This window comes from Suncus etruscus, chromosome 1, assembly GCF_024139225.1.
Source record: "Suncus etruscus isolate mSunEtr1 chromosome 1, mSunEtr1.pri.cur, whole genome shotgun sequence".
Lineage (NCBI taxonomy): Eukaryota > Metazoa > Chordata > Mammalia > Eulipotyphla > Soricidae > Suncus > Suncus etruscus.
In genome coordinates this window covers 52,305,125-52,593,482 of record NC_064848.1, presented here as the reverse complement: position 1 = coordinate 52,593,482, position 288,358 = coordinate 52,305,125, and the positions used below count along the sequence as shown (strand labels likewise).

Sequence of the window (288,358 nt, the reverse complement as noted above, 5' to 3'; positions counted from 1 at the left end):
TAAGCTAATTTTTATCCTAACCAGATAATATAAAAAATGATTTAAAGCCTTAGTTCACAAGTACCATATTTTGAGAAAGTTTGGAGATGCATTAGGTATTTTTCTATATTTCTTGTTGTAGTTGGTAAATGCATATAATAATGTTCATGCTTATTATTTGAATATACTCTTACCAAATTTCAACACTGTCACCAAAGAAATTATTTTAAAAATATTTGTGGAAAAATTTCAACTATAATGTCTTTAATATTTATACTCTTTACTACTTTAGGACTAATTTTTACAGGGATTTTATATTTCAATTTAAATGAAACTAACTCTCGGGACAATTATATAAATTGCTTAATTTCTGTAATTGGAGAAGTTATTGTTTTTCAAATTTACTCTAAATATTAATAATAATAACAAACCACTCTGAAATAAAGATAAAATTTAACCCTTAATAGATTTTATGGATATAATTCCACTGCGAGTCACAGGAAACAAAAATAAACAATAAGATTATAACATATTGAGTTTATGCATGGCAAAAGGAACAGGCTAAAACTAAAAAACTCCCAACTAAATGTATGAAAATATTTGTATTCAAATCAAGTAAAGAATTTATATCTAAATTATATAATGTACTACCAAATATCAACAACAACAAAAAATTTGAAAATTTTATTAAAATATGGGGCAAGGATTTGGACACTTCTCTGAATAGAGAGATGATGGGACCTGTAAAAATATATAATGAGTAAAGCATTTGCATTCCATGCAAAGAAAATGGTTTTGATACCTGGTAACCCATACAGTCACTTGAACTTGACAGGAGAGATCACTGAACATGCCAGTTTTGACCTAAAAGGTAAACAAAACAAAACAATATGAATATTTCTCAGAAAAGCAAGAATAAAAATGCATTTTACATAACAATTACAATATTTGGTCTGCCCCATGTCACAAAAAATTTCATATAAAAAGACATATCAAACAATTATTTGCAGCACTTAACACAATAGGTATTATATGAGTTTAACCCAGTTGTCCAACAAATGATGAGTAGATAGTTGAGTAGATAATAAAGGTGCATTATGTAAATGTAAAGATATATATGCATAAACTACATGTATACTATAAATATGTACATATTAACGAAATACTACATGGCTGTAAAAAAAGGTAAAATCATGACATTTACCGCAATTTGTATGGAAGAGGAGGCTATCATATTATATAGAGTAAGTCAGAAGGACAAATAATAAATATCCCCTATCTGTACTACATAGAGAATATAACAAAGGAATGTAAGGTATTATTAAAGGAAACACTAAGCTTACCCTAAATTATAAAAGTAATGAGGACAGGAAAAGAAATAAATTGAGGTATGAAGTAAGAATAGATGAACAGGAATTAATAGGAACAAATTTAGTGGCACCTAGTTCAGTGATAGTGTAGAGGTGTGGTATATTTATATATTTGAACCACAGAACAAACAACATTATCAACAGGAAACTCAAAATAAAAAAGTAAACAAAGTAAAAGGACTCTTCTCTTAAGTAAATTGGCATGAGACATAGAATTAAAAAGTTGTTGATAAAAAAGTTAAAAGCGGAGAAGCTTCTGCACCTCCAAGGAAATAGTGCCTAGAATACAAGAGCTAACCTCTGAGTGGGAGAAACTACTCACCCAATACCCATCAGATAAGGGGCTAATATTCAAAATATACAAGGCACTGACAGAACTTTACAAGAAAAAATATCTAACCCCACCAAAAAATGGGGAGAAGAAATGAACACTTTGACAAAAAAGAAATACAAAGAAATACAAATGGCTAAAAGGCACATGAAAAAATGCTCCACATCACTAATCATCAGGGAAATGCAAATCAAAACAACTATGAAGTACCATCTCACACCACAGAGATTGGTACACATGAGAAAGAATGAGAACAAGCAGTGCTGAAAGGGATGTGGAGAGAAAGGAATTCTTATTCACTGTTGTTGGGAATGCCATCTGGTCCAACCCTTGTGGAAAGCGATATGGAGATTTCTCTAAAAGCTGGAAGTTGAGCTCCCATACGATCCAGCTATACCACTCCTAGGGATATATCCTAGGAACACAAAAATACAATACAAAAATCCCTTACTCACACCTATATTCATTGCAGCGTTATTTACAATAGCCAGACTCTGGAAACAGTCTCAATGCCCTCAATAGATGAATTGTTAAGGAAATTATGGTACATACACATAATGGAATATTATGCAGCCATCAGAAGAGATGAAGTCATGAAATTTTCCTATACATGGATGTATAAGGAATCTATTATACTGAGGGAAATAAGTCAGAGGGAGAGAGATAATCACAGAATGGTCTCCTTCATCTGTGAGTTTTTAGAAAAATGAAAAACATTTGTGTAATGATTCTCAGAGACAAAATAGAGGAGGACTGGAGGGTCCAGCTCCTGACATGAAGCTCACCACAGGGATCATTTAGTGAAGTCACAGAAATAATTATACTGAGAACTATCATAACAAAATGTGACTGAATGAGGGAAGTAGAAAGCCTGGGATATTGGTTATGGAAATGTTACACTAGTGAAGTATTATATATGTATATCTAAAAAAAATAAAAAAAAAGATAAGGCCTCCCAATTCTTATCACAGGCTGTGTTCTTTACAGTGACTATATAGAAAGAGGAAGTATAGTAAGTGAACCCCATATACACCTCAACACAGGCCCTTTGCCTGGTCTGTATTGTGAATTGGGGGACAAAAAAGTTGTTGATAGTTAAGTTTCAGTCACATAGTGTTCCAGTACCCATCTCCTCATCAGTGTCCTCTTACCAGTTTCTCCAGTTACCCAACTGTGCTCCTATCATCCAACCTCCATCAACCCTGCCCCAATGCAGACACTTTTATTTCTTCTTCTTCTTCTTCTTCTTCTTCTTCTTCTTCTTCTTCTTCTTCTTCTTCTTCTTCTTCTTCTTCTTCTTCTTCTTCTTCTTCTTCTTCTTCTTCTTCTTCTTCTTCTTCTTCTTCTCCTCCTCCTCCTCCTCCTCCTCCTCCTCCTGATTCTCTTCTTTTTCTTCTTCTTTTTCTTCTCTTCTTCTCCTCCTCCTCTTGCTCCTCCTTCCTTTTCTCCTTCTCCTGCTCTTTCTCCTTTCTTCTTTCTTTTTCTTCTAATATAATAATTATTTTTTATTATCAACATTATTATTTTCTTTTCCTCTTTCTGTCCCTCTTCCTCCTTCTCTTTTTCCTCCTCCATTTCCCCCTTCTCCTTCTATCTCTCCCACAATTCCCTTTTCACTTTTAGTCATCATGATTTGTAATACCGATACTTAAGGAGTATCCTGCAAATCATTTTACTTCTTTTTAGGGAAGCAGCCTGTCAAGTGGGTGGAAAACTGGGAACTTTGGGACTCCAAAGGCGACACTGAAGACAGAATAGATGTAGGAATTTTTTTTATGGTTGCCAATTTTAATAACTATGGGAATTTGCACAAAGGCTTTGACTTGGGGGATTGTGAATCAACCTTTTTTCTATACCAACACCACCCTCCCACCTTATATAAAACCTTTTCTTTTTTTTAATATCTTTTCCCAAAAATATTTTTTTGGGGGGAGGGGCACACCTGGCAGTGCTCAAGGGTTACTCCTGGCTATTTGCTCAGAAATAGCTCCTGGCAGGCACGGGGGACCATATGAGACACCGGGATTCGAACCAACCACCTTAGGTCCTGGATCGGATGCTTGCAAGGCAAACACTGCTGTGCTATCTCTCCAGGCCCTTTCCCCAAAATCTTAAGAGTTTATTTTGAGACCTTAACTGGCTTTAATCACATGCACCCTTGATTAGAACTTAGAAATAACTTATCTCAAATTTTTATCTGGGTACAAAAAGAGAATTCTAGCACACATTCCTGGGGACTTGGTAGAAGTATGTTGAGCAGCTTATTGTCTGTGTTAGTTTCCATGTCAACAAGTGGTCACGTTCTTTAGTCTCAATAAATTTTAAGAAATTGGTTGCAAAGGCATGCAAGAGAATACAAAGGGTATGGCCACTTTCCTTATATGTTTTAACCATGTGTTCAATTCCCAGCACCCTATGTGTTTCCCTGAGCACTACTAGGAGTGATCCCTGATTATGTCACCCCAAAATAAACAAATAAAACTGGTTGCATACAAAATACATTATTTTACTAAAAAGTGTAATTATCAGAAACCATTATGAAAAATTATTTAGGGGCCGGAGCAGTGGCACAAAGGTAGGGTGTTTGCCTTGCAGGCAGCTGACGTAGGGACAGATCATGGTTCGATCCCCCAGTGTCCCATATGATCCCCTGAGCCAGGAGCAATTTTTGAGCACATAGCCAAAAGTAACCACTGAGTGCCACAGGTGTGGTCCAAAAAGCAAAAAAAAAAATGTAAAGAAAAGAAAAATCATTTAATTATAGTTAACATTTTCAGTTACATAAAACATGTCTAAGGAACTGAAAGGTCAGGAAAGACTATAATGAATGTTGAAAAGCACTTAAGCCTGAAGGATCACAAGTCAAAGCAATTTATTAAAATTTGGATCCAGCTAAAGTGGTAGTAGAAAGCAATCACTGTCCTTAAACTTGTTAATTGAAAAAAACAATACAGTGGGTCCTGATATTTGCAAGTTTTTATAAGACCATCAAAATAAATGCAAAGAAATAAAAAGATGAACTAAGGCTATAATACAAATAACCACTAATAAAACAAAACAGCAAAGTCAGAAGACTTTATAAAAAGACCACTAAAATATAAGGATATATAATAAGGATAGGAAGAAGGAAAAGAAAGAATAATGAAACATCCAAATGCTACCAGCTCTTCCTAAATCAAAATCAATATATAAAATCCTAATTATGCATATATATTAGATTAGCAAAAAACAGAATGTTTATAGATCAGTAATATAAACATGGTAATATTTTTAATTTATTTTATTTTACTTTTTAAAACAATTTCTTTATTTAAGTACCTTGGTTAAAGAAACATTCATAGTTGGGTTTCATTCATGAAGTACCACCCTTCACCAGTGCAACTTTCCCAATACCAATGTCTCCTATTTATCGCCTCCTACCCCAAGCATGTCTCTAGGACATTCTGCATTTCTCTCTCACTATTATTGTCATGTTAGTTGTCAGTGTAGTTAGTGCTTTAATTACCCTTACCTCTCTTCGTGGTAAGCTTCAATTCATGGGCTGGTCCTTCCAGCCCTCATCTCTATTGCATCAGTATATTATTACCATATTTTCTTTTATTATTTTTATATTCCTCTGATGAGTGAGACTAGTCTATCCATTTCTCTGATTCATCTCACTCAGCAGAATAATCTTTATGTCCATCCATGTATAGGAAAATTTCATAACTTAATTTTTATTAATGGCTTAATTTCACTATGTAGATGTACATATAAGTTATTTCTAAGTTCTTTAGCCACTCATCTGTTTTTAGGCACCTGGGTTGCTTCCAGATTCTGGCTATTGTAAATAGCAAGGAGTGCAGCAGGCATTTTTGTATTGTGTTTTTGTGTTCCTAAGATATATCCCTACGAGTGACATTGCTGGATCAAATGGGAACTCAATTTGCATTTTGTAAAAAAATTCATATTTATTCTGGAAAACAATATAAATATTCCTCAAAAAAACTAGATATATGGGAAAACATTGCTTTTCTGAGAAACATGATTCTAGATTCTATATATAAGTGAAACAATGTTATTATTATTACTTTTTAAAATTTTATTTTACATTTTACTTTTTAAAGTTTATGTTGTCATAAATGGCAGTGTTCACTTGATATTTAAAGCCAATAAATATGCCATTTTATAAATCTTCTTCATTTTTTTATCCTTTCATCCAAGAGTGGATACATAGTATGCTTCCATGCCTTTGCTGTTGTGGATAACAAAACTAGCACCTCAAGGTCTAAGTAGCACCTATTCTTACTGGGAAAATACTGGGAATATACTGGGAGAATACTGGGAGTGGTCCCAGTATCCTTCTGTGATTCCACTTGTCCCCTTCCATGAATCATGGTAAAATATTTGTAAAAACAGAGGCAAAATTATTGTTTGCAGAATTAGAAATTTGTTGTCTTAGACAAGCCAAAAATAATTATTAAATTAAAAATAATATTCTTCATATCCAGACAAGGATGTAAAAGACATTGGCACATTTTAAACTTTTAATACTGATGCTTGATTATAAAAAAGCTGTTGAAAAAGAAAAAGTCCTTTCTTTGACCTGCTTTTATATCCCAAAATATTTTGCTATATATTCTTCACCTATATTGCTGTATGTGTATTTTCAAGGTCTTTGGATTTCAAAAAGATGGCTTTTAAGATGCAATGTAAGTTTCTATAGGTACATTGATATTATTGAACCAAAAAAATGGTAAGAGTCTACTCTAAGTTAATAAATGCTAACATGACATTGCACAGAGCAGTTAGTATTTAAAAGCACCATGTTGCAGCTCAGAGGATATAAATAGGAAAACCAAATAGCTTTATAATGGCTCTAGTGTTGGAATCAGAATTAGAGTACAAATTCCCAATTTGCTAATTCAGGGAATTTTCTACTCTGATACATTTTGCTTATAAAATAAAATAATATCCTCCCTTTAATGACAGTATTTTTAGTTTTTTGATATTATTATAAAATGTGTGTGGTGGTGTGGGGGCATGTTTCCCCACATTAACAAGCAATTTTTGTGACAATAACTAGACAACCTATAATTCAATTTAATTTTCACACTATTAGAGACCATATTAGATCTTATAAGTCTTTACTCTTATGAGATTAATCCTCTCCAATTTAAGAAGCCAATCCCAAACCCAGCTTGTTACCTCTACTTGATCTGTAAAGATTCTAATAACGACCTTCTTAGGCTTAATTAATTTTCTAGAGCAATTCACAGAAACAGAGACACATTTTATTTACCAATCACAACTGTGTAAAAGAATGCAGGGCCAGAGAGATATTATAGTAGGGTACATGCTTGTATTTCCTGCAGCCAACCTGGGTTGTATTCTAACATTGCATATGGTCTCCTGAGCCCCTGAGTACCTAGGAATGATTCTGACTTGAGCACAGAACCAGTAATAATTCCTGAGTCCAGCCTTGTGTATCACTTCTCTCTGTGAAGTAAACTAAAAGTAGAGGCTAAAATTTAGGGGAAAACATATTAAAGAGATGCAGTCCTCTCTCAAACTGAGGCAGATAGCCATTAGAAGGACTCCACCCATTTTCAGCATATTTTTAATTAATTAATTAATTAATTTTTTTTTGCTTAATCTTTACCCCATTCTTTGCCTTTCTTTCCCTCAAACAAAACCACATAACTCGATTTATCTAGGTTAGCCTCTCAAATAGAGGGAGATACAAGGAAGGGCAGCAGGACCAAACAGATGTATGATCACTGATAGTAAGCTAGACAAAGAGGGGACCACCTACTCTAGCAGCGGGGGGATGATTGTGAGGGATATGGGTTGCAGAAAGGGAACGGGGAAGAGGGGAGGACAAATTTTGTGGTGGGTATTCCCCTGATTCAATGTTAATATGTACCTAAAATACTAATGTGAAAGATATGTAAGCCACCATGGTCAAAATAAAAATTAAAGAAAGGGGGGCCGGCGAGGTGGCACTAGAGGTAAGGTGTCTGCCTTGCAAGCGCTAGCCAAGGAAAGATCGCAACCTGGTCCCCCCAAGCCAGGGGCAATTTCTGAGCGCTTAGCCAGGAGTAACCCCTGAACATCAAATGGGTGTGGCCTGAAAAACCAAAAAATAAAAAAAAGAGAGAGATGCAAAAAGCAAGGTACAGTGAAAGATTACGGAATATTTGTTTTCTCTCTAAGTATACCTATCTCCCAATATCTCCAGGGTTCACCAACCCAGAAGTTCTTTGAATCCAGTTATTTTTTTTTATGAAGGATTTTCTGCACAAATGTGAGTAACTAGTTGGTCACTGACAAGAATACTAACTTTGAGTTCCTCTAGCTTCTACAGATATTAAGGAATGGTGCCAAGATTCCAATTCCCTAGAGAAATGCTTGACTCTTGGGGAAACCACACCCATCTCTGTGGAGTCGCCTAAAGCCTTCCTCAAACATATAATAAATGTCAGTTTAACTATTGTTATTTTTTTTTAATTTCTTTGCTGCACTCAGTAGTTTTCAGAGTTTAATTCTGATTCTGTGTTTAGGGATCACTCCTGAATCCATACAGGGTCCCAGGGATTGAAGCTGTGTCAACCATGTGCAATGCTAGTGTCCTACTGGTCCAGTCCAAGTTTTACTATTCTTACCATCTAAGAAATGTAAGGATTTTAAGAGCTAGTCTATATATAAATGGAAAGAAGATAAATTATACATTTTCTATAAATCACAGAAACTAACAAATTCCAAGTTTAAAGTAACATTGTACATGATTTTTATTAGGAAACAGAGACTCTTATGGTCCCTGATCAGTTATAAATGGCCTACTCTCACTTTAGGGGTAAAGAAGTCAGTTATCAGATGCCTGCTCTTGAAACTTCTGATGAAAAGCTGTTGGCATGGGGGTATAACAAAGCTGAGTCTGAAGTGTTAGCAACCACAGCTGCCCTTTGATGGATAACTCCTGCTGGATTGTCACTGCCAGATTGCTGGAGAAACTGTTTGCTGGACTCGCTGCTCCTACAGCCTTTTGCTTCATCTGTTACCATCTGGGCCTGACATGTATAGATTTACTTTGAAATATTTACATATTTTAAATAAATACATATTTATTTCCACCTGCACTTCCCTTCCTTGTTGTGATTCTCTCTCTCTTTTTTTGTCTCTCTCTGTCTCTCTCTCTCTTTCTCACACACACACACACGCACACACGCACACACACACACACAACATGTTATCTGCAGTTTCACATTAAGTTGTGGTGCTTACTGGTATTATCTATCAGGTTGTGGTTCTTGTACATTTGACCATAATGTTAATCATAAAACATAGTGCTTTGGTTGTGGTGCTTGCACTCATTGCTCATAGGGATTCACAGTCTTTGGCTGCCATTCTTAGGCACATTTTTAACTGTACTATTTTGTGAGAGTTTTGCTGTAATGCTCATGCAAATGCTTGCTGGTGATTGTTTTTCCTAACTGATATTCACACGTCTTTTAGTTCTGTTATACCATGTATTATAAATCATAGATCATGGAGCTAACATGTCCAAATAATAAAGGTGCAAGGACTAGACCTGGCCATGAGTGGCATTGAGAAATGAACTCAAAACCTTATAGCTACAAGTTGGAATTCAAAAACATTGGGCTATCCACACATTAAAAACGTAAGAAGCAGTATTTTTCTTTAATATTTTTATAATTGTAAACAACAAACATTTGTGGTGTTACCATAAACTTTAATCTTATCTAAAATTATTTGCTAATGAAATATCTGTGAATGTTTTCATTAATAAAAAATTGTCCCTTACCTTACACCCTGAACATTGACATAATGACCTGGCACAGACCTCAGAAGAAAGGGCATCTTCCATTCAACCCTGAACCAGGGAAGCCATCCACGAAACATCCAGGCTTGTCTATAACATCAACTGGAAGCAATCCTCTACCACAGAAGACCCTACACTGCTCAGACATTGACCTGCTCTAAAGAGACTTCCCTTAACACTGAGAAGACTTAACAACAACAACGACCTACTTACAGGACAGGGCTCCCTGCATTGCCCTTTGATTGTGAGGTGAAATGAGAGGACGCTCCACATCCTGACTTCAATGTAGGATATGCAGATTCCAGGATCTTTAATACAGAAACATGATACCAACAACAGAGACTGTGTGAAAAATAAAAGTGTGTTGGCACCACAGACAATGTCTTGGATTGGACGATCTAGCTTGCCTGGAGCCAAGAGTTGGTCTTGTGCCAGGAAACTTCAGGGGTAGGGTCTCTTTGTATTTAGGCCAAGGTTATTTCTTTCCATGTTCCTCATATTTTGGTGGGCCTATGCAAACAACAATTGCCACTCTAACACCATTTTTACTGTGCTCCTTTGACTCTAATCCTTAGAAAGAACCCACTTAAAAATTTGAGGTTAACTTAAGCTAATATGCATGTATATGGAAATATAAAAAAATACTATGCCTGTAATGTTTAAGGAGTTATGTAAGTTTTATAGCTTTGGATTGCCTTGTGTGCTGTTAAGAAATATTATAATGTGTTACAATCTGGGGACTTGAGGGACAAAGTAATTGTACATGGATTCTGTCTTATTTATCTTAATGTTCTTTGGCTGAAATTTCAAAGTTAAGATATCAGCAAGAGGACTTCTGAGAATTATGTTATGGGTGATTGTCCTTCCACTGTAACTTTACAGTGTCCTCTTTCTTTGCATCCTTGTTCTCATAATTAAAAATAAAAAAATTAAAAAAAATTGTCCCTTGTGATGAAGAGACATAGATGTTTCATGAAGTGTATAGAAAAAAAATAGGGGGCGGAGCAGTGTTGCTAGAGGTAAGGTGTCTCTCTTGCAAGTGCTAGCCTAGAATGGACTGCTCTTCAATCCCCCAGGGTCCCATATGGTCCCCCCAAGCCAGGAGCGATTTCTGAGTACATAGCCAGGAGTAACTTCTGAGCATCAAATGGGTGTGGCCAAAAACAAAAAAAGAAAAAAAGAAAAGAAAAAAAAATATTTATTTTGGATAAATAGCAATTGTACACAGGACAAATTATTTCAAAATATGATATAGGCTTCAAATGTTACTTAAAATATAATTCCAAAGCTTGTGAAAATAATAACTATTTCAATTTTATAATTACCTTTGTCACATTAAAATTTATATTTGAGTTTAGTGCCCTGGAAATTTTGCTTTCTCATTAAACTTTAAGGATATAACATCTCTAATAAATTTCCTGTACTAGGTTCTAAACTCTACACACATTTAAGTGACAAGATTTATACTGTGCCAAATTAACAATATGAGAAATAATCAGGTATTAAAAATATTCACACAGTGAAAGTGAAAGGAAGTGTGAAGTGAATAATAAACCAAATAACTCTTGTCACTTCTGACTTTGCAGTACTTAGCCTCAAGGGGAGTACCAATTAATACCTGAAAATAAAAAAGTAAAACTCCACTCAGGGGATATTATATGGCAAAGAAAGATTATGTTTAGAGTCCAGAGTACCAGTATTCTGATGAACCTAACGATGATGACTGCCATTATCCTTATATTGTACATCATGCAATTAGTGGAAGTACCAGTTAGTTCCCAGAAATGGCAAATCAGGTTTATCTTCACTTTTAAATAACTGAATAAATTGTAAAAGCACATGAAGAAATGATAAGTTGCTGCTTAGAATTTCATAAACAGGGGCCGGCGAGGTGGCGCTAGAGGTAAGGTGTCTGCCTTGCAAGCGCTAGGAAAGGAAGGACCGCGGTTCGATCCCCCTTGTGTCCCATATGGTCCCCACAAGCCAGGGGCAATTTCTGATCACGTAGCCAGGAGCAACCCCTGAGCATCATATGGGTGTGGCCCGAAAAAACAAAAAAAAATAGAATTTCATAAACAGACATAAAACAACTTTATTACAGTCATATAAAAGAGAAAGTTTTAAAGGACTGTTTTAGCAAATTTTTAAAAATATAGCCTCTGATAACATATTCTTTGAATCTATCATTTCTTAATGTTTTTCCTGTAAATTTAGTCTTATTTTATAAAATGGCAGTTAATTTCTAGTATGTGTTTGGCTGCAGCTAACAAGTTCTAATAAAGAATTCTTTGGTAGAATAATTATATTTTGAAATGGAAAGACATTTAAAAACAGTGAGACATTATCACAGTCTATTTTAACCATTTTAAATTACAATTTTGTGAGGGCATACAAATAAAGACAGGTTAAATGGTCCAAAACAATCACATTTTCAGTGGCTTTATATAATGAAATGTGTTTCTCATTCACATCACAGTCAAAGCAGAGCAGGGAAAGTGATATGGAAAAGTCTATATCATTTAATTATTAGAAAGAAAGGAAGGTCTTTAAAATTTAGACGCTTTTTATTTTGTTTTGTCTTTGGTCTACACCTGCAGGACTCTGTCTGTTCCATGCTCAGCACTGTGGTATAGGGGATAATTTCTGGCCTAGGGAACATCACAATGCCTGGAGTGCTATATTCCTAGAATTTCAGCATACAAAAACTTGCACTCCAGTCTTTTGAGCTATCTCCCTGGCCCCATATTTTTTTCTGGGAGAATTTTAGGTCCTATACCTGAAATAGAATATTTCACTTACAATAACATCCAGTGGTCCAATCCATTATAAGTATTAATTATTTGAGACCCTGAATAATTCTCTACAGATAAGTACAAGAATATATATAACTACATTTGGTGACATATTTTAAAATTGTAAATAATATAATTTCTAATTCTCTGTTCACTACATTCTAAGTAATACCTAGTATTATGTCAGATCAATGCTAGATACTCAGAATGTACCTGTTTTCCTGTATTAAGAAAGTTACATGAGGGTAGTATGCTTATTCAGTTATTGCTTCATGAATTTCTTCATTCAAGTCAGGACAGCAAAAATGACACCTACCTTGCTCATGGTTAATCTGGCATCATCAGGAATTATCCCTGTGCTAAGAGCCAGGAGTAAGCCCTGAGCATTAGAACATTGCTTATTATTATTTATACCAGAAGTTTCTGGACTATTTGTTAAATATGATCTTTTAAGTAACTTGTGATTTACATAATGATGGGGAAGTTTTTGAGGTAAGATTTATGCATATTAAAACACTATAAATTCTGTATAACACTTTAATCCTGTCTACATATTCTGGAAGTACTTTAATTATATTACATTATATATTTAGTATTAGGGTCAGATATATAGGTTTATATTGCTAGGGTTAGAATTAGGTATTTATTTTAGGGTTAGAAATTATATTTAACAAAGAATATTTTAAAAATAGCTAGGACAATGACTAAAATACTCCATAATTTAAGAAAAATAAAACAAAGCTACATGTGAGGAGGAAGGTGCAATCATATCTAAAATTTTTATTAATTTGAGTCTGAAGATGATCATCATCATAAACTTTTAAAAGTATGATCTGTGTTATATAACTTCATTAATACTACCTTGGTATTTTTTAAAGTAGGTGATAATAAAAATTCATCTAATTTACAAAAAAAGATTCAATTAGAAAAGCTCTCAATAAAGTATGTAATGGTAAGAGATTCTTGTGAAAATATCTCATTATAAAGTAAGGGCTGAAGCGATAGCATAGTGGGGAGGGCATTTGCCTTGCACATAGCTGACCTGGGTTCAATTCCCAGCATCCCATATGGTACCCCATGCACTGCTTGAGTGATTCCTGAGCAGAAATCCAGCAGTAACCCCTGAGCATCACTTGGTACAGCCCCAAACCAAAAAATAAAATAAATGCCAAGATAATTATACAAGAAAACTCATTTCATTAAATATAATTCATTTAAGAGATAAGATACATAACCCAAGTGATTATTTTAATTTGATAAATTCAAATTTTTAATTTAAAAACCATGATTACCAAGTTACTTGTGATTGAGTTTCAGTCTTACAATGTATATAGCACCCTTCATACATTAACCATTAACAATTACCACCACCAATGTTCCCAGTTTCCCCTCTCAGTTTTCCCCAACCTGTGTCTGAGAAAGGCATTTTTCTATTTTCTCCCCCCCCATCTCTCTCTCTCTTTCTCTGTCTATCTGTCTGTCTGCCTTAATTTTTCTTTTTATACACTATGGCTTTCACTATTATTAATGAAGGGATATGATTCCTATCACTATATCTCCATCAAACACCAAGTTTTTGACCTGAGTAATATTTCAATTTTCATTTTCACAGTAGTCCCTTCTTTGCCCTAACTGCATTGCTCCACTATTTGTGGTAAGCCATTACCATGAACTGGTCTCCTGGTGCTCCCTCCACTCTATTGTCTCAGGATATTATAACCACACTATTTTTTATTTTTCTTATATCCCATAAGTGAGTGAGATTTTTCTGTCTATCCCACTCCCTCTGACTCATATCATTCAGCCTAATAATTTTCATATCCATCCATCAAACTTTATGACTTCATTATTCCTAACAAATGCATAGTATTATTTCATCGTGTAGATGTACCATAGTTTCTATAGACATTCATCTGTTCTCAGGCATTTGGGTTCTTTCCATTTTCTCATTGTTGTGAATAGTGCTGCTATGAACATAGAAGTGCAGATGGCATTTTTGTTTTGTGTTTTTATGCTCCAAGGCATATCCTTAGGAGTTGTTGAATCATATGGGAGCACAATATCCAGTTTTCTGAGAAATATTCATATTGTTTTACAAAACAGCTGAACAAATAGGCATTCCCATCAACCATTAAAAAGAGTCCCTTTCTCCCAGCACGTGAGCCAGTACTGGTTGTTCTTTCTCTTTGTGATATGTGTGAATCTGTGGTGTGATGTGGCACCCATTATTGTTTTTATTTGCATCTCCTTGATGATTAGTGATGTGGAGCATTTTTTCATGTACCTTTCTGGCTTTAGTATTACTTCTTTGAGGAAATATCTGTTCACTTTTTCTCCCCATATTGGTTAGAAGGTTTTTCTTTATCTTACTGTTTTCTAACAATTCTTTGCATATCTTAGATATTAACCACTTACCAGATGGGTATTGGGTGAATAGTTTGTCTCATTCCGTGGATAATCTTTGTATCCTACTCACTATTTTCTTTGAGGTGCCTAAGTTTCTCACTTTAAGGTAGTCCATTTGTTTATCTTTGCTTCCATTTGCTTGGACAGTGGGGTTTTTTTTTTTTGTTTTTGTTTTTGTTTTTGTTTTTTTAAGATTCCTTTAGCTTCTATGTTATGGAGTATTCTGCCTACATTTCCCTCAATGTACTTTATGCTTTCAGGTCTGATTATCAACGTCTTTAATTCATTTTGATTTGAACTTTGTGCATGGCATTTAGTAGAGGTCTCTGAGTTTACAGTTTTTGCATGTAGCTGATCAGCAAACTTGTTGAAGAGTCTTTCTTTGCTTCACTTTATATCTCTTGCCACTTTATCAAATATAAATTGATTGTATAACTTTGGGCCCATTTCAGAGTATTTAAGTCATTTCCATAATTTATCTGAGGGTCTGTCCTTATAACAATATCATGTTGTTTTAATGTCTACTGCTTTAGAGTTTACAGTTTGAAATTGAGAAAAATGATAATTCCCATACTATTTTTTCCCAAGGATTGTTTTAGCTATTCATTATTTTATTGTTCCATAGGTATTTAGTGGTGCTTAAGTTGAACCTGTGTCAGCTGCATACAAGACAAGTGCCTTAGCTGTTAAGCTAACTCTCTAATTTTGACGGCTACAATTTCTAATTGAGATTGCTTTATATTTATAATTTTTATTAATATTTTGGAAGTTCAGATTAATGGTGGTTAACTAATTTACATATTTGTTTATCTGCAAAATTCTACATGATACACTATACTACATAATATTCTGGTAGACAGAGTATTCTCTGTTTTTATTTGGGGGGGTATATTAAATGGTGATTAGGGATTTTTCCTGGCTCTATACTCAAGTATTATTTCTGAACATGCACAAGAGATCATTCTTTGGCTGCCAAAGCTCGAAAACCAGGCTCACTGGATGCAAGACAAGTACAATAACCATTGTATGATTTCTACAACCCCAGGAAAGAGTATATTGATTGAAAATTCCTTTCTTGGGCCCGAAGAGATAGCAAAGCGGCGTTTGCCTTGCAAGCAGCCAATCCAGGACCAAAGGTGTTTGGTTCGAGTCCCGGTGTCCCATATGGTCCCCCGTGCCTGCCAGGAGCTATTTCTGAGTAGACAGCCAGGAGTAACCCTTGAGCACCGCCGGGTGTGGCCCCCCCCCCAAAAAAAAGAAAATTCCTTTCTTTCAGATCTTTTTTGTGCCATTTCTTTGCATCTTAATGGTTTCTGTGGAAAAGTTCATGGGTAATTATATGGAATTGTTTTACCTGTAATTTGTTTTCCCTAAAATTTACATTATTTTATTATTAAATTTAGTTTATAACATTTTAATTACAGTAATTCTGGGGGTATTTCTCTTTTTTATGGGACTCTAAGCCTTTTATATTTGAATAAGTTCCTTTTTCAAATTAAGGAAGACTTTGATTATTATTTCTTCAACTAAGATTATTTTTCCTTTCTAGATATTCTCCTTCTTCCAGATTATAGGGTTGCAAATATCTGATAATTTTAAAGATGAATTTTTATTTAGATTTATTTTATTTGGAGTATAACAATTTAGACTACAAGTTAGTATAAAATCTTAAAAAGGAGTTTTTGTACTTTTATTTTTTCTTCCCTTAATTTAGTTTCTTCTCTTATTCTTCTTCATTTGCTTTTTATTCTCTCTTCAAATATGGATAATTTCTGGCTCCTAAATTAAGATTTGTATACCAATATTTTTTTGTTACTTACCTTATGCTGGCTGGGTTTTCTTCTCTTCATACTCCATGCAACTTTTTTTTTTTTTTGATTTTTTTGATTATACCTAGCAGCACTCAGGGATCACTCCTGGCTTTACGCTCAGAAATCCCTCCTGGCAGGCTCAGGGGACTATATGGGATACTGGGATTCAAACCACTGCCCTTCTGCATGCAAGGCAAATGCCTTACCTCCATGTTTTCTCTCCGGCCCCTCATGCAACTTTGAAAACAAAATTTCCTTATGTGTCACTGGGACATGTTCTTGATATGAAAGTTAGCTTTATTGATTCTCTTGGCTCTTGATTTTACTTTAGTTCTGGCTATAAGTACCCCATAATCTGTTGTTTGCCAAGCAATTGATTATTTCAAAAGACTATTTTAATAATTTAACCAAAATATTTTTTTGTTTTTCTTTCTTAGGAAAATATCTCAAAGAATATAGTCTGCCACCTGTCTACCAAAAGTACTTTAAAGGATAAACAGTTTATAGTGTATTAAAATTTATTTTTTTATCTAAGAGCTTTAATGTAGAGTAAACTCTTTCTATAAAAAGTATCAAGTGGTAGGGAAAAACAATTCTTATTGAAATAAATGTATATAAATATTTTGGGTGATCAATGGATCTGTGTAGTTAGAAAGCAAAAAAATTCAACTGAAATCCACAAAGTCATTATTAACATAAAATCAAAGAGCTTCTCTGGCTTTTTCATGTTGTTGTTGTTGTTATTATTGTTGCTGAACTATAGGAAAAATACAAGAGCAGGCTAGTAGCTTGAAAAATTATCAATTAAATTTTCTCATTAGCTATATTTGGCTCCTTAATTGGCCTTTTTGACTGTGTAATTTCAAGTGATAATTATTTGTGGCACTAGCCCGTTCCTATATCAACATTATCTCTTAATTAATTCAAGAAATTGACTTAACATTTTTTCTATCTTCAGACACAGAAGTAATTTGCAAGTTACCATCCCTTAGACAGCACAGTCAGCAGCACTTAGAAAAATGACAGTAAGAAAGTTCAATCTCACAGATTTACACCACAATAGCATTGATGCTAATCTTGGAGAAGCTCTGTCAAGGAAGAATTGTATGAATTTGTTGTTCAATAGAAAGAAATACGATTATAGACTAGAGTATTCTGAAAACATTAAAGACATTCATTTGTCTTAAAGGGAAGTTTCAAATCATAAGCACAGAACATTGTAATTGTGCAAAGAAATATTAATTTTATAAGTAATATATTAATTTGCTTTATTATGATGATGTTATAACAATGTATTAATTACTTTAGTCCTATTATTTTATATGTATGAGTATGTATTTATATACACAAAGCTATGTGCAAATATGTATCTGTTTTTATGTATATGGTTGTAGCAGAGAAACAATGATTGCTTTGCAACTCCATTGAATTAGGTAATAGTTTTTCATACCCAAGCAGGTATTACTAATTCTTAAAATGAAGTAAACTCCTGTAGAAAAAAATAAGTGAAATGAAGATAAGAAATGGCTATATCAAACTGTGAAATTTTACTTTACAAATAGGTGCCTATCCTAAATAAAAAACCCTCTTAGATACAAAGAAGTGTTTTTCCTATGCAGCCTCGTTCTTGTTTGCTAATTTATGATTAGCTTTTTTTTAATTATAATTTCTTTATATAAGTGCCATGATTACAGAAATGTTTATAGTTGGATATCAGTCAAAGAATGTACACTGCACTTCACCAGTGCAACTTTCCTGCCACCAATGCCCCCTATTTCTCTCAAACCTCCCTTTCCCTGATGGTCTTTGGGACAGGCATTTTACTTCTATATCACTCTTTGTTTTCTGACATTGTGGTTTTCACAATTTTTAATGAGGGAGTTTCATGCATATCTCTTTATCTTCTTTCGGCACCAATTCTTGTCTAGAGTGATCAGTTCCAACTATCTTTGTAATAGTAGTTGTCAGCAGTTAGTGCTCTAACTGCACTCACCTGTTTTTGTGGCAAGCTTCATTTTATGGGCTGGTTCTCCTGGCCCTTATCTCTATTGTATCTGTATATTACTACAATTTTGTCTTTTATGTTTTATATACCACAGATAGATTATTTTATGTCTATCTCTCTTCTCCTATTTCATTTCACTCAGCAAAATAATCTCCATGTCCATTCATGTGTAGGAAAATTTCATGATTTAATTTCTCCTGCCAGCTTCATAGCATTCCACTATGTAAATGAACCACATTTTTTTAGCCACTCATCTGTTCTCAGGCACTTGGGCTGCTTCTAGATTCTGGCTATTATAAGTAGTGCTGCAATGAACAGAGGAGTGCAGAGGGCATTTTGTATTGTGTTTTTGTGTACATAGGGTATATCCATAGGAGTGGTATTGCTGGCTCATATGGGAACTCAATTTCCAGTATTTTGAGGAATATTTATATTGTTTTCCAAAAAGGCTAGTCTAGATAGTATTCCAACCAGCCAGTGATTGAGTTCCTTTATGCCCACATCCATGCCAGCATTACTGGTTGTTCTGGTTCTTTATGATGTATGCCAGTTTCTGTAAAAAATTACTTATTCTATTTATATTTTGGTAGTATCTTTTGAAACAAATTAACACCATAGAGAAAAAATATTTATGTCAGTAGCAAAGTGGCAATAGGGAAGGACAAGCCTGAGAATTCCTCAGAATGTTCTGGAGACTCACCAGTCTTGAATTGCTTAAGCTGGAAAGGTGAAAACAAAGTTATTTTCAATCTCTCCAGAAAAACATAATAGCTTAGAAGTGAATATGATCTCAAGCTTATAAACCTAAGTTTATGTATAGAAATCTTGTATCATATATAGAAGTATACATATAAACTTGTACTATATGCAATCATATATATTTATAAACTTGTATTATAAATCTCAAACGAAATTCTAAATGATTTCTAAAGTTGATCTCCAGACACATTTACAAAATTAGGAATAAAACAAAAATTTAATACGAGGCCATAAATGAGATTTATCGACATTACTGAAAAGAAAAACACAAATTTATTATTGTTAAATGAGAAAAAATGCTTTTATTGCCAGTGAAGTACAAAGGGGAATCACAGAGAAGGAAGAGATGATGACAATCTATAGGAAGAGCTACCTCACTTTTGCCTGGCTCACCATGATGTTGCCAGTGAAGTGAGTGTCTTCAGGATCAGAACAATTAAAAACCTGCACAAACTTCTACACAACATGAACAGTATGGTTCTGTTAGCTTCCCTATTGAGGCAAATGTTAAATTTCACCTAAAATCAGTCAGGGCTAATTCCTACAAACCGATATTCAGGCAGCCAAGATTCTCAGGATGAAACAAGGTTTTACTCCGTAGAAAAGATAGAAGTTTGTAAGTTCGATTAATTGTCCATCTCAAAGAAAGAAAATAAAAGATAACTAGAGAGATAATAATACCAACATGTGTTCTGGGCTTAAGCCTGCCTCCGTGTTCAAGATTTACTCTGGCAGTGTTGCGGGATTTCATTAATGTTGGTAGTATACATATCTGCCTTATCTCTGAACTATTTCTACTAACTAAGTTATACATTTGAAAGAAATTTGAAAGCACAGTACTGGCAATGTTGGTGTTGGGCAGGTTTTCACGGTAGCAAGCCTATTCATTAGAGAGCATGGACTTATCCAGAGAGAGAAGAGAGCCCTGATAATAAAACAAAGAAATGTCCCTAACTCCAAAAGGAGAAACTCTAAGACTGGATAAAACACCCAGAAAGGGGAATGCAGATTACTCTCTGTGGAGTACTCTGAGTTGGGTGCTTTGATTATATGGGAAATTTCTGAGCTGAATTGGCTTGGAGCTCAGGTAAGACTGCTTGATAGGATTGTCAAGAAAAAAGACAAAACCTGGTAGTTCTCTTCACTCTGCTTCTTTGATTGGCTTTTCCCTTTGATATTTTCCTGAGGAAATCTGGCCTTAGACTTGACCTGGAGGATAACTCTCTAATTTCTTAGTTTTATAGATTCCTGAAATTTATTACCAATGGCCTACCTACCTGACTACTTCAATTAGAAACTGAAATTCACTAATGTAAATATATTTTGCATGGATATACAAATATACATGGATCTATGTTTCCAGAAATACATTCTTATATACGTTAATTTTATAGTCTATTTTACTTCAATGGAAAAATATGGGTCAGACTCACGCAACTTGTAAATAAAAATAACTAAATGGAGAACTGCTTTCTAATTTTTTTAAATTAATTTGGGGGTACATGCTCAGCTGAGCTCAAAAGTCTCTTCTGGCTCTTTACTGACTCAGGGGACCATGTAGATTATTAGGGATTGATCCCTGTTGTCTGCTTGCAAGACAAATGCCTTACCTACTTTTGTCACTCCAGCTGATAACTGTTTTTGGTATTCAAATTCAGAATTAAATTAATTTATACTTTAGCAATAATAGTTTAATGCTTTTAATAATAGTATTACAATTAGAGTAATAACCACATTTTTGTAAATAAAATATGTGAATGTTTTTATAAATATAAGAATAAAAAATTAGAAGTTTTCACTGCAAGTCAATGTGGCAGTGTGATAAAATATTTAAATGTCTATATTTTTAGATACGAATATTTATACTTTGCATATATATATAAATTGTAGAACTAAAAATGTGACTCAAGTCATTCTTTTTTATTCTTATGTAAAATGGTGAAAATTAGGAAAAATCAGTTAATACACTTAATATTTTTAGAAAATGACATAATCATCATATGCATAACTATTTTTAGTAGTTTTTCATAGTAATTTGACTCTCCTGACACTGCTTTTCTATATTTTTCTATTTTTGTTTGCTTAACTTTCTTAGAATATGAACCCACTAATGTAACTTTTCTTACCTATAAAACTCCAATTCAAAAACATTCCAATTCAAATATTTTCTAGTAAATGTTGCTTATCAAGATTAAGTTGTCTTTTTTCTCTAAAAGGGTTAATATATACATTCTGTAAAAATTCTCTAATAGGGAGAGAAAAAATATTCTCAATGAATCTAGTGAAAATTAAGGAAATGTTTCCCCAGATACTTTTCTGTTTTGATCACCCTGACCATTTGGGCTCATCAATAGTATCATAGTACAATGACAATACTCATAAAAAAGGAACCATGGTAATTTAGAGAGCAAAGTCATCACTTTCTGAGTCATAAGTAGAGATTCCAAATTTCTGATTATGTGCAGTTTCTCTTGATAGAGAAAGTAAGAAACTACTTTAACACTGAGATGCTCTATAAACATTGGTAGAATATATGAAACTGCTATTGATCAGGAAACTTAAAACAATTTTTAGTATCTTGAGAAAGAGTTAAGGTAGACATTAGACTTTTAGGCAACAATATTTTAAGCGGAAAGAAAATTGAAGTGTGAGGAGAAAAAAACCTGGGATTTGCTTTGTGTCTTTGTAATGATGTACCAGGGGACGAGAACTTCTCTCAGTTCTAATTTAACTTGCCATTGGCTTTAGGGAAGTAATTGATCACAACAAGTTGTCTCACCAAATACAGGTAACTATCTGAGATTGAAAAAGCCATTAATAGAGAGGACCAGAATTATAAATATTGTAGTAGTGAGCTCTCACACTGACATGGGGAAAATAAATTTCTGAAAAACATTTCCACCAAATCTTTCTAAATCTTTCATTATGTGAGAGAGCATTCAAAACAAAGTCAGATAAGAAAGTAACTTTGTCTTTTGAAGAATGTTTTTAATGCTTGCATGTAAAAGACAGAAATCCAGCTCATAATCAGGGTCCCTGAATATCAAAAAGAATCACTCCCCAGAGGTAGGGACATTTTCATAAAGGTGTAGATTAAATGTAAAAAAATGACAATAAAGATTAAGGCTTACACAAATAAGAACTTTACTGTTTGTATTTTCCATGTGCTTTTTCTTTCATTGAAGTGGAAGATGCTTGTAATTTTGTATTCAATGAAATAAACTTACCTTTACCAAAATTATTGATAATGCTATTATTCAAGGATTCCCTCAGCTGGATTATAATTCACCCACCTACTCTAGGTTCTTTATCTCCCGTTCAGGTTTTGTTTACTTTAAGAAATTTATTATTGTAAATTTTTATGTTCATTTGAAATGTGCATTTTTATTTATTTCTTTTGGGTTTTAGTTTGTGGAACACACTCAGTGATGCTCAGGTATTACTGCTGTCTCTGCACTCAGAAATTACTTTTAGAAGACTCAAAGGACCATATGGATGATCAAATTTAGGTTAAGATGTGGTGTTTCACCTTCTTTTTCCCCTTCGTCTTTCAAACCGAGGATGAGAGCCTCTAGAAGGACTCTGCCCATTTTCGGCATATTTGATTTTACCCCATTTTATTACTTTTCTCTTCTTTAAACAAAACCACTTAACTTGAACTGTCTAGTCCCACCTCCCAATTAGAGGGGGATATAATGGAGGTACCATGACCAAACAGTTGTAAGATCACTAAGTAGTAAGCTGGGCACACAGGGGACCAAATTTCGGTGATGGGAATTCTTCTGATTCAATGTTAATATTTACCTTAAATATTACTGTGAACGATATGTAAGCCACTATGATTAAAATATAAATTATAATTAAAAATGTGCATTTTTTAAAAAAAACTCCTTTTTTTTTTTTTTTTTTTTTTGGTTTTTGGGCCACACCCTGTGACGCTCAGGGGTTACTCCTGGCTATGCACTCAGAAGTTGCTCCTGGCTTCTTGGGGGACCATATGGGACGCCGGGGGATCGAACCGCGGTCCGTCCTAGGCTAGCGCAGGCAAGGCAGGCACCTTACCTCCAGCGCCACCGCCCGGCCCCAATACTGTATTTTTTTTTTTGTGGTTTTTGGGTCACACCCGGCAGTGCTCAGGGGTTATTCCTGGCTCTAGGCTCAGAAATTGCTCCTGGCAGGCACGGGGGACCATATGGGGTGCCGGGATTCGAACCGATGACCTCCTGCATGAAAGGCAAACGCCTTACCTCCATGCTATCTCTCCGGCCCCCCCAAAAAAAACTCCTGACCAGCTATACAGGGAAGCCTTTCTCAATTATATGTTTGACACTTTTTCAAAATGTAATCCCCCAAATTAGATCCTAATTCTGAATTCCTGTAAGTATAAGGGCTAAACCCTTCTTCAAGTTGGAAAACTACCTATCAAAGAAAAAGGAGAAATCTAACTTTCCTTTGGGTAAAATAAATTAGCAAACATTGATGGTATAAATTCTCCATATTCTATCCATTGTGTCAGCAGAGATGACATCTGAGTTCTGTTCCTACTCTATTTATGTCCTGAATAAATCTTATCTGTTGACTTAATGGCCTAGTAAAATTTCCTCTGACATTATCATGACTTTTGTTTCCACTCATTTTTTATAAAGTGATAAACTTACTTTTTGATTTACCTACTTTTAGGGGTTAAAAATAGTTGTAACAACGTTATTTTTTTATTTCTGTTTCATTAGTCTTCTTGCTCTTTATAAAAGTTCTCTAAATAGTGATAGAGTTACCAATTGCAAAGGCTAAATAAAATCTGATTCACACATCTTGCATTAAAAAAAGTGTCAAATAGTCAAATTCTTTAACAGACTATCATACCTCTTTCCTTGTTTTTCTTTATTAAAGATTGGCATAATTTCAGGTCTTTCAGACCCTTAATTTTCCTCTCTGACTTGGATGTGAAGAAAAAGTAGTATAAAATTAGTGGACCAACACACTGAAAGATTAGTCCAAGCACTCTGTGCACATAATTAGAACTAATTGAATTAATCCCACTCCAAGAAAAGAAGAAAAATCAATATTATAATTAAAACTGTGTTTCTGTATAATTGGATTTTCAAATGAAACCTGAAAATGGAAGAGAAGAAGAGAGTGTATTTTACATGTAAAAGTAATTAATATTTGCATTAAAGTTATTTCTTTAAAAATAATCATGGAGAAATAAGTGACAATAACCTGAATTTTATTAGCCAGAATGAATTACAATTTTTCATTTTAATCCTTAAGAAAACTTACAAATAAAGGCTTCTTATCTGTTGTGCAAAACTTCCAACTGGTTTTATGTATTTCTTATCTCAAGTATTTGTCAAATAATATAACAACTTTCAGGTACCAGTTTATTGACTGCATTTATCTAATCATATACAATATCTTTTCCTAGATTAAAATAAATCAACTGAATAGATTTAGGCAGTTTACATTTGATCAACAAGTGTTCCATCCTAGAGCTCATGGCATTTATTCCATTATATTTTGTCATAATTTTATATACAAATAGAATTATTTTATACAATATGAGGCAATTTGTTAAAACAATATGACTGGAGCCACACAGAAAAAATTACTTAGTGCTACTTTTTTCTTAGGACTTAGTGATATAGAAAAGATGGTTAAAGAAACACTTATAGTCACTTTCCTAAGTAAGAGGGTAGATTATGTCCTCAGCAGGAAGGATGGAGAATACACAAATAAATCACCACAGTTTAGATTTAAAAATTATTTTATTTAGCTGAATATAGCAAAATTATAAAAAATAGAAAACAAGGCATTGTTGGCAGTATGTCAAAGGATGGGCCAAACAAATAAATATTCAAACGTTGTAAAGAGGAACATATGTTCTTAACAGAGAGATGACCTAGTTTTATTCTTCTATATCCAACTTAGTACCTATGACACCTGTATGTGTATTCTCTTCTCATTTCCAAATTGTAAACGTTGAACTAGATTACAATGTATCTTATTATTCATTTTTTGTTTGTTTTGTTTTGGGGCCACACCCATTGACGCTCAGGGGTTACTCCTGGCTTTGCGCTCAGAAATCGCTCCTGGCTTGGGGGACCATATGGGATGCCGGGGGATCGAACCACGGCCCGTCCTAGGCGAGCGCTTGCAAGGCAGACACCTTATAGCTTGTGCCACCGCCTCGGCCACATGTTTCATGTTATTTTTAAATTAAATAAAATTAAAAAGACTGGTATTACATTTGTGATGATGTGAAATTGAGGTACACAATACTAAATCTGACGTTAGAATGAAGGCAGTATTGGAAAATGTGAACATCTGGTGGATGGTTTGGTCCTAGAATGTTTCACATGTTAAGCCATTAAAACATTTTTTAATAAACCACTATATTTAAAATAAAATTTAAAAATAAGGGGCTGAGGGATAGCACAGCATTTGCCTTGCACAGGCAGACCCAGGACAGAACCAGGTTAGATCCCTAGCATCCCATATGATCCCCAGAGTCTGCCAGGAGCGATTTCTGAACACAGAGACTGGGGTAACTACTGAGTGCCACCAGATGTGGCCCCAAAACAAAACAAAGATTTAAAAACAAATTTAAAAAGAAACACATACATATATATAAATGTAGGGACATAAACAAGTATAGGGTGATATATAACTGTTATTTTATTCAATTTTTTCTGCTTGGAATTGTAATATACACTTGGCAGTTTTGACCTTTTTTTTTCATCTCTTTTCTAATTATAGGCCTCTTCTGAGCTTGTTTTGTTCTTGTGGCCGCCCTGTTATGACAGTGTGCCTGTAGTCTTGTGAGGTGACAACTGCAAATGACTATTTTCACTTCAATTCTAATTTTTATCATTTGAATGCTTAAAATTTATTTACTTTATCACGTCATGATTAACAACAAGATTCTGAACCATCTATGAAATTTCCTTTTCTGTATCAGTTTATATTTCAGGGAGAAATTTTAAACTTCTTCAAACTAAATTTGTGATTCTTTTCTCTGCCAAAGTCTTGAGTTTGAAATTTTCAAATCACATTATTGTTTAGCCTTTCTACATTTCAGAATAAATTTTCACTTAATTTATGTATAGACTATCTTTTAAAATGCCTCACATATTCAGGTACTTTTCCTTCTTAATTGCTTTATTTATAACTGGTGCTTCTTTTACCTTCTTTTCTTCTCAGAGACTACCTTGTATGTGTTCTTAACATATTACTGCAAGATCAACTTTGAATGCCAAACAAGAGAAATTTTCTTGATTTTTCTGAGCCTGCTACAATTCTGTTTAAAAACAGACATGCCTGAAAAGACATCTTTGCTTACACATCACTTCATGACAACAGATGAATTGTTTTGCTATCGTTTTCTTTTTGAATTTTATGTAGGATCACTTTTTAACTTGGAAACCATTCTCTTTTTGAATAATACTTTTTCAATGTGTCTCCCCTTGAGATTTATTGCACTAATACATCATCAGTGTGACAAGGGTCCTGATGATGTATAGCTTAATTCATCATCAAAGCAATTTCTCATTCTGGTTCCATATCACATAGGAATGTGAGTGTTTGTATTTAAAAATATACATATATATATATATATATATGTATAAGCTAACAACAAATAAAAGAAGTTTTCATTTTGTCATACTCATATACAACCTAAATTTATAGAACAATAAAATTACCATTGAGTCTCAATCATAATGAGATATTCTGAATCATTTTTATGACATAACCTTTATCTGGATAGTGATCAAATTTTGTTATAAATAGGGAATAAACACACAGGGAAAATTAAGTAAAGATTTGTATTTAATGAAGATTATATTTTGTATCCATTTATGTTAGCTCTCCAGTTCCCCATTCCTGGGAGAAAAAAAACTACCTGCTCATTTAGAAGTATTGTAAAATTATAAAGAGATATGCTCACAGTCACCACAACACATGTATATTTTTAATATAATTTTTATTTTAATCATAGTGGCTTACATATTATTGACAATAATATTTTAGGTACATATTAACATAAAATCAGGGGAATTTCCATCACCAAATTGTCCTCCCTCCACCTCTATTCCCGTCCTACCTCCCATATCCTCTTCCCTCACCCCTGGGGCTGCTAAAATAAGTGGTCCCCTCTGTGCCTAGCTTACTACTTAGTGGTATAACACCTGTTTGGTCATGGTACCTCCCTTATTTCCCCCTCTAATTGGGCTAAATAGTTAAAGTTTTGTGGTTTTGTTTGCAGAAGAGTAAAGTAATAAACTGGGGGAAAAATCAAATTCTCCGAAAATGGGCAGAGTCCTTCTAGAGGCTCTCATCATCGGTTTCAGAGACGAAGGTGAAACACCACAACAGTACAAAAAGAAGTGTCAAATATAATATCCAGTGAGAACTCCAAAAAAAAAAAAAAAGATAAGCACCACATAAAAGCCATGGTATTGAGATAAAAAATGTGGCAGAGCACATGAAGGAAGAAAAGAAAAGAAAAAAAAAATAAATATAAATGGAAACAACAACTTAAATAGCCAAAGCAAAACAAAGAAATTGACAAAAACTAGATAAATAAATAAAATTGTTTTGTGCTTTTTGCCTTTTTTTTTCTTTTTTTCTTCCCTCCTGCACATGCACAGTAAATATTGGGGTCATTCAAAAAGGAATTCCCTTGGCCTAAGAGATACAGGGGTTCTCCACCCTTGAAGTCTTGTCATGGGATTAACTATAGACTCCTTTCAGGTTCATTTACTCTCCCCTTGGTGCTTTTGTGGTGTATGGGAGACTTCTGCTCTGTCCTGGGTGATAAAGTCAGACCTCTGTATCTAGAGATCTCGTTATCTGCACAGGTCAAGGAGTGGAACTTATGATGGAGTCTTTCTATGTGGTTCTAGAAGTTCTGTTCCCTCAGTGTTGTTCTGTCTTCTGTGGTTGGTGGTCTTGGTCTTTGCACTGATCCTAGGATGGAGCCTGGGATAGCGTGATTCGTTATGTTTCCAGAAGACCCATTCCGTATATTTATTTTATAGGCAGTCAATAATGTTTTTCAATCATATTTCCCTAATGACTAGCATACATATAAAATTATTTAAAAAACAAATATAAAATTTTCTTAATCTTTTTGGGAATGTATGTATCCTAATATTGTTCAATTATTATCTCTTGCTCTAGAGAAATAGTAAATGGGGTAAAGCATAGCCTTGTATGTGAACAATCTTGGTTAAATCTTCATTACATATATAGATCCCAGACACATGCCTGGAGTGATTTCTGAGTATAGAACTAAGTATGAAGCCAGAGCACAGCCTCAAACTTAAAAACAATCCCTATTGTTATCTCTATAACTAAAGGATTTTTTTGTATTTTGTTTCTCTATTTCATGAACAGAGATTATAAACAAATGTTAAAAGAATATTCAAAGGGAAAATAGAGTTATTTTAGTTTTTATTATATTATATGGAATCATCATACCTTAAATAATAACAGAATTCTAATTTCATTTATGATTGTTACTTAAGAGATTTTTTTATTAAAAAATTTTAAATGCTTTTTCATGAATATTTTAATTGAGTCAATGTTACCAAAGATGATAAAATTTTCTACTTCTCTTAGGGGTAAACTAAAATTATAGGAAAGAATAACAAAAGTAAAAACTTGACCGGGCCGGGTAGGTGGCGCTGGAGGTAAGGTGTCTGCCTTGCAAGCGCTAAAGCGCTAGCCAAGGAAGGACCGCGGTTCGATCCCCCGGCGTCCCATATGGTCCCCCCAAGCCAGGGGTGATTTCTGAGTGCTTAGCCAGGAGTAGCCCCTGAGCGTCAAACGGGTGTGGCCCAAAAACCAAAAAAAAAAAAAAAAGAAAAACAAAAGTAAAAACTTGACATGTAGTTAAGTGTATCACATCCTCAAACTAAGTAAAAATTTCCAACATTAATCTTCTAAATGATTGCATCATTCATTTTTTTTACCTTAAATTATGAATTTGTTAGAAAATTTTAGCTTAGTTGTGTCATGAATGTTGATTATATGGGCAAAATGTAATATTTTGTATTTTCTTAAAGAATTATAAGGAGTTCTATGATAGATTCAAATAGAAAATCTTAATCTTTAATTCATTTAATAAAGTAGTTACAATAGAACGTACTATATATATAGAAAGTGTGGAGACTAAATCTCTCCTTGGAGATTTTGTTATTGTTGTTGTTATAAACAACTTAGCTCTTTTCCATAACTTCTTTATTTGGCTTTAGTCTTACTACCTCTAAAACTTATTATATTTAATATAGATTCATCTATTTTCTACTTTAATATTGGCTAATTCCTACGTATATAATTTGACAATATGTCAAAATATACATTTCCTATTTCTCTTTCCCTTAACTTCATTTCATATGTTAATGTGTTTTTCTTTCAATAAACATTGGGAAGCACATGGTATCAGTACAGACTATCTATATGCTTCAAAGATGAGTGTACAGTAATATGTATGATAGAGATAATTTTAAATTATGTAGTTTTTAACAAAACTGTAATTTTTATGACATGTGAAGGCAAGCATGAGCAGTTGAGGATCATAAAATGAACATACATAATGATATTTGCATATTACATAAAAGGGGGATAAAAGCCATCAGCAGTGTGCTATTTAGGAGGATAATAGGGAGAAAGTTGGCAGTAGACTGACGAAGGTTATAATGTGGGGTATCCACTGATCAGTTTTCATCTAAAAGACTGAGATCTTCATCAATACAAAATTATTTTTAAGGCTCTGTCTTGGTCCAAAATGGAAAGCTGTTTTCATTTCTGCAATTAAAAGACATTCTAAATACTTTTTAAGATGTCACTAAACACCACTTATTAACCCGTTGTAACAAGTGAGTTTTGAATTATTAATGAGAGATCATTGCCAACAAGGTATAGTGAAAATACCTTTATATAATTACAAATAAATTGATGTTGCCAGAATCAGATGAAATGACAAATGTCTTGTAATGCTGGTAAGAAGGATAAAAAATAATAGATATAGGACAAAATAGCATATAGTTTAGCTACATTCTGCTTGAAAGAGAATAATTTGTTAAAGGAGAAAAATATGAACATGGAAAGAGAATATTCAGAGAAAGAAGATAACAATGGCAATTCACAATAAAATAGAAAAGTAGAGAATTTTATATCAAAAAATACTTGAGAGGGAAAATTAACTAAATAAATATTAAAAATGTCCATATTTTCATACATTTGTCTCATTTTATGTGCCTTATTTTTTTATTCTCTTTCCTACAGTTTGGTTTGTTTACTTTCATATTTTACTCATTTTTATTTAAGCAACTTAATTCGCAGCACTGTTAATCATACATACTTTCATGCATACATTTTTCCAACACCATAGCCACACTAAGAGAGTACAAATTTTCTCCACTAGTGACCATAGGCTCTCTACCATTTTACTCCTATCTACATCTACTCCCCTGCTAAATTTATTTCTATAGATCACATCTCCAGTTCCATTGCCTTTGGCCACAGACAGTTTAATACCTGAAGTTTTTACATTGAAATATTTTATAGTTACTTATAAGTTTTATCTTTTGCCTTAACATTTGTATTTATGATGTTGGTCTCATAATGTGTTAGAAAATTATACTGACTCTATTTCAAGCATTATCTAGAATCTTCTTATTTATCACTAAGTCTTCTAATCACCTTCGATATGTATATGAATTTCCCTTGCCCTGCATTTTTGCAACACAGTAATTTGAGTTAGTTTGTTATTATATGAGTAGAAGAAATCATTTGCTGTTAAAAAAAAAACCCTCAAAAACACTAGATTTTGTTTAGAGTAAAAGCTAATGTCTTGGGTAGTGTTTGACTTGTACACGGCTGACCCAAGTTTGATCTCAGGCATCCCAGATGGTTCCCTGAGCCTTCCAGGAGTGATTCTGAGCACAGAGACAGGAGTATCTCCTGAGTGCCACTGGGTGTGGCCCAAAAATAACAACAACAACAACAACAACAAAAAGGCTAATATCTTTAAATTCTGTCTATAAGTACTACAAAATTTGTCATCTTCCACTATTTCCAAGTCTTCATTTTCTTCAGCCATATGGATTTCAATAGTACGCAGAACATTGCTTCTATAATTCAATTATTGTTTATATAATTTTCCTCTGATGTTGTTTCCCTATATTGAAGACTTTTCCAATAGTGAACTTTGTCACCCATAAGCTCATTCAAAGTTACTTCCTTGAAAGTTCTCTGACCATCCATTTAAATCTTTGCTCAGTATCTTACATAGGCTTTGGGGTTTACCTTCTTTTAAATTTTCTCTATAACACTGTTACATTATAATTAATCCTCTAGATTCAAGGACTTTTCAAAGATTCTTTGTAAAAGTAGATATACTTTTACTTTTATTCAACTGATTTTAACCACAAATTCCTTAAGGCTAGAGTTGCTTTTTTAAGTTTTTATATGGGCCACTTCAAGCCATATTTGGGGTCAGAAGAGTCAACCTCAAAGCAGTTAGGGAAGGTACATGCAGTGCCAGAGATCCAACTCAGGGCCTTATACATGTTACAGGATAGAGCTATCTCCCTCATCACAGTGAGCTTGGCTTTTACGTATCTGCCAAACAATATTTACTTTCTGAGATTTGACAATTTTTAGAAAACTAAAGCAAGAGTCACAATGGAATTTTTTAATGTAGCTACAAAATTAGCAGAACTTTTTCTATTATTTATATGCTACCACTATTTGAAATAGCTTTTAACACACTGGCCAAAATTACGCTGTTTTTGGAAATCTATACACACTGAGTAGAACCTTTTCAATTAAACTTTCCTGTGATTTGGATTTTCATAAGTATTCTTTTTGTAGGTGGCACAGCTGGCATTATTCAGGGTTTGCTCCTGGTTCTGCACTTGGGGGTTCTGTGTTTTGGACTCTAGCACATATGGATCATATGCAAGGCATATGCATCTTCTCTCTGGACTATCCATGAGTATTATTTACTAACATTTCTTATACATTTTCTTATTTATGTGAATATAGGATGCTATTATATCCAGTAGCATAATTTTATTTAGGTGGTTTGTCATTACTCTTTCTTGTATTTTAAGCATCATTTTTTTTTACAAAACAATCTCCCAAGCCCACAATGCTGTCTTGTGGACTTGAGTTAAAACAGCACAAGACAACACAGTTTGCTTTTTTGAGTCTTCCCACTTTCCATCACCTACTAGCATCTCATAAGTCTATCAAACCCCTAAAAATTTTCTTCTAGAATGACCTAAGGCATAGAGTTATGTCTTGGCTTCATTACTGAAGCACATTTTACATTGTATATATTGAGAAGGACTTAGGTAGGTTTTAGTAACCACATGAAAATTCTGAGGGGTCCAGGCTGGAAGTTATTCATTGCAGCACAGAGACCTATGTCTGTACATAGGTCAGGACTTTTTAAAGTGATTGATTGAGTCTATTTTCAAGTCTTCACAAGATGGAAGCTGTTTATCCTCCAGATGATTGGGGAAGAAGTGGTGAAACTCATGAGGTCTAGGTGGAATACACCATTTATGGACCAATAATGTTTTTAACCATAAGCTTCACTTGGTACTATGTCTATGTATATAATGGAAGTGGGTCTACCGAGCCTTTTTTAGTCTCTGAATCTATAGAAATCTGTCTGCTCATCATATATAGATACTTTCCTCATCTAATGTACTTGTTAAATTATACTTGAGAGATGAGGATCTCTTTGGTTTGACACTAGTAGTGAATGGTAAATTATCAGCCCTGGGAAGGCCTTTAAATTGAGTATGATTCTCTACTGGGAGGGCCCCCACCCCTCTTGAGGCATATGTATTGGGAAATCTCTCCATTTAGGGGATATGAGCAAGGAAGGAGCTGAGAATATAGTAATCTCAATTGGATCCTCTTCTCTAGCAGTACAATTCAAAAGTTACATGATGGAATTGTGGTGAAATCTGAATCCCCTTTTTATGTACCCTGTAAACATTGTTCTTAACCCCTATCCAAATTTTTGTCTCTAAGGTGCCCTCACGGGGGGAACCATAGGTTAATTTTAAAGACAATTTTTTAAGTAGGACTGAGCTGCTTCTGGGAAATATGATCTCTAGTTCTGTATGATAAATGAAGAATCAAATCAATAATGGGCATGGCACATTCAGTTCTGTGAGAGAAATGTTGGTAAATGCACCAACAATTTATTTTTGGTGGGAAGTGTGATTTTAATTAGGTTAGGAGAAAGTAGCATGTCAAGTTCTGTGTGTTTGGGAAAAAACATTGTGTGCTCTGTTTGGGAAATACAGTATGTATGCTCTGTGTGTTTAGCTATACATTACCTTGTTTCTTTATATCCCACTTATGACAAAGATAATTTTTTTGTCCTTCTGGCTAACTTCATTCACATGATATTCTCTAGATCCATTGTGACCCAGAAATTTCACTTCATGTCATCTACCTAAAGGCTCTTACTATTAAAAGATATGTACATCTCTATGTTATCTCTCTTCTACTGGAACTTTAGATTTCAGAAAATAAATTAAGGCCTGAATATATCTATCTATCTATCTATCTATCTATCTATCTATCTATCTATCTATCTATCTATCTATCTATCTATCTATCTATCTATCTATCTATCATCTATCTATCATCTATCTATCTATCTATCATCTATCTATCTATCTATCTATCTATCTATCTATCTATCTATCATCTATCTATCTATCTATCTATACGTGTGTGTGTGTACATTTAATTTTCTATTGAATTTACTATTATTTTAATGCATGGCTATATTGTGCTTTAATTTAGTAACCAAGTGTACATTGTAGTTTGAGAATCAATGTTTGTTTTACTTCGAATATTTTCTAACAGGATCAAGCCAAAACCCAGTAGATAAGGTGCAAGCCACTTGCAAGTGGCTGACCTAGATTCAATCCCAAGCAAAGCTTTTGTTTACACCAAACTTGCCAGGATCTCTGAGCTGAGCCAGGAGCAAGCCCTGAGCACTACTAGATGGGATTCCCCACCTAATTCTTTAAAACACATTGAAGAATCCCATATAATTATTAACTACAACTTGAAATATTTTCAACTAAGATAGTGTTATTAAAGGATATTAGTTGCATAGAAAAGCTATATAAGGAGGCTAGAGTGTGGTGCAAGCAATAAGGCCTCTTCGTTGCGTGGGCTAGCCTAGGACAGATCATGGTTTGACCTCCGGAGTCCCATGTGGTTTCCCAAGACAGGAGCGATTTCTGAGCGCATAGCCAGAAGTAACCCCTAAGAGTCAGCCGATGTGGCCGAACAACAACAACAAAAAAAAAAAAAAAAAAAAAGAGAAAAAAAATAAAAGAAGAAAAAGAAAAGCTACATAAGCATGGGAAGATAACTAAATAGCAAAATGTATTTTCCCTATGGGCATGAGGACCTGAGTTTTATCCCTACTTAAATATGCTAAGTGAAATCTCTTGTTTCTGCTATTTGATATCTTTGGGCAGCAACAGATTGTATCATCCATAGTATATAGAAAGGTTTATGGAAGCACCAAAGCTAAATTGTACAACACTAAGAGATTACCACAATGACAGATTTTTGTGTATTGTGATCTCTAGTGTGCACCAGAATTAAAATTTCCACTTGTACCACTATCTGACTATTGCAACAATTACAAAGGAAAGTAGACGAATAAATTAAATACTTTGTGTTAACTAATAATTTACAGGGAGAAATAGTTTTAAACTTCTATTATGATACGTTCAATCTCCAAATTTACAAATCTCTTTGTAAGTAAGATTGATGAAAACATATTGGGGAAATCGGGGCCGGCGAGGTGGCGCTAGAGGTAAGGTGTCTGCCTTACAAGCGCTAGCCAAGGAAAGGACCACGGTTCGATCCCCCCGTGTCCCATATGGTCCCCCCAAGCCAGGGGCAATTTCTGAGCGCATAGCCAGGAGTAACCCCTGAGCATTTAACGGGTGTGGCCCGAAAAACCAAAAAAAAAAAAAAAAAACGAAAACATATTGGGGAAATGGGAGAACAATTTCAACTGTAACAATTTCATTGTCTGTGTATTTTTAACGAGCTGATTGTGACTTACCTTCTCAAAACAAGCACACAAAATTATTTTTATTCACATAAAATATGCATTGCAAAGATGAATTAAACTATTTGAATTCATTATAATGGTGAATACTTGGACAAATAGTGATATATGAATGTAAGGTGCAGTTGTAACTTTTACAGAGATCTAAAATAGTATAAAAAGAAATGGGGACTGGGAAGAAATGAAATAATTATGTCAGCTTTATTTCTAAACAAAGATATGGAAATATGTAAGTGTAATCACACTTAGCTTTTCTTCTTCATAATTCTGAACACATTTGTTTTTGTTTGTCCATAAAGCAAAAATAGTTATTAGTATCACTGGCTTGGAATCTTGATCTCATGCTCATAAAATGTTTTTGTTCTCTGCACCAACAGAAGAAGCCCTTTGACATATTGAGCATTTGAGTTATCACAATTTTATGTGATCTCCTCATAATGCTACACACCTCTTATCTGATTCTGATAGCTCAGGGACAACTTAACACATTGCATTTATCTTTATTGTGATTTAATTTTGAACAGTCAAGATCCAGAGTGGAAGGGGAAGCTGCTAGAATTTTAAACTCAGATTGCCCTGCATACAAATGCTTCTTTTGTTAAATACCTGGAAATTCACTCAGCATGACATTTTGACATCTTTAATGCATTAAACTCTTGTTTCAATGCTCTTAACATCAGCTTTTGTTGAATTATTTGCCCCATCTCTTCTTTTAAGTGATGAGAGCTTTTAAAACAAAGAAACTTTTATTATATCAGTTTTGTAAACCAAAAGTAGCAAATAACTGTGGGGATTTATATTGTTTGATATCTCAGAATCCTCTATGCTTATTTTAGGCACCTATCTTACTTGCAAAGTTTTCTTAACTGAAGTAAAATGAGTAAAATACTCTATGCACATATTTGTTAGAATCATTTCGAATGGAAGAACTTCATAAGCAAACCTCAAAAAGTATTTTTTTATAAGAGAACCTCATATATTGGATGAGATATTACACACTAATGATATGTAATAGGGAGTACAAAAGTTGAAAGAGGTAAGGTTTCAGAGAATAGTGTCAACATGGTGATTAAACATATTAGACTTTTTAACCTTCTGAAGCACTGATTTCATATAGTAGTAGTCTTGATAATTTATCAGAAGAGAGTCTTTGATACATTGAAGACTATGAAATAAACATAAAACATTTATTAGCCATATAGAATTCCAATAATAAAAACAAACCTTTGAAATTTTAAAACCAAAAGAGAATACATTTTTATTTACTAATATTTCCTTTTTAAAATGATACATTAAAAGATGATAAGTATATGCACAAAAATGTGTTAACCTTAATATATTTTAAATGCTTATTCTCAAAAGAATTTACATAAGTATAAGGCCATTGGGTTGTATTTAGGTCTTTATAGTATAAAATAAAAATAAAGTATCAGTCACATTTAATTAGAAAATACTCATTATGCTCAAACTATGAAGATAAGGATTAATAGCCCCTATTTCATTATCCCATAGATACATATGGATTTAGTTTTAGAAAGTCGATGATATTTGGCCACTTATAAGCTATAAACTGGTTATTTTATATAGTTCACTATAATATACTGCTCATACTCTAAGCTATATTTGTATATAGATAATAAATATAACTAAGTTTGGATATTATGCCAATTCCTTTCTTGACTGCTTTCAGCTTTTACAATGACATTGAATGCATTTTCTTTCTGTTGAATTATTACATGCCTGGAAAAAAATTATCTTAAGTCTTTCTTTCCAATACTTTTATAAAATATCGGACTTTTAAAAACAAGTGCATCTTTTGAAATAGATTTATTCTGGTTATTATATTGGAAAACTTTTGTTGGGCTAGAACTCTTTCTCATGAAAAATTATACTGATTAGATGGCATACTGATTAGATGGGAACAAATGTTTTATGAACTATATCGCCATTCTTCAGAGCTTGAATTTAGCACTCCAGAGAAGATGGAAAGGCAGAATTTTTTATGTCTATCTAGTAATGGAGAGATATGCAAGTTAAAGTTTTATAGAAAAAAGTCTAACAACAAATTTTTAGGTGTAGATTTGTTAGTACCTCCAACCATGACATAAAGCAAATTGCTTCAATGTTCTGATCTTCATTTTTCCATTTATAAACTATGGAAGTGTCATTTTATAACCATATATTTTAGCTCTAATGTTTTAAGGATACATGAGTCTTTGAGTGGTGTATGAATTTCCCATCACTAATAACTGTGGATAAAATTATTTTGGAAAATTTATCCACTCTCTTTGCTACTTTCATTTGTTTTTCTGCCAAGAAAAAAGAGATCAATACTAAATCCTTCAACATGTACTGATATCAAACTCTGAAATAGCCCTAAATTAAAATGAAAGTATGTTTTTTTAATTTATTTTATCTTCCATGTTCATATTTTGATGTTAATATACATAGAGTACCCTCATACTAAATAATGTAACCATTTAAATTTAAAACTCAGTTGACTGATTTTCAACTCATTTAAAAATTTTTGAACAGATGACACAAAAGTTAAAAACTATATTTTGACATAAATATTTATATTTAGGTTTTTTAGAGAAAAACTATTGTTCATTTATTCATCTACTGTCAACATCTCTATCGTGTATAATTTTAAAGGGTTCTGTACTTTGCTTAACTTAGTTTTTTATGTTCTATCCAGATAATTGTGGTTTTATTTCCCCCCAAAGTTCAGCTTATGATAATGAATGTTGGTTATTTGAGGTGAGAGTACATTTTGGGTGTGTTTATATTTTATTTATTTATTTGTTTTGGTTTTGGGGTCACACCTGACAGTATTAAGGGGTACCTCTGGCTCTACACTCAGAAATTGCTGCTGATAGGCTCGGGGGACCATATGGGATGCCCGGATTTGAACCACTGTCCTGCATGCAAGGCAAATGCCTTACCTCCATTCTACCTCTCTGGCCCATATATATTTTTTTTAATTCTGAAAATTGAACCCAAGCTTTCACAGATGTAAGACAGATGCTCTACTTCTAAGTTACATCTTTGCTGAAGCTAAAATTTGGAAAACAAATATATTAACGTATGCTTACCTTATCTGATACAAAAATTTTCTTGTAAATTTGTATTTTAATTCTTGAATGGGTTTAACATTTTCTTGCATACAAACTATAAATTTTATGTCTTGTTTTTAAGACTAAATTCATTCAAGGAAAGGAAGCTACATATTTCATAATGGCAAGATTAATAAAATGTGCATTCCTAAAATGATTGTTTTATATTTTTAAATGTATATTTGTATATATATTGCTCATAAGTAATATAATGTCCATACATATATTTATGAAAAAATTCAACTTTAAGTCCAATTCTAAAGTTAACTATTTGGGTTCTTTTACACTTAAGATTATATTCTAGATTTAGTAATATGTATGATAACATTAGAAACAATAGCAGATGATAGCAAATTGTGTCAAATATATAAAAGCATAAGAAAGAAAGGCCCTGTGGGAACTATTACCTGTATATAATGCCTTCATATCTAAATGTGTGTGCTCATTTTCAAATATGAAGCTGAGATCCAAAGCCATTAGTACTAGTACAATTGCAATCATAAATTGACATCAACTACAAAATATCAATTATGTTTTGAGTTCAGTACCTTGACATTTCCTTATTGCATTCTGTAAAGAGCAAGATATATTAGGGTCATATTTGGCATTAGCTTAGCATAGCAAAGCTATCTGGCAAGGTTCTTAGTTACATATTAAGGATCATATGACATATACAAACAGGGCTGAAATGAACCAAATACTATACAGTAGAGTTACCTGTTTTTTTAAGAAAAACTATGAAAAAGGAGCTTCAAGTAAATATAGTGTGGTCATGTTAGAAAAAAATAAGAAAATACTTTAGTTGTAAGTGAGCATTTACCCAAGTATTCTTAGTGAGAAAATTTTAAAAAAATCTTCATGTAGCTACCAAGATTGGTGATAGTTAAGTCTTGTGAGGATCAGTTATATCCAGAAGCTCAAAAAATATCTTTTATATATTCTGACTCACAGGTAAATATAGAATATTCTAAAAACATACTATATTCAGATAATTATACTCAGGTTCATAATCTTCTTCAAGAACCCCTAAAGAAAATTGGTTCTGTCAAAAATAAATATGGAGTGCTGGAGGGATAGTACAGCTTTTAGGGCATTCGCTTTGCATGCAGCTGACCCAGGTTCAAACACCTGCTACCAATATGGTCCCCTTAGCACTACCAGGAATAATTCCTGTGAACAAAGCCATGAGTGACCTGGACATCATTGGGTGTGGAAAAATATTGTGTCTTATTCTTTTACTTTGGCTGTTTTTTTATGTTATCATTCTTATTTTCTAGTAAAATATAAATCACTGAAATGTAGAACGAGGGTAGAATTCTTAAAAGAAATCAAAAAGGGACAATGGAACTGCTTCGATCAAATGAAAGTGTACATAGAATGTTTTATTTAACCTTAAATTACTATATACTATTGTGGCAATGCATTGATTCATGACATTTAAAACTATTTTGTGGGGTTAAATTGTTTCTCTAGTTGTGAAATATTTTGAGTAATTTTAAATTTAATTATTACAATAACAAAATAAATTTTCCTACTTTATTACTTATTAAAATGAAAACATGATGGATACCTTATTCTAAAAGGAAAAGATTATCATACTCATAATGTGTATATGGATATCTAAATGAAACAAGTTCAATGTCCTTTAAAATTTCCAACTCCATTAGAAACATACACTCTGAAAGAAAAGGAATAATTTGTAAATATGTAACTTTATACTATATGTGTTGTTACATTGGAAGTATCCACCCATCAAAATTTTAGTAGAGCAGAATTCCAGCAAAACAGTCTAATTTATGTGAAAGACATTTTTATTTTTAGCCCTTACACACACACACTCACACACACACACACACACACACACACACACACACACACACACACACACACACACACACACACACATATATATATATATATATATATACTTAGTACACCCTAGTAGTTTATACAGGTATACACTGATAATTGTACACAAAGTAAGTATAGTACTATATTCGATTTTATTATTTAAATAAAATGTAATTGAATCACCATTAGATAGAGTTGTAAAACTGTCCATCACTCATTCCTTCACCAGTACACATTTCCTGCCACCTTTATCCCCAGTTTGCTGTCCACTCTCCCCATAGTCTCCCTCATGCATCTTCTAAGTCAAACACCCTTTGTTCTCCTTCATCTCTCTCATGCTCTTTCTTTTCCCATTTTCTATCCTAAACACCATGGTTTACAATACAGTTACTTTACCTCCTTTAAGCACCTAATTCTTGTCCAGAGTGATCATTTCCAAATATTATTGTCAGTGTTGTCCCTTTTCTGCCCTAACTGCATACCTCCACTTTATGTGGCAAATTTCCTACCATAAACCAGTTATCTTACCCTTCATCGCTATTGTTTTTGAGTGTTATGACTATACTTTTTTTTTCCACAAATGATTGTGATCATCCTATGCTATCCCCATTACTCTGACTAATTTCACTTGGCATAATACTTTATAAATCTATGTATAAGAAAAATTCACAACTTCATTTTTGCTAATAGCTGCATATTATTCCATTGTGTAGATATACCACTGAGTCTATACCCACTAATCTGTTCTTAGGAACTTGAGTTGTTTTCAGATCCTGGGTATTATCAAGAGAGCTGCAATGAACATAGGAGTGCTGAGGGTTTTTCTGCATTGTTTTCATTTGGTCCTTGGGGTATATTCCCAGGAGTGGTATTACTAGTTCATTTGGGAGTGCAGTTTCTACATTTTGAAATGTCCCTATCATTTTCTCAAAAGGCTTGACCAATCCACAGGCCCAACAGCATGAGATTGCCTTTCTAGATTGCCTTTCTCCCCATATCCACACCAGTATAGGTTGTTTTTATTCTTTTTGTTTTGCTTTCTTTGTGTGGTTTTTGGGTCACACCCAGCAGTGCTTAGGGGAAACTCCTGGCTCCATGCTCAGAAATTGCTCCTAGCAGGCACGGGGAACCATATGGGAAGTCAGATTCAATCTGATGACCTTCTGCATGAAAGGCAAATGCCTTACCTCCATGCTATCTCTCTGGCCCCTGTTTTATTCTTTTTAATGTGTGTCAGTCTTTCTGTGTGAGGTGATTATGCAATGTAGTTTTGATTTGAATCATCATGATGATTAATGATGTGGAGCATTTTTTCATGAACCCTTTGACTTCTGTTTCTTCTTTGAGGAACTGTTTGTTCATCTCTTCACATTTTTGATAGCAAAATATGAAGATGTTTTAGACTGATTATCATATTTTAAATTATAAATATTAGAGAATTTTAACAATTGTACTGGAGTTGCATCAGAAATACTCTTTCTTTAGACATATAACTATGTGATGTAAACATGTGAATAAAAATAAATAAAAAATATGTTATACAGATTCACTCAGAAAAAATACAATTCAACTTTAGTAAATTTATGTTACATAATAAGAAAGTCTTGAGTATAAAATCTAGTAAGATAGGCCTGTTTCACCATATTAGTTTTCAAAGTTTATAACATGTTAGTTTCTTTATGTTTTAAAAGTGGCACATTTATGTATTATATCCACCCCTAATTTTTGTTGTTGTTGTTGTTGTTGTTGTGAGGGGGACACCTGGCTGCAGTCAGGAGATTCTCCTGGTGCTATGCTCAGAAATACCTCCTAGCAAGTTCAGGGATCCATATGGTATGGTGGGGATCAAACTTGGGTTGGCCATGTGCAAGCCAAATGACTATTCCCTAGGCTACTCCTTGAGCCCCTCCTCCACAATTTTGTATTTCCGTACTGCTTCCTTAATAAAGAGAAATGTTATCATCCTATTGCTAATATAGCAAATTTTAATTAGAAAATGTTTAGAATAAATTCTGTTATCACTTCAAGATAATTTATGTAAATCTTTGACTTGTCTTTGCAAAAAAACACAACTGTGTTATAAAGATGTTTCACAGTTCTAAACTAGGCATTTACTAGCATTGTTATCCTTGATGAAATAGATTATTTTGTTAGAGTTACATCTTCCTATCATGATTCTCTGCTCCTTTATGTTGAATACATTAACGAGTATTTTTCTTTATTTAAGAAAGTGGGCATAGAAAGACTAGGTTGAAATATTTACAGTTCAGCCTTTTAAGTTTGAAATATATATTTGCTTTATATTCTTAACTTACTTTTACTTGTATAAAATTCTAGGACAAAATTAATTTTCCCTCAGAACTGGGAATTTATTCATCCATTGTGCTAAAAAACTACTATTTTGAGATTGATTAATATTCTAATATATGTAATCTTTCATCTGGTTATTTCTGAATTGTTATTAACATTTATTTCTTCCTTAAAATACTATAATTACTGATCAATTAATTTAATGTGATTAGAAATTCTATGAGTCTATGATTCCAAATCCTTTATCTTAAGAAAGCTATTGCTTTATATCTATTTATTCTATTTTATTCATTTATTTCCCTCTTATATTGCCTATTTAATCTTCTTTTAAAACTATTGAAAAGAGAAGTCAACAACTAGTTATACCAGCCCCCACTGCTGTGGCTCATGGAACTTAAAGGTCAGGTTTTGTAACCAGAATTCTGTAATTTTCTATGCTTATACCTGATTTTTGTATCTAATCCTTTTTTTCCTAAAAATGAAGTTAATACCAACCCTAAGCTCATGTGATAACTTGTACTACCTCAGCGGATGTTATGCCCTTATAAGGAACTTGTACTACCTCAGTGGATGTTATGCCCTTATAAGGAACTTGTACTACCTTAGAATGTCTCAGAGGATGTTATGCCTTTATAAAGAAATCATCCCTATCCCTTCTCCCTCTCTCCTCTTCTTATGGTATATAAGGATAAACAAAGAAAGCCACATGGTCCTTTTGCCTCTGTTCGATTCTGAGTGGGCACTGGACCCTGGCCGGCCAGAATAAAGAACTCACTTGAGCTTTTGCCCGAGTGACTGTCTCTTCATTTCTCTGCATTGGAGCAGCATCTGGACGACCCAGCCTTATACTATCATAAACCTATTGACTATTCTAAATTTAGTCTCTATGCCTCTTTTCTTATTTTCTTTTATTTTTTCTTTCTTTCATTCATTCATTCTTTCTTTCTCTCTTTCTTTCTCCCTCTTTCTATCTTTTTCTTTCTTCTCTATTTTATCTTTCTTTCTGTTTTTCATTTATTGTATATTTTTTTCTTTCTTTTTTAAAATTTGGGTCTCTTCAGCAGTTCTCTGGAATTTCAAGAATCTCATTCAGGAGTCTCAACACCTGGGCTCTCAGTTTATTGTAAAGTTTAGGATGCAAAGTTGCTCATTCTCTGTAAAGCCACTCTGCTTTTCTAGAGGTGGGGGAGGAAAGTCCAAGGCTGCACACTGATGCAGTATCCATTAGCTCTCATTTTTTAAACGCTTTTAAATTATAGAACTTATATACTAGAGCATAATTAGTTTATAATATCTTCTAAAAATAATTTGTGTAATATAACAAAAGGATTCCAATAAACTATGAATAATTTAAAATTAAGTTCATTTATCATAATTATAATTAAAACAGATTTTCATTTTTATTCATGAAGAATAAAATCTTGCTGTCATGTTCTTCAACATTTCTTCAGGGTATAAGTTATTGACTGATTTAATAATCAAAGCAGAAAAATATGGGAGGAAAGTCAAAGTGTTAGTGCTAGATTCAGGAAGAGCAGACATTTATTTAAACATTAGAAGAATGTAGAAGCCAAGAAATTTCTATTATCCATCCACATGATTTAAATTAAGAGTAATTGTTCAAATAAAATATAAAGTTATATATGAAATAATGAGCAAATTATAACTTGCTAAGGAAAAGTTGACATATTGCACTGTAAGTTTCAGAGGCAATCAAAGCTAAAGGTTAATAAATTTAGATATAGGAAGTTACAAATAAAACATAGAATAAGTAACAAATATTGAAGAGAAAAAACACAAAAATATTTAGAATGTGATTTAACACAGTTATAAGTAGAGTCTTAAGAAAAAATAATCTCGGGGCCGGGAAGGTGGCGCTAGAGGTAAGGTGTCTGCCTTGCAAGCGCTACCATAGGACGGACAGCGGTTCGATCCCCCGGCGTCCCATATGGTCCCCCCAAGCCAGGGACAATTTCTGAGCGCATAGCCAGGAGTAACCCCTGAGCGTCAAACGGATATGGCCCAAAAACCAAAAATAAATAAATAAATAATATCAGTAAATAGTTAAAATTATAATTCAGGAAATTTCATTAAAATAAGATAACTGAATCTACTCATTGAAATAATACTTTCTTATCAAGAAAATCAATTCAAAATCAACACTAGTAAGCTATTTCTGCTTTAAAATTATTGAAACAAAAGAATACTTACTTTGGAAAACCTAAAATATATTACTTCAGTATTTTCTAAATTATAGTAACAAAGTATCCATAAATATAATTAAACAATGACTGGGTAGCTGAGGTGACAGCACAAGAAGGAACTAAGTAAAGCAGGTGTTCCATATTTGTTGTTGTATCAGTTTTCAGGGATACATTTTGTGTAATAAAAGGAGCTAAAATGTAATATTGACATGATACGTAAAGATTAATAATATGTCACAATAGTAAAACATAGATATCTGATCAAGGGAATCTAGATAGGAAAGGAAGAAGTCAAGCTCTCGCTGTTTGCAGATGACATGATACTCTACCTAGAAAACCCTAAAGTCTCTACAAAAAAGCTTCTAGAAACAATAAACATATAGCAAGGTGGCAGACTACAAAATTAACACAAAATCAATGGCCTTTCTATACACCAATAGTAATAAGGATGAAATGGACATTAAGAAAACAACCCCGGGGCTGGAGAGATAGCATGGAGGTAAGGCGTTTGCCTTTCATGCAAGAGGTCATCGGTTCGAATCCCAGCGTCCCATATGGTCCCCCGTGCCTGCCAGGAGCAATTTCTGAGCATGGAGCCAGGAGTAACCCCTGAGCACTGCCGGGTGTGACCCAAAAACCACAAAAAAAAAAAAAAAAAAAAAAGAAAACAACCCCATTCACAACAGTGCCACACAAACTCAAATATCTTGGAATCAACTTGACTAAATATGTGAAGGACCTATACAAAGAAAAATATAAAACTCTGCTCCAAGAAATAAGAAAGGACAGCAGAAATGGAAGCACATACCCTGCTCATGGATTGGCAGGATTAACATCATTAAAATGGCAATACTCCCCAAGGCATTGTACAGATTTAATGCGATCCCTCTAAAGACGCCCATGACATTCTTCCAAGAAGTGGATCAGGCACTTTTGAAATTCATTTGGAACAATAAACACCCTCGAATAGCTAAAGCAATCATTGGGAGAAAGAATATGGGAGGAATTACTTTCCCCAACTTTAAACTTTACTACAAAGCAATAGTTATCAAAACAGCATGGTATTGGAATAAAGACAGGCCCTCAGATCAGTGGAATAGGCTTGACTACTCAGAGAATGTTCCCCAGACATACAATCACCTAATTTTTGATAAAGGAGCAAGAAATCCTAAATGGAGCAAAGAAAGCCTCTTCAACAAGTGGTGTTGGCACAACTGGCTAGCCACTTGCAAAACATTTAACTTAGACCTCCAGCTAAAATCATGTAGGAAGGTAAAATCCAAATGGATTAAAGACCTCGATATCATACCCAAAACCATAAGATATATAGAACAACACGTAGGTAAAACACTCCAGGACATTGAGACTAAAGGCATCTTCAAAGAGGAAACTGCCCTCTCCAAGCAAGTGAAAGCAGAGATTAACAGATGGGAATATATTAAACTGAGAAGCTTCTGCACCTCAAGAGAAATAGCGCCCAGGATACAAGAGCCCCCCACTGAGTGGGAGAAAGTATTCACCCAATACCCATCAGACAAGGGACTAATCTCCAAAATATACAAGGCACTGACAGAAATTTACAAGATAAAAACATCTACTCCTATCAAAAATTGGGAAGAAGAAATGGACAGACACTTTGACAAAGAAGAAATACAAATGGCCAAAAGACACATGAAACAATGCTCCACATCACTAATCATCAGGGAGATGCAAATCAAAACAACGATGAGGTACAACCTCACACCCCAGAGATTGGCACACAACACAAAGAATGAGAACAAGCAGTGTTGGCAGGGATGTGGAGAGAAAGGAACTCTTATCCACTGCTGGTGGGAATGCCGTTAGTTTAACCTTTATGGAAAGCAATATGGAGATTCCTCCAAAAACTGGAAACTGAGCTCCCATACGACCCAGCTTTGCCACTCCTAGGAATATACCCTAGGAACATAAAAATATAATACAAAAATCCCTTCCTTACACCTATATTCATTTCAGCACTACTTACCATAGCAAGACTCTGGAAACAGCCAAGATACCCTTCAATAGATGAATGGCTAAAGAAACTGTGGTACATATACACAATGGAATATTATGCAGCTGTTAAGAGAGATGAAGTCATGATATTTTCCTATACATGGATGTACATGGAATCTATTATGCTGAGTGAAATAAGTCAGAGAGAGAGAGAGAGAGAGAGAGAGAGATATGCAGAATGGTCTCACCCATCTATGGTTTTTAAGAAAATTGAAAGACATTCTTGCAATAATAACTTTCAGACACAAAAGAGAAAAGAGCTGGAAGTTACAGCTCACCTCATGAAGCTCACCACAAACAGGGATGAGTTTAAGTTAGAGAAATAACTACGTTTTGAACTATCCTAATAATGAGAATGTACGAGGGAAATAGAAAGTCTGTCTAGAGTACAGGTGGGAGTTGGGTGGTGAGGAGAAAGATTTGGGACATTGGTGATGGGAATGTTGCACTGGTGATGGGTGGTGTTCTTTACATGTCTAAAACCCAGACACAATCATGTATGTAATAAAGTTGTTTAAATAAATTAAAAAAAACGAACAGCATTGGTGGTGAAAATGCCCCTCATTCATTGTCACTATGTACCATAAATGATGCAGTGAAAGATTTGTAATTCACTTTGGTCACAATAAAAATCAAAAAAAAAAGAATTTACAAGAAAAAAAAAACATAGATATCTGATATATCAGAATATTAAAATAAAGACAAGCAGAGAAAGTTGTACCTGGAGAAATGTATTAAAAAGGAATACATAACATAAAAAGCATGATACCTGGGGCTGAAGTGATAGCATAGTGGTAAGGCCTTTGCCTTGGATGTGTCCAACAAAGGACAGACCCATGTTCAAATCATAGCATCCCATATGGTTCCCCAAGCCTGCCATGAATGACTTCAAGCACAGAGTCAGGAGTAATCCCTGAGCGCTGCTGGGTGTGACTTAAAACAAACAATAAAAAAAGCATGATAACTAAAAAATATGACAAAATTTAACTAGTGGTTATTATTCATTTAAATATGTAGGGTCTGCTTGAAAAGCAAAAGCTAGTATTGTACATAGTAAAATATAAGCAAACAAACTAATTCAGAAAGTTAGAAGGTGAAAAACAACATATATAGTTAGTTAGTTAGTTAGTTAGTTAGTTAGTTAGTTAGTTAGTTAGTTAGGGGAAGAAATGGTTGAAAATAAATAGTTTAAATATAAGGTTGAATTCAGCCATGGAGGTATTAAATGAAAAATAAAAGGTTTCTTATAATCCTAAGCAATTGTGACATGATAGTTAAGAATATTTATCGGGGCTGGAGAGATAGCATGGAGGTAAGGCGTTTGCCTTTCATGCAAGAGGTCATCGGTTCGAATCCCAGCGTCCCATATGGTCCCCCGTGCCTGCTAGGAGCAATTTCTGAGCATGGAGCCAGGAGTAACCCCTGAGCACTGCTGCGTGTGACCCAAAAACCACAAAAAAAAAAAAAAAAAAAAGAATATTTATCAAAAAAAATCAAAAATATAAAGGAGAAGACATAAGAGATGGGAGGCACTTTGGCAGAAACACAAAGTTAAAAGATTTTAGAATGCATTTATGTCAAAGACAGATCAAATAAACAAAATATAAAGTCATAAACAAAATAAAAAATAATAGACCTAGCTTTTAAATCAATATTGTACTGTAAAATGGGAATAATTAACGATTATTTTTAAGAATAATAATATCGGAAAGATTCTTTAAATAAGATCAATAAGATAGAACTAAGTCAAGAAAACAATAGAAAATATACAAATGACAAAATACTAATAGAAAGGTTATAACAAAAATATGAAAATTCTTCAAAATTGTAAGCAATAATTTTAATTTATTTGCCAAATAATAGTTTTGGCAATACTAACAGTTTATCAGAACTAACCCCCAGAATGAATAGAAAGTTTATATTAGATGGAAATAGCTTAGAAAATTGACTAAAAATATCCTTCCAAAATGCTATATAATAAATGTATTAAGTGAGAGGACTAAAAATATGGCTCAAAGGTCAAGACTTGCCTTGAAGATATGGATCCTGGGTTTGAGCCCCATAACTAAATGTGTGTGTGTGTGTGTGTGTAATAAAATAAATGAATTTGTTACAATTGATTCCACAGGGGACTGCTACAAATCCAAACATAAATGCAATAATCACAATATTACTCAAATATTCTAGAGCATCCTTAATGAAGGAATCTATTTAAATTCTTCATACAGAGTAAGTGCAACATTTATGAAAAATATTATAATCACAATGTCTTATATTTTCTATATTTCTTCTTTTGTTTTGTTTTGTTTATCCCCTCATTGTTTTCTTAATAAAACATGAGATTAATCTTTCAACATGAATGTGGAGAGTTTTTCAGCCAACAAACTGTTTATTTGCAAGCTCTCTCAACTGATGTATGATATAACCATTATTTATAATCAGAACTCCTCTACAGTTGATTAAACCTATTACCATCATTAACACATAATTTAACTCTTTACAAAATCAATGTTACTGTTATTTCATATGCAAAACTATATTCTGATTTCTCCTCAGTTAATAAAATAAATTAGCATTTAAGTTAGCCACTTTCTAACTGAAGCATCTATCTATCTTGTCTCATTCAGTCAGTTAAGAGCAACACCCTCACCTCAGTAATCAGAAAGTATAATGTGAATTTTTCTGTTTGGGGAATAACTTAATACACAGGTCTTAGGGTCAGAAAGAAAATAAATGCTGCAGGTTATTTTTTTGTTATTATGTTCTTTTACTATACTGACCATAATTTTAATGCTGGTGTGTCAAATGAATAAGGGTTATGGCTCTCTGAAAGTCCCTTGAAATTTATAGCAATGGCTTGCATTGGCTACACATGCATATTGACCCATTCTTTGTCTTATTTCCTGTTTTAATTGAGTGTCAAAGGTTACACGTTGCTATTAGAGTAAGACATGAGTGGCAGCAGAGGTCAGGGACTCACTGGCATTCTATTAGAGCCATAAAAACAAAACAGAATTATAATTTCACCTGTTCTAACCTCAATTTTTTCCAGGATGGGACAGACATTGACCTTATTGTTTGTCAGCCATTGACTCTATAAACTTCAGCTACCCTAATTCTGCTTACTAAACAATAAGAGTGCTTTCACAACAAGGACGAAAAATAAAACAATGGCAACTGTCCAGAGATGACTCAAAGGAGACACTGCCAGGTGCCAGAAAAGATAAAATGGCTTCTTTTTTAATCCTAGGTCACATCCCTCGTTTGTATAGTTTACAACAATAACGACTTCTACCAACAACCTTCAATTTTATCTTCTTTTGTGGAATACCTTATAACTTCCTTTATGTGAACAAGTACAAGCAATAAATCTAATAAATTGTTCATGCTACCTAAAAACTATTTTTGGCACTTGAAGGGTTTATGAATTTGTAAAAGTTTTCCTACCTCTATCTAGCCTTTAAAGTTTGTAGCTGTGGTGGAGTCTAAGAGCATTCTTTAATGAATAAAATTTAAGCTGTAATCAGAAAATAACTTAGTTCCAATTTAAGGATTTGAGAATAAACATTAGTATTTTGATTATCATAATAATAATAATGTCTTCTAACGTATTTCTAGGTTTTAAATACCAAGAAAGAAAGTAAAAAAGAAACAAAAAACCAAAAATTTTCCCCACTTGATTTCCTTTGACCTGGATTGCGATGGTCAGTGGTTACACACATGTTTCTTATGTTGTTATCAACACTTAACAGTGTTACTCAGCAGATTATCACATATAATTTCTATGTCTACAAACTTTGTGAGGTGCTTCATTGAATCCACATATTTTGTTGAGTTGCTCACATCTAATTGGTGTATGCTGGGAGATGGAGGAGTCCATTATGATGAAGAGAATTGTACAAACTGCATTTGGCTTATATCACGGACAGTAGGGACTGAACTCATAGTCTCACATTTAAAAGACATGTTTTTCTACTGAAGTCCTCGAAGCATAAATTTATGGAAGAAATAGATGCCTCTTTTGTTAGACTGATAGATACCAAGCCAATATCTGTGAGGTCCCATAAAAATCCTGTCATTTATTCCATAAATATTGGTAGGACACACATTTTATGTAAAAAATAATAGTTGAACAATTTTAATGGCATTTTAAATCTTTGAATTTTCATGAACAGTAATAAAATTTAGTGATTTGAATTTTATTTACTGGAAAAATTTACCAGATCATTTGCAGATAAAAAAATATTTTCTTGGGACCAGAGCGATAGCACAGTGGTAGGGCATTTGCCTTGCACACGGCTGGCTCAGAACGGACCTTGGTTCCGTCCCAGGTGTCTCATATGATCCCTCCTGCCAGGAGCAACTTCTGAGTATATAGTCAGGAGTAACCCCTGAGCGCACTGGGTGTGGCCCAAAAACAAACAAAAAAAATTATCAATTCACAAATTTAGTTTTGCATACATGATTTCTAATTAATACTATAATGTCAAATAATGCATATTTATTCTACCATAATCTAATGTAATAGAAACAAATACTAATAAAGTACATTAAAATATATTTAATTTATTTTCCTTAATACTTCAATCTTTCCTTTTTCTTTGTTTTTTTCATTATTCCTTCTTTCCTTATTTCTTTCATTCTTTCTCTTTTTCTCCTTTCATTCTTTCCATTCTTCCTCTTTCATTCTTTCCTTTCTTTCCTTGCTTCCTTTCTTCCTTATTTCTTCTTTCTTTTTTCTTTTTCTTTCTTCTTTCTTTTCTTCTTCTTTCTCTCTTCTTTCTGTATTTCTTTCTTTTTTCTTTTTTTTTTTTTTTTTTTTTTTTGTTTTTGGGCCACACCCGGTGACGCTCAGGGGTTACTCCTGGCTATGCGCTCAGAAGTCGCTCCTGGCTTGGGGGACCATATGGGGCGCCGGGGGATCGAACCGCGGTCCGTCTCCTAGGCTAGCGCAGGTAAGGCAGGCACCTTACCTCGAGCGCCACCGCCCGGCCCCTCTTTCTTTTTTCTTTCTTTTTATTTCCATATTAATTTTTTTCTTTTTCTTTCTTCTTTCTTTCTTCTTTTGTTCTTTCTTTCTTCTTTCTTTCTTTCTTTCTTTCTTTCTCTTTCTTTCTTTTTTTCTTTTTCTCTCTTCCTTCCTTCCTTCCTTCCTTCCTTCTTTCCTTCCTTCCTTCCTTCCTTCCTTCCTTCCTTCCTTCCTTCCTTCCTTCCTTCCTTCCTTCCTTCCTTCCTTCCTTCTTTCTTTCTTTCTTTCTTTCTTTCTTTCTTTCTTTCTTTCTTTCTTTCTTTCTTTCTTTCTTTCTTCCTTCCTTCCTTCCTTCCTCCCTCCCTCCCTTCCTCCCTTCCTTCCTCCCTCCCTCCCTCCCTTCCTCCCTCCCTCCCTCCCTCCTTCCTTTTTCTTTCTTTCTTTCTTTCTTCTTTCTTTCTTCTTTTCTTTCTTTTCTTTCTTTCTTTCTTTTCTTTCTTTCTTTCTTTCTTTCTTTCTTTCTTTCTTTCTTTCTTTCTTTCTTTCTTTTCTTTCTTTCTTTCTTTCTTTCTTTCTTTCTTTCTTTCTTTCTTTCTTTCTTTCTTTCTTTCTTTCTTTCTTTCTTTCTTTCTTTCTTTCTTTCTCTTTCTTTCTTCTCTTTCTTTCTTTCTTTCTTTCTTTCTTTCTTTCTTTCTTTCTTTCTTTCTTTCTTCTCTTTCTTTCTTTCTTTCTCTCTTCTTTCTTTCTTTCTTTCTTTCTTTCTTTCTTTCTTTCTTTCTTTCTTTCTTTCTTTCTTTCTCTTTCTTTCTTTCCTTTCTTCTTTCTTTCTTTCTTTCTTCTTTCTTTCTTTCTTTCTTTCTTTCTTTCTTTCTTTCTTTCTTTCTTTCTTTCTTTCTTTCTTTCTTTCTTTCTTTCCTTTCTTTCTTTCTTTCTTTCCACTTGTGCTTAGAACTTATTTTTGGCAGTGCTTAGAAAAACACAATGCAGAGAACTTCGCAAATGCAGGACAACTACTATAACAGTATGCTATATTCTTACTCTATGGCTGATTTTCAATTAATCAGCTACATCTTGAATACAAAATTTCTTTTCCTTCATGTAAAGATTTATACTTACATTGCTCCTGGTGACCTTAAATTTGAAAATGTATCAAGAAGTAGAGTTGTTTCTACATGGGAAATTATTTTTGTCATATTTCAGGAGTTTTTCACCATCTTTGTGATTTTACAAAATTTTCAGTTAATTTATAAGGTTTTACTAAGTTGGGAATAATTATCAGCAAAGACTTTACTATTCATAGACATGTGGTGATGTGATTCTTTCATGAACTTTAGCAGTCTCATTGTCAAATTTTACACAGTTTATTGACTGATATAACACATTGACTTTAGGGGAGGAGGAGTGATATACAACAGGTAGGATACTTGCCTTGCATGTGGCCAACCTGGGCTATATTCAGGCCATCTATTATATGGTCCTTAGGCCCTGCCAGGAACGAGTCACTTCTGAATAACTCTGATTGTGTTGCCTTCCCCTTCTTCAATAAAATAATTTATTTGATGTCCTGTGGCCATTCCACCAGATCTTGATAAACAGAATTTATATAATTTCATAATTATATTAAAATTGTCTAATTTTAAGGGAATATTATGTGTATGAATTAACTCACTGAAATCAAATGAGTAGAAGAAAGGATTTGATAGTGTTGAAAATAGATTCAATTTTACAGTACTTAGAAATGTTCTAAATTATAAAAAATCTGTGTCACATGAAAGAAATAGATGGTGTCTCTCACTAATAACTACTGTCTAAAGTCATATATAAAAGAACATAACAAAATTCACACCCAATAAACTCGTATTAATTAACTAACCTCTTCTCACATTTCATTTCTCATAAATACCTTAGTGTTTGAACCTGACTATTAAGAAAAGCATTAATTATTTAAAATAGACAGTGCTTCATTAATAGGGTGCTATCTATAAGAAAGGTGAAAAGCATTACACGGTCTAGGTTTTAGGAATATTTGGAGCAATAATGAGTCTGAAAAGAGGACAATCCTGTTTCATTCCCACTGATGTCGTAGCCATGGAAACTCCCTTTTAATAGTGTTCACATCACACTGGAAAAACAGGTATGCTACCTTTTGAAAGTGAGTGCATTAAAAGAATCCAGCCCTTTGCTAAGAAGGTCAGCTCTTGAAAGCCTTCAAGAGCTTTGGTAGCTAAGAAAGCTGGAGGGCTGTAAATCCTTCATTTCGTTGCTAAGAAGCTTGGCTCCTGAGAATCACATCAGTGCTCCATAACACAGAGAATGGAATGTGAATCCTTTGTTCCCTGCCTATGATGTTACACTCCTGAGTACTTGTTTCCTTAGCTAAGAGAACATGCAGGAGAGGTCTATTAAGTGAACCTAGAGAGTAATTATAATAGACACAGAGAAATACAAGCTAAAAGATGTACAATGTATAAAGGAAGACTTATTTATAAGAATGCCAGAAGGTGATTGTCATTACACAGAAAATATATGCACTGAAATGCATATAACATTCATATATAACATTTCAAATATAACATTTCAAAATATTTTAGTAAATATTTTTTCTTACTGTAATAAATATATTTCAATAAAATGCATTCTCCATTAGAGTATTCAAGACACTCATTCCAAGGAAAAAAATATAAAATGTCATTGTGCCCTTAAATTAAACTGGGTTTTATAACTACTATACTTTACGATTAGTCAAATCTTTTTAAACATTGGATAAAAATGATTATGGTTAAAACAAATATAAGTATTTTGAATATATGTATAAAGAAATGCACCAGATTTTCCCATTTGCCTAATATAACCTGCTAATAATTATTACTAATAATTATTGCAATTTAACATATTTTATTTTGTGAATAAGTTTGTGTAGCAATGAAAATTGTTATACTTATTATTACCCATATTACCTCATAGAAATATTTATAGACCAATTTGTAATCTAACACTCTGAATACTGGGTAATAAACATAATTCATTTATTAATAATAATTTTATGTTAATATTAATTGTAACATGTATTAGGTGTTTCAGATACTGTCTTAAATTGATTTTATCATAAATGCTCACTGTAATCTTATAAATAAGTTACTGCTATGTATTACATTTTACACAGGAGGAAAAGAGAGTCTGAGGAATTTGCTCAAATTATAAAACATGGTTGAAAAATAAAGATTATAAATCATGACATAAGTGCCATATCTAAAATATAATCTTATGTCATATCAAGAATATTATTTAGGGGACTGAGAGATAGTACAGCAGGCAAGGTGCTTGCTTTGGATGTGGCCAACTCTGTATTGACTCCGACATCTGATAATGTCTTCAGAAATCTCAAAAAGTACCCCAAACACTGTCATAAGTAGTCCATTCACACAGAACCAGTAGTTGTAGTGAGCACTAATGTGTCCCCAAGACAAGAGCAAACAAAAAAGAATATTATAGAAAATAAAATATGAGTGTCTTTAATCTATGAGATGGTAATTAGATATGGAAATAATAATCATTGTGGGCAAGAGCAATAGCACAGGGGTTAGGGCCACTTTGCATGTGGCTGATCTGGATTTATTCCCTGACATCCCAGATGGTTCCTTGAATGATTTCTGAGTGCAGAGCCAAAAGTAAATTTTGAGTATTCTGGGTATTGCCCAGAACCCAAGAAATAAACAATAAAAAATTATTTAAAAAAATTAAAGCAATAATAATCATTTAAAAAATAGTCCTATATATAACTAGTTGATCTTCATGTTCCTTCTTTCAGTGCATATAGCATATCACAAAACAATGAAAGCACTTATTCATAATTGAGAGTTATTTATTTATTTATTTTTGGTTTTTGGGCCACACCCGGCTTTTGCTCAGGCGTTACTCCTGGTTGTCTGCTCAGAAATAGCTCCTGGCAGGCACGGGGGACCATATGGGACACTGGGATTTGAACCAACCACCTTTGGTCCTGGATCGGCTGCTTGCAAGGCAAACGCTGCTGTGCTATCTCTCCGGGCCCGAGAGTTATTTTCAAATGTCCTATATTTAGTAAATAATAGGACACAAAACCCAAATTAGCTTCCTCCTTTTTTAGATCAAATAAAATAGTTCAATTTAGAAAAGTTATTCTAGAGAAATGTAAGAGAGATATGTGTTAAAGAGAGAACATAGGCTGCTCCACAGGGGGAAATAATTGAGAATACATCTGGAGGTAGAGATGTGTGAGCCCTCTAAAGGGTAGACAATGAGCCCTAGCCAGCTTCTAACACTCATTCCAATCTACTAGTTTCCACTGTGCTATATAAAAATAAATTACCAGTGCAGTGGGACATGTAATTTATTAAATCCATTCAGATTAAAATCATAATAAATTAACAATAGTATATATATATATTAATTGCCAATTCAATTTTTTCTTAAAAGTTTTTCTTATTTTTTTATTTTATTTATTAAGTTATTTTTGGTTTTGGGGTCACACCCAGCAGTGCTCAGGGATTACTCCTAGTTCTGTGCTCAGTAATTGCTCCTGGCAGGCACATGGGATCATATGGGATGCTGGGATTCGAACCACCATCCATCCTGGATTGGCTGTGTGCAAAGCAAAGCTCTACTGCTGTGCTATCTTTCTGGCCCCTAAAAAGTTTCTTTTTTAACAGATACCACTGCCGCTATGACTTGGGAACTCCTAGCGATATTAACTTTCTTGCTCCCAGTTCAGTTTGTCATTTTTCTTTAATTTGTGCTTCAAATCTATTAATTTTCTTTTAACTCACAATTATAAATATATTCATAGCCTCATGCCTGATAGCCTCAAAAGTCTCTTATAATCACTCATTCTGAATCTTCTTGTTTCAATCACATCTCTATTGAAAGTTTCAAATACTTTTTATTGACATTATTATTTATAACTGATTGGACAAAATTGTTGAGTATCAAACCCATGTAACTTATACTCTATGTGACCCACATTCATAATTTAAACCCTATTTACCTACAATATATGTAATTTCATTCAAGTAAATATGTGTCAACTAATCTGTGTAATATTATAATATTCTTTTTTAATAGAATATTAATGATATTCATGTAAAGGAGGTATTATGTGTAATAAAAATCTCATCCAGCATATATATACAATATATATGTTTCTTCATTCAAGTAAATATGTGTCAACTAATCTGTGTAATATTATAATATTCTTTTTAATAGAATATTAATGATATTCATGTAAAGGAGGTATTATGTGTAATAAAAATCTCATCCAGCATATATATACAATATATATGTTTCTTCTCATATTCATTCTTCTTGATCCTTTTCTTGTTTTATTTTGTGTTTGTTAGTATCTTCTATTCTTTGATACTACACCTTGCTTCTCATGAAGAGAAATAATGATTATGATGAATTGATTATACTTATTTAGTTTATTTTTATATAGGATTTCTAGGGAGACATATGTTTGGAGCTTCGTGGTTTTTGAATATTTGTTATCTATTTTCTTTTTTTTTTTTTTTTTGGTTTTTGGGCCACATCCGGTGACGCTCAGGGGTTACTCCTGGCTATGCGCTCAGAAGTCGCTCCTGGCTTGGGGGACCATATGAGACACCGGGGGATCGAACCGCGGTCCATCCAAGGCTAGTGCAGGCAAGGCAGGCACCTTACCTTTAGCGCCACCGCCCGGCCCCTGTTATCTATTTTCTTTTTAAATAAAAATTTAATTTAATCATCATCAAATACAATTATAAAGTTGTTTATGATTGATTTTCATTCATACACTGTCCAACACCCATTCCTTCAGCAGTACACATTTCCTGACCCCAATGTCCCTAGTTAGCTTCCTCCTTCTCTTCTCCACTGCTTGCTTCGATGGCAGACCTTTTTCTTCTCTTTCTTTCCTTCTCTCTCTCTCTCTCTCTCTCTCTCTCTCTCTCTCTCTCTCTCACTTGATCTCTCTGCCTTTTTGCCTTTTAAAAGAACACTGGACTTTGGAATATTGCCACATTTCTTGATAGTTATATGTTGCTGAGATTTTTTCTTGTTTTCTCTGAATAGCATTTTCTTTGACTAAGTAATGGATTTTATTGATAAAACCGCATAAAAATATTAATTGATAGTGATGGTAAAGAATTTTAAGACTATACATTACAATGTATGATGATGGTATTATTGTTAGATATTTTATTATTTAAGTGAAACTACTTTAATGGAACTAAGTTTATGATATAAGTTGTGTATTAACCTGGGGCCAGAGCAGTGATGCAGAGGTAGAGCGGTGACGCAGAGGTAGGGCGTTTGTCTTGCAAGCAGCTGACCTAGGACGGACCTCCATTCGATCCCCCAGCATCCCAGATGGTCTCCCAAGCCAGAAGCGATTTCTGAGTGCATAGCCAGGAGTAATGTTACCCCTGAGCTTCATTGGATGTGGTCCAAAAACCAAAAATAAAAAAAATAATAAATAAAACAGAAAGCAAGTGTATAAACATATCTTTAAAAAGTACCATATATACTCGAATATAAACTGAGTTTTTCAGCACAATATTTGTGCCGGTCTCGGTTTATATTTGGGTCATACAGGTTATTTGATTTGGTGAGAGCCCACTGAATCAAATGCACATAGTCTCCAGTCGTCTTCTGCCATCTGCTGGAGGTGAGGGTGCTTTAGCTCAAACTACAGGTCAAGGCTGACCTGAAGAGGTAGACTGAACTGAACTGTATGCCACTGAACTATTTAACCCACAGTATTCTGCATTAGTCTGCACTTTGTATGAGACCGACAGCAGTAATCTGCGAACTCAGTGATGATGACAATGTCTATGCTGATACCCTCACATCAGATATAGTTGAAGTTTTGTTTGGACATACAGAGGAGGAGGAGAAGGAGGAGGAGGAGGAAGAATCCAGTTCTGAAGGATTTCAATCTTTGTAATTTAGCTGAATTACCTGTTAAGGTATAGTTTTCTTTTTTTTTTTTTTTTTGAACCCATGTACAATACAATTAATTTGTCCCTCAAATCCCCAGTTGTATTACATACTATTTCTTAGCAGCACACAATATAATCCAAAGAGATTAGACTTATGTAACTCCTTAAACATTGAGGGCAAAGTACATTTATCTAGTTCCATGCACATGCTTACTAGTTTAAGTTAACCTCAAAAGTTTTAGTGGGTTGTTTTTCTTAAGGATTGGAGTCAAGGGAACATAGTAAAAAATGGTATTAAAGTGGCATTTGTTTGCATAGGCCCACCAAAACATAAGGGACATGGAAAGAAAAATTATGGTCTAAATACAAGGAGACCCTACCCCTGAAGTTTCCTGGCACAGGACTGACTCTAGGCTCCAGGCAAACTAGTTTGTCCAATTCAAGTCATCGTCTGTAGTGGCAATACACCTTCATTCCTCACATAGTCTCTGTTGTTGGTATCATGCTTCTGTATTAAAGGTCCTGGAGTCTGCATATCCCATATTGCAGTCAGGAAGGTGCAGAGCATCCTCTCATTTCACCTCACACTTAAGGGGCACTAGAGAGAACCATGTCCTGTAGAGCAGGTCATTGTTGTTGTCACGTCTTCTCAGTGTAAACGGAAGTCTCTTTTTAGGAGGTCGATGTCAGACCCTTGGTAGTGTCTTTCCTGGTAGAGGACTGCTTCCAGCTGTTGCTATAAAAGACCTTGGATGTTTCGTAGATAGCTTGCCTGGTTCCGGTGTGAATGGAGGATGCCCATTCTTCTGAGGCCTGTGCCAGGTCATTATATCAATGTTCAGGGTGTAAGGTACATTGTACTGAGATTTATTAGATAAGAACTTATCTGTATGTATAGTGTTTTACCATTTTAATGTGTCTATGCAAACAAGGATCAATGCCATGAAGCGTTATCGGCCCATCTAGAGGCAATAGGAACAAGACCAGCAATTTCCATGACATAGTTCAATCATAGGCATTAAACTGAGGGACAGTTCCACCAACAATCCTTATTAAACAGCTTACAAAAAAAAGACAAGATAAAAAGTGGATAGAAATATCATGGTAGAAGAATATAGAGAGAGTTACAGCCATTAAAGAAAATATACATAAAATATTCAAAAGATATATGTGTTCAATTTATATCCTTCTAAATAGTTATGGGATTCTTAGATCCACTGTATATCTTTGGTCTGAGATTAGAACTGTGTATTATTGAAGTTAAGAAGGGTAAATCTGGGGTACTGATAGTTGGGAGGAGTAAATGTTCGTGCGGGGGCGCTAGCCCCCGCGCGGTTTGCATCATATAGACTAGTATGAAATTGCCAGTGACAGCCTGAGTATAACTGACCAACTATCTACCACCCCACATTTCAAACACCACCCCCCAAGCCAATCTCAGGAGCTCAAGCCCCACCCTAGGCCAATCTCTGCAGCTGGCCTGGGAGTGGGGAAAACCCAGGGTGCCCCATCAGGTCCTCCCAGAAACTCACCTGGAGATCTGGAGGAAAGGGGGAGAGGGGGGTCGGGTGACCCAGGTCCGGGCCCCCTTACCCTAGGCCGGGCCAAGTGGCCCCTGGCACATACGGAGGTCTGCCAGGAGCCAGCCCGTGCCGGCTGAAAATCCTGCCCCAGGAAGGGAGGAAGGTATAGTTTTCTTAACTTTATTTAAAGTTTTAATATTATTGTTGCTAGTTTTCAGGGTTTGGGCTTTTTTTTCTTTTTGTGCACCCGGTGAATCTTAGGGGTTACTCCTGGGTATGTGCTCAGAAATCACTCCTGGTTTGGGGGAGCATATAAGATTCTGGGGGATCAAACCATTATCTGTCCTAGGTTAGTCACCAGAAATTCAAACGCCTACAATTTGTGTCACCAGTCCTGCCCCTACAGTTTTTCTTCAGCAATAAATATTGAAAAACATTTAAACTACTGATTCCTTAATTAATGTAATTGTTTTGGGTATATATTTTTATTTTTGAAATTTACCAGTGGTTGTTGTATTTCCCACCTCAGCTTATAGTCGAGTCACTAAGTTTTTTCAGTTTTTTTGGGTAAAATTAGGGGGGGTCAGCTTATACTTGGGTTAGCTTATACTCATGTATATTTGATATAATGCTCCTAGCAATACATAGGGTTTGATTTCTAGACTATAGAGTCCTCAGAATATAATTTTTTTTTAATTTTTAAACCTTGATATGCCTTTTAACTAAATTAGCTTGGCCTATTTATAAAGTGAGAATATATGGTTTTACTCATCCCCCTTTTAAATTACTACTAAGTCTGATATTTCTCAGATAAATTCTAGAAATTAATTTAAAATGAACAGTAAAATACAATATATACAATACATTTTGAACTATAATGGAGATCAACATGGAAAAGCTTATGATAATATAGGTAGATAATGAATGTCAAATAGTAAATTTATTCTCACTATTTTGTTGCAAAATTGTGGGCCTACATATGGCTCACAATAAATTCATCACATTCTGAGACACCAATATGAATAACACATTTAAAATATTACTTTGATAGAAATCAAACAAAAAGTAGTTCAAAGGGTTGAACCACATCAAGCAGTGCTCAAGGATTACTCTGGAGTTTTTAATCAGGGATAACTCCCGTTAGTGCTCGGGTTATCATGTGTACTGTCAGGAATTGAGTTAAATACACGGCATGTCAGGCAAGTGTCATGAGCTGATTTATCCCTTCAGACCTCAGATTTAACATATTAAGGAAGGAGTAAAATCCACAATATTGTGGATACAAAAAAATAGTATACACTTAGAACTCAGAAATTACCTCTAATAAAAACTTAAAAAACTTGATGGATAACATTTTGAAGACAAAACTTTATTTTATATGATTTATGTGATTAATTACTTTGTTCAATTTTTGGCCATCATCATCAACATAGAATCCTTTTCTTTTTTTACTTTGACAAGATCTAAAGATGAGTAATTGTGATTGTTCTCACTTTCCTCCCATCTCATTTTGGCCTGTCCCTTTTGAAAAGTCAAATATTTTCATTAACAGCAATATCAATTATTACTAATGGAATTTTCTTCAGTTTTCATTTTATTCATTTAATAAATCATGATTTCTTACTCTCAAGGGTAAAAAAGGTTTTACTTACTGTGTTTTAGTTAATAAATATAATGATAAATTCCAGTAAGATTAGTTGAAATCTTTCCAATAATTTTCATTATAAATAAAATCTTATTTTAAGGTGGGTATAACTGTATAAAATTTATCTGTGTTCAAATAAGTATATGTTTAGCTATTACTTAACTTACCTAAAACATGGTGAAAATGTGTTGGCATATTCAGAAGGAAAATAGAAGATCATTGCTACAATATAATAATTTACCATGCTAGAAAAGATAGTAAAAAATAAGTCTAAGGAGGAAAATTACAAATGTTTCATAAGGCATGCAGAACTATACTGGGTGATTTCAGATAAAAGTAATATCCTATTCAAAGAAAACTATAAAAGGTTTTCAAATACAGATAAAAGGAAAAGGACAATCAAGTCAAAATGAAACTTTTAGACCAGAGAATGCCATAGAAATGATATGTCTCTGTGGAATAAAGATATTTGTCCACAGCATGAAAATGTGAAAAAGAATGGTATAGGAAAAGAGCTTTGTAGTTATTGCACACTCCCAATATTAAAAATTATATATTAAATAATTTTGATATATATTAAATAAATTTTGATAACAAATAAAAGTTTTTAGTGTTTTTATTCTCTTCTATGATGTTAGGTTTCATTTGTTTTTATTTTATTTCCTTAAGTTTCTTATTTTTAGACTATTTAAAATATTTTCTAGTTATTCAATATTATTTTCATTCTCTAAATATTTTATTGAGATTGTTTATTTAATTCAAGTCTCTGGTGATAACATTTTCTTCTGACCTATACATTTTCAGTTGATAAATAATTTTAAAGGATGGTGTTATAACATTTTGAGGGTTCCCTTCATGTAAGCTTTTGCTTTCTTCTTTTTCATTTTAGTACCCTTTATCTTTCACTTTTTTCCCTTCAATTACAGTGTGACTTGGTCTTTATCTAATTAGATTTATTTGTTCAGAATACTTTGGGCTTTCTGAATCAGGTATTTCTGTATTCATATTGTAGTTCTTGGCTATTTTACTCAAGTTAGAATTATCTTTCTTTTTCTCTTCTTCTAGAATCCCTCTGAGAAATATGCTACTCTTGTTATTGTCCTCCAAAATTTGCTAACCATTTATTCAAACTATTATTTTAATTTTATGATTACCTCCATGTTAATATCAAGCTTATGGATTCAGTCTTTGAAGTCTACCATTGTGCTTTGAGTACAATTTTTTTTTAGTTCAACTTCTTTCCTGTGTTCTTTAACTTAACAATTTTTTACTGAATTTTCTCATTTTTCTCTGAGCAGAGCAGGAATTGGGGATCTCACTGATAATTTCTACACTTTGGGAGCACTGATGGATGTTTTATTGGATGTTTTATAACTCAAGGGATACTCTGCTAGGAACTGGAAAGACCTTTGTCTTTTTCTTAATAAATTTTGAAGAAAGTATACCTCAGAACCAAGTAAACTAAGCTGTTAGTGTGAAAATAAGAGAAACTTGCCTCAGGAGTTTTTCCGTAAACCTTTTACTAGAAAGAGAAGCCTAATCCATGAGCCAGGATGCAAATGGTGACCAGGATGCAAATGGTGATCAAGATGGCTCCTGCTGATGATTCTGTTTTGCTGTTTTGGTTTTGGTTTTGGGCCACCAGTTAGCGTTCAGGTTATTTCTGGCTCTGCACCTAGAAATAGCTCCTGGCAGGATGGGAGACCATATGGGAGCCAGGGATTGAACCCGAATCTGCCCTGGGTCAGCCATGTGCAAGGCAAACACTCTACCCCTGAGTTAGCACTCCAGCCTCTGCTGGTGATTCTGTTACTAGACCAATTGGGACTAAAAATGGGTATCACTTGCATGTTGCAAAAGGCCACCAAAACAGTACATTTTAGTTATTGCCTTTATTTATATACTATAATTTCTTATCTCTAATTAAAAATTTAAGTGTAGAACTGTAGAATGTAGATGTTCATTTTCTGTTATCTATATGATTTAGTAAATATAAAACCTAAACAATTTTTAGTAAAATTATACACACCTGTAAAAATCTCTTTTTATTTTGTCCTTTCATATTTCTGAGTTAATTAGCACAAGTACCCTTAATTTTGTTAACCCTGATTCTCAAGTGATTTATGTTAAAGATTAGGCCTTTAGGACAAGGCTGGGCAGCTAGGTCTCTGGGGGTATGGGGGTAAGGTGGTAAAACTTCCTTAATGCATAAAAACTGGGCTAGGTTGGAGACTGGCTCAGCAGACCTCATATACCAGGATTTCACCATACCTCTTCCAACTGGTATATGGGGGTTACTGAGTGGGGGAGCTAGCTGACCAGGCCTCCTGTACTGAACACTAGTGCAGTGGAATGGGACCCCAAGTCATATCAGGCCTTCAGGACAAGGCCGGGCAGCTGGGTCTCTGGGGGTGTGGGAGAAGGGAAACCAGACCTTTCCATGGCCATAAACGGGGCAAAATGTGGACTGTTGCATGGTACCAGAGTCAGCTTCAGAAAGACGCCCAGCTCAAGGACACTACCTAATCCCTTAATGCTGCAAATCATGTCTTAAACTCAAGACCAAGGTGTATGATTAAAAAAGTGCCTTGGATTTTCCCCCCACAAGAATATTTCAAAAGATTTAATTGGGAGGCCTAATTTGCCTTTGTATGTTTAATATCATTATCATAATGCACCTTAGGGTGTTTATTCCCAAATATAGAGATGGCCTTCTCCATCACTTCTTTTCTTCAATTACTTTTTTCAATTCAGTTATCCTCACCGGTTTTGGTTCTGCTTGGTATGAAAACCAAGAAGAAAAAGTCTTGCCTGGGATAAAAGCTCAGGTTAAAAACCAGAACACAGAAACTCTGTAGCCTGTCATTCTTACCCACAATAGCACCAGCAATACTATATGACACCATATGCTTTTGTATAAGTACAGTAAAAGGGGGGAACCTTATACACAGAAACAAGATCTTACCTTCTAGGGATAAGAACTCATACTTTTTATAACACAGGGGGCAACTCCACCCTGAACATGTGTCATGTGGACACAACTCAGAGTCCATGAGATTGGACAGTTTTCATCCAACTCTGAACCCTAGATCCCAGACTTAGAACTGATATAGTTCCCTGCAACAACACCAGAAACCAAACTCTGCTGGGAAATTTCTAACACTGTTCTGGCACCAACTTGTGCCAATTCTGATATGACATCCCAACAACGAGGAAATGACAACTTAATCTAAGAGCATGTTGTCCTATCACATCACCTAATGGTAAGATGAAATCAGAAGACATGTCGCCCTTTGATTTGTGCAAAAACCAAGAGCACTAACTACAGAAGACTGACTTTGACATCCATGACTTAGGCAACCATGACATAAGTCAGAATTTATCCTGGGACTAATAAGAGAAACCCTAGCCTAGGCTGTAACATAGGACTTGTACAAAAAACAAGATCTCTAATTACAGAGGCTCGACTTTGACAACGGAGACTGAGCAGAACTTTTGGAAGCATAATGAAGACTCTATCCTAGGCTTCAGCCTAGGATCTGAGCAAAAACCACGACCACTTATTACAGAAGATTGATTACAACAATGATGGAACAGAATTTCTAGAACTGTAAAACCTCTATCCTAAACCTTGTCCTATGACCTGTGCAAATACCAAGATTTCTAGCTACAGAGGCCTGATTTTATCATCCACAATGGAGTGGAAAGTTTCCTGGCACCACAGAAAAGACCTAGGGATATGGTAATGAGCATATATGGAGCCAGTAATTGTTCCCATGACAGTATGCTTCAAGGAAGGAGAAACTCTGAATCCCTTAGGCCAAGGGAATTCCTTTTCTTACTTCCCCATACTTACGGTGCCTATGCAAATAAAAGGGGGGATGTGGGAGCACAAAACTTTGCCACACCAGCACTCCTTTTTTCCTTCCTTTTCGTTTTTACTTTTTCTCTTTTTTTTCCTTTTTATTTCTTTTCTTTCTTTTTCATTCGTGGTTATCATTTGGTGGTTTTTTTGCTGCTGGGTGCTTTTTATCTTTTTTTTTTGGTAGTTGCTAATTTTTGTAAAAACTTGGGTTTTCTTTTGTTGTTGTTATGTTTTTCTTCTTTTCTTCTTCTTCTTCTTCTTCTTCTTCTTCTTCTTCTTCTTCTTCTTCTTCTTCTTCTCTTCTTCATCATCTTTGTCTGGGTGCTTTTTATCTTTTTTTTTGGTAGTTGCTAATTTTTGTAAAAACTTGGGTTTTCTTTTGTTGTTGTTATGTTTTTCTTCTTTTCTTCTTCTTCTCCTTCTTCTTCTTCTTCTTCTTCTTCTTCTTCTTCTCTTCTTCATCATCTTTGTCTGGGTGCTTTTTATCTTTTTTTTTTGGTAGTTGCTAATTTTTGTAAAAACTTGGGTTTTCTTTTGTTGTTATGTTTTTCTTCTTTTCTTCTTCTTCTTCTTCTTCTTCTTCTTCTTCTTCTTCTTCTTCTCTTCTTCTTCATCATCTTTGTCTTCTTCCCAAAAAACCACACAATTTAAATCATCTTGTTCTGCCTCATAAATTGAGGGGCAAAATAAAAATGAACGGTACCCTGACCAAACAGCCATATGAACATTGAGTGGAATTAAAAAACGATCAGACTTAAAAATCAAACCTAAAGTCAACAACAGAATTGATACCCCATCTACAGCAAACTATACACAGAGAGGCACAGTTTCACTAGCACTTCAGGGGACAAAGAGGGAGATATGGGACACATGCTGGGAAAAAGGGTGGAGGGAGGACAACCTAGTAGTGGGAATGGCCCTGATTCATTGTCATTATGTACCTTAAATACTACTGTGAAAGATTTGTTATTCACTCTTTGGTCACAATAAAAATTATTATTAAAAAAAGTGGCAGGCAAAGCAGCAGATATCTCAAAGCTTGGTGGCGCAGTAAGATCCAAGAGGCTGTTTACCTCTCTCACCCAAAATGCATTTTCTTCTGTGACTCTGTTTAGTTTCTAGTGAACTACCTTTGTTGCCAACCTGTCCGTTCCAGGGTCCATGCAAACACAAACACAGATATTAATGCAAACTGTTGGCTGCAGGAAGTAGACCCTGGTAAAACAACCAGCCAGAAGTGCCCTTCACTCAGTGTTTTGAGTAAAACCAGCTTGATAGCCCCATCATTCCTCTGGGAAAATTTTTACACCATAGCTATCTCTCCCCAAGTGTATGTTATTGCTCCATGGTGGTATATTTTTTCTTTGTGAGGACATTCTTTCCCCAGTCCTTCTGAGAACTTTCATTCTGTTCCTTGTAAGAATTTCAGTTGTAATGAATAATCCAATTATTGGCGTATATTCATTAATGATGAAAGAAGGATTATAGGGAGATGACAGGAACATGAACAAAAATTATCCCTTTTTTGCTATTTTGGCTTGCTCTCTGGTAAAAACATTCCAGCATTCTGGGGTTTCCAATTAATCTACAAATCAAACCAAATAACTTAAATCTTAAAATTACAGTAATATAAAATCAGGAATCTAAGGTGCATATACAGAATGTATAATGTAGTTTCCAGAAGGAGCTCTGAGTTCCACTTGTGAAACTCAGTTGCACGCTGCTTCTATTGTGCTGCCACAAATCAAATTTTATAATGTCTTTGTCATAATATTGAAAATTCTCTTTGGATTTCATTCAGTTAGTAAAAACTGATAATGCTGGTTATTTATGAAAGTGATTTTATTTAATTTGATCTGCTAAATGTGGAGTATATTATAGTTTTTGATAATAATTTTGTTAAGTGGAGGTAGTAAAAACACTTCTCCCTCAGCCTTTTGGGGGCATCAACCAGTCCTTTGAGAAACTTTAGATATTTGACATTTTTAGTTTTCGTATATATAGAGTTAAACCTCTGTTTCTAAAACTTTTAGACTGAATTTTACTGATCATTTCTCTGTTTCTTCAGCTTACAGACAACAGGAAATGTAACTTTAGGGTATCAAATCATGAGTGTCAATTCTCACAAGTGTCAAAATATATAAATATATATATATACACCATATCTTATTTGAACTATTCAATATGAAATCTTGATTAAAACAACACATTTTATTTTATTTTTATTTTTTAGCACATGTAAAACTCTGGGGTTTCCTCTTGATAGATATAAAAAGTAGTTAGCAAGAGTTGGTAGTAAAAATGATTTCTCTTGATATTAATAAAGGAACAAAAATATATCACAGTACAGTATGTTCTTGGGGGAAATAATACAGTAAAATTAATTAAAAATGCTCCGATGAACACATCTTTGATTTCTGTAAAACAAAACATATTGACATACTATTTGATTTTGTGTTTAAATAATCCCTCATAAATATTTCAAAATAAAAATAAAAACTCAAATATATAGTGATGTAGAATTATTTGTGAAAGGTTTCATAGTGAACTGTTCTCAGTGTTAAAAAACAGGCTAGAGTTTCAGTTAAGATGATAGGTATATATTAATTGCTATTATAGTTAATCAAATTGAAAGGATAGATTTTACTATATGGGACTTAACAAAAAATAAGCTGTTTAAATTTATCTTTTCCCTAGAATTCATTAATTCTATAGAATAAAATTTCTCAATAACAAATTGAGTAATGTTGATCTTGATATAAACCAAGCAGGTTAGATAATATCTTCAAGAATTAATTTATAATCAATATTTAGAAAATCTACAAATATTTATCAAACTATCAGTTAGAGGTATTTGATAATAAAATGTTATTTTATTTTTCCAGTTCAAATGAATGGCATTTAAAATTTAAGTCATGGAAAGAAAAAAAGCAAAAGATGAGAAAAAGAAGATAAAAGAACCTGTTGTCATATGGCTAGTCATGAATTCTCACAGTATATGTCACAAAGGCAGTGACATAAATTTAATGTAAAATTATGCTTCTGTATATAAATATTTGAGGATAGAAAATAGCAATTTACTTATCTCTTCTTCTTCTATTATTTTAGAATTTATCAATAAGGACAATGTAAAATATTTTATATGCAAGAGGTTGTTCTTAATACCTCTAATATAGCATTAGCTTAATACATTTTAATGTGTTTAAAAATCTTAAGTAGAATTAGTAAGTGTATGTATATATGTCAAATGAAATTTACTATTTTTAAGCTTATACCAGTGGTTATGATTCTACCTGAATAATAAAAAAATTCAGATTTACTGATCACTATATATGCCCCCAAACACACACATATATAATATACAATTCCGTGCATAATAATTTTTAGAAAAGGTACACTAATTGCTATTAAAGAACAAATCAATAACCGCTGAGTAACAAGAGTTGGAGATTACATAGGGCATGAAGGGTCATGAAGAAACTTTCAAGAGTGATAAATTCATCTGCCCTCTTAAATGTGGTATTCATATGTCAAATAGTAAATTATGTAATTCAGATGTATGATTTATTATGTAGCAACTACATCTCAAAATTATCATTTAAGAGGGAAATATATAAGATTCCAAAATCAAATTGTGAAAAATATATATCCTAGTAATTCTGTTATGATGTCATATTGTATTTATTACCTAATGTTTATGTATGAAGAGTTGGACAATTATCCTTATTAAAGTTAGCCTACCTTTGTTTCTACATGAATTTAGCATAAATGAATTTAGCAAAATCCTTTATATTCTTATCAGATTCAAAACCTTCTACAAATTGTTTCAATAGCTACTTGTTGCACTAAGCCTTCACTTTTCTCCTAAGCTAGGAATGGTGTCATGCTCTGAATCTTTGTTTATCTCTGGCATGCATCTTTCTTACAATTTTATGTTCTTTTCCTTATTCATAGTTTAAAAAAATCACGTTTCCCTCCATTGTCAGAACATTTTGAATAATTTAGATAATTTGAAAGATATCAGCTCCTCTTATAAAAGTGAAGTATAATTTTTGATTGCTTGATACTGAGAACTCTGATAGATTCAGAGGCTTTTGATGTTTCTGACTTCAAAGTGTATGGCCCTATATTTGGTCTACTTCAAAATGTCACATGATAGGAAATTAAAAATATATATAAAGAAAAAATTTCCAAAATTAACATTTGTTATATAAGATATTTATTTTGATAAGGTACTTTTAATTTACCTCTTCTAGATTTCTTCTCCACCTCCTCCTCCTCCCCCTCCTCAGTCTCCTTCCCCTCCTCCTCTTCCTTCTTCTTCTTGGTTTATTCCTGGCTCTGTGCTCAGAAATCACTCTTGTCAGGCTCAGAGGACCATATGGGTGCTGGGGATCAAACCCAGTTCTGTTCAGGATTGGCTGCGTGCAAGGCAAATGTTCTACTGTTGTGCTATCACTCTGGCCCTCTTCTAGTTTTCTTGATGTTAAATCCTTTAACTAAATTCTCTCACAAACCTACATAATAAGTACTAATTCTATAGCTGAGTAGAATGAAATACCTACAAGCTTATTAAGCAATATGGTCATTGTTACCTAACTGATCATGAGGAAGCCAGCATTGGTAGTTGCTGTTAACTAATTTCAAAGTGCAAACTCTCAATCAACCCAGGACATCACCTCAATAGCATATAAAAGACAGGAAACGTCCAAATAGTCTAAGGCAAAATAAATTTCAGCAGGATTTTGTGAAGAAGTACTGTTTTAATTGATTGACCAAGAAACGTATGTTGATATTTGTAACAGTATCTAACACTTTGGTCATTGATTATTTTCATGGAAATTCCTCCATCATTATGAAATTTATTTTTAGAAATAAAAGTCAGCGGTTATCTTCTTTAAAGTCACCTCATGTCTCAGCAATCACATAATATGACTATTAGACTATGTATGATTGCTAGCAAATGTCATGTTTTATATAAATTCAAACATGTCTTAAAAATAAGTTAAATGTTTTATATAGAAAATGTGTCAAATTATATACCATAGTGTTATCAGTTTACTAGTGCTTAGTGTTATCAGTTTTACTATTTTATAGGCACCACATTTTACAAGGTTATTAATATAACGTTTTATGCATACAATTTTCTGACACTACACTTACCAGAAGAGTGTTAAATGTCCCTCTACTAATATTCCATGGTTCTGTCCTAGCCATTCAACCTCCCCTTCGTAAACTCAGTTCTGCAAACCTATTTTTTCAGGTTCTGTTATCTTTGGTCATTTGCCAATTTACCTTTCTAAATTTTATAATTCCCCACTGTGGGGTATCCCTTCCCCTAGAGCCCTCACTTGGGCTTCGGATTGATGTTAATGCCACTTGGAGAATCAGACCCATTCACACCTGGGGTGGGCAGGCAATTTTTTGTTTTGTTCTTTTGTTTTGTTTTTGGGCCACACCCGTTGACGCTCAACGTTACTCCTGCCTATGTGCTCAGAAATAAAGCCTGGCTTGCAGGAGATCATACAAGACTCCAGGAATCTAACCGCAGTCTGTCCTAGGCTAGTGCTTGCAAGGCAGACACCTTATCTTTAGCATCACCACTTCAGCCCCTGGGCAGGCAATTTTGAAGAAAGAAAAGATAAGAGTCTGCCTGGGGAAGAGGGAGGAGGTAGCAAAAAGCAGAGAGCCAGAGAGAGGAGCAAGAAAAGCTGTTGGGCAAAGAAAAGAGCAAAAAGGCATATGGCAAAGAAAAGGCCATGAAATAAAGCTCACTGACTCCAATGAAGCTTTAAATGACTGCCTGCGAATTATTTTGCTGCTACTACCCCTTCTTCAGGTACGCCGGCCCAACACATGGACTTTATAGTTTATATTTTATATTTAATCAACACCCCACATATTGTTGGGACCTGAGTTCAGAACTAAGAGGAATACCATTTTTGAAAAAGGCCACTTGGCAGACCTATTTTAAGTTCTGAACAGAGAGATGCCATTTTGTAAAGAACCACATGCTGAGAGCTACATGCTAGGTTCCCCAAGTCAATTTCCATTTGCACCGCCCCAAGCTACCTGGTCATATCAGGTAACCTATCTGGAAGGGGCAAAAGGCAGCAATGGGAAGCTACTCCTAGACGACAGCCAATCATTTTAAGGATCATCAGAAAGCTGGAACCTCCCTATATCCCTATCCTATATAATCCCATTCATGACCTTGGATGGGGGTTCATCCCAATTGCGAGAGAACCCTGGCCGGGTCATTCAAGAGCTGTTGGCAGGAGGAATGAAGTTTAAACTTTACTCCAATTTGTGTGGTCTCATCCTGCGATCTCTGGACCCTAACAATATGAGAATAAGTGTGCATTTTTTTTCCTGTCGCAGCCAGTAGTAGCAAATTGCATGATTTCAACTTTTCCATAGCTGAGTTCCACTGTGCAGATATATAGATAAATTTAAAAAATGGTTTACAATAGTGTTAACATATATGCTTTTAGTTACACTAGCCTTCTGAGGGATAAAGGAGGGAGATAAGGGATATATGCTTGGGAACAGGGATGAAGGGAAGACAACACTGGTGGTGGAAAGGCCCTCATTGATTGTCACTGTGTACCTTAAATATCACCGTGTACGATTTGTAATTCACTTTTGCCACAATAAAAAATATATATAGATAAATAAACATAGTGTGTATATATGGACATATGTGTGCATATTATATCCCTTTAGTTGAGATGCTTACACAAACCTGACTATGGTGCCATAAGAAATTGCTGGGTCACAGAAAATTTATCTATTGGTTCTAAACAGAAGATATGACATGAATTTGCTCAGCATATATGGCAATACCAGGGATTGAACTTTGCAAGACAGGTATTATAAATATCTGAGCTATTTTTCTGGGCTCAAAAAAAAAGCCAATTTTTAAAAAGCCAGTTGAGCTTGAATCTAAAGATTCTTTGAAAACCTGTTCATACAAACGAAGTGTAGCTATACTTCCTTTGTTTTCACCTAATCATGCTTTACTTTCAGCTAAATATTATGACCACCATCCTCTTAATAAAGATGTACTCAAGAGACATGAGTTTCCTGAGTTTCTTATAAAGACATGTACTTACTTGCAGATTCACTCACACATACACTAACAAAAACCTAAACAGCCAACAGATTACATTTTTACTTCACAGAACTTTATAATTAATTGATTCTTTCCATCTGTTTAAGAGTATTTAATTTCCTTTTAATTTATTTTTTCATTGTGTCAGCACTTTTCAATTTCAATGCATGCAATAGCAAATGTTGCTATTGACTAAATGGGACTAAAAATAAGATGTGGACTATGGTAAGGCAGTATCTTTTGTCCCAAAGGAAACTTCAGACATAAATGTTTTTAAACCAGTTGGTATATAACATTATTTAAATTTAAATTAAAGGAAAACAACTTTGCTTTATAATTAAAATAACCTATTTAAACCAGAAAAGTTATGGCAACAAATGTTTTACTTCCATCTTAATAGGTATCCTTTTGAAAGCAGAGATGTCATTAATATGGTAGACTCGATTTCTTCTAATAACAAAATATATCAGTTTCATCTGAAGCTTGACATGCTAATTATTCAGGTCCTAAATAATACAAGCTTGTCCTCTTTTATTAACTAATATCCTTCAGAGGTTGGAACAATGGCTATAAAGACCAATTAAAGACACAGTATTCTGACATGCTGGACAAGTTCATACTCTGCAAAATATAAAATGCCATATGAGAAGCTGTTATCAATATATTCTCCCATGGTTTATATTAGTTTTTAAATTTTTTTCTTATTTTGAATCATATTGATCACAGGTCTCTGTCATTATAATTCTTATTCAATAGCAAGAAATTCTAACTCCATAAAATTTCTTAATATCACATTAACCTTGCATTCAGTAAACCTAGTACATCAGGAACTGTGGCTAATTCAGCTGAATTGGAAATAAATACACTGTATTTGAATAAAAATTAAACAAAATAAATACAGAAGCAATCTAAGCAAGAGGCAGCTTTGTTAAGTAAAAATACTGTTTTTAATATATCTGTTCCATTAGCAGATATTTCTTGAAGGGATATCTATTATTTCATGCATATTGAAATGCTATGCTTTAAATAATACTGTATTATCAATATTGCTTTATTAATGTAGTGTTTTTTATGTCAATAGATACTTTGGAATATATTTTTCCCTTATGGTAGGTGGAAGAAAATTATAATATTCCTATTTTGATATATAGTTCAAAACAATGATAGTAACATATTTAATTCTATTATAACTTTCACCAACATATTATTTTATCTATAAAACTCGAGAAAATTAATCTGAATATAGCGAAAAATATGTGGCAAAATGACTAATACTCAGAGTAGTGAATGTAACCTTAAAATTTTTCTTTATTTTTGGACCACACCCAGTGACGGTCCGGAGTTACTCCTGGCTATGAGCTCAGAAATTGCTCCTGGCTTGGGGGACCACATGGGATTCCAGGGATTGAACCAAGGACATCCTGGATCAGACCAGTGCAAGGCAAATGCCCTATCACTGTGCTATCACTCTGGCCCTGTAACCTTAATTTTCAAATGTGTTTGTAGAAAGAATCTTGAGATGGGAAGATTATCTCAATTATTCATGTATGGTCAATGTAATTTTTTCAAAGGACTCAGACAAGAACTAACTGCAATATTTTCTGATATTAGTCCAGAAGAAAAGCCCAGTTTTGACTTTTTACCTCATATACATTTGTGTTGATTTTTATAAGTGTTTCTTTCTTTCTTTTTAAACACCCCCCCATTATCAGTGCAATATTCCCACCACTGATGTCCCATCTCTCTCTCCTCACCCCCTGCCTGTTTGCAAGATAGGCATTTTACTTGTTTCACTCATTAGCATTGTTATGATAGTTGTTAGTGTAGTTATTTCTCTGGTGTTATCCCTGCCCCTCACACAATGCTGGGATATACTGAGGACATTCCTGACGATTCTAAATCTCATGGTATGAGTATGATAATTTGGTTCACAGACCTGAGCTCAGGTGCTAGCATATACCCTAAATAGGTACTTTGTGACCTTGTGGTGTCAGAAATTAAATTTAAGAGGAAAGACATGTGTTTTAATGCTTAAACTATCTGCATAGCCTTTACTCATTCATTTATTTATTTTATAAATCTTTTTTTAAGCCCATGATTAAAAAGCATGTTTGCAGTTGGGTTTCAGTCATAATCAGAATACCCCTCTTCACCAGTACAACATTCCCACCACGAATGCCCCCCTCCTCTTCCACTCCTGCCTGTATTCCTGACAGGAATTCTACTTCTCTCATTCTTTAACATTGTCATGCTAATTGTTAGTGTAGTTATTTCCCTAACTGCACTCACCACTCTTTGTGGTGAGCTTCAAATTGTGAACTGGCCATTCCAGCCCTTAACTCTATTGTTTCTGGGCCTTATTATAGTAATGTCTTTAGTTTTTCTTAAAACTCATAGATGAGTGAGTCTATTCTGTGTCTACCTCTCTCCCTCTGACTTATTTCACTCAACATAAAAGATATCATGTATATCCATGTATAGGAAAATTTCATGACTTCATCTCTCCTGATGGCTGCATAATATTTCACAGTTTCTTTAGCCATTCATCTGTTGACGGTTGTTTCTTGGTTGTTTCCGAAGTCTGGCTATTGTAAATAGTGCTGCAATGAATATAGGAGTGAGGAATGGATTTTTGTATTGTATTTTTGTATTCCTAGGGTATATATCCCTAGGCATAGCCTTTAAAATATAGTTTTAATTCCATATACAAAAATTAATGTAAAGTGGAACAAGGGTCTATAAATTAAGGTAAAAATTATAAAATTCACACCAGAAAATAAAAAAAAATAGCTTTCAACATCTGGACATCAAAGGAATCTTTAATGACCCTATTTCACTGCAATGAAAACAAAATGAAATAAGCATGTTGTACTATATGAAATTGGAAAGCTTCTTCATGACAAGAGAAACTAACTAGAATAAAAGACATAACTGATAAGATATAACCACACAATACTTCAGCTAAAAGATTCATTTCAAAGTCAGAAAAGTACTCACTAATATAATAAATTATCAATAACATCACCAAAAATGGGTAAAAGAGATAACTAGGCACTTCTATGAAGAAGGCATGTAGATGGATAGAAAATTTATAAAAAAATTGTCATTATTACTCAGTATCAGGAAAAGACAAATCAAAATGACATCAATAAGACTGATGCATAACTGAAAATAACAACGTCAGTGGTGCTGTAGTGAAAAAAGAACACTCATTAACTTTTGGAAATGTCACTTTGTTCAAGCTCTTTTAAAAAAATGCAGATATTTCTCAAAAAAAGATACTAAAAGAATTCTTATTTGACCCGGCAATCCCATTTCTACTTAAATATCCCCAAAACACAGCAAATGTTAATTCAAAAAGATAATGTGCACTTATGCTCAATGAAGCTCTCAATAAAATAGCTAGGGAATTGAAGTAACTCAAATGTCCAATGGCAGATAGATGAATAATTTGTGTTATATTTACATATATATATATATATATACATACACACAATCAAGAACAAAAACAATAAAGTCACAGTTTGAAAAAAAATTGGATAGAATGTAAGGATATTAGTTGAGTGAATATGGCAGAAGCAGAAGGATAAATACAGAATGATGCCACTTTTCTCCTACACATAGAAAATTAAAGCAAGGGTATTGAAAATATCATTTGATAATAAACCTTGATTCTGGAACACAGATTATATTGGAATATAAAAGATGAGAAGAACAAATCAGTAAGTTGAAAAGAACAGAACATTAGGTAGAGGAACTGAAGTACATGATGTACTAAAGGTAGTCACAATATGTACCCACATTAAAATTCCCAAATAAATTGAGAAAGAGAATGGAAGGAAGAAAAATAATACTAGATATGTGAGACATGGATCACAGTTAAGAAAGGAATTATGCATGTTTTGGTGTTGGTGATGTGCAATAATTTTGTACATTGATTCCATAAATTTCAATACTGTCATTAACACATGCCTTAAACTATAAAAATTAAAATGTAGATACAACAACAAAATCTTTCCTTTAAACCCTGTGCATTTTTCTCCTTTAAGAGCATCGGCAGAAGGCCAAGAAAGAACCTCATTGGAGAGATAATAATTTTTTAAAAATGGTTTTTATTTTTTAATTTTATTTGAAAAACCTTGATTTACAATAATTATAGTATCTAGAATCCAACATCATGCCTTCCATTAATGTCTATTTCCCATGGGTTTTTTCTTTTTCACAATTTTTAATTTGTTTTAACATGTACATTTACTTTGTCCCTCAGCCCCCCAGATTGTAGTACATTATAATATTTCTTACACAAATCAATCCAAAGCCACAAAGTTTATGCAACTCCTTTAACTTTAAAAGCTGTAGTATTGTTGACACAATTAATCATAATACAATAATTCATTAAGAATGAGTCAAAGGAGCACAGCAAAGACTGTGTTAGTGTGGAAATTGTTTGCATAGGCCCAGCAAAATATAGGGGACATGGAAAGAAAAAGCCTTGGCCTAAATATCAGGAGACCTTACCTCTGAAGTTTTCTGGCATAAGACCAACTCTAGGCTTCAGGCATATTAAGTTGTCCAACCCAAGTCATTGTCTGTAGTGCCAATACACTTTTACTTTTCACACAGTCACTGTTGTTGGTGTCAGGTTTCTGTAGCCAAGGATCTGGAATATTCCATATCCTATATAAGAGATAATAATTTTTACAAATTACTTGTCTTAGTACCTTTTCTTTTTTCTTTTTTGGTTTTTGGGCCACACCCTGTGACGCTCAGAAATCGCTCCTAGCTTGGGGAACCTTATGGGACGCCAGGAGATCAAACCGTGGTCCATTCTAGGCTAGCAAGGCTAGCAAGTGCAAAAAGACTTACCCCTTTGCCCTAACGCTCCAGCCACTCAATTATTTTCTTAATAATTTTTCTCACACTTATTTAAAAAAAACATTATGATCAACTATGTCAACTCTGTGATACATCTTCTTTAAATAAAGTAAATTTAAAAATAAATCAAATGACTTTGTTTCCAAGTTACATTCATAATTATCATACATTCTAACTTAACACCTATTACACCAATTGCTGGTTTTTGCCTAGTCAATCTTTAAGTTCTTTTACAGACCAGCATCCAGTCTGGTTTCTCAGTGTCTTAATTTTCTTTCTTACTCTCCATACCAAGAGAAATAAAAGTTCAGAATTCTTTATGAAGAATCCTTCTGATGAGATATATAATAGAATCCTGACATATTGAATCAGAGGGGATTATGCCTTTAGATAACACATGACACCATCCAGTATTTATGTATGTACATGTACGTATATTTTATACAAATATGCATCACTAAATATATAAGCAGATATTTACTATATACATGAACAGAATCCAGGACCTCACACATTTAAAGCAGATGATGAATGAGTCACATTTATAGTCCCTAACAACCTAATGAATCTAATGTAGTATTAATACTTATTTATTGGTGGCTGTTTTTTATTTTGTTTTCTTTATTTATGTATTTATTTCGGTCTTTGGGGGAGACACCTTAAAGTGCTCAGGGCTTACATCTGGTTCTGTAGTACAGAATCACTTCTGGCAACTCTGGGAAACATAAAGTGCCAGGGATAGAACTAGATTTAGCTGCTTTTAAGGCTAATAACTTAACCTCTGACTATCTTCTTGGTCCCAAATTTAAACAATAATAACAAACACATAAATACTTTTACAACTATATCTTTAAGTATTTATATATAGTACATAAAAATTTTTATATGAGTTCCGACCTAGCAAATAAGCCTAGCAAATAAATAAAATATGAGATATTTTTGAATTATGAATTTAAACATTTAAACAATAACATTTAAACAAATTAAACATTTAAACATTAAAATTAAAATTAAACATAAAAATTATTAATTTAAACATTTAAACATTTAAAACTAAAATTAAAATTAAACATAAAATTATGAATTTAAACATTTACACAATAACATTTAAACAAATTAAACATTTAAATAAATAAGCCTAGCAAATAAATAAAATATGAGATATTTTTGAATTATGAATTTAAACATTTAAACAATTTTTTAATTTTCCCCTGTTTTTATTTACAAGTAAATTCTGTTTTTTCAATTTGATGCCTGTTTTAACATAGATTACCTGTTTTTTTTTTTTTGTGGGTCACACCCAGCAGTGCTCAGAGATTATTCCTGGCTCCAGGCTCAGAAATTGTTCCTGGCAGGCACGGGGGACCATATGGGATGCCGGGATTCGAACCGATGACCTCCTGCATGAAAGGCGAACGCCTTACCTCCATGCTATCTCTCCGGCCCCTAACATAGATTATTAAGACATTTTATATATGAACATAATATCTAATTTATATATTAAAATACAATGTTTTTTTTTATAAGATGTACTTTAATGGTACAATATATTTGCGCTTTTTCTTTTTTTGAAAAATAGACCATACCTGTCTATTCTTAGGTCTTTTTATTTTTTTGGTCACATAGGCACATTTTTATTTTCATCTCAAAATTTTTTAAATATAAATCTTTATTTAAGCACCATGATTACAAGCATGTTTGTAGTTGGGTTTCAGTTATAAACAGAATACTCCCTTCACCAGTGCAACATTCCTACCACCAATGTCCCCTCCTCCCTCACCTCTTCCTGTATTTATGATAGGCATTCTACTTCTCTCATTCTTTAACATTGCCATGCTAGTTGTTAGTCTAGTTATTTCCCTAAAAGAGTTCACTACTATTTTGGAGAAAACAACAATGAAGTACCATCTCACACTACAGAGACTGGCACACATCACAAAGAACAAGAGCAATGAGTGCTGGCAGGGATGTGAAGAGAAATGAACTCTCATTCACTGTTGGTGGGAATGTCATCTAGTCCAGCCTTTATGAATGGACTTAACTCTTGCTTGAATTTACAACTTAATTCACATTCCTCATAAATCTTTTTGTGTGTGTGTGTGTTTGTTTATGGACCATACATGGCAGTACTTAGGACTTATTCCTTGCTCTGTGCATAGGGATCACATGTTGGCAGTGATCAGGACTATATAGGATGCCAGGAATTAAACCTGACATGGCTGTGTGCATGGAAATTACCCAACATACTATACTATTGCTCTAACCCCTAAGATCATAGTTTTTGTTTGGGGACATATCCAGTGATATTCATGGGTTACTCTTAGTCTGCACTCAGGAATTACTTCTGTCAGTGTCAGGGGCAATATGGGAAGCCAGGGATCAATCTTGGATCAGCAATGTGCAAGGTGATCACTCTGCCAACTATCCAATAAGCTTGATTTATATAAGAGCTTAAATAATCTATTTTGTTGGTATTCAAGAATATTACTTAAGTGCATCAAATAATGTAAATCAAGTTTCTATATAATATTGATAAATATATAAAATTTCCTTAAATGACAAATTACGTTTTCTTTCCCTATAATGACTTTTCTCATTTTTGTCATGTCCAGAGATAGTAAATTGATCATGGTATGTTGTTTTTGAATAGCTGATATTATGGGTAGTACATTTCTGAGCTTTGAAAGTGATTATATCCCAGATTAACTATTTAAGTAAGCCAACCATTTAAGTCTAGATTATTTTCGTTAAAAAAAAGACAAAAAGATTATTTAAAAATTTGTTTTGGAGTGTGAGGGTAGAAACAACATTTCAATATTCACTTTCCATTCCCTTGCTTGCCAAATACAAACATATATGCCACCTGCAAATATTGCTCTGTAACTGATGATGTCACTCACTGGGTTTTAGAATAATCAACTCATTCTACTCTCTACACAGGTGAGAAAACAACATTAATTAATTGACAGTAGGAAGATAGGAATTTTGAGGTCTTCAAGGATTGTTAACAATGAATAAAAAATGAAAGTAAATTATTGCTTAACACCAGGTATGTATATATTTCCCAAGTTAAAAATAAACCAAAAATGTATTTGGACTACAAGAGAAATCACAATATTTTTCATCAAGTGTATATTTTTCTTATAAAAAATTTTAAGACATTTTTGTGGGTCAACTTGTTTCATATCTTCACTAGATAGAAAATAGGATAGTCGGGAGAGGTTAAAAATCTAAAAATTTCATCATGCTGCACAAACTCCGTGAAAATGCAGTAATCCTGTAGTATTCTACAAATAAAGAACTAGGAAATCTGCAAGATATGTGACAAATCAAAAGGATATGACAGCAAAGAGTTGGTGATGGTACTTCATGTGAGACTACTGTACAAAAAAGTGTCTTGTTAGATTATAAGAATTTTTTGAGGGCTGATTTAATACAGTAAACTATCTAAAGCTGATGAAACATCAGAACCAAATAATGTGTGCTCTGGCTCTGAAACAGGGTGTTTGATGCTGAAAAGATTGAAAAGCTCTCATGTGTACTCTGATATGTGAGAGATGAATTGAGCTAAAATGTCACAAAAAGCTTCTTACTGTCCTTTATTCTTGCTACCAGCTAACATTTTATCTTTTACCACTCAATTCTATCTGCTGTTGAAGTAGCCTGATTTTTCCATATGTAAAGTTTTACAATATTGTTTCATTTTATAAGATTTCATGTTTTTGTCTCTAAAATAGGACAATAATTAATATTGCACAGACTTGTTAAGGATTTAATATAATTTTCAAATTAGAGTGAATTTTAAAATAATTTTAAAAAAGTTTAGTAGAAACTTAATGGTTTCATTAATGATGATGGGGACTGAAGAAGATGTGGGGGAAAAAAAGCAAAAGTAACAAGCTAAAAAGAAAAGAAAAATAGCAGAAATAAGAGTGTAAATAACATGAATGCTAGCATGAAATATTATGGCAGTGTTCTGCTATCTGATTTCAGTGTCCTTCATTTGTAAGACAATTTGCTACAGATATCAGGACTCTAGTTATTTCATTAAGTTTCTCTACATATAAAGACTAGGACTATGGAATATGATTTAAAGGAGTAAATAATTGATAAATCATCAATTTAGTTTCTTATTTTAAATTGGTTATGGCCAAGCATAAATTTCTTAACTACTCTGAACTTGTTTCACCACTTTCTTCTAAAAAATATTAATAATGTGTACTTTGTGAGATTTTGGGAATATTGAACAAGATAAAAACAGACACATGGTTAGGTTTGACACACTATACATGTTTACTAATTGGTGTTTATTGGATTGATATTGTTGTATTATAAGATATTAAAATGTTTTATAAATACAACAGCCTTAAAAAGCTATACATTATTAGTTCAGTGAGCCTCATAAAAATGTTTGTGTAAGTGTCTGTATTTCCATAGATGTGTGAAAAAGAGAATAAGAGAGAAAATCAGGTAATAGAATAAGCAAAAACTAAACACAATTCCTAATGCTTGATGATCATTGATTTACTATTGAAAAGCTTACTATTTTTCTTTATGTAGGCTTTCGTGTATATTTATGTAAATATAGATAATAAAATCTCTCAGAAAAGCTACAATACACTTTTCTAATTTGTTGCCATTACATTTACTCTGGATTCTACATAATTTCTTCTTCATCTTTCTCTTAAATGTTATTATGCCATTATTCCCGGTAAGAAAAATAATTTTCATACTGTTATCATAGTGGTCCAGCTTAGAACAGGTGAGAGAAAAGTCATCTTGTAACAGTACTATTTGAAAAACATGGAGATTTAATTTGTGAATATTTTAGCAAACTTATAACTAGAAAAGAAAACTTTTAGCATTCAAATTTGTAGCTATAATGATCTAATCTGTTCAGTGAACTATTATGCTGATTTCTTCCAATTTATTCCTAATTTATAGGCATTTAAAAATTATATCCAGGGCCTTTTTCTTATACTATTCAGCATGAGAAATACTGTTAAAATTAAATGAGCAGCATTTTTTTCTAGTTCTGTTTAAATCGCAGATGCTAGTTTTGATTTTATTTCTAACAGTGAGATTGAAATTCCATTTTAATATGCAGAACTGCAGCCCAGGGAGTCATAAAATATAGAGTGTTTTCATTAGATGATGGCCCTGCACCTCTAGTTAACAGGAAAGCTGATTCATCAAACAACAGCCATCAAGACAGCATTAACTAAGACCTGGAATGAAAGCACGAGATTGGGGTGAAAATTACCTGTTTTGAATCAGGTAATTGTTACTTTGGAGAAATTCCTAGTTCAAATTCGTGCATAAACTGTTTCCAGGGATGCAGAAACATTTTCTGTAAATTTGCTGCAGATGGTCTAGACTAGAGATTGAACATTTTCCGCATTTCAAAGGGATCTTGAATTTTCTATCAGTTTCCACTAATTTAAAGAAGTAAACATGAATTCTTTTTCTCGGCTCCTCTTTCTCCCTCTACCTCAGGAAAAAAGATTTAATTTGAATTCATCTTTAAAATATTTGTATACATAGTAAAGAGTTGGAATACACAGGTAAGAATTTTATCTGAAAGTCAAAATGTCCCAGTGGATTCCAGGCACTAAATTGGCATCTCTTCTGATAACATAATTAGAGAACAAAAGACTGCTTCCTTTCTTCTAATGAATTGTAATTGCACTCAATCCTAAAAACAAACTAATGCCAATGGTAATAAAAATAACAATAAAGCTTAATTTTGTGATATTAGTCATTTGACTGAATTGAATAGTATATATTTGAAAGTATGTATGTTCTGTGGACTTATTTTGAAGCTTTTTTAAGTAAAAGATAAATATTATTATTTGTAGGGGCCAGTGAAAAAAATAAATATCATTATTTGTGATTTTGTGGCTTATTATAATACTGTTAATAGTGGTCTTTCATGCACATAATTTTAATATCATACCCACAACCAGTATACTCAATCTCACTTCCTTTCAACCCAGAAATATATTATTTCCTGGGCTTTCTCAGCAAACTAAAAATGGAAAAACAGTTACTGGAAACTGTGAAGTATGAAGTATACACACATATACTTGAAATCTTTTTTTTTTTTTTTTTTTTTTTTTTGGTTTTTGGGCCACACCCGGTGACGCTCAGGGGTTACTCCTGGCTATGCGCTCAGAAGTCGCTCCTGGCTTGGGGGACCATATGGGACGCCGGGGGATCGAATCGCGGTCCGTCTCCTAGGCTAGCGCAGGTAAGGCTTACCTTACCTCCAGCGCCACCGCCCGGCCCCAGGGAACGATATTTTTTAATGGGATAGCCACATTTTATAGAGAGTTATAATTAATTTTAAGTTAGCTTATGTTTGATTAAACCTATCATATTTAATTTTCCTAATAATGCTTTATTTTTATCTAATAGAAACTAAGAGTGTCAACTAGTCACATTATTGAAATATTCATAAAGCAGTATCAGTGGAATTTCAGCAGATTATTGCTGTATTTTTCTTTGGTAGTATGTAGATTCAGTTTGTAGTCTCTGTTTATTTCTTTTTTGGTCAAAAGAAAATTCTTTGGGGCCCGAAGCAATAGCACAGCAGAGGGCTTTTGCCTTGTGCGCAGCTGATTCAGGATGGACCTCAGTTAGATCCCCGGCATCCAATATGGTCCCCCAAAGCCAGGTGCGATTTCTGTTAACATAGCCAAAAGTAACCCCTGAGAGTCACCAGGTATGGCCCAAACACAAATAAACAACAAAAAATATTTTTAATTCCTTTACTTCTGTGTTTCTATTATGTAGATGTAATACTTTCTGATACATCTTGTGAAGATTAAATAATATATAGTATTTAGAGCTCTTAATATAATATCGAATGCAAATTAACTACTTGGATGTTAGCTTCCAAAAAATATCCTGACTCTGATGAAGAAAAAAATATATGGATACTTTACATTTTAGGAAATAAATAGAATTATGGACTATTCTTTTCAGTAATGGCTCTTTTGAAAGAGAAATAGCTGCTCTAGGTCATTCAATTTGTCTTTACCTATTAAGAAAACAATGGCATTCATCAATATTCTGCCTCTCCTTGAAAATAGCTATGAACGGGCCCGGAGAGATAGCACAATGGTGTTTGCCTTGCAAGCAGCAGATCCAGGGCCAAAGGTAGTTGGTTCGAATTCCGGTGTCCCATATGGTCCCCCGTGCCTGCCAGGAGCTATTTCTGAGCACACAGCCAGGAGTAACCCCTGAGCACCGCTGGGTGTGGCCCAAAAACCAAAAAGAAAAAAGAAAAAGAAAATAGCTATGAAGAAAAGAATATTGGTATTTTTATATTTATTTATATTTTTATACCAATTTTTATTTTGGTATTTTTATGTTTTTTTTTTTTTTTTTTTTTTTTTTGGGCCACACCCGGCGTTGCTCAGGGGTCACTCCTGGCTGTCTGCTCAGAAACAGCTCCTGGCAGGCACGGGGGACCATATGGGACACCGGGATTTGAACCAACCACCTTTGGTCCTGGATTGGCTGCTTGCAAGGCAAACGCCGCTGTGCTATCTCTCCGGGCCCAGGGTATTTTTATGTTTTTGCAGGACAAATTTAGCTATTCAATAGAGTATCTATACTCCAATGAACCTGTTCACCCTAATTTTGTTCTCAGGAGTATCAATCACTTAAGTGCTTCCTGTCTACATAAATCATACTTTTATGATCTTGCTTTAGTATAACTTGATTCTGTTTTCTATATAAAAAAAAAACCTGAGGTATTTTCCACTAAAAGCCCAAGTGGTTTTGAATGGAAGTAAATAAAGGGTAGGAAGATCTTTGAGAACAAAAGTTGAAGATTACAAATTAACTATAAACCTCAAAAAGGCTTTGGTGCATGCCTGTTCTCATAGTAAAGTTATTCTTTTCCTATCAGTTTGTTAGAGTGATTCATAAAGAATCTTCAGCTCGGGAGTGAAGAGTAAATAATATCTTAGAAGTATTGATGTGAAATTTAAATTTTATCATCATGCAAAAATATTTATTCTGTGCTATTATAGCTACTTTCAGTTAGAGATGAGTTAGAGTAAGATTCTATATATGTGTCTCAATATTTGAACAGAATATTAACTGATTTTCTAAAACCATTGTAAGCTCTATTTTCTTATACAAATTTTTATACTTACAAAGTAGCTACAGTTCTTAATCTTTACTTCAATATCCTTTCACATTCTTGTCAGGTAGTTTCACTCCCTCCCTTTACCATGTAGTAATTATTTGGAAAGTGACAATGTTGAGAAAGAATGCATTGAAAAGAATGAAAGTATATTTCCTAGCATCACCTTGATAGACATTTTAAAAAAAGGAAATCTGTGAAATGTTTTTAAACAAATTTAGAGTTCCCTGCATAATGAGTATTTTGAAAGATTAATTATAGGAAATTTTTAATTGCTTTCTTATTTTGTTTGCTGTAAAGCCTCTGATCCTTTATCCAGACCCAAAGATCTATAACTTACATATGCAATGGTCATAGATAATAGCAAGGTCTTGATATGACTCTTTTTAGGAGATAGTATAGAAAACTTACAGTTTTGGGCTTAGAAATTGAAAAAAAAAAAGAAAGACAGGGCTGGCGTGGTGGCGCTAGAGGTAAGGGGTCTGCCTTGCCAGCACTAGCGCTAGTCTAGGACAGACCTCGGTGGGATCCCCCAGCATCCCATATGGTCACCCAGCCAGGAGCGACTTCTGAGCACATAGCCAGGAGTAACCCCTGAGAGTCACCGGGTGTGGCCCAAAAGTCAACAACAACAACAAAATCAAAAAAAGAAAAAAAAAGAAATTATTGAATTCACATTCAGCATTTACTATTTTCTACCTGTGTAAACTTGAAAAAAAAATCAATTGTGCTGTTATATTATCTCCTCTAGAAAATTTTCTGCGATAATCACCTAACATATATATGATTACTGTAATAATTAATTAGTATGGTTTATATGAAAGCTTTATAGTACTGGCATACTCAAGTGCTAAAAATTATTAACAATTATTTTGTTATATGAATTTACATAGTCATAAATCTTAAAATATTTATTCAGGGACCAAGTGTAGAGGGCAGTGATTCTCCAATAGTGTTTTATGATCCAGTTGCTACTATGAGTAATTCTTAGTGCTGCAATCTGTGTTTAGTGCTTAGATTAGGGATTTGGTACACAATGATTATTCCTACTATGTTCAGGGGGCATTCAATACTGGGGTTAAACTAAGAGCTTCTCATACTAAAGTCATGCTCTCTACTTCTATGAATTGTCTCCCCAACTCCCAAGTCTCATTTTTTCTTCATTGTTATGTTAATAAATTCTTATATTTCTTTTTTTTTGTTTGTTTTGTTTCTTGGGCCTCACCCATTGATGCTCAGGGGTTACTCCTAGCTATGCACTCAGAAATCTCTCCTGGCTTGGGAGGACCATATGGGACGCCGGGGATGGAACCAGTCAGTCCTAGGCAGTTGCCTTACCTCTAGCTCTACCACTCTGGCCCCTAAACTCTTGTATTTCTAACCTAGACATTGATCACTACATGATAGCTCTAATCATTCTTGTTGATATTTATATTCTTTATAATGACGGTTCTCTTTCTTTGTCTCTCTGTCTTTCCCTCTCATGTATGCATACACACATGCTCATAGACATGCAAACAAACATGTATACACATATACTTAAATACAATTTTTTAGAACCAAGAAGGACAACACATTTGTTTTAGTATCACCATTTATCAAACTCTACCCTGATGATTGTAAGAATCATTAAAACAGGCCAGAGAGATAGCTCAATAGTTTAATCTCATATTTTGCATACAGAGGCCAGGTTTGATTTCTGACAATGTAGTTTCCTGAGGACCACAGAGAAAGGCACCCCAGCATATAGATAGTATTGCTGAATTTGACCCTTCAAAGATAAATAGAAAATTATTGCTAGGTTTTTACTAAATATGTTTATATTTCATATCCAGGCATTACAGCCAATTTCTATCTTGTTTAATTATTTTTTTATTTTAGATTTTATGGTTTTTAATCAGTTTCTCCAACTTCTGGCCTATAACTCCTTTTCAGATAAAAATGAAATATATCATTCTTTCTTTTTCCCATATCAGTGGTTGATTTTAAGTTATAATTTTAAGTTATGGAAATATTCTTATAATATTTTTTTTAAAATTTAAGTACACAGAGCATTGAATAGAATCCTAAAATATTGTCCCTGTTAACACATGCACAATTCTTCAGCTAAAAACTTATAAACTGTTTCCTTAGAATTCATATTTACACAAAAATGTAATGTACAAATGGATGTGTAAGTAATGATTTGTTTAACTTGAGTTTTGAGATAACACTATTAGTGTAAAATTGATTTATTCCTGAGCTGTGGTCCTTAGCAGTTGCATGAAAGATTTGTATACAAAAGTCAAAAGCTTAAAAAGTTAATTGTTTTACATAAATTCATGCAGATAGGTCTATATCCCTTCCTAATTTCCTTTAATCTTTTGTCCTGTCCCTATGTCAATGTAGTTCTAAATATGATTTGTCTTGTCCCTATGCCAGTATTTAGCAAAAAACTATGTCTTAGGTCTTAAAATTTACAATTTGATCTGTCATCTGTATCCCTTTACTTCTCTGTAACCTGTTGCTAGTCTTTTCTATGAACATACCCCAACAATTACCTTTCCTTCAACTTTTCTTAGTCTTTAGGCATGACCATCTAATCATCAATGAGTTCTCTACTGCCCTGCTGTCTGTGTTAGGTGAGGGTATGAAGAAAAAGATTTCCTTATCTGGACAACTATTTTATTTTCTCCTATGTTCTGCCCTCAGCTATCACATTGCCTACCACATTGGATTTCAGTGATCAATTAAATTAAATAGTTAAACTGTCATTCTAAACTTCCATTCTCTCTGTTTCAATATTTATTAGTAAGTTTAAGGTCAAGTAGCTAAGGGCTCAGGCCTTAGACTTTTATCTCTAGCCCATCCCTAGTAATTAGTTATTACTGTTTGGGGTTTTCACTTAGCATTTGTAAATACAGTATCCTCTTCTGTGTAATAAGATTGAATGAATTATTTCTTGATTTGCCTTTTCATCTTCTCTATCCAATGGGCCATGAGAATTAGTGAAAAATACTTATATCTATTTATAATTATACATGAAACAAATTACATTAATAATTTGTAGCTATTGTCTTGAGAGGTATAGTTAAGTTTATAAATATGTTCTAATTTATAAGTATAACTAGGAATAATGTCATATTAATTTTCTTCTATGTTTTTGTATATAGTGTTAGGTTTAATTTTATGTTTGACTACCAAGGAGTATATTTTTACAATATAATATATGCATTGTGTATATATCTCTTATAGATATGAATATGCTGTATTACTAATTTCCTTTAAATTAATTTCATTTTCCTTAATAAAGGAGGAAATAAATCAATTTCAAAAATTCTCAACAAAAATATGAAGACAAGATGATAAATTATAGTCCATGTATGGCTATTATTTATTAATTGTTTCATATTAGTTAATATATCTCAATAAATTTAAACAATGCACTTTCTATAAAATAACAGATGAATTATTAATTAATTAATAAAAGAAAATGTGTCTACTAAATAATTCTAAAGCTCGTATAGAGTACATTAAGTTTAGAATATTTGATAGCACAGTGGTAGGTTGTTTGTTTTGCATGTAGCAGATCTAGGATGGACCTTAGTTCAAACCCCCAAGCCCCACCCATCCCATATGGCCCCTGGAGCCAGGAGGGATTTCTGAGGGCATAGCTAGGAGTAACCCCTGAGGGCCACAGTGTGTGGCCCAAAAAGAAAAAAAAATAGAATATTTAAAATAGTTTATTTAAATGATTCTGTTTTCCTGTGTAGAGATAAAAGGAAATGATATTTTAGATGAATAATACATTTTCTTTAATGGAGAGTAAACAGAGAAAGCTGCTGCAAAGTCAAACAAATAAAATCTTATTTTGGAATTTGTTTAAAGCTGAAACATTGAATATAAATTACTCTGATCATTGTATCATTAAGGGAAGACAGTGACTTCAAAAGATTTAGATGGGTAATCAGAAGGATCAATGTGCGTCTTGCATCTCTATAATCCAAAACTTCTAAACCAGCCATAAAAATACACCCATCATTAATTGGAAATGAAAGAGCCTACACATAAAGTGTTTGCCTAAAGGGAAAGCAACTATCACCAGGGAAGGGAAGAGGGGGCAGGAAGAAATAGAATGAAAAGTTAAAAGAAAGTACAACTAATTCTATTACCACTCAAGCCTTGTAGGACTTGGAAGGCGCAAAAGAAGCAGCTAAATCAAACACTTAGCTGGTAAGGAGAAACAAAAAGCAAACAAACAAACAATAAAAGAATCCAATTACTTTTTGTTTGTTTTTTGTAAATGGTTTTTCTGTAAGAGGAAAAAAAGGAAACGATTTTGACTTGTTTTCCTCTGTACTGTACTGCTGAGAGCAGTCAGTACCTTCAGAGTTAGTCCTAGAGACTGCTGATACTTCTGTTAATGCTAATTAACCTCCTGCTACAAATATCAACAAACCCACATCTGAGCATTGTCTGCACATCATTCCACTCTTTTCTTTTTTAATCTCAATTGCTATACTCACCATTGGTTGCTACTTATTAGTCAGAATCACATCAGCGGTTGAAAAGCAAGATGACAGCCAGGGTCAGACTGTCTGTTACTTTCCAGACAGAAAAGAAACAAAGACATATAGTGTCTCCAATAAGTCAAAAAATAATTTCTTTAAGGAATACAGAAGGAGAATCATGGGTGGCATGTGGAACTTCAGATTTTTCTGGGAATATTTGGGTTTAATTCCAAACATCCTACCCGGTGTTAGGAATATCAAGGACGTTGGAAATTGACACATCAGAGTTATTTCAAATGCTATGTATGCACTTTTCATAAACGTGGTGAGGGCTTTCTCAAGCTATAGAAATTGCCTCAATCCTCCTAGATACTTTTTTTGTTATTTATATAAATATTATTTTTATAGGCTAATGAACACATGTATTCAAATCTTTCTTTTCTTAACTATTTTCCAAGGTTAAACAATGTCTGCACTAAGTCAGCAGCTGCAATAGTCAGTTAAAGGGGAAAATACTTGAAAGAAATTATCCTGACATTTAAATTCTGCTATCTGATCTGTGTTTATCTTTTCTTTAGTGTGTTTCTCTTCTAATCTTTCAAGACTTCAACCCTTTCTTTGTGAATGTAGGTATCAGATGAGGAATGTAGAACTCATCACAGAAAACATGGGGAACAGAATTTCTATTGGGGAATGTACTGAGGAAATCTGAGTCTAAATTCATATTTATATATCATCAATACCAAGATGTATATTTATTGCTTTGGCACACTGCTTATGAAAGTCTTAAATTGATTGAGGATTTCCTGTAGAATAAGAAGCTTCCCTCCAAAATAATTGAGAAACAAGAACTATGCCATTCTTTTGGAAAATTAGTGAGAAAAGATCCCAGTATCACCCTTCTTCATATATATAGTGTAAAATAAAACATCTTTTTATAAACTAAGAAAAATATATTGCATTCTGTTGCACAATCTAGAAAGAAAATAGAAATAGAAAGTATGGCATTTGACGCTAATTTTGTTCGTAGATTCCTGTGATTTCTTTCCTGGAAAATTTCACACACACAAAATAATATTGTTTTAAAAGCATGAGAGTATATAAATTGTCAGATCTGATAAATACCAGAAAAGAGCTATGCCAGCTTCCTTATCTGATCATTTAATTGCTTACCTTAGTCAGTAACCCTAGTTTGTGATGATTAATGTTCGCCCCTTACTTAGAAGTACAGTTATATATAGCATGCCTGTCTCAAACACAGACAGGAGATGGGGAGAGCAGGGAAAAGAGGGGCATTTGGTGGTGGGAATATTGCCCTGGTGAAGGTGTGTCCTTTTATATAATTGAAACCCAACTACAAACATGTTTGTAATTGTGGTCCTTAAATAAATATATTAATTTAAAATAAAAAGAAGTACAGTTATAGACAACATACAGAGACTATGATTAATAACATGCAGACAACTTAAAATTATAAGTTGTATTTTATAAATAATGTATATAATATATACACAGAGATAGACATACACACATATGTATATGTGTGAGCGTATAGTTATAGCTTCTTCAAAGAAAACTTAGGAATTGGGGCTGGAGCTATGGAGCAAGCCAAAGGCATCTCTGCCTTTTGAGCACTAGCCTAGGACGGACTGTGGTTCCATCCCCTGGTGTCTCGTATGATCCCCCAAGCCAGGAGCAATTTCTGAGCACATAACCAGGAGTAACCCCTGAGCGTCACCAGGTGTGGCCTAAAAAAAAAGAAAAAAAAAGAAAACTTAGGACACTATATATGCTATGTAATATATATTATATTATTTTATTATTTTTACCCTAATATATATTACATACATTATAGCAGGGCAATATAACTCAGGGCGATATATTTGTGTATGTGTATATCTGTGTGTTATCTGTGGGACCTTCACAAAAAAGTAGGATTAAAGTCAAATAGGATTTTGTGTAATAGTATTACTTTAATATCAACATGTAGTTCTTTTCTCTTCCAACATAGTAGAGCACTAATTTGAACTATGGAGTGGGAGTATTTTATATATTTTTATTTAAAAATTATTTTAACTATATATATATCACCATTACAAATCAATTCTTATTTTCTTCTTTTAGGCTGATATGAGTTAAAAATATAATCTAATCAAAATTAGATTTTATTACTGAATGACAAAAAATAGATCATTGAATAAATTGATAAAATTCTTTTTCAAGGTTTTAGTGACCAAAGCCTATAAAACTAAAGTATATGGTTTATTTTTTGGCTTTCTTTCCTTGTTTACATGATGATAAATTTAAATCATGGTTCCTGAAAGTTGTTGAAATTGAGGTTAGAATTCTTAATATGGAAGGCTGGAAAAAGCTTGTAGACATACTTTTGCCTCCTATGGTTATGCTTTTCTAAAGTCCTAGTGGTCTAATGCTAATTATTTGGGAGTTGTTTGTGTTCTTGTGCCTATAAATGGCAGATCTTTACAGGGAGTAGATTTGCAGCAATTAAAGACAAGGTTTTTGAAAGCTTATGTATTTCATGGCTCTTTGTATTTCCGCTTTCCTCAGTGGGATGAATATCAGAGGGTGTAATTACGAATTCTAGCTCTACACTAGCCAGTGCTTGGCCCTGGAGTAAATTCCTCCTTCCAACTAAAGCAAACTTTAATTTACTATTCTGAAAAACCAAGATGGTCTTTACTCTCCTGATTGGTCTGAGGACCAAATGTAATAGTTAATGGCAAAAAAGAAAGGACTGTTAATTTAACACATAACAGAGACCTATATGATGATAATGTCCTTATTTGTCCTTCTACCAATTTTTAGAGACTGAAGATTTTGTTGAAAGATCAGTTCAAGATAAAGAAAGCTGGTGCACTTTTTTTTATTCTGAGATTTTGTTAAATACATGCAGTACTGCTCCAGATAATGGGTACATTCTGTATTAAAATCATTCTCAAATCATTTTATAAGCACAAGAACCATTGATTAATCATTCTCACTCCATTACTGAAAACATTTTTGTAACAAAAATAAAAAATACACATTTATAGATTGATACTTTTGCCCTTATACCTTTCACTGATTATTCCATACAAAACACATATTTTTTTTCCTTTTGTTGTTAGTTGTGAGGACTGTATTAGGTATGGGGGAACCAAGGTCAAGAATCAAATCCAACTTTTCATTTGTGCAAAGAATATTTTCTAGCATTTTAAGCTAAATACCTTAGCCTCCATATCAGTTTTTAGATAAAAACTCATGTTGTGTTTTTGTAGTGGATTTTTTTATATCTATATATTTGAGGTATTGACACATGTTAAATTGACTGTGATTTAAACATAAATTTTAAATCAGTAATAATTTTAATATTGCATATCTTGAAAACTCAATCCTTAATATACAGTGAAAGAAAGGACTTCTATTAATTTCTCTTAGCTTACTTAAAATAGGTTCTTGATTTCTTGACTATTTAGAAAAAAAATGTTCTCTCCCTTAGCATTTTTCAGGAAATCGTAATAAAATTCTGCTTATATTCTGCCTCCCCATTGACACACTAGGGTTTTTATTTCTTTGTTCGTTTAATAGTTTATGTTTTGAGGCCACATCCAGTTCTGCTCAGTACTGGTTCTGTGTGCTGACAGACTTTATGGACTATCTGGGATCACCAAGGGGTGATCAGAGATCAAATTCAGGTTGGCCTCATGCAAAGCAATGCACTCTACCCACCATTCTCTCACTCTGGAACACAATACATTTACAATTATAAAACAATGTAATTTTAAAACTTATACATAAAATAAAGATTGATAAATTACAAAGTTTACTCTCCTTAAGTTAGACAACATAAATTTGTGATGGAAAAACTTCGAACTGGAAATTTCAATCTCCCTCAAGCAACTTTCATAGCTCACATCAAGCACAATAAACTGACAGCATGTAAAGTCAATTTCTTAGAGAATTCTTTGCTACTCATCCACAACAATGATTTTCAATGACTCAGTATATCCTACAAAATAACGAAAAGAGAGAATTACTGAATTCAACATTTCTAGAAATGTCTAATGCCAAGGATCCCTGATTCATCTGGCTTATAGCTTCTTTTTCTGAAAAAAAAAAAAAGAAAGAAAGAAAGAAAGAAAGCTCAATGACCCCTGGATATCTCTCTTTTAAGAGGATAAATAGAAAGTACCACCTAATTACACCCCAGGCTACTACTGTAGCACTGCTTTGATCATTCCAGTGGCCCTTTGGGAATGGTATCAGCACTTTCATAAACAGTGGTCTAAAGTTTTCGACTTTATACTTGTTTAAATAGTTTTTATTGTGATATGCTTACAGAGGATATAAATTGGATCAACATTTTCCTCCCAACTGAACCTATAAATGAAAGCAATGATAGATGTTAGTAAGTATGAAGTTCAAGGAGTAAATATAGGCTAGCTTAACATAATATAGGTAAATTCAAACTCACATATTTAGATTTTAATATCATATCCATTCTGAATAATTTTTTGAAAATTAAACTAAAACATTTTTGTCCTTCATAAGCCTACGGAGGCATTTCTGCTTTGAAGACTGTTTCTTTCCTTGTGGAACTGATGCAGTTGATATAGCTTTCACTCATTGCTTTATTTTCTGTTATTCTTCAATATACTGTATGTCAGGAGTTGCCAAGCAACCATGACTATTGTGTAGCTCATATACACTGGGTATTTGTTGTCTTTAGGAATGGGGTGTCTGTGTTTAAGTGTGTTTGTATGTGTGTAAATAACAATAGAGCTCTGGGTCAGATGTGACTCTTGGCATAAACAAGGGCAAGTAGAGACATACAAAATGTTTACTAATCTGTTACTAACATTATGTAATTGAAAAGCTTTTTTATTCTGATTCCTTATGAATAAAAATTCCAAGCAAACTGATCATTTATGAAATGTAAAAAATGCTTTTATAGCTATATAAAGCACAACATGTATTTGTATTCATATTTTTATGAGCTTAGTGACTAAAATATTTTATGTATAGTAAAATTACAGTAAAGTAATTTAATTTAAGGTAAGAGAAGACTTTCGAGATTGTAACTATAAAGATAGTGGTCTGTACAAAGCCATGCATTGTGTGTAACAACCCCAAACTGTTTCAAGAGACATAAAATGGACACATATTTCTTTCGAATATTTTGTGTTTTTTCTCTGACAGCTGTAAGTCTTACTAAATGTTCTCTTATACAGTGACGATTCTAACCACTTTTTATCTTCTCTATATGAGTTGTTCAACAAGGAATTTTGGTGAAAGAGTCCCCCAGTTTAATGCTTATGATTGAACCATGTCATGGGGATTGTTGGATTTATTCTTATGGCCCCCATATGCGCCAATAACACCATGTGGCATTGCTCCTTTTTTGCATAGGCACATTAAAATGGGAAAGTACTATACATACAAGTAAGATCCTATCTAATAGAGATTGGAACACACAAATTTTGTAGTGCAAAGGGACCTTACACCCTGAACATTGACAATTCGACCTGGCACAGGCCTCAGAAGAAAGGGCATTTTCCATTCACCCCTGAACCAGGGAAGCCATCCACGAAACATCCAGGTTTGTCTTTAACATCACCTGGAAGCAATCCTCTACCACGGAAGACCCTACCACTGCTCAGACATCGACCTGCTCAAAAGAGACTTCCCTTAACACTGAGAAGACTTAACAACAACAACCACCTGCTTACAAGATAGGGCTCCCTGCATTGCCCTTTAATGGTGAGATGAAACGAGAGGACACTCCACATCCTGACTTCAATGTAGAATATGCAGATTCCAGGATCTTTAATACAGAAACATGATACCAACTAGAGACTGTGTGAAAAATAAAAGTGTGTTGGCACTACAGACAGTGCCTTGGATTGGACGATCTAGCTTGCCTGGAGCCTAGTGTTGGTCTTATGCCAGGAAACTTCAGGGGTAGGGTCTCTTTGTATTTAGGCCAAGGTTATTCCTTTCCATGCCCCTCATATTTTGGTGGGCCAATGCAAACAACAATTGCCACTCTAACACCGTTTTTACTGTACTCCTTTGACTCTAATTCTTAAAAAAAAAAAAAAAACACTTAAAATTTGAGGTTAACTTAAGCTAATATGCAAGTACATGGAAATGTAAAATATACTATGCCTCTGATGTTTAAGGAGTTACGTAAGTTTTATGGCTTTAGCTTGCCTAGTGTGCTGTTAAGAAATATTATAATGTGTTACAATCTGGGGACTTGAGGGACAAAGTAATTGTACATGGATTCTGTTTTATTTATCTTAATGTTCTTTGGCTGAAAGTTCAAAGTTATCAGCAAGAGGACTTCTGAGAATTATGTTATGGGTGATTGTCCTTCCACTGTAACTTTACCTTGTTCTCTTTCTTTGCATCTTTGTTCTCATAATTAAAAATTAAAAATTAAAAAAAAAAGAAAATGGGAGATAATTAATAGTACTAGGAAAGCTATTCTAGAGTTTATTTTGTTACTCATATGCTATGTATTGCCAAGATAAATTAAGTATCTTCTGTATTTGAAACAAGTCATTTGTTTTTCACAATAATTTCGTGTGATAGAGGAAATTTTGATTTTAATATTAAATTTATAAAGGGATTCTTAAAGCAAAAAAGAAAGGTAGTGGTCTGTAGATTCTCTCTTTGAGGTACTTAACATGTTTTAAGTTCATTCATCTTCAATTTAGGTTTAGGCTAAAATATTGTATTATGTGAACATGTTGGAATGAATAGAGTGAGACAGGAATTACTGTTTTGTGTATCTTTTCTAAAAATCATCATTATCATCTTTCAAACAAAAACCTGTGAAGTAGTTATTTTGCCTGTTTATGAGTTTTTTTTAAGTAGAATTTTTCAATAACATAGATTCTTAAATAACATATAACATTTATATAAAGCTGTGTTAGGTTTGAGTTTGGAGGTTGTATCCTGTGGTGCTCAGGAGTTACTCCTAGCTCTGCTTCCAGGGATCACTCCTGACAGTGTTTGGGGGCAATAACAATGCCAAGAATTTAACTCAGGTCAGCTACATGCAAGACAAGTGCCTTATCCACAGTTCTATCTCCCAGGATCCAATAAGTCTTATGTGGCCACATTTCTAGAGTTTATCTTTCCATAGTTTACTTATAAATAGCATATTTGCTTTAAGCAAGCTACTAACTTAAAAATAACAATATAAAAACATTTAATATGTATTAACTAGAAGAAATCTGTTTGAGATGAAAGATATAGATTTATTTACAAATATTACAGAGATGCAGATGATTTATTTTGTAGAAACAGAAAGGATTTCATATCCCTTTGGGCTTTTCTCAGTCTGGTTAATTAATGAAATTATAATCAAACAAATTAGTAAAAAAAACATCCAAATTATCTAAATACAGCAGATCTGTATGAATGTAAATTACAGTAAACAAATGGGGCAAAATTGAAGTATTTATCTGGATCTAAATAATGGGATATGGGTATGGAGCTTTAATAAAGAGATCTCAATGATGTTAACAATAAAAGTTCTGTGTTACAGACCTCAGAAGAAAGGGCATTTTCCATTCACTCCTGAACCAGGGAAGCCATCCACAAAACATCCAGGCTGGTCTATAACATCACCTGAAAGCAATCCTCTACCATGGAAGACCCTACACTACTCAGACATCGACCTGCTCAAAAGAGACTTCCCTTAACACTGAGAAGACTTAACAACAACAACGACCTGCTTACAGGACAGGGTTCCCTGCATTGCCCTTTGATTGTGAGGTGAAACGAGAGGACGCTCCACATCCTGACTTCAATGTAGGATATGCAGATTCCAGGATCTTTAATACAGAAACATGATACCAACTAGAGACTGTGTGAAAAATAAAAGTGTGTTGGCACCACAGACAATGTCTTGGATTGGACGATCTAGCTTGCCTGGAGCCTAGAGTTGGTCTTATGCCAGGAAACTTCAGGGGGGGTCTCTTTGTATTTAGACCAAGGTCATTTCTTTCCATGTCCCTCATATTTTGGTGGGCCAATGCAAACAACAATTGCCACTCTAACACCATTTTTACTGTGCTCCTTTGACTCTAATCCTTAAAAAGAACCCACTTAAAATTTGAGGTTAACTTAAGCTACTATGCATGTATATGGAAATGTAAAAAAATACTATGCCTGTAATGTTTAAGGAGTTACGTAAGTTTTATGGCTTTAGATTGCCTTGTGTGCTGTTAAGAAATATTATAATGTGTTGCAATCTGGGGACTTGAGGTACAAAGTAATTGTACATGGATTCTGTCTTATTTATCTTAATGTTCTTTGGCTGAAATTTCAAAGTTAAGATATCAGCAAGGGGACTTCTGAGAATTATGTTATGGGTGATTGTCCTTCCACTATAACTTTACCTTGTCCTCTTTCTTTGCATCCTTGTTCTCATAATTAAAAATAAAAAAATGAAAAATAAAGTTCTGTGTTAATATCATTGTCTTACCATAGAGGTAGTTTTTCAGATTATTTTTTGTTTGATAATTCTAAATCTTACAAGTTTCTCTTGAATCTTCAGGACCCTCATTAACCTAGCTTGAAGTAAAACGTATGCCTTAGTTTTGAGATTAGTCATAACTTTAAAATATATTTATTGTCCTAAATGTATTTTATAGATCAACATCCCCTAAAATTTTGTACATGTAAGACATTGAAAACTAAAAAGCTACTGCTTCTTTGTCATTTTGTGTGGTTAACTATTACATTTATTGTGGTAATAAACCTAAATTGAGAAAAATATTTTGTACTCAAAAATAATGATTAGATGGGAGCCAGTTGATAGCACAGCAGTAGGGCATTTGTCTTGTGTGTGGCCGATCCAGGACAGACCTTGGTTCAATGCCTGGTGTCTCATATGGTCCACCTAGCCAGGAGCGATTTCTGAATGCATAGTCTGGAGTAACCCTGAGCATCACCAGGAGTGGCCCAAATCCCACCCCCTCCCAAATAATAGTGATTGGATATTTTAAAAAGTCATGTACTTGATTTTTACCACTATCACACATTAAAGTTTGCTATTTAGGGAGAAAGAAATAGTATAAAGTTTAAAGCAGTAGACTAGTATGTTGTCCACACTAATCTGATCCCTAGCACCACATATAGTCCCTTGAACACTTTCAGGAGTGACCCCTAAGCATAGAACTAGGAGTAATTTCTGAGTTCCAATGTGTGTGTGGTCCCCAAAACCAAAATAATGTTTATTATTTAAACAGAAACAAAGCAATGCAATTATTTTAATTTCTCCTCAAATCTGTCATTTATTTAAAATAAGACATTTTCAAAGAATTGATTATCCATGAATTTACAGCTTTTATTAAACGTATGGAAAAATCAATATATTTATTTTTCAATTAAAATATTTAACTTCGGGGTTGGTGAGGTGGCGCTAGCGGTAAGGTGTCTGCCTTGCAAGTGCTAGCCAAGGAAGGACCGAGGTTCAATCCCCTGGTATCCCATGTGGTCCCCCCAAGCCAGGGGCAATATCTGAGTGCTTAGCCAGAAGTAACCCCTGAGCATCAAACGAGTGTGGCCCAAAACACCAAAAAAAATTTAACTTCCTTTAGCATGTTTTCATTTTTTGGGATTAAAATTAAATAATATAACTTTTCTTCAATAAATATTGTTTATAGAGAATAAGTATTATCTTGTCTTCTACATTTGTGTACTTTGGAAAGTCATCATCACATTGAATTATTCAGGTTGTCATTGCTCATTAGTATTATTATACTCATGTGTCAGTAATTTTTGTACTTAAATGTTTAAAATCCTAATTATATTATTATATTACTTAGTATACAAATCTCAAGGATATATATGTGTATACATATATTTTTTGGGGCTTTTGGGCCACACCCAATGATTCTCAGAGTTACTCCTGTTGATGTGCTCAGAAATCGCTCATGGCTTAAGGGACCATATAGGATGCCAGGGTTTGAACCGCTGTTTATCCTAGGCTAGTGCTTGCAAGGCAGGTGCCTTACCACTTTGTCCTACCACTCTGGCCCTATATTATTTTAGTTTGCATATATCACTATAATTTTCCTAGTTGAGATTCCTGAAATGTATTAACCTAAGCAAAATAAGCAAATGAACCTTCAATATGAACCTATCACTATTAAACACAATAATATTTACTCAATAATAAAAATAACATTTTCTTACATATTATGCCTGTTGCCTATAAAACAACTAAAAACAAACAGTTAAGTTTTAGTTCTAAGTTTGCCAATGATATAAGTAAGCATCCTCTTCATTCCAGGAATATTATTTTTAAAAACAAAAGACCTTAATGTATAATAGATTTTTAAAAGGCAGAAACAACATAAATTTACTCTAACACTTTGGGAATGACCTATTTAAACTAAGTTATTGTGTTGGATATTATTATGCATATAAATTAAGTTTTATATAAATTAAAATTGCAATTTTGTTGTCAGTTTTGTAAAGTTGTGATGAAAATAAAAAGAAACTTCAAGTGCTAATCTTCCAGCTTCTTTTCTTGTACAACTAGGCAGCTAAAAGAATCAGTTCTCAAATGAAAGAATAAAGATTTTAAAGATTATCATCTTTAATGTTTTTTCCAGTAATTTCTCAATGTTGACCTAAATCAGCAGGCTTTATTCACAAAATTCTTACTGACTCAATGCCATTTATATAGTATCTCAGCATGTTACCAATGTCTATTGACTTTTCTTACTTAGAACTCATCTTAACAATTTGCAATTTACTTTAAAAATGGTATTGTTGCCTCCTAGAATGCTATGGTTGATTACTTTTCCTCAATCTTTTTAGAAAATTAGTCCCATTCTGATACTTTACTCTTCTTTGAGTGTTAAATAGGAGATTATTAGCTCTAAGATTGTGTAGTCAATGTCTTAGCTTTGTCATAAATTCTCAAACACCTCAGAGAAGGCTTAGCAGGCATTTAATGATCTGAATACTTTGTTATGTACTTTCAGAGAAATATAAGGCACACTTCTAAACATTGAAAGTTTTTTTACAAAAACTGCTAATCAGAAAATATTTGAAATTTCATAGATTATAGTTCTTTATTATCCAAATTTATAGTATTTAATACTATTTCCACACTATATTAGACATAATGCAAATTATATTTTATCAGCATTCATTAACTTGAGTTTTTTGTATTCTTGAAGCCAACAGAATATAGACTTGCTAATTTTTATGGTACACAGAGTGAAATGCAAAACAACTAATATTGTACTCAAAGATTCTATTCATAATACCTATGTCACCTCTTTTATATAATTGGTAGAGTCATATAATTGAATCTTACACCACAGGAACATGAGGAAATAATATTTCTTATAGAGATAATCTGTATTATCACATGGCAATCGAGATAGTAGAGCAGCAAATAATTAAAATATGTGCAATTTGACTAATATTCAGTCAATTAAGCTCAAAACTATTTCTTATTCACTATTCAGATTTTTATATCATTGTTTCATAATAATATCTCTCTGTGTTAGTATATACTTGTTTTTTTAACATAATAAAAATGTAGCATCAGGATTGTGAACATAAGCTCAAAGATATGGAAGCCTGCCTGACATGCTCAAGGCTACATGTTCAATCTCTGGAACTGCATGACTCCTCCCCAGTAGTTTGGGCTATACCCAGTGAACTTCTGAGCACAACTGATAGGACCTGGATGGTCCTTTGTACCATTGATACCAAGTAGTACACTATAGCCAGATTAAAGTGTGAGTCATAACTCCTTTCTTTGTCAAAATCTTTGGAAGTAGTCACCTGGCCTCAAACATCTTTGAGGAAACACTTGTAGCAGTATACCCCACAATAGGACATGAACAGGCATAGTCCTAAGTAAGGAAAGAGAGAGAGAAAGAGAGAGAGAAAGAGAAAGAGAGAAGATGATGATGATAATGATGATGATGAAGAAGAAGAAGAAGAAAAGAAGAAAAAGAAGAGAAAGAGGAGAAGAATCCATAACAAGCATGAAACCCTGGTTTCTTTTTCAAATACCACAAAAAGAAAACGTGAGAACAGGAAGAGAGTGAAAGAAAAGTAAGTGAAAGTAGAAAAGACTTTGCCATAGTTTGTAATGAAGTCTCTATATCAACATAGTTATTTTTTTATTTTAAATCATATAGCCAAGCTCAGAAAATTGGGGCCAGTGAGGTGGCGCTAGAGGTAAGGTGTCTGCCTTGCAAGTGCTAGCCAGGGAAGGACCGCAGTTCGATCCCCTGGAGTCCCATATGATCCCCTCAAGCCAGGAGCAATTTCTGAGTGCTTAGCCAGGAGTAACTCCTGAGCATCAAATGGGTGTGGCAAAAAAAAAAAAACCAAAAAAAAAAAAAAAAAACCCAAAATCTAAAAAAAATGTCAAATTTACTGCAAAGATCCTAAGGTATTATTAACTCCTTGAACACATGAACACAAACAAATGCAAATTCTTTCTGAAAGATTTTATCATGTGACTAAGAACTTTAGAAAATTCTGATTAAATTTAGGAAAACAAGAGTTCAAAATGAGAAATTAAAGGTATATAATAAGAAAGTAAGGTACTATAGACAATGTCCAAATATGAAACAATGCTTCAAAGATCCAAGGGCTAAGACAATGTGCAAAAGGTTTAGAGACATAAAGTGATGAGTCAAACATATATGGCATAGATTAGAAATACTTATAAATACAAAAAATTTTAAAAATAAATTTCCAAAACATAAAAGCTTAAGATCATTAAACTTAATATTTGTAGTAATCATAGACTAATTGTCTAAAGTTGTTAAAATTTCTGGAGGCAGGAGGATGTAAAACCTCAGTTCTACAGCAAAAATTGTCACGCTAAATGTTAAATGTGTAGGATAAGTACAAACTCCTGAAAGTTCATCTTTGTCATTATTTACAAACTTAGGGTACCTTGAACTAGAAAGCAATTGTGGGCCTTTAAGGGATGACAGGAATCTGTCTGTAGGCTTAGATTTCCAAACAAAATTCAGCTTGATCTTACTGAAACCACAAAAACTGGATCCTATTTTGATCAACTCCTGCCTGTATTAAAGGGACCTTATTCATTTTTCTTAAGGACTCCCACTGCTGCTACAAAACAATGGAATTTCTAGTGGAGTTCATCTCTCCAGGATAAAGCTAGCTTCATCTATTTCAACCAGTGACCAGACTCCAACAGAGAGCAAATCAAACTTACTGTGAACCCATCAAGAACTTGAATCTTCTCTTTAAGAAAATCCAACACTAAGTTATATATCTGCTTCTTTTTATCATTTGCAGGTGGATAATAAAAGTAGAAACTAACATTCTGTCTCATGTTAGAGGGGAACTCATAGCTCATGCTATGGTCATTATTTCTGTATTTCCTTAAATTATTCTGACCTCCTTGTGCCTAGGAAAAACTTTTATCTTCCAGGGTCCAATTTATTTTAAAAGTTGTCTAGTCAATCTGGTTTGCCTTTCAGACTGACAACTCTGAAATTTAATAAATTATTGTCTGGGTACCATTTAATACTAAGGTAGCAGATTTCACTAGCTTACATAAGCAGGTTTTCCATCCATTTGTCAGTATTAAGTTACATAATATGGACCTTCTGCCATGTATACCTTAAAGATTTAAGGTGAAATCTCTATCTGTATGTATGTGTATGTGTGGGTGGGTGGGTGAAGGGTAATGGCAGACAGAGAAGTAGGGGGTCTTGGTAATGAGCTTTTGGGAAATACAGTTTAAAAAAAGTGCACAGTCCTGATACTTTTTATTTTTTTGCTTTTTGGGCCACACCTAGTGACACTCACGGGTTACTCCTGGCTATGCACTCAGAAATCACTCTTGGCTTGCTGGACCTATGGAACACAGGATCAAACTGCTGTCTGTCCTGGTAATTTCTTAAAGTAGCCAGAAGGCACAATACCTTTGAGATGCAAATTTTGAGTTCTTAAAAATATGAAATGGAGGTACCAACTACCCAGATGCAGAAATGTGAAGCCCTACACAGAAAAGGAAGGACCTCTTAAAAAATGAGAAGCTACGCAAGAATTTATGAGAATTTTATGATAAATTCTGATAATTTTATTGTATGAGAATTTATTAAAAATTATATTATTCATTTTATTTATTTTATTTTCTGTAAGGTAATTTATGAGAAACCATATAAGAATTATGAAAAGTCAACATGAGCTTATAAAAAAATCAACAGTGCAAGCATTTCCTTGTTAATAATGTCTGTAATAACATTAAATGTATGTATGTGAGAACTCTAGGCCTAGACCATTTGGAGAAACTACATATGATCATATATATATTTATATATTATATATTTTATATATATATATATATATATAAAATCTCTTAAAAGTCGTTTGATGCTGCTTGCTTTTTCAAGCCTGTGTTCTCTCTTAAACATGTATCTCTCTGTGTGTCTTTATATCTCTCTCTTTCTTGTTCTCTCTCCACTCTCTCCCTCTCTCCCCTCTCTCATCACTCTAAATTTTTTTCAAAGAAACTTTTTTTTTTTTTCAAAAAATAAACAAACTGGAAATTTAGTGGAAAAATCACAAAGATTTAAAGAAGCACACTGAAGCAGGGACAGAGTGGTAGCACAATAGTATGGCATTTTCTTTGCATAAAGCTGACCCAGGTTTGATTCACGGATGCTCATTAGGTCCCCTGAGCGAGAAGCAATTATGAGTGCAGAGCCAGGGTAACCCCTGAGCGCTGTAGGGTGTAGCCCCCCAAAATGCATTGAATATGAAATTAATACATTGATATAAAACATGAAAATATTATTATAGAATAAATGTGGTTAAATATAAATTATAGATTAAGATATATGAACATGGAATTAGAAGATGTAAATTAAGGTGAATGATGATTCAAGAAAAAGGTCAGTGGCAAGAAAATATTGAAAAAATGATTGATTTACAGTTGGGATTGATGTTTAGTTCCTCTGATACTCATTTGTTTAGGGATTGCAATGTGGTTCATGTTGTAAAGCACACACCTTACTTGTTTGGGTCCGTGGATGGACTCCCTGTGCAAACCTAAGTCATATATATTTACATATATATGACACATATATAAAAATTAAAGTACTAATGTTTTTTGATTACCTTGAAGATGAGTCTTTTAGAAGGCAATTAGAGTTAGATTAAGTTTTTAGGAGGCTTTTATAAAAGGATTAGAGGTGTTATAATAACAGGCATACCAAATTTTGTGAGTGCGCACACTAAACAGTGACATATAAAAACTGAGGAAAGTGTCATTACTAGAAACTATAGAGCTGATACCCTGATCTTGAATTTTCTAGTCTAAATGTTGCTGAAAATTTTTTTCTAGTGTTTAAGTTTGTTTTATATTAGGTAGGACTTACTAACTTAAAACAGTTAAAAGAAATTAAATACCCAAGGAAAATGAAATGTTGAATCCTAACTGCAAACCATTAAAAATGTGTTGGTTAAATATTCAACATATATATTAGACTTCCAATTCAAAGGGAAAAATCAATCTGTAAGCCTAGTCACATGCCAAGAACATGAATAGCCTTCTCATTTGAGACAGAGTAAATTACATGCAAAAACATTAGCAGAAGCATCTATAGTTTTTAAAGTTGTAGTTGTTGAGGGATTTATATTAGTAGATGCCTTGGGCCACAAGTCACTCCAGGGTTGTGCAGAATGGCCAACAGGGCTATGTCTAGTGGCGACAGATAAAAACTTAGGGCTTCATGCAGATTTTCTCTACCACTTCAGCCACATTCCTGGTCCCATAAAATACTTTAGATTCAGAATAGTCAAGTCATGTGAAGCAGAAACTTTTAGATAATGATTATAAATAACTATTGCTGGATCCAGAAATCTCTTTTAGTTTTGATTTGGGGGTCATACTCCAGTATTCAGTATTCTGTCTTTGCTCTGAGATGACTCGTGTCAGGACTCAGGATACTATATGCAATAACAGAGATGGGACATAGGGTTGACGGCATGCAAAAGCGCAAGTCAAGTATACACCAAGATTGATTTTTACCCACTGATTCTATCTCTCTGGTCCCAGAAGTACTTTCTGTAAAATTGGTTAAAGAAGTTTTATAATTTATTAATTATTCATTATCTATTACTTGGTTTTGTTTGACTAAAGGTCTGATAAGTAAACTGACGCTAAATTTACTAAATTAAGCTAAAGTAGGACCACTATTTTACTCCTTTGTACTAACAATTCTAGCACACAGTCAAGTACTGTTTGCTGAATAAATATCTAAAATCTATGTGAACTCAATTATCAGGATAACACGAAGTAAATAATTGTATTTAATAAGTAAATTTTACAATACTTTGTTCAAAACCATTAAATCATAACACTTAAAATAAGGTATCTTTAAACTAGTTTTGAATGTTTTATTTCATACTCCCTTTAGAAAAGCATAGCATATCAGTCATACTGATAGATGAAATATGAATGTCACCAAAACAAAGGGATGAGACAGATAAGAATTCTTGCTACTGTTTATAAAGATGTGATACAATTATATTTGGCCATTTCTCAGTTTAATTTAGTTTATCCCTTAAGAGAAATCCACTTACCATTTTTAATTTAGTTGTAACTTAGTGTAGTTAATATTTTCCAAAAAATATATTTTAATGAATTAAAGATATGCATCAGAAGTCTCTATTAAAATATTTGAGTTTCATTATATTAATAAAACTTCAGATGTAGATTTAATGTCCTAAGGTAACTCTGTAATAAGTTATTAAAAACACCTCACATATTGAAGTCCACATGGCATATGTAAATAAGATTTAGGTCTGCATTAGAAATGTAGATTTATCATTAATATAATATATATTATTATTCATAACATATAATTAAAATAATGTAAATTATACTTTATAGACTGAAGTGAGAGTACAGCATGTGGAACACATACCTTTCACAGAGTTTGATCCCTGAAATACCCATAAGTCCATCAAGCCCTTGTAGGAGTAATCCCTGAGCATAGCACCAAGAGTAAGATCTGAGCAGTGCTATGGTGTGGCACAAATATATATATACAAATGATAAAGTCTAAAAAGAGAAAAAGGAAATAATAGGAGGAAGGGAATATAGTGAATTAAGAAGCAACTTGGGATTGAGAAGGAAAAAAATCATGATTCTTCATGCTAATAAAATGAAAGGTTAATTAAATAGAGCACTTAGGGTAATTATTATTCAACTCAAGTCACAGTCCTGTAATTTTATTTTAAAATTTCTAACATTATATGTCTATATCACTATGACGATCACCACAATTTTATAGTGTAAATGCAATGTCCAACTTTTAGTTAACATGCAGGGGAGAGAAAAAGCTTTGCCTAATATTTAACTGAATATCAGTATTGCAATCCTTTAACAAGGACCAGTTAATTATATATGTTTTTATACATTAGCTGTAAATTGAAGCTATTACATAGAAACTGGATCATGATATATATTCTTTTGTAGAGTTGCACAGCCTTAAAACATAATTGTTAAGGAATGTATATTAAAATTATACTGTGAATCTAATTATATGACATAATTCTAAAGAATAGTAATATTGCAGCATTCATATCATTTTCTGATTCTCATATTATTTCCATTAATTTGAGATAGAATTTTTTTATACAACAGGTAAATCACTAGTGAAGATCTGTAAGTCTTGTATTGTATCGTAAATTTTCCTTGTGTGATACTTTTATTTCTATTTTAAATGAAACAAGATTTGAATTTTAAAACCTCAGAACATAATACTAAGTATTTATTATAGTAATGCCTTAATGGTGCTAAAGGTTGCAAAATATTTATTTTGAGAAAATACTCAGAAAATAACACTAGAATTTGAAAACTTTATGAACAATTAGTTCATGAGGATGAGGAAACACATGTAATTCAAAAGTTCACTTATATGGTTGATTTTGAAAGTCAATACTAAATGATTAGACTGTAGAATTTAACAAAAGACATAAAATATAAAGCTGTTTAAATTATAATCATAGTTCTGTAAAAATAGTGAAAATGATAGTTAAAATATGTTTATATTTTAAACATGTAATATATATGTTGGCATTTAACTGTTAAATTGAAACCAAATAGACTAACTACACAATAAGATGTTTCAATTTTCATCTTTACTTTTTTAATTTTTGTTTCTTTTCTTTCTTCTTTCTTTCTCTTTCTTTCTTTCTTTCTTTCTTTCTTTCTTTCTTTCTTTCTTTCTTTCTTTCTTTCTTTCTTTCTTTCTTTCTTTCTTTCTTTCTTTCTTTCTTTCTTTCTTTCTTTCTTTCTTTCTTTCTCTCTCTCTCTCTTCTTCTTACTTTCTTTCTTTCTTTCTTTCTTTCTTTCTTTCTTTCTTTCTTTCTTTCTTTCTTTCTTTCTTTCTTTCTTTCTTTCTTTCTTTCTTTCTTTCTTTCTTTCTTTCTTTTCTTTCCCTCCTCTTCCTCCTCCTCCTCCTCCTCCTCCTCCTCCTCCTCCTCCTCCTTCTTCTTCTTTTTCTTTTTTGGATCATGTCTGGAAGTAGTCAGAATTTACTACTGGCTCTGTGATCATGAAATAAAGTTTCCTAATGGGTCTCAGGGTGATGCTGGGGTCAAACGTGGGTTGGCCTGCACCCTACATGCCCTTCTATTGCTCTGATAATCAAGTTCATTTTGGTATGATTGACCTCTGACATTGAAAATATTTTTTGCTAAGTACAAAGGTAAATATCAATAATTTGATATTTATTCAAAATAAAATAATTTTATCTTTGACAAAGCAGTACTAAAATAAGCCAGAAAATTTCCAAGTTGTATATTGGTTCATCATACACCAGAACAAAATATCTTCACTATTATGAAGAAGACATATTTAAATAGAATTTAAGATCAAATGTAATAATTTACAGATAATTTAATTGCTGAAAAATATAAAAAGAACTATGAAGATACTGGATGCTTACATGATAAAATGTGAATTTTGAATTTTCTACTAATTATGAAAAACTGGCAGAAAATTTTATTTAAAACCTTGTATTATAGACTAGGATACAGAAAAAACATGTTCACTTATCCTTAATATTTAGCTTTCTTTTTCAATAGATTATTTTATATGCATGTATCATTTTACTTTTTTCCTTCCTCTATTTTTTTAATTTTTTGTTTTATATTTTTGGGTCACACCCGGCAGCACTCAGGGTTACTCCTGGCTCCACGCTCAGAAATCGTTCCTGGCAAGCTCGGGGTGCCATATGGGATGCTGGGGTTCGAACCAATGACCTTCTGTATGAAAGGCAAACACCTTACCTCCATGCTCTCTCCGGCCCCTCCTTCCTCCATTTTTTTCTTTCTTCACTTCTTTATCTTCCTTTCCATTTTTCTTTCCTTTTTCTTCTTCCCTCCCTCCCCCTTCCTCCCTCCCTCCCCCTTCCTCCCTCCCTCCCTTCTTTCCTTCCTTCCTCTTCCCTTTCTTCCTTCCTCCCTTCCCTCCTCCCTTCTTTCCTTCCTTTCTTCCTTCTTCTTTTCCGCAGAAACAAACACAAATGATTTTCATGACTATCTATATATTTATAATTTGAATAAAAATTGAAAAAGTAAGATTATATATATATTATTTGGTATCTACAAGTAAACAGCCTGCCAATTATTTAATAATATTATTACCTCACTTTTCTCTCTAGGCAACTAAATTGTTTCTTTGTTAAAACTAGTATGAGATTTAAAGTTTCATTTCAAATTCTATGGCTTAGTTTACTAGTAGTTAAAATTTTTAAATAAAACAATGTAAACAATCTAGAAATAGAGTCTTGATATTGGGTAAAATATATTGTTAATCTGAAGGCTGAATATAAACTCACCTAAAAATCAATATTAAAACTCATGATGGAATTAGAACAGCATAATAAGCTTCCTAAAACAGAGGAATAAGTACAATATAAGCTCAGAATGTTAAAATCAGTTAATTGTAGAATTTTACTCATAAAATATTGATCTGGGGTCTAGAGAGATAGTATACATTGTTAAGGTGTGACACGACCATGTTTTGCTTCTTGTCACTGTATATAGGGTTCCTTGAGCATCACCAGCAATGATCCCTGACCATAGAGCTACAAGGAAGCATGGAAGCAAAATGTGATTTGCCAAAATACAAAAGCTACTATTTTATGAGAGGATAGCTATGTACAAGATATATTGTTTGGATTTAATACTACATAGTGTAAATTCCTCATTAATCTAACTTTCTCATGAAAATCTTGTATATTAACTAGAAAAAGTCATTCAATTCAATAAATGAAATTTTTCCTATTGATGTCAATTGATGAATCCTGCATTATAGTGCTGTTATATATATGAAAAATTTTATTTACCAACACAATTGATAGATAAAATATAACTTAGTTTTGTGCTAAAGATCTGTAAGAATTGTACAAAGTAATTTATACTTTGATAGTACAATTAACAGAGAATAACAGATAAGAATACACATGCTTCCTTTGCTGAAAACAGAGAAAACAAGGTCATTTATACTACATTTTTTTCACAGATAAAGTTGTTCATGATTAACAGTCATAAAATATACAACAACCTTTATCAATGTACATTTCCCATCACCAATGTCAACAGGTTCCCTGAACGCTCTGTCTTAAACTTTTCCAAAACCATATCTTTTTTTTTTTTTTATCATTAGGAAGTGTTATATTCAAGGGAAGAATACTCATTTGACTTGAGTCTAAAAAATGTTATCTGAAATACATGGTAAATGTTACCAGTAAGAATCAATAAATTAACATTTTTGATTAGACAAGTATGTATAAAATCAAATAAATTAATTCATAATACCGATATTGAAATTTATCTTCATAAGAGACTAAAACTTTCAAAAGCAACTACAATGAGTAAACTATCAAAAACTCAATACTTTTCCATCATATTTTTTTGTTTTATAATTTTATAAAAGAAAAATAAAAAACAAAAAAATACAAAAAAAAAACAACAATGTGAATGAATGAGGGATAAAGAAAGCCTGTCTCAAGTACAGGTGTGGGTGGGGTGGGGAGTAGGTAGATCTGAGAAATTGGTGGTGGGAATCCTGCACTGGTGAAGGGGAGTGTTCTTTACATGACTGTAAGCATACAACTACAATTATATTAGTAATCATGGTGTTTAAATAAAGATAATTAAAAAATTAAAAAAAACAGAGAAAACTAAACCAAGAAATATCCTAGAGTAACAAATTCAATAATAAATATTGGTGTCAAATTTTTCTCTGTGCTTTCTTTACATTTTTTGAGTACTGAAAACTAATGTTTTGATGGCCTACCAAAAGCTGGAAAATAGTTATTCAAGAAATAAAACATTGTGAGCCAGGTGTCATACAGTTCACCCTCTAACTCTACTGTCCTCTTTTTACCATGACCCTGGATGGCCACTTTTAGTCCCCATGGCTTTTTTCCTCACTTATATGAAATATATTGTCAAAGAATTCCTATGTCTCAGAATTGCAAATATGACTAAATCAGATTATGGGAGAGCGTTTTGGAAAATGCAAAATAAAAATGATTGAAATACGTTACTGAGCCCAACATACGAGCAGCTTCAGCTAAAACTTTGATGGGTCAAAGCAAGCAGTTACTGTTAAAATACCTGCTCACTTTTGCAAAAAGGCAAATGACATTTTCACATTGTTAAAGGTGGTAAATTAAATTCTATACAGATAATTCTTATAGTCATAAGGAATTTAGGCTTGTTAAGGTGTACTGTTATATAAAATAAAATTGCATTAATAAAATTATTTCTATGCTTTAATCTTCAAAAGCAGCTTCTAAAAGAATTTCTTTGTACTGTACAATTGGAAGAAAATTGGACTGTGATATCTCATCACAACCACAAAGAAAGGCCACATGTAATAAAATAAAAATGCTTTCCATATGCAAAATAAGGGATGTGACTTTCTTTAAAAATGTATTCTATATTAGGTGGATTTTTATATGGAGGTAATAATACTAAGCCTTCAAAATTGTCCATATTCTTAAAGATTTTTTGAACAAAAAATACAAATTGTGAGATGAAGCCAGATTAATAAAGCAGTTTTATAAAGTCATATTTTTATCATAATGATCCCTTTTGATGTCTTTTGTCTACCAATTCATGAGTATTTCTCCTGCTCACTCTTATCATTAAGTTCTCTTGACTTTTATTGTAAGCACCATCATTATTAACCAAGCATAAGGGAAGTCCCTCACCTAAAGTCCAATTATATAGTTCATAGCTGAAAATGTGAAAAGATATAAGCGAATATGTAAGCCAAAATCTCTATCTTCCAGGATGTTGTGACAAATAGGCATATGAAAAATCACTATAAGGGTTTTGTGATGCTGTTATGAATATTGATTTTAAATTTTCATGATCTACAGAAAATTGGGTGAGTAACTTGTTCTGTGGTACTGGGGTAGTCTTCAGAGGTTATGAAATAAAGTAATGATATTAAAGCATATGTGTCGATTTTTGTCAAGAAGAAGACATTGAGATGAGCCTTTACAGAAAAATTACCCTGTGCAAAGACAGAACCAGATCTAGCGGAAAATGGCGAGGCATTCTGTGTTGGAAGATCATACTGTGCATGGAAGAACAGTAAAGATTTTGCTTTAAAGAGGATGAGAAATGGGCTGGAAAAATAGTTCAACAGACATTGCTCTTGCCTTGCATGTGGATTATCAAGTTTAGTCTCTGACACATCGACGTTGCTTCCCTGAACTCTTAGTGAAGACCCCGGAGTAAGCCCCAAGTACACTCAGGTATAGCATCCTCTACAAATAAAAAAGCTACAATGATATAAAAGAATTTGTATAAATCATGTAATAAAATTTGGTGACTCTGAGAATTTAAGAATTGGAAGGGAATGGCAGTGACAGGCTCCTAAGTGTTGTTCAAGAGGCCCAGGAACCCTGCTCACCTACTCTTACCTCACCCAACTGGGCATCAAATAAAGGTATGAGCTAAGGATGCTATGCTGGTCTGGGTACTGCAATGCTGAAAATTACTCTGGCCTGTTTTTAGGTGTTGCAGGCCTCCAGGGATATATACCCAACGAGATGATTGCAGAAAATTTTGTGCTAAGAATTTAAACTTAGTCTGATGTATTCCTAACTGATATACTATAGCATAATTTTCTAAGTATTATATATTATTTTATTTGTTTATTTTGTTTGGGGCCACATCCAGCTGTGCTAAGAGCTTACTCTTGGCTGTGCGCTGAAGGATCACTCCTGGAAATGCTCAAGGTATAATATAATATGGGGTTATGGTTACTAAATCCAGTTTTACAAGGCAAATAATACCAGATGTACTAATACTCTGGTAACTAAATATTATATTTTAATAGAGACTTTTATCATAAATTTTTATAATAATAATCAAAAAATAATTTATTAAGTCAGGTATTAATTATTTTCTCCGAAAATTCCACTGTCTATGGAGATATAAGTGATATGGTTGATATTTTGCCTTTCAAGGTTTTCTTTATTTCACTGTACATTTATTATTCTAGATTTTTTCTTTTTCTTTTATATTGTAAATGTGTGTTTTTATAAATTGCTTTTACACTTGTAATTAGGTTTAATGTGAAATTACCACAAGTAAAATATACAAAAATATGGTTAATTTTATTTAAATTAAATAATTTAAGTTAATATTTAAATAAAAAATTTATGACAGAATTTATCTAGATTTTTAGAATATATGTGTACCACATATCCTAAAAATTTTCTAAACTATGTGGTAAAACATGAAGAACTCTGTAGAATGCATCATCACTATAAGAGAAAGTTATTAATAAAATTATTTTATATTCTTTTTCTGTGGTAGAAGAATATACGCTGTAATTAAATATATGCATTGAGGGCATTACTTCTCTATTCTAACATTTCTTTAACTAATTTCAAACCAGTAGTTTTATAAACTGTTACAGTTTATAATACTCTCACCAACATAAAATATTTTTATACAATACATAAATAATATCTTAGAAATGTGTACACAGGAGAATTATAATCCTGCAGAATGAATTTTAATGCAGCCACAATAAAACAAATAGTGAATATATATTTGAAATGCATTTTAATATTTAAAATAAATTTTAGTTGAACCACCATGATATAAAGTTACAATTGTTCATTATTGAGTTTTAGTTACACAATGTCCGTCCCTTCACTAGTTCATATTTCCTGACACAAATGTCTCCAATTTGCTCATACCATTCCCCTTGTATCTATACCAGGCATCTTTTTTCTTTCATTCCCTCTCTCTCTTTCTCTCTGTCTCACTCTATTTTTCTTCCTATCTCTCTGTCACTTCTCTTTCTCCCTTCTAAACATTGTGGTGGATATATGGTTACTGAAAGGCTATCTTACTTCTCATATATATATATATATATATATATATCACCTTATCTCCTTTCAGCACTCATTTCATATTCAGAGTGGTCATTTCTAATTGTTATTATATTAGTGGCTCTTTCTCTGCCCAAAATGCCCTCCCCTGCTCTTTGCAGTAAGTTTTCTCAACTCTACTTTGGGTATTATTACCCAAACTCTGTCTTTGGGCATTATTACCATACCATATTTTTTATCCCACAAATAAATGTGAACATTCTATGTCTATTCCTTTCTCTGTGCTCATTTCACTCAACATAATATTTTACATAGCCAACCATATATAAAATTTTTAATTTTTCCTTAAATCTGTGTAGTATTTCATTGTACAGATGCACCACAAATATATTTTACCTTCTAATCTGTTTTCAGGAACTTGAATTTCTTCTAGATTCTGACTATTGTGAATAGTGTTGCAATGAACATGGGAATTTGAATGGAAATTTGCATTATGCTGTATATTTCAGATATATTCCCAAGATTGGTATTATTAGGTTATATGGGATAATAATGAGTATATTTCTAGCTTTTTGAACATTGTCAATGCTGTTTTTGAAAAAGACTGGACCAGTCTATATTTCCAACTGCAGTGAATAAAAGTCCTTTTCTCCTCACTTCCATACCAACATTAGTTGTTTCTCATTCTTTGAGGAATGTCAAAATTGTTTTCAATAAAGGATGGGCAAGTCTTTATTCCAAACTACAGTGTATGAAAGTTGCTCTCTTTCTCCCTAAATCCATGCCAACACTTCTTTTAGTTGTTTTATTTTTTGTTGTGTGCCAGTATCTGTGACATTATAATGTGGTTTTGTTTTGCATGTCTCTGGTGATTAATGATGTGGGGCATTTTTTTCATGTGCCTTTTGGGCATATGTATTTCTTCTTTGAAGAATTTTATGTTCATCTCTTTTCCCCATTTTTTGATGGAGTTAGGTATTTTATTACTTTTTTTAAAACCATAGCCTACAAAGTTGTTCATGATAGTTATTTTTTCAGTCATAACATATATAATGATTGAGTTTCAGTTACATAGTGTACGGTACCCTTCACCAGTGCACATTGCCACAAACAATGTCTCCAGTTTCCCTTCAGCCCTCTCTCTACTCTCTACCCTGCCTGTGTTAATAGCAGGCATTTTTATTATTTTTTTTAGATACTGTGTTTTATAATATTGTTACTAAAGGGGTATCATTCATATCACTTTACCTCCTTTCACCACCCAGTTCTTGTCCAGAGTGATCATTTCCAACTATCATTACCATAATGGCTCCTTCTATGCCCTAACTTAACTCCCCCAGTGTTTGTGGCAGTTTCCTACCTACCATGGACTGATCCTCCTAATCCTTCTCTTTATTATCTCTGGTTATTAATATCATACTATCATATGTTATAGTTCATAAATAAGTGCAATCAATCTGTCTATTCCTCTCCTTATGATTAATTTTGCTCAGCACAATACACTCCATATCCATCCACACATTAGAAAATTACTCCATTTTTTTTTCTAACAGGGGCATATTAATCTACTGTGTGCATGTACCACAATTTCTTTACCCAGTCTTCTATTCTCTGGTACTTGGGTTGTTTCATATTCTGGCTATTGAGAACAATGTTGAGATAAACACAGGAATGCAGAAGGTTTTTCTGAATTATATTTTAGTGTTCCTCAGATATATTTCTATAAATGGTATTGCTAGATAATATGAAATCTCAAATTAAACTTTTTTGAGTAATATCCATATTGTTTTCCAAAATGGCTAAACCAGTCTACATTCCTACTAGCTATGAATGAGAGAAACTTTTCACAACATCTATGTAATTACTAGTTTTTCTTGTACTTTTTGTTGTATGCCAGTCTCTATGGAGTGAGACGATATCTCATTATTGTTTTAATTTGCATATCAATGATGATTAATGGTGTAGAGTGTTTTTTCATGTGCCTTTTTGACATATGTGTTTCTATTTTGAGGAAATGTTCATCACCTCTCTTCATTTTTGGATGTGTTTAGATTTTTTTCTTGTTAAGCTGTAACAGAGACTTATACATTCATATATTAGATATTAATTATTAAAAGATGGTATTGGATAATCTTTTTTCCTTCCCATGAACTGTATGTGTATCTTACCCTCTTTTTTTTTAGATACAGAAGCTTCTTAACTTTAATGTAGTCCTATTTACTTATTTTTGCTTCTGCTTGTTTGGTCAATGGTGTCTCATTCTTGAACATGCCTTCAGCTTCAATGCTATGAAGATTTCTGCCTATTATTTCTTCTATATGCCTTATCCATACACCTAGTATAAAGGTGTTTTATCCACTTTTATTTGATTTTTTGTGCATGGTTTTAGGAAGATCTGTATTTAGTTTCTTGCATGTTGCTGACTAGGTTTCTTAGCACCACTTTTTGAAAAGGTTTTCTTTGCTCCACTACATATATTTTGCTTTTTATAAATATTAACTTGTCAGATTCCTTAGGGTCTTTCCCAGGATATTCAGTTCAATTCCACTGATCTGAGAGTCTCTCTTTATTCCAACACCATGCTATTCTAATTATTACTGCCTTGTAGTACAAATTGAATTTGGGAAAGTTGCTGCTTCTCATTATTTTCCCCCCAATGATAGCTTTAGATAATTGTGGAGGTTTATTAATTAATGGGAACTTCAATTTGTTTGTTATATTTCTTTGAAAATGCCATATGTATTCTTATTGGAACTGCATTGGCTCTGAATGATTTGAGAAGTATTGCCATTTTAATGATGCTAATTCTCACAATCCATAGGCAGGGCATGTGTTTCAATTCCTTCCTGTTCTTCCTTATTTCTTGTAGAAGTGTTTTGTAATTATTTTGGATAGGTGATTCACAGTTAAATGAAATTAATTCTTAGATACTTGATTGTCTGAGGCTCAATTTGAATGGATTGATTTTTATTTATATTTTAAGAATTACTTTATTCAAACATCATACTTTACAAGCAAGTGTTCATAATACAGGTTTTTTTTCTTTTCTTTTTTTTTACAGGTTTTTTTTCATAGTTCCAAAGTTGTTCATAATTTTTTGTTAAGGATCTTTGCATCTCTGTTCATCAAGGACATCAACCTATGGTTCTCATTTTTTGTAATACTTTTGTCTGCTTTTGTTATCAGGGTCATGTTAGCTTCATAGTACCTGACGGTGTGTCTTTCTTTTATTTGCATTTCATGGAATGGCTTGAAAAAAGATGGCAATAGGTCTTCTTTGAAGATCTGTGAGTATTCAGTAGTGAATCCATCTGGGACTGAGCTTTTTGGTAAGTCTCTTAATTACTATTTCAATTGCCTCAATAATGATCAGTCTGCTCAGACATTCAAAATATTCTTGGTTCAAACTTGGGTAGTTATAAGAGCCCAAGAATTTATCAATTTCTTCCAGGTTCTCTCATTATTGTGGCATAAAGTTTCTCAAAAGTAATCTCTGATAACCTTTGAATTTCTGTGGTGTCTGTTGTGCTATCCCACTTTTCATTTATGGTTTGGCTTCTTGAATAATGTGTGTTTCTTGCAGGCAGTAGGATGTAGAATTCAGTTTTTATTTCATTTTCTACTTTGTGTCTCTTAAATAGTGTGTTTAATCCATTGATTGACATGAGAGATTTTTTTTTTTTTAAATATGGAACGCTTCACGAATTTGCGTGTCATCCTTGCGCAGGGGCCATGCTAATCTTCTCTGTATCGTTCCAATTTTAGTATATGTGCTGCCGAAGTGAGCACGACATGAGAGATTTTTGTCATTGAATTTATGCTATTTTTTGTCAAAATTTTGTGTGATTATAGGATTTGCCTTGCCTTGTGATTGTGGAATTTGTTCTTAAGTTTTGTTAAAGTTGATTTGGGGTCTGTAAATTCTTGAGCTGTAATTTATCCATGAAGCTGTGTATTGTCCTCAAACCTGAATAAGAACCTGGCTCAGTGAAATATTTTTGGTAAGAAATTAATTTTGTTGTGCTTTTTCACTCTATTCCACAAATATCTTCAGGCTTAGATGGATGTTTCTGTTAAATCTGCTGTTAATATTTAGAATGCTCTTTTGAGTTAATTTTATTTTTTGGTTTTGCTGATCTCAGTATTTTATCTTTGTTTACTGGATGTGTCATAGGGTGCTTTAATTTGAGTCTCTATTGCTGTTACTCTTCAGTCATCCAGGAATTGGGTCCATGCAATAGATGCACTATTCAACTATGGAATCTTCTTAACAATGATGTTTTTTACTGTTGCTTTTTCATAGTGGTTTTCTTTCTTTCTTCCCTTTTTTTGTTTGGGGCCACACCTGGTGACACTCAGGGGGGTTACTCCAGAAATTGCTCCTGGCTTGGGGGCCTACATAGGGGATCGAACCTAGGTCCATCCTGGTCACTCCTGCCTCAATAGTGGTTTTCTTTCTGGCTTTCTGGGACTCCAGTAATTCTTTTCTTGCTTCATTGAACTTGTCTCAAAATTCCATTGTCATCTGTTCATTTATTTTGAGGATATTTTTCAGCTTCTTTTTGTTTGTTTTGAGGCTTTATTCCTCACATTTTTCTTCTGATCCTTGTCCGAAGGTTTTCTGCACTTGATCTTTGAGCTCATTAATTCTCTTCTTAGTACCTATTGCTCTGCTGCTGAGACCTTCCGATGAATTTTACTTATCAAATTTTTTAGCTCTGATATTTCTGATTCTATTATTCTCATTTCTCCCATCATAGTCTCCAGTTTTATTGGCAATCCATGCCATTATTTCTTTTTTTTTATGTAATTTTTATTTTGATCATAGTGGCTTACATATTGTTGACAATAATATTTTAGGTATATATTTACATAAAATCAGGGGGTATTCCCATCCCTAAATTGTCCTCCCTACACCTCCGTTTTTGTCCTACCTCCCATTTCCTCTTCCCTCTCCCCCAGGGCGTCTAGAATATGTGGTCCCCTCTGTATCTAACCTACTACTTAGTAGTCTTGCATCAGTTTGGTCTTGATGCCTCCCTGATTTCCCCCTCTAAGTGGGGGCAGGGCTAGCTAGTTCAAGTTGCGTGGTTTTGCCTGAAAAGGTGAAAATATATAAACTGGGGGTAAAAGTCTAATACCCCGAAGATGGGCAGAATCCTTCTAGAGGTTCTCATCATCGATTTGGGAAATGAGTGAGGGAAAGAATGTGAAACACTCCACCAGTACCAAAAGAAGTGTCACATATCCAGTGAGGACTCCAGCTATATCGATAAGCACCACAAAAGACAGATAAACAAAATAAAACAAAACAAACAAAAACCAAAAACAAACAAAAAACAAACAACAAAAAAAAACACGCCGTGGTCTTGAAATAAGAAACATGGCGTAGCCCCTCTCGAAAGAAAAGGAAGAGAGAAAAGAAAAAAAGTAAATAAATAAATAAGGATATCTGGGGACAACGATTTCAATAATCACATCCAAACAGAGAAATCGACCAAAATAACTAGGTATATAAAAATAATAATAACAATAATAAATGAAGGTAATATATATATACATATACATATATATATAAATGTCCAAGGTTTTGTGTGTTTTTTTTTCCCTTCTGCCCTGGCACAGTAAATATTGGGGTCATTCGAAAAGGAATTCACTTGCTCTATGCGATATGGGGTTTCTCCGTCCTTGGAGTATACTGTCATGGGATCAACTCTAGTCTTTGCTCAGGATCATTACTCTCCCGGTGGTGGGTTTTTTTATTATTTTTTATTTATTTATTTATTTTTTTTTTTTTTTTGGTGTGTGGAAGACTTCTGCTCTGTCCAGGGTGATGCAATCAGAGCTCTGTGTTTAGAGGTCTCAGTATCTGTACAGATCCTGAGATGGGACTTATGGTGAAGTCAGTCTTTGTGAATCTAGAGGTTCTGTTACCTCAGTGCCATTTTAATCCGTCTTCTGTGGTTGGTGATCTTAGTCTTTGCCCTGAACCTAGGATGGCATCTAGGATAGCGTCTTTCTTTGTGCTTCCAGAAGCCCCTTTCCGTTACAATTGTCTCTGCCGGACCTTTGGAACTGAGGATCATGCTTATTGTGCAGGTCTTATTTCTTTGAGAGCATTGAACATCCTAAATATTCCTACTCTGAACTCCATTTCGGAGATGCTAACTAGGGAATTAATACTAATTTGTTTTGCAGGATTGCAGTCCTCAACTTCAACTCAAGGTGGGGGTTTACTCTGCTTAACCATGGCTCCTTTTCTAGTTTCAAGATGCTTCTTTTTTAGGTCACTCTCAGCATTCCCCACTGCCAAGGCAGTCTCAGGAGAGTTTAAGTGGGTGAGAGATTATTCTGTGGCATGTAAGCTTTGGCATGCTTGGGAGACTGCTCCCCACATGACCTTTAACCATTGTGGATGAGCAAACCACAGTTCTCTTGTTGTTGGGGACTGTCTTGTGGGTGTGCACTGTTGCAGATGTCTGAGTTCCCCTTAAATCTGGACTGCCTCAAGTCCTGTTGTTTCTGTGGTCATTTTAGCTAAGCTGTTGCTCACACTCCCCTGGGCTCTGCTCAGGCCTAAAGTCCCTTTGTTACTGTGGCCAGTCTCAAGGCAGCAAGTGCCTGCACAACCCTTGGATCTGCTTGAGTCGCTTGTTGCTGTGGCTGCTCTTGATGCAGCCAGTGTCTGTGCTCCCCTTGGATGTGAGTTCCGCTTGTATCAATGCTCCCCTTATAACTGCACAGGCCTGGAGTCTTTTTGTTGAGGGTGCCACTCTCACCAAGTCAGGAATACTCCCCTAGGATCTGTGGAAATCTTTTTGTTGATGGGGCTGCTTGTGGCTCATGCCAACGCTCCCCTCCAATCTGATGGATGTTCCTTGGTTGATGGGGCCATTCTCACTGCAGCTGGTTTGCTGAGAGCTCCCCTCATAACTGCAGCATTGTAATTTTGAATATCTATTACTTAGTAAAAAATTACATGTTTTTCATATTAGAAAATTTAGATTCCATTCAGCTTTTATGGGGCACAAAGTTTGAAATATTTTGACTTTTCTAAACAATAAGCACATAACTTTGGAAGACTCCTACAATTGATAAATTTTGGCGATTAGATGGTAAAACTTCCTCCACTTGCAAGAGTTTGATATAAAATAAATAAGTTGAATCTATACATACAACTTCAAGAATAATAATAATTAAATAATAATGAATAAATAGAACTCATATATAACCTCAAAAATCATTCTGAGATGGTAGAAAAAGGGAAATTAAAGTCAATAATTATCAGGTGTATAGCTTAAAGTAAGACAACAAATAAAGAGGTCATTCAGAATTTTAACTTCAGTTTCTTGAACTTTACACACTTTATGTTATGTTTTGCCAAAATAATTCATGACGAAAAACATTGACATTTTTAGAGGTTCCCATCTGGTAGACAAAAAAATATATTAAACCAAATAAGCACAAACAATAAATAAACATCAGAGTAGTTAAATCATTCACTCTTCCAAATGTATATGCTTATATGTGCTGTTCTATATATGCACATATACATATATATTAAGATTTTTGTCTTCATTATTTATACTTTATTATTTATACATTATAAGAATTTAATTAGCATGTTATTAGTTAATTTTACCTTACGCAGGACATCTTAACACTACCACATATTTATCTGTTTCTGCTTTTACCATGAGTTATTGGAGTTGTGCTAATTTGATTGTCCATATTTCTAGATCAGTCAGAGTCATTAAAATGTTAAAATATATAGAGCCAGAGAGGTAGGGCATTTGCCTTGTATGTTGAAGGATGGTGGTTAGAATTCTGGCATCCCATATGGTCCCCCAAGCCTGCCAGGAGTGATTTCTGAGTGTAGAGCCAGGAGTAACCCCCGAGTGCTGCTGGGTGTGACCCATAAACCAAAAAAAAAAAAAAAGTTAAAATATATAACAAAGGCTGACTGAAATATCTCTTCTAAAGCAATATGTTAAATATTCTGTAGTCTAAGAATGATATTTAGCTGGCTCACAATACTAAAATCTATCTTCAAAGACATGATTATGTACTAAATCCCAAACACAATTGCATAAATTAATAATGGCTGGGGCTGGCGAGGTGGTGCTAGAGGTAAGGTGTCTGCCTAGCAAGCACTAGCCAAGGAAGGACCATGGTTCCACGGTTCGATCCCCCGGTGTCCCATATGGTCCCCCCAAGCCAGGGGCAATTTCTGAGTGCTTAGCCAGGAAGTAACCCCTGAGCATCAAATGGGTGTGGCCCGAAAAAAAAAAACCCAAAAAATTAATAATGGATAAAACAATTTTTTTAAAGTTTTAGGTAGCTAATTATCATTTGGCTTAGTAAAGACCTATTTGGTATTTTAATAATATAAATCATTATGCTTTTTATAATCATAGGTTGAGAACTTATAATGGATATGTATCCTCAAGAACATTAAATTTCTTCTAAACTCATAAAGATTTGTTTATTCATAATATACATTAAAAGAAAAATAAATCAACTATCCAATTCTTGGATGTTACTACAATTCAAATTCATAAGTAGCTAATAGTATAACCAATTTTAAATAAGTAGCTTAGAAATCTCAAACTTAGATATAAAAGGTAGACAGATAATATCAACAAGTGGAACAGATTGGGATAAATAACTCAATTGCATTAGAAACTGAGTTACTGTAAAATGCAAATATCATTAGCTTAAGCATGTATTCTCAACATTATTGATATTTTTCCTAGTGGAAAAGTAGCCTACTACTTTGAATAATAAAATGCATATATAGCATAAAATATCCATAGTCATGTAAAATATACATAGTATCAACTTTTCTTTGAGTACATGATTGGAAAAAATCAGTGTGATCCAAAAATAAATTTGAGGAAAAGTAATAATGGATAGCTATTCTTAAAATAACACAATACATTAGACTCTTATTTCTAGGACATTACATAAAATTTTCTAAGTTGAAAATTAAGTGCTGGTTTAAACTAAATAAACCTTTCAAGCAAATCCGACCCATGAGCAGAATCAAATCCAAAACTACACTGCATTAAAGTTGAAATAGACTTGGAAGGCTTATTCAATCATCTTGCTATTGGGTGAAAAATTAAACTCTGTATGAATTCAACTCTGTTTAGATACAGTCATGGAATTTAAGTGTTTGTTTCAGATAGTATGAATAACTAGGATGCTATAAGGAATGCTAATAAGTGGGTTTTAATTGATGGTATAATATAGTGAGTCATTAACAATGTTTATCTCTAGGATTAGATTATTTGTTTTTGTTAACTGATGTCTAAAAATTAGATTTCTATTCTTTCACAGAAAATGGGCATTATAGGTTATATATTTTATTTGATGATTCAATCTTAGATACTTTTTGGTCTTTCTTTTTTTTTAGCTCATCTTATTTATTTTGTGTCATTTGCTTATTACATATACTCTTGAGAGCATATAACTAAATGTGCTAAATAAAATCACCTTATTCTTCTGTATCTCTTCCAAAATTTGCATTCACTGATATATTGATGCTTGAAAGTAAATATGGTGGCAATATTTATAAGAAGGATATTGAAAAAAACACAACCAATGAAGGATTTCTATAATCATATTTCTTTTCCCCCAGTCAGGTTTCAAGTTTTTTTTTTTTTTAAACACCTTGATTACATACATGATTGTGTTTGGGTTTCAGTCATGTAAAGAACAAGGCATGTCTGGGTAGTAAAAGTAGCAAGAAAATTTTAAAAAGATTTATAACTCAATTTTTCTCAGAGAAAATAATTTATAATTATTAATTTTCTAACATAAATTATTTAGGAAATGGTGAACAAGGTATAAGAATTAGGAAGTGGGGCCCGGAGAGATAGCACAGCGGTGTTTGCCTTGCAAGCAACCAATCCAGGACCTAAGATGGTTGGTTCGAATCTCGGTGTCCCATATGGTCCCCTGTGCCTGCCAGGAGCTATTTCTGAGCAGACAGCTAGGAGTAACCCTTGAGCACCGACGGGTGTGACCCAAAAACCAAAAAAAAAAAAAAAGGAAGTGATTCATTTAAAGTTTAGTTAAGCTGGGGCCTGTGAGGTGGCGCTAGAGGTAAGCTGTCTGCCTTGCAAGCGCTAGCGAAGAAAGGACTTGGCTAGCGTCCCATATGGTCCCCATATGGTCTCCCCAAGCCAGGGTCAACTTCTGAGTGCTTAGCCAGGAGTCACCCCTGAACATCAAATGGTGTAGCAGAAAAAAAAAAATTAAAAAAGCTTAGTTAAGCTGAAAGCAACATTAAGGTATTGGGGGGGGGGAGGGAAGTCACATTCTATTGTAAGTATTTATTATATAAGTTTATTTCCATGCTGGCCCAGAGTATTAGGCCTGAAATATATATGCTCTTCTTTTAAAGGCACAGGTTTTGTTTTTATTTTATTTTTCTTATTTATGATCCTTATCTGAATTACAGGTAATCCCTGTGATATTCAGGGATTATTTCTGGCTCTGTGCACAAAGATCACTCCTAGTATGGTTTAGAAAACCATGCCAGGATGGTCTTTAAACCTGGAAATGGTCACATGTGATGCAACCACTCTATCTGTTCTGCTGTTGGGGTAGTCATAACTTTTAAATTTTATTTTACTGTTACTTTTGGCATTTATACATAAATACATATTGGTCAACTCCTGACAAAACTTACCTATAAAGTTTTAGGCATATTTAATGCAAAACAGGCTATTAGAAACTGATATAAAGATAAAAAGCTAATACTTTTATTTCTCTTTCTAGAGGCAAAATATTTTTGTGACTCCATGCATTGTTAGTGTGTGTGTGTGTGTGTGTGTGTGTGTGTGTTTGTGTGTGTGTTTGGGCTACACAAGGTGACATTCAGGGGTTACTCCTGGCTATGAGCTCAGAAATCACTCCTGGCTTGGGGGACCATATGGGATGCCAGGGATTGAACCAATGTCTCTACTGGATCAGCCACATGAAAGTCAAACTCCCTACAGCTGTGCTATCACTTTGGGCCCTGCATTGGTATTTCTAATAAGCAAAATATAAGACATAAACATTTAGGGCTTACTTTTGGATTTGTAGATTTCAGGATTAGTCCTGAAAGAACTCAAGGGACTATGCTTGGTGCTAGAATTGAGCTAGGTAAATGCATAAAATTCAAGTGCTTCATGTACTATCTCTTTAACTACATATAAAATTTATGATAGGCATAAACGTATTATTGAAATTATGTGATCTTATTCATCTTATTAAAATGGCAAACATGTTTCCATGAAGATATTATCATTGATAGCATATAAAAATGAAAAATTTTATCAAAACAATGTATAAATTAAATAGCAGTTAATACAAAATAATGTTATAAAACAAAATATGGGGCCAGTGCTATAATGTAAAGGTTAATGCACATATTTTACAGAAAGCTAATCCTTCTATATGGTCCTGGAGCATCACTGAATATGGCCTTAGAGCTGTACTGGTTACTGTGTTATTTGCAAGTTTTCTTGGCTGAGAATTGCCAAGAGTAGCCCAGATCTAACAATCTTCTCTTAATAGCTTCACCCACCATCTCCTCCAATAGAATATGGTTGTTATTGTTTTACATACAATGGACTATACTTAAATTTTATGTGTTATTTGAGCTATGTAAAGACAAACATAAGTAACCTTAGTAATGCTTTGGTGAAAACTGATTGGGCTTGAGCAAGACACTTTAACTAGAGATATTTGTAACAAAATATATGCATCTCAAAACAATAAAATTTAGATCATGAAATTATGAACAAAACTTTAATAGCAGTGCATAAGTAAATTCCTAATAATTACAATCAAAACATTTACAACAACTAACTGATGATACACATATAAATGATAATTATTATAGCCTTATGAAATGGATGTATAACAAAATTTCTAGACATTTGAATATTATCAAAATTGTTAGACATTATTTTACATCTCAAAAATTTCTTATTTATCTTCACTAGTTTTACATTTTCTCTAAAAATTATTTTTAATTTTAATTATAATTTAGGTAACAGTTACAAAGTGTTAAATTTCATGGAATTGACATAAAAATGATTGCATTCGAACACAACCAAAGGACACATGATTTTAAAGATATAGAAGACAGAAAGATGTGGCTATTATTGTTGATGAGAAAAATATGATCACAAAATCATGAGGTGGGTGGTTTTAAGGAGAGTGAGAAATGAAACAATGGTGAGACACTGAATTCTTATTGGTCTCCTAGAATAGCTTGAGAACAAAGATATTACTTTTGAGATAATAATAGAGAACAGCAATAGAGAGATATTAGGTAGTGGATATTAATGGACAGGTTTGTTAAAGACTGGTATACTTAAAGAATATAAGAGTAACTATTGGATGTGATACCAGAAATAAAACAGAACTTTTTCTCAAAATAGACTACAAGAGCATAAGTCAATTCCTTGAATAGCCATACTTGATTTGAGCCAAAAATGTAAAGATCTACTCTGAAGACTGAAAAGGCACAGATAAACATTTTATGTACTATGAGTTCCAAAGTGTGGGTAAGACAGGTGAATTATATAGATATAACACAGAGATAAGTTTTAAGAGAACAAATATATTAGTCTTTATAACTTCTTGTAGATTCTGTTTTTAATTTGAGATTAAGAATGATGGCTTAATTAGAAACAATTTTTATTTATACAATGATAATTGGCTCAAGTAAGATGACTATAAAATTGAGTAATCATTCTCTTCTTTGATTCTTGTATTGTGGAGATAAAGGAAATGTAAGGATCTTCCAAGCAGCAATTCTCAGTGAGCTAAAACTTATTTCTTGATATTTCTCCTTTAGTGAAAGTAATAGTGTTGTTTATTTAGAGTCTATCTCAATTAAAACAAATAGCTATGTATGACCTCCCTTTCACATTTATATAGTATTTTTTTTCCAGAGCACAAGATGAATCTTAGTATAAGATGTTAAAATGCTTCAAAACTATATTGGTGCAAAAGAGATAGCTCAGGGGTGGAGTTAGTGGTTTACACGCTACTGACCCTAGTTCAAATCCCTGTAACCATGTTGTCTCACAAGCATCACCAAGACCAGTCCTTAAAGTTTTTGAGCATTTTTTCCAGGGTATCTCAGTGCTAATTAACAGCATTATAATATTCTCAAATTGAACAAATAAACCAGAGACCTGGTTAGTCAATGAGTGGAGAATTATATAAGGGTGATTGGGCCTTCTGAGTACTGTTTGGGAGATGCCCATCTCTAACTAAAGGTTTGAAAAGTATACATACATATATATATATATATATATATATATACACACATCTGTACATATATATAATTTCCATATATAGAACCATATATTACAGTTTCTCATAATATGTTTGTTTCCAGGTAATTGAGAGTGAAATTAATTAAAATGATAAAAGAGATAAGAAGAAAGAAAGAAAGAAAGAAAGAAAGAAAGAAAGAAAAAAAGAAAGAAAGAAAGAAAGAAAGAAGAAAGAAAAAGAAAGAAAGAAAAAGAAAGGATGAAAGGATGAAAGAAAGAGAAAGAAAGAAAGAAAGAAAGAAAGAAAGAAAGAAAGAAAGAAAGAAAGAAAGAAAGAAAGAAAGAAAGAAGAAAGAAAAAGAAAGAAGAAGAAGAAAGGATGAAAGAAAGAAAGAAAGAAAGAAAGAAAGAAAGAAAGAAAGAAAGAAAGAAAGAAAGAAAGAAAGAAAGAAAGAAGAAAGAAAAAGAAAGAAAGAAAAAGAAAGGATGAAGAAAGAAAGAAAGAAAGAAAGAAAGAAAGAAAGAAAGAAAGAAAAAGAAAGAAAGAAAGAAAGAAAGAAAGAAAGAAAGAAAGAAAGAAAGAAAGAAAGAAAGAAAGAAAGAAAGAAAGAAAGAAAGAAAGAAAGAAAGAAAGAAGGGAAGGAAGAAAGAAGGGAAGGAAGAAGGGAAGGAAGGAAGAAAGAAAGAAAGAAGAAAGAAAGAAAGAAAGAAAAAGAAAGAAAGAAAGAAAGAAAGAAAAAGAAAGAAAGAAAGAAAGAAAAAGAAAGAAAGAAAGAAAGAAAGAAAGAAAAAGAAAGAAAGAAAGAAAGAAAGAAAGAAAGAAAGAAAGAAAGAAAGAAAGAAAGAAAGAAAGAAAGAAAGAAAGAAAAAGAGTATATGAACAAGATAATTTGTAGAAATTATTCTATATTGTAAAGAGGTCTTTAGTCATTGTCAGATTTACTGAACTCTTATTGCTAATTGATATTTCTGTAACTTCTTTTGTTTTTGAACATTAGGTGGCTTCTAATACAAATTGTTGCACAGATTAGTGTATTTATACTGGGCTGACAGTATTAAAACACTTGGAATTGTAGCGTGGCTGCATATGCAGCCACACATCAAAGGAATTCCAAACACTGTATCTAACTGCAGCTTTTGTGGGACATGTTATTGACTTCCAAGCCTTCCAGAAGATAAGAAGGTGTTGAAAGGGTGCCTACACTCCCTCCAAAAAAAGCCTGAAAATGTCAGACATTTTACTCGTAGTTTTGATTTGTATGGTGTCTCTATAGAGAGCTATACCGTTGAGTAGTGAAGCTGGGCCATTAGTAAAGTACCAATTGTGGATGGTGAGGACAGGTGGTTTAGCTTTGGCAGAATGGGGACTTGGATTGCCTCTTCTTCCAAGATTTACCAGCTTTCAGCTTTTTGGCTGGTGTATCCATGATTTGTCACAGCTTGGTTTACATCTCTATTAAGAATAAATTGAGTCTATGGAGCTGTCTAACTGCAGGCATGGAAACTATGTTTAGAGGGCATGGGAAATTATTTATTTCTATGTAATGGAATTCTTCAGTATTTACAGTTCAAGATCTATAATTGTTTCTTTCCACATCATGAGATGTATAGATGCATGTGTCTGAATGGTAAGGTCTAATTATCTTTTAATGGTAAACTCAATATTGCCCCATAAGGCACTATTGAAGACATGAGACATGCTGTTATCCAATATAAAATAATTTTACTGCAGTCTCCTCAAAATCAATAATAAAAGAAAACAAAACAAAAAACATGGAAAAGTACATCTGGATAAATTAAAACTAAACTATACTAAATAATTGTAGTAAAATATCTCTTTATTATAAGGGAAAAATTTAAAACATATTAGTAAGATAGAAAGTCATAAAGAAGGAAGTCAAGCAGATAGCAGTTTTCTCATGAACTAAAATAGATTACAGAAAACAAATGAAATCATATCTTTATATGTAAAGTGAACTGCAACATCAAATTAAAATTCTATTTCCATATAAATAAGCCATCAAAAATAAGGTTAATAAAGGAGCATTGTTTGATAATAAAGACTAAGTATTTACCACTTATGCTTAGCTCAGTAACAAGGAAATATCCTTAATACGGTAAAAGGAAAATGGGGTTGGCATGGCTATGTTGAGAATGGATTCTAAAAATATGAAAGAGGAAATTACTAAAGTATGATATAAATATAAATTCCAGTTGACATAAAATCATTACTGGGGCTTTTAAAAAGACTTGGAACCAAAGAAATTTTTAAAAAGTCTATATCATATAGAAAAGGAGGACAGAAATTATTTTCTTTTTATCATATAGCTTGAAATAATGGTGGGTAAAGAACTGAGCTTGTGATTTGCGTGCCATTCAATATAGTACTTTTAGAAATGACTCTGAACATAGAGATCTAAGAGTCTTAGTTCTTTTTAAACAGATAACCCTTGATCATAAAGAAATGATAATCACTAACTAGTATAATGTTTTGGACCCTTAAGAATATGTAATCTTATATAGTTCACACTGAACTTTTAGTTGGAGTTATTTGCTGTAAGGACTCTCTTTGATTAGTTGACTTTAAGCCTATATTTTCTTTCTATTCAAATGTGTTGTTGTAGTCAGCTGAATATTGGGTTCAGTATTCTAATTCATTCTGCTACTCTATCTCAGTGCATTTTGCCCACTGAAATAATTTTCTTGGAGTTTTATACCATCTTTCTGTAGTAGTGTGGTGTGTTTGTAGGGTTTGATTTATCTTAAAGTTGATATTATTTAAATTGTTTCTTTAAAGTTCTCCTTTAAAATATGGTTTGAGTGTGAAATTTCTGAGATGTTGCTTAATTGTGAAGTTGTATATTTTTTCTTCAAATCTGATTGAGATTGGTAAAAATATCCTTGGTGATCATTTATTTTATTGCGATGTCATTGAGTTTTGTTTGTGTGTGTTTGTTTTACTCTATCCCATCATTGCCTTTGGGGAGTGGGGTATTTTATTCTTCTGCTGTAAATCTTAAGGATACTCTTTGTATATAATTTTATTCTTTGATCTTGCTCCTCTTAGCATTCTATAATATATGGCTTTAGTCATTGTTATTAGGTTGAATCTTGAAGTATTTTATTTGAGTCCATTTTGGATGGTATCGTAGAGCACCTGGATTTGGGTGCTTACCTTCTTTTTCTTTTCTTTATTTCTTTTTCTTTTCTTTTTTTTTCTTTTTTTATTTTTTGGTTTTTGGGCCACACCTGGTGACACTCAGGTGTTATTCCTGGCTATGTGCTCAGAAATTGTTCCTGGCTTGGGGGACCATATGGGAAATTGGGGGATCAAACTGCTGTTCATCCTAGGTTAGCTCAGGCAAGACAGAAGCCTTACCGCTTGTGCTACCTCTTGGCCTCATGGGTGTATACATTCTTGACCTCTAGGAACTTTTTATCATTGATATGTTTGTAGCTTTTTTATCTGGGTTCTCTTCCTAGCTCTATGGGAACATAATCTTTGGTTTGTGACTTCATTTCAACTTCAAGGCAAAATTTGAACGATTTTAATATATTCCACTTTTACTTATCTTTACCTTTAAATGTCATGATTTCTTGGGGCCAGAGCGGTAGGGTGTTTCCTTTGTATGCAAGTGACCCTGAATAGACCTGGTTCAATCACTGACATCCCAAAAGTGATTTTTGAGCACAGAGCTAGAAGTAACCCCTGAGAGATGCCTAGTGTGGCCCCAACCCCCCCAAAAAAGTCATGCTTTCTTACTTTAAACATTGTGATAAAATCTGACCATTCCAGTAGTCAGACTAAATTTTACAAATCATGATTAACTAATTAGCAATGATAATTTCATCTGCAAACTTAATTTCTTTGACAATCTAAAAACCTATTTCTAGGAATTTCTAGGACAGAACAAAAGAATCTTTGGAAAACTATTAAACTGCATGCAGCTAGTAGTAGCTATTTCCCTATTATGTAACCAGACTAAAGTTTGCTGTGGTGAAAAAAGAGGCCTGAATATTTGGGAAGAATCCAGACACATCTATTTGAATAAACTTTACTTAAACTTATGAGTTTTGTGTACAAAATTTTTGTTGTTGTTGTTTTTTGGGCCACATTCGGTGATACTCAGGGATTACTCCTGGCTATATGCCTGTCAGGAATCACTCCTGGCTTGGGGGAATCATATAGGATACAGAGGATCAAACCCAGGTCTGTTCTGGATCAGCTGTGTGCAAGGCAAACACTCTACTGCTACACTATTGATCCAGCCCAAGAATCCACTTTTATTGCTAGTGGAAAATCCACTTTCATTCTAATAATATCACAGAGAAAAATAAAAAAGAAAATGACTAGGCATCTTGCTGAAGAATTTGGGATTTTACTATATATCATATATTTTGTACTTAAAAAGCTTAAATAAAATATAAAAATGAAATTCTGCTGGGAATGCCATCTAGTTTGACCTTTCTAAAAAGTGATATGGAGATTCCTCCAAAAACTGGAAATTGAGCTCCCATATGATCCAGCTATACCACTCCTAGGAATATACCCTAGGAACCCAAAAATACAATACAAAAATTCCTTCCTTACACTTATATTTATTGCAGCACTATTTACCATAGTAAGACTCTGGAAACAACCAAGATGCCTTTCAACAGACGAATGGCTAAAGAAACTGTGGTACATATACACAGTGGAATATTATGCAGCCGTCAGGAGAGATGAAATCACGAAATTTTCCTATCCATGGATGTACATGGAATCTATTATGCTGAGTGAAATAAGTCAGAGAGAGAGAGAAAGATGCAGAATGGTCTCACTCATCTATGGGTTTTAAGAAAAAAATAAAAGACATTCTTGCAATAATTTTCAGAGAAAAAAGAGAGGAGTGCTAGAAGTTACTGCCCACTTTATGAACCTCACCACAAAGAGTGAGTTTAGTTAGAGAAATAACTACATTGTGAACTATCCTAACAATGAGAATGTATAAGGGAAATAGAAAGCCTGTCTAAAGTACAGGTGGGGGTGGGTGGGGAGGAGGGATATTTGGGACATTGGTGATGGGAATGTAACACTGGTGATGGGAGGTGTCCTCTTATATGACTGAAACACAACCACAATCATGTTTGTAACCAAGGTGTTTAAATAAAAAATATTATTAAAAAAAAAGAAAATATTTTTACTCATAAAAAATGAAGTTCAAAACCTTAGGTAATGTTTAAATGTAACTTAAAAGATTTAACTTTGGCAATCAGAACCTCTCCTCAGTCCTGCAGTTAGCATTGTTCATTCCAGTGTGTTGTAAAAGATACTTATCACAGGCTCTTTGTTGATACAACAAAAGTAGAAGGGTGGAATGCTAGATAAATATATTTTTTTAAAGAAATTCATTACCTTTATTTTTTACAAGCTTTAAATGCATTTTTAATTTTTTAACTTTTAAATAATATCTTAATACAAGCACTATGATCACACATGTTTTTAGTGGGTTTCAGTTATGAAAAAGAACACCTCCCCTTCACTAGGCAACCAATTCCCAACCCCAATACCCCCATCTCAAACACAGGCAGGAGGTGGGGGGAGGAAATTAATCACTTTAGATCTGACCAATGCTATGAAAATACCTATTACAGCTTCTTTTATTTTCCCTGCCAACATAGAGTCCTCATAAATGCCAGTGAAACTTTGAAGATTCCTTTTTTTTGGTTTGTTTTCTCTTTTTTGTTTGTTTTTGCTTTGCTTTTGTTTTTGTTTATATCAGCCACACCCTGTGACTCTCAAGGGTTACTCCTGGCTATGTGCTCATAAATCACTCCTGGCTTGGGGACCATATGGGATGCCAGAAGGTAGAAACACGGTTCGTCAGCGATCCATCATGGGCTAGCATATGCAAGGCAGACCCGTTACCACTTGTGCCACCTCTCTGGCCCAGAAGATTCCATTTTTCAAATGTTCTATACTTTATCTTATTTTAATTTTTATTCTATAATTTTTTTTATTTAAGCAACATGATTGAGTACAAACATGATTGTGGGTATAGTTCTGCTTGTCTGGATATCCTGACTGATGTGTTATGATATGACTTTATTCAACAGTATTTTTCATTTGCTAGGTGTCTATTTCAGTTTCTTAGAATATTCTTGCTCTCCTTCTTTTCCTTTTTCTCAAATGGTGCTTGATTTCGATATTTTTCATTAGTCCATTATTCAATCTCCTCCATTCTTAGATGTTAAGCCATCTTATAAGAGATGAGTTTGTAATTGTGTGTCTCTTCTATTAGCATTAGTAAAGTTATATTATCTACACTTGTTGCATGTTGGGTGAATGACGGGGGGCCAGGGCATCAGGAAAAATTTCTCTTGAGTTTTGTACTTTTTTTTTCTGAGTCCAGTTTCTAGTGAACAGGCCTGAAGCAGGATTAAGAAAATAAGACAGACAAAGCATGGGGGGTCAGGGGACTGATAGCCTTGTGGAAAGAGAGGGCCAACTCTAATCTCCATAGGATATTTATTGTTCAGCAATAATTGGTCATAGAAATAAAGATAGATAACAGATTCTTAATCAATACTAACTAAGCCTAAGGGGATTTGAAATCTCATAAGGAATTTGAGGAATGAGGAGGTTTTAAGTATAATCTCTGAAGGTTGGTTCTCCAGGGAAGGATGGGTGGCAAGCAAGAAATTCTATATAGGGCTTCCAGCCCCAACACTTCCTTGGGTGGGTATCAGCATTCTAATAATTTGCTTTAAGAGTTCCTCAGTTTACTATCTTTTACCTTCTCTCAGACACTTTGACCTTTTAAGGTTTGAGGTTTTTATACAATGTAACTTCCCCTACACATTTTTTTTTAGTCACACTCGAAAGTGTTCAGGGCTTACCTAAGATCATATAGGGTGCCTGAAATAGAACTTAGGCCAGCAGCTTGCAAGGCAAATGGCCTACCTGCTGCACTAATGCAGCCTTTACTAATGCAGTTTTGCACCACTCAAGTTCTGTCAGTTTGGCTATAGTCATCAAACTGTTCCTGATACTTACTTGATCTCAACAAGGGAGACAGTTTTGGGGGAACCTTGTTTTATTCTGAGGTGAGGTTATGTTCTTTGCAGGAAAAGGAAACCTGCATCTATACTTGCATCCAGACATTTTGGGTTTTACTGATGAATTTCCAGAGAATATAGGAAATGTTCTTTTTTTATGTTAACAGAAAAAACATAAAAGAGAGAGAAGAAAAGATAAAAGAAAATAGGTTGTTGTTTGTGTGTGTGTGTGAGAAAGAGAGAGACAGAGACAGAGAGACAAAGAAACAGAGAGACAGAGACAATAAGAGAGAGAACAGAATTTCCTGGAAGTTAAACAACCTAATACTGAATAACCAGTGGGTCCGAGATGAAATCAAAGAGGAAATCAAAACCTTTCTGAAAACAAATGACAATGTAGACACAAACTATCAGAACCTATGGGACACAGCAAAAGCGGTACTGAGAGGAAAATTTATAGCTTTGAAAGCACATATCAGTTATGCTGAGTGAAGTAAGTCAGAGGGAGAGAGAAAGACGCAGAATGGTTTCACTCATCTATGGGCTTTAAGAAAAGTGAAAGACATTTTTAACAGTATCACTCAGAGACAAGAGAGATGGGGGCTGGTAGGTGCAGCTCATGACATGAAGCTCATCACATAGAGTGATGAGTGCAGTTGGAGAGATGACTACACTGAAAACTATCATAACAATGTGAATGAATGAGGGAAGTAGAAAGCCTGTCTCGAGTACAGGTGTGGGGGTTGGGGAGGAGGGAGATCTGGAAAATTGGTGGTGGGAATGCTGCACTGGTGAAGGGGGGTGTTCTTTACATGACTGTAATCATACAACTATAATCATGTTTGTAATCACAGTGTTTAAATAAAGATAATTATAAAAAATTATAAAAAAAAAGAAGGGGCATACCTGAATAGCTTAATGACACAGCTCATAGAATTAGAAAGTACTCAACAAAAGGACCCAAAAATAGGAAGACAGAAGGAAATAACAAAGCTGAGAGCAGAAATCAATGAAGTGGAAACCCGAAAAACAATCCAAAAGATCAACGAAAGCAGAAGTTGGTTCTTTGAAAAAAATAAACAAGATTGATAGACCACTGGCAAAACTAACAAAGAAAGAGAAATTTGATAACTCGTATTAGGAATGAAAAAGGAGAGATCACTACTGATATGGTAGAGATCCAAAGGGTAATCAGAAACTACTTCAAGAAACTTTATGCCACTAAAAATGAAAACCTGGAAGAAATGGATAAATTTTTGGACTCTTATAATCTTCCACATTGAATGAAGAGGATGTAGCATATCTAAACACACCCATCACTATTGAGGAAATTAAGACAGTAGTCAAATGTCTGCCCAAAAACAAAATCCAGGCCCAGATGGATTTACTAATGAATTCTTTCAAACCTTTCAAGAGAATTTCCATAAAGTACATTTTTGCTAGCTTAAAGAGGCAGACATTTCCAGAGTGCAAAGTAAAATTACAATCAACATAGGATCTGAGCAAATACAAAGTAAAGTTCTCCAGTGCTCTGAAAAGATGGTTTTCTTTTTCTTCTTTATCTTTGTTTTCCTGGCAACTAAAGTTTGGAAATCTCTCTAATCAGAATCATTGCTTGTAGATTGTCAAGAAAAGGGACTTTGATGTCTGGTGCTCTTCATTCAGACTTAATAGAAAATTTGTTCCTGCTGAATTGCCTCTGCTAGATTCTGGCCTTAGATTCTTAGATGGTATGTTTCTGTCTCAAGACAAGATACTCCCAAATGTTTCAAGTTTGAATCACATCTTGAAATTGCCAAGGTCACCCGGCTGACTTACTCCATAAAGATTTAACATTAGAAAAAGTTACGAAATATATGAAAAACTTTAAGTTTTCTGATTGAAACCTAGAAATAATATATAAAAGAAATTATAATATTATTATTTCTAAATGTCTCTTTTATGTTATATGTTTCTATGCATGTGTGGTACTAGAGATTAAACACAGATCTCATTCATGCAAGATGGACTTTACCACTGAATCTCTTATCTGTTATGTCATTTTTGTTGTTATGTTTTTGAGGGTTTTTTGGGGGGGGGCACTCCCAGTGATACTCAGGTGTTACTCGTGGCTATACACTCAGCAATCGCTCCTGACTTGGGGGGACCATATGGACGCTGGGGGGATGGAACCGCATTCCTTTTTAGGTTAGCGTGTGTAAGGCAAAAACCCTATCTCTGTGCCACCGCTCCTGCCCAAGTTTGGTTCTCTTAATTCCATTAGTGTTGCCTTTGGCTTGGATATTTAGTTCTGTCCTTTTTTTTGGGGGGGGGGGGCACACCCGGCATTGCTCAGGGGTAACTCCTGGCTGTCTGCTCAGAAATAGCTCCTGGCAGGCACGGGGGACCATATGGGACACCAGGATTTGAACCAACCACCTTTGGTCCTGGATCAGCTGCTTGCAAGGCAAACACCGCTGTGCTATCTCTCCGGGCCCAGTTCTGTCCTTTTTTAACACTACCAATACACTTGAGACTGCTTGGACCCTGACCTGCATCCTTTTATATTTATGTTTCTCCTATTCTATTCAGTTGCTTTTCTTCTCCTTGCTATACTCCGGGGCCAAGGGTGTTTGAGGCAATACCCATTTAGACCTATGCATTTCTTCATGCAATTATTCTAAAAACCACATAAAAGTATTATCCTTATACTAAGTTTTTTTAACCATCCTTACTAAGTATTTTTCTAACAAATTTAAACATACTGTCTTTTTAAAAAAAATTGCCCTACTTCATATTTTATATTTTCTTATAGATGACTAGTATTTCATTGTATCAATATATTATAGTATTATAGTTTCTTTACACATTCATACATTCATGGACATGGGTTATTTCCATAGAGTTTTCATTGTGGTACAATAAACATTAGGAGAGCAAATGTCTTTTGAAATAGTTTTTTTTTTTTGGACCCTTGGGATAGATGCCAAGAAATAGAATCACTGACTTGTAAGGCAGCACAATTACTAATTAAAATGTGTCTGAAGCAAATGTAAGCTCATTCTTTTTTTGCAGGATATGGATATGCAGAATACATGCAGTGACAATTCAATAAACAGTAATTCAAAATTAAACTCAAATTTCTAACTTTTTCTCTTTTTTTAATTTTTACTAGAAAAGGAAGAAAAGGGAGGAAGGAAGGAAGGAAGGAAGGAAGGAAGGAAGGAAGGAAGGAAGGAAGGAAGGAAGGAAGGAAGGAAGGAAGGAAGCATGAAAGGAGGGAAGGAAGGAAGCATGAAAGGAGGGAAGAAAGGCTCAAATTTGAAAGCTCAAATTTCTAATTTTTTAAGGAATAGATAAAACTTTGTAGCAACTATAACCTATCCCATTTCACACAGAACAGAGCTCCAGGTAATAACACATAGGCATGCCAGATTATATCTGTGTGGTATTTGTCTGTATTACTGTTAGTGACATAGAGTGGGTGGGAAAATGAGCCTTTGGACAGAGAGCTGCCTTAGCCATGGTTTGGGACAGAAACTTTAAACAGGTAGACCTATTTATCTGAAAAAGTACAGTTTTCAGATGAGATTGTGAGCATGGAATTTCATTGAAAATAGTTAAAACATTTTATATAAAGTTTTGTACATGATGTGCATCAAGTAGATATTTTTCACCAAGGCACCCTTTCTTCTAAAATAGATGTTATATTTATTTGCACACACATATTTTAGTATAATGTTAATTGGGTTTGATTATAAAAGTGTCATCAAATTACTATATTTACCTATGATTGGCTTTTTGGAGTTGAAACTTTTGCATCCCGATGATGCATTAAAATGAGGAAAATGCTTTGTTTCTGAGCACTAAACCTTTTTAATTTTTGCATATTTCAATACTGTAATCCCCACATGCAGATTTCAGGGGAGGATAGGAAGATGTGTGCTTTCTGTTGTGAGCGTGTTTACGTGCCAGAATGAAATACTCAATGACCATAAACTCTTTTTAAAAAATGTAATTGCTTTGTGCCACAGAAATGAGTATTTTTGTTTTTCTTTATATATTTTACATTCACTATGCTAAAACACTGAAAGTCTGTAATAGCAGTTTGTGATAGGAGTGTAAGTGTTTTGTCATTGTCTGTTGTCTTCACTTTGTTCAGGGTGTATCATTATGTAAACAATATCATTATGTAAACAATAAATTGTGACTGTTGAATTGTAAAAAAAAATAGATAAAAACTCTATAATAGAGTTATGCTTTACACATAAAGATATATGTGAACTAAATTGTTCAGTTTAATATATTCTTTTTTCTTTATTTAAACATCTTGATTACAAATATGATTGTGATCAGGTTTCAGTCATGTAAAGAACGCCCCCCTTCACCAGTGCAACATTCCCACCACCAATGTCCAAAATCTCCCTCCATCCAATCCCACAACGAACTGTACTCCATACAGGTTATCCAGTTCCCTTATTCATTCACAGGATTATGGTAGTTCTCTCTGTAGTTATTTCTATAACTGCACTCACCACTCTTTGTGGTGAGCTTCATGAGTGAGCTGGAAGTTCCAGCCCTCCTCTCATTGTATCTGAGGATTGTTGCAAAAATGACTTTTATTGTTCTAAAACCCATAGATGAGTGAGACTATTCTGCGTCTATCTCTCTCCCTCTGAATTATTTCACTCAGCATGATAGATTCCATGTACATCCATGTATAGGAAAATTTCATGACTTCATCTCTCCTGATGGCTGCATAATATTCCATTGTGTATATGTACCACAGTTTCTTTAGCCATTCATCTGTTGAAGGGCATCTTGGTTGTTTCCAGGGCCTGGCTATTGTGAATAGTGCTGCAATAAATATAGGTGTGAGGAAGGAGTTTTTATGTTGCACTCTTGTGTTCTTAGGGTGTATCCCTAGGAGTGGAATAGCTGAGTCTAATGGGAGCTCAATTTCCAGATTTTGGAGGCATCTCCGTATTGCTCTCCATAGAGGTTGGACTACATGGCATTCCCACCAGCAGTGGCTTAGAGTTCCTTTCTCTCCACATCCTTGCCAGCACTGATTTTTCTCATTCTTTGTGAAGTGTGCCAATCTCTGTGGTGTGAGATGGTATCTCATCGTTGTTTCGATTTGCATCTCCCTGATGATTAGTGACGAGGAGCATTTTTTCATGTTTCTTTTGGCCATTTGTATTTTTTTTTTTATCAAAGTGTCTGTTCATTTCGTCTTCCCATTTTTTGATGGAATTAGATGTTTTTTTCTTCTAAAGTTCTGTCAGTGCCCTGTATATTTTGGAGATTAGCCCCTTATCTGATGGGTGTTGGGTGTATAGTTTCTCCCACATGGTGGGTGGCTTTTGTATCCTGGGCACTTTTTCTTTCGAGGTGCAGAAGCTTCTCAGCTTAATGTATTCCCATCTGTTGATCTCTGCTTCTACTTGTTTGGAAAGTGCAGTTTCCTCCTTAAAGATTCCTTTAGTCTCAATGTCATGGAGCAGGGGTCCTCAAACTTTTTAAACAGGGGGCCAGTTCACTGTCCCTCAGACCATTGGAGGGCCTGACTATAGTAAAAACAAAACTTATGAACAAATTCCTATGCACACTGCAAAAATCTTATTTTGAAATGAAGAAACAAAACAGATACAAATACAATATGTGGCCCACAGGCCATAGTTTGAGGACCACTCTCTTGGAGTGTTTTACTGATGTGTTGTTCTATATACCATATGGTATCAGGTCTGATATCAAGATCTTTAATCCATTTGGATTTTACCTTTGTACATGATGTTAACTGGGGGTCTATGTTCGCTTCTTTGCAGTGGCCAACCAGTTCTGTCAGCAAGGCTTGTTGAAGAGGTTTACCCTGCTCCACTTAGGATTTCTTGCTCCTTTGTCAAAATTAGGTGATTGTATGTCTGGAGAACACTGTCTAAGAACTCAAGCCTTTTCCACTGATCTGAGGTTCTGTCTTTATTTCAATACCATGCTGTTTTGATAACTGTTGCTTTGTAGTACAATTTAAAGTAGAGGAAAGTAATGCCTCCCATTTTCCTTTTCCCTAGGAGTGCTTTAGCTATTCGAGGGTGTTTATTGTTCCAGATGAACTTCATAAGTGTTTGATCCACTTCTTTGAAGAATGTCATGGGTATTTTTAGAGGGATCACATTAAATCTATATAATGCTTTAATTTTAATGATGTTAATCCTGCCAAGCAGTGTATGTGTTTCCATTTCTATGTGTCCTCTCTTATTTCTTGGAGTAGGGCTTTATAGTTTTCTTTGTATAGATCCTTCACATCTTTGGTCAAGTTGATTCCAAGGTATTTGAGTTTGTGTGGCACTAATGTGAATGGGATTGTCTTCTTGACGTCCATCTCTTCCCTATCATTATTGATGTATAAAAAGGCCATTGATTTCTGTGTGTTAATTTTGTAGCCGGCCACCTTGCTATATGAGTCTATTGTTTCTAGAATTTTTTGATAGAGTCTTTAAGGTTTTCTAAGTAGAGTATCATATCGTCTGCAAATAGTGAGAGCTTGACTTCTTCCTTTCCTATCTGGACTCCCTTGATATCTTTTTCTTGCCTGATCGCTACAGCAAGCACTTTCAGTGCAGAGAGCCTTGTCTTGTACCAGAATTTAGAGGTAAGGCTTTTAGTTTTTCTCCATTGAGGATAATATTTGCCATTCGCTTGTGGCAGATGGCTTTAACTAGATTGAGAAAGTTTCCTTTCATTCCCATCTTGCTTAGAGTTTTTAATCAAGAATGGGTGTTGGAGCTTATCAAATGCTTTCTCTGTGTCTATTGATATGATCATGTAATTTTTATTTTTTTGTTGTTGCTGATGTTGTGTATGATGTTGATAGATTTATGGATATTAAACCATCCTTGCATTCCTGGGATGAAACCTATTTGGTCGTAGTGTATCATCTTCTTGGTCATGCATTGGATCCTATTTGCCAAGATTTTGTTGAAGATCTCTGTATTTGCATTCATTAGGGATATTGGTCTGTAGTTTTCTTTTTTGGCAGAATTTCTGTTTGGTTTTGGTATCAAGGTGATGTTGGCTTCATAAAAGCGGTTTGGGAGTGTTCCCGTTTTTTCAATTTCATGGAAGAGCCTGGCTAGGATTGGTAGTAGCTCCTCTTAAAAGATTTGTAAGAATTCATTAGAAAATCTATCTGGGTCTGGGCTTTTTTTGGGGCAGATGTTTGATTACAGTTTCAATTTTCTCAATAGTGATGGGGGTGTTTAGATATGCTACATCCTCCTTACATAACTGTGGAAGGTTATAAGTGTCCAAGAATTTTTCCATTTCTTCTAGGTTCTCATGTTTAGTAGCATGAAATTTCTCAAAGTAGTTTCTGATTACCCTTTGGAACTCTGCAATATCTGTCGTGATCTCCCCCTTTTCATTTCTAATACAGGTTATCAGGTTTCTCTCCCTCTCCCTCTCTCTTTCTTTGTGTGTTTTGCCAATGGTCTATCTTGTTTATTTTTTCAAAGAACCAACTTCTGCTTTCGTTGATCTTTAGGATTGTTTTTTGGTTTTCTACTTCATTGATTTCTGATTTCAGCTCTGTTATTTTCTTCTGTATCCCTATTTTTGGTTCCTTTTGTTGGTCATTTTCTAATTTTTTGAGCTGCGTCATTAAGTTATTCAGGTATACCCCTTCTTCCTTCCTGATGTGTGCTTGTAGAGCTATAAATTTTCCTTTCAGGACTGCTTTTGCTATGTCCCATAGATTCTGGCAGTTTGTGTCTTCATTATCATTTGTTTCCAGGAAAGTTTTTTCTCTTTGATTTCATCTCAGACCCAGTGCTTGTTCAGTAGCAGGCTGTTTAATTTCCAATTGTTAAAGTTTTTCATCTGTGTGCATTTGTAGTTCACATCTAATTTCAGAGTCTTGTGGTCACCAAAGGTAGCCTGCAAGATTTCTATCCTCTTGATTTTATGGAGGTATGTTTTATGTGTCAGCATCTAGTCTATCCTGAGAATGACCCATGTACATTAGAGAAAATGTGTATCCAGGTTTTTTGGGGTGGAGTGTCCTATATATATCTACTAGTCCTCTTTCTTCCATTGTTCTTTTCAGGGCTAGTATGTTTTTGTTGGGTTTCAGTCTGGTTGACCTATCAAGTGTTGACAGGGCTGTGTTGAGGTCTACCACAATTATTGTGTTATTATTAATGCCTTCTTTCAGATTTGTCAGTAATTGTATTAGATAATTTGCTGGTCTCTCATTGGGTGCATATATGTTTAATAATCTGATTTCTTCCTGTTGCACATATCTCTTGATTAGTACATAGTGTCTATCTTTGTCCCTTACCACTTTTCTGAGTATAAAGTTGTTGTCTTCAGATATTAATATGGCCACCCCAGCTTTTGTAAGGGTGTTGTTTGATTGGATGATTTTCCTCCAGTCTTTGACTTTGAGTCTATGTTTGTTCGGACTATAGGTGTGTTTCTTGTAGGCAGCAGAAGGTTGGATTCATCTTTTTGACTCATTTTGCCACTCTGTGTCTTTTCATTGGTGAATTTTGTCCTTTGACATTGAGAGAGATGATTGTCATAGGATTTAATGTCATCTTTGTAGATAAGTTTGCTGTGTTTGTTGGTCTCTCTTGTCTTAAAGTAGATCTTTCGGTTTTTCCTTTAAGGCTGATTTTTTATCTGTGAAGTTTCTGAGATGTTGTTTAACCATGAAGCTATGAATCCTTCCTTCATTCCTGCACATGAGTCAGGCTGATTGTTGTATTCTCGGTGAGGCACCCATTTCATTCAATCTTGTCACAATTTCCCACCATTGTCTTCTGGCCTTGAGAGTTTCTTGTGACATGTCTGCTGTAAGTCTTAGGGATGCTGCTTTGAATGTAATTTCCTTTATTGATCTTGTTGCTTTCAGTATTCTATCTCTATCTGTGGATTTGTCATAGTTATGAGGATGTGTCTTGGGGTGTTTTTCTTTGGGTTGTTTCTCTTTTAGCTGCTACTCTTCAGGCATGCAGGATTTGATTGCATGTAGTCTTTAACTCTGGGAGTATCTCTTTGATGATGTCTTTGACAGTTGATTCTTTCTGGAAATCTCCAACCTGGGCCTCTGGGACTTTAATGATTCTTATGTTGTTTCTGTTGAGTTTACTAAAGACTTCTATTTTCATCTGTTCGCATTTTTTGAGTACTTTATCCATTGCCTGATCGTTTGTCTTAAGGTTTTTTTTTCCACTTTCTTCTGCGCTGTTGAGTTTTTCTGCATCTCATCTTCCAGTATGCCTATTCTGTCCTCAGCTATTGTTACCCTGCTGGAGAGGCTATCCTGAGATTTTTAGTTGAGCTACCATGTTTTTCAGATCTGTTATTTCAGTTTGAAGTTTTCTGATTTCTGTCTTTGAGTTCTGTTCAGATCGATCTATGCTTTCTTGGAGTTCTACAAACATCTTCCATATTTCTATTCTAAATTTCTTATCTGAGAGGTTAATCAGATGGTTGTAATTTTTTAGGTCATCTGAGCTATCGTCTTCTTTCTCTGTGCATGGTGTTTGCCTGTGAGGTTTCCCCACTGGTAGACTTATAGTGTGGTTTTTCCTGCGCGTTGTGGTGGAGTTCATTGGTTAGAAAGAGTGCTCGGCCACTAAGCGAAGCTCTCTTCTGCTGCAGCTAGTTGACAGTTTTTTTGGGGGGTGTTCCCTAGGCCTCTGAGGAGAGCTTCAGGTATTCAAGAAACACAGACAGGAACAGCAAAGATTTCCCTTGAAATCCTCAGTGTGATCAAAGGCACAGCAGGGCGGAACCTCCGCAGGCCAGAGGGCTCAGCTTACTGCTTGGTGACCTCCACAGCCAGACTTTACTCACTCACTTGCTGGGCAGCTTCAGAATGCAGTTTTTTGGGGTGCGCTCTCTAGGCCTTTGAGAAGAGTTTCAGGTATTCAAGAAACACAGACAGGCACAGCAAAGATTTCCCTTGAAGTTCTCAGAGCAGGGATCTCAAAGTCACAGCCCGTGGGCCGTTTGCGGCCCTCCATACAACCATACAACATTTTGTGGCCTGTGGTCGGCTTTCAAATATTACAGTATTCACGACTATTCGCTTACCGAATAATCGCAATAAAAATCGCATTAGTAAGAAAAAAATCATATTAAACATTCGCATATACCAAGCAGTTCCATTCGGGGTATGCAAATGTTTAATGCAATTTTTTGTGATATTTTTTCTTACTAATGCGATTTTTCATTGCAAGTATTAGGTAAGCAAAATCCCTTATAAGGCCCTCCCTCACTCCGACTTTGCCTCCTGCGGCCCCCAGGTAAATTGAGTTTGAGACCCCGGCCTCAGAGTGATCAAAGGCACAGCAGAGCAAAGCCCCGCAGGCCAGAGGGCTCAGCTTACTGTTTGGCGACCCCTACAGCCAGACTCTACTCATTCACTTTCTGGGCAGCTTCAGAATGCAGTTTTTTGGGGGTGTGCTCCCTAGGCCTCTGAGGAGAGCTTTAGGTATTCAAGCAGTTTAATATATTCTAATGAAATAATAAAACACTTGGAGAAAATATTTCTCCCTAATAGTTTTAATTTTTTCTCAAGTTACTTAACAACAAGATACATCAATAATAATTATTAAAAATATAGATTTCATGTGCTGGAGTGATAACAGTAGGCATGGTAATTGCCTTGCATGTGGCAGACTTGGACCTGGGTTCAATCTCCAGCACCCTATATAGTTCTCCCAAGATCACCAGCAATAATTTCTAGGTCTAGACCAAGGAGTAAGCTTTGAGCATCATGAAATGTGACCTCCCAAGCAAATATAGATTTTTATATTTTAATTTATATTTTAATATATTATTATATTTTATTTTTATATTAATATATAAATTATATTTTATATATTATATGTATATTTTATATATATATATATATATATATTTTTTTTTTTTTTTTTTTTTTGGTTTTTGGGTCACACCTGGTAACGCTCAGGGGTTACTCCTGGCTATGTGCTCAGAAGTTGCTCCTGGCTTGGGGGACCATATGGGACACCGGGGGATCGAACCACGGTCCGTCCAAGGCTAGCGCAGGCAAGGCAGGCACCTTACCTTTAGCGCCACCGCCCGGCCCCATATTTTATATTTTTAATTTTTATATTTATATATATTTTTTATATTTTTAAAATGTTTTTTTATTTTTTTTTAATTTCTAATTACTGTGAATTAGAGAGCTCTAATGTTAGTCATCAGTGAGTTTCAGGCATGCAATGAACCAACACCAGTGCTTTTACCACTGTCTAGTTCTTCTCTCCCATTGTCCTATTTCCCTCCTGTCTTCTCTTCCTCTCATAGTCTGCCATGAAAAACAAGCACTTTTTCCCTAGACCATTATTCTCTTCCCAAACTTATTTCCCCCACATTCTCCCAAGTGGCAAGTTTTCTACTGAAGAAAAATTTTTCTGATCTTTGAGAATTCTTGATGTTTCATGTGTATCCCAATTGGGGGTAATTTTTAATAGGCTCTGAATTAATTTTTAAATGTTTCTTTAAAAAAATAAATGGTCTGGAACAATAGAAAAGAATATAGGGCATTTGCCTTGCACGTGGCTGACCTAGTTTCGATCCCCAGTATCCCATATAGTCCCCCAATACCGACAGGAGTGATTTCTGAGCACAGAAACCATGTATAACCCCTGAGCCCCTAAAAAGCAATGAACAAATGATAAATTAAATTAATTCAAACAAGTAGTGCTCAGTATAACCAGTTCTTACACCACTGGACTGGTGGTTTGAATCATAATTAACTGGTTACTGGCAAAGCTAATGTCTTATCCCCTGTACTATCTCTCTAGTCCCAAAAAATTGATATTCCCCCTCTACACACAAGATATACATGCTTACATACATGTTTTGTCACTTGAATTAGGATATTACTAATATAAAATAAAACCTTTTATTGTTGAAAGTCTGTTATTCACTGAGTTTATTGTATATTAAGTAAAACTTCTTAAACATATAAAACTGGTTTAAAGAATAATTTTTAAATAATATTTATTGATATATCACCATTTGTTCTAAACTTTTGGGTGGGGACACATTGAAGAAGGCCCAGGCATTACTTTTGGCAGTACTAAATGGCCCATATGGGATACTGGGAATTGAACCATGTGCAAGGCAAACACCCTACTCGCTGTACTATTCTTTGTGTGCTACTCAATCATTATTGAAACATTTATAAAAAGTGGTGATCATACAAGGGTCACATAAATTTTCTTTTAAGAACCTTTAATAAAATTGAGAGATAAGTATACATAGTTATGTAAATATTAATTCAAGGCTACAGACATCTATGTAAATCTAGATTATCTATTCTGTTAGAGAATAAAGGACTAAGAGGGAATTTTTTTTAGGAAATTTAAAGCAATATATATTTTGAAGTGTGTCATATTTCAAAGAAAAGCTGTGAGTGCTAGTGAAATTATAGTTTAAAAAAAGCAGGTTATTGAAATTCTGGTTATAATGACAATTTCAACATATGCATCTCACTACTGCTTTTGCAAACTCCAATAGAAATGAATGTCGAATGTCATAATATAAAAATAGCTGTAGGCATGAGTAGGAAATGACAAATGTAAGTTGGTACATTTATTTCTCACATTCTTGATGGCTATAACTGAGATTAGGTTGGTTGATTGCTGAGTAAAAATAGATCATATAAAAACTAGATTTGGTAGAGTTTGAAAAGCATGCTTCTCTTTTTAGAAAACTGCTTGTATAGATTTTTGGTATGAAAGTCAAGTTTGATAGATTTTGAAAAAATAATACTGAGTCAAAAGAAGAAAATGGATTATGTACCTAAATGGAGGTAAAGTGAACTGACTTCGAGGTGCAAAATGTAGTTTCTAGATAGAATTTTATTATTAGACTTTCTAGATATGACAGAACACACTTTTATTCTGGAAATGCTTTCTATCATATTTTATTATGCATTACCTTTTTAAAAAATAAAATTGGTAAATCTTTTTTATCTTCATTATTTCTTTGGGTTTTTTTGTTTACATGTTTATTTATTTTAATTTTTAAGCCACACCCAGTGACGTTCAGGGATTACTCCTGGCTCTACACTCAGAAATCACTCCTGGCAGGCTCAGGTCCCATTTGGGACGTTGGGGATTAAAACTGGGTCCATCCTGGGTCAGCAGCATGCAAGGCAAATGACCTAATGCTACACCATCACTCTATCACTATCTTCATATTTTTAAAAGAAATAACAATTTTGTCAAAGTACACCAAATTACATACTTTATGATCAACTGAATGATAAAATCCAACATTTGGCACATTTCAGTTTCTGAATACTGTGATCAAAGTATCAGAAAGGCTATACTCTCTGTAGAAGTTTATTCTTTGACTTTCACAGCTTCCATAGCTTCACTTAATAGTGATCCTCACACAATTTGTTGTGTTACTGATTGAGGGATTCATGCTTTAGTTGTGGTGCTATGATGACAATTGGCAGTGCCACTAAGATCATGAGTAACATATGGGGAGTGCTTGTAAAACTGGTGAACTCAAGTGTTCAAGCCAGGTGCTCTATCACTGAGGTATTCTCATCCACCTACACCGCACACTCAATATACATATTTTTATATATTTTTAAATTTTTATTTTGATCATATTGGTTTACATATATTTCACAGTAGCATTTTAGGTACATATTAACATTGAATCAGGGGAATACCCATCACCAAATTTGCCCTCCCCCCATCCCCGCTCCTTTCCTGCAACCATATCCCCCACCATCACCCCCCGGGCTGCTAGAGTAGGTGGTCCCCTCTTTGTCTAGTTTACTATTAGTGATCATATATCTGTTTGGTCCTGGTACCCTCCCTTGTTTCCCCCTCTATTTGAGAGGTGGAGCTCGATAATTTGAGTTATGTGGCTTTGTTTGAAGGAAAGAAAAGCAATAGAATGGAGTAAAAATATAAGAAAAAAATAAAAAATAAAATAAAAAAATAAATCAAATAAGCTGGAAATGGCAGGGTCCTTCTAGAGCCTTTCAACCTCAGTTTGAGCAAGGACATGAAAAAGGTAATTGAAACACCACATCAATACAGAAAGAAATATCAAATTAAATAAATATCCAATGAGCAGTACAGCAATAAAGACAAGCACCACACAATAGTCTCGGTTCTGAAATCAAAACATGCCAGAGTATAAAAAGAAAGAAAAAGATAAAATAAAATAAAATTGGAGACATTAACTTCAATATTTACACCAAAATAAAGACATCAATAAAAATCGATCAATCAATAAATTTATATGTGGAAAAATTATTATTTTGTGTTTTTTTCTTTTTTCCCTGTATAGGCACATTAACTATTGGGGATTAATGTTTAAATATTACTGCTTCTAAAGATCATATTATCTGAATTTGTTATCTATAATTGATAATAATTCCTGATGTCAAAGACAGCAAAATATTAATTCAATTCTTAAAAATCTAAATATTTATTATATATATATATAACTCAATGCTTTATAATAGTCTCGGGTAATATTAAAACAGTGTAGGATTATATTACCCAATTGTCAATTCTCTTATGCAAAAACTGAAGCAGGCTTTGAGGGATATACTTTTTCAGAGTTTAGAAATTCTAAAGTGACTATGATTGTAACAAAGAAGAAAATGTCAGTGTAGATCAGATCAACACTGTTGCAGAATCTTATGGCCAGCAACTAAGTCATTTCAGGATCTCTGAGGATTTTCCATGCAGGGATGATGTCCAGGGATACTACAAACATATTTTTCAATGAAAAGCCTCTCGAATTCTATATGCCTATCTTTTCTACCTCCAGCAGTCTTAAGTCACAAACACACAAAAAGCTTATTCTATAATATATTATCAGGGAAGAAGTCCCCTTGATTTCAAAAACGGAAATAGCTGAGATAAATTTAATGATTTAATCAAGACGATACAGCATGCTTGCCACTAACTCTGGTTTCAAAACTGTCTTTTAGTTTCTATTCATTTCCACTGAAAATAAGTGTGAAACCACTATAAATGCAATGTGAAATGGTGCCTAATGATAACAGCTGCCTTATTGAAAATTCTCTTTCTCTAATAATGTACAGAATTGGTGAATATACAGTCAGACCACAAACTATATTATGGTCGGCGATTCATTAAATGATGTAGTAGATTCAAGGAAAGATCATGTTAAACTTTATGAGAACCTTAGTCCAAGAAAATGCACACATCTAAATTCTGATGGTGCTCAAACGTTTCATTGCCTTATTAATCTGCTCAGTCTACACTGTCTTTGAGAGTGCAGCAAAGGAAAAATATGATTGATTGTGCTGCAGGATGTGGGCTTTCTGCATTTCCATTGACTATAAAACAAGCACTATTTTAATTAAGCTGCTTCCAAGCAATTCAGGTGCTCTATAAAAATATAATGAAGCAATTAAGATGTGTTACAAGTGACTGAGATATCTTTTTCATTTGAAAATATGAAAGTGGAAGTAAATTTTTTATCTTTCTTAAAGCATGGAGGCCATTTAATCTCAGGGAAAAGAATCCTGGGTTTTAGAAATATAGACTGATTTCACATACATGATTAAATATGTACATCTGTAATTAACGTTTCCTCAACCAGTACAAATGGTTTTATTCTAAATTAATTTTTTGAGGTTTGAAATTTCTTAGGTGCTTCACAATAACTTAGGAAATAATAAAATTTTATATATCATTTTCAAAAATATTTTAGACTGCAGTAATTTTTAAATATTTAATTATAAAATTTATTTTAATATCTTTACATAAGCACCATGATTACAAACATGTTTGTAGTTTCTAAATGTTGATTTACAGTTATAGCTACTTGATTATTTTAAACTTATTAGTATTAGAAACTGCTTATTCAGTACATCAGTATGACCTATATGAAAAATAATTAACTCTTTTTTTTCATAAGAACAAATCAATTTTCTGTTTTAGTCGCAAATTATCATTTATCAGACCTGTACTTAAGTTATTCTAACTGTTAATTTTTGAGGCATGATGTTAAGTTCTAGAAACTCACAACAATCATGAGCTTAATGTTGCATGAACTACCACAAATAATGAGAAAAATGGAATAAAAGGTATCATAACATGCTGATAAATGCTATAAAAATACAATGAATCTTAACATTAACTCAAAAATACTGGCCAAAGTAGGATATCAGAAGTAAGAAGTGTTTTGCTTATAGTTTTGGAGAAAGAATAGAAGTTGAGATTTGGAATGATAATCTAAAAGCAAATAAAAAATAAAAAAGCAATATAAAATAAGAATAACTATTACTTCATTTTCAAGATTTCACTTTTATAAAATTCTCTTCTTAATATAAAATATAGGAAAGCGGGGCCTGGAGAGATAGCACAGCGGCGTTTGCCTTGCAAGCAGCCGATCCAGGACCAAAGGTGGTTGGTTCGAATCCCGGTGTCCCATATGGTCCCCCGTGCCTGCTAGGAGCTATTTCTGAGCAGACAGCCAGGAGTGACCCCTGAGCACCGCTGGGTGTGGCCCAAAAACCCAAAAAAGAAAAAAAAATATATAGGAAAGCATAAATAATATCCAAAGGCAAGAACACATGAGAATTGTTTTAAAGAATTTAGCTATAGGAGTTGAGAGGGACAATGAGAAAATAGTGGAAAGTAGACACTCTGAGAGGATGTGATGCTGGAACTTTGTCTCTAATGGTATTGTAAATCATGGTGCTTTCAATAAAATAAAATATATTTAAAAATGATCACCATTTATTTAGCTTAAATGCCTTAAGTTACAAATTTATAATATTCCTATCTCACTGAAAATCAGTAATTGTAACTGATTTTCAAAGTGCTATTTTTTACTCGTCAAAGTAAATTGGGGCTAAATATTATTGGAAACAATATAAATCTGGAAATTAGCAACAGTATCCTAGTAAAAGTTAGATAACCTTTGAAAATAAGAATTCTCAATATATATGGGCCAGAGTGCTAGCACAGCTGGCAGGTCAGTTGTCTTGCACAGGACTAACCTGGGTTCAATCCAGAACATCCCATATTGTCCTCCGAGTCTGATAGATATAATTTTTTAACTCAAGAGCCAGGAGTAATTCCTGAGTCCAGCCAGTTGTGGCCCAAAACCAAACCAATTAAATATTGCAATATTTAAATGAATTGTATAGTATTTTAGAGATAGATAGTAAGAGAAAAAATATTAACGTATGGACATAGATAGGTAAGAGATAGGTAAGTTGGTAGAAGTGTGAGGTAGGTAGAGCATACACACCATATAGTGGTCATACTTTCTCTGTGTCCTTCTAATTCTCTTTATCCTCTTCCACTACTCTTTCTTATGAATGTTATAACTAGAAACAAACCAGTTTAAGGTATTAATTATTGTTCTTTATACCCAGTTCTTTATAACTAATTTTTTTTAACTAGTGTCCTTATTCTTTGAGTTTTACCTATGACATTTTCTTCCTGGGCACATTCTCATAAAACTGAATAACTGTTATAGTAGCCTTTTATCTAGCTTATCCAGATGCTTATATATCATTTACTAAAAGATTTCATCTTTTTGAAGACAAGACCCTAAGAAAAAGCCAAAGTGAGATTGTAATAATTTTATTTCCAGAATTTAAAAATAAACTATTTATAGCAAAGACATAAGACAGGATAATTACATTTGGATAGCAATATACAAAATACATTTGGATAGCAATAAGATAGGTCTTTTCTAAGACAGTGTGGTAAAATTTTTAAAGCCATACTACTTAAGTTTCTCAGTTTGGATTAATAAAAGCACAATAACTAGACCACTGAAGCCTACTCTGAATTGTGAAGATGTTGACACTAGTTGTCTAATTTTAAAATTATGCTATTGGGGGTTGGAGTGATAGCACAGCAGTAGAAAGTTTGCCTTGCAAGTGGCCAACCAGGGATGGATCTGGGTTCGATCCCTGGCATTCCATATGGTACCCTGAGCTTGTCAGGAATGATTTCTGAACTCAAAGCTACTGGATGTGACCTAAAAAACAAAAAAACTACTAATGGAGATTTTCTTCTACCACAATTATTTTAGCTATTGAATGAAAAATATGGGGAAAGAATAATGTGTATGTGTGTGTGTGGGAGGGCAAAGAGAGAATATGTGAGAGACAAGCTAGAAGAAGATTCACTAAAACACTGTAAATTTTGACGAACCAATTTATTAGTGCTAAAACAACCTCAAAAAATAATTTTTCCTCTTCTAGCCCTGTCTTTATTTTTTTGCATTATATTTTTGACTTATTTTTTATGTTTTGCTTATCACTGAGTGTCAGTTATCTACATGCACTTGCTTGTAAGTGTGGATGTGTTTTTAGGAGCCAATTGATTTAATTTACAAAAGTTAAATTTTTAACATACTAAGAAAATTCAAAACTAATTGTTAAAATCTTGTTATCTTGAAATAGAGCAAGCAGAACACTGATACCACTAAATTAGACATATTACAAATGTTTTCCTCCCTTATTGGAGGGCCAGTGTGTATTAGTGTAACATTTGTGGGTATATTTTTCTGAGGTTTCATATGTTGCAAGGTGTGTGGGACACATATCTACACTTTATGCTGAATACTTATTAGTTATTAGGTGAATGAAGTTGAGAGAAAATTAGGCAATTATGAATTAACCTTCACTAAGGGCTAACTGTGGCTACCACCATATAGCTCATAAAGAATTCACATTCATTTGGTAAGAATTAATTAAAAATATTTACTGTTTGAAAGACCTCTAAGGGGAGTTAATATTGTAATCTATAAGACGTATTAAAGAAAAGAAGGGTTGGGGTATTTTAAATGAATGGAGAATGGTGTCCCTGAAGAAAGTGAATGGAGTCCCCAAGGTAGGAAAAGACTGTCAGCTTGGCTAATCTTGTTTTGCTGGAGCTACATGGAATCAGGAATTTGGTAATAAAATAGGGAATCAAGTGAAAAATTTAACTCATAGCAGGTCAGCACAAAGTGAACCTCTTTGTGGAGAAGTATTTTCCTGCTAAAGGAGGCATCAAACATGTGGGCAGTGAGGAGGCCCAATCCCTCTTATCTCTAGCAATAATGCAGAGGTGTTGCCTGAAAGAATTTTCTCTCTCTTATTTTCTGTAAAATTTAATTCCAAAAGCCTTCTGAATAGTAGAACTTGTAATATTTACAAAATAGAAGTTTCATCTAAAGTAAAACATCATTTTCATTAGTTTGGTTTTGAGATAATTTTTTGTTAAGTTTGGCTTTGAGGTATACTCTTTTTTGTTTGTTTGTTTTGTTTTTGTTTTGTTTTTTAGCCACACTCGGTGATTCAGGGGTTACTGCTGGTTATGCACTCAGAAATTGCTCCTGGCTTGGGGAACCATATGGGACACTGAGGGATCAAAAGTGGTCCGTCCTAGGCTAGCACCTGCAAGGCAGACACCTTATGCCACGCACTGCTCTGGCACCTTGAGGTACTCTTTTGTCCTTAGTCTTGGCTCTGTGCTCGCGGATCAGTGCTGACAGTGCTAGGAAGACTCATAAGTGCCAGGGACTAAACCAAGTCTGCTTCTAGCAAAGCAGGCACTTTAACACTTCACTCTCTTCAACTCTAAAACAAATGATTATATCTGTGTCAAAGTATTCCTTAATATTCATGAAGAGAATAGTAGTTTTAGCATGGAGAATGATTTACAAACTTTAAGTATAAAAATTACTATGGCATATCCTAAGCTTTCATGACTTCTAATTGTCAGGAAAGATGTGGACTGAAACTGCTTAGAAGGTAGTAAAACTCAGTTTCTTTATTTATAGAAGGTGCACAATAATCTCAAAAAGGTTAAGGATCATGAAGCTTAAATCATTAACTTTTATAATAAAAGAACACATGTATAACTGATAAATAACATAGATGTGATACATATATTTTTGGAAAAAGCAAAAAAAAATCAATAGAAAATGTTCTTTTTAAAAAATAAAGAAGAAAAAACAAAAGACATTCACAGAGTAAAAATGACTTCATACTATGACTCTGGGACATCAAATGTTAGTTTTTTTTTTTCTCCTTAAATAAGACTATGTGGATTTATGTTAACACAGTCCAGTTAGACTAAGAGGTGCATGATTCAGTTAGTACTGTTAAATGAAGTTTTAATTCAGAAAATTATGCTTAATTTTGGGTTTAAAGCTATAAATGATATAGTTCAGAAGGTAAAAATGTGAGAAACGTTAACTATTGGTAAAAGTAGTGAAGTGAGAATGAGATCCTTTAAATTGAGTTGCTGAAACTTATTGAATCCAATTTGTTTTCTTTTTTTTTTTTTTTTTTTTTGGTTTTTGGGTCACACCCGGCGGTGCTCAGGGGTTACTCCTGGCTGTCTGCTCAAAAATAGCTCCTGGCAGGCACCATATGGGACACCGGGATTCGAACCAACCACCTTTGGTCCTGGATTGGCTGCTTGTAAGGCAAAGGCCGCTGTGCTATCTCTCCGGGCCCCCGATTTGTTTTCTTAAGGAATTAAAATTTATATCTATTTATGAAATGTTATTGTGTTATAGTATATATAGTAATGTAAAATAGAAGATTATCCTCATCAATATGAAAGAATCACCAATTACGCTTAATTTCAAATGTCTGTGGTCCAATTAAGTTCACATGTTAGTTTCTTAGGACAATTGTGAAGAACAAGTGTTCAGAAAACAGGCTATTGGGATTCAAGAATAATTGGGTATTTTGGCCCATAAACATAGAAATATGTCTAATCATATGTGTCCGTGAATATTCTCATTTAAAATAAGGAGATTTATTACTGGTATGATATAGTACAGATAAAGTGCTTACCTTGCATGAAGTCAACCCAGGTTTAATTCCTAAAACCACATATAATATCCTAAGCCCCAGTAAGAATTGTCTATCTTCCATATAGAGCAAAAAATAAGCCCTGAGAATAGTTGGGTATAACTCTAGAAGCAAAATAAATAAATAAATAAATAAATAAATAAATAAATAAATAAATAAATAAATAAATAAAAATTTAGAGCAAATTTAGAATTTAGAGTAAGAGTCTCATAAGGGTTTAATGAGTTGATATGTAAAAACTCAAGAACTAATTATTTCATAAATATTTGGGGTTGTATTATATTTCAAATTTCTTCTTAGCATTTTTATATAAATTTAAATTAAAATAGACCTCTACTTTAGTAGATTTTGTATTTTACTATGTTTTTGCTAATATCATCACTTCTATTGTTGTATTGGTTTTATAAAACAGTACTGTGTTTAGTGGATGTTAAAAAAAGTAATGATTTAAAATTTAACTATAGTTGATAATAAATTATAAGAATATCCACAACCGAGAGGAAATTTTTCTGACACTACAAAAAAATACCCTGGGATATAGAAATGAGAAGATATGGAGCCAGTGGTTGTTCCCATGACAATATGCTTCAAGAGTGGAGAAACCCTGAATTTCTTAGGTCACGGGAATTTCCTTCCTTCCCCAATACTTGCTGTACCTATGCAAAAAAAAAAAAAAAAAAAAGTGGGGTAAAACCAAACCCTGCCACTCCAGCATTCCTTTTTCTTGTTTTGTTTTATGTTTGTTTGTTTTTGATATTATTTTCCTTCTTTTTTTCTTTCTTTTTCACTCTTGTGGATATTATTCGGTGATTTTTTTTAATAGTTGATACCAAATTTTTCTCCTCTTTTCCTTAACCCTTTTCTCTCCAACAGACTAGCATAACTTGAATCATTCAGCCTCATAAATTGAGAAGGAAAAGGATGATACTAGGACCAATCATATGAACATGTAGTGTAAATAAAAAATGACCAGACTGGAACACCAAACCCAAAGACAATGACAACAGAATAGATACCCAATCTACAACAAGCTGTAAAGTGGAGACCAGTGACACTAGTATTCTGGTGGGGGGGGGGAGTAAAGGAGGGAGATATGAGAGGCATGCTGGGAACAGGAGTGGAGGGAGGACAACATTGGTGGTGGGAATGCCCTGCATTCATTGTCACTATGTACTGTAAATAATTTTGTGTAGTGCACTTCAGTCACAATAAAAAAAACAGAATATAAATGTATCAAAATAATAAAAAACAGTTCAAAAATTTGAAAAATTAAGAGAGGCCACATAGATTATCCAGTGGATAGAGAACTTTTCTTTATGTGGTTAACCCAGGTTCAATTCCCACACCATATGATCCATTATGCACCTATCAGGAACAATCAATCAACACAAAGCCTGGAATAAGGAATAAGCATCTGCCAGGTATGAAACAAAAACCAACAACTGCAAAATAAAAAATAGAAAAAAAAACTAAATATAGTGTGAAAAAGTATTTGACTGTGATATAGAAAATGTTTGTTCTAAAAAAAATTCTTGGTGTCAAAACAGTCAATTCCTATTTTTCATTTGTTTTTTAAGGTCAAAAATCGATGTCAATTTTTAATATTAACTATAAATAATCAATAATATATTAGTTTTAATCTTGTTGGTCTTTGAAATTTATCCAGTCATATAGAGGATTAGAAGCAATAATTCACACACCTTATAGAATAACAAACAAGACCTTTTTCTATTTCATTCAGTCAAAATCCATTAAACTGACAAAAACTCCTTATTTAAAATATTGGCACTCTCCATTTCTAAGCAGATATTTCTTAATACATTGAGAAATTTTAGCACATGGAGTTAATTATGTCTAATATTATTAACTGAACAAGAGAAGCACTGTTTAATGAGTTCTTGGTGGGGGATGGCAAAAATTACAAGTGCTTTCATTTAGAAAAATAACTGTAAAGACAGTTACCTGCCTGGTGAAGTCCTCTTTTCTTTTCAAATGCTCTTTCTGTTCTGTCAGCATTGTCAGAATATGCAGCTACTGTACTGTGGAAAGTAATTATATTATATGGCAGATAAAACAAGGGTGTATGCATTAGATTATAAATAACTTAATTTTGCAAAGGAATTTTACATCTTAATCTGCTGGACTATCACTTTCACTTAGACTCTGAAACCAAATTATGTTATTGTGTTCTGTGATATAATTTAATAACTCACCCATAAGGAAATGTCAGGTCGCATTTGCAACAATCCAGGGGCCATTAAGCCAGATGGAAGGTCATTCTGTTTGAGGATTGTAAATGAACCTGTCCAACAAAGTTTGGGTTAGGGACAGCCAAGGACTCATTATGTAGTCAATTTACCCAACTGCCTGCAAGAACCAAGCCAAAGCCAAGGCTGTTCTGTCCTTTGAAGTTTGAAATGGATTTGAACATACACAAATTTTTACTTTCATCAGGCCAAAAAGGAAATTGCTTTTGCAAAAAGCAGTCATTTCCACAAATTGCTTAGAACATTAGAATAAAAATTAAATGTATTGTTGAAATCCCACATGTAGAATTTTTGCCCTTTTTCCATTAGTTTCTCTTTTACCCTTCAAAATTCTAATTTTTCTTGGTATTGGAACATTTGGAACACACAGATACATACAAACACACTCTCTTTTTCTCTCTATTTCTTCCTCTTCCTCTTTCCTTTTTCTTACTCACAAAATGCTCAATAAATTATATAAACAATATATAGGGATTTCAGAAGAAAATTGAAACTAATAAAAATATATTTAGTTCAAACAATGATATTGTCAGGTTGGGTTAGTATCTCAGTAATAGTATACATGTTTCACATATGTGAGGCTGTGTATTTAATACTTGATAAATTCTACCTCTTCAAGTTATATTAATTTTGAGTTCATTTTGGGTATTAAGTGGTTTTATTACACACATATATATTCAATGAAAATTCCATTATATTTTTATAAAGATAATTTAAAAAATCTGAATATCTCTGTATTTTTATTCTCTAGAATAAAGATCACATAATTAGCTATATGAGAAATTTGTTGTATAGCTAGCATATTTTCATTAAGATAACAAGGGATCCTTGCTAATATATTTAACAATTTTTCCATATCAGAAAAAATCTGGGTATTGGATAGACACTGCAACAGGGATGACACTTGCTTTGCATGAGCCAACCCTGATTCAATTTAATCCTGACACTACATGGGTCCCCTAAACTCTGCCAGAAGAGAATCCTGAGCTTAGATTTCTGTAACCTTGAGCAGTGTGGGATCTGACTCTAAAACCTAAAAAAAACCCCAAACTTTTGGCATTTGAGTTTATTGAATTGATTATGTAATTGTAAGCTTATTGACCTGAACTCCCTAGATCATATGTAAAGTCTCTCACTCATGGATTCTTTATTTCTAGACATCTTCTTGACATCTTGTGTTTTGAAACACAAAATTAACATTGATGGTGGTATTACAGTCCTTTATAGACATAATCCAAATAGTTACCAGTCATTGTAGAAGTGTCAAGCTGACATAGAACAGACTTTCTCCTGTGCTCTTTTGTAAAGGCCAGAAGATGGACAGGGTATGAGCAGCACTACAGCGTGATTAAAATAAAAGCTCTGGTTCTGGGGGTTATCTGATATGCTTTGAATTTCAAATATGATAATTCTTAGTGAGATAGCCTCAAGCAAAGCACTCAGTATTGCTGAATTTTATTTTACATTTATAAAATAAAGAAAACAAATTATACTTTGTATTATAAGCTACATGAGACATGTTTGTATATACATGGATAAATTAGGTACACTTTTGTCCTAGAGACAATGGTTTTATATTTTTTCATTCATTATTTGTAGAAATGTTATAGAAAATAGCTACATTGAATAATTGAGGTAAACTATATGTAACTATTGTTACATGTTCTAACATAGAGTGGGAATGATCCAAAATATGACATAAAGAACATATACATAAATATCTACACATATTCTGATATACATAACCATTAAATATTTCTGACTTTTTTGAAATTTATTCTTTCAATATACAGTTATTTTACTCATCACTTTTCTTCAGCTATATTTATTTGGATTTTACAGTTGTTTGCCATTCTACATTTTAATAAATATACATATATGTACATTATTGTACTTTTCAATTCATCTGAGGATGTGATTTTGTTGCCTTTGGGAACTTAGGATATTAGATACCACAGTTATCAATATTTCTCTGCTTCAAAGATTGGAATAATATAAAGTATGACAAAGATAAGTATAGTATTTCTTTTCATATGCTATCAGAAACTAGCTGTAGTCCAGCGAAATACAAGAAGTTCTTGTGATTAGGGCCAGAGTGATGGCACAACAGGAATGGCTCGGCTTAAATTGTGGCATTCCATATGGTCCCTTGAGTCTGCCAGGAGTGATATATGACACAGAGCCAAGAGTAAGACCTGTGTGCTGACAGATGAGGCCCCAAAACAAAAAATAATAAAGAAGCAAACAACAAAACAGTTCTTATAATTGTACTTAGACCATATATTTGTTAGTGTCTAAGCTAAATATTAAAAATAATGAAGGACCTTTTTGATTTATTATTTTAAAACTCTTGTGTTAATCACCTAATAATTTTTTCTATAATATAGTTATCCATACCAGAATAGTTTTTCACACTAGGCAGCTTTATTAGATAATCAGTTAATCTTAATGAATATTGACAGAAAGCACAGGTTAGTTAGTACATATCATCAGATATAAACTAATAAGAATCAGCAGAGTCAGATGAATAATTAAATGAAAGCCAATAGTACCTGAAAATATGCCAGCTGATTTCTGGGTTATAACTTTTAAAGATATGACTGGGTAAATTTAAAGAACTTCTTGAAGATTTAAATCTGAAGATGGTCATATATTTGTAAGTTTGTTTCTAAATAAATTGTGAATAATATAGAAAGCTATGTTCTACAGTTATTAAATAATTAAGACAAAATATCACATTTCTAAGCAGAAGTTAGCTATTTCACCTTGTCCAATTTTACTTGTTTTTATATTATGCAATGAGAAAATAACAAAATTTCAATGCAAAAAGAGTGAAAGTTGAAGATTTCTCTTACTTTAAGCATAGTTTGGTTTTATACTTTGCTCTCAAATTAGCCATTCATTTAAAATAGGTTTCTAGACATTTTAGAAAAAAGATCTCCCACAGAATCCATGCTTACAGAAAATTGAGTTATATAAAGAACAGAATATCTATTTTTTCTATCATGAATATTTCATTATACTAATAATTCTCAACAATTAGGAAACAAGTTTCTATATAGAAAAAGAAACAAATATATTATTACCTAAAATAAGTAACAAACTAGAGCTAAAACATTTCCAATTAAGATGAGATTCCATTTTCCAACAACAAAAAAAGCCAAAAACAATGGGTTAAATCTATGTTTATGTTTAAATAAACTCCACAAAAGTATTCTAGAATTTGAATGTGAGATTGAAACATGCATCATTAAAAAATATAAAAACTGAGTTAATTGACTCAGTTGGTTGATGTTGCTATTGTCTTTGTTATTCGATAACAAAGAAACCAAGAAACCATTTGACTATAAACTTCCAATGTTGATTTATTTCCACCAGAAATCAACCAAAGGAGTACAAAACAGACTTAGTAGGCATGTTCAAGGAAGATGGTTAGAAAGGGAAATATATACGTGTATATAAGTTTATATTTTGGATGGCTGAGTAATGTTTATTTCAATGTTATTTCAAGTAAATTTATTTACTTTACCCTATAATATTTTTTGACATTTGGACATTCTTTTTAAGAGAAGCAAAAATGGGGACTGGAGCGATAGCACAGCAGTAGGGCCTTTGCCTTGCATGTGGCCGACCCGGGATAGACCTGAGTTCCATCCCTAGTAACCCATAGGTTCTCCCCAGCCTGGGAGGAGAGATTTCTGAGTGCAGAGCCAGAAATAACCCCTGAGTACTGCCAAGTGTGGCCCCAAAATAAAACAAATAAAAAATGCAAAATGACAATGTCCTTACTCAAATTATATTATTCTGTTTTCTAATTAAGAGAAATATTACTGTATAGTGATATACTGTACAGTTAAATTGTATCACAGAGAATTTATTACAATTTGAATTCCCTAATAGTAAATAAAATTGAAAATTATATTAAATATTTTATGTTAGCATATGTCTAATATTTAAGAAACTTTTATCAAATTAATATTTTAAAAATAAATCATGATTACATTTTATTTTAGTTGTTAAGGAATTACTTTCTTTTTACTTTTATTGCAAACTTGGCTAGAATCCTTTTGTAAATTTATTTGTATGTGAAGCTATTGCATTAACTTCTTATTTATCATGCAGAGTTTTTTCAAGCTTTTGTGTTTTATTTCTGATATTTATTAATTAATAAAAGTAACTTATAAAATCAAATCGAGTGCTTTACTTTCTTGTGATAAGATAAGCCTCATTGGCTTTGTTATGAAATTTAATTATGCTTTATAATAGCTAAAAATAAAAAATAAATATGAGTAGAATTAAATGAGCTAGAATAAACTATTATTAATTTCACTTAAATACTTCAATATAATTTCTGAGGCATATTTTCATATTTAAATAATAAAATATTAGGATTTTGTTCAATTTTATTCACAAAATATAATAATCATTATCAGTGTCTTTAAGAAATCTTCAAACATCTTTGTCATGGTCACAAGACAATATAATTTATAAAGTAAATCACTTTACAAAGTTGTTACTTTAAAACAAATAAAATTATATGTGGCCATGCCTTTTTATGTGTCACATTATTTATTAAAACCAAGTTACAAATTAAACATTTGCTTCAATATTAAACTATTGTATGTTGAAAATAGAAATAATAGCATATGTCTTATATTGCCATTATACTAATTTATATAAAGCCAGTTGTTCAGGAACTAAACTGTTCTTGACTTATTTGTACAGTGCTGTTTTTTAAATTATTTTTTTCAAATAGATAATTCTATCTACTAAGTGTTGGGTCCTTAGAGAATAATGATTTTATCTTTCTCCATTTTTATATTTTTATAACTAACACATATATAAAAACCAGTAGACATTATTTCAACTCAGTTTTAATTTTAACTCTGATACTATTGAGTTGCAAATTTAGTGATATAAATTATTTTCTATAGCTCATTCTGATTGCCTCTTTATCTGTCAACTTCATAAATAATTAAACACAAACTGAATAATCTAAATACTATAAACTTCTTTCCACACGCTACTCACTCAAACTTTGTTACTGAAATATTGAAGTTTTGAATACAACTTTTCTAAAGGCTTTTAAATTATAGTTTAACAGTTTTGCTTTCTGAAATTGTTCAAAGGAATCTTTCTGTTTTTCTCAGAATTATACACCACTAAAAGTTATATTATATGTTATGGTTTGTGCTTTCTAACATGATAACCTCAAGGCATATGCAGTTATTAAGTACTAAAGTGAAATTAGAACACATTGCATTGGGATCTGCTGAAATTTTAAATTAAGAATATGTTTTTGTCTGCTTACATTTTACAAAGATGGTGACTAGAAAATTTAAAGTTATATACATGGTTGATATTAAGTTTCTATTAAATGAAACTGCTCCAGATAAAAAAATCTTTTTGATTACCACCTGTTCTTTACTAATTTGTTCATATTCGTTTTTAGATTATTTAACTTTCTCTAGATCAGATTAGTCTGTGGTATTAGGCAAGCCTATTAGATAAAATTTTATTCATAGTCATTTGATTGTTGAAAAGGAAATTAAGTTGTAAACAGATGTGAAAAATAGAACAAAGTGGATTATAACCAGAAAACTAATAATAAATTAAATTTTGTATATAATATAAAATAATATATAAATTTTTTATAAATACAAAATTTTGTGTGTATATATATTTTTTTATATATATGTAAACCAAAGTAGCATTAGTGAAAATCATCTATTAGGTGAAGTATCTTTGCAAAATGGCAGGCAAAGGCCTGCCAGAGTACTGGAAGCAGCTGCTGACTTTAGTAACATGCTCTTATTTCTTTGAGCAGCATTAAAGGCCCTGTTGACAATTTTCCCCAGGAAGGTATTGACAAATAGCACACACTGTTGTTTACATTTTTGTGATTTAACATCTTGCTAAAATTACACAGGTGCACATTAATGTGATCATTTGATCATGGTAATTCCACTGCCACTAACATTGGTAAGTAACTCAATACAAGAAATATGCTAGTACTAAATTTACTATTCTCTTCTATGGCTAAGTACTAGAATAAAATAGTAGTTATTGTTAGTTACTGTTAATAGTACATTTCAGCCTTGGGAGGAACAGCAGTAAAATGCTGCTTTAAGTGCTTGCCATTTACTTTTGTTTTATTAATTTTACTGAGCTTTTATTTCTGCCCATCTTTTTAATTGTTTACATTAAAGTCAAATCTAAGAAGCTCTATTTTGTATTATACATCTATTTTAATTTTTTTCAGTACACAAAAGTCATTCAATTTATACATTTAATTATGCTAAAGAACACCCTATCACATGGATAGCAGAAATTTATTAAAAAACACTAAATTTTGAAGGTTGATGTAAAATACAGTAAGAGTTAGTCAATAATTATTAGATATTGGTATATCTTATCCAATATTCATATATAAATATTAGGAGTTTAAAATGATAACTATTGAATTAAAAATTGTGTTTTTAAGCTGCTCGAGTCACTAAGTTTTTTCAGTTTTTAGGGTAAATTTAGCGGAGTCGGCTTATACTAGGGTCAGTTTATACTTGAGTATATATGGTAAGTGGAAGTAAAGATAAACAAATGGGACTATGTTAAACTCAGAAGCCTCTGCACCTCAAAGGCATAAGTGACTAGGATACAAAGACCACCAAATGGGAGAAACTATTCACTGAATACTCATCTGCTAGCAGGTTAATATTTAAGATATACAAGGCACTGATAGAACTTAGCAAGAAGAAAAACAAAATCTAATCCTAGCCATAAATGGGGAGACAGAATGAACAAATATTTTCTCAAAAAAAAATACAAATGGCCAAAAGGCACATAAAAATGATCTACATCACTAACCATCAAGGAGATGCAAATCAGAACAATATTGAGGTACCAATTCTTGCCACAGAGGCTGAACCACAAACAAGGAATAAGAACAACCAGTGCTGGCATGGATGAGGGGAGAAAGGGACTCTTATTCATTATTGGCACTAATGACGTCTAGTCCAGCCATTTTGGAAAACAATATGGGATATTCCTCAAAAAATAGGGGCTGGAATAATAGAGCAGTGGTAGGGCATTTGTCTTGCAGGTGTCTGACCCAGAATGGATCTTGGTTCTATCCCCCTGACAACCCATATGGTCCCCCAAGCAAGGAATGTATAAATTGAGCTCGCATATGATTCAGCAAAACGACTCCTAGGGATATACTCTAGGAACAAAAATTACGAAGACAGAAATATACCCTAGGAACAAAAATTACAGAGGCAGAAAATCCCTCTGTATTTCTATGTGCATTATAGGACTGTTTAGTATCCAGAATCTAGAAACAACCCAAGTGTGGAAATACCAAAAATTGTCAAAGAAACTGTGGTACAACTGCACAATGGATTACTATGCAGCTGTTAAGAAAAATTAAGTCATGAAATTTGCTTATATATCTATGGTAATGAGATTATTATGCTGAGCGAAATGAGCCAGAGGGAGAGGTTGCTGGCAAAATAATATTCATTTATGTGATTTAAGGAAAAATAAAAGATAGTAAGGTAATAAAATAAAATCCTTAGACAATGAAATGAGAATCAGGACCAGTTCATGGTAGGAAGATTGTCACAGAGAGTAGTTAAGTGCAGTTAAGGTTGTGAACAATGTGACAATGGTTGTTGTAATCTATCACTCTAGACAAGAACTGGGGCTGAAAGGTTAAAGTGATATTCATTGTATCTCTTAATTAGAAATAATTCAAACCACTGTGTCAAAAAAAAAGATATAGTCAGAAAGAGATAAAGAGAGAGTTAGAGAGAGGGAGAAGTAAAATGCCTTTCCTGGACAGGTGAGAGAAGGTGGATCAGAGGGAAAGTGGGGACATTGGTGGCAGGAAAAGTGCACTGGTAAACAGTGATATACATTCTATAACTAAAACTCAGCCATGAAAAATTTATTATTTAATATATATTATATAATTATATACATTATATATAATAATTCAATAAAATAATCATATAAAATTTTACTGAAATATATAAACCAATTAATATAACCCATAAAACATAAAAATTTAATAGGCAGTCACAAAAAATTACCTTTGTACATAACCTTGTTGGATTTGATAGTTGATCTATACTGACTGCTACATACTTACTAATTCTTATACTATTTTACCTAGTTATTAAAGGTTGATGCTTAACCTTTCAAATTTTAATTATAGTTATATTTTTCAAATAATGTCAATGCTTGGTTCAGATAAGTGCAGTTATGTTGTTTGATACATAATGATTTGACTTCTTATTAGTTTGATAATTTTATCAAGTTATAATTGTTGATTTCAACCTCATTTCTAAACAATTGTTTCTCTGAATATAAAACTCTGCTGATAATTTTTTTCTTACCACTTGAAAAGTATTGTGATACTATATCTGACCTGTATCGTTATTAATAAGATAAATTATATAGTGAGTACTAAACCACATAGGAAAAATTTTGTTGTTAATTGTGGGGAGCCAGACTCTCCCTCACAGTCTTAGTTTAAGAACAGCCATATTTTCAGCTAACTGCCATTTTGTAGCAGGCCTGTCCCTAGTTGAACTGTACATATTGTATGTGCCAGTTGGCCATGAGTTGACGCAGATCAAAAGCCACAAGACCACATTCTTCTGGCTCAGGAAGTTCTGAGCTATAGATAGAGCATTGTGTGTAGCAACAAAATATTCTAAACTTGTAACAAATTAATGAGTTCATGCAAAACCCACTGGAATGATTGCTCAGCAAATGTTTGCCTTGTTCCCACCCCCTATTGTATAAAACCTATATAAGCTTTGGCTGCTTGAAAATAAATCGACACCTTGATCAGACTCCTGCCTTGGTGCTACTCCTTTCCCCACCCTATTCTCTTGCAGGTGAAGACCCTTTTCATGACCACAAATAAACTGGAGCTGCAGGCCGGCACAGTTGGCGCCCAACGTGGGGCATAAAAAAACGGCTCTTTATCGGACACCCAAAGTATCCTAGGAGCCTCTCCAGAAAGCTTGGAGGAGGTAAGATCTCGCATATTGTTCATTGTATCCAATAGAATGGGTCAAGAATTGTCTAAAGAGGCTCAATTTAATAAGGGATTAAAGGAGTCTCTCAGGGAAAAAGGAATTGAGGTTCAGAAAAAAAAACATTGTAAAATTATTTTTTCATACATGAAAAATGTCCTTGAATAAAAGTCTGGTGAAATATAGAGAGCCAAGAAGGCTGGTTTTATTTTTAATATTGTGAACAGTAAAAGTTATCCTGGGACGCCCCTATTGAAAAACACGGGCAATCTCTCCCTCAGGGTCCTAAGGTCCTCCCTCCTTAACGCCTCCTCCCTCTGCTGACAGTGGCAGATGATATTGTTTGATGAATTTTGATATTGTGTGATGAATTTTGATACTGTTATGCATTACAGTTTCCCTCTCTCTCCTTCACGTCAAAATTTTCCTTTGTTTTTTTTTTCTTTTCTTTGCTCATCTCCTTGAACTTTTCTTCCTAGCTGTGTCTCTAAATCTGAAGCTCTTTCTATGTGCTGTTTCCTCTCTCCTGAAATTCCCACTACTCACCTTGTTTTAGAACTTTTACTTTGCATTGCTATACTTACCATTCTTTTTGGTTTTTATATCATTCATTGTGGAAGAAGGATTTGAAACAATTTTTGTTTGAGCATTATAATATTTGTTGTGATAGAAGTATTTTAATAACGGGACAGCAAATATATGTACCTGATATATTGTTTTGTAACATGAACTATTTTAGAGTGTTCATTATTTGGTTGTGTTTTGTCACTTGAGTGTATTGGTTTCTCTTTCTTGTAATGTGGAGTCCTCAATTGTCTGTCAATCTGTGGTTTTGTGTTCTGTGTAGCTAGAGAGACATTTTGGAGAGGATGTCAATTCTCCCTTGGAGTTGGTGAAATTTGGCTTGACTTCAGCAGAAATAGTGCTAGTCTGTGTGTGTCCTTGTAGTTGCAAGTTTGATTGCTCTGCTAGAGATGGCAGATAGCAGCGGAGGTAGAAATGAGAGGAATCAGCAACTCAGTTTATGTGGAATTTATAATAAGAATTATTGTCAAATTTGTGCAGCATGAGTATGTCTTTTCTAAAAGCATTTGTATAATTAAGCTTAGTGCATTGGGTGATGTAAAGTAATTTGAAGACATTGGAAATTAGGGAACTTTCTAAATTCATGTCTGTAAGGGTTAAAAGATTCTTCTGGGAGAAAGAGCAATAAGGAGACAAGGGCACTAAAAACCCTTTGTTCATGCCTCTCAGAAATTTTAGAGCAAGGTCATAATTCTGTCACTTGTAATAACAGATTATTGGTAAAAGAACAACCTTTTGGTGTTTTAAAATTCAAATGGACACACAAGTGTTAAAATTTGAGTCTTTTATATTTCTATTAGAAAATTTATTTTGATTTTTAAAGTATTTTAAAAAATTATGTAGAAAATGATTTGGTGAGCCTTTTTAAATAATATTGTTAATTTTATTGCACAGTGAACACCCAGGTGTGCTTTATAGTACCCTTAGTATTAATTTTGTGCTACAGCAATGGCTGTTATTTACTTCTGCATTGAAAGAACTTTCCTTTTAAGTGTATTCAGAAAGTCAGCACATTATACAAATCTGTATATTTGTCTCAAAATGAAGAAATCTAGTATTGATGAAATATATATATATAATTTTATGAGTAATATTTGAAAGTAACTAAATTTTATAAGCCAGTTGTCAACAAGTATCAAATATAATTTTGGTCTTAATATCTAGGTGTGAAAATGCATTAAATGTCTTTAAATATATTTTATAATGATCTAAACATTTTGTTAATTTGGTTTATAAATTTGGTTTATAATATTTTAACATGAATTTCCTGGCAATTTACAAATTATTAACTTGAGGTCTTCAAAGTAGGGTCATTTATTTGCCTTTTAAAGTCAGTTTTTCATACCTGTTTATGTTCTTGTTTTTATTCATTAAATTTTAACACTTTATTATAGCCGTCTTACTGTTCTACTGTAAAACCATTTTAAAGGAAACCTGTTTATTTAAAGCAGATGATATACTTCTAATACTTAAAAATTCTAAACTGCTTATTAACCATTTTACTTAATGTTTTAAACTTCAAATTAGGATTGTTTTGGAAATGTTTTGTGCTAAATCTAAACCTTGAACCTTTTATTTTCAGCAAAGCTCCACTCCATCTATGTTAAATACTTCTAGAAGCTGGAAATGTTTTTCTACAAAAAAAATTTTTTTTTACAAACATGCCGGCTATATATTTAAAAGCGCTTGTCCAATTTTACCTGGGTCAATTTTTCTAACTTAATTTTTGGATCGATCATTTTGTCTGTTCATGTGCATGTTGTGTTGAATGAAGTGGCCACTGGTGTAAAAAGTTTTGTTTGGTGCTGTTTGGTTTTGTGTGAAATGTCTGTTTATTTGGTATCTCTACATTTCATGATAAAATACAGTTTTCAAAGCCTTATCCATCTTTGAGATTTCAATTAATTTTTTCACAACTTGGTCAGTCTGGTCACTTAGCAGCTGATGGACTGTGGCATCTTGCAACTAAAAATCATGTGTTAATAAGTATGTGTTAAGCTGGCTTTGTCCTTCTGGGAACATGGCAGAGGGTTTGGGGAATTGTAAACCCCAGATTTCTCAATGGCCATCAGGGATAAATTTTTCCTGGAGAAAGTCTGAATTTTGTGATCACCCAGCCTTCCTCCCATGCATTAGATAAGGCCAAAGGAAAATGTATTTATGGGCCTCTCAAAGCAGTTCCTCTGACTTAAAGGTTCCTTAAAGTAAATAATCTGGTGAAAAAATGTTACAAATTATTGTAATTAACTTTTCTGATGAAATTAAGCTCTAATACAGGCAGTAAAAATGCCACATGTCCTAAGGAATTTTACCTGCCCTAGGGAATTTGAAGAATGAAGAAAGAATTATCAATTAGTTCAAAGAAACTTCTACAATTTTAAACCAGGTTAAGACAACAATGTAATGTGGGAAAATAAAGGATGACTAAGTCCTGTCAGATGGAAGTAATTATAGCAAATTTTTCTAATATTAAAGTACGATGTCTTAAATGGATAAAAAATAATAATTTTGGGTAATGTTCCTGTTATTAAAAAGGGTAAAGTAACTAAAATTAATTGGAAATATCAAACTTTAAATAGTATAACTCCTCTAGATTGTAAATTTAAAGGTACTTGGTTTTGCACTGGACTAAAATTTTAGTCAATTAGTATATGAAAAATTTTAATACTTATAAGCACAATAGGAAATCATAGCTTTTAAAATTGTATTTAATGTTTTATTTAAAAGTCTTCTTTTCAAATATTATTTATGTAAGAGAATGTGTGGTTATGCAAGAAGAAAAAAAGGGTTTAACACTGGGGAAAAGGAAGAAAATTCTAAAAAAGAGTAACCAGTTGATTGCAAATAGGACTAAAGGTAATTTGCAGAGTAAATTCAGAGAAATGTAAAGAAGGTGAAAGTATGGACTACTGTATAATTAGAAAGGAAAAAGGAAAGTAGGTGGATGCAGAAAGTTTGAGGATGTGCAATAGGGATTGGGAATGTGTAATAGTAAAGAAACTGTATAGTCAAACTGGATAATTATTATTAATATGCCTTAAGTTGACATAAAAGGGGTTTGAATGCTTTAAAATATGTTATAGTGTTCTCATGTTATTGGGTAAAAATGGGGTAATAGGAAATCTTATAAACATCTAAGAGAAAAAGGCTAGTTTTAAGGGAAATAATCAAGAATTTAGGAGGTGGTGCATAGTGATTATTAATCAGAACTCTTTTAAAATTCTAAAGTCTGCCAGAAGTAGTAAGCATTCTTTCTGGTATTCAGAATTAATTTGTGTAATGTAAATTGCTGGTATCTTCTGCCTGTAAACCAAGGCTAGAGGACTAAGTAAACTTTTATTTTCTATATGAAGAATTATTATTTGCTGCTAAGAATATTAATAAGCTTTGTGAATATGGTCATGGTTTAAAGAATTAAAATTATGGAAGATCTTATTGTAAAAAGAACCTCCCAAGTATGCCTCTGTAGCTATAGGCCCCAATGTTATGCTACATCTCATGGCCCCACTCCCTCCCAAACGTATAACCATTTTGCCTCCTGCCAAGCCGTTTCCTTATAAACCTCCTGCAGTCGTGTTTTCACCCACCTCAAAACTGCCTGCCACCCCTGCCTTACCCACAGTTCCAGTCCTTCAACCCACCATTCCTGCCAAATTTGTTTCATCTTTGCAGATCAATGCCTCTGCTGCAGCCCTGACTAACCCTGTCTATGAGGAATGTTGGATTTGCTACTCTGCCCAGCCGACCTTCTATGAAGGAATTGCCACACCTTTGGTATGCTCACTGCTACCAACAACCCTGCTGACCTCTGATGGGGAGCTTAGACGCATCAAGGTATAACTTTGAGTCAGGTCATGGGCATGGGACTTTGCCTACTCAGACCGCATATGCGCCCCCACCCCCCGTCCAATTGTTGAAAATTTGCAATCAAACCATTGTTGTTAACAACTCCTCCATCTTTTTTTCAAGCCCACAACTTCACATATTTTGCTTCCTCCACTGGACTTTCTCCCCATAGTATTGTTAAAATGTTTCTTGCTTATAATGATTATTGTGTTTTAGTTTTGTTAATGCCTGGATTAACCATTAGACCTGTTGATGATTTGCTTTGGGATAAGAAGATTACTATGTTTAGATATAGGCGTAAACCTATTACTGCTATTACCCTTTCTGTTGTTTTGGGTTTGGGTTTTGCTGGGGTGGGTACAGGTATTGCTTCACTTGTGTCTTGGCAAAATAATTTTCATCAATTAACGAGAACTATTGATAGAGATATACAAGAGTTGAAACAAGGCTTAGACTATTTAGCTGAAACCATAGGTTCTTTAGCTGAGGTAATGCAACAAAATCGTCATGGTTTGGATTTGGCCTTTTTGAAAGAGGAGGGAGTCTGTGCTGCCTTGAATGAAGAATGTCGCTTTTTTAAAGATAAGTTAGGCTTGGTTAAAGATAGTATTAGAAGAGTAGAGGATAGTCTGAAGAAACGCAAACGACAAAGAGAACAAAGTGAGTCCTGGTATCAAAATTGGCTTTCAACCTCCCCCTGGCTCACTACCCTGCTCCCTACCATTGTGGGACCCTTGTTGGGCTTCCTCTGCCTCATCTCATTTGGTCCATGAGCTTTTAAAAAGCTAACAGATTTTGTTAAACATCAAGTGGACAGTGCCACAAAAAAGCATGTTGCAGTACATTATCAACAACTGGCTGTTGTTTCATCTGACTCTTTAGATTTTGAGGAATTTCATAACCTCATGGAACAGACCTCTCCTTGGTGGTTTCGGTTGTGGTGTTACCCTCATGGGATTAGCTTGGGTCCACAAGGCGGGTGCGACACCTGCCCCTCTCTCAGATGCCCCTTGTGAAAGCAGCCCAGGTAGCCTAAGACAGGTGCATAGCCCATAATTTTATGTCGCCTTTCTGCTTTACTATATTACAGAGGGGGAACTGTAGGGAGCCATACTCTCCCTCACAGTCTTAGTTTAAGCACAGCCATTTTGCAGCTAACTGCCATTTTGTAGCAGGCCTATCCCTAGTTGAACTGTACATATTGTATGTGCCAGTTGGCCATGAGTTGACGCAGATCAAAAGCCACAAGACCACATTCTTCTGGCTCAGGAAGTTCTGAGCTATAGATAGAGCATTGTGTGTAGCAACAAGATGTTCTAAACTTGTAACAAATTAATGGAATGATTGCTCAGCAAATGTTTGCCTTGTTCCCACCCCCTATTGTGTAAAACCTATATAAGCTTTGGCTGCTTGAAAATAAATCGACACCTTGATCAGACTCCTGTCTTGGTGCTACTCCTTTTCCCACCCTATTCTCTTGCAGGTGAAGACCCTCTCCACGATCACGAATAAACTGGAGCTGCAGGACTGCACAGTTAATTGCTTTCAAATTTATTTATTTATTTATTTATTTATTTATTTATTTATTTATTTATTTATTTAGTTAGTTAGTTAGTTTTTGTTTTTGGGTCACACCCGGCAGCACTTAGGGGATACTCCTGGCTCTATGCACAGAAATCATCTCTGGCAGGCACGGTGACCATATGTTATGCTGGGATTTGAGCCACCATCCTTCTGCTTGCAAGGAAAACTCCTTACTTCCATGCTATCTCTTCAGCCCCACTTTCAAATTTATAAATTGTTTTTCTCTCTTTGTTTTTAGAATTTTACAGTCATGAGTTTTTTTGTTTGTTTGTTTTTATTTTTGGGCCACACCTAGTGACACTCAGGGGTTACTCCTGGATATGTGCTCAGAAATCAACCCAGGCTTGGAGGACTATAGGGGATGCGGGGGATGAAACAAGGTCTGTCCTGAGTCAGCGATGTGCAAGGCAAACACCCTACTGTTGCACCATTGCTCTGGCCCTGGTATAGTTATAAGTATTTTGTGACTTTTTTTCTTGGTTTTTAGTTTTTTGGGCCACACACTGTGACATTCAAGGGTTACTCCTGGCTATGAGCTCAGAAATCTCTCCTTATTTGAGGAACCATATGGGACACTGGGGGATCGAACACAGCCTGTCCTAGGTTAGCACGTGAAAGGCAAATGCCTTTGCACTTGCACCACCACACCAGCCCTTTTTGTGACTTTTTGGTTTTACCCATTTAATAGTTGCTTTGACAAATTTCTCTACTTATTTTTTTCTCACAGTGCTTTTTCAGTACTTCATTAACTTTTCTCTCTTCCCAAAGTCATGAATATAATACCTACTTTCAGAATTATGAGTTCCTTAAACTGTTTATTTTTTTTGGGGGCCACACCCATTTAATGCTCAGGGGTTACTCCTGGCTAAGCGCTCAAAAATTGCCCCTGTCTTGGGGGACCATATGGGACATTGGGGATTGAACCTCGGACCTTCCTTGGCTAGTGCTTGCAAGGCAGACACCTTACCTCTAGCGCCACTTCACCGGCCCCTACACTGTTTATTTTTAATTGGACAATGTATATAATTATATATTCAAATTCACTTAACATTCACTGTTTCCTCTGAAATATGCTTTAAATTTAGTTTATATACTTTAAATTTATCATGCTTTAAATTTAAATTTTAGTTATAAAATCCCAGTTGTCATTCTTTATACCTTTCCTATTTCTGTGATAATACTTCTTTTATTCAAATGAATTAATAATTTTTGGTGTATTTTTGAGACCTATTTCAAGTTTTTATCAGATAATTCTTATACTGGTGCCATATTATATCAACATTCGTTATTTTACTTATCTCTGAGATCTTTTTAAAAAGTATGCATTGTTTTCTTTTGAGGCCACATCCATTGACTCAGTGCTTAGTCCTGGCTTTACTCTCAGAAGTCACTCTTGACAGGTCCTTGGGGACCATATGGGATATGGGGAACAAACCTGGATCAGCTGTGTACAAGGCAAGTGCCCTACTCACTGTGCTATTACTCTAGCCCCTGTATACTCTTAAATTGAGAAAAAATTTGAGTTTTATGTTATATTACTCTGTTTTTATTTTATCCTGCTTTGGCTGATTTCTTTGGACACTGCTCTGGTAATTTTATTACTATTAGGTAAGAGTAAAACTTCTATATCCTTTCTAAATGTACCCCCCTCATCAATTCCTGGCAAAAATATAAATGTTTATCCTAACCTCTCTAAAAGTCCCGTTCAAGTGAAGGGACATGGAATAGAAAACTGATTTCTTAAGTCAGAGGGAGAGACATAGACACAAGAATAGTCTCACTAATCTGAGGGATTAAAGAACAATAAAAGACAGTATGGTAATAATACCCAGAGACAATAGAAAAGAAGACCAAAAGGACCAGCCCTAGACATGAAACTTACAGTGAAGAGTGGTGAGCACAGTTAGAGAAATAACTACATTAACAACTATGGTGTCAATGATAGTGAGTGAGAGAAATAGAATGCTTGTCTGGAAGAGAGGCAAGGGGTAGGGAAGGAAAAATACAGGGGCATTGATGATGGGAAGGTTGCACTGATGCAGGGTGTGTGTAATTTTTATGATTGAAACCCAACTGCAAACATGTTTATAACCATGCTTAAATAAAAATTATTATTAGAAATAAAAATAAATAAAACTGATTTAATCATTACTGGGAAGTGGTCCAAAAGGCTGGAAATTCATGGAATTTACCCAACACCATCCAATGGAGAGGGATTTTATTACTCTGCATAGGAGTAGAAGTCCTGTCTCACTAGGTGATCTTCATTGACATTTCAAGTTTGGGAGACTTCTTAGTAATCCATAGAACTGAGTGTTTACGTCCTGAATTTGCCTTTGTTCCACATACAGTGTGGGAGGGGATAAAAACACTTGAAGGAGGGATTAGTGTTTATGGCATCTAATTAGATTGCTAGAGGTAAAAGCTCAGGATCCTTACTAGACCCTTGTGGGAATGGGTTGGTGAGGAGTACCATCATTTTTCTGTGATATTTGGCAGGAAAAAAACAGCAGTTATGTAAAGTAATTTATCTTCTAGGCTCCAGTCTTAAGTCCTTGGGCTAGAGCCAACAGACTTACTGGAACATTTTAATCTCTATTCATTATCAGTGTTTTCGGTTTACTGGCATATATAAAGTAAAAAGGGAGACTAAAAGAAATTCAACTTCCTTCTTTGTTTTCTTTTTAATTTTAATATTCTCATACTGTTTGAAAAATTTTCATAACTTTTCATTGATTTTAGGAGTAGAAATAAGGAAAGATATATACATTCTCTCCTAAAACATAAAATACTTTAATATTTTAATTTTTAGAAAAGTCGAATCTTACAAAATATAACTGTTAGTTAGAAGAATGAATAGTGAAAATATATTTAGCATAATAGACAATGTTTTTAAGCACAGCCATACTAGATTACTAATGTCAAATCAACACATGTTAATGAATGTTCTCTCTGTTAGTCTCACAATTATTATACATGAGTTGTTTTATTTTCGTCTCTGCATTCTCTCTTACTTTCCTCATTTCTGTATTCATATATTCCCATTTCTTCAATTAAATTATTGAAGGTTATAGAAACATAATATAAAGTACATATTATACAGTGAGTATGTATTTCTTCATGTAATGGTAATGGAAAAACTTGGAGCATTGATGTTAGATACCCTATGTTTAAATCCTTAATTGCTCCTCTCTTAATTTTATGAATGTGCCTTAGTGATTAAAAAGTAAGTTCTTTATTTGCAAAATAAGATTAATTTCTAACATGTTAAAGAAAAATGTTTTATACATGATATTTTTCATACATTCCCTCTGTGACTGTTTTTAATCTTAAAGTTTTTAAGTTGAAAGGTATTTATTCAGAATTATTTACTTTAAAATCTGATTAAACAGCAACAATTTGCAGTAGAAGCAACTATGATAGAAGCAGTATTCTACCATGAGATCAAAAACTAGTTCCATTTTTATTTCAAACTTGATAATTCTCTTTTAGCTTTAACCTATTTTATTTAGATTATAATCTTTTGGTTTTCAACATTTCTTTCACAGAATAATTTATTTTTAGGATTAGGTCTCCTGAAAGATAGAGCCTAGGGAGAACAAAATATAAAGGGAGAGCAGGTGCAGACAGCTATTTGTATGCTTTTCTCTTTCTTATAAGGGTGATACCCCAACTGCTCTAAAACTAATTGGCTTTTATGGTTTAAGCATCTATGTTGACAGAGAGGACTGACAGAAATGCTATTAGACAATTGTTTGCTTTTGCTCTTTGTATTGATTTCAGAAAGGTGCTTCTTTCTAGAGGTGAGTTGTCCTGAATGGCTAATTACCAAAGGAGACTTGAAAGAAGTGAGGTCAGACTTCAAGATATTTTATTAACATTATTTGTTTCCAAAATAAAATAAAATAAAATTGAGTTAGTGAGTTACCTATTATTTTTATGCTCGCAAATAGTGAAAGGGTCAAGAATAAAATAGCAGGTAGATCTTAAGTAAATAGAAATGTGTTTCCTAAAGCAATTTCCAGGTCTGAAGAATAATTGACTTTAGTCAAAAAGTATTGATATATGTGTAGTAAAGAAAGTGTATTGCAGTTTATTTTCTTATTTTATAAAATGAAGACTTTTAATCACACATATACATTTAGAAAGAATTTCAAATACATACTTTAGGAAGCCAAGTATATTTTATTTATACTAAATATTTATAAATTTTTTTAGTTAAAGATCAGTGTCAAGCTAGAAATATTTTCTTAGATTCAACTCTATCATCATTTGATTTAATTATTCAAGTATAGTTTATTCTCTTTTAAACATCTTAAATATACTGTTGACTTTTGCCTGTAGAACTACAGACAGATATCAGTTTCTTCCCATGTTTCTCCTGAACTAATCTTCAGAGAATCAAACAGTGCCCCCCCCCCCTTTTCATTCTGTCTTAGCAATGATAATTTGAATTGCCGGCTCCTAGATGTATGACTGTCCAGAGTAATGATGGAATTTATTGAATTATTTTATAGTCAGAGGTGTCTAATCTAAGGGAAAATTCAGACCAATAAGCTATAATTAGAAATTTGATAAATACCTTTTTCAATGTCTTTAATGAGGTTAATGTGCTTTCTAACTTTTTGTATTTTTCTTCTGGCTAGAATACAGATATGATAGATTAAAATCAACCAGAATATTAGAACATAACATAAATGTTCATTGCATAGGATAATAAAGTAAAAATGTAGTAATGTCAAGATGTTTGTTAGACAAAAAGGCACTTTAATTTGCTAAGATTAATCATTTTTAAGCACCTTATTGTTTGTTAGTTAGTATAGGTCTGCATGTGCAGCTAAAGCAAATCACTGAGATTGTTTCTTAATTCTTTTTCTCTGTTTCATTCTTCTTTTTAGGAGATTAATTTCTGTCAGAAAGTATATTTTCTGTGGCTGGAGTGATAGCACAGCCATAAGGTATTTGCCTTGCACATGGCTGACCTGGGTTGAACCCAGGTTTGATTCCCGGCATCCCACATGGTCCTTGAGCCTGCCAAGAAGAAATTTCTGAGCACAGAGCCAGGAGTAACCCCTGATCACCGTCAGGTGTAGCCCCCAAACTCAAATAAATAAATTAATTAAAAAAAGAAAGCATGTGTTCTGAAAACCATAAAATCATGCCACTCATATGTTTACCATCAAAATCTAAAATGATTGCCCCCAAACCTGTTATTATCTATTCTAATTCCACAACAAAATAATCCAAATGGAACATAATTTAGATGTTGTTTCTCTTAGACTTAAAAATTCAGGTGGTGTCTCATCATTTTTGAGGCCATCTGCATTCAGCCTTTTGGTCTGTCAGTACAGTGATTAGGCCTGGTGGTTCTTGGGTTACCAGTCCCCACTTTGTTCTCAAAGGCCACCAGGGACAGTGGGAGGACTATGTGGTGCTAGGATCAAACTCAGGGACTTAAACAAGAAAGATAGCACTGGGCCCAGATTAGACTTAATTTTTTTCATACAATCTGTGTTAACTACATTTTTTTTGAAAAGCCTATATTTTCAGCAAAGGCAAGTTTTATAATTGTATATAAACTATTTTACTTTTTCCCCAAATATAAAGATGAAACATAATTACTTGGTGACCTAATCAAAATTTTAAATAATTTTTTTATTTTAACAATTTTTATCTTTATTTAAACACCGTTATTACAAACATGATTATAGTCATATGATGACAGTCATGTAAAGAACACCCCCCTTCACCAGTGCAACATTCCCACCACCAATTTCCCAGATCTCCCTCCTCCCCACTTCCCCACACCTGTACTCGAGACAGGCTTTCTACTTCCCTCATTCATTCACATTGTTATGATAGTTTTCAGTGTAGTCATCTCTCCAACTGCATTCATCACTTTATGTGATGAGCTTCATGTCATGAACTGCACCTACCAGCCCTCATCTCTCTTGTCTCTGAGATACTGTTAAAAATGTCTTTCATTTTTCTTAAAGCCCATAGATGAGTGAAACCATTCTGCATCTTTCTCTCTCCCTCTGACTTACTTCACTCAGCATAATAGATTCCATGTACATCCATGTATAGGAAAATTTCATGACTTCATCTCTCCTGACGGCTGCATAGTATACATACATTTCTTTGAAAAGCTTATAGGTTCAGCAAAGGCGAGTTTTATAATTGTATATAAACTATTTTACTTTTTCCCCAAATATAAAGATGAAACATAATTACTTGGTGACCTAATCAAAATTATAAATAATTTTTATAGCTAGTTTGCCTATGTGTTTTGTGACATACACGTTATTTTTGTCTATGTGACACAAAAGCCTAACACTGGAGTGGCAGTGTTCAAGTCAAATAATTAATTATAGGTTTTATTTTTAAACCCAGTTCAAAGGAAATATGAATATGAAAATTAGAAAATGGCACCAGTTAAATGAATATATATGGTTAATCTGATATAGATCACATAAAGAATAAGGCACACTAAGTTAAAAATAAAGCTAAAGGCATAAGTAGAATTAGAGATCTTTCATTTTTCTTTCTTTTCTCACCCTAACCAGTAAGTACTAAACAGTGTGTTTTTGTCCCTGTTCGCCATTATTTAAGGAAACAAAATTTATTTTCAAATGTATTTTATTCATTTTTGCATTTAAATAGCACACATCTTTTCATGCCTTTATTCAAGACCATGAGTTGACATTTACAGCTATAAGTGATGCAAGAGCTACATTAGCATCTATTTATTAAAGATGATCTTTCGTGTACAGTACATCTAGGACATGTAGCCTAATTTACTATACTAACATTTCCAATTTGACTCTGAGTAGGGAGTTGTGCCAAAAGCACTGTTTCCTATGGTGAAATAGTGCCTAATCAGTATTTATGAATAGGGTTTTAGAAGTCACTAAAGAGCACATGAAGAGATTTTACCTTCTTAAAGCACAAATATTGCTGAGCTTTGGGAATCTGTATAGCACATTAGGATGGAATAGCTTTCCTTTTTTTTTTTTCTAAATTGCGGTTAAAAATGTGTAATATAATACTGTCAGTAATTTAAATGAAGTGTACCTCTTTCTTTCAGACATTAATGCTATTTGTTAAACTTTGTAATTACTATGCAAATGAAGTGCTGTACTTAAAAAATGGCAGTGCCAAGAGTACAACAGAGAAAAACAGTTTGAAATTCAAACAAATACAAAATAACCTTCAAGTCTTATAGAACTCAAATAATGTAATTTTTTTGTTCCTTTGAATGCAGGATTTGGGCAAAAATAAGAACTTGTCTTTGTTCTTAATACATAGATAGCAAATGCTTAGAGCCAGAGATGTGAAAGCTTCTGAGACATATTAACTCCCTGATCTTCACAACAGGTAGCTGGTATTTTTATCCCTCTTTTAGAAATAAAGAATCCAAGTCCCAGAGATGCTTAACTCATTTGCTCAGGGTCACTTAAACAAGCCAACGACAGCCACGAAAGGAAATGAATACTCCCAAATTCCAAGCTGTTCTGAGAATCTCCAGATAATAATTACTTGAAAGTGACAGAATTTATGGCTTAAATTATGACTTCATATTATTAAAATAAGCTCAACTAGTAGTTTAATATCAAGTCAGATATATATTTTAGAAGAATATGAGTAGATTTGACTTCTTGAAAATAGTTTCTACATAGAAAGAAGCTGTGAACTTCTGAGCCTTCTCAAAAATGAAGACAAAACATGATGAAAACATTGAACAGGTTTTATAAATTATTTTTTCATTCCGAGTTTCTTGCACTGTGTCCAGCAGCTCAGACACAGATATTTATAGAAATAAAGAGTAAATAAACATATGACTACATGTTAATTAAATAACTTTACAGCTCAAAAGACATCAGGAGCTGAATTCAACTTTAAAATGATCAAGTTCTTCCGGTGGAGACAGTCCTTATTTTGTCCTTCACCCCAAAGCATAAGACGAGTTTAGGGTCAAACTCATACTAATAAATCTTCGCTTAGAGTTGCAGATTCATTGTGGTGAGCATCAGGGAACAGCCCAGGAGGGAATTTATTGACCATTTTGCTCTCTACTGGCCTTACAAACCGCCCTTTCTAAAATTGTGCTTCCTTTCTTTTCTTATAAAAACTAATTTTGTTTCTTGTACCTGTATAAATAAAATGAGTACTTTGAGGACATAAGTTTGCACTTGTCCAACATTCTGGTGGCTTGTTGTCTGACTCTTTAAAAATATTGTTGCTCAGGGCCAGAGAGATAGCATGAAGGTAAGGCGTTTTGCCTTTCATGCAGAAGGTCGGTGGTTCGAATCCTGGCATCCCATATGGTCCCCTGAGCCTGCCAGGAGCGATTTCTGAGCATAGAGCCAGGAGTAACCCCTGAGCACCACCGGGTGTGGTGTGAACCCCCTCCTCCCAAAAAAACCAAAAAAATTGTTGCTCAATTGATTGGTCCTTCAAGAACAGTAGAAACTACTTAGAGGTTGCTCTTTTTCTGGAAAAGTCCCTTTCTGTCAATTTCCCTACCATATATCTGCAAAACAAATCATTGAACAATGAAAAAAAACAAAGCTTCCTTCTTTTATTCTTTTTTTCTCTATTTTTTGTATACTTGAACCTGAATTAGCATGTTATTTTTAATATCCCATTTCTTAGATATAATCATATAAGCTAGAGGAATCTGACTACCTAACATGTTCATAGAAACATTTTGCCATTTTTAGATGACCCTCTTTTAGTTCTTCAAAGAAAATTTTAAGATTTTTTTTTTGACTGAATATGAGTTGGAACATCTGGTGGTGTTCAGGAGCTATTTCTGGTTCTGTGCTGGGGTTGAACTAGAATTAACTGCATGCAAGGCAAGTAAGTGCCTTAACCCATGGAAAAATTTCTAAAAGTTTAAGTAAAAATACAAAACACAGATGTTCACATAGGTAGTCAACATTTATCAAAAAGTGAGAGAATTGTATGAAAGCATTATTTGTGTTTTAGTTAGAAGAGTCAAAATCTATCAATAATGATCAACTCTTAGAAAATTGAATCCTTGATATTCCCTTTGTTTTAGGAAAGTGAGTTTTTGACATGTAGTCAACTAATCAGTGACTCTTACACCATTTTGATTTTGAGTTAGTGATTGTCAAAGAAATAACCATTGAAAAACCCAGCATTGAAAAACCCAGCCAACTGAAAAAGCATTGGTTGGCTGTATTATAAAGGTTTCAAAGCAGCAGGTTCCATAGACAAATTCAGTGTCCAGAGTTTAATCATTGAGCATTTATGACAATAGTGTTGATATAAGCCATGGTATCGAGTGGTTAAAGTTGACAACAGCAATATCTTCCCTATTGTGATGGTATGATTGTGGCAATATGATCTTTAAAGGAGTTCTTTATACTTCTTTGCATATTTCAATTTGTTGTCTTGCTAGTAATTCTATTATCTTTAAATTATTCTTTAAAATAATGTACTATTTAAAATTAAGATATGCATTAAAATAAACTAATGGGTTAAAGTAAATTTGTGTTATTTATAAATAATTTTAAACTATAAGCTTTTGCATTGCTAAAAAATAATGCCTAAAATAAAAAATATACTTGAAGACTATATTTGTTTAATCATGCATCAGACAAACATTCAAGGTTTATAAAGGAAATTTGATGAATAACAACTAATAACAACAAACAACATAACAACTAATCAATAAATAACCATGTCAGAAATGGGTAAAGGAGATGAACATTCTCTTTTGTTTATTATCACTAATTATCACTGAAATACAAATCAAAATGACAATAAGCTGACATATCACACTAGTAAGAATGCTCTATATCAAAATGTCAGAAAACAGTAAATGCTAATGGAGAATGGAAAAAAAGAAAACCTTTGTCCTTTTGTCACTGTTAGTAGAACTGCTCTGTGGTTCAGTGTCTAAGGAAAATGCTTTCCACACTTCTCAAAAAATTATTAGACATTCCATAAAATTCTGAAATTCTTTTTAGACATCTACCCAGAGAACACCAGTTTTAATTTAAATAGATATTTAAAAATATGTAGATTTTTACAGCATCATTCTTTTAGCTAATAATAGGAAACAAATCAAATAATATCAGGAAATAATAGATAAAGAGATTGTAGTACATATATGCAATGGAGTAGTAGTCAGCTAGGAGAAAACCGTGTCTTTCAGTTTACTCTAACTTTGATGGAATTGGGGGAAATCATGCTAAGTTTAGTGAGTTAGATAAATAAAAAGAAACTAATGGATCTCACAAGTACAAAAAAGAAAACAAAGAAATGGATTATATATTCTCCAATGTGATGCAGCCAATTGAATTGTTGTCTGAGGGTTTTGGTTATTAGGTAGGATGCAGAATTTTGGCATAATAGTGGAGGGATCCTAACCCTCTAAAGGAGTATATCATATGGTAGCACTGGAATTTTAAAGCATTGTTATTGTAACATTGTGAAATGACTAAATAACCAAAACAAAACCAAACAAATAGAATAAGAACCCATGTACCATATCAAGGCAAGCAAGAGAAGTGGGCTCTGATTTGTTCTTTGTAGGGTCTTCCCAGAGGTACTAGGGGCTGCTGATGCTGTATCAGGTGTTACTGCAGAGGCCATATGATGTTGGGCATCAAACATAAGTTTTTCTATGTGCCTGGAATGCACCAAAATACTCAGGGCGCTCTCCCAAGACCTGTCTTATTTGTGAGATACTCTAAAATGAGTAAATAAAATGATGACATATTTGATATTGATTGTATGCTTCTATCTTAGAAAATATGCTCAGTAATTGGAACCATAGTTAAATCTTTATGGAAAAATACAAAATACTTTTTCAAATGCACAAATAAGAATAAATATGTCATTCACATTAAAAGTTAATTGTAAAGATGGTAAAATATGTAATATTATCTGAACCATACCTGACAGATATTTACTACTATAAAGTTAAGTTTGTTCTTTCCTTTTCACCATACCTGCAATTAATTATCTATTATCTTTCTCACTCCAAGCATCACCGAAGTGAGCTTGCAAGCACAGCTGAATACATTTACATAAAAATTAAAATACAAAAATCGAAATACAATGAGCTGAAATAGTTTTTTAAAAAGCAAGTAGAAGCCAATGGTCCAGAATCATAGTCAAAAGGTAAGGTGCTTGTCTTGCATGAGGCCAAATCAGGATTGATCCCTGGCACCTTCTATGAACCCTGTGCCCACCAGAAATAATCCCTGAGCATAGAATCAGGATTAATCCAGATGTGAGCTAAACACAAAAATTAAAAAATAAAATGTAAGTAGAAACCATACTTTTGTACTCTGGGATATTAAGCAAATTTTATCATTATGAACAATCATTGCTCATACATGCTTACATTTAGCATTGCAAATATATTGTCAATGGTTGATTTTTCTTACACATGATATGCTTTTCTTCATTTCAGATGTCTCAAGAAGACAAATAGGATGATTCTATTTGCTAGTTTGATTAGAGAAGCTTTGTGCTTACAGGGTAACTAATTAACAAGTAATCGTTCCTAATATAATGGCCCAGGGCCATTGATTCATTTCCATTTTCATTCCAACGGTATAATCATAACTACTGATGTGGAAGAAAAATTATGCTTTATTATATTGTTTTATTTTATTTTGTAAATAACCTTCAGTATATATACATATTTTTTTTCAGACCATGTGAAACTAAAGAAAGCCAAGGAAGTCTCGAGTAAGGCAAAATTCATTAAATTGTTCCATTACTTCAGTACTAAAATTGGAATTATGTTTTTTGCTCTTGAGATGTTATGAGAAATAAGTGAGATCATGTATGAACTTTTCTGAGCTCCATGTCTACCTAATTCATTCTTTTTATAAGTAGCTTTATTTGCCAGAGAGATAGCACAGTGGTAGACCATTTGCCTTGCATGCAGCCAATTCCGAACAGACAGAGGTTTAATTCCTAGCATCCCAAATGGTTCCCAGTGCCTGCAAGAGCAATTTCGGAGCACAGAGTCAGGAGTAACCCCTGAGCACCTCTGGTTATGGCCCAAAATTTTAAAAAAGTATCTATATTCATAAAAGTATATTCTCCCCTCCATTTTCAGGCCAACAAAATAATATTCATAATAAATTGGGCCGCATTATTTCCAAACAAGCTTCTTCAAGTAACCTGGGCTTGCTAAATCCACTAGCTGTCTTCATGTCTTTTCATTCCCCTGAGATTTCTGCACAATTCCCCTGACCTTTTAGTGCCTCTTCAGAAACAAGCTCCCTTAAGGAAGAATGAGGGTATAGGCAGATAGTCCATTAATTTTCTTGTTGACATTTTACAGCCAGTGGTATGTATGACCCAAGCACAGCTAGGGAAAGGAGAAGGTTGCACAGAGCCTGCAGGCCCCTTCCAGAGTTCTTTTCACTACAGAATAATATTAATAATAAACCTTTAAAATTCTGGGACTTACAGTGAAAACATCCACTGAAAGACAGAGGTATTGACGGAGTTTTGTGAGTGAAAAAGAAAAACAAGTCAGCAACAAAAACAAAAATTTCTGTGACATTCTAGGATGTATAATGTGTAGTATTTCTACACAAATTTTATTTCATTTTATTTTTTAATTATTCTTTTAAACATTTGATCATTTTAAATATTTTATCACAATATTTTGAACAATGTGATTAAACAGGCATACAAATAAGTAAAATCTACTTAATAACATTTAGTTTTAATTTCACATGTATCTGTCAGTATAGTATTATGGAAAATATAGTTTAGATACTGATAAAAATGATTCATTTTTGTTGCAAACAATACCATATCATTTTCAATGAAACTATTTACACTTTTCATTATTGTTAATAAAAGCTCATCACATATTTTATCATTTAATCACTGTTCCTTACCATTTATGTAATCAAATGTCAATAGCTAACCATTATATTTTTTATTTACCTTTTAATAATAATGTATTCAAAGACATAGGTGCTACTTGACTATTGCTTAATCTACCTGTGAATGATGATTTAAGTTAAAATTGTCAGTTAATCTAAGGGTAGAAATATTTTAAATGTATCTTTTATACAACATAAAGAGATTATATATACTTCATAGATGTTTAATTTTCTTTAGAAAAATTTATTTTCAAAGATAAAATAAGTACAAATCTCAAAGTATTCTTGGAAGGCAAAGAAAGACATGGCAGATATATAATATCTGTCTTGAATAAATGCAGAGTTCAAGTACAAAATAAGTGATTTGCTTGAAGTGACACCTCCAACTCATTCAGAGTAATGTTCCAGGACCTAAGCCAAGCTTCCATTAGTTTCAGTTCACTTCATTTACTTTGACCCTAAAGACAGCTTTGCAAACAACTTAATTTCACTGTCCACAAGTCACTTGGAGGATGTTCAGTCTGTACCATCATGCACTGAAAAATCTAAAACATAAACTGTTGTTTATTTTGAAAATGCCTGTCACGAATCTGTGATAGAAAACTCAGCAGTCATTTTTTCTTTATAAAATATGACCTAACAGAGGTTATTTTAGAAAAATTTTCCCAAGATGACTACTATTTAGCAGTTTGCATCTGGTTAGCCAATTTATATTTTTTGGTTACATATGAATTCTTTATTTATTTTCAGTTCTTATCTTAAATTTCATGTAAGAAAAATTAGAAATTTACAATAAAACATGTTTCTATTTGGCATGCTAAAAATTTGGTCAGTACCACTAAGATCATGAGAAATTAATTTTTTATTTGGTTACACCCTCTTAGGCTTAGGGGTTACTCCTGGCTCTGGGTTCAAAAATTACTCTGGCAGACTTGAGGGACCCCTTAGGGGACACCTGGGATAGAACTCTGGTTAGCTGTGTGCAAGATAATCACCATGTCCACTATGTTATTGTTCTGGCCCTCACATCATGTGAAACTAAACTGTTTTACATAGTATCTTGTTTCCTTTTTATTATTTGATAGAAACAAATCTCTATTTTATAGGAACAATCATTGTTAAAGATTTTGGTACTTGGTGACATTGAGCTATTCCAATGATTTTCATGTCTTCAATTTTTCCCCTAGAACTTATTGTAGTAGAATTTTCAAAATAAAAGAATGTGTTCTACATATTAAGACACAGGAACAAAATTTACTCAAAATTGCACAAAATTGACTAGCGTGTATCTACCTCAGAAGAATAGAACCCTTCTATGAGGTATAGTTTGTACCTAAAATCTTGCCATTACTTTATTATAACTTCAATTTTTATTAGTTTGAAGGTTAATATATTTTGCATTGAGACAACTGAATAGTTGGAATAAGAAAGAAAGAAAGAAAGAAAGAAAGAAAGAAAGAAAGAAAGAAAGAAAGAAAGAAAGAAAGAAAGAAAGAAAGAAAGAAAGAAAGGAAGGAAGGAAGAAAGGAAAGAAAGAAAAGGAAGGAAAGAAGAAAGAAAAGAAAGAAAGGGAAGAAAGGAAAAGAAAGAAAAGAAAGAAAGGAAAGAAGGAAAGAAAAAGAAAGAAAGAAAGAAAGAAGGAAGGAAAGGAGGAAGGAAAGGAAGGAAGGAAGGAAGAAAGGAAAGAAGGAAGGAAGAAGGAAGGAAGGAAAGGAAGAAAGGAAAGTAAGAAGAAAGAAAGAAAGAAAGAAAGAAAAGAAAGAAAGAAAGGAAGAAGAAAGAAAGAAAGAAAAGAAAGAAAGAAAGAAAAAGAAAGAAAGAAAGAAAGAAAGAAAGAAGAGAAAGAAAGAAAGAAAAGAAAGAAAGAAAGAAAGAAAGAAAGAAAGAAAGAAAGAAAAAGAAAAGAAAGAAAGGAAGGAAGGAAGGAAAAGGAAGGAAGGAAAAGAAAAAGAAGAAGGAAAGAAAAAGAAAGAAAGAAAGAAAAGAAAAAAAAGAAAAAGAAGAAAGAAAGAAAGAAAGAGAAAGAAAGAAAGAAAAGAAAGAAAGAAAGAAAGAAAGAGAAGAAAGAAAGAAAGAAGAAAGAAAGAAAGAAAAGAAAGAAAGAAAGAAAGAAGAAGAAGAAGAAAGAAGAAGAAAGAAAGAAGAAAGAAAGAAAGAAAGAAAGAAAGAAAGGAAAGAAAGAAAAAGGAAAAGGAAGGAAGAAAGAAAGAAAGAAAGAAAGAAAGAAAGAAAGAAAGAAAGAAAGAAAGAAAGAAAGAAAGAAAGAAAGAAAGAAAGAAAGGAAGGAAGGAAGAAAGAAAGGAAGGAAGAAAGAAAGAAAGAAAGAAAAACTGCTGACTGAAATTATATCCATTTTGGGCATTAAGGTAATAGGTTCTTGATCAAATAATAATCTGTATACTCAAGATATTTGAATATTTCACCTATCTTCATTATTTGGGCAAAAATGAGCTCACTCACGTTTAGAATCAAAACTATTTTTTTGTGGTACCTTTGTAGGCTAACATGATGTAAAATAAATGAACCTCAAGACACTCAAGCTCTTTAGAGCCTGAATATATCACCTTACATAGCAAAATTATCCTTGCAGAGGGCATAGGAGATTATTATAAATTGTTTGGATGCACTAATGTAGTCACAAGAACTCTTACACAGGAAGAAGGGAAAACAATTGAGAAGTAATATAATTGAAATTAAAGTGCTACAGCCATATAGAATTCTTACAATCTCTTGAAGCCTGCTGAAAAATTAAGAACTGGTTTCTTGTTTTATTCTTCCAGAAGGAGCTAGTCCTACTCACATTTTGATTGGACTCTGATAAAAATAAATTTTGGAATTCTGGTCTTGAAACCTGCAAAAAGACAAAATACATGTATTTTCGTAAGATATTTCCATTCCTAGTCATTTGTTAGAAAGCAGTAATAGCGAAAGAATATAGTAATATTCTGAAGAGTCTCACCAGAAATTGCACTTTGTTATCCCATCCTGCAATGGGAGATCCAATACCACCTACTACTATAAGTACATTGTTTACTTTGAAATTTCTCTTAGTAGAGTGGTTTGTGAACATCATTTGCTTCAGCATGATAAAAGAAACACATTTTAAGTTGAGTAGCAGTATACAACTATGAAGATTTAATTGTTAGGAAGGAAGTAATTAAAAAAACTTAAGAAATTACTCAGAAGTCAGATGTCCAAATTTAAAATCCTGCAAATTTCATTTCAGTCTGCATCTTAACTAAGCTACTTAAAATCTCAGCACTTTATTTTTATTCATTTGTGAAGAAGAGGTAAGAATAATTTTATTATGGTTGATGAAAAGAGTAAATGAATCATAACAATAAATTTATAAGGTAAATGGAGTAAAATGATTTAATCTAGGATATTTTATGTAAGGTGTATTATTGTAACTCAATGCGTTTTGTAGTTAGACCACTGTTTATCCTTGTCTGGAAATATTATATAGAAACAAAAATTATTATTGATTATTAAGAATAAGAATTATTTAAAAAGACATTGAATAAAAATATAGTTTTATTTATTACTGTGTATCAGTTATAATTTTAACCTCAAAAATGATTTATAAATAAGAACTCAAATGACCTCTTTACATTAGTTGTTAAATAAAGAATTAGTTGAAATTATTAAACTTATTTGTTCATTTAATCTCATTAATTTACCTATAAGTTTAAATATTCTTTACATTTTTCAATATTTGCTGATCATATACTATGTTATATGGGAGGGTCACATCTGAATATAATAAATATTGAAAGAAATAAAATAGTCCAGCTCTCAATTATGTTACAATGGGAAATGGATAGGAAAGTCGATAGACAATCACAATGCCCTTCAGGATATAAAGTGATAAAAGAGGCTAAAAAGTGATGAGATGAAGAGGTAGGGGAGTATGAGATGGGTGCATACTTTGTTGATTTAAAATTAATGTAGCTCTCAGTTATATACCAGTTTTCCACATATGCACCTTTATAATACACTTATGGAATCTCTCATTTTAATAATTAGATACCAATATTGGGGTGCTTAGAGTCTAATTAAGGTGCTAGGATTGGCATTGGAAACGTTCTATTCTTAAAACTTTTTCCATTATACCATGTTGCATGTAATAGAATTATTTCTTATAAATAGTATTTAACTTCTTAAGATTGTGAGGAGATAGCTATTCCTATATTATCAAAACCAAGATAATATTTTCTCATATTCATATTTTTTTTACAGACATGCATTAAGTAAGTTTTATGCTATCCATCTTAGGTTCTCTAACTACAGGCATTTTTGCATGTAATATGAATACAATATAGCCCTATAATATGAAACTGACATTTATTCATTTAGCAAGGCATTCATTCATTCATTTGTTCATTAAAAACCTTAATTGTACATCTATATTAATTTGTGTTAAAAATGAAAAGTGTTGGTGAGTAAGAAATGGCTGACTGTGGGGACTGCCAGGTAAAGTGCTGATTGATTCACCAACGGAGTCTCCGCCCTGCTGTGCTTCTTCTGAGGAAACTGAGGACCTCAAGGGAGCCCTGTCCTGTGCTCTCTGTCTTTTCTGAATCCTTGAAGTTCTCCTCAGAGCCCTGGGAAACAAACCCCCAAAAAACTGCCTTCTGAAGCTACCCAGCGAGCAAGTGAGTGAGCAAGAAACAGCTGACTGTGGGGATTGCCAGGTAAAGTGCTGATTGCTTCACCTGCAGAGTCTCCGCCCTGCTGTGCTTCTTCTGAAGGAACTGAGGACTTCAGTGGAGCCCGGTCCTATACTTCTCTGTCTTTTCTGAATCCTTGAAGCTCTCCTCAGAGCCCTGGGAAACGAACCCCCAAAAAACTGCATTCTGAAGCTACCAGCGAGTTAGTAAGAAATGGCGCACTTTACAAGCCCAGAAAGGGGAAGCCGCTAAACTCTGGTGGAACTGAGATGCCAGCACTTCTGCCTGCCTATTTTCTGTGCTGTGCTCCATTTTCGGCCTGATTTCATCCTGTGTGTGGCTCATCAGCAGATCCAAAGGGTAATCAGAAACTACTTTGAGAAATTCTATGCCACTAAAAATAAAAACCTGGAAGAAATAGATTATAAGAATTTTATAATCTTCCACGGTTAAATGAAGAGGATGTAGCATATCTAAACATACCCAACACTATTGAGGAAATTAAGACAGTAATCAAATATCTGCCCAGATGGATTTACTAATGAATTTTTTCAAACCTTTCAAGAGGAACTTCTACCAATCCTGGCAAGACTCTTTCATGAAATTGAAAAAAAAAGAACACTTACAAATAGCTTTTATGAAACCAACATCACCTTGATACCTAAACCAGTCAGAGATGCTACCAAAAAAGAAAATTACAGACCAATATCGCTGATGAATACAGATGCAGAGATCCTCAACAAAACCCTGGCAAATAGGATTCAATGACTCATTAAGAAGATAATCCACTACGATCAAGAAGGTTTCATCCCAGGAATGCAAGGATGGTTTAACATCCGTAAATCCATCAACATAATACACAACATCAACAATAAGAAAAATAGAAATCACATGATCATATCAATAGGCGCAGAAAAAGCATTTGATAAGGTCCAACACCCATTCTTGATCAAAACTCTCAGCAAGATGGGAATGGAAGACACCTTTCTCAATATAGTTAAGGCCATCTACCACAAGCCAGAGGCAAATATTGTCCTCAATGGAGAAAAACTGAAAGCCTTTCCTCTAAATTTTGGCACAAGACAAGGCTGTCCTCTCTCACAACTTCTATTCAACATAGCACTGGAAGTACTTGCTATATTGATTAGACAAGAAAAACATATCAAGGGAATCCAGATAGGAAAGGAAGAAGTCAAGCTCCTGCTGTTTGCAGATGACATGATACTCTACCTAGAAAACCCTAAAGTCTCTACGAAAAAGCTTCTAGAAACAATAGACTTATATAGCCAGGTGGCAGGCTACTAAACTAACACACAAAAATCAATGGCCTTTCTATACACCAATAGTAATAAGGAAGAAATGGACATTAAGAAAACAACCCCATTCACAATAGTGCCACACAAACTCAAATATCTTGGAATCAACTTGACTAAAAATGTGAAGGACCTATACAAAGAAAATTATAAAACTCTGCTCCAAGAAATAAGAGAGGACATGCAGAAATAGAAGCACATACCCTGCTCATGGATTGGCAGGATTAACATCATTAAAATGGCAATACTCCCCAAAGCATTGTACAGATTTAATGCGATCCCTCTAAAGATACCCATGACATTATTCAAAGAAGTGGTTCAGGCACTTTTGAAATTCATTTGGAACAATAAACACCCTAGAATAGCTAAAGCAATATTGGGACCAAGAATATGGGAGAAATTACTTTCCCCAACTTTAAACTGTACTACAAAGCAATAGCTTTCTAAACAGCATGGTATTGGAATAAGGATAGGTCCTCAGATCAGTGGAATAGGCTTGAATACTCAGAGAATGTTCCCCAGACATACAATCACCTAATTTTTATAAAGAAGCAAGAAATCCTAAATGGACCAAAGAAAGCCTCTTCAAGAAGTGGTGTTGGCACAACTGATAGCCACTTGTAAAAAATTGAACTTAGACCCCCAGCTAACATCATGTATGAAGGTTAAATCCAAATGAATGAAAGACCTCGATATCAGACCCAAAACCATAAGGTACATAGAACAACACATAGGCAAAACACTCCAGGACATTGAGACTAAAGGCATCTTCAAAGAGGAAACTGCCCTCTCCAAGCAAGTGAAAGCAGAGATTAACTGATGGGAATATATTAAACTGAGAAGCTTCTGCACCTCACAAGAAATAGTGCCCAGGATACAAGAGCCCCCCACTGAGTGGGAGAATCTATTCACCCAATACCCATCAGACAAGGGGCTAATCTCCAAAATATACAAGGCACTGACAGAAATCTACAAGAAAAAACATCTAATCCCGTCAAAAAATGGGGAGAAGAAATGGACCATTTGACAAAGAAGAAATACAAATGGACAAAAGACACATGAAAAAATGCTCTACATCACTAATCATCAGGGAGATGCGAAATCAAAGCAATGATGAGGTACCACCTCACACCTCAGAGATTGGCACATATCACAAAGAATGAGAACAGGCAATGTTGGCAAGGATGTGGAGAGAAAGGAACTCTTATCCACTGCTGGTGGGAATGCCGTCTAGTTCAACCTTTATGGAAAGCAATATGGAGATTCCTCCAAAAACTTGAAATCGAGCTCCCATATGATCCAGCTATACCACTCCTAGGAATATACTCTAGGAACACAAAAATACAATACAAAAATCACTTCCTTACACCTATATTCATTGAATCACTATTAACCATAGCAAGACTCTGGAAACAGCCAAGATACCCTTCAACACATGAATGGCTAAAGATACTTTGGTACATATGCACAATGAAATATTATGCAGCTGTCAGGAGAGATAAAGTCATGAAATTTTTCTATACATAGATGTACATGGAATCTATTATGCTGAGTGATATAAGTCAGAGAGAGAGAGAGTAAGATGCAGAATGGTCTCACTCATCTATGGGTTTTAAGAAAAATGAAAGACATTCTTGCATTAATAACTTTCAGACACAAAAGAGAAAAGAGCTGGAAGTTACAGCTCACCTCATGAAGCTCACCACAAACAGGGATGAGTTTAGTTAGAGAAATAACTAAGTTTCAAACTATTCTAATAATGAGAATATATGAGGGAAATAGAAAGCCTGTGTAGATTACAGGCGAGGTTTGGGTGGGGAGGAGGTAGATTTGGGACATTGGTGATGGGAATGTTGCACTGGTGATGGGTGATGTTCTTTACATGAATGAAACCCAAACACAATCATGTATGTAATAAATTTTTTTAAATAAAAAATTTTAAAAAATGAAAATTGTTAACCACGGTTCGTCTTGGGTCAGCTGCATGCAAGACAAAAATTCCTAATGCTACACTATTACTCTGACCCTCAAAAGTACAAAGTTTAATGTACTTATAGATATGGAAGAGGACATTGGAGAGTCTAATACTTAATTTTTTCTAGACATGGTTTTCTTTCAGAATTTCTTCAGTTCTTCTGAAGTGATTTGTTTTGACGAAATTAAAGAGAAATAATCAACATCTCTGTGGGAAATTTTTATTCTCATACCTGGTAAGCACGTGGAGCTGGAAACAATTAAATCCAGTTAACAAATTGGTTTGCATAGCAGTGAATTCATATATTTTTATTTATCTTGCTAAATATTATACTTTTATAAAATGTAAATTGCATATATGTTTGGTTCATTTTATAGTTAATTTATTAATTTAAGAATTATACAGTAATAAACAGCAGTGACATATCAACCCTGAAGTATTAAGTGCAATTATACAATACTGATATTAACACAAATTGCCATTAGTATTGCTCAGATATATTTGGTTTATATCTACTTTTACATGTAGAGAAGGCATATATATCAAACACTGACAAAGTGGAGAAATTTAGTTTAGAAGTACAGCAGTTTGCTTCAGTAATTGAAATTAAAAACAAATAAACACATTTAAAAAAATGTAACTCTACAAAACTTCTTCAAGATATTCTGAAAATTGTGTTAGGATAGTAGACACTTGATAGAAAATAGGGTTTTAGGGCCTCAGCTCTATGATTCAGGTATATATTAAAATATTGAAAACTGGTTGAGATCAGGAAGAATTTATTGGTGATTATAACACAATGAAGGTCTTGTAGACAGTATTTATAGTGATATATCAATTTTGATCAATGATTTAATTAAATTAGCACCAAATATATCAGCAACATATAATTTCTAAAAAAGCAAAATTTGTGATTTGGAGAAATCATAATCAGTGCTGTTTGGGAACTACTCTTCACATAGTACTCTGGGGCACCATGTGGAGCTCAGCATTAAACCTGGGTTTTCGTTGGCAAAATATGAGTTCCAACTCTCGACCATCTTTTTCGTCAACAAAATAATTGTTTGCTTGTTTTATTTCTCATTTAAGATCACCAATCAATACATGGCAAAAATCTTTGCATAGAAAATTTTATTTATTTAGTATTTCAGATGAGTATACTTCAAACTTATGTTCCTTCCAGTGACCAATAAAATAAAAGTCAAGGTGATATGATGTAGAAACTTGATGAGATAATGCATGCTTCATTATATTCTTTTTCCTTTCTGCCACTGTGCTGTGTCATGTTGGTAGTAATTCTCATCAGCTTGCATCATAGAAGGAAGTGAGGTAATAATAAATAAAGTTCTAGTCATTCTCTTATCTATACTTAATTTGTGTAGAAAATAATCTTTTTTTGTTTGAAGTCAATAACATAGGGGTATTTATTCCCTGAGTAAGATAGTCTATTTTGAATAAAACAAATGCTAGATATATACTTAAATATGTAATATTAAAATTAAAATGAATAATTTTTCAGTGACTTTAAGCATAGCTCTCAAAATTTTTATATTTTGACCCCATAAATATATTTTTAATAATATTGAACTTAAAGAAATAAAAACTTGAAAAATAAGACATAATACCAATGCAATATAAAACATTCTTCCTCCACTTGAATTCTTTTAAAATAATAATCAAAATCAAATTAGCAATTTTACAGCATACAGCAAAGCATAATACATCCAGATTTATCTCCTCTCTATGTTCACCAAAATACATCTTTCATAGAGGCTAAGTGTAGTTTAATATTTGTATATGGCTTCAGTGTATGAGTATTTGGGATTTTTTTCATGTAGAAATGCTCATACACTAAAAAATAAGTTATTCACTAATCATCCTTATTTATGTGAGGATGTTTATTTTCAAACCAAATATCTATATGTTTCAACTTTTTTTTTTTTGTTTTTCGGGCCACATCCATTTGATATTCAGGGGTTACTCCTGGCTAAGTGCTCAGAAATTGTCTCTGGCTTGGGGGGACCATATGGGATGCCGGGGGGATTGAACTGTGGAACCATGGTCTTTCCTTGGCTAGCACTTGCAAGGCAGACAACTTACCTCTAGCGCCACCTCACCGGCCCCGTGTCTCAACTTTTTGTGCCATGTAGGTTACAGCTTTTTGTGTAATTTTATTAGTAGACTTTCAAGAATAAAATTGGGTTAATTTAGTCACCAGTGATTAAGTTCAGATTGATGAATTTTTTTCTCAAAACACAATCCTAACATTTATATGACACTATAATATTACAAAAAATTATTACCATGATTCTGTACATTACAATATCTTTATAAGTGTAGAATAAATTGATAGTAGTACTGAACTTGAAGACTGAATGAAAAATCTGAGCATCATTCATGTCTCTCTCAAGATATTCTTTAGCTATTCATAGCACAAATTGTACAATAGTTTGTCATCTATAATTGTTTGCTAAATATTTACACCTAATAATGGAAAGAAAATCTACATTAGAAAAAAAAAGTAAAAACAAAGAAAATATTTTAGTATCATATTTTGTTGTGCTTGGTATACATATTGTTCAGGATATTTTGTGGGCTGATACAACTACAAAAAATAAAATACTGATTTATCTATAGTCAGTATTTCAGGCTTTTTGAAGTTATGACTTTTACATGAGTTTAATTGAATTGTTGATGATAAATTGTTATTAGTAAACTAAAAGGTACATATATTACATGCACAGTCCATTATGTTAGTTATTCCATTACTTGCTATTGGGTACTCACAGGCCTCATATTTTAATTCAAGTATTTTACTGTAGTAGTAAAGTTGTTAAAGAAACTGAGAAAAATAGCCTATACTTATATTACATACAAGACATAGCTGATTTTATTAGAGTTATAAAAAAGTACACATATAAAAGACTTCTTACAGGTTAATTTTCTATAGCTCCTTGTTTGAAAATTTAAACTACCCACAAGAAGTTAGGTATATATGAAATGTATGTTAGGTAACTTTTCATAGTTTCATTAAATTCATACTTAAATACAGAATATTAACTATGTAGGATACTAGACTATAATTTGACATGTTTAACTTTGAGTTATTAGTAAGAGAAAACAAATTAAGAGGAATAAGGAGTCAAGAAATCATATATTTATATATGGACCTATTGACATATCTATTTATTAAAATTAATTCAATTCCCAAGTTTGGCTCTAGTATTCTTTCTCTTCATACATAATATGAAATTTTTAGAATGCCTTTACAATTGAGAAAGATATATGCTAGAAAAAATAAGTTTAATAAATCATATACATATGCTTTTGTGCATTAAAAGATATAACAAATGGAGTGAAATGAAATATTTTAAATTTAAGAATTCTTTATGATATATACATAAATTTTTATATAAGCATGTTCTATATTTTTAAAAGTGCCCCTAATCATTGGGCAACAGCAGCTAAGAGAAGAGAGATGGGAGGATGTGGAAAATTAATAATAAGAGACTCAATGTCATATACATGCCATATACATATATAAAACATAGATTACCTGGGTCAGAAATCTGATTACAGCTTATCTGGATTCTCTGCAAGACTACAATTAAGATGGCAACCAGCACTGGGTTCTCATTTGGCTGAGAGATGAGAATTGATGTACTTCAAATGTCATTAAAATTGTTAGCAAAATTTATTCATATCGCATTATGAAATAAAACAACTCATAAATGTTCTTCTTTAAGGTGACCAGCGAGAGAAAACTGACTAGCACGATACACCTTATATAGCATGAATTAGTCAGAGAATATCATTACCTTTGCCTTATCTTATTAAAAATGAGTCATAGGTTTCCTTCAGAAATAATAGATGATACAAAGGCAAGAATACCACAGGAGTTTCAGTGTGCTAAAATTCTGTTGCATTCTATACTCATATTGTTATTGTCCCCATTTACATTGTAGATATAATGTGAAAAACACTCTTTAGAGTGAAAAATAACTACAAATTATTTCAAGCTTATCTGGGTATTTAAGTAAACCTGTTTCTTATTTGTACTTCCAGTGTACATTAAAACACATTAATAATGTATAATAATAGGTGATATTATAAAGACTAATATTACCCTTTTTCAGATAAGTAACTATTAAATGCAGGTCATGTTTCACAACAGACACATTGTATTGAATCTTGGAAGGTTTTATTTCTTTAGTAAGTAATAAAGATGTTTCAAGAGTTTAAGAAACTCAGATGTTTGAGCAGGTAAGATGCTGCCTTGCATGAAGCTGAATTGGGTCTTGATTCCTAATACCACCTGTGTTTTCTTTTTTGTTGTTGTTGTTGTGGTGGTGGTTTTTGGGTCACACCTGGCAGTGCTCAGGGGTTATTCCTGGCTCCAGGCTCAGAAATTGCTCCTGGCAGGCATGGGGAGAACCAAATGAAATGCCAGGATTCAAACCCATGATCTCCTGCATGAAAGTCAAACGCCTTACCTCCATGCTATCTCTCCGGCTCCACCACCTGTGTTTTCTTGAACACTAACAAGAGTAATTACTGAGAGCAGAACCAGGAGTATGCACTAAGCACAGCTTGATCTAACCAAATGTTTCTTTGTTTGATTTTTTTTTAAAGAAAGAAATAGATATTTAAAAAAAATGTGTCAATGGCCTTCTGTGCCAAGTCCTGGGTTTCATCTCTATCATTAAGCAGCCACATTAATACAATAAGGTATAGCCCTGAGGTCTACAGATATCACCACTGGGTCTGACCTTGGTGACTCACAGCACTGAACCTGAGAAAAAACGCATTGCTGAGCCAAGCACTGAAACACTGAGTGGGAACACACACACACACACACACACACACACACACACACACACACACTCACACACACACGCAAGGTCCAACTATCAGGGAAGGTAGCCCATGGTTATTGTAATACCTGGGAATGATAAAAAAATTTTTTTAAGAAAATTAGATTCAACACATATATATTTAAATAGTACACTGGGATTTGATCCAAATATATCCAACTCCATACTTCATTTGATATAGGGTGGTCAGATGTGGTGAGCAATAAAAAAAAAAAGGCAGCAGTTGGGGCCAGAGAGATAGCACGGAATTAAGGCATTTGCCTTGCATACAGAAGGATGATGGTTTGAATCCCAGCTTCCCATATGGTCCCTTGAGCCTGCCAGGAGCGATTTCTGAGCATAGATCCAGGAGTAACCCCTGAGCACTGCCAGGTGTGACCCAAAAACCAAAAAATAAAAGGGGGGACAGCATTCTGAGATCAGAAGTATATATAAATATAAAAGCCACTGAATTTGAGTACTTGTGTCATAATTTGATAGACAAATACAAAATGTCGACTTGATTTTTATGTTATATATGCAAATCTTTATGTAGTGATATGCACATATATTAAGTCTTTAGTACTGATATGTATATAATTGGCTGTGTTAATAAGGAAATATTTATTATATTAAATATTTGTCAATAGAAACTGTGTATATATATATGGTTCCTGTGTGGATGGTTGAGGAATTTCCAGAGATGCTTGGCATTACATTTTTGGTCATTATTTGGCTATCTTTTCTTTGTAAAAATTACAGGCCGAAATAGGGCTTCTATCAAATTCCTTTTCCCAGAGAAATTCCCACACCAAATAAGACAAGCTTGGTCTCTTTCTGTCAGCCTATTTACTTCCAAATGCTAAGTCAAAACAGCTTCTTCAAGATAATGTCTTCTCTCCTTGTCTTTGAGCACCACAGCAGGATGACTTTGCCTCAGGGACTTTCCCTGTCACTTTGAATACCTGCTAAGAAACAGGTTTGGCCATTGTAGAATTAGGCTCTTTACTAGGTATAATTCTGTACCCCTTTCATATAATTTTTATCTCTTTCTATAACCACACCATAGGAAATGGGTCTTAGCCCCTAGCTAGAAAATTATTCCCGGGCCCGGAGAGATAGCACAGCGGCGTTTGCCTTGCAAACAGCCGATCCTGGACCAAAGTTGGTTGGTTCGAATCCCGGTGTCCCATATGGTCCCCCGTGCCTGCCAGGAGCTATTTCTGAGCAGACAGCCAGGAGTAACCCCTGAGCACCGCCGGGTGTGGCCCAAAAACCAAAAAAAAAAAAAAAAAAAAAAAAAAAAGAAAATTATTCCCTCAGGTTAAGGATATTTGTTATTAGGAAGAAATCCAGAATTTCTGCTATCCCTTAATTTAAATCAGTAATGACACCTAGGGCCAAGAACTACTTTGATATGTAAGAAATTAGCCTTCCTTTTATCCTCTGGCTCCTAACTGAAACCTATTCTATTCTAAGATTACAAACCACCTAAAGCCATGTGTATTTCTTTTAAAATCAAACAATGTACATTGATAGTTCCTGTACTTTGAAAGAAACAAATGTGATATGACTGTCTCTTTACCTTTTATATACTCCCAGCCTGGAGAGTTAAAATTGTCTCTTGTCTATTGCAGACGTGGGTCCCCATAAAATGTATTTTGTGTGATCTCATTATTTCATATTTCATATTAGTCCGTTCATGTACCCGCTTTCCTTAATAAAGGAATTCGTCCTCACTAGAGATGCTGAGACGCAAAATGCCTGCAGCAGAACTCTTTCCTCTTCTGGGAGCTGGAAGCCTATGCCAAAGGACTTTTTACCAAGCTTTGGGGTGCTGCAGAGTTTGGGCCACCCCCAACAGCCTTCCATCTCCTTCCTCCCGGACTCCATGGCTCAGGGATAGCTCAAGGGGCTCACGCCCAGGAGGCCAGCATGGTGGGTGCCAGGGAGGAGTTTAAAGGAGACCCCAGGCTTTCCCTAGGCCCCACACTGCACAATAGGGGCTGGCTTTGAGAATTTGCAGGTAACTTTTCTTCCCATGGGTTTCCATTCTCAAACTGCTCAGGGGCTAGGTTCCCTGCACATAAAGTATAGATAGTTAAATAGGATATGATAGGATAAAATCTGTTTGTCATATACAGAATATCTATGTTGTATACTTTCCTTCCCCCCTTAGCTCACCACCCCACAAGCTCTTTTTTTTATTTGTTTGTTTGTTTTTAGGTCACACCCTGCAGCACTCAGGGGTTCCTCCTGCCTCTACGCTCAGAAATCACTCCTGGCAGGCTTGGGGGATCAAATGGGATGCTGGGATTTGAACCACCATCCTTCTGCACACAAAGTAAACACCCTGCCTTCATGCTATCTCTCTGGCCCCAAACTCATTTTTTAAGTCAGGTTTATTAAACCTTGTTGCTATTTATAATTGTTACTTATTTTGTTTTTTTATATCTTTATTTAAACACTTTTATCATAAATATGATTGTAGTTGGGTTTCAGTCATGTAAAGAGCACTCCCCATCACCAGTGTAACATTCCCATCACCAATGTCCCAAATCTCTCTCCTCCCCAACCCCACTCATCCTGCACTTGAGACAGGCTTTCTACTTCCCTCATATTTAGTCCTTTACTCCATCACCCCCACCACCTATTACTCCACATTTAACCATTTGGGCTCAGTTCTTGGCTCCTTAGGAAGCAGATCATTATCCATACTCAAGCCAGTTGTGAATCAGTTCCCAAAGTGAAAAATTAGACTCTCAGCCTGAGAAGAAACCAATTCTCTGTTCCTATTTATCTACCCTCAGCGGCCTCCTGTTCTCCACCTTTCTTCACTGTGTAACTGTAGTTGTTACCATACTAGGTTTCTGAGAAGTCCCCACTCAAAGACATTTTCTCATATGGGACTGCTGGGAGTTGTTTTGTAGACTCCAGAAGGCCAAATCACAATCCAAAGCTGTGTCCTGAATTCAACACCCTCCCAACTATTTCTAATGACATAAGAGGAACATGTATATCTCCTTTAAATATCTTAGATGTATTCTCTTAACATCTATAACTCTTACTTAATATTCTCTTATACAGTGACAATTTTGCCCATTGATTTTTTGTTTTGCCTTTTTTGAAATTTGTGATCTTTTATTTGTGAATAAGGAATTCTGGTAGAAGAGTCTTTTGCTTTAGAATTCATGTAAGAACCAAGTTACAGGAATTGTTGGACTTGTTACCTTGGCCCCCAGAGGCACCAATAATACCTCATGGCATTGTTCCTCTTTTGCATAGGCACATTAGAATGGGAAAATGTTATATATGCAAGCAAGTTTTATCTAATAGAGATAGGAACAGAAATTTTGTAATGCAGTTGGGTCTTATACCCTGAACATTGGCATAATGACTTGGCTCAGACCTCAGAAGAATGAGCATTCCCATGCATCCCTGAATTATGAACAATCTCCAGAAACAACCACAACTGTCTACATCACCAGAAAGCAAACCTAAGAAGAACCTACCACTACTCTGGCATTGACTTACTCCAAAGTGTGTTTTCTCTCTCTCTCTCTCTCTCTCTCTCTCTCTCTCTCTCTCTCTCTCTCTCTTTCTCTCTCTCTCTTTCTCTCTCTCTCTCTTTCTCTCTCTCTTTCTCTCTCTCTCTTTCTCTCTCTCTCCTCTCTCTTTGTCTCTCTCTCTTTAATTTTTATTGTGGCCAAAGTGAGTTACAAATCTTTCACAGTAATATTTAAGGTATATAGTGCTAATGAATAAGGGGAATTCCCACCACCAGTGTTGTCCTACCTCCATCCCTTTTCCCAGCATGTGTCCTACTTCTCCCTCTTTTACCCCACAGAATGCTAGTGAAACTGGTCCCCACTTGTACAGCTTGTTGTAGATTGGAGATTGAGTCTGTTATCATTGACTTTGAGTTTGGTGTTCAAGTATGATCATTTTTTATTTCCACTAAATGCTCATATGACTGTCTAGTCCTGGTACCATCCATTTTCCCCCTTCAAATTATGAGGCTGCGCAAAATGATTTTAGTAATATGGTTCTGTTGGAAGTATAAGACATGAAAAGGAGAAGAAGAAAATAAAAACCTAGGAGGAATCATCTAGGTGCTATAAATATGAATTTAGAAAAAGAAAAGGGAAAAAGAAAGAAAAGGTAACAAAACAACACAAACCTTTTTAAATAGTTGTTGGTTTGATTTTTGTTTTGTTTTTGTTTTTGTTTGATTTTCTTTCATAGTTGCTGGTTTTGGTTTTTGTTTGTTCTTTCTTTGTGACTTACAGCTTCGTTGATTATTCCCCCCTTTTCTCTTGCATTGTGGTCATTATATATTTATTTTATTTCTTCACTCAGAATATGTTCACTTCCTCTTTAAAACTTAAATAAAGTCTTCTGTTTTTGTGATATTAATTTTCACTAGGATTGGTTGGATGCCAACAGATATATGTTAGACAAATTCTATGTTTTTCCTTCCATATTCTCAGTATATGGTAGTCAAACATTCCTACATAAGAGAGAAGAGGAGGCAATTAGATATGATTAGTCAATAGAAACTCTAAAATATTGTTAAATTAATATTTCCAGAATGCTTTACTCTTCAACCAGGTAATGCTTCATATGTAACTAAACCTCATTTTATTCACTCTATCATTCTCCTGAGCTATTAACTTCACTCTATTTTCTTCTTTTTATCATTCTCCTTGTCTTATTTTGAAAAGGGCATTGAGGAGATTTCATAGTCAGCATCTGCTGAATGTCTTTTTATATCCCAAAAATCTTGTGTTATGTTAGTGGAAGTATGTCTCAAAATTGTGAATTTCTAAATTAGAATTCAGTCAACTCTTTATATCAGAAGTCACCCCACATAATTCTTCAAAGCATACATCTTTTTTAAAAAAATATAAGTATATTGGGTATGTAAAACTTAATCTGAATGAGATTTTATGACTTAAAAGATCTGAAACTGTCCCAAAAAATTAAGAGCTATGTTAAAAATCACAAATGGGGAAACAACAGTAAGAGTTTTCATTATATTAGTAATGTGGAAAAGTGTTATAGCTATATATCTAAAGCACAGATTCAAAAACACTAAAAGCAGGAGGTCTAAACTGCAACCATAGAACTTTGTAAAATGCCAGCCAAGTTGGTAGACAGGCTCAGGGAGAGAGTTGGTGTGGCAGTGGGGGATGACAGAGTATGGAAGCACTGGTGATGGTAATTTACACTGGTGGTCAAATTGGTGTCAAAAATGGTATATGCCTAAAACTACAATCAATAACTTTGTAAAGCATGGTTCTTTAATTAGATAAAATTTTAATATCACAAAACAGCAAGTTCTTCTAGATGACTGGAAAAGGTGCCCTATTTTGTCCTACCTCCAAAAGCCTAGGTGAGAAAAATTTGACAGTTTTCCATAACTTTTCCTATATTATCAGGAAGAGTGGGGTATGCCTCAGGAGACCAATCTTTTAGGGCATTTGTTGGCTGCTCTGGTGCCCACCAACTTGCAACCTGCACTTCCAAAATATGTGTTTTTCTTCCACATTTTCTATAAATGCTGCTTCTTATGACAAGGTATACCTGAAGAAACAAGTCCGCTAACTACCAATCTGCTGGTGGCTTGGAGCCAATAAAGCTCATCATTTCATTACTATCATTTATTCTCTTATATGGTCTTTTGCACTACCATGGGAACCAGATCTCCCAAGTCACAGATTTAGAGCTGTCTTTATACTTTTGTGTCTTTTAATAAGGTATGTTACATCCACAGGTCTTTGATCTGAGATAGTGTTGTACTCATCTAAAGCTGCTTTTAACTTTGAAAACAAGAAATATTGCACTGGAAAAAATTAAACAGACAAGAAAAAATAATGAGGGAAGAAAATAAGTGTAATTGCTTAAACAAAGGCATGTTTTAATGTATTTATGTTTTAAACCCATATTAAATATGTGTTCTGGCAAAAGCCTAAAAGCATGAAGGTCAGAATCTGAGGAGGGCCAAGCAGAGTTGGTTACTCATAGTGCTCTACATTTGACCCAATTCATTTATGTTATTTGGAAAGAATATCAGAAATGAGATGACCTACAAAAGGAATAGTTGAGCAGGCAATCTATTCTACAACTACAAATAAATATAAATAAATACTGAGTTTCTTACTATCAAACTCACTCAGTTTGTAGAAAAGTGGTAAATATTTACAGTAAGGAAAGAAAAGTGGACAATAGACTATATCATTGTTCTGATACGATACAATACAATACAATTTAATACAAAATAATTCATTGTTCTTGAGTTGCAAATATTTATGCCCATGTTTGAGCTGTTTGTATTTGCTAATAGGTCATTTTCAAATTTACCTCCAAAAATTCTATAGCTTCTGAAAAAGAAAAAAAAACATATCTCTCTGGTTACATCTCAGAGGGATGTCTTTTGGAAAGATATTTCTGAATTGTTAAAGTGACAAAAAGGCTGGATAATATTTAAATTTAAAAAGGGATAATAAAGACTTATTAATGAATATTTTCTAAAGTCTCTCCTTTAAGGAAGCAAATTCCTGGGGTTCACAGTTGGGAAGACTCACCAAAGTTCTCTTTATTAATATTGATTATTGATTAAAAGGGAAATATTACACTTTTCCAGTCAAGCTATTCTAAACTCTAGATATATTTTGTAAATTGTTCAGGTTTTATTTATCCTTTGATGAGTTCATCACTTTGTAGTAATACCTTATTAAAAAATCAGCTCTTATATCCAAAAACTTGCCTCAGAATTTTATTTTGTCTTTTATGTAACTTTGAAATTTTAACAAATGGCTCATTACTGTATAGTGCATATTATTCATTTAGCTTCCCATGAGAGAGTTTTGTTTCTTCCAAAGAAAATTACTCATCCTTGCATATTTGCTTATTTTTATGGGATAACAAAAATAACCAATTTTTATTAGTCAAAACTGGCTACTTAACGTTTTTTAAGTAAAATCGTAAAATCTCAATGGCATGCACAAGCATTCTTATTATTGTGTGTAGTCTTTGGATTAGCTGTGATTCAATTGAAGCATTAAGGCTATAGAAAAACTGATAATGACAGTTATACATACAAGGAGAAAGCCTAGTTAAGTCACTTGTTAATGTCTAGTAATACTACATTTGCTTAAGTTGCAAAGCCATGTTTAAAAGAGAAAAGCAGTATACTTCCAAATTTGTTACCAACCAGGCTTACATCCTGGTGGGTGAGTACAGAACCTAAAGACACAATAAAAGAAGAAATACATAAAAGAGTAAATAAATTGGAATAAGTAATGCAGAGAGAAAAACTTACTGATTTGGGAGAGTTTAATTTCATGAGTTTAGGAAAATTATTGAATAATATGCAACTGGGTAAGTAGTACTTGTCCTGAGCTTTTAGTGGGAAGGAAACTTCATTGTTGCATGTTCAGAAAAAAATGAATAAGCTTTGTTCTTAATCAAAGGTACATTTGAGTTCTAGGGTTACCATAGATTAGTTACCATTCATTACAGTGAATGCTTTCAAAAGTGATGGTGCAGGGAGGATGCCAAGGGATTATATAATTAGCAAACACCTCTGGCAGTGATCTTTTGATACTGATAATGTAAAACAGTTTCATTCTGGCTCTGAAATAGGAATGAAGCAAGTTAGGTAGAGATAGGGTGTCTTGTAATGTGGTGTAAAGAAATTAATCTGGTTTTCTGGCAAAAGCCTAAAAGCATGAAGGTCAGAATCTGAGGATGGCCAAGCAGAGAGTTGGTTACTCATACTGCTCCACATTGACCCAATTCATTTATGTTATTTGGAAAGGATATCAGAAATAAGGTGACCTAAAAAAGAAATAGTTGAGCAGGCAATCTATTCTACAACTATAAAGTTGCAGTATCAAGGTAAAGATTTAATAGCCTGTGTTGTGGCAACAGATTAACACATCCAGTATGGAATATGGGAAATACTGAATTTGAACAGTAAATTAGTGTATACAAACTAATTTTACTTTTCATTTTTGAACTTCACTGCTTTAAAGAAAGAAAAATGTATGTTACATAGTACCAATGTGGATATTATATAACATAGCATATGTGAAACATCTAATAAAGACACTGACATATGTAGGAATTCCTTAAATGTTAGTTTTTTTCCCAAGTTAAATGTCATCCATCAAGGAAAAAATGAAGATCTTACATCTTACATTTATTCATATGGTTATATTTTTAACTTTTGTCTCCCTTAATCCTTTTACAACATAATTCATACCAAACCATTTGTCACAAACCTTTAAATCTCAAAGAATGCAGTTCATATGGATCAGACATTTTTAAGATTTATTTTGAGGATCACTGACAAAACTCATGGGCTATTTCGTAGCTAATTGCTGAGGGATTGTTGCTCCCAGTGCTCTTGGAGGGCCATAAATTACCAGGGTTTTAATTTAGTTTATTAAATAAAAACATGCTAACTAAGGAAAGGGAGTTAGTAGAGCAGGTCTGACATTTGCCATGTACATGGTCCAGAGTTCAATCTATGACATATCATATTGTTTCCACAAGATTTCAGAAATAATCCTGAGTACAGAGCAAGGAATATTCTCGGAGCACTGCTGAGTGTGGCCCCCCAAAAAAACGAAACAAAAATAAACCAACAGTCCCTCCAAAACAAAATATGCTAAATAGCCTTTCCCAGCAATCTGAATAAAACATTTTGCAAAACATCTTCGAATTTTTTAATCCATTTTAAGTCAGCTATGATCCAGAGGGGGACATTGTTCTTATACATCTATATATAAAGGACCCATGGCAGAAGAGTTTGTGTGGCTTCCACGTGTCTGAAAGCACAGTCTTGAGGAATATTTCCCTCCAATAATTAATTCCTGTTTCACAAAATTAAGAAGGTTATGGCTTTCCACTTGGCACAGTTTAATCATTTGAACATAATCTGTTATGAATTTAGCTGGAGAAAAACTGGAGTAATTTCTAACTGGTAAGCAGATGGCCAGTTTTCCTCTGTTTAATATTCCCTTGGTTCCCTCCCTCATTTAATTTGCATCTGTTGTCTCACAGGTGTTTTTAGGAATATTCCCTGAAGGTTTTTAGGATGTGTGATATTCAGTGTGGCTACTTACTCTGCTCATATAGAAAATATTTTAGAAGAAAAAGATGAAAATATGTTGGTCCTTTATAAAATGCCTCTTTCTCTGTATAAGCAAATCTGATCTGGCAAATATAGGTGCATTATTTATTTTTGACACTAGAAAAATTTGCTTGGAACAAAAAGGTTTGTATTTAAAATTAAAATACATATGCTGCATAATTGCTATAGCCTTGGATTCCTTTCTAACTGTATATAATTTATTACTGAAGTATGCAATTAAGCTTTTAAAATAGTGATAATGGAGAGGAGTACGAGCTTTGGTAGTGACTAAATTTTTTAGTTCCAGATGTGACTCATAATCAAGCAATCATTGAAAAGTTAAGAATTTGCAAATGTGAAATAGACTTAATTCTTTAAAATCCCTTGCATGATTATTTTAAGGTTATGTGTTATTGCTATGGTATTATGTATAGTATATTATATGAAAGAAAAAATTTAGATACTGTTTATAACATACATACTATTCAAAAGTTAGTGAAGATTAAAAGTGTACATTTTTATATAAAAGACACTCATGTTTATATGGGAGTATTTTACCAAAAAGGGTCAAGTGAGATTTTTTTTTTTTTTTGCTGTCATTGTTTAATGTTTATTGTATGCCTCTTTCATTACCTCCTTGGTATAGCTAACAAGAGTCTATGAACCTCAGGAAGTTACCATACTTAAATAATGAAAACTGCACTAAGTTAAGAGTTGTGACATCATTATAAAGTGAGAAGATCTCTATGTTTGTCTCAATCCTATTAAAACAAGCAGAGGCAGCTTCTTCTTTTTATAATCTATGAGAAAGTCGTTGAGGAAGAAAGTAATGATCAGCTGTAGATTTATCAATGAAGATAGAGATTTTCTTAATACTCATTTTTTATTCTAAAGAGTACAATAGTAATTCATCCCCTTCTCATTCTTTGATGTGCCTGGATTCTTAACAAGGACAAATATTCTTGAGCAGCCCCAATTTTCTTTGAACATATACATATGTAAATTATCCTTGCAACATTATTATACTTGATTTTTTCTTCTTTTAGCCTATATGCCAAGTTATTCATTCATCTAGTCCCAGAAAATAGGGTAGGGAAACTTTGATGTGCAATCAAAGGATTTTTTTTGTAATGACTTTATTATTGTCATATAAACTTACACTTTTAATATATTCAAATAAAACTAAGAAAGCATATAAAATCAGATAGGAGCAACAAATGTTTTCCTTAAACCTCAAAACTAGACATCAACTGTTATATGAGATATAATACTCTCACAAAATCTCTCTCTTGTTGCTACAGAAACCATGAGACCAATAAGTGAGTAATTGATGTTTAAAGAATGTGTACATATGGCTGTGTCAGAGTAAAATTTTATCTGCAGATACACATTTAACTTTAATTTAATTTCCACATTATAAAATATTTAAGTTCTCTACCAATTTTTAACATTTAAGTGTTAAAACCGTTTTCTCTCCAATAATCGTAATAATTAGGAGGTGGGTATATTGACCTATGCTCTATAGTTATATATTACTCATGTGAATATATATTGACTAATATTAGAACAATTATCTCAGTTATTTTTGATTTTAATATTTCTTTTATCATATTTTGAGGAATTTCTTAGAAAAATAATCCTAATATATAATTAATTGAAATACCATGAGCTATTTTCCATAGCATTATTTTTTGAATATGTATTTAATATAACACTAATTGCAAAAAATAAATCTTTAAGACTTATGTACTTACTATGCTGTATAAAACATCAAGTATGTTATTTGTAATATAATTTTGTTATATTTTATTAGTTCAGTAGTTTTGTATTTTACAAATTTTATACTTCTATACTTCAAAAACTATACAATTGTATTTTTGAGTGTATAGATTATATTATCACTGAAAGGGAATGTTCAAAGGAATTGAAATAAGTGGAACATACATTATAAAATGGAAGGCTTGGAAACCAAATAAATCAATATGAAAATACCTTTAAAGTTTTTCATTATGTTACTTAATTATATAATATAATCAATGAAGTTTGTGAAGTTTACTTAGTTCTATAACTTTAAAAGAGTTGGTTTTTTTTTGTTGTTTTTGTTTTTTGGGGGCCACACCCAGTGACACTCAGGGGTTACTGTTGGTTCTGTGCTCAGAAATCGCTTCTTCTCCAGGAATTATATGGGACACCAGGAATTAAACCGATGTCTGTCCTGGGTCAGCCGTGTGCAAGGCAAATGCCCTACTGTTGTGCTATTGCTTTGGCCCTATGAAGTGGTTTTTATTTAGTTAAGAAATGTAAGCTATTTTTCTTAAAACCTATAAATGAGTGAGACCATTCTGCATCTTTTTTTCTCTCTCTCTGACTTATTTCACTCAGCATAATATATTCTATGTACATCCATGTATAGGAAAATTTTATGACTTCATCTCTCCTGACAGCTGCATATTATTCCATTTTGTAAAAATGAAAAACATTCTTACGATAATAATTTTCAGAGACAAAAGAGAGGAGGGCTGGAAGTTACAGCTCACCTCATGAAGCTCACCACAAAGTGGGATGAGTAGCTCATCACAAAGAGGGATGAGTTTAGTTAGAGAAATAATTACATTGTGAACTATCCTAACAATGACAATATATGAGGGAAATAGAAAGCCTGTCTAGAGTACAGGTCGGGGGTGGGTGGGGAGGAGGAGATTTGGGACATTGGTGATGGGAATGTTACACTGGTGATGGGTGGTGTTCTTTATATGACTGAAACCCAAACAACACAATCATGTATGTAATCAAGGTGGTTAAATAAAATATAAAATAAATAAGAACTGTAAGTTAATTCGGCAGAACTGGAGAGAGGGTTCAATAGTCTACTTTCTAAGTAGTGGGCTGGTTTATGCAACATGTGCATAGAGGCCAAACACAGAGCTAAAAGTAGACAGCTCAAGCCCCACTACACCGCATCACTGGGTGTGACATAAATAGCAACCCTGTCAAGTTTATATAGGCAAACTATTTTGTCCTAAAACAACACAATGATCTTAAGTTTGCTTTGTTTTAAAGAAAATTGAAGGTATCACTTGACCATTTTTAACTCAGATTTACTCTTTCTGTGATGATTATTTTTTATAGGTCATCATGCTGGGGGTATCCTTAACTAATGTTTTGAAAGTTTTTTACAGAATAATATAATTTTGAGAATAGAGGTTCTGCTCTAACCAATTGAGGATAATAGCCAATCTGTAAAATGACTAAAAAGAACAAAATGGAGGGAGGGAGGGAGAGAAGGATGAAAGAGAGGAAAGGAGGGAGGGAGGAAATAAAAGGGTTCCTTTTTTTTTCTTAAGTAGGGATGTTTATTCATTATCTCCTGTCTCAGACACCAGAATTTTCATACTTTGGTTTCAGATTAAGTTATTCTATCAGTGAATATTTTTCTATAGGTAGGACATGGTATATTTTGAGACTTATTAGTCTATATAATCTCTCCTCTGTCTGTCCATCTATTCATGTATCCAGCCAGCAAGCCAGCCAGCCATCTGTCCATCCTTCTAACAAGTACTTTTCATCAAACTACCAACACTCTTTTTGTTATTTTTCTTTGGAGAACTCTAATACACCTATTTTGTTTGTTTCACAGACATTTATTATTGTTCTTTAATACTTTTCTTCTAGAACACATCTGTTTCCAAATATGTAAAGTATTCTGGCCTTGAATATAACATCTACGACTTAGAAATATGTCAAATGGGGGCCAGAGTTATAACACAGCAGGTAGGGTGTTTGCCTTGCACATAGTTGATCCAGGTTTGATCCAGAGCATCACATATAGGAGATACCATACCCCAGCATCCGAGTCTGCCTAAAGTAATTTCTAAATTCAGAGCCAAGAGTCACCATGAGCACCTTCAGGTATAGCCCCAAACCCCCAAATTAATAATAATAATAAAGAAAAGAAAATGTGTTTAATGTATTTCAAAAGTAATAGAAAATATCACATGGAGTGATCTTTTTAATATTAAATGTTATGAAATTTATTGTTTTAATAAATTTATGTGTCTGGGTTGTTATCTTATAAAAAGGTAATGGAACATTTGATTTTAAGTCTATAAAGAGGCCAATGAATCTTTTTTGCCATAAGGATCAACATAATTAGAAAATATTCTTGGTAGGCATGGAAAATTTTAAATGACAGAGAAAACATAGACTAATTAATACTAAAGAGAAAACAGGAACTATTTTATTATTTCAAAAGTATTTTTAATTTTAGGAATTAAAATGAAGCACAATAAAATATAACAATATAAACATAGTATTATAAAAACAATTTCCAGGGGCCGGAGTGGTGGTACAAGCTGTAGGGCATCTGCTTTGCAAATGCTAACCTAGGAAGAATCACAGTTCGATCCCCATTTCCCATATGGTCCCCAAGCTAGGAGCGATTTCTGAGCACATAGCTAGGAGTAACCCTTGAGTATCACTGGCTGTGGCCCCCGAAACAAAACAAAACAAAACAAAACAAAAAACACAATAATTTCCAATTTTATTTACTGAAATGTTCACAAAAATGATAAATAATTTTGCTATAAATTGTGATTACAGAGTAAATGTTTATGACTTTGGGGCAAAGAATAAATAAGTTTGCAAAACCATAATCTTAGAAGAATTTGGAAGAGTATAATTTATAAAAAATAAATTTCATATTCTTTCTTTTCATAGTGTGCCTATTAAATAAGTGTGAAATGTTGCTGAATTTTTTATATTAGATTATTACACAAAAATTAATTTAATGTTTCTTATTTAAAAAAACTTGGAACCATAATTTAATCAAGATGAGTATTTAAAAATCTGAACTAATATGTTCCATTTAGAAGAGCTGATGATGTTCTAATTTTGTTTAGAGGTAAAAGGTAAATGTCATGGTGCTATCAAGATGAAGATCTTACCATGATGATATTTATATTTTTTTTAAAGTTGAGCATTAATAAAAGAGTTCATTCTCTGGCAAGTTACTGGGTCACATTTTCTTTCAATTCTCATAATATTTCATGCTGTTGTCATACTAGAAGATGTGATTACTTACATTTATGTCCAATTTCATCATGCAGGCAATATTTTATTTAAAACTTCATATCCTTAATATTTTATTAGATAATATTGATACATGTATTATATGGTATAATAAATATATATTTAGGAGGTGTATTTACATTCATAAAGATAAGTGAAATAACCTGCATTAGCTTTATTTACTGTGTGTAATCAACATATAAAAACTCTTGCTTTTGTCAGGTCATTATCATTTTAACATGATTGTTTTTCACAGAGAAGTCATCACAACTAAGCCTTTTAACTCTCTGCACAGTAGAAATTGTAAAAGAGCCAAAATGTTCTCAAACAATAATATATTTTTTCCTTTTGGAGACCATATTCACAGTGCTTCGTGCTTACTCCTGAGTCTGCATCAAGGGATCACTATTGGTGCACTCAAAGGAAATATGGAAGGCTGAGGAATTGAACCTGGGTAAGCAAATACCCTTCCCATTGTACAATTACTCTGGCCCCTCTGAAAATGTTTATTGGGGGTTTATGCTCTAGCACTTGGATGATAGAATGGAAGGCAAGCCTCTATTGGCTGATTCCCTCAATCAGTTTGTACATTTCTGAGGAATTTAAGAATATTACACAGGAACAGCAACTCCCTGGTATGTTTAACAGACTTTGCACTTAGATCCAAAAATTGCATTCTCTGTTCTGCACATGGTTTGCTGCACTACATAGTTCAACAGATTGGCATATGTCACTGTAGTCCATGAATGGGTGACTAAGATGACAGAGTTGCTCATTACCATCACCCAGGAGGGTCATTTATCAAGCAAATTGCCTAATTATTGTTCAAGTGCCAGGGTTAGGAATAAACCTCTGCCTTGCTGTTGGGGAAATGTGTAGTCAAAGTCCTGCTTAGCTTGTTCTTGGGAATATGTGGCAGAGGCCCAAAAATAGTGCATACTTTAAGGCTGTTGCCTTGCATGTTTTCAATCCCAGTTGATTGCATCCCATATGGTTCTATGAACATGTCTCAATATGATCCTTGAGCACAGAGCAAGGAGAAATCCCTGAACACCAAAGGGTTTGGCTTAAATCTCCCCCACTTCCCTCCCTTTCCCAAATTTTATAGGCTGACTGATATTTAGTTTTGTGTCACCATAACTTAACAGAGTTGTTTTTATGGCTCTGAGGAATTTACAGCTTGGTTTCTTTATTGGGATAAGGGGTTAAGCCCAGTGCTGTGCTGTCTCAAAGTGGTAACATTTTGAATACTTTTAATTTATAATTTATCATATGTTTACAATTAATGCTCACGACACATTGTGGATCTTTTACTTTAAAAAATTTTCTAGAATATTTTTATTTCCCTGAAACATTCTTCAACTGTTAATTAAAGATAATGCACTTTCCCCCAAAACTACCTCAGTAGACACTAGAAATTTTTACTTTAACTTAAAAAATAAGTGAATCAAGGTTTTAAAAGGTCAAAAAATGCACAGATGCACAATAAAAGTTTAAAGAGTAAGACCTGACCTTTTTTTGGAATATGCTTTGTGAATATTAAATAGAAGTCTAAAGCTATCACTAACTTACATTCAGAAATGTACCTCTGTTGTGATTGGTGACTGGGCAGAACTTCAAGTTTTCATTCATCAATAATTTGATATTATTGAAACTCTTTCTGTTTACTCTTTGAATTCTGACAAATACTTTTAAGAATCTAATTGAATTCCAGTATAAGAATACCATTTCTTCATAGCCTAGCATATCCATGGATTCAAAGCACAGATAACTAAAACAAAAATAACACAAAAATGCTATTTTGATTTAATCAGGGCAAAGAGATAGCATGGAGGCAAGGTGTTTGCCTTGCATGCAGAAGGTCAGTGGTTTGAATCCGGCATCCCATATGGTCCAGGAGCCTGCCAGGATGGTTTCTGAGCATAAAGCCAGGATAAACCCTGAGCACTGCCGGGTGTGACCCCCCCCCAAAAAAAAAAAACCACAAAAATGTTATTTTGATTTAATCAAATGAATATAAGTCATGAATAGAAAAGTGAGTGCACTGAGTAAGTTATATAAAAAGGTTTTTCTTATTTCTTTTCTTTTCTTTTTAGGTTTCTAGTCCAAATCAAATGATGCTCAGGGGATACTTCTGGCTCTGCACTCAGAAATCGCTCCTGGCTTGGGGGACAATATGGGATGCCTGAGAATGGTATGTCCTAGTCAGCCACGTGCAAAGCAAATGCCTTACCACTTTGCCAGTGCTCCAGCCACAGGTTTTCTTATTTCTGAAATAATTTTTATTATATTTACACTAAAATATAAAAAATAAATATCAGGCTCAGTGTGGTTAAATACCATGTCTTTTTCTGTTTGTAATATTTCTTATAAATCAAGAATTAGAAACATTCAAAACTTAATTTCCTTAATAAATTATTACACATAATTATAAAATAATGTTTTATAATATTATATTATAATATATAATAATATTATAATATAATAAATTCCTCTTTTGATGAAGAGGAAAGCCTCTTAAGAAGCAATTTTTTTTTTTTGGTTTTTGGTTTTTGGGCCACACCCGGTGTTGCTCAGGGGTTACTCCTGGCTGTCTGCTCAGAAATAGCTCCTGGCAGGCACGGGGACTATATGGGACACCGGGATTCGAACCAACCACCTTTGGTCCTGGATCGGCTGCTTGCAAGGCAAACGCCACTGTGCTATCTCTCCGGGCCCTCTTTTCTTTTTTTATTTATATTTATTTAAACAACTTTATTACATACATGATTGTGTTTGGGTTTCAGTCATGTAAAGAACACCACCCATCACCAGTGCAACATTCCCATCACCAATGTACCAAATCTCCCTCCTCCCCACCCAACCCCCACCTGTACTCTAGACAGGCTTTCTATTTCCCTCGTACATTCCCTTTATTAGGATAGTTCAAAACGTAGTTATTTCTCTAACTAAGCTCATCTCTGTTTATGGTGAGCTTCATGAGGTGAGCTGTAATTTCCAGCTCTTTTCTCTTTTGTGTCTGAAAGTTATTATTGCAAGAATGTCTTTCATTTTTCTTAAAACCCATAGATGACTGAGACCATTCTGCGCCTTTCTCTCTCTCTCTCTCTGACTTATTTCACTCAGCATAATAGATTCCATGTACATCCATGTATAGGAAGATTTCATAACTTCATCTCTCCTGATGGCTACATAATATTCCATTGTGTATATGTACCACAGTTTCCTTAGCCATTCTTCTGTTGAAGGGTATCTTGGCTGTTTCCAGATTCTTGCTATGGTAAATAGTGCTGCAATGAATATAGGTGTAAGGAAGGGATTTTTGTATTGTATTTTTGTGTTCCTAGGATATATTCCTAGGAGTGGTATAGCTGGGTCGTAAGGGAACTCTATTTCCAGTTTTTGGAGGAATCTCCATATTGCTTTCCATGAAGGTTGAACTAGACGGCATTCCCACCAGCAGTGGATAAGAGTTCCTTTCTCTCCACATCCCCGCCAACACTGCTTGTTCTCATTCTTTGTGATGTGTGCCAATCTCTGTGGCGTGAGGTGGTACCTCATAGATGATTTGATTTGCATCTCCCTGATGATTAGTGATGTGGAGCATTTTTTCTTGTGTCTTTGGCCATTTTATTTCTTCTTTGTCAAAGTGTCTGTCCATTTCTTCTCCCCATTTTTTGATGGGATTAGATTTTTTTTTTGTAGATTTCTGTCAGTGCCTTGTATATTTTGGAGATTAGCCCCTTGTCTGATGGGTATTGGGTGAATAGATTCTCCCACTCAGTGGGGGGCTCTTGTATCCTGGGCACTATTTCTTGTGAGGTGCAGAAGCTTCTCAGTTTAATATATTCCCATCAGTTAACCTCTGCTTTCACTAGCATGGAGAGGGCAGTTTTTCTCTTTGAAGATGCCTTTAGTCTCAATGTCCTGGAGTGTTTTAAATATGTGTTTATATATATATATATAATATCGAGGTCTTTCATCCATTTGGATTTTACCTTTGTACATGATGTTAGCTAGGGGTCTAAGTTCAATTTTTTGCAAGTGGCTACCCAGTTGTGCCAAAACCACTTGTTGAAGAGGATTTCTTTGCTCCATTTAGGATTTCTTGCTCCTTTATCAAAAATCAGGTGATTGTATGTCTGGGGAACATTCTCTGAGTAGTCAAGCCTATTCCACTGATCTGAGGGCCTGTCCTTAATCCAATACCATGCTGTTTAGAAAGCTATTGCTTTGTAGTACAGTTTAAAGTTGGGGAAAGTAATTCCTCCCCTATTCTTGTTCCCAATGATTGCTTTAGCTATTCTAGGGTGTTTATTGTTCCAAATGAATTTCAAAAGTGCCTGATCCACATCTTTGAAGAATGTCATGGGTATCTTTAGAGGGACCGCATTAAATCTGTACAATGCCTTGGGGAGTATTGCCATTTTAATGATGTTAAACCTGCCAATTCATAAGCAGGGTATGTGCTTCCATTTCCGCGTGTCCTCTCTTATATCTTGGAGCAGAGTTTTATAGTTTTCTTTGTATAGGTCTTTCACATTTTTAGTCAAGTTGATTCCAAGATATTTGAGTTTGTGTGGCACTATTGTGAATGGGGTTGTTTTCTTATGTCTATTTCTTCCTTATTACTATGGGTGTATAGAAAGGCCATTGATTTTTGTGTGTTAATTTTGTAGCCTGCCACCTTGCTATATGAGTTTATTGTTTCTAGAAGCTTTTTTGTAGAGACTTTGCGGTTTTCTAGGTAGAGTATCATGTCATCTGCAAAGAACGAGAGCTTGACTTCTTCCTTTCCTATCTGGATTCCCTTGATATATTTTCTTGTTTAATCAGTATAGCAAGTACTTCCAGTGCAATGTTGAATAGGATTGATGAGAGACCACAGCCTTGTCTTGTGCCAGAATTTAGAGGAAAGGCTTTCAGTTTTTCTCCATTGAGGATAATATTTGCCTCTGGCTTGAGGTAGATGGCCTTAACTATATTGAGAAAGGTTCCTTCCATTCCCATCTTGCTGAGATTTTTGATCAAGAATGGGTGTTGGACCTTACCAAATGCTTTCTCTGCGTCTATTGATATGATCATGCAATTTTTATTTTTCTTGTTGTTGATGTTGTGTATTATGTTGATAGATTTATGGATGTTAAACCATCCTTGCATTCCTGGGATGAAATCTTCTTGATCTTAATGGATAATCTTCTTAATGAGACAATGAATCCTATTTGCCAGGATTTTGTTGAGGATCTTTGCATCTGCATTCATCAGCAATATAGGTCTGTAATTTTCTTTTTTCGTGGCATCTCTGTCTGCTTTAGGTATCAAGGTGATGTTGGCTTCATAAAAGCTATTTGGAAGTTTTCCCGTTTTTTCAGTTTCATGAAAGAGTCTTGCCAGGATTGGTAGAAGTTCCTCTTGGAAAGTTTGAAAGAATTCATTAGTGAATCCATCTGGGCCTGGGCTTTTGTTTTTGGGCAGAAATTTGGTTACCGTTTTAATTTCATCAATAGTGATGGGCATGTTTAGATATGCTATATCCTCTTGCTTCAATTGTGGAAGATTATAAAAGTCCAAGAATTTATCCATTTCTTCCAGGTTCTCATTTTTAGTGGCATAGAGTTTCTCAAAGTAGTTTCTGATTACCCTTTGAATCTCTGCCATATCAGTAGTGATCTTTTCTTTTTAATTCCTAATAGGAGTTATCAAGTTTCTCTCTCTCTTTTTTTGTTAGTTTTGCCATTGGTCTATCAATCTTGTTTATTTTTTTCAAATAACCAACTTCTGTTTTCGTTGATCTTTTGGATTGTTTTTTTTGGGTTCCACTTCGTTGATTTCTGCTTTCAGCTTTGTTATTTCCTTCTGTCTCCCTATTTTTGGGTCCTTTTTTTGAGCTCTTTCTAGTTCTATGAGCTGCGTCATTAAGCTACTCAGGTAAGCCCCTTTCTTCCTTCCTGATGTGTGCTTGCAAAGCTATAAATTTTCCTCTCAGTACTGCTTTTGCTGCTTCTCATAAGTTCTGATAGTTTTTGTCTTTATTATCATTTTTTTCCAGGAAGCTTTTGATTTCCTCCTTGATTTCATCTTGGACCCACTGGTTATTCAGTATGAGGCTGTTTAACTTCCAGGTGTTAAAGTTTTTCTTCTGTGTCCCTTTGGAATTCACAAATAATTTCAGAGCCTTGTGGTCAGTGAAGGTAGCCTGCAATATTTCTATCCTCTTGATATTATGGAAGTATGTTTTATGTGCCAGCATGTAGTCTATCCTGGAGAATGTCCCATGTACATTGGAGAAGAGTGTGTATCTAGGTTTCTGGGGATGGAGTGTCCTATAAAAATCCACTAGGCCTCTTTCTTCCATTTCTCTCCTCAGGTCTACTATATTCTTTTTTTTTTTTTATGTTTCTTTTTTTTCTCTTTATTTGAATATCTTGATTACATAAATGATTGTGATAAGGTTTCAGTCATATAAAGATCACCCCTCTTCACCAGTGCAACATTCCCGCCACCAAAGTCCCAAATCTCCCTCCATCCCACCCCACCCCCACCTGTACTCCAGACAGGCTTTCCAGTTCCCTCATTCATTCACTTGATTATGGGAGTTCTCAGTGTAGTTATTTCTATAACTGTGCTCACCACTCTTGTGGTGAGCTTCATGGAGTGAGCTGGTGTTCCAGCTCTCCTCTAATTGTCTCTGAGGATTGTTACAAAAATGACTTTTATTTTTCTTAAAACCCATAGATGAGTGAGACTATTCTGCGTCTCTCTCTCTCCCTCTGACTTATTTCACTGAGCATGATAGATTCCATGTACATCCATGTATAGGAAAATTTCATGACTTCATCTCTCCTGACGGCTGCATAATATTCCATTGTGTATATGTACCACAGTTTCTTTAGCCATTCGTCTGTTGAAGGGCATCTTGGTTTTTTCCAGAGCCTGGCTATTGTGAATAGTGCTGCAATAAATATAGGTGTGAGGAAGGGGTTTTTGTATTGTATTCTTGTGCTCCTAGGGTATATCCCTAGGAGTGGAATAGCTGGGTCGAATGGGAGCTCAATTTCCAGTTTTTGAAGAAACCTCCATATCGCTTTCCATAGAGGCTGTACTAGACGGCATTCCCACCAGCAGTGGATAAGAGTTCCTTTCTCTCCACATCCCCGCCAGCACTGATTGTTCTCATTCTTTGTGATGTGTGCCAATCTCTGTGGTGTGAGGTGGTATCTCATCGTTGTTTTGATTTGCATCTCTCTGATGATTAGTGACGAGGAGCATTTTTTCATGTGTCTTTTGGCCATTTGTATTTCTTTTTTTTATCAAAGTGTCTGTTCATTTCTTCTCCCCATTTTTTGATGGGATTAGTTGTTTTTTTTTTGTAAAGTTCTGTCAGTGCCCTGTATATTTTGGATATTAGCCCCTTATCTGAAGGATGTTGGGTGAATAGTTTCTCCCACTCAGTGGGTGACTCTTGTATCCTGGGCACTATTTCTTTTGAGGTGCAGAAGCTTTTCAGTTTAATGTATTCCCATCTGTTAATCTCTGCTTCCACTTGTTTGGAAAGTGCAGTTTCCTCCTTGAAGATATCTTTAGTCTCAATGTCATGGAGTGTTTTACCGACATGTTGTTCTATATACCTTATGGTATCTGGTCTGATATCAAGGTCTTTAATCCATTTGGATTTTACCTTCGTACATGATGTTAACTGGGGGTCTATGTTCGCTTTTTTGCAAGTCACTAACCAGTTCTGCCAGCACCACTTGTTGAAGAGATTTTCTCTGCTCCACTTAGGATTTCTTGCTCCTTTGTCAAAAATTAGGTAATTGTATGCCTGGGGAATGTTCTCTGAGAACTCAAGCCTATTCCACTGATCTGAGGGTCTGTCTTTATTCCAATACCATGCTGTTTTAATAACTATTGCTTTGTAGTACAGTTTAAAGTTGGGGAAAGTAATGCCTCCCATTTTCCTTTTCCCTAGGAGTGCTTTAGCTATTCGAGGATGTTTATTGTTCCAGATGAAGTTCATAAGTGTTTGATCCACTTCTTTGAAGAATGTCATGGGTATTTTTAAGGGGATCGCATTAAATCTGTATAATGCTTTGGGGAGTATTGCCATTTTAATGATGTTAATCCTGCCAAGCCATGAGCAGGGTAAGTGTTTCCATTTCCGTGTGTCCTCTCTTATTTCTTGGAGCAGGGCTTTATAGTTTTCTTTGTATAGGTCCTTCACGTCTTTGGTCAAGTTGACTCCAAGATATTTGAGTTTGTGTGGCACTATTGTGAATGGGATTGCTTTCCTGACTTCCATCTCTTCCCTATTATTATTGGTGTATAAAAAGGCCATTGATTTCTGTAGGTTGATTTTGTAGCCTGCCACCTTGCTATATGAATCTATTATTTCTAGAAGCTTTTTGGAAGAGTCTTTAGGGTTTTCTAAGTAGAGTATCATGTCATCTGCAAACAATGAGAGTTTGACTTCTTCCTTTCCTATCTGAATTCCCTTGATATCTTTTTCTTGCCTGATTGCTATAGCAAGAACTTCCAGTACTATATTGAAGAGGAGTGGTGAGAGAGGACAGCCTTGTCTTGTACCCGAATTTAGAGGAAAGGCTTTTAGTTTTTCTCCATTGAGGATAATATTTGCCATTGGCTTGTGGTAGATGGCTTCAACTAGATTGAGAAAGGTTCCTTCCATTCCCATCTTGCTGAGAGTTTTGATCAAGAATGGGTGTTGGACCTTATCAAATGCTTTCTCTGCATCTATTGATATGATCATGTGATTTTTATTTTTCTTGTTGTTGATGTTGTGTATGATGTTAATAGATTTACGGATGTTAAACCATCCTTGCATTCCTGGGATGAAGCCTACTTGGTCGTAGTGTATGATCTTCTTGATGATGCATTGGATCCTATTTGCCAGGATTTTGTTGAAGATCTTTGCATCAGCATTCATCAGGTATATTGGTCTGTAATTTTCTTTTTTGGCAGCGTCTCTGTCTGGTTTTGGTATCAAGGTAATGTTGGCTTCATAAAAACTGTTTGGGAGAGTTCCCTTTTTTTCAATTTCATGGAAGAGTCTGGCTAGGATTGGTAGTAGCTCCTCTTGAAAGATTTGAAAAAATTCATTAGGAAAACCATCTGGGCCTGGGCTTTTCTTTTTTGGTAGATGTTTGATTACAGTTTCAATTTCCTCAGTAGTGATGGGGGTGTTTAGATATGCTACATCCTCCTTACTTAAATGTGGAAGGTTATAAGTGTCCAAGAATTTTTCCATTTCTTCTAGGTTCTCATGTTTTGTAGCATAAAGTTTCTCAAAGTAGCCTCTGATTATCCTTTGGATCTCTGCAATTTCTGTTGTGATCTCCCCCTTTTCATTTCTAATACGGGTTATCAGATTTCTCTCTCTCTCTTTCTTTGTGAGTTTTGCCAATGGTCTATCAATCTTGTTTATTTTTTCAAAGAACCAGCTTCTGCTTTCGTTGATCTTTCGGATTGCTTTTTGGTTTTCCACTTCATTGAGTTCTGCTTTCAGCTTTATTATTTCCTTCTGTCTCCCTATTTTTGGTTCATTCTGTTGGTCATTTTCTAATTGTTTAAGCTGCGCCATTAAGTTATTCAGGTATGCTCCTTCTTCCTTCCTGATGTGTGCTTGTAGAGCTATAAATTTTCCTCTCAGGACTGCTTTTGCTGTGTCCCATAGATTCTGGCAGTTTGTGTCTTCATTATCATTTGTTTCCAGGAAAGTTTTGATTTCCTTTTTGATTTCATCTCGGACCCAGTGGTTGTTCAGTAGCAGGGTGTTTAATTTCCAATTGTTAAAGTTTTTCTTCTGTGTGGCTTTGTAGTTCACATCTAATTTCAGAGCCTTGTGGTCAGCAAAGGTAGCCTGCAAGATTTCTATCCTCTTGATTTTATGGAGGTATGTTTTATGTGTCAGCATGTAGTCTATTCTGGAGAATGACCCATGTACATTGGAAAAGAATGTGTATCCAGGTTTTTTGGGATGGAGTGTCCTGTATATATCTACTAGTCTTCTTTCTTCCATAACACTTTTCAGGGCTAGTATGTTTTTGTTGGGTTTCAGTCTGGTTGACCTATCAAGTGTTGATAGGGCTGTGTTGAAGTCTCCCACAATGATTGTGTTATTATTGATTTCTTCTTTCAGATTTGTCAGTAATTGTATTAGATAATTTGCTGGTCTCTCATTGGGTGCATATATGTTTAATAGTCTGATTTCTTCCTGTTGCACATATCCCTTGATTAGTACATAGTGTCCATCTTTGTCCCTTACCACTTTTCTGAGTATAAAGTTGGTGTCATCTGATATTAATATGGCCACCCCAGCTTTTTTCAGGGTGTTGTTTGCTTGGATAATTTTCTTCCAACCTTTGATTTTGAGTCTATGTTTGTTCTGACTATTCAGATGTGTTTCTTGTAGGCAGCAGAAGGTTGGATTCATCTTTTTGACCCATTTTGCCACTCTGTGTCTTTTAATTGGTGAATTTAGTCCATTGACATTGAGGGAGATGATTGTCATAGGATTTAATGTCATCTTTGTAGATAAGTTTGCTGTGTTTGTTGGTCTCTCTTGTCTTAGAGTAGACCTGTCAGTTTTTCCTTTAAGGCTGGTTTATCATCTGTGAAGTTTCTGAGCTGTTGTTTATCCGTGAAGCTGTGTATTCTTCCTCCAAACCTGAATGTGAGTCGGGCTGGGTGCAGTATTCTTGGGGAGGCATTCATTTCATTCAATCTTGTCACAATATCCAACCACTGTCTTCTGGCCTTGAGAGTTTCTTGTGACATGTCTGCTGTAAGTCTTAGGGATGCTCCTTTGAATGTAATTTCCCTTTTTGATCTTGCTGCTTTCAGTATTCTATCCCTATCTATGGGATTTGTCATTGTAACGAGGATGTGTCTTGGGGTGTTTTTCTTTGGGTCTCTTTTAGCTGGTATTCTTCGGGCATGCAGTATTTGATTGCATGTAGGCTTTAACTCTGGGAGTATCTCTTTGATGATGTCTTTGACAGTTGATTCTTCTTGGAGATCTCCTTCCTGGGTTTCTGGGACTCCAATGATTCTTATGTTGTTTCTGTTGAGTTTATCAAAGACTTCTATTTTCATCTCTTCGCATGCCTTGAGTACATTTTCCATTGCCTGTTTGTTTGTCTTAATGTTCTTTTCCAATTTCTTCTGTTGTGTTGAGCTTTTCTGCATCTCATCTTCCAGTACTCCGATTCTCTCCTCAGCTGCTGATACCCTGTTGGCGAGGCTATCCATTGTGGTTTTCAGTTGAGCAACCGTATTTTTCAGATCTGTTATTTCAGTTTGGAGTTTTCTGATTTCTGTTTTTGTGTTCTCTTCAGATCGATCTATGCTCTTTTTGAGGTCTACAAACATATTCCATATTTCTACTCTAAACTCCTTATCTGAAAGGTTAATCAGGTGGTTGTAATTTATTAGATCAACCGAGCTGTCGTCTTCATTCTCTATGGATGGTGTTTGCATGCGAGTTTTCCCCATTGTCACGCTTGTAGTGTGGTTTTTCCTGCGTGTTGTGGTGGGGTTCATTGATTAGGAAGAGTTCGTGGCTGCAAAGGGAAGCGAAGCGGCTGAGCGCTTCTGCTGCCTCTAGTTGCAAGTTCAGAAGCACAGTTTCAGGCAGACAGAGATAGGAGTTTTCCCCGAAGTCCTCAGAGTGAACAAAGGCAGGGCAGGGCAAAGCGATTCCGCGGCCCCAGAATGCAGGCACTCACCAGCTTCAAAATGCAGTTTTTTTTGGGGGTGCGCTCCCTAGGCCCCTGAGGAAACCTTCAGAAGTTCAGAAGCACAGTTTCAGGCAGACAGAGATAGGAGTTTTCCCCGAAGTCCTCAGAGTGAACAAAGGCAGGGCAGGGCAAAGCGATTCCGCGGCCCCAGAATGCAGGCACTCACCAGCTTCAAAATGCAGTTTTTTTTGGGGGGTGCGCTCCCTAGGCCCCTGAGGAAACCTTCGGAAGTTCAGAAGCACAGTTTCAGGCAGACAGAGATAGGAGTTTTCCCCGAAGTCCTCAGAGTGAACAAAGGCAGGGCAGGGCAAAGCGATTCCGCAGCCCCAGAATGCAGGCACTCACCAGCTTCAAAATGCAGATTTTTTGGGGCAGGTCTACTATATTCTTGTTGGGTTAAAGTCTGGTTAACCTATCCAGTGTTGACAAAGCCATGTTGAGGTCCCCCACAATTATTGTGTGGTTATTGATATTATTTTTCAGATTTGTCAACAGTTGTATTAAATATTTTGCTGGACCCTCATTCGATGCATATATGTTTAGGAGAGTGATTTCTTCTGCTCTACATACCCTGTGATTAATATAAAATGTCCATCTTGTCCTTTACAACCTTCCTGAGTATATAGTTTGAATTATCTGATATAAAGCCACTCCAGCTTTTTTATGGGTGTTGTTTGCTTGGATAATTTTTCTCCAGCCTTTTATTTTGAGTCTATATTTGTTCTGACTATTCAGGTGCATTTCTTGTAGGCAGCAAAAAGTTGGATTGAGTTTTTTTATCCATTTAGCCACTTTGTGTCTCTTAACTGGTGCATTGAGTTGAGTGAAAGAATTGTCGTGGGATTTAATGCCATCTTTATATTGAAATTTGGTGTGTCTTTTGGTTAGTCTTGTCTTAAATTAGGTCTTTCAGTTTTTCTCTTAAAACTGATTTTGCGTCTGTAAAGTTTCTGAGAAGATTTTTGTCTGTGAAACCATGTATTTTCTGTCAACCCGGCAAGTAAGTTTTGCTGGGTACAGTATTTTAGGTGAAGCATTCATTTCATTCAGTCTTGTCACAATATCCCATCACTGCTTTCCGGCCTTGAGTGTTTCTGGTGACAGGTCTATTGTAAATCTCAAGGATGCTCCCTTCAATATAATTTCCCTTTTTATCTTGATGTTTTTAGAATGCAGTCTCTCACTGTGGGATTCATCATTGTGACTATGATTTGTCTTGGGGTATTTTTTCTGGGGTCTCTTTTGTTTGGCACTCTTCGAGCATGCAGGATTTGATCACATATATTCTTTAGCTCTGGAAGTTTCTCTAATGATATTTTCTTGACCATTGATTCTTCGTGGAAATTTTAATCCTGGGTCTCTGAGACTACAATGATTCTTAAATTGTTTCTGTTGAGCTTATCATGGACTTCTATTTTCATCTGTTCCCATTCTTTGACTAATTTTTCAATTGTCTGTTCATTTGTTTTAAGTTTTTTTCCCAATCTCTCCCGCTGTATGGATTTGTTATTTATCTCATCTTCCACAGCACCAATTCTATTCTCAGCTTCTGTTACCCTGTCCCAGAACTTATTCATTTTGTCATTCACTTCGTTTACTGAGTTTTTCCGGCCTGTTAGTTGACATGTTATTTCAGTTTGGAGTTTTGTGATTTCTGTCTTTATATTTTCTTTGTTCTTGTTAGTGTTCTGTTCAACTCGATCCATGGTTTCTTTGAGTTCTTTGAGCATCTTTCATATCGCTTGTCTTATCTGAGAGGTTGATTAGTTGGTTGGTCATTATCTGGTCATCAGAATTGTCATCTTCATTTTATATGTCTGATGCTGGCCTGCGTTGTTTCCCGATTGTCACACTTGTATTGTGGGTTTTTCTACATATTGTGGTGGTATTCATTGACTACATGATATATGCAGACACACTCCTCTGGCTCCACCCTTTCTGGGTGGGTGGACTTGCCTCCAAGGGAGGGGAGTCCTCGTGGATGAAGCCTCATACAGGATCAAATCTTAGGCCTGAGCATGCAGCAGAGAAGATAGTCTGGAGAGAAATGCTGGGCTTCAATGATCCAGCACAGTTCATAGTGTGATTTTTTTTTTCTTGTTGTAATGGTGTTCTTTCCTTAGAAAGAGCGCATGGCCGTGTAGCAAACCAGAGTAGCCCTGCTCTTCTGCAGCCTCTTTTCAGCCCACTCCCAAGACAGGACAGGAGACAGACACACACAGGCAGCACTCACAATTTTTCACAATCGGGCCCCACTGAGCAGGCATAGTTTCCTAAGAAGCAATCTTTCAGTTTTGTTTTTATATTTAATCTAAAGCTTATTAAATCCTTTTTTATTACTGTCTAATATAAAGAGTCTTTAAAATGTACTGGAAGAATTTATACAGACATATGCACATAAAGATACATACACATATTTATATATATTTATTATTAATTTTAACCTAGTTTTATAGTTCCTGGTCTTAAGAATCTTAATCCTCTTTTTTATGTTTGCTGTCTGAAAGTTCACAGCAAAATTGGTATTTATCTTCATAAAGCATATACACAAAAGTTTAGGAAATGAATTGTCTCTCTGTTCTTTTTCACATAAAATACTATAAGAAAGAATAAAATACAGAAATAACATGGTTGGAGATTTTCTAAGTTGTATACTACTAGAGAAATAAAAGTAGGCATCCAACCAAATGAAGAAATATTCTTCAATGTCAACGTTTATTCAAACCTTATTTTCATGTTTCTGGTGATTAAAAAGTAGAAAAACATCAAAAAGTTTTATTGTGTAGAAATATTAACTTTTTAAAAATCTTTACACTAAAATTTATTTATCTTTCCTTTGCAAATTCAGTGTTTTCAAGCTTTAAGTCTTAGAATGTATTTATTTTTTTCAGCCATGATTGCTTTTAAGACTTTAGTGTCATTAGGCCTGAAGGATACAGTAGCTGAGGCAGATACAGTGCACATGGCTAACATGGATTTGAATACCTGCATCTCAAGAAATCCCTCAAGAATACCATAAATAATTTCTGAGAATAGCTTAATACAAGAATAACCGTGAGTACTTCTGATGAGAATCAAAATTTAAATATAGACAAAAGAAGGTTTCTTTTACTAATTTAGGAAAATTATACAATGATGTAACTTATTCTGAATCACCTTTAACCTATAATTAAAATTACTTTTACAATTTTATACTGTTTTTATTTGCCATATTCCATGTTTCTAGGTCCGTGTTTCAAGGGAATTAACTCTAGGGACTGGAGCAGTGGTGCAGGAGTAGAGTGTTTTCCTTGCACATGGCTTACCCAGGATTGACCACAGTTCAATTACTTGGCAGGCATCCCACATGGTCCTTCAAGCCAGGAGCGATTTCTGAGTGCAAAGCTAGGAGTAACCTCTTAGCGTCACAAGATGTGCCCCCCCCAAAAAGAGGTTTAACTCTAAATATTTTTATTCTATACTTAGATTCTTTTAATTATTTTTATTAAAGTACTATGGTTTACAAAGTTATCCATAGTTTAGTTTTAAACATTGTCCAACAACAATCCTACCACCAGTGTCAATTTCTCTCTACCAATATTCTCTAGTTTTTCCCAAATCATTTCCACCCTTATCCTGCCTTCTCAACCAACAACTTTTTAAATTCAGTTCTTAAAGTTTGGTTCTCGTGATTTCAGTATTGTTGACTCTCTGGTTATATATTTAACAATGTCATTCTTCAACATCATGATGTACCGTATTTTCCGACATATAATAAGTCGACTTTTTAACTCATAAAAAATGTCTTAGAAGTTGGGGGTCTTCAAATAACAGCATGCTGAAACTTACTCCAGCTTCAGGGACGAGTGATCCGCCACCCTCTTACAGCCACATCCCACCCAGCTGCCAGGCATCATTATTCAGTCCTCTGCTTGTCCTGAGCCATCTTTCAGGGCACACAGAGGACCTGAATTACTAAGTGCTGCATCCCATCCAGCCACCAGGTATGTGACTTTTGGTGCTCAGTTCTCTGTTCAGCTTTTATGGGATACAGAAGAGGCATTGTCTCCCTCTAGCTGTCTTATTAATCACTGCACTCCAGCCAGCTTGTCTTGGAGAAGTCCCCTCTACCTGCTCTCAATGTAGATCACAATTAAAAAATTACAGTCAAAGGGCCAGAGTGGTGGCACAAGCAGTAGGGCATCTGCCTTACACTCGCTAATCTAGGACAGATCGCGGTTCGGTCCCCTGGCGTCCCATATGGTCCCCCAAGCCAGGAGCGATTTCTGAGTGCACAGCCAGGAGTAGCCCCTGAGAGTCACTGGGTGTACCCCCCAACAATATTAATGAAAAATTTTAAGGTACTTTTAAAATTGTTATTATCTTCTACTAAATTGTTCTCTCCTGTTCTATTCTGTCCTTCTCACTTACTTACCCTCCAATTTACTTACCCCCCAATATTACCTAATAATAATATCATATATCATAATAATATTATGCTATCTTCCTCATAAAATAATTATAAATAATTATAAATTAAAATGATAATTATTTACAATAGCAGGTACAACTATTCTGGACCATAGAGGGTTTTTAATGAGGTACATTTTTGTAGCAGTAAGTATTACATAATCTCATATATATTGGACTTCAAATTCAAAAATTGAGTTTGATAATAAAGATTTAATCCTGGAGAAACATGCATTCAGAATAAAATTGTTGTACCTAAACCCATTTTAGTTTTTGCAACACATTTTGTGAAAATATTTTGGAGAGAATGTGATATTATTTTTAACTTCAAAAGCATGAGTGGCATTAAATATTCAGAAAGTAGTTGAAGAGGACTTTCTAATCTCCTTGGTCTCCATTTATATTAAAATGTGATGTTTATATACATTTTATACATTCTATAAGTTAAGGTACACAATGTGTATATATGTACATATACACATTATATCTTACTGTGTGTGACTACCCTGTATTTCTAGTATATCATCACATAATATGCAGTAGTTATAATATTTTTTATTTATTTATTTATTTATTTATTTATTTATTTATTTATTTATTTATTTATTTATTTATTTATTTATTTTTTGGTTTTTGGGCCACACCCGGCATTGCTCAGGGGTTACTCCTGGCTGTCTGCTCAGAAATAGCTCCTGGCAGGCACGGGGGACCATATGGGATGGCGGGATTCAAACCAACCACCTTTGGTCCTGGATCGGCTGCTTGCAAGGCAAACACTGCTGTGCTATCTCTCCGGGCCCAGTTATAATATTTTTTGTGGTGAGGACATTTTAGAACATGCCATTAGGCAACTATAAAGAATCATTAGCCATAATTACATAATATATCTAGAATTTATCATCTAATAAATATTTAACACTGACCAAAAAGTTACTAATAATCCTTTGCTCTAGGCCCTGACCTCAATAATTACCATTTTATTTCTATTTTTCAGATACAATATATATGTGATATCAAATAGTGTCTTTCTTTGATATTTTAAATAAAATTAGACTCTCCTTTTGTCATATATGACAAGATTTCCATCCTTTCATCTCATAGCCATATCATATTATGTTTTGTATATTACCACATCTTATTTACTAATTTAAATTTTAGTGTACATTTTTCATATGCTGACATGTTGACTAATATTACAATAAATAAAATAGTGCCATATTCTTTAAATAAACGTTTTGTTTGTTTGTTTTAGAACATACCCAGTGATGCCCAGGTGTTACTCCTGGCTATACACCCAGAAATTGCTCCTGGTTTGGGGGACCACATGGGGTGCCACGGGATCAAACTGCAGTCTGTCCTGGGTCAGCCACTTGCAAGGCAAATGCCCTACCGCTGCGCCACTGCTCTGGACCCTAAATAAACTTTTAAAATAAAGTTTGGATAAACATTTTTATTCTCTTTTGATATATAAACTTAAAAAAATAGGTTATATGATTTACAAAGTAAATCTATTTATTTATTTATTTATTTATTTATTTATTTATTTATTTATGTATTTGTGTTTGGAGGTGAGAGCCATACCTAGAGGTATTTACTGTGTTCAAGGAAGTCTACCAAATTGCTCAGGTTACCATGTTATGCAGGCCTCTTTTATGCAAAACATGTACTCATCCTATTCAATTATTTCTTTAGCCCCTGGAAGTTATGTTTAATGGTATTTTGAAGATGCTTCATTCAATTTTTTCATACAAGATATACCCACTTATGTTGCAATAAACAGTCCTCAAAGATAACTGCTTTGTATTTGATTGCATTTAATTTATTTATTGTTTTATCTATCTTGATTGATTTAATACTTTTACTATTACTTTGTCAAATACCATATTTGCCGGCATATAAGACAACCCTTAAACCCATGAAAAACTTCCTATAAGTCGGGAGTCATATTATATGCTGGTAAACGACATGCTGAAACTTGTTCTAGCTTCAGGGATGAGTGATCTGCACCCCTCTTACTTTTAAGAAGTAACTTACTTTTAAGACTTTTAGGAATTTTTTCATGGGTTGAAGGGTCGTCTTATATGCCGGCAAATACGGTAATAATAATCGTTATTCAGGATTAGGTTTTGGTCAGTTTTATGTCCCTCAGAAATCATTTATTTCATGTAGTTATTCAATTTGTGACTATCTTCACAGGAGTGAATAGAAATATCACAAATAGGCAATTTAAATTTTGTCTCATGGTAAAGAAAACAAAAAGTAAACTAAATTGGACAAAATTGATAATACAGATAGCATGTTTGTCCTGCACAAGGTCGACTCTAATTCAATTTTCAGCACACAGCTAGGTTCCCCTTAGCTAGCTAGGAAAAATTCCTGAGTGCAGAGCCAGGAGTAGACACCGAGTACCACTGGGCTGTGGCCCAAACCCCTTTTTCTGGTCACCTAATGGAAATAAACAATACTTTAGATAAAATAAAGGAAAATTATTAAAATTCAGAGTGGAAAGAAACAACAACAACAAAAAAACAACATACAAAAAATTCAATATAAATGATTGAGTTGTTGAATTTGGAGGAGATAAATCACATTGAATATTCATTTCAATAAGGAAAAATGGAAAAGACAAAAATTAACCACAAGTTAAAAAAATTAAGATTTGGGCCGGAGAGATAGCACAGCAGTAAAGGCATTTGCCTTGCATGCAGAAGGACGGTGGTTCAAATCCCGGCATCCTACATGGTCCCCCGAGCCTGCCGGGGCGATTTCTGAGCATAGAGCCAGGAGTAATCCCTGAGCCCTGCCTGGTGTGACCCCAAACTCCCCCCCCCCCAAATTAAGACTTGTAGCACAACACCAAAGATATAGTTCAAAGGTCAAGGACACATAATTTTTATGTGGATAGCCCCAATTAGATCCCTCACCCAAAATGCTGGATATAGGCCTGATAGCCTCCATCATTATCAGAACCCAGGAGTATTGCAATGTTAGTTTCAGTGACAGCATTGGTGGGAGTGACTCCTTTGAGTTCCAATTTGGATCCCTCCTCCATCTTCCAGGAACAAAACTTATGCTAAAATAGTACTCAACTAATAAACACTATGTGAACGATTTTTGGATAAAAATTAAGAAACTTAGATAAAGTATATTTTATATTAAAAAACTCCCCTTATAGGTCCGGAGAGATAGCATGGAGGTGGGGCGTTTGCCTTGGATGCAGAAGGACGGTGATTCTAATCTCGGCATCCCATAGGGTTCCCTGAGCCTGCCAGAAGCGGTTTCTGAGCATAAAGCCAGGAGTAACCCCTGAGCGCTGCCGGGTGTGACCCCAAAACAAAAAAAAAAGAAACTTTCCTAAATGTAAAATAGATAACTTTAAAATATATTAAAAGTTGATTATGTATATAATTATAACAAGTTTGAAAGGTGAACATCTTATGGTCCCTAAAGTGTTTGATCCGGAGCCTGAAGTAAGCTCTGAGCAGAGTAGTGTGGTCCCAATGAAATTCTAAGCAAATAAAACCCTTTTTAAATTTGGGAGATCTAATAATTACAGCTTAATGGAGACAGGTGTTTATTTAAGTAGATTCTTACAATTGGGGAAGATGAAATTTCTCAAATTACTCAAATTGACTTACTATGCTTTTCAATAAACCTTGCCATCTATTCTGATACGTTCTATGTCTCTGTTTCGTTTTGTTATTCTGATATGTTCAATGTCTCTTTGTTTCCTTTTTTCATATATCAATGCCAAAACCAATAATGACTTAAAGCTATAGCTTTTTTTCCCTATCCACTTATATTTTGTCACTTGATTTTGCAATAAATGTGGTCTATGTGTTCTCTGTTCTTGACACTCAGGTATTCTTTTGGCTTTTATGTTGGAATTCAGAAATACTGGAATAGTTTGTTGTTGCTATTGCCTCCGTCTTCCAGAATCTTGGGTGTGATATTTAGAAACTAAGATTGGAACATATGTGTCAATTGCTATTGTCAACTAAACATGAACAGCAATACCTATGATTAACCATCACCTTATAATTTGCGTTCTCTAACAGTTATTACTTTCTTCTATTCCATATTTGTATCCTTTTACACAGAGAGCTTTATTTTGTAATAATATCAATATGTAGGCATTCATTTATCCAACTCTATAATATACACAAGTTTGTGCCAAAATTATTTTTGAAACAACATTCACAGATTTCTATTATTATAGCATTTTATTTTGATAGATATTAGGATAGATATTTAAAATTAACTATGTTCTATAAAAGAATAAAAGTACTTTACAATCTCTTACAAATTATATAACCATTATATAACAAATCGATATCTTGCAAATTTGCTATTATTATTTTAGTTTTCAAATATATTGAGTCAAAATCTAAGCAGCTGTTATTAGATTATTTGCCTTGCTTACTTTTCCCACAACCACCACCAGACAATTAGCAAATTCAGTTTTTAAACTTTTCTGAAGAAACTTAATTAGCGGGCCCGGAGAGATAGCACAGTGGTGTTTGCCTTGCAAGCAGCCGATCCAGGACCAAAGGTGGTTGGTTCAAATCCCTGTGTCCCATATGGTCCCCCGTGCCTGCCAGGAGATATTTCTGAGCAGACAGCCAAGAGTTACCCCCTGAGCAACGCCGGGTGTGGCCCAAAAAACAAAACAAAACAAAACAAAACAAAACAAAAAAGAAACTTAATTAGCAAAGCCTAGTTTTATCAGAAGCTCAGTTGCTGACTCTCATACTTTTTTTAAGTCATACTTGAGATCGTTAAGCCAAACAGTCTTAGAAGCTATGTAGTAAAACTAGGAAATTCCAAGATGGAAAGTGCCAAGAATCCTTGAACTTAAAACATAGTTGTTATTTGACCTTGATGTTATCTGAAAATTACATTTATATCACCTAAATTTCTAATATTTGGGAATACTTATGATTGTAGTTAATACTATCAGAGCCTGGTTTAATAGCTCTAAGATTTAAAAACTAGATGATAAATTTTTTTCTTGTCCTAGTTTTTCTATTTTTTCCTTGAACTAAATAATAAGAAAATGTTTTACCTTTGTCTTCTATTCATCATTCTAGGTAGGTATGGCTATACTTATGGACACATATTCTTTTATCTTATGAAACTAAGCATTTTAAATGCTGATACTTGTGTGCTTTTTATTAATTTTTATAAGTTAAATATATACAAATTATAACAGTCATTATTTGCATTCCAGTTCTTTTTTTTAATAAATATGTTCCACTCCTTTAATTTTATTGGTGCCAGTTACTTTCTGTGTTTTGTTCTTTAACCTCTATCAGCAGCTTCTCTGATTGTGTATAGTGTTATTTCCTACCACATCCTGAATCTCTTTCTACCATTTTAAATTGTTCTTAATGATATCTGGTGGCCATTGCTCACATATTATGAAGATTTTATGAGTAGAAGAAATTAAAAGACTTAAAACCATTCTCAGGAGAGATTTTATAGTTGAAATTCTGGAAATGAAGAGATAAAGAACAAATAAAGAAATAAGGTAATTGAGTACAAAGGCAGATGATTTTATTTCTCATTGATAGTCTAATATAATGAAAATAATTGCATGAAATACATAGAAGTAAATGTCTTCATAAAATTATGTAACATGACAAATTTTAGAATGAGGACATAATAATGCCACACTTCCTCAATTTATTTATAAACCTGCCCCATCAGCATGTTTCTCTATCATCTTTTCCATCCAGCACAGCTACTTCCTAAGTTAGAAAACCATAATGGATTTCTATATCATATAGAGTTTGGAGGACTTATTCATTTTTCCTGCAAAAGTTAAATAAAGTGCAAAACTTTCAGCCCATCAATCCTTTAGCAAGCTGTCCAAGGTGACATTTCATTAGCACATTTTGTCAGTGGATAAATCGTATAGCATGCTCTAAAGGGAAGGTGGAAAACATCTAGTCCTTTTTCATTAGATCCATCTGAACTTGAACCACTGGAGATTACATACAAAAAGCACATGAGACAGAAGAAGCGCCATCCTGTCTATAAACTGCATTAATCATTCATTCCTTTCAGAATGTCTTAAGTCAGTGCCATGTCTCTGGTTAAGCCCCAAACTGGCTATTCAATTTTGAGCTGCATGACAGATACATTTCAAGGAAAATCAGAGACATAACGACTCCTGCCAGGCTTGATAAAGTCCTCATTCATCAATTAAGAGGTTTTAGTAAACCAAGATGGATACAGAAAAATGAGGGAACTTGCATGATAACACTGATTTTCTATTGCAGTTTTGCGGAATACCTTAGTAAAGGCATAAGAAAAGCTCATTGAGAATCTAAGGTACAGAAGGAAATTGATCACATGTAAAGGGCTTCTTTCTTATTTTATCCAGAACAGGTTGCATTAGGAATCTGTTAATAAGAAAAATTATTGGTAGCTTCATAATTTGAAATGAAGTTGGGTTGTTTTACTTAAAGTTTCTCCTCCATTATCTTCCTTTTAAACATAAAAATGTTTGTAAATAGAAGTCTACTTCTTAGTTTTTAATTTAAATTTTGTTGAATAAAAAACAGAGTCTAGGAATATTTCTCAATATTAAATATTTACAGTGTCAAACTATTTCTAAATTGTATGCTCATATATAGACTTTGTTCAATAATACTATTCAGGGTATATTTCTTTTTTTGCCAGAAGTAATTTCCTTTCTTAATATATTTTTTATTTAAACAACTTGATTACATACATGATTGTGTTGTTTGGGTTTCAGTTATGTAAAGAACACCACCTATAACCAGTGCAACATTCCCATCACCAATATCCCAAGTCTCCCTGCTCCCCACCCAACCCCCACCTGTACACTAGACAGGCTTTCTATTTTCTTCATACATTCTCATTATTAGGATAGTTCGAAATGTAGTTATTTCTCTAAGTAAACTCATCCCTGTTTGTGGTGAGCTTCATGAGGTGAGCTGTGACTGCCAGCCCTTCTCTCTTTTGTGCCTGAAAAATATTATTGCAAGAATGTCTTTCATTTTTCTTAAAACCCATAGATGAGTGAGACCATTCTGCTTTTTTTTCTCTCTCTCTCTCTGACTTATTTCACTCAGCATAATAGATTCCATGTACATCCATGTATAGGAAGATTTCATGATTTCATCTCTTCTGACAACTGCATAATATTCCATTGTGTATATGTACCACAGTTTCTTTAGCCATTCATCTGTTGAAGGTTATCTTGGTTGTTTCCAGAATCTTGCTATGGTAAATAGTGTTGCAATGAATATAGGTGTAAAGAAGAGATTTTTGTATTGTATTTTTGTGTTTCTAGGGTATATTCCTAGGAGTGGTATAGCTGGATCATATGGGAGCTCGATTTCCAGTTTTTGGAGGAATCTCCATATCGCTTTCCATAAAGGTTGAACTAGATGGCATTCCCACCAGCAGTGGATAAGAGTTCCTTTCTCTCCACATCCCTGCCTACACTGCTTGTTCTCATTCTTTGTGATGTGTACCAATCTCTGGGGTATGAGGTGGCACCTCATAGTTGTTTTGATTTGCATCTCCCTGATGATTAGTGATGTGGAGCATTTTTTCATGTGTCTTTTGGCCATTTGTATTTCTTCTTTGTCAAAGTGTCTGTCCATTTCTTCTCATTTTTTGATGGTATTAGATGTTTTTTTGTTTGTTTGTTTGTTTGTTTTTGTAAATTTCTGTTAGTGCCTTGTATATTTTGGAGATTAGCCCCTTGTCTGATGGGTATTGGGTGAATCATTTCTCCCATTCAATAAAGGGCTCTTGTATCCAGGTGCTATTTCTTTTGAGGAGCAGAAGTTTCTCATCTTAATATATTCCCATCAGTTAATCTCTGCTTTCACTTGCTTGGAGAGGGCAGTTTCCTCTTTGAAGATGTCTTTAGTCTCAATGTCTTGGAGTGTTTTACCTACATGTTGTTCTATATATCTTATGATTTTTGGGTCTGATATCGAGGTCTTTAATCCATTTGGATTTTACCTTCGTACATGAGGTTTACTGGGGGTCTAAGTTTAATTTTTTGCAAGTGGCTAGCCTGTTATGCCAACCATTCGTTGAAAAGGCTTTCTTTGCTCCATTTAGGCTTTCTTGCTTCTTTATCAAAAATTAGGTGATTGTATGTCTGTGGAACATTCTCTGAGTATTCAAGCCTATTCCACTGATCTGAAGTCCTGTCTTTATTCCAATACCATGCTGTTTTGATAACTATCGCTTTGTAGTAAAGTTTAAAGTTGGGGAAAGTAATTTCTCCCATATTCTTTTTCCCACTGATTGCTTTAGCTATTCTAGGGTGTTTATTGTTCCAAATGAACTTCAAAAGTGCCTGATCCACTTCTTTGAAGAATGTCATGGGTATCTTTAGAGGGATCGCATTAAATTTGTACAATGCTTTGGGGAGTATTGCCATTTTAAGTATATTTCAAACTAAGTTTTTGTAGACGTGCAAATTCAGAAATATATAGTTTTATAAAATATACATCACTTTCATTAAGCACATTATCACTATGAATAAAACTTGATACTAAATAGAGGATTTTTAGAAACATATGAAAAAATAAAACATATGATTGATTTAAGTGCATTTTTTATATTAGCATTATAGAGTAATTGATATAACTGAGTCCAAAATTTGTTAAAAATGCTAATATAATGAGATAAAATAAAATATACTTTTCATTGCATATTTGTGTGAACTACATACCTTATTAATGAGTTAATATATCCAAGAACTCATTGTGCCAAAGGACACATTTGGCAATGATATGAAATTGTATCATGATTAAACTTTATTTCAAATTATTTTAAAGTGTCTTGTTTTCAATAAGCTAATGGTTTTCAAACTGTGTTCTTAAGAGCATCATGTGGCTCACTCCTCAGGTATTTTAACAGCAGTGTGGGCAATTGGGAGCTTGGATTTTGGGGAAACTTACAAAATGAATTGAGATAACTGTGCATTCATAAGTAGGTCTTGTTAAGATTTTATGGAGCAAAAATTCTGCAGCGAAGAACCATTTAAAAATAGCTATAATAATAAAACTACTTTTTTTCTATCATATGATACAATTTATTTAAAATCATCCCAAAAGTTTTATTTCTGAATCTATGCCAACTGCACCGGTTCAGAAAGTTGGATGAAATATCTTTATTGCATTGACAGAATTATGAAATTGGTTTGATGATCAGCAGCATAGCCAACACCAACCCATTTATTAAAGTAACGAATCATGTTTTTTCTTTATGAGACTTTCCAAGTTTTCTTTTATCTTGGCACTTTGATTTATTAAAAAGAAGTTAAAATAAATTTATTTTTTGTTAGGAGAATAAACATTTTCTTGTGAAAATATGTATTCTCAGTTAAGTTTCCTAATATCTATAATGTACACTTATTAAATAATTTTCATTTTATAAAATTTATATGTGAAAATTTATTTTAGTTTCCTCAACTATATGAATTTCATATTTATCCAGTAAAGTTCTAACATTTTCACTTTTCAAGTTTTTGTGATCAAAAAGATATGAGAACCAGAATTTTATCTGAACATTTAAATTTTGGAATCTCTCAAAATCATTTCCTCTTATATGAGTCTGATTATTTAGAAGATGTATATTGGTATTATGTAAATTATAATATTTAACAAACACATCAGTTTGAGTTGAAATCAGTGTTACCTTCCATTTGGCCAACTCAAATTTAATCCCCAACACCCTAAAACAATCCTCAGACCTCTGTAGGAATGATTTGAGTACAGAACCAGGAATAGGCCCTGGGCACCACATTATATGACCCCAAAACAAAACAGAGACAACAACAACAAAAAAGAATGGTAAAATCATGGTTACTAGAGGAAGCCCAAGTTCTTTTAGATATACACGCACCATAACTATTTTAGCTAATTTCATAAAGTCATTGCCGTAATCATCACCATCAACATTATCATAGCACTACTAATAATAACATTCTCTGTTATGGACATTTTACATTTTCATGTATTTTATGTACAAACAGAAGCCTCTTACAACACTTTAGGAAGTATCTTCCTCAACAAGATGTTAATTATTATAAATAAATGTGGCTTCTAAATACTTGCAATATATTTATGATGTTTTGTCACTCTGTTCCTTTGGTATATATATTTACAATTGTTGGATGAAATAGTAATATTTGATAAGTTACTAAAATATCTAATAAAACTGGTAAATTAAGCATATAAATTAAAGTTATTTATAGTGTATAATTGTTGTTTTGGTTATTTTGAGTGAATGCATCCAATGGAATCAGGTAGGAAAGTGTCACCAAGATAAATTAGAGACAGAGGGAGGATCTCAGTAAAAAAATAAACCCCATTTTGAACTATTTACTATAATGTGGAGGAGGTTTTTTATTGTGTGGATGTTTACCTTGGGAATCAGTAAATATGTTATGAGGAAGGGAAGGTTTTGGAACAAACATCTGGTACCCCAATCATATAAATTTGTAACACTGAATTGGAGCGAAGAAATATAAAACATAAACTGTGGTTATTCACTGAGAAGTGTCTTTTTAAAAAACTTACTATAGCTACTTTGTTGATAGAAAAATTAGTAGAAGCCACATATAGCATTCTGCATAGTGAAAGTTCCCATGAAAACATTTCTAAGAACTTTACCTAATCTAGAAAATAGCTGGGCTAGCTGGTGAATGAGAGATTATCACAAATATTTATTTCAGGCCAATATATAGACCTGGTAGCTGGCACGTCACATTCGAACATTAGCAAGCAAGCCACTCTCCTAAAAACAAAAAGTGAAATGCCAACTTTTTAAAGCATATTCTATGACCTAGGCAGCATGCATGCTGAACTCTTTAATTTGCCTTATATTATTTGGATTTAAAAGAAATGGTAGGGGGGCAGAGAGATATCACAGCGTTAAAGTGTTTGCCTTAGACGCAGAAGGATGGTGGTTCGAATCCCGGCATCCCATACGGTCCCCTGAGCAGGAGCGATTTCTGAGCATAGAGCCAGGAGTAACCCCTGAGCACAGCCGGGTGTGACCCCCCCCCCCACCAAAAAAAAAAAAAAAAGAAATGGTAATAAAGGTCCAGGAACAAAACTAACTCAAAGGGTTGGAGTGAATGCTTTGCATCCTGGACTCTTAGTTATGATTTTCAGCACTGTATTGTCCCCAGAGCACTTCTAGGACTGAAATTCAATCAGGACATCTGAAATAACTCCTAAGCACCAGGATATGGGCCAAAACTCAGAAAAATGACACACGCACGCACATACACACACTCGCGGCGCGCACACACACACACACACACACACACACACACACACACACGTGTTTCAAGAATGATTCTTTCCATTTACCACATTATATTCCTTTGAAAGGTTATCAGGCCATGTAGATGGGTTAAAAGGCTGGAGGGCACTCACTTTATTCAAATGTTGGGTTCACTCTTGTCATTGCATGAGTCTTTTGAGCATTACCAGAGTGACCCCAGCACTAAATGTGAAATTTCCTCCTTTTTTCTCTTTCTGTTTTAGTTTGGGGGCCACAGGCAGCTATGCTCACGTGTTACTGCTAACTTTGCACTCATCAATTATTTCTGGTGCTGTTCAAGGAACCATATGAGATGTCAAGATCAAACTCAGGTCAACCGCAGACATGGTAAGTGCCCTAACTGCTGTTTTTAAACCAGAGAGTTTTCGAGCAGTGAATAGAGCATTTTTAAAATTCAAAGTAAATCAAATATGCATAGATGGTATATTGAAAGTTATCATGGTGTAATACAAAGATTAGATAGAAATATCAACCTCCAGATCTTTTTTATTTATTTATTTATTTACTAGAATAAGGACACCTGGGGATGTTTTAGGATTTACTCTTAGCTTTGCACTCAGGAATCACTCCTGGTAATGCTGGCACAGGGTGGGGAAAATGACGCATATGGAATGTCAAGGATGTAATACTAGTCTGCAATACGCAAGAATAGCCGCTTTCTGGCCCCAGAATCTCCATACCCTTCTAGATTAATTATTTTCACTTTTTAAATTAGAATTTGTTCAAATAATTAGGTCTCAATTTTTTTACCTATAACATGAATTTATTAAATTAAATAACATCTACTATCTTTGAACTTTGAAAATCTACTATAAATTAAATTGAAATCATGAAATAAAACCACAGATATAATTCCTTTGTTCTTTTCTATAATTATTAATTCACTGTCATTATGACAGTCTCATTAGAGAAAAATGGTTTTAAGAGCACTGACATATCCTTTTTATTTCTGCATTGCATATGTCAGTACAAAGCAAAACACCAGAACAAGCAGTAAGTTGGTTATGAAGACATAATCTGAATTGGGATATTTAGGTAAGTTTAGAAACTGAGCAAAACCTCAGTATATTTTTAATTAAATCTTACATCTTTTATTTGTTACTTTCTCAAATCATACATGTCTGTCATAAAAATCCTTAATATATGAAAAATATATGATGAAACATGTGTTATCTCTTTAGGAAGATGCATTTTTTTAATATCTTTATTTAAACATCTTGATTACAAATATGATTATGGCTGGGTTTCAGTCATGTAAAAAACACCCTCCTTCACCAGTGCAATATTCCTATCACCAATCTCCCAAATCTCCCTCTTCCCCAATCTACTCCCTCCTGTACTCTAGACAGGCTTTCTACTTCCCTCATTCATTCACATTGTTAGGATAGTTCTCAATGTAGTTATTTCTCTAACTGCACTCATCACTCTTTGTGGTGAGCTTCATGTAGTGAGCTGGAACTTCCAGCCCTACTCTCTTTTGTCTCTGAGGAATATTGCAAGAATGTCTTTCATTTTTCTTAAAACTCATAGTTGAGTGAGACTATTCTGCGTTTATCTCTCTCCCTCTGACTTATTTCACTCAGCATAATAGATTCCATGTACATTCATGTATAGGAAAATTTCATGACTTCAACTCTCCTGACAGCTGCATAATATTCCATTGTGTATATGTACCATAATTTCTTTAGCCATTCATCTGTTGAAGGGCATCTTGGTTGTGTCCAGAGTCTGGCTACTGTAAATAGTGCTGCAATAAATATTGTTGTGAGGAAGGGATTTTTTTATTGTATTTTTGTGTTTCTAGGGCATATCCCTAGGAAGTAGTATAGCTGGATCGAATGGGAGCTCAATTTCCAGTTTTTGGAGGAATCTTCATATTGTTTTCCATAAAGGTTGGACTAGATGGCATTCCAACCAGCAGTGAACAGAGTTTCTTTCTCTCCACATCCCCACCAGCACTGCTTGTTCTCATTCTTTGTGATGTGTGCCAAACTATAAGATGGTACCTCATAGTTGTTTTGATTTGCATCTCCCTGATGATTAGTGATGTGGAGCATTTTTCATGTGTATTTTTGGCCATTTGTATTTCTTTTTTTGTCAATTTGTCTGTCAATTTCTTTTCTCCATTTTTTGATGGGATTAGATGTTTTTTCTTGTAAAGTTCTGTCAGTGCCTCTTATATTTTGGATATTAGCCCTTATCTGATGGGTATTGGGTGAATAGTTTCTCCCACTCAGTGGGTGGCTATTGGAAGATACATTTTTTAAATTTTATCAGGCACCACAATTTACATTATTGTTAATAGAGTTTCAGACTTACAATTTTCCATTTTTCTTTTTACTATCAGTATCAGTGTCCTTCCAACAATGAGTCAAAATCATCTTTGATCTCCCAAACTCATTCCCTTGGCAAACTTATTTTTAAATTCAACTCTTATAGCCTAATCATGTGTTTGAAATAGTGTTGATGCTTATGATTTTGACATACACAGTTATGTCACCTTTCACTCCCCAAAATTTTGAGATTCTAGACTGATGTTCTTATGTTAATTCCAGTTCATCTCACCAATCTCATGACCCTCTCTCCTTACTTAGCATTCTCAGAGATTATGCAAATACATATTTTTAGTTTCTACTTTGAAAAACTTCCTGTCTTACTAGTTAGGCATATAATATAATAATAATTATGTAATATTATTTACATAATTTAATTTTTACTTAACAATAAAGGTAGTTAATAAACATGCTGTAGATTTTTTTGATTTTATGCAAGACCAATGAGGAAATATCATTTGGTGAAAAATTCATCTTAAATCACTGACATTGAAAACTGAAAGTATTAATGAAAATATTTCATTACTGATAATGAAACCAATTTTGATAAAGCTAAATAGGTAAATCACTATCAAGAAATATTTTATTGAAGCTAAGGGTAAGAGTATATATGATCTCAAGGTACGATCTGATGAATAATCTTTGATGTCAACATATTATGACAGAGGGTGCCCAGATAAACTTGATTAAATGTATTTTTATGAGTGTGTTCTGGAATAATATCAACATGTAAATAAATAAAATTATAGTAAAATAAGCAGCCCTTCCTGATATGCACAGAAAATGTCAAATTTGTAAAGGGCCTAACTATGATAAAAATAGGGAGGGAGAATTTATCTTTTATTACCTACCATTTAGCAAGTTCATTTAAATGACTTTTCAGTTTCCATTGAATAGAATTTAAACTATTGGCTCTTCTGAATCTCAAATATTAGATTGGGAATGGCTCTACACCACTAGGTTTCTGAATTTGCAGTTTGTAGACATCAGCTCATAAGAGAGATATATTTGAGACATTACCTATAAATTAAAATATGTGTTTGTATATTTAATTAATTGTGTTTTTGAATAACCCTGATAAATGCAGAATCTAAAATTGATTGTAAAGCTCTCAGGAAATAATTATTTTCTCATCTTGATTTTAGGTTACCTATTTCCTTTCTTTCTCTCTAGACAGGAATTTCCTTTTTTATGATCTCAATATTATCCGTACAATCATAGAGTGCCATATTGCTGCTTCATACATTTAAATTTATACATTACAATTTAAGGTGCATGGAGGCTCTCTCTGATAGTTCTAAATCATGATGTCAAATTACCAGATTAGGACTACCTTAGCTAGAGTCAGCGATGAGGTTGTGAGTAGAGGGGTTGGTGAAGCCGTTAAGTCTCATTTTTGCGATCATTATTTCTTTATTCCTTTAGATGGAGAATAGAAGAAAAGGAATGAGGCAGAGAACAGAATGCAACACTATCAGATAAGATATATGGTCTATGATAAGATAAGTGATTGAAGATCTTTCAAACACCAAACTTGGTGAGTTAGCTAAAACAACTAGTACTATGTGTACTTGCTACATTGATTTAACACTTGATACTTGGTCCTTACTGTCTACATTCCCTACAGTACTGGCACTGGAATATTGACCCAGAAAAGAACATAGTAGATATGAACATAGTTGGTGGAAGGATCAAGTTTATAATACAACAGACACAGACACAGACACACACACACACACACACACACACACACACACACCTCAAAATTGAATAATTGAATAGCATTCTTATAGAGCCCCACAAGGAGAAACTGCTGAAATCAAAACGTTGATACAAGTATTTTTAGGAAAGCTTCCATGGCTTCTGTACTTTGCATAACCAATATATCAATAAATTAAAAAGGGCAAGTTGGTATATATTAATTAGACTCAGAGTCCAGATTAAAAGGCTAAAAGGTATTACTTCGTAAGACTGAACACAAGAATTCTATCATATGTTACTATAGATTTTCTTTTTTTTTTGCCTTTAAATTTTTTTGATGTTCTTAATTTATGTTCTTTGCACTTTTTATATCTTTATTTAAAAGCCTTGATTACAAACATCATTATAGTGGGGTTTCAGTCTTATAAAGAACACCCGCCTTCACCAGTGCAACATTCCCATTATCAATACCCCAAATCTTTTTCCTTCCCACCCCCTCCTGTATTTGAGACAGGCTTTCTACTTCCCTCATTTATTTACATTGTTATGATAATTGTCCGTTTAGTTATTTCTCTAACTGAACTCACCACTCTCTGTGGTAAGCTTCATTTCGTGAGCTGGACCTTCCAGCCCTCATCTCTATTGTCTGAGAATTATTACAAAAATGTCTTATTTTTCTTAAAACCCAAAGATAAGTGAGACTATTCTGTGCCTATCTCTCTCCCTCTGACTGATTTCACTCAGTATAATAGATTCCATGTACATCCATGTACAGGAAAATTTCATGACTTCATCTCTCCTGACAGCTGCACAATATTTCATTGTGTATATGTACCACAGTTTCTTTAGCCATTCATCTGTTAAAGAGCATCTTAGTTATTACCAGAGTCTGGCTATTTTAAATAGTGCTGCAATTAATCTGGGTGTGAGGAAGGGATTTTTGAATTGTATTTTTGTGTTCCTAGGGTATATGCCTAGGAGTGGTAAAGCTGGATCATATGGGAGCTCAGTTTCCAGTTTTTTTTGAGAAATCTCCATATTGTTTTCCATAAAGACTGGATTAGAGGGCATTCCCACCAACAGATTGAGAGTTCCTTTCTCTCCACATCACCTCCAGCGCTGATTGTGCTTGTTCTTTGTGATTTGTGTCAGTCTCGGTGGTGTGAGATGGTACTTCATTGTAGTTTCGATTTGCATCTCCTTGATGATTAGTGATGTGTAGCATTTTTCATGTGCCTTTTGGTCATTTGTATTTCTTTCTTGAGAAATTGTCTGTTTATTACTTCTTCCCATTATTGATGGAGATATATTTTTTTTCTTGTTAAGTTCTGTCAGTACCTTGATATCTTTGATATTGACCCCTTATCTGATGGCTTTTTGGGTAAATAGCTTCTCCCATTCTGTGGGTGGGTTTGTATCCTAGGTACTATTTCCCTTGAGGTACAGAAGCTTCTCAGCTTAATATAGTCCCATCTGTTTATCTCTGCTTCCACTTGTTTTGAGAGTTCTGTTTCCTCCTTAAAGATGCTTTTAGTCTCAATATTATGGAGTGCCATACCTACGTGTTGTTCTATATATCTTATAGTTTCAGGTCTGATATAAATGTCTTTAATCCATTTGGATTTGACCTTTGTACATGGTGATAGATGGAGATCTGAGTACAAATTTTTGTAACTGGTTGACCAGTTATCCCTACACTACTTGTTGAAGAGGCTTTCGTTGTTCCATTTTGCATTTATTGCCCCTTTATCAAAAGTTAATTGATAGTATGACTGGGTGACTTTTTTTTGAATACTCAAGCCTATTTCACTGATCTAATGGTCTGTCTTTATTCCAGTACCATGGTGTTTTAATTACTATAGCTTTGTAATACAATTACAGTTGGAGAAAGTGATGCCTCCCATATTCTTTTTCCCAAGGATTACACTAGCTATCCGCAGGTGTTCATTGTTCTAAATGAATTTTAGGAGTTTTTGTTCTATTTCTCTGAAGAATTTTATGAGTATTCTTAGAGGGATTGCATTAAACCTGTACAATGCTTTGCGGAGTATTGCCATTTTAATGATGTTAATCCTCCCAATCCGTGAGCAGGATATGTGTCTCCATTTTTTGTGTGTCCTCTTTTTTCTTTTTTTTTAATTTATTTTTCTTTTTTATTTATTTTTTCCTCTTCTTTCTTAAAATAGGGTTTTGTACTTTTCTTTGTATAGCTTGTCACTGCTTCGATTAAATTGGCTTCTAAGTATTTGAGTTTGTGTGATACTAATGTAAGTGGGGTTGGTTTTTTATGTCTAGTTCTTCTTTATCATTATTTATGTATAAGAAGGCCATTGATTTTTGCATGTTAATTTTTAGCCTGTCACTTTGCTATATGAATCTATTGTTTCTAAAGCTTTTTGGTAGGATCTTTAGGGTTTTCTAAATATAGCATCATGTAATTTGCAAACAGTGAGAGCTTGATTTCTTCATGTCCTATCTGAATGCCCTTGATATCTTTTTCTTGCTTAATCACTATGGCAAGAACTTCCATCACTATGTTGAACAGGAGTGGTGAGAGAGGGAAGCCTTGTCTTATACTTGATTTTAGGGGGAAGGCTTTTAGTTTATGTCCATTGAGAATAATATGTGCCATAGGCTTTTGGTAGATGGCCTTGACTATATTTAAAAATTTCCTTTCACTCCCATCTTGATGAGAGTTTTGATCAGGAATAGGTATTGGACCTTGTCTAAACTTTCTCTGAATCTATTGAAATGATCATGTGGTTTTTATTTTTCTTTTTGTTAATATGGTGGATTACATTGATTGATTTATGGATGTGAAACCATCTTTGCTTTCCTGGGATGAATCCTACTTAGTAGTGGTGTATGACCTTCTAGATTAGGCATTAGATTCTGTTTGCCAGAATTTTGTTAAGGATCTTTGCATCTGTGTTCATCAGGGATATTTGTCTGTAGTTTTCTTTTATTGTAGGATCTCTGGATTGTTTTGGTATCAAGGTGATGTTAGCTTCATAAAAACTATTTGGGAGTGTCCCTGATTTTTTAATTTATTGAAATAGCCTAAAAAAGATTGGCAGTAATTCCTCTTGAAAGGTTTGAAAAAAATTCCTTAATGAATGCATATGTGCTTTTGATTTGGGGGAGACTTTAGATTACAGTTTCAATTCCATCAGGAGTGATGAGCCTGTTTATATATGCTAGATCATCTAGGTTTAACCTTGGAAGATTGTATGAGTCCAAGAATTCATCCATTTCTTCCAGGTTCTCATGTTTCCTGGCATAGAGTTTTTCAAAGTTGTCTCTGATTACCTTTTGAATCTCTGCAGTATCTGTCGTGATCTACCCCTTTTCATTTCTAATACGATTTATTAAGTTTCTCTCTGTGAGTTTTGATAATGGTTTATCAATCTTTTTTATTTTTTCAAAAAACCAGGTTTTACTTTCATTGATCTTTCATATTATTTTGTTGATTTCTGCTCTAATCTTTGTTATTTCCTTCTGCCTACCTATTTTTGGTTCATTCTGTTGATCATTTTCTAATTTTAATAGCTGAGTCATTAAACATTTTATATAGGCTCCTTCTTCCTTTCTGGTGTGTGCTTGCAAAGCTATACATTTTCCTCTTAGTACTACTTTTACTGTATCCCAAAGATTCTGATAATTTGTGTCTTCTTTGTCATTTGTTTCCAGGAATGTCTTGATTTCCTCTTCGATTTCATCTCTGATCCACTGATTATTAAGTAGTGAGCTGTTGAATTTTCAGGTGTTAACATTTTTCTTCTGTGTCCCTTGTGTTTCACTTCTAATTTCAGTGCTTGACTTTATGGAACTATGTTTTATGCATCAGCATGTGGTATATCCTGGAGAATGAGTCATGTGCATTGGAGAAGATTGTGTATCTAGCTTTCTTAGGATGAGTGCCCTGTATGTATCTACCAGTCTACTTTCTTCCTTTGTTCTTTGCAGTGCTTTTATATTCTTGTTGAGTTTCAGCCTGGTTGACCTATCAAGGGGTTACAGGGCAGTGTAGAGGCCTCCCACTATAATTGTGTTGCTGTTGATGTCTTTATTTAGATTTGTCAACAATTGTATTAAATGTGTTGCTGGTCCCTCAGTGAGTATATATATATACATATCTATATATAGATATGTATATATATATGTTTAGAATTGTGATTTTTTCCTGTTGAACATATATTTTGATTAGTACAAAATGACCATCCTTGTCCCTTACAACTTTTCTGAGTCTGAAGTTTGCTTCATCTGATATTAATATGGCCACTCCAGCTTTTTTTTTTCTTTTTTCTTTTTTTTTACACTCCAGCTTTTTTTTTTAATGGAATTGTTTGCTTGGATAATTTTCCTATAGTCTTTAATTTTGAGTCTATTTTTTTTATGACTGTTCAGATGCATTTCTTGTAGGCAGCAAAATGTTGGATTCAGCTTTTTAATTCATTTTGCTAGTCTGTGCCTCTCAACTGGTACATTTAGACCATTAACATTGAGAGAGATAATTGTCATGGGATTTAGTGCCACGGTATTGGGTGTAGAAGTTTATTGTGTCTGATGGTCTTTCTTGTCTTAGAATAGACCTTTCAGCATTTCCTTTAGAGTCTGGTTTTGTAAAATTTCTGAGCTGTTGTTTATCTATGAAGCCATCTATACTTCCTTCAAACCTGAAAGTGAGTCTGGCTGGGTGTAGTATTCTAGGTGAAGTGTTCATTTCATTGAGTTTTGTCACTGCATCCCACCACTGCCTTCTGGCCTTGAGGGTTTCTTGTTACAAGTCTGCTGTAAATCTTAAGGATGCTCCTTTGAATGTAATTTCTCTTTTTGATCTTGCTGCTTTCAGTATCCCTATATGTGGGATTTGTCATTATGACTAGGATGTGTCTTGGTGTGCTTTTCTTCATGTCTCTTTTAGCTGGTACTTTGCGGGCATGTGAAATTTGGTTGCATGACATTTTTATCTCTGGAGTTTCTCAATATTGATGTCCTTAACTTTTGATACTCTGTGGGAATTTGATTTCCTTCTTGGATCTCAAGGACTCCAATGATTCTTATGTTGTTTCTGTTGAATTTATCAAAGACTTCAATTTTCATCTGCTCACATTCCTTGAGAATTTTTTCCATTGTCTAATCATTTGCTTTAAGGTTCTTTTTCAACTTGTTCTTCTGTATGGAGTTGTACTGTATCTCATCTTCCAGCTCACTGACTGTTGTCAGCTTCTGTTAATCTGTTGGAGATGCTTTCTATTGAGGTTTTTATTTCATCTACTGAATTTTTCAGTCCTGTTATTTCAGTGTGGAGTTTTCTAATTTCTGTTTTTGTGGTCTGCTCAGCTTGATCTATGCTTTATTTGAGTTCTCAGAAGATCATCCATATTTCTACTTTAAGCTCCTTATCTGAGAGGCTTATTAGAAGCAAGAGAAAGAGATCACACACTCTATTGTGGCATAAAAATCTACATGTCCCTCCACATGTCCCTCTTGCTTCTAGCAAGAGATTTTTGAACATCACAAATTAAGAAGTGCAAGTATCATGTCTAGAGGTACAATAAATGGAAGTATGTAAAGGAGCACAGAAAAACTGTCAGGAAAGTCTACAATCATAATGTATGTAAGAACCACATTAAAATAAGCCCCATGGCCAAGTGCAAACACCAACAAGGGAGTGTAATCCTCAGTAACTGAAATAATAGGTACAAAATGAGGGAAAATAAATAGTACTAAGTATTCTTTTCTGCTAGATAGGTGTTAAAGAAAGCTAATATCTGGGCTTTAATGAAACCCTAGTAGTCAAAGATTCACTATTGTGGAGTTGAGAATTAACTTTAAGTAATAGTAAAATTACTATGAGTATTTATATACTGAAAGAATTATGTATTAATTGGTCAAATTAATGGTCAAACTCATTTATAACTCATTTATAAACTCATTTATAACTCTTTAAGCTAACCTTATGACACAATTATAATTTGCTTAATCATGTTGAAATAATATTTGGCAACTCTGCAGATGCAATTAGTAACATTTATAGTCTCAGTCTCAGATTTGTGATATCTAGTTTTGGCAAGATTTATTATAAACACAAAACTACTGCATTGCTACAATAATTTATTCTACGACTATATATTTCTCAAAAATTCAAAATTAAAGAAGTAAAGATTCATTTCCAGTGTTCTCATGCTTCAAAGTTGATATATTGTTGTAAAATCTATTATTGTATCATTTCTAACTGCTATGTAGTATTCCATTCTGTATAAGTAGCACAACTTCATGTTCCACTCATCATTTGTTTGACATCTAGATTGATTCTAAGTCTCGGCTATTGTGCTGCAATGAATAGTATTGTGCATACATATGTTGAATGAAAAATTATGGTTTTAAAATTTTTAATAAATTAAAATGTATTTAAATTATAGTTTTAATATTTAATTCCAAATTTCCTACACACATCCATGTTTTCTCTTCTCTTTTCAGATAAATTTCACCAGAACTTTTTTTTTCTTTTTTTCTCTTTATTTGAATATCTTGATAACATAAATGATTGTGATAAGGTTTCAGTCATATAAAGAACACCCCTCTTCACCAGTGCAACATTCCCGCCACCAAAGTCCCAAATCTCCCTCCATCACACCCCACCCCCACCTGTACTCCAGACAGGCTTTCCAGTTCCCTCATTCATTCACTTGATTATGGGAGTTCTCAGTGTAGTTATTTCTATAACTGTGCTCACCATTCTTTGTGGTGAGCTTCATGGAGTGAGCTGGTGTTCCAGCTCTCCTCTAATTTTCTCTGAGGATTGTTACAAAAATGACTTTTATTTTTCTTAAAACCCATAGATGAGTGAGACTATTCTGCGTCTCTCTCTCTCCCTCTGACTTATTTCACTGAGCATGATAGATTCCATGTACATCCATGTATAGGAAAATTTCATGACTTCATCTCTCCTGACAGCTGCATAATATTCCATTGTGTATATGTACCACAGTTTCTTTAGCCATTTGTCTGTTGAAGGGCATCTTGGTTTTTTCCAGAGCCTGGCTATTGTGAATAGTGCTGCAATAAATATAGGTGTGAGGAAGGGGTTTTTGTATTGTATTCTTGTGTTCCTAGGGTATATCCCTAGGAGTGGAATAGCTGGGTCGAATGGGAGCTCAATTTCCAGATTTTGAAGAAACCTCCATATCGCTTTCCATAGAGGCTGTACTAGATGGCATTCCCACCAGCAGTGGATAGGAGTTCCTTTCTCTCCACATCCCCGCCAGCACTGATTGTTCTCATTCTTTGTGATGTGTGCCAATCTCTGTGGTGTGAGGTGGTATCTCATCGTTGTTTTGATTTGCATCTCTCTGATGATTAGTGACGAGGAGCATTTTTTCATGTGTCTTTTGGCCATTTGTATTTCTTTTTTATCAAAGTGTCTGTTCATTTCTTCTCCCCATTTTTTGATGGGATTAGATGTTTTTTTTTTTTTTTGTAAAGTTCTGTCAGTGCCCTGTATATTTTGAGGGACTTTATTTAAAGCTTCAGTGTTATTCTTTTCTTTCAGATGCCCAAAGTGCTGAAAGACATTTAGTAGGAAAAATTTAAACAAATAAAAAATAATTGTCAATATTCTATTCTAGACACACTTTCTCGAGTGCTTAATGTTTGTCAGTGTGGTCACAATAAATAAATATGTATACATATATATAATCTACAAGAAATATCACAATAAGTATCTTGAATACATGACTTCAGGTATGTTGTCTGTGCCATACTAATAAAAAATATCTGAAAGCCTGTTCATTTAATGATGATACTAAACAAATTTTACCTATCACCATTTCCATCATTTTCATTTATCTTTTTCTTGAAAATTTTCTGATGGCTTTAAGTGTTATATAAGAAATTGTCTCAGATCAGGTTAGAAAGATCTCATTAATCCAACCACTATTTTATTAGTTTGTTAGACCCCTCAACCTTTGTACTGTAGATATTCTCCAATAGTTTAATGTCTATGAGAAGAATTACTTTTGCATGAGGTTGCTCTATCATTTTCTTTAGTCATAATGACTGTTGATTTTTCATAATAGACTCATGCTGACTGTAATCTTGTTTTTTCTTTGTTGTTTTTGAATATTTATCATTAACTCTTATCACCATTTTTAATTTCTTGGCTGTTTCTTCTTGCCTTTATAGTAGAACACATACTTAGGGCATAACCTTTTTTTTTTATTTGAATACTTAAGCATATAAGTTTTTCGTTAAGTATTTTTCAGCTATATACAGTAATTTTTTTTTGTTTTTTTTTTTGGGCCATACCCAGTGATGCTTTAGAGTTACTCCTGGCTGTATACTCAGAAATCACTCCTGGCATGGGGGACCATATGGGACATGGGAGATTGGTCCATCCTAGGCCAGCCGTGTTCAAGGCAAACACCCTACTGCTGCACCACTGATCAGGCCCCAATATATTCAGTAATTTTTACTTATATCTCATTCTTTTCAATTAAAAATTTCTCAAATTTAGTGTGAATTATTGTTCAATATAAAAGTTATTGTGATTTTATAAATAAATACAAATATTTAGAAATTCTTATTCAGTGTAATAGTAATGGAAATACAGTCAGAAAAAAGACAGAGGTAAATTCTTCAAAATTCACTTAAGCTTAATTTGTGGAAGAGCCACATAGGAAATAAATTTTGTATGTTTCATATACCTATACTCTAAATTAGTTGAATTTATTATTCTATAAATTTTGGTTTAAGGTAATTGTTCAATTTATTTAGATATTTTATGTTTACTCTATTTTAGCATTAATTGCAAAATATATTTCTGATTATAGTTTTGGATTATCTGATCATATTTTATATATAATTACTAATGTAAAACTTTATATTGAAAGTAAAAATTTGTAGACACTATATAATACACCTATCATAGGTTATGATTCTCAATATGCATTTTAATTCTGAAGACAGTACAATAGATTTTGCTTAAACTGCCATATATTTTAAAGAAGCAAAGAAATCCCTTTAGAAATTTACTATGTATTATTAAGTTTGTTTTTATTAATTAGAAAGTTATAGATTTTCATCTTCTGTACTTCCCCTTCAGTCAGAAACATATACAATATGTTGCAGTGCTATTAAGATGAAAAATATTATTTTTAAAAAATAGTTATATACTTTGACTTTTATTTTTAAAACCATTTCTGATTCACATATATTGATATATAAAATATTTATTGCCTTCCAACTTGTTTGTGATGCGTAATCAGTGGTATGTAAGCAACATATTCTATGGATAATTGTATATCAGTTACTATGTTCAGAGAAGCTATTTCAGATCAAAACGTCATGGGAAAAGGGTATAAAAAGTTGGAAATATAAATTGGAAAAACTTTTATGATTGAAAGTAGAGTTTGAGGGCAGAAAGAAAGAAAGAAAGAAAGAAAGAAAGAAAGAAAGAAAGAAAGAAAGAAAGAAAGAAAGAAAGAAAGAAAGAAAGAAAGAAAGAAAGAAAGAAAGAAAGAAAGAAAGAAAGAAAGAAAGAGAAGAAAGAAAGAAAGAAAGAAAGAAAGAAAGAAAGAAAGAAAGAAAGAAAGAAAGAAAGAAAGAAAGAAAGAAAGAAAGAAAGAGAAGAAAGAAAGAAAGAGAAGAAAGAAAGAGAGAGAGAGAGAGAGAAAGAAAGAAAGAAAGAAAGAAAGAAAGAAAGAAAGAAAGAAAGAAAGAAAGAAAGAAAGAAAGAAAGAAAGAAAGAAGAAAGAAAAAGAAAGAAAGGAGAAAGAAAGAAGAAAGGAAGGGAGTTCCAGAAACAAAATACACCATGAATAAAAGTCTTCTACACTCCTATGTGTTCAATGTAGTACTAATCCTAGTAGCCAGAATATGCCAATATGCAAGTGTGTGAGAATATAGGAATGAATAAAGGAACTCTTGTACATGAATAGAGTGAAAAACTATGCAGCGGTTAGAGAAAATAAAATCAGGAAATTTGCTTAAACATTGATGGATATGGAGGAGATTATTATGCATAATAAAATTAATCAGGGTAGAGGGATAGACACAGAATAATTTGACATTTTTGAGATATAAGAAAGAAAAGATAGTATAGTAAGATATCCAGAGACAATTAGAGATGAGGGCCAGGGAGGACCAGTCCATGGTATAAACTTGTCACAAATAGTTGAGCAGTGCAGTTAGGATAAAGGGACCACTAAGACAATGGTAGTTCGAACTGATCATGTTGGACAAGAACTGGGGACTAATTGGAGATAAAGTTATATGCATGGCACCCCTTCATTAGCAATAGTTCATTACAGCGGTAGGGCTTTTGCCTTGCATGCAGCCTAACGGTGGTTCGAATCCCAGCATCCAATATGGATCCCGGAGTCTGCCTGGGGCGATTTCTGAGTGCAGAGCTAGGTTTGACCCTTGAACGCCGCTGGGTGTGACCCAATAACAAACAAACAAACAAACAAAACCAATAGTGCAAATCACAGAATCAAAAAGGAAAAAAAATGGAAAGTGAGATGATAAGTAAGAGGAGGAGTAAAATGCCTGTTCCAGAAGCTAGCAGGGAGAAGAGAGGAGGGAAGCTGGGACATGGGTGGTAGAAATATGCGTGAGTGCAGGTTATGTACAGTGTATGACTGAAACTCAATCATGAACAATTTTGTAGCCACGGTGTTTTAATTTTAAAAAAAGTAGATCCTTCTGTATTTATTCTTCACAGAAAAACTGCTTAAGCTGCTAAAATTACACTTAGAGAAATCTACCACTCAACATCTCTTGAAATTGTCCTAATTATATTTGAGAAAACAAAGCATTTATTCAAGAATGTCTACTCAATTTTGATATACTGTGGCATTTGGAGCACTCTTCCATCACTGTTTAATGTTGACCAGAAGTTCACTGTCCTAGCTCCTATATTCAAACCAAATGTCATACTCTAATGGTCAGTCTCTGGTCTTTCTAATTCTTTACATATCCCGTCTTCAGAAGCTCTAATTCCAAGCAAACATCAGGGCTTGACTCCAAAGGCAGCTGACTATGATTTTGAAGAAATTACCTGTAGCATATATTTCTTAGGGATTTTATTATGGTACAAATGCTTTGAAAGGCATTTATTCGCTTTTAAAGATGTGAAACATTGTTATAGGACTCAACAGTTGCATTTCTGAGTAAATATCCAAGAGAAATTAAAACAAACATCTACATAAAAACATATACATCAATATCCATAGCAGCACTATTTACATTAGCCAATTTCTGGAAGCAACTTTCTATCAGTGTTTAAATAAAAGATGGCATATCCAAATGGTAGAATACTATTTGCCAATTTATGTAGATTATACATATAAATATGGGTTGACCATGAAAATATAATGCTAAATAAAATAAGGTACAAAACCCACATAGTTTATTATTTCACTCATAAAATATCCAAAGTAGGTAAGTTTTTACAAAATGTAAAATAATGGTTATTAGGACTTGCAAACATGAAAAATATGAAGAAATTAGAACTGATGAGTACTGAGTAAGCATAACAGTAAGAGGTTTCATTTGACAAAATTAAAATATAAAATAAAACAAATGGTAGTTATGACTTTAAATAGATTTTATTTTTATTGTTGTGTTTATTTTGGGGGGTGCATAACCTGTAGTGTGCAGAGCTTACATTTGGTTCTGTACTAATGGATCACTTCTCAATGGGTTCAGGAGGTCATATAAAACCCCAGGGATAGAATTCACGTCAACTGTATGCAACATAAGCACTTTAAATATGTAATATCACACCAACTCCTAAATATATATTTAAAACTTTAAATTATGTTCATTTAAAGGCAAATTGTGTCACATATGAGTAATAATTAAATAAAGCAATAAATTGAAAGAACCATGCTCACAAACACATAACAAATAAAAAAGTTGGCAGATATTTAATATTTAAATATAAATTTGGTGAGTTTCACAGATATCTAGTGATTTTTTACCATGTCATAATATGTTAATAGTATTTTGTTTCTTCTGAAAGTCTACTGCAGTCTTGATGATTTTTTTTTTTTATTTTTTTTTTTTTTTTTTGGTTTTTGGGCCACACCCGGTAACGCTCAGGGGTTACTCCTGGCTATGCGCTCAGAAGTCGCTCCTGGCTTGGGGGACCATATGGGACGCCGGGGGATCGAACCGCGGTCCGTCTCCTAGGCTAGCGCAGGTAAGGCAGGCACCTTACCTCCAGCGCCACCGCCCGGCCCCAGTCTTGATGATTTTAGAGACTAGAGGGACATCAGAGAAAAATCAGGGGTCGGAGAAATAGCACAGCAGAAGGCATTTGCCTAGCATGCAGGACAGTGGTTCAAATCCTGGCATCCCATATGGTCCCCTGAGCCTGCTGGGGGCGTTTTCTGAGCATGGAGCCAGGAGTAACCCCCCGGGTGTGACCCAAACACGAGAGAGAGAGAGAGAGAGAGAGAGAGAGAGAGAGAGAGAGAGAGAGAGAGAGAGAGAGAGAGAGAGAGAGAGAGAGAGAGAGAGAGAGAGAGAGAGAGAGAGAGAGAGAGAGAGAGAGAGAGAGAGAGAGAGAGAGAGAGAGAGAGAGAGAGAGAGAGAGAGAGAGAGAGAGAGAGAGAGAGAGAGAGAAATCAAAAAGCTTATTTAGCTTCATATTTTTCATAAAATTTCAAATATCCTGATATTAAAATCTACTTTGAAAATATAGATTACCAGGCAAAGTCATCCTCCTGTCAGTTTTTGGTCGAAATGGTGGTGCTTAGGGATTACTCCTGGTTTGGCACTCAGAAATTACTCTAGCTGGTACCTTATGAAATGTCAAGAATTCAACCAGGTCAGCTGCTTGAAAGGCAACATCCAAACCACTGTGTTATCACTCAGGTTCATCCTTTCTTTTAATTGTTCTTATTTTGCTTTCTGTCTTTCAGTATTTCACAATGACATAACAATTGTCTGTGCTTCAAAGTCCCACTTGGCAAACAAGCATTTTGATTTAATTATTTTTTCATTACATTTTCAACATTTTGTTCTGTAATAGAAATTTAGTTTATAGTTTGATAAAAAATATTTACACATCACCTGTCCTATCTCATAATAGTTACCCTTTAGTAGAATATAGGTCATCATGGGAATTCTTTTAAATTACAGAAGATGCACATATATGCACATTATATTTATGATTGTGAGATGTTTTCCAACATATTTAGTTTTATTAATTATTTTAATAAATATTATTTATTTACTTATTGTTTATTAATAATTTTTATTTATATAATTATGTTATTATTTATCATTATTTAATGAAAACACAACTAAAAATCTCCTTTAAGTACATTTTGAAAATTACAACCTACTCTATTTTTTACAATATATAAATATAAAAATATTATCAATAAAATTGATCAAGCAAACTGCAACTTAGGTTAGTAATGGAAAAATAAATAAAAATATCATCTCTCAGACTTGAATGTACATAAGTGTAGGAAGAAAGTCAAAGAAAATTATAAGAAAAACTTCTTTAAATTTTCTTATGCTTAAATGATCTAATATTTTCAAAGTATTTTGTTCAGATTAATATTGGAAAACATATTGAGACATTTTAGTATAAGTAAAGTGAACATCACAGAAATATTACAAAAAGTGTTAGAAAATAATTGGAAATGATATTCTTTTATAAGCACTAGCACTATACATGAACTGTTCTTTAAATGTACAGCTGAATTAGTTGGAAATAACACTGCAGACTTTCAGGACAAAACTACAATATGTTAAATGAAGCATAATTATTATGTAAAAGAGGAGGGAAATGGAACATGCAAACATTCTCAAAAAATGGCTGGGAAAAGTTATCAGTAGTACAAAGACATTGTTATGGAAAGAATCTTGATAAATAGATTATAGAAAATGTTTATGATAGTAATAATAAGTTTTAATTATACTGTAGTAGTGGGTAGTCAACACTCATAGAACTGTATACTAAGCCAAAATAAACCCAATATTGATTTCTCTTGATGATTCAAATCCCAAACTACAACTTAAAAGTTTAATAGAATACTTTAAATGATAAGGGAAAAAACTAGATAGTGTACTACAATTATGAGTTCTGAGAAATTCTCATGCTTGCAAATTTTATATATATATGGTTTTTCAGGCCACACCCATTTGATGCTCAGGGGTTACTCCTGGCTAAGCACTCAGAAATTGCCCCTGGCTTGGGGGGACCATATGGGACGCTGGGGGATCGAACTGTGGTCCTTCCTTGGCTAGCACTTACAAGGCAGACACCTTACCTCTAGCGCCATCTCACCTGCCCCGCAAATTTTATATATTTTGATCGTATACATGATTATTTAAATGTTATTCTTTCATAGAGAAAGCATAAAAATTTTACATCTTTATAAAATGTGGCTTTATTATTTCCATAAGCATGGATTACCTTGTCTAATTACTGCCAGAAGAAGGACTGTAGATCATTGGTTATATAACTAATCATGATTTTTTTTTTTGGCTACCATTTCAAGTTTGGACTGCTTTATGACTAATAATTTTTACTTTTATAGAAGAAACAAATATTTAAAAAGAAACACAGATGACCAACAGAAAGCCATATGCATCTGATTGACCTTTGAATATGCAATTCTAACACAATTATTTTTTTCTATTATAAGGATAATCATAGGAAAGGTGATTAAATTTGGAAGGTATTAAAGATATATACAAACCAAGGATTGCTGATAATCAATTTACATCTGCAGAATGCATAAATTGCTGAACAAAATTTTCATGCTTCCTCTCAAAGCAAACATAGTGGATTTATAGTAATCTGATATTTCTGATAGAGACTCTGGAAGGAGAAACAATGCCATAAATTAACACTAAATCACTGCTTAGTATTACTTAGTGCCTCCACTAATTAGGAAACTACAGAACTATTTATCATGTCTGATACTGAATAAATAGAACCATATTTAAACATAAAATAATATCTTTGTTTATATAGAGATGAAGAGTTTCATGAAGGGATAGTTTTTCTTGTGCCTTGTTTTTGTTTAGTTTTTGGCCACACCCGGTGCATCAGGGGTTACTCCTGGCTATGCGCTTAGAAATCACTCTTGGCTTGAGGGACCATATGGGACACAGGGACTCAAACCACCTTCTGTCCTGGATTGGCTACTTGCAAGGCAAACGTCCTACAGCTGTGCTAATGTTCCGGCCTCTTCATCATGCTTTTATAAACATTTTATCATACCCAAGTTCAAAATCTACCTCACACTCAAAAGAACTGATATCTGCCAAAGTAAAAGAATGCAGCTACATAAAATAAAAAATTTCTGCACTGAGAAAAGTTATAACTAAAATAATGATACTCTCTGGGAGAAAATATTTATTCACTGTACATCTGTCAAAGAACTTATCTCCATGATATTTAAAGCACGCACAAGTGCATCATTAAATGAACCAAATCACCCAGTCAGTTGAAAAGACATTCATATGAGAAAGTGTTCATGAACAGGAAAATGTAAATCAAAGAACAATGAGATATAATTTTACATCTATGAAAGTGATCTGTCTCAACATAAACAAGAAACAACCAGTGCTGACAAGACTTTTGTGAAAAGAGGATCTCCAAAAAACGTTGATAGGATTATCAATTGGCAAAACAGTAAAGAGGTATCTCAAAAGAGTAGAACCAGAAAAGCCATGTGATACTTAACTTCTACTTTTTATTACCTGTCCCAAGAACATAAACACATTAATTTGGAAAAAATATATGCTCACCAAAGTGCACAGCAATATATGAGAGGGTGGAGAAATTGTTGTATACAATTTGTTGTATACAAGTCATACAATTGTGTATGACTCAGCTTCATGAAAATCTTTTATTTTGCTTCATTATTTCAAGGGAAATAAGTCAGAGGAGAAAGTCAAGTATCAGATTATATTAATCATATATAGCATATAAGATACAAAGGAGGGATTAGGCAGTAATTAAAACACTCCATAGTTTATGACAAAAGAAGTAAAGTTACTAAGTAGGAGGTTGGAGGAGGAAGAGATCAAATGAGCAGTATCTGGGTATAGATGGTGTAATTGGTAGTAGATGTAATGCGATAACATTGTACACCAAAGGCATAAATATTTATGTTATTGTAAATCATGTTACCTCAGTAGAAAATAAATAAAAAATTTAGCTAAAAAAGAGCATAGGTAATGTAATCTTCGGGATTTACGACATTGTTAATAATATAGTTTCATGTATAAAATGTTCCAACTCACATCATTTGCTAGTGTCCACTTCATCCCACCATTTTCTCATAGTATACCCCAGTTGCCCTGAATATCCATCATGATAAGCCGGTTAGTTGACTAGTTCTTAGTTTTATTTGCTTTAGATACTTTGGTATTCCCTTACTGTGCTTCTTTATATCCCACCTAAGGGAGAGATCACTATTGTCCCTTAGATTTCTTAACTGAGCTAGTTCATATCAAATGGCATGTTTTGCATCTCTTCTACTCTAACACTAAAGGGATTGCTAATTATTATAGTTAGATGAGAATAGACTAGAAATGCCTGAGACCTTGTAGTATTGAGTTAAGTTCTTGATATTCATTTTGTATACACAAATATGTAACTTTTAAGCATAAACTGTGTAATGTTTCATAGGATAGCTTTTTATCTTCATAAATTATTATTATTATTGTAACAAGTTATTGCCCTATAGATATTTTTACCTTGTAACATATGTTGCTTAACAAAAGAGGGCATAGAAAATAAGAATAAAATAATGTAGATAACTTTAAATGTGAACAAATTCTAAGGGAGAGTCCACACATGATTCTCATTATTCCTATTACTATTTATAAATAAGGATAATTTGACTGAATTTTTCATCTTCAAGCTAAATAGTATTTTCCACTGCATTTTGAAAAAGTGAGTATATTTGGGATCAGACTACATGTGGAATTGCCATGGAAACTGCAGCCACATGTAGCCAATGAAACTCTTCCAATATTCTCCTTCAACTTCACTCCACTTCCAAATTTAGTCATTTAAACACCTGTTCATGAGCACATGATTACAGTGATTTAATGGGGGTTTATTAGAGCTGTAAATAGAATGGATTTATTTATGAAGGTGTTGAATATTATGTGTATATTTTGAAAAGGGTAAATTCTTCCCAACTGATACTTCTATATCTATAAAATTCTCATTTTCTTTTATTGATAACTTTAAAAGACAGAATAAGACAAGTATTCTTTAGTACTTATTGAATACATGGATACGGTCATATTAACTATAAATGTCCATTAAATATAAGATATTTATATTGATCCAATATATTATAATGCACTAAAATCACTGTAGTATTAAGACACAAGTAACAAATTCTTCAAAAATTTGGCTCTTTGATTTTCACCCTACACTTACAGCTGAGTGTTTTACACGTGAGTGATCAGAGGTGCAGGCGTATTTCTGTATAAATCAGAACTTACAGCAAAGCACTTTCTTTTGTGAAATAATATTCATTTATACTTTTTATGATTTAATGAAAATTTAAATATTTTTGAGAAGTCAAGCTACTTTTTGGTAATTATTTGCTTATTGCATATAACGTAAGCTATTAAGTGTATTAATGTGGGTTTTTACAAAGCATTTTAATGTAAAATGCAAAATATTCTGAATTAAGTATAAACAACAATATAATTTGAAATATGTTTCAAAACAATGCCTATAAATATTTTTATATTCATATTATTAAAATATAAATAAGACACTAGGATTACCAATCAATATAATCCTCTTACAATATAAAAAAAAACAATAAATTGCAAAGGAAATTTTACATAAATTTGGGAAAACAATGTCTACCAAAATAATTGCACTGATAAAATCACTGGCATTGATAAAATTATTGTTATCCATGTGAATATTAATGGTTTCTTAGCTATATAAAATACGGTTTGTAATTTTAATATTGTCTAAGAGACCAATTATAGAATATAACTATAATCTTCAACTAAGATTGAAACACTAAAAATGTCTTGAAAAAAATAAGAATAAAAGTTGAATGACAGTAATGAGGTTTATGAAAGTAAACACTAATGTAGTTTAAATTTTCCTCAAATTTGTAGGGGACAATGCTACTAAATTTTATGATAAGCATATAATATAAAAAACCAAATTATTTCTTCTAGTTTTGACTGAGTCGCAATGCCCACAGTTAAATATAGTAGACACTTAGAGTCTTTCAGTCCTTTTACAAAGTTTTATTGAAACTTTCTTGGCAATTTTATTCTTGAACTGGACAGGGACATACAAATGGCTTAGATGTGGAGAGAAAGGAACTCTTATCCACTGCTGGTGGGAATGCCATCTAGTTCAACCTTTTATGGAAAGCCAATATGGAGATTCCTCAAAAACTGGAAATCGAGCTCCCATATGATCCAGCTATACCACTCCTAGGAATATACCCTAGGAACACAAAAATACAATACAAAAATCCCTTCCTTACACCTATATTCATTGCAGCAATTATTTACCATAGCAAGACTCTGGAAACAACCAAGATGCCCTTCAACCAGACGAATGGCTGAAGAACTGTGGATACATATACACAATGGAATATTATGGCTCTTTCAGGTGAAGAGGATGAATGTCATGAAATATACCTATACAATGGATGTACACGGAATCTATTATGCTAGTGAAATAAGTCAGAGAGTGAGAGAGAGGAGAAAGGATGCAGAATGGTCTCACTCATCTATGGGTTTTAAGAAAAATGAAAGACATTCTTGCAATAATAATTTTTAGACACAAAAGGGAAAAGACACAAAAGCTGGAACTTCCAGCTCATCTCAGGAAGCTCACCACAAAGAGTGATGAGTTTAGTTAGGGAAATAACTACATTTTGAACTGTCCTAATAATGAGAATGTATGAGGGAAATGGAAAGCCTGTCTAGAGTACAGGCGGGGGTCGGGTGGGGAGGAGGGAAATTTGGGACATTGGTGATGGGAATGTTGCACTGGTGATGGGTGGTGTTCTTTACATGACTGAAACCCAAACACAATCATGTATGTAATCAAGGTGTTTAAATAAAATATAAAAAAATCACATGAGAAAATTACAGCATAAAGTAAAGTAAAAGAAGTCTAGTTTTGTAGGGAATGTCTTGTTTGGGATACAAAAGACTGGATTGAACCATGGCAGGTGGACTTGGTTAGTGTGACTGGCAGAGATGGGCAGTAAGAGTTTAGTCTAGAACTTAGAAATTTGAGGGTCAAGTTTATGCTTTCCCCATAGGAAGTGGTAAAAAAAAGAAAAAAAAGAATTTTTAACAGCACTACTTTTTGAAAAAATAGGCAATTTTCACAAGATTTCAGTTTCAACAAATTGTTTTAATCTATTCATTTATATTTTCTATTTGGAAACCAATAGCTAAGCTCTTTCCATAATTTGCTATAAAAATTTGTATTTAAAAACCTTTGCTCAAAATTTAACTAAACAAATTTTACTCTTTGCAAGAGTTAAGATTTACTAGGAAATCTTTTTTAAAACATCACACATTTTTGTATTTTGACAGCTTCCTATAGTTTGTACTGGAATAACTATATAATATATTAACCATGAATGTAATTAAATGTTTATTTTCTGTATGTTTGTGAATGTCTCATAGTTAAGTAAACTTATTTATCATTTGTATAAAAGTTTTAAATTCCTCTGTGAAATTTATTAGTGTACAGCTAATAAAGTTTTTGTTTTTTTTAAATTGATCCATGAACTTTTATTGTAATATTCTAAAATAACCGGAGTTAGTTATTGTTTTGACAACATCTGGTGGGGCCCAGTGGCTCTGTTATCAGGTAAATCTCCCATTGGAACTCAGGGGGAATACAAGGTGTCAGGGATTGAACCAAGGCCGCTACATTCAAGGAAAGGCCCAATTTGATGATGTATGATCACTCCAAAGAAGTGACTGTTTAAATTGATTATAATGAAAAATAGGTATCCTATGGAATCTTTATACTCAAATAGTTGGTCTTACTAAGTTTTTGTTATTTATTTATTTATTTATTTATTTATTTATTTATTTATTTATTTATTTATTTATTTATTTGGTTTTGTGCCTAACCTGGCAGTGTTCAGGCCTTATTTCTGGTTCTGTATTCAGGGATCACTTCTGGTGGAGCTCAGGGGACCATATGTAGTGTAATGATACAACTGGGGTCTGCCAAGTGCAAGGGAGGTTCCCTGGTGTAGTAATCCAGTTCTTATTTTGTATGCATTTTAAATAGCAAAGAGAGCATATATTTCATCTCATTGTAAACTAATGTTTTAACAGTATTCTCAAGTAGTATTTTATCGAATACTAAGTCCATCTTGGTTTTTATATTTATTTTATTTAAACCAATGTGATTTACAAAGTACTTCATAGATAGGTTTCAGATATAAAATGGATCAGGGTCAATCCCTCCACTAGTGATCAACTCTCTCCACCAATGTTTCCCAAGTACATCCCGTTCCACACTCTGTGCCCCAAGCCTGTCAGTAAAATAGAGGCATTTTAACTAGATTGTTAAATTTGGGTTTCTTGATTCCAATGTTGTTTCTTTTGACTTGGATATTTAGTTCTGTCTTTTTCAACACCACTAATACACTGGAGACTACCTGGCCACTGACCTCCATAATTTCATATTTGTGTTTCTCTTCTTCCACGCTGTTTCTTTCCTTCCTTCCTTCCTTCCTTCCTTCCTTCCTTCCTTCCTTCCTTCCTTCCTTCCTTCCTTCCTTCCTTCCTTCCTTCCTTCCTCCCATCCATCTTTCTTTCCCTCCTTGTTTCCTTCCTTCTGTCCATCTTTCTTTCCCTCCTTCTTTCTTTTTTCTTCCTTCCTTCCTTTTTTTTCTTTCCTTCTTTCTTTCTTTCTTTCTTTCTTTCTTTCTTTCTTTCTTTCTTCTTTCTTTCTTTCTTTCTTTCTTTCTTTCTTTCTTTCTTTTCTTTCTTTTCTTTCTTTCTTTCTTTCTTTCTTTCTTTCTTCTTTTCTTCTTTCTCTTCTCTTTCCTCTCTTCCTTCCTTCATTCCTCCTTTCTTCTTTCTTTCTCTCTTTCTCTCTCTCTTCTTTCTTTCTTTCTCTCTTTCTTTCTTTCTTTCTTTCTTTCTTTTTCTTTCTTTCTTTCTTTCTTTCTTTCTTTCTTTCTGCTTTCTTTCTTTCTTTCTTTCTTTCTTTCTTTCTTTCTTTCTTCTTTTCTTCTTTCTTTCTTTCTTCTTTCTTCTTTCTTTCTTTTTCTTTCTTTCTTTCTTTCTTTCTTCTGCTTTCTTTCGTCTTCCTTCCTCTTTCTCTTTATCTTTCTTTCTCTTTTCTTCCTTCCTTCCTTCCTCCTTCCTTCCTCCTTTCTTTCTTCTCCTTCTTTCTCTTTCTTTCTTTTCTTCTTTCTTTTTTCTTTCTTTCTTTCTTTTTCTTTCTTTCTTTCTTTCTTTCTTTCTTTCTTTCTTTCTTTCTTTCTTTCTTTCTTTCTTTCTTTCTGTCTTTCTTTCTTTCTGTCTTTCTTTCTTTCTCTCTCTTGCTCTCTTTCTTTTTCTTTCTTTCTTTTTTCTTTTTCTTTCTCTCTCTTTCTTTCTTTCTTTCTTTCTTTCTTCCTTCCTTCCTTCCTTCCTTCCTTTCTTTCTTCCTTTCTTTCTTTCTTTCTTTCTTTCTTTCTTTCTTTCTTTCTTTCTTTCTTTCTTTCTTTCTTTCTTTCTTTCTTTCTTTCTTTCTTTCTTTCTTCTTTCTTTCTTTCTTTCTTTCTTTCTTTCTTTCTTTTTCTCTCTTTCTTTCCTCTTTTCTATAATCCTAGGCCAAGGGTGTTCAAGACAACTCAAATTTATATTATTGCATTTCTTCATGAACCTATTCTTTGTTTGTTTTTGGGGTCACACCCATTCACGCTCAGAAGTTACTCCTGGCTCTGGGACCATATTGGATGCAGAAGGATGGAACCGTGGTCCGTCATGGTCAGCCATGCGCAAGGCAAACACCCTACTACTGAACTATCGTTCTGGTCACTCTTCAAGAACTTACTCTAAATACTACATATAAGTGATATCATTCCTTATTTATCCTTATTCTGGCTTACTTCATTTAACAAAATGTCTTCCAATTCCATCCAAGTTGTTGCAGATTGCATACTTGCATCATTCTTTATGATTACATATTGCATTGTACTACATATATGTACTACATCTTCATGATCCATTTGTCTGTTGTTAGACATCTAGGTTAATTACATGTCTTAGTTGATTCCAAGTTAATCCATGTCTTCCAAGATTATTGTACTGAGTGCTGCAATGAATAGCTGTGCACATGCATTATTTTGGATGAATGTTTTTCTTTCCTTGGTATAGATACCCAAAAGAGGAATTGCTGGTCATCTGGGAGCTCAATTCTGAATTTAGTGAGATCCCTCTATACTGTTTTCCCTAGGGGTTGGATCAGACAAAATACCCACCAACAGTGGAGGAAGAGTTCTTTCTCACCACATCCACACTAACAGAGATTGTTCCCATTATATTTGATATGTGGCAATCCTCCCTGGTGTAAGATTATATCTCATTATTGTCTTGATTTGTATTTCTCTAATGATAAAAGATGATGCATTTTTCATGTGTCTCTTGGCCATCTGTTGGTATTCTTCAAGGAAGTGTTTGTTCATTTCCATCATTATTTCTTTAAAACAAAAACATTTTTACCTTGGTCATAACAAATCTATAACCTTATGGGAGAGGTTTACTTAAATTTCCTTTGACTATAAAAAGATACTGTGATCACCATTACCACCATGTTTCAAATCAATAAGTCCAGAGATGCAAATAGAAGAGTTATTAAAAATTAATATCTACATTAAAATGTCTGTGTGACTAATAGCAAGTAAAAATATATGGTCTCATAAATCTTTATACTGCTACTAACCCCCTCTTCTCATAAAAACATTGTGATTTGCATGTACTAGTTATGCTTTAGAATTTATGAACAACAAATAACAACATGATGGTAAAAATATCACTCTGTGGAAGGAAGATGGAGAACACAGAAAAAAATTTAAATAACAGAATTGGCTTAAGGAGAAGAAGTTACAAAAGACATTTGATATCATAGTCCTACATTTTGCATATAGTACTGAGGAAAAAAATTATGTACTTAATTAGTAATTTAACCAAAACTATTTGATAAAAAAGAATTTATCCTGTATATTTTTACCTGCATTTTTAGGATACATTAGAGATATTTATTTGGTAAATTTAAGATGAAAACATCAATGATGGGTTGAATGCTGTATTATTTTAAATATAATGCATTTTGATATGTTTTATATACATTATATATTACTGTAAAATATTTTATACTCTCAAATATTTAATTAAGAAGACCAAAAATGTAAAATAATTATATACATGAAAGTCAGGTTAGCCATGATGATTTGATTTAGAACAGAATTTTGATTTTACAATAGAGTTTGATATTTTAATGGAATTGTTAAGGTTACTTATGACTAAAATCCAACACAAATTGCCCTAATTTACAATAGAAAATAAATCTATATCCTAGATATATAAGGATAATGTGGAAAAATAAAAATTAATTTAAGCTTATTCAGGAGTCACTTATATCTCTCAAATTGTTTTATTTTGGGACCTTACCTAACAATGTGCAGGGCTTTATTCCTATTGTGGCTTATGGGACTATATGGGATGCCCAGTGTAGAATCTAGTCTGACTTGTACAAGGCACTTCCTCATTATCACTAGACTGTCTCTAAATTCAATTAAGACTTATTAAGCTATATCTGATATCCATTATAACTTTGGAGTTTATATCAATCCTTATTTGTTATATTTTACCTTTCTTTAAAATATTTGGAATTTATTAGCCTCCTGATCTCTGGGTAAATACATTTTTTATGAATTAGTTATCTATAGAGTAACTATTTATTCATATTACATTAGGATACTTAAAATTGTACCTAAGTGATATTCCTGAAGTTTTAAATATTATTGCTTAAAACAATTATTTCTTATTTTGCTTACTTAAATTGTCAAGGGATGGATGCTTGGTTAATCAAATACTATAATATCATATATTGTTTATGAATACATTACTGGTTACATTTCAAACAATTTTAAGCTTTTTATTCATTTTACACTTTAACATCAGTTAATTAAACGAACATAGAACATTAGAATGCAACATTTTAAAATTGTATGCATGTGTACCATTAAAATACAAAAAACTTTATATATTCATGATTACTTTTTATATTAAGATAAGAAAGTTTGTTTATTCTGAATATAAATTTGATTCAGGTACCATACCTGATCTTTTTGCGTAAAATGTTGTTACATTTGAACAATTCAAAATTTAAAAATATATGCATAACAGGGCCAGAGTGATAGCACAAAAGGTAAGGTGCTTTTCTTGCATTGCCAATGTAGGTGTGATCTGCAGCCTTCCATTTGGTCCTCCAAGCCTGCCTGGAGTAATTTCTGAGTTAGAGCCAGGAGTAACCCCTGATTGCCACCGCGTGTGATCCAAAGCCCAAAACCAAAAACCAGGGGAAATAAAAGCATAATTATTTGGACCATACTATCTGGCTGAGAAACTCTTTTTATTGATCTTCCTATTGGAATAAACCTTTAGAAATATCTGATTTATAAAGGATTAATAAATATTTTATCATGAAAAATAAAGCTTCCTTTTTATGATACTTGATATCAATGAAACTATTCACTTTGAAAAATATTTACTCAGCTAATTGATTTTTTAACCTCTAATCGTTCAGCTTTCAGAATTAAAATAATGTAATGATTGCTTATTTTCTCTAATTTACTTAAGCTATATACAGAACTTTCCATTATGAAATACCTTCACTAATACAATATTTTTAGTAATCAAACCGAGATTATAACTTTTTCAAGTAATCCCCTTATGCTGGTACAACTTTTGCAACTGTGCTACAGTTGTTACATGATTTATTATGTAAAAGATGCACAATAAATTATTTTTCTTATAAAATATACCATATGAATAGCAAATTAAACATATATAAAATAGAAAAATCTGTATGTAATTTTCTTATAGCAGAGAATTACCCACCATGCCATACGTATATGTATATAAAATTTTATATTTGAAAATATATATCAAAATGTAGCATGTATATATGGCCAATATATGCATTTTCACATTCTTTAGAACCAAGAGCCATGAATATAAAAAGATGGCTTCAACACATTTTTAGCATCTATTATTTCCCTTAATTCATTTATTTGTGCCAGCATATTTACTTATGCTTAGTATGAGCCAACGTACTTCACAATATTAGAGAATCAAGTAGTTTATACTAGAAAGTATAAGCTTCCTGGTCTCAGAAATTGTCTATTTTAGCGTCTCAACATTGATTATATCACTATAAACTGGATTTATATAATCCCTATCTTGATGGAGTTTGAATTCTAAGCACTAAGAAACATATAACAATATATCACTGCAAGCATGCAATTTACATTTTAATAAAATTATCACAGTAATGAATGGTTAGGCTAACTCTTTGCTTGCCCTTGCAGTGTTAATTTAATATATGGCCCATTATCCCAATAGTTTCAGTCAAATAAAATACTCTTTATATGCAGCCAATTAATGATAGCCTGCTTCCATTTGTTTTTTGAGTGTTACAAGAAACATTCTGAGTTTTGAAAATTCTGATTTGAAAAAATGTCTTTAGAGTTTTTTTTCCTTCTCAGTTGGGTCCTAGTCACAAAATTCAGTTAATATATACCCAATGTATATGATAGAAAATATGAAATGCTTTAATTACATAGAAGCAGTTAATTTTTTTATGTATTCATAAACACATCCCATGTTAGAAAAGCAATGAGTAAAGGTATTGGGCAAAGAAAAATTATTCAAAATGTAGTGAATTTCCTTTGGCATGTAAAGGGTAAGAAAAAAAGAGGAGTAAAGAAACATCTCAAGGAAGATTGGAAACTTTCACCTATTTTAATCAGTTTCCCAGGGATTGCTGGATCATATGACAGCTCAACTTTGAGTTTACTGAGAACCCTCCATACTGTTTTCCATAGGGATTGGACCAGGCAGCATATCCACCAACAATGAATGAGAGTTCCTTTTTCACCACATCCCTGCCAACACAAATTGTTCCCAGTATTTTTGATATGTAAGAACATACTTTAAATAATATTTGCTTACGATATTGCAAATGAATCAATATGTATACATGTTACTACTCTTTTAAATACAAAAGTACTACATTGCCACTATAGATTTTAAATTTATTTATACAATAAAAAACATTATTCTAAAAGACAGATTAACTTATAAAGCTAAGTATAATACATTAATATAATGCCAGTTTGATATTACTAATTGTAGCTAAACAGAGCAAACATTTTGTTTTCCATTAAATAGTGTACAACAGTACACACCCCTTTTGTGATGAAAAGACATTCCTAGGATTAATTAGCATCAAATAAGTAGTTTTATCTGTTAACTGCATCTTCCCTTCTGAAAAATAATTTAACTCTGAAAAATGAATATAGTATGAGGAGAATATTTGACTCCTAGTAGAAAAGCTGGGAGCTCCCCAGACCCTATGTTTTTTTCTCTTATGATTGTCTTGTTTCCTTAATCCTCCCTGTGCCTCTGTTGCAGGCCTTTTACCTGGAGCTGCATTCTGGCAATTGAAATATCTATAGTAATATGTTTTTCAGTGCAGCTAACTTAACTGCACTTTGAATTCTACTGCTATCTTTATGTGACCTAGAACAAATCATTTTACATCATTGTATTCAGTCATACTTAACAAATTTAAATCATGGTAGCATCTCCATAGTAAAATAGTTATAAAATTAAATGCATTTAATGGATGCAAGTGAATTAGAAAATTGCTTAACAGAGTAAACTCTTATAAAATATAATTCCGAAGTGGGAGGAATCTGCACCTGCTGTGTGATTACCAACTGAGAGAGATTGAGGGGGCTTGTCACCTGTGCATGTTTCTCTACTCTTCTGTCTCCTGGACCTCTCCTGAAAGGGCCAAGAAAAGCCCAGCAAAAACTCTCTCTTCGAGGTGCCCAAGATGAGGGGCCAAGAGGGACTGGGTGAGTTTGCGGATGACACAACACTCTATTTAGAAAACCCTAAATACTCTGCCAAAAAGCTTCTAGAAACAATAGAGTTATGAAGCCTCATCCCTCCTTTCTTCCTAGGTAACTTGACCTTACCTGCAAGACCCTGTCCATTCCTGGGAGGGGTCTTGGAAAAGGTAGATAAAGCCTTTGACCCAGGGGATTGGGCTCGCTTCTTTTGGTCTTTGACCAGCATGGAGGTCAAAGGGAAGATGGCTGACAAAGTTAAGATGCAGGGCTAGCTAAGAATAGCAAATGCTTAAAAGGTTATGATATAGGCCACACATGTGGTGGATAGGGAATGAATAAAGTTGATGCTTCCGGATGCCTGTCTCTGGATGAGTGATTCCACTGTTCACCTAAACCTGGGACCAGCCAGCTGAATGGGGATTGCAGAGCCACATGGCCTGGGATGGCAGAGAAAAATCCCTCCATTCATCCTTCTCCATCCACAACCATCATTAATTATTTAATGCTACAGAGTTATATAGCAATGTATCAGGCTACAAAATCAACATATAAATATTATGGCCTTTTTATACACCAATAATGATAGGGAAGAAATGGACATTAAGAAAACAACTCCATTTATGTTAGTGCCACAAAAACTGAAATAGCTTGGAGTCAACTTGACTAAAGAGATGAAGGACCTATACAAAGGAAACTATAAAACCGTGCTCCAAGAAATAAGAGGGGTCTTACAGAAATAGAAACATATACCATGCTCAAGGACTGGCAGGATTAACATCATTAAGATTCCAAAACTCTCCAAAGCATTGTACAGATTTAATTTGATCCCTCTAAAGATACCCATTACATTCTTCAAAGAAGTGGACCAAACTCTTATAAAATTCATTTGGATCAATAAAACCCCTCAAATACCTAAAGCAATCCCTGAGAAAAGGAATATGGGATGCATTACTTCCCAAACTTTCAACTGTAATATAAAGCAATAATTATCAAAACAGCTTGGTATTGGAATTAAGACAGGCACTGAGAAAAGTGGTTTAGGCTTGAGTACTCAGAGAATGCTCCCCATACATACAATCACCTAGTTTTTGATAAAGAAGTAAGAAATCCTAAATAGATCAAGGAAAGCCTCTTCAACAAGTGGTGTTGGCATACCTGGTTAGCCACTTGCAAATAAGCAAACTCAGATCCCCAGATAACACCATGTAAGAAGGTAAAATTCAAATGGATTAAAGACCTTGATATCAGGCCTTAAACCATAGGTATATAGAACAACAAGTAGGTAAGAAACAATCAAACAAAACAAAACAAAAAAACCATGATTTTGTGACTAAACGCATCTTTAAGGAGGAAACAGCACTCTCCAAACGAATGGAAGCAGAGATAAACAGATGGAATATATAAAGCTGAGAAGCTTCTGCATCTCAAAGGAAATAGTGTCCAGGATACAAGAGCCACACACTGAGTGGAAGAAACTATTCACCCAATATCCATCAGTAAAGGGGCTAATATTCAAAATATACAAGGCACTGGCAGAACTTTAAAAAACAACATCTAATCCCATCAAAAAATGGGAAGAAATAAGCAGACATTCTGACAAAGAAGAAATATAAATGTCCAAAAGGCACATGAAAAAAAGGCACATGAAAAAATGCTGCACATCACTAATCATCAGGGAGGTGCAAATCAAAACAACTATGATTACCTGATTATCATCTCATGCCACAGAGATTAGCGCACATCACAACGAATGAGAATAAGCAGTGCTGGCGGGGATGTGGAGAGAATGAAACTCTTATTCACTGCTGGTGGGAATGCCGTCTAGTCCAAACTCTATGGAAAGCAATATGGAGATCCCTCCAAAACCTAGAAATTGAGCTCCCATATGATCCAGTTATACCACTCCTACGGATATATCCTAGGAACACAAAAAAACAATACAAAAATCCCTTCCTCACATCGATATTTATTGTAGGACTATTTACAATAGCCAGACTCTGGAAACAACCAAGATGCCCTTCAACTGAGGAATGCCAAAAGAAACTGTTGTACATGTACACAATGGAATATTTTGCAGCTGTCAGGAGAGATGAAGTCATGAAATTTTCCTATAGATGAATGTACATATAATCTATTATGCTGAGTGAAATAAGTCAAAGTGAGATAGATAGATACAGAATTATCTCCCTCATCCATGAATTTTAAGAAAAATTAAAGGTATTTTTGCAATAATTCTCAGAGACAAAAGGAGGAGGGCTGGAAGGTCCAACTCATGAAATGAAATAACTACATTTAGTACTATCATAACAATGTGAAAGAATTAAGGAAGTAGAAAGCCTGTCTAGAATACAGACAGGGATGTGGTGGGGAGGTGGGAGATTTGGAACATTGGTTATGGGAATGTTGCACTGGTAAAGGGAGAGTGTTCTCTACGTGACTGAAACCAAACTACAATCATATTTTTAATCAAGGTGTTTAAATAAATACATTAATTAAAAATGAATATATAACTCCTGGGGCCGGAGAAATAACATGGAGGTAGGGCATTTGCCATCCATGCAGAAGGACAGCAGTTTGAATCCTGGCATCCAATATGGTCCTTTGAGTCTGCTAGCAGCAATTTCTGAGCATAGAGCCAGGAGTAACCTCTGAGCGCTGCCAGGTATGACCCAAAATACCAAAAAAAAAAAAAAAAAAAAAAAAAAGATGAAGAAGAAAATATATCTCCTATAATATTTTATTCATATATTAGATCTTTATACCTGAAACCTTTTACCCAGTTTACCCTAAACCTTACCCCAAAAGATTACACTAAACTTTTATCCCATAAATTTACTTTTGTTCCATAGTAGCTATTGAGTGTTAGATATCTTTGTATCTAATTATGCTTGTCAATTTATTTTCTTATTCCTCTAACCTTTGAACCATTAACTGTCAGACTAAATCTGAACTTAGGTGTGATATTTTCATAACTGAAAAATTAACTTTCTATTAGGTATGCTATATGGTTTCAGACAAAGCCATTTTTCATTTTTATCCACGGACTGTTGTATCTAAATGTTCTTGAACCTTTTAGCTGCAATTTGCTTCTCTTTTTTTTCTAATCTCAAAAATGTTCAAATACTTTGGCATCCTGGATGATGTAACATTTGATTCCTTCTTTGAGTCTTTTTTGAGAAGGCTTCTCTGCTAACACTTCAGGTGAGTTGCCATGTGTTTGTTCCCATAGTTAGAATGGCTTGGCAGAGATTCACAGTGCTGTTGTGCTAATTATCTGCAAGAGCTCTTGTCCCTTACCATCTGGATCAACATTCTAGCCAAACAATGCGTGAGAATCCAGTTATCGGTGTCACCTGCTTTCTAGACTCTTTAATTCTGGTCTTCCATACATTTAGAAAAAGCTCCAATCATTTATTACTAAATTTTCTCCCCCTTTACTCTTTCATCACAAGTTGTACTCTCTCCCAGACTTTGTTTGTGTATGTGAGTATGTGTTTATGTGTGTTTAAGTATATGTATAGAGGGGGGAGATGACAATGTGTGTATCTGTTTAAAATACCCTAACTTCCCTTCTCTAGATCCAAGCTTTTTCCTTTTATCCCTGTGTATATATTGTTACCCCCACCCTCATTCTTCCTGTGTAACCTTACCTGATGGTAAGACCTGACCATTTCTGGGAGGGATCCTTGGTAGGAAACAAAAGATTTGCCTCAGGGGCAAGAGGGTTATTCAAAGGAGAGTCAAAGTTGGAGAGAGAGATTCAGGAAAAGAGATTGAGGAGGAAGCAGGATGAAGGAAGAAGAGACAGGTTTGAATGCAGGGCTAATAATGGAACTTGTTTGAAAAGTTATGATAGAAGCCACACCTGTTAGCTAGGGCTTTGAATAAAGCTGATGTCTCCTGAAACTTGATTGCTGTGAGTCTTTTCCTCGCAGCCACCCTAAGTCCTACCAGCTGGAAGGAAGGGATTGTAAGCATGTGACCTGGGCTGGAGGAATAAGACCCCTCCATCCATCTCACCATCAGCCCCATCCAAAGCCCCATAATTTCCATCTTATTCTACAAACTGACGCCCTAACACTGTACCCAAAAAGACAGTATGTGAGATGTGTATGTTTCTTGTGTTTGATCTTAGTTCTATTTAGCTGGAGTGAGCCCAAAATATTGGCCACATGGCATTTTATCTAAAAATAGCAGAGACCCCTGCTGGCAGCAGGGCGGGCAGTTTGGAAAAAGGAATTGCTGGAATGTTGGAGCAGCTCTCCAAAGACCCAGACACCCGAGTTTACTTCTATGAAAATTGCTTTTTCCAAGGATCTAGACCTCCAAATTTGCAGAGACTTTCAGAGGTCACTTGGAAAAAGACAAGAAAGAAAATACTTTATTGATAGCGGAAGGATTTTCTGGATGACAACCTCAGCCCAGACAAAGATTCTGGTTTAAAAATTTTAGTCTTTCAGCTCAGACCTCTTTGAACTTTGAACAACCAGATTCTCCTGTAGTGGCTGCCTGAGCATTGGCAGCAGCTGTGGCATAGGGCAGTGGATAGCTTTCTCAGTGAGAAACACTCGATTGCTCCCTCCATCCTGAAGCAGGCCACTTTGGCTCTTGTCCTTTGGCCTGTGGGCCAGAAAGGTGAGAGGCAGAGGCAATGACTCCTGGGCAGGCAACAAGTAGTGACTTAGATGCACTTCTGAGCACCTAGCTGCGAGAAGTGCATCGGAGAAGCTCGGGTCATCAGGCCAGAGGAGGCGGGCACCTGGCTCCTACTGGGACCCGCCCTCTGGATCAGGTAATTGAACAGCACTCATGGCTCCTACCCGCACCTGTCTGTGGGGTCCAGGATTCCATGGAGCAAAGCCACGTGGTGAACGGCTTGGAAGAGGCCACAGTTTTTTCACGTTTGGACAAGTGGTGTTGGTGATGGGAATAAAAAAATAGGTGATAGAAAACAAGAAAGCCAAACTGAAAAATTTGATTTAAAGCCACCTGCATCTAACTTTGTTTTAGGTGTATCTCTTGGTCTAAGTCATTTTCTTGCTGATTTAAATGTGCTTTATAGTTTTTCATAATTAATGTTTCAAATTGCATAATGTTTTACTGTGTATTTTTATGTAGTAGTCTGTTTTCAAAATGTATGTTCTGTATAAATGTTCTTGTAATTTTGTTTAGGGAAAGGTTAATAGGAACAAGAAAGTTCCAGGAAAAATGATTGATTAAATAGCATTAAGATGTATAGGAACTAGAAAGTTCCAGGAAAAATGCTTGGTTAAATATCATTAAGAAGTATAGGAACAAGGAATTTCCAGGATAGTACTAGGTAAAAAAGCATTAAGAATATTTAAGTTACAGTGTATTTTGCAGAAAAGTTATGTTTATGGAAAAGGCTGATATTTTAATTTTACACTTTGAACTTTGTTGCTATGGGAATATTAAGGTCTCCACCTTTGGCTAAAGGCAGAAGCCAGGAAAACAAAGGATAACCTATGCTCTTTTGTTTTTCTTAGTTTTAAGAAAGGGGCAGATGTTATCCCCATCCCCCATTCTTGCTGTGTAACCTTACCTGAGGTAAGACCTGACCATTTCTGGGAAGGGTCCTTGGTAGGTAAAAAAAAAAGAGGGATTCAGAGGAGATTCAAGGTTGGAAAGGGAGATTCAGGAATGGAGATGGAGGAGGAAGCAGGATAAAAAAGAGACAGGATTGAATGAAGGGCTAATAATGGAGCTTGCTTGAAATGTAACGATAGAAGGTACACCTGTTGGCTAGGGCCTTGAAGAAAGCTGATGTCTCCTGAAACTTGATTACTGTGAGTCTTTTCCTCACTGCCAACCCAAGACCCACCAGTTGGAGAGAAGGACATTGTAGGTGCATGGTCCAGGCTGAAGGTGAAAGGGTCCTTCATCCATCTCACCATCATCCACCTCCATCCAGGTCTTAATTTGTTTGTATGTGTGTGTGTGTGTATTATAAACTAGATTATTGACTACGTGTCTTTTCACTTATTACCTTTATCCTAATATACTTACTAAACTTTTGTTTTATTTTGATTTATTTAATTTTGCATTGTAGCTAGCTACATCTGCCAATGCTCAGGTCTTACTATTGTACTTTTTCTCATGTATCACTACTGGTGGAGTTAAAAGACTTTATACAGTACCCCATAATTACCCTAGTTCATCAATGAGCAAGGAAAATATATTATCTGCTATACTGTTACTCTGGCCCTAATCTTTTATTTTTATTTATTTATTTATTTTTATTTTTTGGTCACACCCGGTAATGCTCAGGGGCCACTCCTGGATCTACTCTCAGAAATTGCCTCTGGCAGGTATGGGGGACCATATGGGATGCCGGGATTCAAACTACTGTCCTTCTGCATGAACGGCAAATACCTTACCTCCATGCTATCTCGCCCCCTAATTTTTCTATCTTATAAAAATATCACAGCTCATAAAGTAGGTAGTTATAAATCTAAGCATATATTTGCTGTTAAGCTTAATTTATTGTGCATATATACTCTTATCATTTTTATATGTTGGAATTGTAATATCTGACTCCATGTAAAGAAGTGGAGATCTACATTGTTTACATTACTGTGACAAACATTGATATAACTGCACATTGAGGTCCATTGATGTAACTGATATGTTCAGAAAAAAGCCTGTTTTTTGACAGGAATTAACTTTATATATTAAACTCTACCAAGCAGCACCACCAAATATTGAATATATCTTATTTTGCTTCTAAAAATTTTTATTTAAAATATCTTAAAAATCCATGATGTTCACAATGCTGTAACTTCCAGGGACAGACTGATAGCATAGCAGTAGGGCATTTGCCTTGCATGCTGCCAACCCAGGACTGTTCCTAGTTTGGACCCAGGTTTGATTACCAGCATCCAATATAGTTCCCTTCCCGGAGCAATTTCTGAAAACAGAGCTAGGAGTAACCCCTAAGAACTGCCAGGTGTGGCCTAAATTCCCTCAAAACAAAACAAAACAAAACAATACTATAATCTTCCAAAGAAATGTATCAAGATAAATTACTAGCATAAATATCAATTATAATTTTTACTTCTATGTATATTATCAATTTTACAACCTGAGAAAATACAAAGTCTTAAACTTTCAAAAAGTGATTAAAAGAAAAAGAAGTCAATTTGCGCACATGCAAGTATATATATGCATACAGACACATGCATATTAGGAATAATATATTCTATTATGTTTTATGTTGTTCTAATGAATTTCAAGGTGATTCTGAAAATTTTATATTGGTCTATCAAATATTTAATATACCAACTAAAGGAAACGTATTTGTTAATTAAATAAATCATTGTAAATGTAAATGAATAAGTTTGAAAACATTACTGTACTATAAAAATAAGTAACAAAAGACCACCTTTTATCACATTATTTATATGTAATATATATAAAATTTCATTTTGATATTATTTTGATAGACAGATAATTTATAGCCAGATAATTTGATAGCCATATAATATTATTTTGATAACCAGATAATAAGCAATTTGCCTCAGAAGGAGTAAAATATATTTAGGCGTAGATTATATCTGTGTTCACATAATTCTTTGAACATGACAAATGTTTCTAAATAGTATACCTTAGTGTTATTTGAAACTATGGTATTAAATTTTGATGCAAAAAAGCAGACAGAAATACCTTAATTAATTATTATTCTGAGTTGTGATTATTTTAATAAAAATCATTTTTTCCTTTTAGAATATAATGTCATTGTCTATTCTTACATATCAATAATTTCTTAAAGTTTTGGCCTATAAAATACACGTCATGATGCTAGCTAAATGAATGCCTTTTAAGAACAACAAAAATGAATGCCATTAGCAATACTTGATCAAGTGCTTAGTGGGTACTAAATAAGCTTTAACTATATTAAGTTTATACTGTCTATTGCACATCAGGATAATTGCTCCATAGAAGTTATAATTATCAACCTGTGTGTCAAAAAAGTAGCAAGAATTTATACTTTTTTAGTATAAAGCCAATTTTAATTTAAGAAAGGGAAACTGACTAAATAAGAATTATTTTATAAATCTGTGCAATATTATTTTAGGAGAAATATTTATTTTAACTGTCTATCAAATTAGTATTTAATAGCATATATAATAAAATCAGATAATACTGATGTACTACTGATTTTATATTGGTAATCAATGAAGACCTATTTAGACACTTTTCATATGATCTGAATCTTAGGACTTTGAAAGTTTCAATTGCCTATGTTGTTTATATCTGCTTGTCAGTGATAGTCATTTACTGTGAAAACAAGCCAATTATCATTGTGAGCTTTGTACTTGGTAATCACTCACTTCTTACTCAACCTTTGGTTTAATCCCATCACTCCAATAATTTAGATGATTTAGCTAAGATCACAAAGTTTTACAAGTTTGGAAAGACAATATATCAGACACTTATTAAAGGATAGCTCTAAAAACAAAAGCCAGGCCTTCTGATTCCCAAGTTTATGGACTGCCAATGATTCATTTGATTGATATCTAGAAGATTTCTTGAAATCGTAAATATTTTGGTGGTTCAAAAAGAAACTTCAAGATAAAAATAGAATTAAAGTGTGTATAGCCTATTAGGTTAACACAATAATTGATATAATTACAAGCAAACTTTGATTAAAGAAGACATAGTTCTGAAAATGCAATTATTATGTATATATACACATGGATATATATATTCATTTTTTCTAATATTTAACTTGTTTAACTTCAGATCACTACCTTTAAAAGAATTTTTATGGCCAGAATTTCATATTGTGCTCTACATTTAATATGGAGAAAATAGTTGGTGTTTTTATCAATTCCCAAAACTCAGAAGAAGGCTCAATTTATTCCAAGTGAACAGATCTCTGTACTTTCTTAACTAAGGATAGCAAACCAGGGACTGCAGAGAGCAGGGCCCAGCACAGCTTCATAGTTTTGCACAGATTTTTAAAAAAGTCAGTAAGTTCCTTTGGCCTTTCTAAAAGACAAACACTTTGCAGAAAAGCTGTGCAGTAAGGAAAACTATCAAAAATCATTCTTGTAGAACAGAGAAGCACTGAGGCAAACACTATCTCCCTCGTGGTTTCAGAGTCTGTAATAGAAATTAACAGTGCCATCTGCAGCCCGATTATGCACTTTAAGATCCCCGCATGGTTTATAGCATGCATTATGGTATACAGCAACACTTTTTTGCTAAGCTAGTCACAGTCATATTTGTTTCTACAAAATTAAAAGTTCCTAAGGACATTAAGAACACCAAAGCAGAGGTGGGAGAGAAGGCATGTGAGCATTAAAAAAACCTTTGTCATTTGAATTTATTTGACATTCTCTAAGCCACTGCTATTAACTCTTTCAACTTTCTTTTTGCTATCTTCACTGTTCTTTAAAAATAAACTTTTTTACTGTTAAACCAAATTATATTATGTGCTCCAATGGTCTAAGTTAGCAATTTATTCCATATGTTTACCATCTTTGTGTGAAATAAGTCTCCCTGACTTTTCAATTTGCTCTTATGCATTCTCATTTTGAAGGTGTTAAAAAATATCTGCCTAGTTAGCAAAGACTTAAATCATGATTCATGAACAGGAAAAACAAGAAATTTTCCTAGAAGTTTCAAATAATTTAATTAACTTAGCTTATAAATGGTACTAGGAGCTTTCGATTATCGATATTCTTTTGTGTGTGAATGGATGTAATGTGGGCCATACCTGCTGATATTCAGACCTTAATTCTGACTGTTCTCAAGAATCATTCCTGGCTGGCTTGAGCGATTTACGGGACCATATAAGATGCCAGCAATGGAACCCAGGTCAGACATACAAGAATATCAGTATACCAACTGTACTTTGACTCCTAGCACAGCACCAACATTTGATTACTAGACTTACTATAATAGTATTTTAGAACTTAAGCAGAAATAGAATTTTCAGAGTAAATATTACATGAATATACTATAAAAAGAACCTTTTGAAGTATAATTTATTCAATATTTCTGCTCAAAATACAGTGTGTATTGTTAAAATATATCTAGTATATATGAAACAACTTCTTTACCAAAAATAGAAGAAATAAACTACCATTTACTGTATTTCCACTTTTGTAAGTTCTTTACAGTATTTAACATTTATTTTATTAAAAACTCATGGTGATATTTAAGTGAGACTTTTTATTAAATTTATGTCTTGCTTTAGCAGCCAGTGCCAAGTTCATCTTTAGTGTGGTTTTATTTAAATAAAATAAATAATTATATTACTCTCTCTGATTTCTAACTCTCCAAAGCTTCAAACTTGGGTAAAAAATGGTTCTTTTGATAAAGATTTTTCTCTAAATAATAATATTCAAATGAAGATAAGCGCTACCTCTGAAGTCTTCCATAACTAGGATGAATTAGCCAAGAGTATAACAATTGTGCAACTTTGGTCAGAATTTATAGTAATCAAAATACTCTTGAAACTATGCATTAATACGGCATAGTTCTCTTTTGTGCTTTAAAAGTATTCCAGGAATTGGGGCCGGAGAGATAGCATGGAGGTAAGGCGTTTGCCTCTCATGCAGAAGGTCATCGGTTCGAATCCCGGCGTCCCATATGGTCCCCCGTGCTTGCTAGGAGCAACTTCTGAGCATGGAGCCAGGAGTAACCCCTGAGCAACTGCCGGGTGAGACCCCCCCAAAAAAAAAAAAGTATTCCAGGAATTTTTCAAATGTAAAATGTGAAATTATTGGAAAGAAAAAAATTGCTGACAAATTAGAAATCAATAATAGGCTTTTAGACAGGATATCCAGTAACCAAATTACTACTTTCTACTTTGACTTTAAAAAATACTAAGGTGACTAACATTGGTAACATTATAAAATCTGTAACTAAATTATCTGGTGATTAGTTTCTGGTTCACTTGAAATGAATTAAGAAATGGACATACATCTTGGAAATTCAATTTGCTTTTTAATTTCATATATTTACTCCTCTAGTTGTATTTAAAAAAATAAAAGCACTTTTTAATTAGAAAGACTAACTTTTTTAAGTCTGAAATTTAAAATATATGCAATCAATTTATTTGCTATATACATAGTAGATCTAGGTTCTATCTCTGGCACCCATCTGGTCCCTCGAGCACTGACTGAAGTCATCTGAGAATGCAGAGACAGGAGTAAGCCATCGGCACAGACAGATGTGACCAATAAATCACTAAATTGATAAGTAAAAAATAAATATATAAATATAAATGGAGCTGCAGGCCAGAGAGGTGATTGGTATTTAAGGTATTTGACTTGCACAGGTCCAGGTTAGATTGCTGTATCCACATATAATTCTCCTGAGCCCTGCCAGGAGTGATCCTTGAAGACAAAGCTAAAAATAAACCTGATGCATAACTGACTTTGATCCAATCAACCCTCATAAAATAAAATAAAACAAAACAAAATAAAATAAAATAGAAGTCCAGAAGTTATAGTGAAATTGTTGCCTATCTACAAAAAGTGGACCAATGAACAGGGTCAAAGGTGATTGTGATAAAAAGCCATTATATAATGTTTTGTGACTCTATCCAGTTAAAATGATAATTATGGAACTTATTCCAAAGTATAGAATATTCAAGTTTATTTATCCTTTCTATAAAATTAGTAACTTATTATTAATAACAAAAATTGATTTATATTTGTAAAATCCTTTGATTATTTAATTATTTTCTTCATTTTACTTTTATATTTTAACAAAACTCTACAATGTTTTTAAGTTAAAGCATTATACCCTGTTTATTAACTTTCAACCAAAATCTATATATAATTTGAATTTGAGTTTTTGATTTGAAATAAATATGCATTTAATTGTTGACAAGTTTTAAACAAAACAAAAGTAGAAATATATTTGTGGATTAAAAAATTAAAGATAGGGACAGAGATATAGCACAGCGGTAAGGCGCTTTGCCTTGTACGCAGACAACCAGGACAGACCTGGGTTTGATTTCCAGCATCCCATATGGTCCCCCAAATTTGCCAGGAGTGATTTCTGAGCACAGAGTCAGGAGTAACCTCTGAGCGCCGCCGGATGTGGCCCCCCAAAACAAAACAAGACAAACAAAAAACCAAAAAACCAAAAGAAAATTAAAGATATATATCTTGTTTTTTTAATTGTACATTTTAGATGTTTTCTAGTCTTTGTGATGCAAAATTATATATACACACACATGTAAATTTATATAACATATATAATATGTAAAATATATGCAAGTTTTTTGAGTACACATAGTTCAGATTTGTCTCTTTTCAACTTTATCGCAAGATGGTAAATCAGATGTTCAAATTTGTGTCAATATTGCAAAGAATATTTATAATTTCATGAGATAGGTAAAACATACCTAAAAATTCATCACTAAACAATAGCTCAAATTTATAATTATGAACATACTAAATAATAGTACAACACAAAAGATACAAATTAAAAACTGAATTAAAAACAATTTTTATACTCAATTCCTGAAAAATGTCTTTAATCTTATGATTATCCATAATCCCAATAATTAAGTCTTATTAAATAATCATTTAGATTTTTAGATAAATTGATCTTCAGCTTTATTTGCATTTGCATAAGATTAGCTAAATTGATCCAAAGTATGTTAAGTTCTTATATCTACTTCATGGTATTTACTTATAGAAACTGTTTAAATAAATTTATGGAAGCTTATTCTCAAATATACTCATTCTTAAATAAACCTATTTTATATGGTTTTATATTTTAACTATTTTAGTCTTGCATTTTATGTATTGAAGTTTTAAAATAGTGTATATATGTATATACAAGCATATATATACTTTCTAGTTATCAAACCTAAGACATCACATATATTAGGCAAATGGGTATTCTTCCATTGAACTATATCAGTGGTTGAAAAATGCTATATATTTTTAAAAATATTTTTATGATTTTTATATTAACTATATTTTTAACACCAACCATTATTCTGCTTCTTTTTATTGTTATTATTTTAATGACTGATTTTATTAATTGACTATATTATGCTATTGCTCTGACTTCACTGATAAGGCAGTAAAACATTACCTCATTTTAAAGGAATGATTCTTGTTTAGTAATAAAGGTATAAATTTAATATTCACTTATTTTCATCAAAATTATACTTCAAGAATTCTTTATATATACCAGATGAAACAGAATATACTGATAATTTTATCTTATATAGTTTATGACTGTTTTATAACAGTAAATCAAGTAAATTTTAATTCCAAATCTAAATTATATCTAAATCTAATTAAATCTTAATTAAAACTAAATCAAGTAAATTTTAATTCTTTCCAACTTGAGTTGAGTTTGTTTGATATGTGGCATTGCACTAAATGATTTTGCAGTAGCTTGTCACAAAATCTAACTTAGAAGTTAGGCAGTACTCTATACCTATATTTAAAATGTAGAAACTTTATCAGGTGATTTAGGGTGAACTTTTTCCGTTCTTTTTTGATTGGTTGAGCAAGCAAATTAACATCAGGCTGATGAATGGTAGATTTAAAAAATGTTATTATTTAGTGTTAGAGATAATCCATGGCTGTAAATTTAAAGTAAATAAGATAAGGGCTGTTTTTTTTTGTTTTGTTTTGTTTTGGTTTGGTTTTGGTACCACACCCAGCAGTGATCAGAAACTACTCCTGGCTGAGGCCTGGGGGTCCTATTGGGTGCTGGGAATTCAGCTTGGGCCTGTCACATGCAAGGTAATACCTTATTTTTTGTACTAGGTATCTAAAAAAGAGTAAGGGATATCACAAGATAGGGAGAAAATTAGTCACATACCCAAACTAGATGTGTTAGGTATTTATATCCTACATTGAGTTTATTTGATAAAGTGCTTATTTCTGGAGATTGCTACAAGATGAATTACCATCTTTCTTCACTAAGTCATAGTAACAGTCTCTTTGCATTTAAGGCCTCTATTGACCTTAATTTTACGTGACAAAGAGACTTGTATTAGAGAAGTCTACTGTATCTTAGAGAAGTCTATCTGAATAGTTTGAAGAGGACTGTCCAATGAATGCCTTGACTCTCTGGTGGCTAATCACGGCCTTATTAAACTGAACTCAATGTACAGAGCACATCATCAGAACATCAGTGCACATGGCGTCTGTTCTGAATACAGCAGAGGCCCCTTTAGACAGGACAGAAACAGGCAGTGAAGGGGAAAGAACTGAAGACACTGAAGACTCTGAATGTGCCAAAAGCCAAGGCCCACCACAGCCTTTCTTCTACCAAAAGTATTTTGTGCAAGGACCTCAGCCCCTTGACCTACAGAAGCTTATCAAGTTCACTGATGGGGAAGTAGCCAAAGAGAAAACTCCGTTGGAGGGGAACCTGCAGCGAATAGATGAGCAGTCCTTGTAACCCAGATTTCCACTCAGAAACTGAAGGCCATTCTATCCCAGATGACCTCAGCAGCCTTACACACATAAAGAAGATGAAGGAGAAGATGGAGAATCCAAGCCCAGTTGAAGCATAATTGAGGAGAAGATGCCTTCAGAAGCACTTGCAATTGGGTTACCTCCAAAAAATTAACTTTCTTATAGGATATTCTCTTGACCCTATTTGCATTGGTCACTATATTCCTGGTTATCTTAACTGCTTGTCGCCGGTTAAACTATTTTATCTGCATGGATATTTTTGTTTCGTTTTATGCCCCATTGCAAACAAAAAAATTGTATCTAACTTTAGTGGTTTAAAAACAGTTTGAGGGCCCGGAGAGATAGCACAGCGGCGTTTGCCTTGCAAGCATCCGATCCAGGACCAAAGGTGGTTGGTTCAAATCCCAGTGTCCCATATGGTCCCCCGTGCCTGCCAGGAGCTATTTCTGAGTAGACAGCCAGAGTAACCCCTGAGCACCGCCGGGTGTGGCCCCCCCAAAAAATAAAAATAATAGTTTGCACAAATCTGGGAAAATATGTAACGTTGTTAGAATTTTGAAAGTTCTCAGCTATCCTAGTGAATGTTCCCAATTGCTATGATGTTTGATTGTATAATATATAGCAACTTATTTTCAAATTATGTCAGCAAAATGTTCTAATTTCTTTGTCCACAGAGGTATATGGAAAAGAATGTTGGATATTACAGACTCTTAGTACAGTGCTTATTATAAGAATGTTTCAGCAAAATTATTTTTCAATCTGTATAAATACCTGCAGAAATATTCTTGTGGTTTTGTTTAGAGAAGTTTATGAAAAGGAATTCGGATGTTTTAGGCTCGTATTATAATGCTTGGTGTAAGAATGTTTAAGAATTTTCAAATTAAGTGACAGCAGTAATGTTTATGTTCAGAGAAATCTATGAAAAACTTGTGATATCTATAAGATATGGAAACAGCTGAGTGTTTTGAGAATGATGTATACAATTTATATATTCATTTATTTATTATTTATTTATTTGTGAGTCAGCCTTGTGCAAGGCAAACATTCTACTGCTGTGCTATAGCTCTCGCCCTCCTATAAACAATTTAAATGTTGATTCTTTAAGTTTTGATCAGAAGTTCCAGCTCTGGAAGAAAAAAGTAGAACAAATCTTTTGTAACTTTTCTATCTGTTTTTGTTTTATTTTAAATAGAATGGGTGGAAATATAAGATAATGCCTACTAACAGTCCCCAAAAAGAAGTTCTCCCAAGTACCTATTTCCCTAAACCTATTATTTTAATATGTAAAAACCCACCTGGATTACAGGACCTTCCCCACCCTAGTGTATTTGGTTCTGGAAAATAAAGAGAGAGCAGTTGTGGCTTTTTTGGGGGCACAGAGAGTGCACATGGCAGAGAGGCCCTAAAACGTAAAGCAGACTGACTCTGATGAAATTGTATTGACTGGCTTGGTTCTTTACTGCTATGCTGCTTCATCAGACCCATCCACCTAAGGGGTTAGAAATATGGTGCCTGGGGTGTCTTACCAATATGAATATTTTTTATTTTATAGTCTAGCATCAAGAGATACAAAATCACAAAAGTTATAAAATAAAACACATTAGCAATTTTTCTTTTAAAGCTAAGAAAACTTCAATTTATAAAGGATGAAATAATCACAGGCTAAGTGAAACTAGGGAATGGTTTCTGAATACCTGCATATCCGAGTTGGATTCTATTTTTAGATGTCTTTTACTCTTTCCACAACCTCTAATTTAGGACCAGAATGAACAAAGTAGAAATATGTTCCAGTTTGCTTTAAAATCATTCTCACCCTCCAGA

The 288,358-nt window shown here is 33.8% G+C and overlaps 3 non-coding genes across 3 annotated transcripts; 2 read left to right on the top strand and 1 right to left on the bottom strand.

Annotated features, from left to right (window-relative positions):
• Window positions 1–2,629: 2,629 nt before the first annotated feature.
• On the top strand, window positions 2,630–2,762 carry LOC126032250 (small nucleolar RNA SNORA51). Its single transcript, XR_007503835.1, has one exon. It is a non-coding gene; the product is annotated as a small nucleolar RNA SNORA51 (small nucleolar RNA).
• A 115,856-nt stretch (window positions 2,763–118,618) lies between these two features.
• LOC125996216 (U6 spliceosomal RNA) lies at window positions 118,619–118,725 on the bottom strand. The gene has a single exon (XR_007491232.1). It is a non-coding gene; the product is annotated as a U6 spliceosomal RNA (small nuclear RNA).
• A 50,183-nt stretch (window positions 118,726–168,908) lies between these two features.
• On the top strand, window positions 168,909–169,038 carry LOC126030789 (small nucleolar RNA SNORA22). The gene has a single exon (XR_007503183.1). It is a non-coding gene; the product is annotated as a small nucleolar RNA SNORA22 (small nucleolar RNA).
• Window positions 169,039–288,358: the final 119,320 nt, after the last annotated feature.